The following is a 257,037-nucleotide window of genomic DNA, read 5'->3' on the forward strand; positions in this document are numbered from 1 at the left end:
ATTCCCCAATTGATGGGCATTCCCTCAATTTCTAATTCTTTGCTACCACAAAATATTGGTGGTGGTGCAAATATTTTTGTACATGTGTGTCCTTTTCCCTTTTTTAAATGATCTCTTTGGGATATAGACCCAGTAGTTATATTGCTGAATCAAAGGATACGCACAGTTTTATAGTCCTTTGGTCATAGTTCCAGTGTTCCATGTTTTCCAGTATTGTTGGTTCAATTAACAACTCCACCAACAGTGCACAGTCAGTTTGTTTTCTATGTTCAGAAGTACTGAGAAGCTTTCTTGTATTTTTTTCTTACATTATTTTGTGCAGGATTTTTTTTTGGTCATCTCCTTCTGGGGATTGATATAGTTCCTACATATTCTGATTTCAAGATAAATTATGATTTGCTTCCATAGACATCATGTGTTCTTTCAGTGTTATTGACTTTCACTTCTCTTTTTTCACTTTGTCCTTTTCTTCTATATATTAGTATTCCCAATACATTATTCTCTTTTATTTCTTTGGAGAAACTCACTATTATATATTCATTTTTATTCTTAGTTATTTCTGCTAGTAAGCATAAATTCTGCTTTCACAATACTCATTTCTCTCTTAAATTGTTCAGGAAAATTCCACTTTGCTTCCATGTTCTCTTGAGTCTTCTGTTTTGTGAGATAATTTATTTTATTTTGTCTTGATTTATTTGTTCCAAGATGTTTGGATTTATTTAGAGGCCCTGGAGGTCATTTTCTCTTCTTTTATTAGTATCTTCCTTTTTGATTTATCTACTTGTGCTAAAGATTTTAACTGCATTTTCTACCTACAGAAATATGGTCATTTCCAACTTTGTTCTCCTTATGCTGCCCTAGCATTCACTTTCTGACTTCTTGTCCTTTGATGTAGATCCCTTGGACTTCAAAGTTACCTCAATTTCCTCTCACATTAAGGAATTTGATATTTTACCAGTTTCAAATTCTGTCCCAACTGACTTCTGGGAAGATAGAACTAGTCTTAGATGGATACTAGTCCCCTTTCAGGTTTAGTGCACATACACACACACACACACACACACACACACACACACACACACACACACACACACACTTTGAGTTCCTGCACCAGTCAGTCCTCTCTGTGCTTAATTCTTTGATTGAATGCTACTATGCACAGTAGGAGTATTACTTCCAAGGCAGAATAAGTGTCTGCTTTCCTATAGTTCCCCCTTATCCAACAGGATGTAATGCATAGTGGGGAGAAGGGAAATATATTTCTGCTGTTTGTTTCTACAGAATGATAGGATGATGGTAGGGACTGGGTTTACTGACAGATTTCTTCAACAACTGGAAATTGCTAAGTGTTTCATAGAGTGTAGGACTACAGCTTCTTGCATAGTCCTTGCAAGAGCATGGGAAATGAAGTATTGCATAAATACCTTGTGATTAAATAATTATATTCCTCTACTATTAATTCAGTAGGTTATCTTGTTAAGGTCCTTGGTGTCTTACCTTGTGGGAATAGGTCCAATTATTTTACCTTTTGCACATAACTCTTAAGTTGGCAAGTTTTGAGTAATTAGGATGATGAGAGAAAATGGCTGACATTCCATCTTGCTGGCAATATAGAAACTGCTTTAAATTTGATCACATTCTCTTCAGGACCAAGTTAATGATGAGTCTCCCTTATGAGTCCCTGGGTGTTGGGAGAAAGTGTTTGTACTCTGTTCTTATTATATCTTTGTAGAAAATATCCTTTTGTGTTAAAAAAAAAAAAAAAAAAAAAGAGTTGATGTTAATTGACCAAATGCTCTTCTTCTTGGTGTTGGTGGGAGGTAGGAGGAACATACTGGAATGGGAGCTCAAGCTGATAGAATTACATAAGAATCACCCACAACCCCTCAGGGATGCTCCTATGACTCTGACAGGGAAATCTAGATATCTAGGGGATATATAAATGTCTTCCCATTCTGGGAAAATGAGCTTAGGGCCTTGTACACATGAAACTGAAAACCTTTTGCACAAGCAAAAATTAACACATTTAGGTAAGCAATAACAATCTACTGGGAAAAATTTTTTTTGTATCAAATATATTTTACGAGTTTTGATATCTAAGAAATATAGGCAATTAGCAGGTCAGACTAAATGCCATTCTCCAATAGAGAAGTGGTCCAGTTATATGAACAAATAGATTTTAAAGAAGAAATTGCAAACTAGTAACAATTATATTTCATCCCACTAATAATGAGAATAAAATGTTTTTAAAACCTGAGGTTTCACCTTAAATCCAGAAAATTGGTAAAGTTGACAAAAAGATAGAAGGGTCAGTGTTATAAAAAGAAAGATATACCAGTACACTGTTGGTGGGGCTAGAATTTAATATAATCATTTTGCACAACAATTAGGAAACTTACAAATAAAGTTACTAAAACATTCATACACTTTCATTCAAAAACAAAGTCACTGCTAGGCATGTGCCCAAGAAGGTTACTGACAACATGAAAGGCTTGATACTTACCAAAATATTCATTGCAGATTTTTTTGTGTGTGTGGTTTTAAAGAACTGGAGAAGTCCACAAATTGGGAAATAGCTAAACAAATTGTAATACACAAAGATAATGGAATATTATTGAGAATTAAACATTGATGAACACAAATACAGAAGAAGCATAGAAAGATATACATAAACTGATGCAAAGTGTTGAAGGTGGGATTTTAGTTGGGACTTAAAGGAAGCCAGGGAGGTTGGTAGTCAGAGTAGAGGAGGGAGAGCAGTCCATGCATGGGGGAGAGCCAGAGAAAATGTCCATAATCAAGAGATGGAGAGTCTTTTTCATGGAACAGCCATATGGTTGACTCACTAGCAATTACAGTAATAATCTAGGAATGAGATGACAAAATAGGGGGATGGTACTGTCAGAGGAAAAAAGAAGGCATGTAGGAGAGATGTTGCAAAGATGAAATTTACAGGCCTTGGAAACAGATTGGATATGGAGAATGAAGTGGGGTGGTGAGAGATAGTGAGGAATCCAAGATGACTCCTGGGATGCAAACCTCAGGGACTGGGAGGATGTTGTTGCCCTCTACGGCAATAGGAAAAGTAGAAATTGGAGAGGACTTAAGAGGAAAGACAATGAATTCCTTTTTGGATGTATTGAGTTTAAGATGTCAACTGGACATCCAGTTTGAGATATCTGAAAGGTAAGATTAGAGGTCAGTAGAGAAGTTAGAACAGAAAAGGTAGATTTGAGAATGATTAACAAAGAGATTATAATTAAAATCATGGTAGATGGTGAAATCACACATGAAGTAGTACAGAGGTTGCTGGGGGAGGGAGATTTGAATACAAGAGTCTGAAACATTATATATAACATCAGATTTTTAAAAAAAACTTAAAGCTTTTTATTTTCAAAACATATGCATGGATAATTTTTCAATATTAATCCTTGAAAAAACTTTGTGTTCCAGTTTCTCCCCCTTCCCCCAGTTCTTCTCCTGGATGGCAAGTAATCCAATTCATGTTAAACATGGTAGAAATATCATAGTAGAAACATCAGATTCTCAATGTTGATAGTTTTGTGCAATTTTTTCCTCTTTTCTCTCTTTTATTTTTTTTTAAATTCAATTTTAGTTTATTTTCAGTTCAAAATTCTTTCCCCCCTTCTCCTCTGCCATTGAAAAGGCAAGAAAAACAAAAATCTATTACAAATATACATGGTCATAGCAGGATGAATACAGAGAGGCTTAGAGAGACTTAAATCAACTGATGCTGAGTGAAATGAGCAGAACTAGGAGATCATTATACACTTCAACAACAATACTATATGAGGATGTATTCTGATGTGTAATGTGCTGTTGTCTCCAGAAGCTGCTGATCGCTCTCTGGGAGGAGATCTGCTGTGTCAACTCAAATCTCTCAGACAGATTCTTCTTCCTGTAGAGAACCATTGTCTCCAGACAGTTGCCGTTAACTCTGGTCCAGAGTAGTGACTTCCCTCTTTTATCCTCCCAGAGAATGGGCGTGGGATAATGCAAGGGCTTCTGGGAAAAATTACTTCAACCAATGAACTTGCTCTTCCCCAGATGCAAGCTCTTCCCCAGAAATTCACAAGTAAAACTCCCAGTCATGGCCAGAACTAGAGAATTGTCAAGTACCGACTTAGCACTTAGTAAGAACCTAATATCTCATTATCTCATTAACACTTAGTAAGAACCTAACATCTCCTCCTTTCTTTTGATTTAGAACATAGGGTGGTCATGACCTTGAAACATAAATCCATCAATATGGGAGGTATTACACATAATTACATAGATTACATAAACACATAGTAACATAGTAACATAGTAACATAACACATGCTAGAAGTATGTAACAAATAACATGATCAAATAGTCATACATTGAGAATTTATAAATGTCCATAAGTCCATTGTCCATTAGTCTCATCTTGTGTTAGGAAATCCAATGATTCCTGCTGGTTTTTAAAGTTCTTTAACAGTCTTCTTATTAGCTATGCTCTTTCAGTGTCAGATGTTTCTTAGATTTTCTCCTTTGTTTTGAGGTCTTTCTCTTTTTCTGTCTCTCTCTCTGATGGACAAGGCGAATATGGCTCGTTGGCACCCATCTGATTCCTTCTCCATCTGAAGAAATACAAGCAAACCCTCTCCCCCAGGCAGTTAACCTATCTGGTTCCTTCCATTCACCACATTCTGGGTCTCTTCACATCACCTGGAGATTATCTAAGGACAGTGGAGCTGCTCACACTGGACACTGCCCTTCTGGTGGGTTATAAAACCTGTTTGCCGGAGCCAGTGCATCTTTGTCAAAAATTAGAAAATTAATGGTATAGAGAATTAAATTTAGAAGTTCCCTAGGGCTACCTGTGGCTCCCCCTTTCTTTTGTTTTTGGAGGAGTGTCTTAATGTCTCTGTTTCTTCTCTCTACTATTGCCTGACCTTGCAGATTAAAAGGTATTCCAGTAATGTGTAATATCTTATACTGTGCACAGAAGTGCGCAAAATGTTTAGAACTATATGTAGGCCCATTATCTGTTTTTATTTCTTGTGGCACACCCATAATTGCAAATACTTGGATAAGGAATTCAGTGACCACTCGGGCTGTCTCTTTTGCTGTTGGCACTGCAAAAGTGAATCCTGAAAAGGTATCTACTACCATGTGGATGAAAGACAGACAACCAAAAGATTTAGAGTGGGTCACATCCATTTGCCAGATTTCATTGGGTCTCAAACCATGAGGATTCTTCCCTGGAGGGAGTGTAAGAGCGTGGAAAGGAAGACAAGCTGTACAGCTTTTTACTATGCTCCTAGCTTCCTCTCTTGTGATTCCAAATTGTAAACGTAAAGCTCAAGCAGCCTGATGATATTTAGAATGAGATTCTTGTGCTTCCTGAAATAAAGAACTACTGGCTAACATGGTTAGAAGGCTATCTGCCTTTGAATTTCCATCAAAAATAGGACCTGGAAGTCCTCTATGTGAGTGGACATGCAAGATATAAATCTTGCCTGGATGTTTTCTCACTTGCTCTTAAAGTTCCTTAAAGAGCTGATAAATATTAGAGGCTGCAAATTTTATTTGGGCTGTGGCAATTCTTTGTACTACACCTACTGACTAGGCTGAATCAGTAATTATATTTACGTTTCCTGGATAATAAATAAGAGCTAGCATGATAGCAAATAATTCATTCTGTTGAGTGGACTGAAAAGGAGTCCTGACTACTCTCTTTATGGTTAATTCTCTGGGAGGATAAAAGAGGGCAGCTCTGGAGGAAAGAGTGAGTTTTTTCGAGATGAGACTTGAGGCGGCTCTCTGCAGGAAGGGAGTGGTCATTGAATTCCCCATCCAAGCACCCGCTTTGGGCTGCATTCCCAAGCAACCCAACTCAGAGAAGACCCAGTCCTGGCGCTCTGGGGACTGCTATCGACCTCACACCATCCACGGGCTGTGCCTCGATCAGAAGGACTTGGGCCCCCACCGAGAGCAGCACCAGGGAGTGGGTCTTCCATACGCCACATGGCCCTCGCCCCACCGTGGGGTGGGGATTCGGTGCTGGGCTCTTCCCTGTTCACTCGCTGTTACTGAGGGAATCCTGGTTAGTTTCTTTTCCTCCGCTGACTAATATGCTTAAATTCAGCAGGTCCCCATGATGTTAGGTTCTTACTAAGTGCTAATGAGATAATGAGATATTAGGTTCTTACTAAGTGCTAAGTCGGTACTTGACAATTCTCTAGTTCTGGCCATGACTGGGAGTTTTACTTGTGAATTTCTGGGGAAGAGCTTGCATCTGGGGAGGAGCAAGTTCATTGGTTGAAGTAATTTGTCCCAGAAGCCCTTGCATTATCCCATGCCCATTCTCTGGGAGGATAAAAGAGGGAAGTCACTACTCTGGACCAGAGTTAACGGCAACTGTCTGGAGACAATGGTTCTCTACAGGAAGAAGAATCTGTCTGAGAGATTTGAAATGACACAGCAGATCTCCCAGAGAGCGATCAGCAGCTTCTGGAGACAACAGCACATTACACTGATGGAAGTGGATATCTTCAACATAGAGAAGAGCTAATCCAATTCCAATTGATCAATGATGGACAGAATCAGCTACGCCCAGAGATGAAACACTAGGAAATGAGAGTAAACTGTTAGCATTTTTTGTTTTTCTCCCCAGGTTATTTTTACCTTCTGAATCCAATTCTTCCTTTGCAACAACAACAACAACAACAAAATTCGGTTCTGCACATATATATTATTCCTAGGATATACTATAACATATTTAATATATATGGGAATGCCTGCTATCTGGGGGGGGGGTGAAGGGAAGGAGGGGAAAATTCGGAACAGAAGGGCGTACAAGGGATAATGTTGTAAAAAATTACCTATGCATATGTACTGTCAAAAAAAAATGTTATAATTATAAAATTAATTTAAAAAAAGAAGTAAAAAAAATATATATACATGGTCATAACAAAACAAATTTCCATATTAGCCATGTTTCCTCCATGGATGAAAAAAAGCAAGAAAAGGAAAAAATAGAAGAAAATATGCTTCAATCTGTCATTAATTCTTTGTCTGAAGGTGAATAGCATTTTTCATCATGAGTTTTTTTGAATCATGCATCATTGTACTGATCAAGTCTTTTAAAGCTGATTATCTTTACACTGTTGCTGTTCCTGTACAAAGTGTTCTCCTGATTCTGCTCATTTCACTCTGCATTTATTCATATAAACCTGCCCAAGTTTTTCTGAAACCATCAAACACTAGATTACTGTGCTCATTCTATAAATTGGATACCTAATTTACTCCACTGATCAACCTTTCAGTCTCTTACCCAATACCAAATTGCATAGACAAAAAACTTTTTAGCATAGTTTGAGATAAGCTACTGTTTCCAGAGGGATAATTAGGTGACTCAGTAAACAGAGCACCAAGCTTGGAGGCAGAAAGACTCAATTTTCTGATGAGCTGGAGGAAAAAAACCAAACAAACCACTCCAATATCTTTGCCAAAAACAACAACAATAACCCAGTACTATCTAAATGGTCACAAAAAGCAGAACAAATTAAAAACCCTTAATTAAATTCCCAAATTCTAAAAATAAAAGGGGAGATTAATAATATTGAAAAGAAGTAAATTATCGAATTAATAAATAAAACTAAGAATTGGTTTTAGGGGGAAAAAATAGATAAACCTTTAGTTAATTTGATTAGAAAAAGGAAAGAAGAAAATCAAATTGTTAGTCTCAAAAATGAAAAAGGAGAACTTTCCACCAAATGAAGAGGAAATTAGAGCTATAATTAGGAGTTATTTTGCTCAACTATATGCCAATAAATTTGATAATCTAAATGAAATGGAGGAATATCTATAAAAAATACAGATTGCCCAGGTTAACAGAAGAGAAAATAAATTATTTAAATAGTCCCATTTTAGAAAAAGAAATAGAACAAGCTATTAATCAACTCCCTAAGGAAAAATCTCCAGGGACAGATGGATTTACATTGTGCATTCTACACAACAATTAATTCCAATACTATATAAGTTATTTGGAAAAATAGGAAAGAAAGAGTCCTACCAAATTCCTTTAATGGCACAGATATGGTGCTGATAGCTAAACCAGGTAGGGTGAAAACAGACAAAGAAAATTATAGACAAATTTCCCTAATGAATATTGACACAAAAATCTTAAATAAAATATTGGCAACGAGATCGCAGAAAGTCATCCCCAGGATAATACACCATGACCAAGTAGGATTTATACTACTTGGAATGCAAGGCTGGTTCAATATTAGGAAAATTATTTGCACAATTGACTATGTCAATAACTAAATTAACAAAAATCATATGACAAAAATCATATGACTGCATCAACAGATGCAGAAAAAGCATTTGATAAAATCCAACACCCATTCCTATTAAAAACACTAGAGAGTATAGGAATAAATGGACTTTTCCTTAAAGTGATCAGTAACATCTATTTAAAACCATTAGCAAGCATCATATGTAATGAGAACAAACTAGAAGCATTCCCAATAAGATCAGGGGTGAACAAGGTTGCCCACTATCACCATTACTATTTAATATTGTATTAGAAATGCTAGCTTTGGCAATAAGAGAAGAAAAATAGATTAAAGGAATTAGAGTAGGTAATGAAGAAGCTAAATTAATCACTCTTTGCAGATTCCCTAGAGAATCAATTAAAATACTACTAGAAACAATTCACAACTTTAGTCAAGTTGCAGGATACAAAATAAATCCACATAAATCATCAGCATTTTTATATGTTACCAACAAAGTCCAGCAGCAAGAGATACAAAAAGAAATTCCATTCAAAATAACTGTTGATAGTATAAAATATTTGGGAATCTATCTGCCAAGAAAAAGTCAAGAACTATATGAACACAACTACAAAACAGTATCCACACAAATAAAGTCAGTTAAAAAATTATCAAGTGCCCATGAGCAGGCTGAGTGAATATAATAAAAATGACAATACTACCTAAATTAATCTACTTATTTAGTACCATACCAATCAAACTTCCAAGAAATTATTTTACAGACCTAGGAAAAATAATAATAAAATTCATCTGGAAGAACAAAAGGTCAAGAATTTCAAGGGAATTAATGAAGAAAAAAAAAGTCAATGAAGGTGGCCTAGCTGTGCTAGACCTAAAACTATATTATAAAGCAGCAGTCATCAAAACCATTTGTTACTGGCTAAAAAATAGACTAGTTGATCAGTGGAATAAGTTAGAAAACCAGGACAGAGTAGTAATACAACTTTGCAATCTAATATAGCAATCTAGAGTTTGCCAAACTCAAAGACCCCAGCTTCTGGCATAAGAACTCATTATTTGACAAAAACTGGTGGGAAAATTGGAAACTAGTATGGGAGCAACTAAGCATTGACCCACACTTAACACTGTACACCAAGATAGTGTCAAAATGGATGACTTAGATATGAAGAAGGATATTATAAGCAAATTAGAAGAACAAAGGATAGTTTACCTCTCAGATCTGTGGATAAAGAATTTCTGTCCAAAGAACTAGAACTCATAATTGAACACCAAATAGATATTTTTGATTATATTAAGTTAAAAAGGTTTTGTACAAACAAAACTAATGCAGACAAGATTAGAAGGAAAGCAATAAAATGGGAAAACATTTTTACATTTAAGGGTTCTGATAAAGCCCTCATTTCTAAAATATATAGAGAATTGACTCAAATTTATGAGAATTCAAGCCATTCTCCAAATTGATAAATGGTCAAAGGATATGAACAATTTTCAGATAAAGAAATTAAAACCATTTCTAATCATATGAAAAGATGCTCTAAATCACTATTGATCAGAGAAATGCAAATTAAGATAACTCTGAAGTACCACTACATACCTCTCAGATTGGCTAAGATGACAAGAAAAGATAACAAATGTTGGAGGGAATGTGGGAAAACTGGGACTCTGATACATTGTTGGTGGAACTGTCAATGGATTCAGCAATTCTGGAGAGCAATTTGGAATTATGCTCAAAAAGTTATCAAACTGTGCCTACCCTTTGATCCAGCAGTATTTCTACTGGGTTTATATCCCAAAGAGATCTTAAAGGAGGGAAGGGGACCCACATGTGCAAAAATGTTTATGGCAGCCCTTTTTGTAGTGGCAAGAAACTGGAAGAAGTAGCAATATATGTAAACATATTTATATGAAATATATGTTAAATCCAATATGTGTAAACATATTTATACAATTATATGCAATTGGATTGCTTGCCATCTAGGTGGGGATTGGGAAGAAGGAAAGGAAAATCTGAAACACAAGGCTATGCAAGGGTCTGTAGAGGGCTGGAACTCTGAAAAAGTTTACTTACTAGATCAGCAAGGTACTTATAGTTAAGTATATACTTAGTATGGTGATGTAATGGTTGCACAAGCTCAGTGTATTGTAGTGATGTAATACTATTGAGGTATTTAAGGAGTCTCAGACATAAAATGCTTTCTCTCAGCCACAGACACAAGAGAAGACACCAGATTCCAGACTCCCTCTTTGACCAGCCATGTGGCCTTTCTAACTCCTTCACTCCTCCACTAAGACTGATCCCAAGGTCCTCCAGAGAGCTAGTCCAGACATTACAAAGGTCAATGTTGAAAAAATTATCCACTCATATGTTTTGAAAAAAACAAAAAGCTTTAAAAAAAAAAGTTGACCATGACTAAAAACTGAACAGTTACTTCCAAAAGACCTGCTTTCTTCTATTTTTTTCATTACTTTCCTTGATATTCTTGATCTTTTGTTCTTCTATTTCAATGTTGTTATTATTTTTCTAGTTCTGTATAGTAATTCTTTGATAGTTTGATTGGTGTGGCACTAAATAAGTAAGCTAAGTTAGATGGTATTTTCACTATATCAAATTGATTCAGAATAATCATGAGCAATGAATATTTCTCCAATTATTTAGATGGCTTTATTTATGTGAAGAGTGTTTTGTAACTGTATTCATACAATTCTTGTGTATGTGTTGGCAGATATAATCCAAAGAAGTTATTGCTTTCTTAATGGGTGATGGAAAGGTGGGAGGAAAGAAAAGAATTTAGAACTTGAAAATTTTTTAAAAGAATATTAAAAGAAATAATAAAATTTAAAAGAAAATTCAAAAACAAAGTATTTTATAGTGTCTATACTTATTTTAAATGAATGTTTTCTGTCTATATTTTCCTGCTGGGTTTTGTTGGTTACATACAGAAATACTGATGATTTGTGTGAGTTTCTTTTTAACTTGCAACTTTGCCAAAGTTGATAAATATTTTGATTAGTTTCTTTAGCTGATTCTCTAGGGTTCTTCTACGTAAATCATCCTATAATTTGCAAAAAGTAATAGACTTATTTCTTCTCTGTCTCTGCTTATTCCTTTAATTTTTCTTGTCTTATTGCTATAGTTAACATTTTTTGTACAATATTGAATCGTAATTATTATAGTAAATATCCTTTCTTCATCCTTGATCATGTTTGGAAAGAAAAGCTTCTAGTTTATCACTTTTATAGATAATGCTTCTTAATTTTAGCTACTACTTATCATTTTAAAATAATTACATTTATTCCTATGCTTTGTAGCATTGTTGTATTGTTTTTAATTTTTAATAGGAGTGGGTATTGTTTTTTTAAAGTTTACTCTGTATCAAAATAATCATATTAATTTTTGTTGGTTTTATTATTAATATGGTCAATTGTACCTTTAGTTTTCCTATTATTGAACCATCTCCTCATTCCTAGTATACATGTGACCTGATCATAATGTATGATTTGTTATACATTGTTATACATACATTAGTTATTTTCTAGCTAGAATTTTATTTAAAAATTTTGGATAAATATTCATTAGAGAAATTAAGCTATAGTTTTTTCCCTCTATTTTAGTTCTCCTTAGTTTAGTTATAAAGTATATATTTGTGCTATAGAAGGAATTTAATAGGTGTCCTTTTAAAATCTATTTTTAAAAATAGTTTTATGATATTGGAATGAATTGTTTGGTATAATTTGCTTGTAAATCCGTCTGGTCCTGGGGGCATATTAAAAAAAAAAAAAACCACATTTGTTTTGAAATGTAGTTATTTGAGAAAATAGGAGGGTCCAGAAAAAAAATGGGGCAGCTAAGTGGCTCAGTGGATAGAGCACTAGCCTTGAATTCAGGAGGACCTGAGTTCAAATCTGGTCTCAGACACTTAACACTTCCTAGCTGTATGACCCTGGGCAAGTCACTTAACCCCAGCCTCAGAAAAAGGGGAAAAAAAGAAAAAAAGACCAGAAAATAGGAGGGACATAGGAAATTTAGGTGTTGTAAAAATAAAATAAATCAATAAAAGTATTTTTTAAAAGCAAGAACAAATTTGATTGCAAAGAAGATTTATGAGAAGACCTCTCCTGTTATTTTGCAGAGATCAAGGTCCACAGGAGTGTAACATTGAATTTACTGTCAGTTTTTTTTTTTTTTTTTAAGAGAATTCTCTCCTATAAGAAAAGGGCTAGAAGAGCAATTCAGAAGGATACCTAGGCAACATAAAAATAAAAGATAATACAAATCTGTTAAAAAGGAAATTTGCACTAATTCCACCTTGGAGTCATGGTAACTCCACCCAGTAGGTGAGGCAGTGCTTTGTATAAGGCATGGATAGTGAGGCATAAGGCTTGCTTCCTATTTTAGATTGGCCATGGGATAGTGGTGTTATAGGCAGAGCAAAGAGCAGTGGGTTTTCCCTCTCATGTAATTTCTTTAGACCTTTATAATATATGTAAGAGGAGATAACTTGGTGAGACTTCTACAAAAGTAAAAAGATAGGGATGTTGCCATTTTTCACTTTTTGATTTTAATTTACTTTTTCGGTGAATAAAATTTTATTTCCCTTTTCCACCCTTTCTTTTCCCTTTGGAAAATAAAAACAAAAACTCTTGCAATAAATATGTACAGTAAAAAATTAAATTATCTCATACATTATGTCTCCTTGTTCAGCATCATTAGTCTTTACAAGCTTGACCCAAAGTTTCAGTCTCCCAATTAGCAAAAATGTCCTGCCTGTGAGAAGTCAGATAGAAGACTTATTCATCACTGATACCATGACTCACAATAAATTTAGTAAAGAACCTCCAAAAGAAAGAAAGGTCATTGATTGATGACATCTTCCCAGACTCCTTTTATCACGTTTCTTATACATATGCTTTCTACCTTTTTGTTTTACACTCATATTCATTCTTTCCCCCATGGATTATGTGTGTATTTGTGGAATATTTGCCCCTGGTTTTAGAGGAAATAATTTGTAACTACTCAATTTAATAAATACCTTTACTAAAAATTAACTGAATCTATTAGTTGATTGTTAAGGGGAAGTATACCAGTGTTGCTTATAAGCTACTGTTAAGAGGATAATTGCCTCCAGGGTCAACCTGTAGAATCCTCAACTTTCGGGGGACCTAACCTGTCAGAATGAATGTGGAGTGGACAAGTGAACTCATTGTGAAATCAGAGCAGGGTACAAGCATATAGTTTTTGATTGATATAAAATTATGTATTCAATTCTTTGTAATACTTTAAATCCTTCATTGCCTTAATTTTTTATCTTTTGCTTTTAAATTGCTGATCAAGGACCAAAAAAAATTCTATACTTTTGTTTTCCTAATTCCAATTCTTGTTTCCTTTTCCTTGTCTTTAATTGAGCAGGATAGTGTTCAAGCTTTCTAATGTGCAAACCAGTTGGATATTGACATAATTTTCCAATATGTTTTCCACAGGTTGTAAATAGTTTCCTCAAATCTTTTATGTCATGATAGAATTTGTCCCTGGGGGCATTCTTAGATAGCCCCACTTTTCTTCCTTTGCAATAACTACAACATACCCTGCTCTGACTTTGACTTTGGGTTGCATGGACTCTCAATCTATCTCATCTGCCTCTTACTCTGAAGTTCCCTCAGTGCCTGTGGCTCCCTGCTTCTCTTGGTGGATTCTTCCTGAAACATGCATTTTGAGGCTTGGTCTTGTTCAGCCATATTTCATTGCTCTGCTGTCTCTGCTTCTGACTCTCTGAACTCTATTCCCAATACTCCATTGGAGATAATTCCTACTCCACTTTTCCGGCAATTTTTAATGTACTTTCTTCCCCCGTTAATGTATAATTTCTTTGAGGACCAAGCTTTGGGATAGAAGATTCCTAGCTCTTCAGAGAATTTAGCCAAGGAGGTTTTAAGTATCCCATTAACTATTTCAAACCATTCCTGATGACTGGGAATGATAGATAGGCGTGATGGAGGTGCTGAATGATTGGCCAGGAGGAAAGCAGCTTAGCTAATGACCTCCTATAAAATTGGTACCTCTATCATTATGTATTTTTTTAGGAACTCTCCTTAATGGGGTGGTTTTTTCTTTTCTTTTCTTTTTAAATCATTACCTGTGATACTTATTTCATTTTTTACTTTTATTTTTTAATAGTATTTTATTTTTCCAAATACACAGAAAGATAATTTTCAATATGGATTTTTATAAAACTTCATGTTCAAAATTTTTCTCCCTTCCTTACTTACCTCCCCCCTATATCAGTAATCTGATATAGGTTAAATATATACAATTCTTTTAAATATATTTCCATATAAGTCATGTTGTGCAAAAAAAATCAGACCAAAAGAGAAAAAATACTGAGGGAAAACAAACAAACAAACAACAAAAAAAAAAAAGGAGGGAAAGGGGAAGGAAATATGCTTCAATCCATATTCAGTCTCCATAATTCATATACAGATAGCATTTTCCATCCCAAGTATATTGAAATTGCCTTGAATCACCTCATTGTTGAAAAGAGTCAAGTCCATTATAATTGATCATCACATAATCTTGTTACTGAATACATTGTTCTTGTGGTTCTGCTTACTTCACTCAGCATCAGTTCATGTAAGTCTTTTCAAGCTTTTCTGAAATCAGTTTGCTCATCATTTCTTCTAGAAATATTACAGTGCATTCCTATATTATAACTTATTCAGTCATTCCACAATTAATGGGTATCCACTCAATTTCATTGCCACTATAAAAAGGGCTGCTACATTTTTTGCACTTGTGGGTCCTTTTTCCTTGGAGTGATTTTTTTTCTGAGAGGATTTTTGCTATCCCAGAGGTTGTCAGTACAAGAGGGGAGCATTTCCACCCACCAGGAAAACATATGGACCATAATCAAAGCATATTTGTAACCACGGGGAGGTGGCAATTGAATGAAATAGATCTGTCAGGTTTCAAATGATCATCAGGGAGAGAAAACTGTCTGCAAGCTGGCTTCAGAGGCTTGGATACATTGTGCTTGGGGCAGGTGAGATATCTCATAAATGGTGCAGAAGCCCTGTGAAAACTGCCCCCCCCAATATTTTCAGGCTGGTTGCACCAACTTGTTGAGTCCCCAAAGGCTGAATGAATGATGTTCCATTATTGGGAGGTATAAATTCTTAGGGAGTATTTTAAATGCATTTGAGCTAATCCACAGTCCTGAAGTTTTATCAAATTTACATCCCTCCCCAAGGAAATACTAAAGAAGGGAAAGGGACCTGTATGTGCCAAAATGTTTGTGGCAGCCCTTTTTGTAGTGGCTAGAAACTGGAAAATGAATAGATGTCCATCAATTGGAGAATGGTTGGATAAATTATGGGTATATGAATATTATGGAATATTATTGTTCTGTAAGAAATGACCAACAGGAGGAATACAGAGAGGCTTGGAGAGACTTACATCAACTGATGCTGAGTGAAACGAGCAGAACTAGAAGATCATTATGTACTTCAACAATGATACTGTATGAGGATGTATTCTGATGGAAGTGGATATCTTCAACATAGAGAAGAGCTAATCCAATTCCAATTGATCAATGATGGACAGAATCAGCTACCACCCAGAAAAGGAACACTGGGAAAAGAGTGTAAACTGTGAGCAATTTTTTTGTTTGTTTGTTTTTCATCCCAGATTATTTCTACCTTCCGAATACAATTCTTCCTTTGCAACAACAACAACAAAATTCGGTTCTGCACATATATATTGTACCTAGGATATACTATAACATTTAATATGTATGGGAATGCCTGCCATCTAGGGGAGGGGATGGAGGGAAGGAGAGGAAAAACTCGGAACAGAAGGGCGTACAAGGGATAATGTTGTTAAAAAAAATTACCTATGCATATGTACTGCCAAAAAAAAAGTTATAATTATAAAATTAATTTTAAAAAATTTACATCCCTCCTTTTGAAGCTTTTTCTGCTTTGAGATAAGATTTTTCTTCCAGGTTGTAACTATCTCTTCTTTCTTTAGGCTAAGAAGGTTAGATAGACCTTGAGGATCTGCAGGATGTGTGAAAGCCTTACCTATAGGGCAAAGTAAAAGTTCCATAGGGACTTCTGCCAGCAGATCTGTGCCCTCATGAATTTGGGTAAAGCTGAGGTTTTAGTTGCTTGGCCATCCAAATTATTTCCACAGGCATGAATGTTGTTTTTTGGGCTGTGCCCTGGAATTTTAATTACTGCTACAGCCTGGAGAGGCAGTAAACAATCTAACAGATGAGAAACCAGATTTTGATTTGGGCTGTCCTGAGGAAATGAGGAAGCCCCTATGTTTCCATAGCATCTCAAAGTCATGTGCCACCCCAAATACATACCAGCTCTCAGTGTAGATATTATTCCTTTTTCTTTTTCCTAATTGACAAATCCTGGCTTTGATTTCTACTTGTGCTGAATGGGCAGCAGGTAGTGATGAAACTTCAAGTACTTCTGTGGTGGTGATGATGCCATAATCAGCAATCAAATCTCCTTCCTCATTTCTGAGGCAGGATCCCTCAGTATACCAGGCAAAATACTCTCCTTCTAAGGGGGTTTCCTTTAGATCATCCCAAGAAAAAAGCAACACATCCAGATAAATGACATGGTCATGGACTAAAATTTTATCTTCACTTTCCATGTAAGGTAAAAAGGTGGCAGGATTGAGTATATTTATGTTTGATGGTCAGATTAGATTTGGATAGCAAAGTCACTTCCACACTAGTCTGCTAGAGGACAAATGCTGAGTATGGTGTGAATTCAGGTGTGTGTTATGTAGCATGAGGAACCTGTATCATTAAGAGAGAGGCAAGGGCAGCTAGGTGGCACAGTGGATAGAGCACCAGCCTTGAATTCAGGAGGACCCAAGTTCAAATATGGTCTCAGACACTTAACACTTCCTAGCTTCCCTGGGCAAGTCACTTAACCCCAGCCTCAGGGGAGGGGGGGGAAGGAAGAGGCAAGACATTTGTCAGTAGCAGAAACAAGGATTGATGTGGCCATCGCTTCCCAAAGGCAGCCAAAGGAGGCCTTTAGCAATATTGTCCAAAGCTTTAGTATCCCATGGAATAAAAATTTTCACCAGGGTATGGCCTGAATGTTTCCCTCCTTGTGCCATCCCTCCTGACTACCCTCCCTGGAGCCAAGTCAGGCTGAATGATTGGAATTATAGGGAGGGTTCTTTTCTGGGCACTTTCTCTTTTTCACTCTTCAACATCTACTCCAATACCCCTTTTACCTTCTTTCTTCCAGTGGCCAGGTTTTCTACAAGTAAAATAAAAATCCTCCTCTAGATCTTCCCAGTCAGCTTTTTGACACCAATTTCTAGTGTCCCCTTTTCTGACCAAGGCAACCATGAGTTGATACGAATCTGGACACCCAGGTCTGTATGAATACAGGGTGAGTTGGAATTGTTCAGAAAAGCCTATGGCGAGATTTCCAGCCAAGATGGTAGAGAGGATACACACATCTATCTAAGCTCTTTCTTGCCCTCAGAATACTTTTTTTTTCATTATATGGCCTCAGAATTAGTGCTTGACTGAAAAAAAAAAACCTCATGAATACATTATTAATAGAAGATATCTTTGAAATTTGCCAGAAAAGGTCTGTTTTTGCTCATGGGCAGGGACAGTTAGACCAAGTGCATACTGCAGACAGGCAGTGAGAGCATGGAAGGCAGCTCACACTGAGCAGACTGGAGGGGGATGGGGTGTAGTCATAGTCATCAGAAAATTTGAAAATTTGCAGGGAGAATTTTACCCAATGTGAGCTTCTTTGCCCTGGCAGCAAGCCAGTAGATCAGAGAAGCTATAAACACAGGGGGTAAAGGCTTCAATCCTAAAACACTGGGGTCTCTTGGGACCTGACCACACCCACCCAACACCCAGAGTGACTCAGAACACTCTCAGAGTCTCAGAGACAGACTGCTGTACAGGCAGAGCAGCCACTGCTGTTCCACTGCTGCATCATTGCTACCTCCTGTGGTCTGTAGAGGAAGCTTAGTAATACCACACTGCCCCAAAAGCAGACTGCATTTACTTTTTTGTTTGTTTTCTTTGATTCTTTTTTGTCAAAATGAGGAAAAAATTAAAGTGAGCTCTAACTATTGAAAGCTTCTATATGGCTAGAGAGCAGACTTCAAACTCTGAGGAGACTAAAAACAGATTGTCTTCAGATGAATCCATAAAGGGGAATATGATCTGGTCCCTACCACACAAGACTCTCATAGAAGAAATTTAAAAGGCTCTTACAAAAGAGCTAAAAGAAAAATGGGGAAAGGAAAGGAAAGCTTGGCAAGAGGACCTGGATAAATCATCCTACTCATTTAAAGATAGAGTGGATAAAGAAATCAAATCCCTGAAAAACAGAATTAGTGAATGGAAAAAGTTAACAATTCCAAGGAAAACAGAATTAGTGAATTGGAAAAAGAAAATAGCTCTCTAAAAAATAAAATTGGCAAAATGGAAAAAAATCCATAGAACAAAACAACTCACTTAAAAACTCAATTGAACAATTACAAAGAGAAATAAAAAAGTAAATGAAGAAAATAATTCATTAAAAATCAGAATTGAACAAATGGAAATGAAAGACTCAAGGAGACACCAAGAATTAGTCAAGTAAACCAAAAAAATGAAACAATGGAAAAATTGTTAAATACCTACTTGGGAAAACAACAAACATGAAAAATAGAACTAGGAGAGATAATCTGAGAATTATTGGACTTCCTGAAAATTATGATGAAAAAAAGAGCCTAGAGACAATTTTACAGGAAATCATCAAAGAGAACTGCTCAGATGTAATAGAAACAGAAGGTAAAATATGCATTGAAAGAATTTATCAAACACCTTCTGAAAGAGACCCCAAAATCAAAACTCTAAAAAATATTGTGGCTAAATTCCAGAACTATCAGACCAATGAAAAAGTATTACAAGCAGCTAGAAAAAACAAAAACAAAAACAAAAACAAAAAAAAACAATTCAAATATAGAGGAGCCACAATAAGGATTACACAGGATCTAGCAGCATCCACATTAAAGGATCGAAGGACCTGGAATCTGATATTCCAAAAGGCTAAGGAACTTGGTATGCAGCCTAGAATAACTTTCCAAGAAACTGGAAATTGAATGGATGCCCATCAATTGGAGAATGGTTCAGTAAATTGTGGTATATGAATGTTATGGAATATTATTGCTCTGTAAGAAATGACTAGCAGGATGAATACAGAGAGGCTTGGAGAGACTTACATGAACTGATGCTGACTGAGTGAGATGAGCAGGACCAGGAGATCATTATACACTTCAACAACAATACTGTATGAGGATGTATTCTGATGGAAGTGGATATCTTCAACAAAGAGAAGATCTAATTCTGGAAGATCTAATTCAATTCCAATTGATCAATGATGGGAAGAATCAGCTACACCCAGAGAAGGAACATTGGTAATTGAGTGTAAACTGTTTGCATTTTTGTTTTTCTTCCCAGGTTACTTTTACCTTTTGAATCCAATTTTTCTTGTGCAACAAGAGAACTGTACGGATCTGCACACATATATTGTATCTAAGATATACTTTAACATTTTTAACATGTATGAGACTGTTTGCCATTTAGGGAAGGGGGTGGAGAGAGGGAAGGGAAAAGTTGGAACAGAAGTGAGTACAAGGGGCAATGTTGAAAAATTACCCATGCATATATTATGTCAATAAAAAGGTATAATAAAAAAGAAAAGCCTTTGGGATCATCCCTGGAACTAGGACACTCCTTGACAATAGCCTAGAGTTCTCTATGCTGCAAGGACTTGAAATCAGAGTTCCTTATGAAGCTATTGTTCTCAGGGGTTTTTCCTGGGAAATTTTTGGTTTGTACTTCAAAAAAGAACATAGAAGCTGAGGAGCTGGTGTTAAAGATGGGTATAGTTTAGCTGTTTGGGTAGTTTGGGGCTTGTTAAGGATTAGACTTTCAAAGGATTTAAGCCTTTCTTTCACTGATTCTACTTCAGGCCTATTTTCTCTTTCCTTTACTCTAAATACCCTTCATTATAGCTGTCCAATTCAAGAGGCTGAGTTTGCTTATTCGAAAGTTTTTGCCTCAAATACTCTAATTTGTCCTTCTCTAAGTTGCCCCAATGAGGTATCACTAGTCAAAACTCAATTTTGGCAACATGAAAGACAGTCAGAAACATATTTCTTAAAGTTTGTCCTGGGGGTAAACTGATGGGAACTGCCTCAATTTCTCTTTTGCCTTTACCACACATTGGTCCTATTTTAAAGGTAACACTCAATGATAACAGCACTAAAAAGTATGTGCAATATACAAATATAAGTATACTGTAAAGGGATACGACAATAAAAATACACAAATGCAAATAATCCACACTGTGCTAGCAACTCACTCAATACAATTCACTCAATTCAGTTCACTTAAATTACAAGACAACATTTCACAACTCTAGGCAAGCACCATTACTTCAGCAGGTTCCAACCACACACAAAACCAACCAAGTAAGCAATTCTTACATAAATAAAATTTACTACGTGCAGAAAATAAATATCGAAGTTCGTAGTTGGAGTACATTTATAAAAGAGAAAAAGTGCAGTCAAAAGCCAACCTGTGTAAAAACAAAAAAGAAATTACCAAAGTGATCAATTAATGACCAAAGTAATCCAGATCAAGAAAAGGGTTCCCAGAAATTTCTCATAATTAAAGGCAGGGTTGATCTAAGACTGGGCACAATAGTGGAGCAAGGGTCAAAGCACTAAACTTATCAGATGAAAAGAGTTGGGACTCTGAGAAAAGGTCCAGGGACACCTAGTCCCCTTCTCTCACATATTGAAGATTTCAAAGCTTCACTTTTACATCCACTTCTTAAAACTATTACCATCAATTAATATTAGCAGAATTTTACTGTCTTGATTTCTAGACTGTGGATAGCTAGTGCTGCACAAAGCAAGAGTAAGCTTTTAGAGATAAAGAACCAGTTTAATTAATCACTTTCAGAGTGAGAAAAATAGTTTTGCAAACTGGGTTTTCTCCTGGGCAGGACACCTACTCCAATTGCAGGAAAGATAGAAATTTTATACACAAATTATAAGTGGGAAGGGAAGGAGAAGGTGGATTGTAATACAATCTGGGCCTGAGTGCTTTCCAGTGACAAGCCCATGAGTTCAGGTGTTCTCTAGTCCTGGGGGAACAGTTTATAAGTGATTGTTTCAAATAGTGGGGGTAGGGTCATTGCTTGGTGGGGGAAAAGTATCAAAGTTCTGTGACAGAAACAGGTTCTACAGTCTTTGATTCATTTCACTTAACATTCACAAGAAAGCATTGTCAAAAACTGATTGGTTATTTCAGGCTGCATTGTAAGACTCCCAAGCCAGAAGAGGCAGCTGAGAAATTTTAATTATTAGTTTATTCATTACACATATCATTTTGATAATTATAAAAATCATAATAATTTTCCCTCACTTTCTATGATTGAGAAATTTTTGGTTGCTGTTTGCTCATTTCCCCAGCCTATTTATTTGTTCACTTTGAACTTTATCTTAAAATTGGGCTCTATTTACCTGGAGTTGCCAAGAATCAGGCTTTTTTTGTGCTATTGTTTTCAGACCTAGTTCTAGGGGTCTGCAAGGTTTTGTTGCTTTTAAGGCTGTGTTATCCTGAGAGAGGTGTGATCACTGTTCTCCTTGGATTGTACTCTTGTCTTTATCCAGGAAGGAATCCCATTCCCCTTCAAATACTAAATTTTGGACCTAATACTGTGAGGAGGTCCCCTGCTTTCTTGTAGCTGCTCACCAGAACTTACTTCTATCCCCAAACTGTGACCCAGAACTATTTATGGGCAATAGAGTTAGAAATCAGTACTAGCTGTATCCAGTGCCAGGAAAGGGTCTTCGGTAACATCTTTGTGACCAGTTGTGTTATCCCCTTACTGTCTCTGCTGAAAGAGCTCTTGAAGTTGTTGCTATTGTCATGGCCGCCTCCAAGCTCTCTGTTGGTGTTCTTATCTTTAAGCTTCAAGCTTCATCCACCCCTGTGTTACAGATCTCTCCTGAGGCCTTCCTAAGTGGCTATAGGTTGGGAAAACATCTCCCTCTCACCTTTTATTGGCTTTGTCACTCCAGTATTTGATTTGAGGCTTTAAAGTTATTTGGAGGAGAATATCAGAGAAGTTCAGTTGAGTCACCATCTGTGCTCTGCCATTTTGGCTCCATCCCTCCAAATCCCATTTCATTTCCAAAATAATTTGTGACATTGACATTATCTTTGCTATCTATTTCATCATTAAATGACCCTTCTGGAATTTGTGTTAAGAAATATATTTTTGGTTCCTTTGCATTCTTTAGCTTTTTTCTCTTTGGATTAAATAACTCTTTAATTTCTGCTTTTATTTCACCTAATCTGAGATTAGGAATAAAGTTGTTTCTTATGATTACCCTATTTGATTTAAAATATGTTGTTGTGTAATTTGGGGATTAGTATATCAAGTCAACAAGCATTTATTAAGCATTTAATAAAGGCCATTTGGCCCTGTGCTAAATCTTAAGCATATAAAGAAAGGCAAAAGCCCTCTTATTCTAAAGAGGAGACAATATGCAAACAACTACATATATAAAATATATTTTTTAAAAGCCAGAGAATTTTAGATTTAATCCTGGAATTGATAAGGAACCACTGAAAGTAACCAGAGAATGACACAATCAGAACTGTGCTTTAGGAGGATCATTTTTCAGCTAAATGAAAGATGGGTTGGATAGGGAGAGATTTGAAAAATGGGAAATGACCAACAAGCTGTTGCTATAATTCAGGCTTGAGGTAATGAAGGCCTGTATGAAGGTGATGACTATGTCAAAGAGAAGAAGGCAAACATGAGAGATATTACATAGTTAAAATCAGCAAGATTTGTCAACAAATTGGGTATGGAGGGTGAGAGAGAATAAAGAATTAAGGATGATTTCTGGTTGTGATCCTCTATGATTGGGATGATGATGCCTTCAGTTTTAATGGGGAAATTTGGAAGAGGGGAGAGCTTGGGGGAGAATTAGGTCAGTTTTAGACATGCTGAGTTTAAGATATCTACATAGCATCCAGTTTGAGATGTTTCAATAGGCAACAGGAGATGGGACACTAGAGGTCAGGAGAGAGGTTGGCATTAGATAAATAGGTTTGATTAATATCTGCATAAGGATAATAATTGAATCCATGGAAACTGATGAGATAACCAAGCAAGATAGCATACAGGGAGAAGAAAAGAGCTGTGGGAAATACCTCTGACTAGCAAGCATCATCTAGATGGAGATCCAACAAGGAAAACTAGGAGAACTCACAAAGGTAGGAGGAAAGCCAGGAAAGAGTCATGCCATGAAAACCTAGAAAGAAAAGTGTATCAAGGACAATATAGTGAAATATGAAGCAAGATTCTCTCCTGAGAGGATGGGAAGAGGAGAAATAATGGAAGATTTGAGGAAGGATCAAAAAGTCTGGAAAAGCTTCTGTGATGAGTGGAATACAGAATGGATTAGAGAGAGATTTAAATGGATTGCCTTGCTGCAATGAGAGCCCAATTAAGATTGTATGACATAATATTAACTTCTTATTGATATTGTTGACAAAAAACATGAAGCCCTTTACTACAATTCACTGGTAAGAAGTTTCCAATTTTGTTTTGGTGTAGTATTGTAACATAATTAAAACATTAATGTCTTCAGTCTTTTTCATGTGGTGAACTTGTGGCTTGCTTTGTTTAGAGTTCTATGCCATCTGCACCAAAACACCACAATGGATGGGATATTAATTGATATCTTGTTTTCTTGGAATTTCAGAACACTAAGAGTGCACTCACTCCCCTCTTCTCTATTTAAAGTTGAGCATACAAAAAGTTATCAAACTGTGCATACCCTTTGATCCAGCAGTGTTACTATTGGGCCTATATCCCAAAGAGATCTTAAAGAAGGGAAAGAGACCTGTATGTACAAGAATGTTTGTGGCAGCCCTTTGTGTAGTAGCCAGAAACTGGAAACTGAGTGGATGCCCATCAATTGGAGAATGGCTGAATAAATTGTGATATATGAATGTTATGGAACATTATTGTTCTGTAAGAAATGACCAGCAGGATGATTTCAGAAAGATCTGGAGAGACCTACATGAACTGATGCTGAGTGAAATGAGTAGAACCAGGAGATCATTATGTACTTCAACAACAATACTATATGATGATCAATTCTGATGGACATGGCCCTCTTCAACAATGAGATGAACTAAATCAGTTCCAATAGAGCAGTAATGAACTGAACCAACTATACCCAGCGAAAGAACTCTGGGAGATGACTATGAACCCCTACATAGAATTCCCAATCCCTCTATTTTTGTCCGCTGCATTTTTTGATTTCCTTCACAGGCTAATTGTACACTATTTCAAAGTCTGATTCTTTTTGTACAGCAAAATAACTGTATGGACATGTATACATATATTGTATTTAACGTATACTTTAACATATTTAACATATATTGGTCAGCCTACTATCTGGGGAAAGGGGGGGGTAAGGAAAGAAAAAGTTGAAACAAAAGGTTTTGCAATTGTCAATGTTGAAAAATTACCATGCATATATCTTATAAATAAAAAGCTATAATAAAAATAAAATAAAGTTGAGCATAATAAAGGCCTGGAAACTTAAGCCATCTAGTATGGTCTTTGTATTAGATTCACAGGAGCTGCTCCATCCTGCTGACTAAAGTGTTGAGTTATTCAGTGATTCCAACAAAATCTCCCTTGTTGACATTTCAAAGTTTCTGTCAGGCAATAATTATTAAATAACTTCCTTGTTTTTGTTGTTATTTTTTTAAATTGTATTTGACTCTCCATGACCTTATTTGAAGTTTTCTTGGCAGAGATACTGGAGTGGTTTTCTTCTCCAGCTCGTTTTACAAATGAATTGAGGCAAAGAGGGTCAAGTGTTTGCCCACAGTCACAAAGTAAGTGTTTGAAACCAAATTTTAATAACTCTCAAGGAAGAGTCTTTCTGTTCAGTATTCAGTGTCTATATACTGTGTTACCTAGCTGGAATGTTTTGCATGACTTCATATATATAATGGATATCAAGTTTCTTGCCTTCTCAATGGGTAGGCAAGGGTGGAGTAAGGAAGAAAATTTAGAACTAAAAAAATATATCAAATTAAATTTAAAGTAAAAAAATATATATCATAAGATGGAGCCAAGATGGTAGAGTAGTAGAAGCTGCATAGTGAGGTCACCTCCATACATCTTCCAAACAGGTCTAAAAAATGCATCAGACCAAATCCAGAAAAAGTCACAATGGGTTCTTTATACAGTCCATATTGTTATAAGGAAATAGACAGAAAGATTTGTTGATACTGGGGACTAAATCAGGGTAAAACATGCCCTCCTACAGAGCACTCCAGTACTCAGGGAAAAGGGAAATGCCATGTACCAGGACAAGAGAAGGACAAACCAGGACACCCCAGACCATTAGAGAGACATTATGGAGAGAGGAGCCTAGTGAAAACTTCATCACAGACTCAGGTTTGAGTAAGAAGGGAAACTTGTATAACAAGAAAGAAGTAAGTTCAGAGGCAAGCAGCAGCAGTGTGTTTCAGATCCCCAAGAGCCTAAAGAGGAGTCTAAAGTTCTGTCATACGGAACTAGTAGAACTTCCCAGTTGGTTGATAAGGACAAAGTCTAATAACCATCTACTCTTGCTTAGACCCAAACCCAGATCAGGAACTTCCAGAGTTCACAGCAGGGGGACAACAATTAGACATTGCCCTGTATCCTACCCTTTTGAGAGCAGTGGACTCTTGCAGGTTCTCAGCCTGTCCTTGGGGTCCTGAAATGACAAAATACTTAATGCCCTAAGAAAGGAGCAAAAGGACCAGTTTAGATCTTCCCCCTCCCACAAGTGTGGCAGAGGCCACCTCTAGCATAACTATGAAGTCAGGAAGTTGGCAGGAAGAATGGGCAAACAAAAAAAGAACCATAACATAATGAGCTATTATGGGGGCAGTTTTGCCCAAGATACAAACTCAGAAGAAAATTACTCCAAAACTTCTACAAGCAATGTCTCAGAGAAAAATAAAGCTCAGGTACAAACTCAACTCGAATCCTGGAAAAGATGAAAGGTGAATGTGTGTGTATGTGTGTGTGAGAGAAAGAGAGACAGAGACAGAAACAGACACATGTTTTACCCTGATCTAGTCCCCAGTATCAATAAATCTTTCTATTTCCTTATAACAATATGGACTGGATAAAGTTTTAAAATAAAAATAAAAATGTTTAACCAAGAAACATTTCAAATTTTATCTCTGCTACTTAATATCTGTGTGACCTTGGGCAAATGCAGGTAGGTGGCACAGTGGATAGAGAGCCAGTGTAGAGTCAGGAAGATCTAAATTCAAATGTGACCTCAGACATTTACTAGCTGTGTGACCAGGGCAAGTCACTTAATCCAATTGCTGAGGCAATATTTTTATATGTGTGTGTGTGTGTGTGTGTGTGTGTGTGTGTGGGGAGAGAGAGAGAGAGAGAGAGAGAGAGAGAGAGAGAGAATCTTGTAGTAAAAATCTAGAAATTTGTAGTAAAAAGACCTGGAAATGGATCGAACTGAGAAAATTTAACAATTTTTGGACTAGCTGCATACCATGACCAAAATAACTTAGACATCATATTTGAAGAAGACATAGAAGAAAACTTTTCAGATCTCTTAGAAACAGGGCAAAGTAAAAATTGAAAGAATACACTAGACTCCTCCTAAAAGATATCTCAAAATGAAAATTCCCAAGAATATTATAGCCAAAATCCAAAGCTTTCAAATCAAAGAAAAAATATTGCAAACATTCAGAAAGAAGGAATTTAAGACTAAGGAGTCATAATCAGGACCACACAGTTTAGCAGCCACCACTGTAATTATCAGAGAATTTGGAATATGACATTCCAGGATGCAAAGAATATCGATTTATAGCCAAGGATAAGTTAACCAGATATAATGCTATAGAGAAGAAATGAGGATTAATGAGTATTTTCAAGCATTCCTGATGAAAATATCAGAACTGTATAAAAACTTCAAAGTTCAAACACGGGAATTAAGAGAAACATAAAAAGACAATCATGAATGAATAATATAAGGATAAATTGCTCACATTGCTCACATAGGGATTTGATACATTTATCCCCTGTAAGCTCTATCATCATGAGAGGTTATAAAGAGTCCAATTAGGTCTCAAAGTGGTTCCTTGTGTCTTAGTGATCTTAAGAGAAAAATGCAGCGTAGAAGAGGAAATACACTAGAAGGGAGTACAGAAAGCAAGGTTAGGTAAAATTAAGAAATCAGTATTGTAATAAATTATGGAAAAGATGGTTTCAGAAAAATCTGAAAAGATTTGTATGATCTGATGCTGAATGAAGTGAATAAAACCAGGAGAGCAATTTATACAATGATAAACCATAGAGTAGAGGCAGATAACTTTGAAAGAATTAGGAACTCTTGTCCTTGTAATGACCACCAACCATGATTCCAAAAGACAAATGATGAAACAACTACTCTTAATACAGAGATAAAAGATTCAGTGTAGAATGTAGAGACTTTTTAATGGCCAATGTGGAAATCTATATTGATTATCTATAAGTGTTTGTAATGAAGTTTGTTTTTCTTTTGATCTCAAGTGGAGAGGGGTGAAATAGCAAATATTTGTGTCATTAAATATATATATATATATATATATATATATATATATATATATATATATATATATATCCATAATTAAAAAGTAGTCATCAAGAGGTCATGAGAGATTGAATTGGAATGGTGGCTCTATAAATAAAGAAAAGCAATTTGTTGCAAGATTGCGGTTGAAATATAGTCAATCACACTTGGTAATTATTTGGTTAAAGGAAACAAGGAAAAGGAAGAGTCTTAGATTATTCTAGGGTTATGAATCTGGATATTTGGGACTGTGATTAATAGAAAAAAGGGAAATTTAGAAGAGGCTGGTGTCAAGGGAGGGGCTATTAAAGTTCTGTTTTAGACATAATGGGTTTGGGTTATTGACTGGCCAGATAGAAGGAAAAATAAAAGAGAAAAGTATCACAGAGGCAAAAAACAGGAAGAATATTTAGGTGGGAATAGCCAATAGTATTAAAATTTCTGAGAAGTCAAGGATAAAAACTCAGAAAACTTAATATCAGAACTTTGATGAAGTATGCAGCCTGCTTTCTGAGAGGAGGAATAAACTGAGGTAAAGAATAAGAATACATTTTTTGGATACAGCAGTTTGGGAATACATTTTGCTTGAGCATGAGGGGAGAAGAGGGATAGAAAGGAGGAGTAGGGAAAGGTAGCCTCAAGAAATAATGAAAGAAAAGAGAATCAATAAAGGATTAAAAAATACTAATGCTGCTAAGAAAACAGAAGGAATACCAGAAAGAATACCAGATAGGTCAAATAGCTTTGACAATTACATGTTGAATTTATTATGTACTTACAAAGAAAAGGAAGCTTTGCATAATTAAAAATGCAAAAAAATTACAAAGAATTTTATTTTCAAACCTGTCCTACTTTTCTGTGTTTTCTTCTGTACTTCCTTCTGTTCTTGGATGAATCTTCAAACATTCATTCTTAGATGTTTGTTATTTCATGAGTTCCATTTGGAAACAATCCACTTTCCATATTTGGTAAATCCAGTGCTCAATGAAGTAAACAATATCTGGTTTTTGTTGATTTTTCTTAACTTGTTATTATGTGCTCTGAGAATGTCTATTAAGATTCTCTCTCCTTCTTTTTTGGTGTGGAAATGTTAATATTTTTATATTTGCCTTAGAATGATGAGTCCCATGTTTTGTAAATATTTTATAGATTTTTGTTAGGTTAATTTATATGTTATGGATACATTTTACAATTCTGAAAGTAAACTTTGAGACTAATTACTGCATAGGTGTTATTTGCTTTTGAATGAGTAAGGGATCCATAACCTTCAATCAATAGATGAGTCACTTAAATTTCAAGGGCCTCAGTTTCTCCAACTAAGAAATGTAGAGTTGGACTATGTGGCTTTGGAGGCTATTTTCAAATATTGATCTATGAGTTTGAACCCCTAGGTCCCAAAAAGGCTTAGCCTGGCTGCCTGCCCCAGCCTCTGAGATTAGCTCAGGTGAAACAGGTGCCTTACCCCTCCCACCTCCACATTCTTCCCATATCAAGCGCCTCTCTAGCTAAGAGCCTGCAGTCAGTCACTTACCTTGCTGTTGAAAATCCCAGGCACCCTGTTCAAGAAAAGAAGGTGAGTATTTTGCTAAGTTAGAGGGAAAGGGAAAGAAGGAAGGGAATTTGGGAGAGAGAGACCTAGGAGACCAGCCCAGGCCCCTAGTTTTTGAAAGGCAGAAGAATTAAATTCAGCAAATATTTATCAAGCTCCCACTATGTAGTAGTAGACTACTGTGTAGTCATTGAGTCAGCATGCCATTATTACCTTCAAGGAAAATATTTTGTGAGATTAGGGCTGAAACTAGGGGCCAAGCATATGTCACAAGGAATTTCTCCAATCTAGCCCCTGGGCTTTTCAGGACAATATCCTAGAAATTTGTCCTCTGTTCTGGTGGGAAGGAAGAGGGAAAAGCTATTTCCAGGAGAGATACCGTATTTTTAAGGGAAAGAACTCTGGGTCCAGACCTCATCTCCAGTTGATCAAGCTGTGACTCTGGGACTTTAAGGTAGAAAGGTAGAGAATAGTCTTCAAACTTGGACCAATTAAACAAAGCAAGACTTAGTAAATAAGAACAGATTCCACCAATCATTCCAGTTCTTCATACCAGTCTCCAGGGTGTGAGGGAACTAGAGGCTAGAGACCTAACCCTTCTTTGTCCAATAGCTCCTAGAAGGGTAAAGCTAGTCCATGAACCAGGCTTTATGTAGGCACTCTAGTGGCCCTCTATCCTTCTCCTTTTTTCTCATAGTACTGCAATCTATCAGAGTTAGACCACCTCTGAGGAATACTCCAGATAAAACTAAGAAAGGTTTGACTGCGACCACACAGTGGAAAAGTTGGAACCAGAAGCCAGAGCTTTTGTCTCCCAATTCAAGGTCTTTCCTTCTGCACATCTCTCTCTGATTTCTTATTCTTCTCAGCTCCCATTCTTAGATGAGCAAATCCTGACCTTAAAAATCAGGAAATAAAAGTCCACAGAGAGAGAGGAATGAGATGGGTATGGGGTGGGGAATGGATGAAACTCCTTACCCAATACTAACTTCTTCCTTTTTGTCCAAAAGTTTTACATGATGAAGTGGCAGCTAATGGTGAAGACTTTATTGGGTTCAGCTTTCATGGGGCTACTGTTGTTGCTGGTAAATCAACAATGGGGTTCCTGGATTTCTTCAATGGATCCATGGCCCTCATCCCAGAAAGCTCCTTCTGAAGACCCTCTGGTTCTCTCTTCGAGGAAGTTTGAGTGGGAGACTCAGACACCACATCCCTTAGACCTGAGGTACCCTTATGCCTATCCTTTCCAGATTAATCATCCTGACAAGTGTGGAGGTCTCAGAGATGCCCCCTTCCTGCTCATTCTGGTAATGAGCAAGCCCCAGGATGTGGGGATACGCCAGGCCATCCGGCAAACATGGGGCAATGAAACCTTGGTTCCTGGTGTGGTCATCCGCTGTCTTTTTGTTCTTGGCCTGCCCCCACCTCTCTTTGCTCAGAAACTTCAGGACCTCCTGGAGGAGGAAGACAAGGAGCATGGGGATCTCCTCCAGGTGGGCTTCTTGGATACATACCTCAACTTGACTCTCAAAGTTCTCATGGGGCTGGAATGGATGGCCCAGTACTGTCCCAATGCCCGTTACGTGCTCAAGGTAGATAGTGATGTCTTCCTTAACCCCACTTTCCTAGTACAGAAAATATTGCAGCCCAACAGACCCCTAAAGCTGAACTTCATCACAGGCCACATCTTCAGAAACTCAGTCCCCATGCGGATGCAGGGTCATAAGTGGTACATGCCCCCAGAATTGTACTCCCAGAACATGTACCCAGACTATTGTGCAGGCCTTGGGTATGTGATGTCTGGCTCACTGGCCCTCAGGATCTTGACTGTAGCACAGAGAGTCAAGGCCATCTATTTGGAGGATGTGTTTGTGGGATTATGCCTGCAACAGCTTGGGGTGAAGCTCACACCTTCTCCCCCCAACACCTTCCTGATGTTTTGGAGGAAGTATGACCATTGTACCTTCCACCGACTTGTCCTGGTTCATCACTTCCAGCACCAAGAGTTACTACAGATATGGCCAGACTTTCTGAGAACTAATACCAACTGCTAAATGGTACACTGGATAAAGTGTTGGACCTGGAATGAGAGACTTGAGTTCAAATCTGACCTCAGACTAGGAGGTCTATTTGCCTCCTTTTTCTCAACTGAAAATGAAAATAATAATAGAACTGACATTCCCCAATGCTTGTGGGGGGGGGAAATGATGTAATATTGATAAATTGATTAGCACAATGCCTGCATATAATGAATGTTTAAAATATGCTTTTTTCCTTCCTTGTTTCTCAGAGAGGGAGGATTTTTTAATAAAGCTTTTTTATTTTCAAAACTTATGCATGGATAATTTGACAACGTTGGCCTTTGCATAGCCTTGTGTTTCACCAAGATAAGGTCAAAATAGGTTCATGATGTACACATAAAGAATGAGATAAATAAATTAGAGGAACATAGGATAGTTTACCTCTCAGACCTGTGGAAGAGGAATGAATTTAAGAAGAACTAGAGATTGATCACAAGATAGAAAATTTTAATTATATCTAATTGAAAAGTTTTTGTACAAACAAAACTAATGCAGATAAGATTAGAAGGAAAGCAATAAACTGGGAAAACATTTTTACAGTCAAAGGTTCAGCTAAAGGCCTCATTTCCAAAATATATAGAGAATTGATTCTAATTTATAAGAAATCAAGCCATTCTCCAATTGATAAATGGTCAAAAGATATGAACAGACAATTCTCAGATGAAGAAATTGAAACTATTTTTAGCCATATGAAAAGATGTTCCAAGTCATTATTAATCAGAGAAATGCAAATTAAGACAACTCTGAGATACCACTACACACCTGTCAGATTGGCTAGAATGACAGAGAAAGATAATATGCAATGTTGGAGGGGAAAACAGGGTCACTGATACATTGTTGGTGGAATTGTGAATACATCCAGCCATTCTGGAGAGCAATTTGGAACTATGCTAAAAAAGTTATCAAACTGTGCATACCCTTTGACCCAGCAGTGTTACTACTGGACTTATATCCCAAATAAATTTTAAAGAAGGAAAAGGGACCTGTATGTGCAAGAATATTTGTGGCAACCCTCTTTGTAGTGGCCCAAAACAGGAAATTGAGTGGATGCCCATCAATTGGAGAATGGCTGAATAAATTGTAGTATATGAATATTATGGAATATTATTGTTCTGTAAGAAATGACCAACAGTATTATTTCAGAAAGGCCTGGAGAGACTTACATGAACTGATGCTGAGTGAAATGAGCAGGATGAGGAGATCATTATATACTTCAACAACAATACTATATGATGATCAATTCTGATGGACATGGCCATTTTCAACAATGAGATGCACCAAATCAGTTCCAATAGAGCAGTAATGAACTGAACCAGCTACACCCAGGGAAAGAACTCTGGGAGATGACTATGAACCACTACATAGAATTCCCAATCCCTCTATTTTTGTCTACCTGCATTTTTTATTTCCTTCACAAGCTAATTGTACACTATTTCAAAGTCTGATTTTTTTTTTTTTGTACAGCAAAATAACTGTTTGGACCTGTATACATATATTGCATTTAATTTATACTTTAACATATTTAACATGTAGTGGTCAACCTGCCATCTGGAAGGGAGGAGGTGGGGAGAAGGAAAGGAAAAATTGGAACAAAAGTTTCGGCAATTGTCAATGTTGTAAAATTACCCATGCATATATTTGGTAAATAAAAAGCTATAATAAAAAAATAAATAAATAATGCAGTAGAAGGAAAAATTATCTTTGCATGTATATTTGAACATTTGGACATTATAAAAAACAACAACAACAACAAAAATGTAACTAAATGGGAGCAATTAGATGATATAGTGGATAGAGCCTCAATTCTGGAATCAGAAGAATTTGAATTCAAATCCAGCCTTAGACACTTGACAGTTACTAGCTGTGTGACCTTGAGCAGGTCATTTAACCCTGATTACTTTGCAAAAAAAAAAAAAAATTTAACTGATGCAAATTAATTTCCATAAAAAGGTGAATAAGAGGCCATAAAAAGGATCTTATTCAGCAAACAGTTACCTTAGTTGCTAAGCAGAAAGGAATACTAGCAAACAGCAACATTAATTTAGAATATAAATTTATTTTTTAAAATCTTATGAAGATAAAATCAGGAGATAGGAAATAATATGAACTAATAAACAAAATCCAGAAGTAAAAGGGATTAAAAAATGAGAAGAGAGGACCAGTGTGAAGGGGAAGACTGACAGTAAATGATGTATGAATAAATATAGAGAAACATGAAAAGACTTATATGAATTGATGCAGAGTAAAGTAATAAATTGATGCAAAGCTCAGCAGAGACAAAACCAAAACCAAAACAGTATACATAGTGACTACAATAATGGAAAGAACAATGACATTCCCAAACTCAAAAATAAATATAAAAAATTATAAAGATTAAGTAGGACTCAAATAGAAAGGTATGAGATGACTCCCAATCTGGCCCTTCATAAAAGTGGGAGATTTATAGGTGTTATAAATTCCATGTGTTTGGGAACTTATTCAATGTATCAATCAATTGTGCTGACTTTTTTTCTCTTAAAAATATTATTTCTCAAATGAAATTGTTCTCTGGAAGGGAAAGAAGGAAGAATGTAAAAAACAGAATGTCAATAAAATTTATTTTAAAAAAAATCTTATGAAGAAAGAAGATAGATAATTGTAAATAAAAGTAACTCATAAAGCAGAGGAAAACAGTGAAGGATAAAACTGGGTTAAAGGAAATTTGGCAAGAAATTCAACTGAACAAAGTTACTCCAAAGATATTCAATAAACAAAGGACAGCACAGTAAAAAAAAAAAAAAAAAATGGAACAGATCTATAAATATTTTTATAACAAGTTTTTCACCATTAAGGCAGCAGAGCCAACACATTTGGATTCTAATATCACAGTTTAATGAGTGTAAAATGTAAAAAATACAGGAAAAGTAGCCAGAAAAAAAAATCAAATATACTTAGGAATGATACAATAGAGATGGAACAATTTTGAAGATATTGAGAGATTTGAAGGAAAAAAGATCTCAAATCTGGACCATATTGATACTTTTGGGAGGAAAAAGACAATCCAACAACTAGCAATCTTTATGAATGTAAGCAACTTAAGTATAGAAATATTTAAAGACACACGTAGAAAAGTAAGGAAGAGAAAAGGAATGAATAAGAGACAAAAAAATTGGTAAATAAGTTGGGTACTGCTGTAAAGGTATTTCTAATGGGAGAAGAGCCATAATGGTGGAGCAAAAGGACTCACCTGAGCACTCCTAAATTCCTCTCAAAACAATTGAAAAATAACACCTCAAAATACATTCTGGGATAGCAGGATCAATAATAAAAAGGCAATTTCCAGCTCAAGACAACTTAAGATCAGCAGGAAAGGTCTACTAGAGAAGTAGAGGTCTAATAGAGAATGGGATGTATATTTGGAGAATCACCCAAAACTTGTTAAGCTGGAATGATTAAAATGTGCTAATAGTATACCACATGGACCCATATGATTACATACTGCAAGAAGGAATGCAGAAAGTATTGCTAAGATGTATAAGAAAATTACGACTCATTCAAAATGATTAGAAAATGCATCAAATATTTATGAGTCAGTCTATTAAAGTCAGTCTATCAAACATATCAAAACAATGACAAAATATACTTTAAAGAAACAGAGACTGAAATAATTCAGGATATATTCAGTGCTTATGGCTGTGACAATATAATAAAAATAATAGTACTGCCCAAAATACTTTACAGAATTAGTGCTTTAACAATTAAACTACTAAGAGGCTGCTTTATAGCTATAAAAAAAAATTATTTCTTTGGGGTGGCAAAAATTTAGACTATCAAGAGAAATAATGAAAAATAAATCAGAATTAAGAGGGCAATCACATTTCCAAACCTTATATGTATTGCATTATAAAACATTAATTCTAAGAAACATTTGGAAAAGAGGATCAATGGAAAAGACTATATAAAATGAATTTGAAAAAAATTGAATTCAAGAAATCAGTATTCAATAAATCTAAGAATATAGACTACTTGGAGAAATATTTGACAAGAATTTCTGGGAAAACTGAGAAACAGCCTAGTGTTTTGGGCAATGTGCCATAAATAAATTCAGAATTAACAGGGGAAACCTAAATATTTAAAGTTAAACCATTTTTAAAAGTGAGAAGAGAAAAAAAAGGAACAAAAGTGAGAAGAGAATCTTTATACAGTTATGGCTTGGAAGAATTCTTAATCTAACAAGAAATAGAGATGACCACATAAAAGATAAGCTTAGGTCATTTCATTTACATTAAATTAAAAAGCTTTATATAAACCATATTAATACCTTCACTAAGGTTTACTAGGGGAAAATATTTGTGCCAATTACCTCTGACAATTGAAGATATATAGATAACTAAAATAAATATATAGAATAAAGAACTCTTCTCCAAAGGTCAAAGGGTATAAACAGTTCTCAAAAGAAGTGCAAATTACATATTTTAAAATATGAAAGATTGTTCCAAATCATTAAAAGTAATAGAAATGCAGATCAAAATAATTCTGGGTTGTACCTCACAATCACCAAATTGGCAAAGATAAAAAAAGTGAATGTTAGTTTTGAAGTGTTTGTACAAAGACAGGCACACTAATGTATTGATTATACTAGAAAGCACTTTGAATCTGCTAAGATAATGAATAAAATATCCATTTCTTTTGTTGTTGTTGTTGTTTGTTTTTGTGATTCCTTTTTTAAATAGCAGTGTTATTTTTCAAAATGCATGCAATGACATGCAATGACAGTTTTCAATATTCACTGGGTTTTTTTAGGTAGAATTATCATTTTTATTATATCAGCTCAGCCTAATAATGAATAATTAATATTTTTCCAATTGTTTATTTTATTTTACTTTTTTTACTAAAGGTTTTTTATTTTCAAAACATATGCATGAATAATTTTCCAATATTGATCCTTGCAAAACCTTGTGTTCCTAATTTTTCTCCTCCCTCCCCCCACCTCTATCTCTAGATGGTAGTAATCCAATATATGTTAAACATGTCAAAATATACATTAAATCCAATATATGTATACATATTTATACAATTATCTTGCTGCACAAGAAAAATCAGATCAAAAAGGGAAAAATTGAGAAAGAAAACAAAATGCAAGCAAACAACAAAAAGAGTGAAAATGCTATGTTGTTATTCACACTCAGTTCCCACAGTCCTCTCTCTGGGAGGAGATAGCTCTCTTCATCACAAGATCATTGTAACTGACCTGCATCACCTCATTGTTGGAATTGTCCATCAGAATTGATCATCATATAATCTTGTTATTGATGTTACATTTCACTTAGCATCAGTCCATGTAAGTCTTTCTAGGCCTCTCTAAAATCATCCTGATAATGTCAACATTCACTCATGCAAAACTTTGTGTTCCATATTTTTCTCCCTCCCTTACCTCTCCCATTCCTCTCCCCTAGAGTGTAAGTAATTCAATATAGGTTTAATATGTGCAGTTCTTCTAAACATATTTCCACATTTATCATGCTGCACAAGAAAAATCAAAAGTAAGAATCAAAGAATCAAAAAATCAAAAAGTAAGAAAAATAAGCAACAACAACGAAAAAGATGAAAATATGAAGTTGTGATTCACATTCAGATCTCATATCTCTTTAGATGAAGATGGCTTTCTCCATCACAAGTGTATTGGAATTGCCCTGAATCACCTCACTGTTGAAAAGAGCCAAGATCATCACAGTTGATACTTTGTTGTTGCTACTGCATACAATGTTCTTTTGGTTCTACTCACTTCACTTTCCAGGCAAAGAGAAGAGGAGGGAAGTCAGACAACACAAAGATCTCTCAGTCAGAGAGGTCAGAGAACAGCAACTGTCTCTCAGTCTCCTTGTATCATCCTCTCACAAGAGGAGATCCATTCTGCAGGTCCGGGTTGAATCTCCAGCAGCCACTGTCAGGTGGCTCCCATGTATTCCAACAGCTCCTGTGACACAACATTAATTGATGGGAACCAACTCTGTTTCCAGTTCCAGACACTAAAGATAGGGTTGCTATAAACATTTTTGCACATGTGGGTCCTTTCCCCTTTTTTATGATGTCTTTGGGATACAGACCCAGTGCTGGATTAAAGGATATACACAGTTTGATTTTGAGCATAGTCCCAAATTGCTCTCTAGAATGGTTTAGTTTGTTGAGGTTCAGAAAAGACCCCAAAATGTTGAGGATCACAGACCAGTGTGTCATGAGGTGTCTCAAAAGAATTTATAGGCTTGAACTCATATCCAAGCTAAGGGGCAAAGTTTATTGTAATTGTAAGGCCAATTGGGGTGGGCTAAATTCCAAAATAATTTAGAAAAGAACCTGAAGCAAGGAGACAAATTTATCCAGTTCATTCTATTGATATGCTAATTTTATGGCTGAGAGAAAGAACTGAGGAGTGTTTTAGTAATTTGATTATCACTAACCTAAGATTCAGGACTCTCCTAAGGCTGGAAGTCTTTAGAATCATTGACAGACAGATTGTCAGAACAATAGCACTCTAAGGTTAGAGAGACCACTAATATATCTTCCCTAAAGTCTAAGGGAAGAAATATTATTATATTCCTAGCCCGAAGACTTTTACAATCATTGATGGACAGATTGTTAGAACAATACTACTTTAAGATCAGGGGGACCTTGGGGTCACTGATTCTAAAGCCAGAAGATTTTAGAATCAATGACAAGATTGTTGGAACAGAAGTCCTCTAAGGTTCGGAGTGGGGGGAGGACCTCCTTACTGCTATTTCCTTAGTAGCTATATTCCATCAAGTTCACAACTCCACCAACAATGTATCAGTGTCCCAGTTTTCCCACATCCCCTCCAACATTCATCATTATCTTTTCCTGTCATCTTGACCAATCTGAGAGATGTGGAATAGTATCTCAGAATTGTTTTAATTTGCATTTCTGTAATTAATCATGATTTAGAACATTTTTTCATATGACTAGAACTAGTTTTAGTTTTTTCTCCTGAAAATTGTCTATTCGTATACTTTCAATGTCCATTTCTTTTAACCTAGAAATTCTGCTGCTAGAAATCAATTCCCTTAATGATGTCCATAATAAAAAAAAATACCCCATGTACATCAAAATATTTGAAACAGCATTTTTGTAGGAACAAAGAACCAAGTAGATGCTCATAGATTGGGGAATAGCTAGACAAGTCGTGGTAGACGAACATGATGGAATGCAATGCAGTAAAAACAAAACAATGATAATGAATTCAGAGAAGCATAGTAAAAATTTGTGAACTGATGTAGAGTGAAGTAAACAAAACAAGGAAAACAACATACAATACTGTAGTAATGTAAATGGAAAGAACAAACAATCCAAACTGAATTATAATGACCAAGCCTGGCAGAGGTGAGAGACTAAACATATAAAAACAAAATAAATTAGTTTCTTCATTAGTTTTGTTAAAGCTTTTCTTCTTCTCTCTTTTCTTATTTGTTATATTACAACTGTTTTGAAAAGGAAGATAAATTTAGCCTCCTCTTCCACACCCCCACCCCCAAAGATCAGAAGAATGCCCTAAACTGTCTTTAAATTGAATTTTTTTTTTTTTAGGCATTTATTAACTATAGTGCCAAGATGCAATAATATTGCTTTTTTCCATTATGGTAAATAACTTTCACTAATAGTTGTAGATATTTCACACACATCTAAATCATACAAGGTTAATTTAGCCGATCTGCTACATACATACTTCAGTCTAAGTGGTGTAACAATGAACTTTCTGTGACACTCCATGAAAATAAGTTGTCAACACCCCATGCAAGTAGCAGGAAGCACTTAATCCTTTGTTCAAGATATTAAATAAACTGACATTGTTGAAAGCAGCTTTACCCCTTTGCTGGTGCTCTATCCACTGAGCCACCTAGCTGCTCCCCATTCCTTTATTCTCAAGGAACTTTTTGGAAACCAAACAATAAGAAAGTGAGATTCAATTTACCCAAAGAATTCATGGTGTTTCTGTATGACTATAGAAAATAAGTGACAACAAGGAAGTTGCTAATTTAGTAAGTTGGAATCTATGCATCAATTCCAGAATAAACTAAACTTTTTTTGCCCCCCCATTTACCCTATTTTGCTGCAGCTACTGATAGAAAGTGGACTTTAAAAAATTAGATATGAGATTTGACAAAGCCTACTTAAAGAGAAACCTTCCTATAAAAGTAGCAGTTTCCATACGTTACTAAATGCTTAAAGGTTACCACTGGAATTGAAATTCCTATTTTTAAAAAATTTCACTACAGCAATTCAAATGTCCATTTTATTGGCAACTTAGAATACAAGGTATGTTTCTAAACCTAAAACTTAAAAACAAGATATCCTAGGTGAAAAAGGAGTTTTCCAAAGCTGTATTGTATATGCTTTTGGAAATTAACATGTATTATTAAATATTACATATGTATGTAATACAAGAGATAACTTACTAAAAACCCCTAAGGTGGTAGGTACTACTTCTATTTTGGTGAACTGAGTGTGATTAGATGAACTGATCAATTTCAGTTGGTAACATCCATTTTTCCTGGATGAGGGCTTAAAAAATTCTAATATAGAGGCTTTGTACTAGGTCTTACACTGAAGATTTCTTTCCAAATATCTCCTGAGAGGCATATACCATATACATATAACATACCATATACAAGAATCCATGTTTATCCTTCTCTCTTTCATACACTTCAGAAATAGGTGTTGAAACACTCACCAGGCTGTGTTCATTCACCAATAAGAAGAAAGTTTGATTAGCATTCAGCTGTAGGCACCTTCTAATTATTCATGTTGACATGTTGACATGATCTGGTACAAGGAATTTGGTTTTATCCAGTACAGGAAGTTGTTTCTCACCCTTGTATCTTTCTATTATCACTGGTATCTTAGTTGGATGCTGCTCTCGAATAAGTCTCACATCTTCTACTCTTTGTTCGAAGGTCCAGCACTGCTTGAAGAGCTCCGAAGGCATCGTGCAGGACAGGGGAGGACCAGGGAGGGGCAGAGGGCTTCAACAAGTCCAACGGGCTCAGGGTTGGTGGGTCTCTGGTGGCAGAGACTGAGGAGGCAACCTAAATTGAATTTTAAAAGGAGAAACCATACTATATATATATATATATCTAGATTCCATGTGGAATAGCTGCAATATAGGGGGGGAAAGTAGCCATTAGCAAGCCTCAAATTAACAACAGAATTGAAGAAAAAAATCTTATGGTAAGATGATACATGTATTAGATGTGGTGCCACAAAAGCTATAATCATCCATTGTAAGCGCATTTCCCTTTCCTTTTCAAAAAAAGAAATAGGCTATCAATTAAGTGATCAATTATTTAATGAGAAAGGAAGCATAGTATATATTCTCTCACCATGTGGTTTTACACTTTTGTTAGGGTTATATTTTCCTCTCTCTAACTAATGCTAATCTGTCCATATTCCCAGGCCCATCAGAGGAAAATCTGGTAAATATAATATCAATAATAATATCATTCTCACCTCTATTTTGAGGTCTTTAAAATCCTCTGGCTACATCTCATAGAAAGTAGTTGAAGCATAACAGAGCACCCGAGAGTTTTAATGAACAGCAATCTTAAACTTTATTCCTGTAAATCACATCTACCCTATGACCTCCTGCACATACCTTAGTATTGACCTCCCAGTCAGACCCGTTGAAGCCCTCTTTCCCTCCCTGGTCCTCCCCTGTCCTGCTCCAGGTGGAAAGAGGAAAGAGAAAAGAGAAAAGAGGGGAAAAGGTGCTCCTTGTCCAGAGCTTAAATAGAGTCAATGAGGTCACAGACACAAACCAATCAACGATAAAGTCTACATCCTGAACTTGACAGAGACTTCAGAGCGAGATCTAGGTTCCCGCCATGGGTGGACGTCCCACGCACGAAGGAAGTACCTAAGTACTCAACTCTTAAGCACATCCAGGGATAAAGACCATTGGTCCACTTACATCTTAATTGCAATGGCCTGAACTTTCTTGGAACCTTACAACACTTTGGTCCCCAGCCAAATCAGTACCTTGGACAGTATTTGGTATGTGGGTACCCTCTTGAAGAGGTCAAAAGAGATAGCCCAAGACACAAATGATTAACAGAGAAATTCCGGTCTTAGAAGAGGTTAAAGGAGATAACCTGAGACACAAATGATTAATAAAATTTTACGTCCTTAAGAGAAATTCCTGTCTTATTTACAAGGCTCTCAGGAACCTTTTTGATATGTAAACATCTCTATATCCAAAGGAAGCAGAAAAGTCCTTTGCAAATACAAACTCTGTTTTATGATCCTGTTTCATGTATAAAATGAATCTCCAAAATTCTATTCCTTGCACTAGGCTTTTCTCTGCCTTGTGCCCACCGACTTTGCTGAGGCATCCCCTTTCAGGCAGTTTGGCCTTTCTCCCTGCAGGCCAATTGCCTGCCTATCCTTTCCTAATTAATAAAGATTTTGTTTTAATACAGCATTGAGTAGCGAATTCATTCGCTAATGAACCCGGCCTTGGTACTTTGGGAAGGAGGAGGGAGAGAGATAATCAAATAGCCAGGAAAAGGAAGAACTGACCATCTTTCCCTTTGAGCTTCATTTTCATCCTCATCACTCTCAGTTGTAGTATATTCCCACTACTGTTATTATTTCTGGTACTTCCTAATGCCTGAGAGAAGAGGGACATCATAAATATCCCTAAATTAAATTGAATTCTGCCCACAATTCTGGACTAGAGATGAACTTTCAGCTCACCCCATCTAAATTCCTTCCCTTGAGTATCCTGTCCTCTAGCCACCAAAAGTACTTACCTTCTGCCTTGACCAGGTCCTAGGGTACAGTGACAGCAGAAGGACAATTCAAGAGAGACTTCCAGGCCCAGGCCAAACAGGTAAAGCTATGGGAAGATTTTAGAGGCTCCCTTGGATGTGTGGGGAAGAGCAGATTCCAGAAAAAGTAATAGCCAATTTCTTCCTGTCTGCAAATTTGCTGGTAAGAACTGTGTGGGACAAAGACTATCGGCTCAAGGAAATTTCTCAAGGTAAAAGTAGAAAGGAGTTTTATTATAATCTCAAGAAATAGGGCTTCTTCCTCCCAAAAAGCAGTTAGGCAAGGAGAGATGAGGTACAGTAAACAGACAAGGATTATATCCTGGTCTGGGGTAATACTCCCTATAAGGCTGGACCTTTACCCTGATTACCAGGACAAATGACCTCACATTCTAAATGAGGAAAAACTTCTAACCCAACTATATCTTTAAGTTTACTAAATTACCTTAGTTTTAATGCCAAGGTGGCCCTAACTTAGTCTCACAAAGAAAAGGGCTCTATGATCCCATTCTTTGTAAACCATGAGATCTCTGGAGAAAGAAACTTGGCCCTAAGGCACAGCTGACCTTCACTCAATTTTTAGAACACTGTCTCCATCTTGTGAGATAGCTTTCAAAGTTCACTTCATTAAAAACCTAAGGACAGGGTCTAGGTTACAGTTCCAGACCCCAGGTAGTCTAACTTTGAGCCCAAGAAGCCCCTGATGGGATGAGGGTAAGGGTGGCTGCATTGTCTACTTATGATGAAAATAATGCTGCTATTTATCACCTTTAAGATTTGAAAATTCCTTTCATTTATTATCTCTTTTGAACTCTTATTAGTCCTAGTCTAATAACAGTTAAGATTTAGAGAATCAGACAGCCAGTAAGGTTGTTGCAAAGGCAAAATTCAAACACAGATCTTTAAGTCTAGATTCAAGTCCAGCTCTATCCACTCTGCTTCACTGCCTCTCTTAAGGACTCAGGTGATCAAGGTTGCTTCCTGGACAATGACCCTCTCCAACTTCCTGTACCAGAATGAAGAAAGGAATATTGGCTTCTAGGAATACCTTTTAATTCTCAAACCCTCAGAGATGTTTCAACTGAAATCAATTCAACAAGCATTTGTATCAAATGCCTGATACATATAAACACTGTGTTGGGCACTAGAAAATCAAAGGCACATCCCAAACAATACCTGGCCACAAGGAGCTCCCATCCATTCACATATTTGGACTTTGGGAGATGGAATATAATGTCAGGGTAGTGCTTGAGTTGATGCTTGAAGGAAAACAAGCTGGTTATAAGAGGAGTATTCCATATCCCCACCTCAATCATTTCAGAAGATCTAGATTCACTTCAGGTGGTGGGGGGGGGGGATATTTCATGTTCATTCAAAGAGAGAAGATGAAGGTGGAGGTTCAGGAAATCATATTTGATTAAAAAAATTATCTAGTATGTGAAGAGGGAATAGACTGAAGGTTTTTCAATATAAAAGTGCTATAGATTATTTTGGCAACTGTGTGGAAGAGAGAGAAGAGACTGAAAACAAGCCCAGCAATGAAGAGACTTAATGATGAGGGTACTGGGGTAGAATAGTGATCATATGTGCATAGAGAAAGGGTCAAACACAAGTAATGTTGTCAGGATAGAATATTTGACCTAGCAACTGACTGGATATTGAGGCAAGGTGGGGGCAGAAGATCTTGCGTCTAAGGCAAAATACTTTGAACTGGCAAGTAGTAAGAGTAATGCTAAGGAAAAACCAACTTCAGGTACAAGTTTGCTAGAAGAAGAGATAGCCTCTGCCCCAAGAAAGTCCAGAGCATGCTTCTTCATAGATTGAGAAAGAAGGTTAGCACTGCAAAAAGGAATCAAGACCACAGGATTCAAGGGCCAGCAGACTGAAAAGTGGTTATTCTCTCTCTCAAAGATGGAATGGACAAGCAAAGGTGAATTGTGGGAATGGTGGTTACTTTGTAGAGGATGGGCACATGCATATGGGAGCTTTTGATTAGGGTGTCATGGATGGGTTAGGGTGTCTCTCTCTCTTTCTCTCTCTCTCACTCTCACTCTCTCTCTCCCTCTATCCCTCTGTCCCTCTCCCTCTCCCTTTCCCTTTCCTTTCTCTCTCTCTCCCTCCCCATCTCTTTTCCTCCTTCCCTCCCTCTCCCTCTCCCTCTCCCTCTTTTTTAACCATTTAAAAAATTTATTTTCAGTTTCAGTTCACTCCCACTTTCCATTCTCTCCTCCACCCATTAATAAGGCAAGAAATGTGTGATGCAAACATTTCCAGATTAGCCATATTGAAAAAAATATATATATAAAGAAAAATGAAGAAGGGAAAATGTTTCAATCTACACTCATAGTATAAAACATTTTTCATAACGAGTACTCTAGTATTATTGTTTATCATTGTATTAATCAGAGCAGCCAAGTCTTTCACAGTTGATTATCATTACAATATTACTATTTTAAAAAGATACTATTTTATATAACTTTTCTTAACCCACAAGTAGAAGACAGAGCAAAACCCAAAAAAAAAAAAAAAAAAAGGCTTTTGATTTCAACAGAACTTATATCCACATTCATCATGTAAAATGTAACTCTTTTCATAGGGATTTGGGACATGTTGTTGTTACCCCCTTCACAAATGAGAAAATTGTCATGAGTGAAAGCTTTTCCAATAATTTTCTCAGTGCATTAAGACTATAAAGTGCACATCAAAATCAGTTTACCTTTTTACACAGGGCACAATAAAATTTCCTAGGGTTCCCTCCAGCATAGGTGATCCTCATAAAAGTCCAGGCAATTTCCCCTGGGTCCTTTACTCCCAAAAGGCATCCAAAATTTCCCCATGAATACTTGCCACTATAAAGATGGTATTTGGAAATTTACCTATTAGGACAAGATGACAAGAAGATTCAGTTACGGGATGGAAAATGCAATCTGCATCCAGAGAAAGAATTATGTGGATTGAAGCATAATATTTTCACCTTTTTAAATGTGACTTTTCTGTCTCATGGTTTTTCCCTTTTGTTCTGATTTTCCTTTCACAAATGATTATTTTGGAAATTTGCTTAAAATGATTGCACATATATAACATATCAGATTGCTTGATTTCTTGGGGGGGGGAGAAGGTAAAGAAGAGAGGGAGAAAAAATTTAGAACTCAAAATATTACAAAAATGAATTTTGAAAACTTTGTTTACATCTAAGTGGAAAAGTAAAATACTATTGAGAAAAAATATATTTTAAAAATGAAAGAAAAAAAGATTCAGAGAAGTAGCAAAGAATGTCAGCTATATGAAATTTTATGCAGAGATAAAGAAACTAATTTTAGGTATACACATCCTTACCCTAAGAAGCTGTAGGGCATTGTCATTTGGCAAAAGGTAAGCAGTCTCATTCTAACAAATGTAGAATAACAAGGTAACTATTTTTTCTAGACGGGAGTAAGCTAATGGTTCCAAATTTCTCACAGTAAACTTAGTACCAATATTTATATAGTATTCAATAATTTAGAACATTTAAACTTTACATAGAATTCAATATAACAAAAAGTATCAATACTTAAAACAATGACGCAATTAAAAATGAAAACTTTGGAAAATTATAGCAATGGAACTGACTCACCTGTTCTATTACTGTTTAAAACCAACACAAACAAAATTAAAAGGGGAACACTAAGCTGGGAAAAATTTTTACAGTTGGTATTTCTGATAAAGGCCTCATTTCTAAAATATTTCAAATGTCAAATTTATAAGAATACAAATCATTCCCCAGTTGATAAACAGTCAAAGGATATGAATAGACAATTTTCAGATGAAGAAATTAAAGCTATCTATAGTCATATGAAAAAATGCTCCAAATTACTATTGATTAGAGAAATGCATTACTACTATTGATTAGAAAAAAACCTGAGGTACCATCTCACACCTCTCTAATTGACTAAGATGACAGGAAATGAAAATGATAAATTATGGAGAGGATGTAGGAAAACTGGTACATTAATGCATTATTGGTGGAGCTGTGAAATGATTCAACCATTCTGGAGAGCAATTTGGAAATATGCCCAAAGGGTTATGAAATTGTGCATATCTTTTGATCCAGCAGTGCTATTGGGTCTGTATCCCAAGGAAATCATAAAGGAGGGGAAAAGGATCCACATGTGTCAAGATGTTTACAACAGCTCTTTTTGGGGTGTCAAAGAATTGGAAAATGAGTAGCTGCCCATCAATTGGGGAATGGCTGAATAAATTATAGTATGTGAAGGTAATAGAATATTATTTTTCTATAAAAAGTGATGAACAGGCTGATTTTTGAAAGGCCTAGAAAGAGTTACACAAATAGATGCTGAGCTAAATAAGCAAAACCAGGATTACATTGTACACAGTAACAGCAAGATTGTGTGATGATCAACTATGAAAAACTTGGTTCTTCTCAGAAGTTCAATGATCCAAGGGCAATCCCAATAAATTTTGGATAGAAAACACCATCTGCATCTAAGAGAGATAACTATGAAGAATTAATGTAAATCAATACATTGATTTCCTTTGTTCACTTTTTTCTGTTTTTTTTTTTTTCTCTCATGGTTTTTCCCTTTTGTTCTGATTTTTCTCTCCCAACATGATTTATAAATGTGCATTTAAAAACTTAATATACAGGTATAGCCAAAAATAAATGTAAAAAAAAAAAGGTCTTACATGTAACTGGCAATTAAAAAATCAAATGCACATTTACAGCCCATAACAACTTAATCTAATTTCTCTAGAATTTTGCAGCCTAAGGTATTTCAAAATTCAGAAATCCTAGACAGAGAATCTCTTGAGGGCTCACAAAAAGGAAGATTCCAATTTACTCCAGACAATGCCCTACATGTAACAGTGATGCTCCTATTATTTAGGAGAGGATTCTGAAAAGGTGGAAAAATAGGTCAGAAAAATTTTGGTTCTCCAAATTCCTCCACAGGAAAAGACACAACACTGCTTCAGAGAGAATGGACAACCGGGAAAATAAAACAAATGTTAGGGTAAAAAGCAGTTCTCTTAAGACAACCTAAGAAGACCCCAGGAAAGACTTTATCTTCTAGGCAGAGTTTTGATTGCCGTGAAGGGCAAACACCTCCAGGCCAACTCTATGAAACCAACAAACAACAAGCCCCGGGATATCTGGGATTGAGAAGCAGCTTCAGTCTTAGAAACTTTTATCTCACCTAAAATGATAGCTGAGTAGGCAAGTATTAAAGGACTATCCACACTCACCAAACACAGCTGTGCTGAGCACATGAGTGCTGAATTGAGCAGCTGTTAATGGGGGAGAAAAAGCTATCACACATTTGTTGATGAATAAGAAATTAAAATTTCATATTAGAATTGTAAGCTCATTCAAATCTAACAGGCCTGAGCTTCTAAATTATGGGAATTTGACCATTCCATGAACTCTATATGTCCTTGACAATAGATACCAGGAACTAGCCATTCCTGGGAATGTCTATGCTTAGGGCTGGGTGGCTTCCTCCCCGAGCATATACAATTGATAAGGAAATACATCAAGGTATAAACAATATGGAATGGGTCAAAACACCAGATGGTCACGTATTTTTACACATGTATATGTGCCAGACTTCTTGGCTGAAAGCCCTCTTTGTCTAAGAGGGGTATATAAGATTAAGAGTCCTACCTCTCTATTGAGTCTCATCAGTGGGGAGGACGCTTAGCCTGGAAAAATCTTTACACAATTCAAGTTGATTGAGGCTGAAACGGGACTCCCAGCCATTTGAGTTTTTGAGGTTCCCTTGAATTGGTGATGTATTCTCTTCCTCTATCTGCTATAATTGTCACATTGTTAATTGTTCTTATTTCTATTTGTTTTTTTGTGTAAATCTAAATTATCTGTACCTTGTCTTATTTGATTAAAACTTTTTGCTTTTTTTTTAATTGAGCTTGAGAGCATCATTTATAGGAATGAATCCGAACTTTTCTTTAAAATCACAATACAGTTGAATACAGTAACACAAGTAGTGGGACCTTGTTGGGCTGTGGGCATTTCCAGAAGAGCAGAGTCCTATTTTCAGTTCCAGGGAAGAGAAGACAACTGTAGTTTGCAGCTGCTGGAGGGACTAAAGAGTGTAAGGTCATTTTGGAAACTGTGTGAACTTAGAGTTCTAGCCATGGTATAAAAGTGGAAAGGAGAGCTCAAGGTTGAGCCTGGAGACAGAACACAGAAAATAACAGTAAAGAGGTCCTAAAGCTTGAGGCATCATTCCCAATTCCTAGGAACTAAAACTTGATTACACCAAAAGCTGCTAAAAATATAACAAAACAAACAAAAGAAAATAAACAAGCAAAGGAGGAAGAAACTAACTTTAGATAGCTACAATGGGGATAGCAATAATCAGAGTTCATATTCAAAGAAAAAAAATGGAGCTTAAAAAGCGGCTCCTTTTTCAAAGAAACATATTAAATGGTCCCAAGCCCAGAAAGATTTCTTGGAAGAGGACTTTAAAAATCAGGTAAAAGAGACTGAGGAAAAATTAGCAGAAAAAAAAATCCTGAAAAGAAAATCAACCAAATTAAAATAGAAAACTAAAAAATTAATAAATAAAGTAATTTCTTGAAGACTAGGAAAAAGGGAAGCTAATGACATTCTAAGACACAAAAGGAATAAAACAAAAAGAAAAGAATTAAAAACTAGAAGAGAATGTGAAACATTTCATCAAAAAAACTGATCTGGACAAGAGATGAAGAAATAGTATCAGAATAGCTAGACTGCCTGAAAATTATGATAAAAATAATCTTGGTACAATATTACAGAAAAATTATCAAGGAAATTTGCCTTGAAGCTCTAGAACGAGAAGGCAAAGCAGAAATAGAAAAAAAATCCATTGATCATCATCTAAAAGAGATTTTAGGAGGAAAACTTGTAGGAATATCATAGCTAAATTTCAAAACTCCCAGATTAAGGAGAAAATATTGGAAGCAAGGGGAAAAAACAATTTAAATATCATAGAGCTACAACAAAATTACACAAAATCTAGCAGCTACCATGTTTAAGAACTATTGGTCTTGCAATACTATATTTTGAAGAGCAAAGGAGCTGGGATTATGACTATGGGTAACTCACTCAGCAAAGTTAAGAATAATCCTTAATGGGGAAAAATGAATATTTAATGAACTGAAAGACTTTCAGATAATTGTGACAAAAACAGCAGAACTGAAGGGAAATTTCAACATATATCAAGAAGAAATAGGAAGTAAACATTAAGGGCCAATTATAAGAGATACAATAAAGTATTACCATTCTTTTGTAACTATCATTTTTATTTGGGTAAAACTTGGACTGAGTTGAGGATAATGGAGTGATTCATATATATGCAGGGGTGTGTGTGTGTGTGTGTGTGTGTGTGTGTGTGTGTGTGTCTGTTTACACACAGATACACATATAAACTGAGGCAAAAAAGGAAAAATAGCTACAAAAGAATCTAGGCAGGGGAAAGATGCTAAAACCTTACTCTCCCTGGGAACAATATATATATAGAGAGAAGGATATAAAAGTCTTCTAAAATTCAAAAAGAGGGCAATAACGAAAAGTGAGGAGAAGAAGAGAGGGAAAAGGAGGGCAAAGTATCTAATAGCAAAGCAGAGGAGTCAGGAGGAATAGGATAAGGTAAAGAGTAGAAGCAAAGCAGGGGAATCAGAAGGGATAGCAGTATAGTGAGGAAAATAAACAAGTAATTATAACTTGGAATGTGAATTGGATAAATTTATCCATAAAGCAGAAAAATATAGTAATTTAAAAATTTGAACTCAGCAATACATTGCTTTTGGGAAATGTCATAAAAATGTGAGAAACACACAAAGTTTACATAAAGTAAAGGTCAGGAGTAGAATTTATTATATAAAAAAGCACAGGCAGTAATCATCATCTCATACAAACTCAAAATTAAAAAACATTTCAAAGAGAAAAATAGAGAAGTCACAGTATATGTCAGCCATATTAATCAAGAAAGACATTTTCAGATTATTTAAATAACTACACAGTATAATGTTGAAATATTGCTGTGCTGTAAACAATGTTGAGCTGGTAGATTTAGAAAAATATGGAAAGATTTGGTCTTGTGAAAGAAAATACAATCCACCTTCAGAAAAATAGAAGACAAGTGGAAATAAGCATAGTACAGTATTACATAAATATATATGTATATGAGTATAGATATCTATGTATTTGTATTATAATCTATATTTTGTATATATATATATTTTACATATATAATGGGTTTGTAAAGTATACACACTTAATTTACAGATATCTCTGTATATTTATTATATCTTTATTATATATCTATATATTTAGATATATAGATATACATGTGTTTGTAAAGTATACATTTCATTGTGAGCCGAGAGGTGAGGAGGAAAAAAAAGAGGAAAAAGAAATAAAGTAAAAAGTGCATAGAAGAGAACAAAAGAAAACTTACAAGGAAGCGCAAAAAAAAAAAAAAAAAGATGGACTGCACTGAACACAATGTGAAATATTTATTATTCTTGAAATGGAAATGATATGGGTTGTGCTACCTTTAAGAAACTAATCCTTTCAGATTCCCAGCCCCTCCTATCTGATGCATTATCAATTCAAGAAGCTAGGATCTTTGATTCACAAATCCTGTCAAAAGCACCCTTTTGAATTCCAATAGGAGAATAGGCTCTCACAACCCCCACCCCATCTGAGCCAACTTGGGACACCACCCACAGGTCCCTTTAGCTAAATCCCTCATAAAAGAGCCAAACTGGAGTCCTCTCTTTGCAGAGGTTTCCTCACATGACAGCCTTATGCCTGGCATGCCAAGGATCTCTGTCCACTAGAATCCTATTTCCGGTGCCCTTTTATCTCTACCTTCACCTTTTACTAACTAGACTTTAACTTTACTTCCAAACCCCATAATAAACCTCCTTTATCAATCTAGGTTTTCGGGTCTGTAAATTCCTTTACAGGGGACTCTGTGCCACCACTAGACCTCATTTAACTCTTTATCCTTGTGCTGAATCCAAAGGGGTTGCAGGGGAACTCCATTTGACTCCCTGTACCCCGAACCTGCCACTAGACCTCAATTAAACCTAATTTCATTCTAAAACTCATCATAAATGTATTACTTTATACTCAATACTCATTTTCTGCTGGGCTCATGACAATGTTTTTTTTTTTCTTTTCTTGTTTTGTATTTAAGTTGGATATACAATCCAAAAAAAAAATTTAGTTCAGAAGACATAATCACAAAAATATAAATTTATTTCCTCAACACAGAGGAGGCATCATGACACCCCCTATCCCCCCATTGCACAGTATTAGTCTCTGGGAAGGAGAAGAGGATTTGGTTCAGCTTAATTCCATTCTCATAAAGTACAGTCCCAAAACACATCCAAAATACCCCTCCAGCTTGAGCTCCCCAGTCCCCTGGCTTCTCAGGGCTTCCACACCAAGCTAACAGGCAGTAGCATCCCTTCTGCTATACAGGCTCCTAGATCATCATGGCTCAACCATTCAGTCCCAGGAGAATCACTTCCTGCATCTGAAACTGAAAGCAAATGTTTGGGACAAAAAGACCTACCCAAATTGACTACTCAGAGATCATTCATAGAAAGCAGAATTATTAGAATCTTGAGAAGCGGACCCCATCCTGGTCTGTGAGCCAAATTCACAGCAGGAGCGAGTCACTCCCTTGAAGATGTTCACAGCTTTTATACATTTCAGACAAAGAACCTCCAAAATCCCACCCTCTATATGTTGTGATTGATCATATAAGTCTGTATTCCCCTATTTGATCAGTGGAATGTAGTAGACAAGGTGATATGCAGCCTCTTCCGCCACTTATATGTTTTTAATCCTTCTTTGGATAATGGAATGCAGCCTAGGCCTTATTTAAAATCACGTGACTGGGGCCTATAGGTCTGATTCACTTTAGTTAACTGTCTCTGATCAATATGTGCTTAATCTGTAAGTTCTTCACCTTTCCACAGCAAAAAACAGGAAACAGAAACTAACGCCCCCAGGCTCATTTCTAAGAGCATAAAGGTAAAGGCTAAAGAATAAAGAGAAAGTGAAGGGGAGAAGTTCTTCTCTCACCAGTCCAGTTCACAACATCTGTGAAGGAGTTGAAAAATAAGAATTGCCCCAAAAGACGCCAGCAAAAAAAGAAAAGCCAGAATCTCATTTATACTGTTGTACTCTTATTTTTCTTGGCTCTGCTAATCTTGTTTTTCCTGGCTCTGCTTACTGCACACTACAGCAATGCACATAAATGTCCTCATCCTTTTCTGAAATTTTCATATTTACAGTTTTTTCAGCACAGTAAAATTCTGGTATATTCACATACCACAAATTGTTAATTGTTCCCCAGGCCAAAGCTACCTGCTATCTGGAGTGAGGGGTTGACACAGGGACCCACACTACCCCTTCCTTTGCCATCTCACCAAGCTGAATAGATCCTTCTGGCTGGGGCTCACGACTATTGTCTGTTCAGCAGTATGGGGGAAGGGAGAGCAAGGGCCCCTAGGCCAGACCCTTACACTGGGGGGCAGGCACTATGGGATAGCATGAAGGCTGGCCATATCTGTAGTAACTCTTGGTGCTGGGAGTGATGAATCAGGACAAGTCAGTGGAAGGTACAGTGGTCATACTTCCTCCCAAACATCAGGAAGGTGTTTGGGGGAGAAGGGGTGGGCTTCACCCCAAGCTGTTGCAGACATAACCCCACAAACACATCCTCCAAGTGGATGGGCTTGATTGTCTTAGCTACAGCAAGAATCCTGAGGGCCAGAGAGCCAGATATCACATAACCAGGGTACCCACAATAGTCAGGTACTGGTTGTGGGAATATAGCTCTGGGGACATATACCACTTCTGATTCTGCTTCCACACAGGATTTGAGCTTCTGTAGATGTGGCCTCTGCTGAAATCTAGCTGTGTGGGTCCATTGGGCCATAGCACCTGCTGTACTAGGTAACTGGGGTTTAAGAAGATATCACTATCTACCTTGAGTACGTACTGGGCAGTGGGACAGTACTGGGCCATCCACTCCAGGCCTGAGAGGACCTTGAGAGTCAAATTGTGGTAGGTATCCAGGAAGCCCACATGGAGGAGATCCCCATGCTCCCTATCCTCCTCCTCCAAGAGGTCCTGAAGTTCCTGGGCAAAGAAAGGAGGAGGCAGGCCAAGAACAAAGAGGTGGCGGATAATCACACCAGGCACCAAGGTTTCATTGCCCCACGTTTGCTGGATGACTTGGCACACCCCCACCTCCTGGGGCAGGGTCATCACCAGCATGAGCAGGAAGGGGGGACTTCTGGAATCTTCACACTTGACAGGATAATTGAGCAGGAAAGGGTAGGACTGAAGGACCCTTGGGACCAAGGAGGATGGTGTCTGAGCCTGCCATTCAAACTTCTTGGAAAAGATCCTGGGGGGTGGAAGGCTCAGATGTGCTGGATTTGTCCAAGAAGCTAGCAGCTGACTCAGAAGCAACAAGAGTCCCCCAAAGGCTGTGCTCAGCAGAGTCCCCAGCACTGGCTCCCATTTCATCAGCTTCATGATGCTCAGCTTGCTCTGGGTATGGAAGATTGAGACATCAGGTCAGTGCTGAGTAGATATACCCAGACCCTGTCCCATGCCCAGGATTCTCTCTTCCATGGGTGAGTTCTTTCCCTGTATAGGGGAATAGATTTTATATATTGGAGGACACTGGGAGAAACACTATATTTTTAGAAACACTGTTTCTACAAAGGCAGGGGCGTAAGGAAGGAGGCTCCTCACCTAGCAACCCCCATTTGTGTAAAGCCAGTTTACAAAGTGAGGCTCCAAGGGAGACAAAGCTGAGGAGGCAAGTGAGAGGGATTGGGGAGAGGGCATGGTTCAGGGAGAAGAGGTGAAAACTGGAAGCCAGCAGTCCTGAGTTCTATGACTTACTTTTGACAAGTCACTCCTCTTGTTTTTTCAGGTTTGTTTTTCTATGAAAAAACAGTTCAGTTGAAGGATTTTTAATGTTCCCTCAGTCTGTGAATGTCTCTATTTTTTGAGAGAGAAGGATTGAGAGCTGGAGGGGGCCCCAAGTGCCAGTTCATGGATTGTCACCCCTGGTTGTGCAAGGAGCTATTAGACAGGAAAGGGCAAGAAGAGCCCCCTAACAACCTTCTGGTGATAGCAGTGTGAAGGCAAAAATAAGTGGTGGAATATGCCCAAGTTTTCTAGAAGAAATTCTGCTTGAATTCTCTTTTGCCTAACGATTTCCCCTTAAATTGAACTAAATTCTGTCATTAAGAAATCCATGGTTCCGTATTTGCTGTGACCTCCAAGATCACCCCACATAGATTCCTCTCTCCTCTGGCCACCAAGAGTACTTACATAACCCTCCTTTCATCAGGGTGTAGTGACAGCAGTAGAGACAATTCAGGGACTTTTTAACCCAGTCCAGCAGACAAGTCTATGAGAAGACAGTAGAGGTGGAAAGGGAAGGGTTGTGACACAACCTGAGCTTCCTTAGATGGAGCAGACTCTAGAGAAAGCAATGGCTAATTTCTTCCTGCAAACCTGCTGATTGGAACTTAGGGGCAAGATCCTTCAAGTGATAGCCTCAGAACCCAGATAATCTGGCTTTGATTCATAGCTGCTCCTAGCAAGATGGGAAGTGCAAAAATGGGTGAAGGTGGTGGGTAGTAGGTGCATCAGTGGTTGCATCTGATATGCCAAGATAAAGCAGGATGTAGGCTAGGAGAAGTATTCTCTAGTCAGAATAAAAATAATGCTACTGTTTATCACCTTAAGGTTTGCAAATTCCTTTAGTGTATTATTTCCCTTAAAGGATCATTGGGCATCAATCTAATAACAACTGAGGCTCACAGAGTTATTAAGTGACTTACTCATGCTCATATAGCTAGTAACGTTTCAAATCCAGATTTTACCTGAATCCAAGTCCAGCAGCACTCCATCCACTCTGCCATACTGTCTGTCTTAACCCAGGTGATCATGGCTAGCTCTTGAGCTAGGTGGATTCTTTTTAGACTCTAGAGATGCTTCAGACTACCACACTCAAGAGACACCCAAGTTCCATTTAGCTCAACAACCATTCATTAAATGCATACTATGTGCCTGCAGTGTATTGAGCACTAAAGATTCATAGGTATAAGTGAAAGTCTCTACCCTCATGGTATTTCCATTTTTTTCGAGGGATAAATAATATTTGTATAATACCCAGTGGCTTTTCCCACTTTCATTCATAGGTTCCAAAGGCTAGCCATTATCTTAGATCCCAGAGGTTTGCTATCCTTGTAACATTTTATCTCATGAGTCCCCATCTATGTGCTTCCCATTAATAACCAGCCAAGGGATTCAAGGAGCTCTTTGTGGAAAGACAATACTCAATACTCAAATGCCATAACAATATTAGTGGTTACAAATCATTATGCTGAGGTTGGGAAGAGGGACCCCAAAAGTCCTAGACAAGCCTTCTCCCAGTGACTTGGGGTGTCTCACTATAGAACTGTGGGAGAAAAATGAGAGGCATACCTTAACAAGGAGGGAATCAAGCCAGGGGAGGCCAGACTCCCCCTCAACCAAATGTTGAGATTGGGAAGAAGGACCCCAAAATCCCAGGCTGGTGTCACAAGGTGTCTCAAAAGAATTTGCAGGCTTGAACCCTAATCAAGGGGCAAAGCTTTATTGAAAGTAAGGTACACTGGGGGCAGCTAAGTGGCACAGTGGATAGAGCACCAACCTTGAATTCAGGAGGACCAGGGTTCAAATATGGTCTCAGACACTTAAACATTTCCTAGCTGTGTGACCCGGGGCAAATCACTTAACCCCAGCCTCAAAAAAAAAAAAAAAAAAAAAAAAGGAAAGAAAAGAAAGAAAGAAAGTAATGTACACTGTTACCAGGCAGACTGAATTTTAAGGGAATCCAGTAAAAAGAAACTGAAGCACTTATACAGTTTTCAATCATACATACATACATACATTAATTATATGGCCCAAGGGTAAGGCTAGGAAGTAATTTCAAGATAAATTTAGGGTGGTCTCTGAAATTTGATTATCATTGACCAGATTATCAGTCAGCAATGAATTGAGAAATAGTCTAATTCACTATTGTCTCAGGAGTTTGAGCTGTGAGAGTTTCCTTAGACTAGAATCTATCTGGCTAAAGAGTGGTCAGAATCAGATAGATTGGTGTGCTCACTTTCCTGAGGCAGATTCCAAAGCTAGAAGACCCAGGACCCATTAGAACAAAAGCCCCCCCAAGGTCAGAGGACCCCAAATCATATTACATCATTTCCCCTCTCCCCAAATTCATTTGGGACAAAGAGTCAGTCTCATCTTCTAGAGTTACTTCAGGTTGACAAGGGGCATAAAGCTATCCCTGCCCAGTAGAGGTCCAGACTGAAGAGGGGAAGCAAGATGGTGGCAGCAGCATTCAGTGAGGTGCTGGGTGTCAGAATCAGTTAGCCAATGGTATTTACAGTGAACAGATAGTGGGAAGTTCATAGCTTGGAGCCTGGAGGAAACAAATCTCACAAGTAGGTTAAAAATGCAGGGGCCAAATATGAGCAAAAAAGGATAATTAAAAGTGGATTTAGTAGGGAAACCCCATCCAGAGGAAGGCTGAGGAGGGGGAAGATGAGGCTATCATGAATACCTCTCATCCAAACAGCTTTTCCTAGGAAAAATACCAAAGAATGATTTCCCTAATACTCCTGCTTTTGTCTTCCTGAAGATGATGGAGGTTGAGGTCCTTTTAAGATTCCTCTCTGACTGCCCAACCCCCATGGCTGACCTTGATTCACAAATCCTGGTCAAAAGCACCCTTTGAATATCTGGGCCCAGCCTCCACTATCAGCTCAGCTTCCCCCAGCCCCGACTGGATCTGAGCTATCTGAAAAGCCCGCCAAGAACTTGGGTACCGCCCATCTCCTTTTAGGTATAAAAGGGCCAAACTGGAGCCCTCTCTTTGCAGGAGCCCTCCCCGCCAACACATGGTATCCTTCCAGCCATGTAAGGGTTCCTGCCCGCCCAGCGGCCACCTTTGGCCCTGGCGTCTTTCTAACTGAGCTTTACTTTCAAATTTCTACAATAAACCTTTTATTTATCAATCTAGGTTTTCGGGCCTGTAAATTCATTTACAGGGGACACTGCGGCTCATGGGATTATCTATGTGCCGAGAAATGGGGTTCCCCCTTTCCTTTCCCTCATTAAAGACATGGGGGCAGTGTCTGAAGCAGTGGTGTTATACACAATAAAAGGAGCACTCAGATGACCTAGGGTGCAAGCAACATGTTTAAAAAGGTCGTAAGCACTGGGTAGTGAGGATGACATGCAGAGTGAAGATAATAATCTTAAATGAGTTTGATCTCCTTTGGCTAAAACCTGAGCCTTCAGGGAAGGCTTTTACCAATTAGTAAAGGTGTCCAAAAAGCAGTTTGAAGCTCCTAAGAGGGGGCATGTGTAAAATCCATCTGCCAGTCTTTCCCTAAGTACGTACCCCTCCTCCAGATGGGCTTCAGGATGGGGGGTATTAGCAGCCCTTTCACAAACTGGGCATATTTGACAGTTCTGTTTAATTATTTCTCCTAGCTTGTGATCAGTGAAAATAGGTTTCACAAGGATTTGGAAAGCTTTTTTTTTTTTTTTTCAAGTGAGAGTATGAAGAAGGTTCAAAGAAGGTGGTGTAGAAGCATTATGAGCAAGTTTGACACAATAATGTTGGAACGGATATCTTACAATTATTATCTTTCTGGAAAGAAGACAAAGGATAGTCAGGTTAAAGTTATTTCCCTGGGGTAGCTAGTCCAAATGGAGTAGCATCCAGGATGGGGATTGGTGACATTTGGGAAAGGGGCCTTTGCAAAATAATGCATCAGGTTGCATATGTGGGCTGCCCTGAGGATGCTGAGGGCCACCCAACAATCCTGAATGCCCACACTGCCCACGGAGTTCCCTAGTCTGACTAAAGAGTTATCTCCCCACTGGCAGGGGTCCACAGAGTGACACCAGGAATGCTGCAGAGAAAATGCATTTCTTTCCCCATTTTCAAGAAAACTGGACCCATTTGTAAACCATTCACCATCCTTGCTGTCAAGAGGAATGTCCCTTGAGTCAGATCAATTGGAGTATTCAGAATCTAAAACTTCCTCACAATTATGAATAATGTCACCTGGCTGAATGCTGTCAGGGAGCAGGGTGGCAGGGTTAAGAGTGTGACACAGCTGAAGAGTTTTGTTGGAGTGTCTAGCAGGAGAGCCTGTTATCTAGCAAGCCTCCCACCAGCAAGCCACTGATGCCCTTTTCCAAAATGCTCTCAATGCATTAATTCAGTGGGGGTTAAAGCCTCCAATGGCTGACCTACGGTGAGTTTTGAGGCGTCTTCAATTAGAGGAGCTGTGGCAGTTAATTCTAAAGAGGGTCATCCACATTTCTTTGAGAAGTAAGCAGGTCTGAACTTGGCCTCACCTTTCATTAGGTAGGGCTAAGACTGAAGCAAGAGATTAATTTAGCTTTCAGGATCTTAACAAACTGATAAAATTGTGTGAGCCTTTAAATGAAGAACTTCCTAGCCCTGCCTAGAGGGTGAGGGAGGAAGGGTTGGTAGGACTTGCAGCCAGAAGCCTCTTGAGTGGGGCTGATGATCAAGATACCATCTAACCCATACTGGCCATTTGTGGGGAGTTACATTCCTCTGGATTTGCCCCTTCAAGGGCAAAAAGAAATTGTGAATCTTTATGCAATGGTATAGGAAAGAAAGCATCTTTAAGATCTAGAGTGAAAAACCATTGTGTCCCCTAGGATCTGAGTGGGGATAGTATAGGGATTAGTCCACAAAGGCATGAGTCACCTGCCCAGGGATTCCTTGGTCCCAGACAGAGAAATCTACTTCTTCCCAGATTTCAGACAGAATATAGGAGGGCTTTGAGAAAAGCACAAAAAGTTCAACTGGAGGAATGAGAAGGGAAAATTGGGTTCTCAACTTCACCATTTAATCATGCCCCAGCAAGGGAGCAGGACAGAAGAGAATAAGAAAGGAGTGTTAAAATAACAGCCACCAAACTGGCAGAGCAGAGGGGAGGTCTCAAAACTTTTCTTCCCTTCAATCCCTATTGCTCTATGGGGAGAGAGGAGGGTGAGACCAGTGTTGGAGCAAGACAGAAAACAAAGTCCCCATATCAAAAGAGAATTCAATGGCCTTACCCACCACATCCAAAGTTACTCTAGGTTAGGCCATCGTGATAGAATAAGGGGGAGTCTGACCAAGCCCCAAACCCCTGCTGGAGGACAGGGCATTGAGGAGCAGCTTGACTCTTTTGGGCAGCCTCTCTTCCAGTGCTCCTCCTGATTGCACTTGGGGCAAGGGCTTGGGAGTTTCCTCCAAGTTTCAAACCCAGTGGACCTGGCTGTGATATCTAAAGCACAAACCCCCAATGGTTCCCGGATATGGCAGCAGCTTAAAATTGAGTGTGTTCCTTATTTCTTGCGCTGGCCCTTTGATCTGCTCCTCTGCAACTGTTTTGGTCCCTATTATTAAAGACTCCAAAAGCTATTTCTAACCCTGAGTTTGGGAAGTTTGAGGTCCCAAGGCTAACTTTCTGCAGCTTCCTCCAAATAGTTGGGGCAGACTGAATAAAATGCATGCTGCATTTTAAAATCTGGAGAAGTAGAGTCCAGATTAGTGTTTTTTTTTAAAGCCTCTACCAGGTGCCCCTGAAAAAAGGACAGGATTCTCCTCACCTCCTTGAGTAACTTCTCTAAGTCTTTCATAATTAGGGCAGGTTAAAAGGTGAACCCTTCTCTCTGTTAGGGTGGGCTAATGATCAGGCAATCAAATTCAGAACTCAAAAGAGTATCAGTTACAGCCCCAAGTGATTTTATCTCTAATAGCAAATTCTACCAATGACAACTTAGGGCTAGATATATCATTTTAAAAATTTACCAGCAATGTTGAAAAATTGCCCAGGCATGTGTTTTATATATAAAAAGCTTTAATTAAAAAAAAAAAGAAAAAGAAAAGAAAAAAAGAAAAAGAAAAAAGTTTACCAGGACTTAAACCCATAAGAGATTTGCTTAATATATTTTATATGTTTAAACTTATTCTGATGCAAAAGATCAATCATTATACAGACTTATGGATTCTTAGCAAACATATTCCTTGTTTAGTAACTATAAATCCTAAACAGGCTTATTTCTCAGGGCTGATGATCTTGCTTATCCTGATGGTTTTAAGAAAACTGACAACCTTACAAATTAAGGAGAGTTGACAGAGACCCCATGGAAGGGGTTGAGCTTGCTAAATTGCCCACCCCAACTATTTTAGTGCTTTTCTGGCCTGTGCTGTTTGAAACCACACACACACACACACACACACACACACACACACACACACACACACACACACACTTTGTGAAGTGGGAAAGGAGTTCACACCTCATACCTGGAAATAAACTGATAAGGCTTAACATGATGATAATAACTCCAAATAACTTAGTTAATAATTTTAGAATTTTCCTGAGTAATAGTCAAATAGTTTTAGCTGTAGTTTCTATTCCCTTAAGTGTTTCCCTTTTGTTTTAGAGAGAAAACAAGATAATTCTTAAAATTGAGATAAAACATTTTAAAATTGACAACTTTAATGAGCCTAGACAAACTGAATTGCAATATGGTTATTTTCCAGTTCATGAAAATTATTTCTCTTTGAGACTTACATCAACTGATGCTGAGTGAAATGAATAGAACCAGAAGATCGCTGTACACTTCAATGCTGTATGAAGATATATTCTGATGGAAGTGGAAATCTTCAACATAAAGAAGATCCAACTCACTTCCAGTTGATCAATGATGGACAGAAATAACTACACCCAGAGAAGGAACACTGGGAAGTGAATGTAAATTGTTAGCACTACTGTCTATCTACCCAGGTTACTTATACCTTCGGAATCTAATGCTTAATGTGCAACAAGAAAATGGTATTTACACACATATATTGTATCTAGGTTTTACTGTAACACATGTAAAATGTATGGGATTGCCTGTCATTGGGGGGAGGGAATGGAGGGGGGGATAATTTGGAAAAATGAATACAAGGGATAATATTATTTTAAAAATTACTCATGCATATATACTGTGAAAAAAATTTTAAAAAATTAAAAAAAAAAAGAAAATTATTTCTCTTTTGTGAGCCAGGAAAAAGGTGTCAGTTTTTACTGACAGGGCCCTCAGAAGTCTGATTCTAGATAACTAGAGTTTTAAAGTAGTGACAAACTACTTTTCTTTTTCCTAAAAGTTACAAAACTCTTCTGTTAACACTATCAGTGCAAATAGATCCCTTTAGTGGGCTTTACTTTAAAATTGCTTAGAAATCACTTATCTGTTGGTCACATTTTTAAAAAACATAAAGTTATGAAATATGAAGCAATTATATTCAAGAAAACAATTAACATCCATGTAGCATGTTTTAAAGCACTAATATCTAATAAAATAGTTAACATTCATATAATATGTTTTATGCTAAGTGCTTCATAACATCTATTATTTCTCTTGACAAATTAGAAAATTGGGCAGAGATAAAATAATTTGCCATAAATTTCATAGCTAACATATATCCATATTTGAGACAGAATGGTGGTCTTGCCAAATGCAGAGGCTGAGTGGCTTTCTGGGTGCTGCTAGGGGTATCTGAATTCTTCCCAAAGAGTTCCTGGACAGAACCTACTGAAAGTAGAGGTGACTGGTGCCAGAGCTTAGGGAAATCCTTTCTTTCTTCATATAGTCTTTTTGATGTTCACTATAGATCATTAGTGTCAATGATGTGTGGTTCAATACTAAGTCTGCTCCCCTGCTAACCCATTTTGGGGTTAGTCTGTTAAATTTCTCTGTGGATTGAGCCTGCCAGTCAATGACATACTCCCACTTTGCATCTTCCCTTTAATAGCTCCTTTTTGATTAATCCCAAAAGGGAACTTATCTTTCCCCTTTGTTAATTGTTGAAATCACTTTCTTTATTAACTCATGTGTGCTATTGACATAATAAATAATAAATCTTTGTAACTTGTGATGGAAGCCTATGACATAATTTCTTTATATCACACATTGAATCTCTATTATGCTATGTTTATATAATTTTTTTTACAATTTCTTACTCTCCCAAATCTATTTCTATTTACCATTCCTGGTACCTATTTTACCACTTCACTATCACATTCTTTCAGTAAGGGCAGCAGTCCTTAGCCTACTATTGACAGAAATCTCTCCCTTTCTACTCCCTCAGAATCTAGGATTTGGAAATTGCCACATCCTATTAAGAGATGAAAGAAGTTAGGCAATCCTTCTTGGTTCAGAGTTGGTTTCCTTCTCTGAGGGTCCCCTTACATATGGTATCTAGTTAATTATAATTTTCCAGATTACTACTGGGATCATAAGCAAATGAGTGAAACAAAAATATTGAAGTGGCGTATATTTTAAGACAAAATGTTTTTCCTGATTTTGTTCATATTCAATTAACCTACTTTAAGCATCAGATCTCTTCACTTACACTAAAAACATCCTTACCTTTAGTTTTTGTTATCTCTTCACTACTGTACTTAATTATACATATTTGTGACAAGGGGTTTATTTCCCCTTTTATCTCATTGAAGAGAGAGGGAAGGAAGTGGGAGATAAAAATAAAAGCTTGTTAATTGAAAAAAATAAAATAACAAGCTTATTAAAACTTCATCTAGATCAATTCTGATGGACATGGCTCTTTTCAACAATGAGATGATTCAGGCCAGTTCCTATAGACTTGTGATGGAGAGAGCCATCTATACCTACAGAGAGGACTGAGGGTATATCACAACATAGCATTTTTATTCTTTCCGTTGTGATTTGCTTGAATTTTATTTTCTTTCTCTCTTTTTTTTAACTTTTTGATCTGATTTTTCTTGTGCAGCAAGATAATTGTATAAATATGTATGCCTATAATGGATTTAACATATATTTTTACTGTTTAACATATTTTGGATTGCATGCCATCTAGGGGAGGGGGTGGAAAGAACAGGGCAGGGAGAAGGAGTTGGAAAACAAGGTTTTTCAAGGATCAGTGTTGAAAAATTGTTTGCATGTTTTGAAAATAAAAAACTTTAAATAAAAAAAACTTAATCTAAAAACTTACCTGATAAAGTGAATAAACTGTTTTGTGTTCTATAACAGCATTTGCTCTATATGGACACTGGAATAGAAAGATGAAAATGAATTTTTGGGATAACATAACTGACTCTATTTTAGTCTACATTTGCCATTCATACAAGGTGTTATGACCCTTGCATGAACAACAGGACCATTTTCAACAGCTGGTTTCCTTCAGTATCTTCTTTCCTCCTCTAATTATTATGAAAAGCCCCAATTATTTTTTTTAAAAAAGGACAATTTCAGAGTTTCTTGAATGACCACCTTGTAACAAATAGTTCACTTTGATTTCATAAAACTAGCTATACTAATAAGTATGTATCCCTGATGTCTCTTCTGTAACTAATGACATATATTTTCCTTAATAAGACTATTTACTTCCTACTATTACAATTACACTAACTAGTATAAATGGCTCCTCTTTAATAAGCAATCATCTTTTTTTCCCTTTGTTTCATGCAATGGACAAATATTACTAGATGAATTGTGAAGGACACATTCCCCATCAACTGCTGGTAGAGTATGTCACACTCTGTAGTAAAAACTGATTTCCTACTTGGTGCAGTATGAGTCTGAGAGATAAATAAATCCATGCTTCAGGGAAAACAGGTAGATGAGCAGACAAACCCATCTGAATCCCTGGATCTTGGTGCTTTAACACATATTTCTAACTGTTCAAATGAGAGTTTAAAATTTCTTATTATTGTTACATAATATTCCAGAAATTTATTACAAATTAGGTCACATTTTTCAGTCATGATGTGGTGATTTCTCACCACTTTCTTAACTTCACAATGCAAAAGAAAAACCCACTTTTTTATGATTTAAAACATGTTTGGAGTTTGAAATTGGACTTTAAAGTAAAAACTCCTTACTGTGCTCTGCTCTAGAAACCTTGGCATGTCCACTATCTTCAGCTGATTATTCTCAACATATCTGTGTGAACTTTGAGGGTAATTTATTCCAGAAACTCCATTTTCAGAGCTTACAGTAGAAAGGGTTGAGAAACTATTTCCAAACAGACAATATAGGACATCTTGAAATGTTGGCTTGCCATACTAATCCACTTCAGGTCTTTTGTTCAAAGACAGATGATTCCATTGAATGAAGAAAAATATTGTTCAAAAAAAGAAAAGAAAAGAAAAGAAAAGAAACATGAGAAGATTTCTTGAACTGATACAGAGTGCAGTGAACAGAACTAAAAGAATATTTATACAACATAATGGTATTGTAAAGATAAACAACTCTGAAAGCTAAGAACTCTGATCTATACCAGGGCTTTTCAAACTTTTTCTACTCACCACCCCTTTTCCCCCCGAAAAATTTTTATATGACTTAGGACATGTAATATGTAAAAGAGGTATACAAATCAAACATTTACTAATAATAAATCATAATTTAACAACCCTCACATTCAGTTACACAACCCAATATGGGGTCATGACCTACAGTTTAAGAAGCTTTGATCTATACTATGACCAATCACAATTCCAGAAGGCTAGATATAATATACTGTTAGAAATATAATACTACTAGAAATATTCTGCATGCTTCCAGATAGAGAGCTGATGGACTCAGTGTGAAGATGAAGATATTTTTGGGATATGGTCAGTGCAGGAATTTGTTTTGCTTGACAATATATGTATGTGTATAATGGGTTTTGGTTTTTTCCTCTCTAACGATCAATAGAAGGAAAAGGTAGATGGGGAGTGGGAACAAGAAAATAAGCGTCTGAAAACAATTTTTAAAAAACGTAGATCTTCTATATTTGTAAGATCTTCTATATTTGTATCTTTCTATTCTTCTTCTGAACCATCATTATAAATAATAATAACTAATAGCTAACATTTATGCAGCATTTTCTATGGACCAAGTACTCTATTAAACAATTTACATTTATTTCATTTCATCCTTATCACATCTGTAGGAGGTATATGCTATTATTATCCCTATTTTTATAGTTGATAAAACTGAAATAAACAAGTTAAATTTAAAAGATTTCTTTTATTCGTAGTATTACAGAGCATTTTTCAAATGGTTGTGAATATTTTGCTGTTCTTTTGAGAACTGTTTGTTCTTCTCCTTTGACCACTTATGTATCGGGAACTGGCTACTAGTCTTACATAGCCAATCTCCAATATATAAATGATCAAGGGATATAAACAGTTCTTAAATAGTGTTTTCTTTATATACTTTCACAAGGTCCCCTTTTTATACTTCTGTACAAACTGAAACTTAAAATTGAAACAAATTGAAATTGAATTTTTAGTATTTTATTGTTCTTTATTATTATTTTATTTTATTGTTTATTTTATTTTTATTATTTAGGATTATTACTAATGTAATATTAATTCCGGGATCTCCATTTTGTATCTTGTAATTAATAATAAGGCACATTATTCCAGTTTACTTTAAATACTGTGTTCTCATTGGTCAAATTCTTCGAAACAGATGACAAAGATCATTTTTGATGCTGTACTAAGTCATATAATAAGACTGAGACATTACCTCAAATTGATATATAGAATGTAAAGAAGTTAGTAAAGATAACCAGTTTTTAAATATATTTGTCCAGACAGCCTTTTAATTTCCTGGAGAATATAACTAAAATGCTTTGCAGATTAGCAATGCTGACTGGGATATCAAGATAGTCCAATTTAAAAGCAAATAAAACTTTATTTTGTTTGTCAGTTGGCGTAGTACTAGGCTCTTCCTTTTATCCAGAATTATTACAGGATAAACATATTGAATCCTTAAATAAGTACTTCCAGTATTGTCTTAATTCTCATCCTGGAGAACGAACTTGCTATTAGTTGTTGAATCTAACAAATCTTATCTAGTCCTGCAACTTCTTCCTTATCTTAAACTTTGTGTACACTGCCACTCAATGGCTGTAAAGGTTAGGAAGTCCATTAATTCCCTATTCTTTTCCAAATATCTGGCTTTATTCCATCAACACTTATTATGAATCAACTAGGCTCCCCTGGGGGTTGAGCTCTCACATATCACTCTAGACTACTAAATCCCACATGTCTCTTTCCCAGAGCCCCTGAGTCACAATCCAGATTCTCTTCATGGGGCCATAGGCATAAAAAAGTAGTTCATGAGTGGCTAAATAACATTCCTACACTAAGAACTTCTAAGTATAACTCCAAGGCCATAAATGAAAAGGAATTCTTAATTATTTTGAACAGTTTCACCATCATTGACAAATGATATCACCTTATATGGCTCACAGTCAGTGATTCAAGAAATTCTGGACCACAAAGCACTATTCTGTCTGATTGGGGTAATTAATCTTATGAGTAAGAATTTTAGTTACCCACTAGTAAGAAGAAGGAAATCCTCCTATAGTTTGAATTTTACTGTCTTGGTTTATAAACTATGGATAGCTGGAGCTGCACAAAGCAGAGGGAGGTTTGAGAATAAGGAATAATTTGCAAATGGAAATTCTCCTGGGAGGAAGATCTCCTATTGCAGGAAAAGTACAGATTTTATCCACAAATCATAAATGGAAAGGGAAGGGGAAGGAGGATTACAGTACAATTAATTTTAGGACCTCAGTGGTTTCCCATGATAAGCCTACCAATCTAGGACAGTATGGGTGTTCTCCAATCCTGTGAAAACAGTTTGCAAGTGATTACCTCAAATTACAGGGATCATTGCTTGGTGGAGAGATAGGACCAGAGTTTTGTAATGGAAACAGGTTCTACAATTTTTTATTTACTTCATTTAACTTACACCGGAGAGCATTGTTAAGGATTGATTGACCATTTCAAGCTGCATTGTTAAAATTCTGACTCCAAGCCAGAAGAGGCAACTCTAAGAAATCTAAATCATTAGTATATTCATTAGACATATCATCTTGATAATTATAAAAATAATAATAATTTTTCCTCAGTAGTAAATTCACTCAAATGCTAGTTATGTCTAGACAAGCTCTGTCAATCAAATAACTGAAGTCTTAGTTACATTATCACACATCTTGTTCACCCCTCAAGTCACTGACCATGGGTAAATATATCATATGTAAATACCTGAGCACTACTAATTACCCTAATTGCTACTACACTCACAGCAGTCTACAGCATTCGAGTAATCCACTTTGCCCTTCTAAAAGAACCCCGATTCCTCCCTATATCTCTGCTAAATGAAAATAACCCTAACCTAATCAACCCTATGATACGACTTGCTCTAGGAAACATCTTTGCAGGATTTCTATTAACATCAAACATCCCTCCTACCACAATAATTTCTACAACTATACCTACCCTCACAAAACTCTCCGCCCTAATAGTAACTGTATTGGGAATCTTAGTTGCCATTGAACTTAACCTATTAACAAACAAAATACCAAACATATCTTTAATCCATACTCATAACTGGAACACTTCTTGCTCTCTGCCACTTCCAGCCTTCCTCATCTACCACCATCACTCAAGTAATCCAGGCTTCTTTGAGATTTATTCAATCAAGATTCAATCCAGATTCTGGGGCTGTTGTGTACAGATTTTCATGATATTCTCCTGTATAATTCAATGAGTTCAGTATTGACTCAAAATCTTTCTATTCTCCCTTAATCCTATTCTCATATTATTAGGAGACTTCAATGTAACTATTTATTTTGTTACATTTTAAATTCTGAACCTACACTGAAGAAAGTCATCATTTGACACAAATTTATAAATATGTGGACAACTATACTATGCATTGTTCTATTTATTAGTTCTTTCTCTAGAGGTGTATAGCATGTCCTTTCATATCTTTTTCTAAAATCAAACATTTGTTAGAGCTCAGTAAAATTCCATCATTGTCATATACAGCAATTTTCTAGCCATCCCCACTTGATAGTCATCCCCCTTCATTTTACAATTCTTTGCCACTTTGGAAAACAGAACTAAAAGTAGAATTGCTGGGTCATAGGATATACATACTTTTGTAACTTTGGGGGCACAATTCCAGATTGCTCTCCAAAATGGTTAGATCAGTCCATAGTCCACCAACAATGTACCAATTTTTTCACATCCTAACATTTGTCATTTTCCCCTTCTATTATTTTAACCAATCCAATAGGTGTGAGATGATATCTCAAAGTTATTTTAACTTGCATTTCTCTAATCAATAATAATTTAGAGTATTTTATATGACTATATGTAGTTTTATTGCTTCATTGAAAAACTGCCTGTTCATATCTTTTGACTATTTCTCAATTAGAGAATGACTCATATTCATATAAATTTGACAAACTTATCTGTATATTTGAAATATGAGACCTTATCCAAGAAACTATCCATAAAAATTTTTCCAACTTTTTGCTTTCCCTCTAATTTTGGCTATGTTGGTTTTATTTTTTTGTAAAAATACTATGTCCACTGCAAGAAAGGCACATTCCTTTATATTCTCATTCAAATCTCTTCATCATATTCTCTCTATCATATCTAACTTATCTAAGATTCTTTTCATCTTCTTGACTTCTTTCTTCTTTTTTGTTATATTTATTAGTTCTGAGAGGGGAAGATTGAAGTTCCCCACTACTATAATCTTGCTACTTGTTTCCATCTTCAGTTCATTTTACTGTTCCTTTAAAAATCTGGATGTGATAGTATTTGGTGCACATAGGCTCAGTATTGATATTATTTCCTTATCTATGGTACTTTTTATCATAATGATGTTTCCCTGTTTATTACATTTAATTAAATCTATTTTCGTTTTAACTTTGAAATTATAATTCTTACCTCTGCTTTTTTTGCATCAGCTGAAGCATATTAAATTCTACTCCAGCACTTTATTTTTACACTATATGAATCTCTCATTTTTAAATGTTTTTCTTCTAAACAACATATTATCAGATTCTGGTATTTATTCCATTCTGCTAACCATTTCAGTTTTATAGGTGAATTTAACCCACTTATATTCTAAGTCATAATTACTATTCCATTTTATTTTTATATTTTTCATCACTATTTATCTTTCTCTCTTTTTACCCTATTCTTCCTCAAACATTCCATGACTGCTAATCCTTGCCTCCCTATTCCATACCTCTTCTCAGAATACCTTCCTGTTCTTGGTTGCAAGCCCAGCTCCTTTGCTCTTCACTGTGACCTCCAATCATTCCACCCCTCAACTGTTTCCCAGGCAATCATCAATGCAATAGATAAACACTTCTCCCTATCTCACTGTGGCCCAAATAACTCAATGCTACACTGTCTTCTCCCCTCCAATCCATTGCTCTCTTATCCTATCATAGATATTCCCAAGCCTCAGTCTTGGATTGTCCCATTATCTACTTGTCTTTGCTCTAACATAGATGCTGCTTAATGAAGATGGAGAAAATGATGAAATTTTGTTTACTTGGTCCACTAAGTATCTAGTACATGATCTCAGTAAGCCCTTCCTAGCTCAGGTTTTATTAAAATTTTAACCATTTGGATAAAATCAATTTGTATGCAAACAAAAGAAAACATTTCATATTGAATTTTTAAGATTTGCAAAGCAATTCTTGCTCACAATGTTATGAACTAGATGCTCTGATTATTGACATTTCATAGATAGAAAAACAAAAATTAAATAATTTTCCTAGGGTCACACACCTCATAATAGCTATCTATAACATGATTTGATTCCAAGTCTCTATGATATGAAGTCCAGCATTCTATCTACTGTAAGACTTATGGTTTCTGCTTCAGACTGTTTTCCTAATGTGATGTGACTGGTCAAGATAGTGATTATGTAAGATTTTTAGGGGAAATTTTTAAACTAAATTTTTTGTACCACAGCAACCAATAAACACAGTTCTATCAATTTAACACAACCATACCATTCTATAGAATTAAAACATAAACACAAACTCATTACCATTCTTCTAACATTATATCCAATTGAGTTAACTCTAAATTATCTACATGGGAAAAAATATTCAATTCATCTCTGTTTTTGCATTCTCTTAAATCTAACTCAGGAATTAATGCTGCTTTCTGTAGTTACAAGAATGCCAAAATCTGTGAAATTAATGTAATCTAAGCCCCAAAACTCAGTGATATGGGACTCTCTCCTTATTAGTGAAGATTTATTACTTTGTGTCCCATAACAATATGAAAGATAGGCAGAGTTAGCAAGAGAGAAGAGAGAATAGATTAAAACTCCTCACTCTCTAGGTTTTTCTGACTTAGAATGTCAAGAAGAAATTCAAATTGCTCTTATAGGCCATAAATAGAAAAAAGGCAATAGGAAGAAGGCAATATCTATGACTTGGGACACATCCTAATTCCCAGCCTGTAAAGGTAGACTTGGTGAATGGTCTCCTTCAATGAGTTCTCTCTCTCTTGGTTAAGCTACATTACTGTGTATTACTACTGGGCTTCCATCCCAAAGAGATATTAAGTAAAGGGACTTGTATGTGCAAAAAATGTTTGTGGCAGTCCTTTTTGTAATGGCTAGAAACTGGAAATTGAATGGATGCCCATCAATTGGAGAATGGTTGGGTAAATTGTAGTATATGAATGTTATGGAATATTATTGTTCTGTAAGAAATAACCAGCAAGATCAAAGGGGAGGAGTCAAAATGGCAGAGAGGACATATGCTTCATTCTAAGCTCCCCTTCTATTCTTACTACTAATTACCAAATTCAGCCTCTAAAATGGTGTTTGACCAGTAAAATCCATGAATATTGGGAGTACAACAAATTACCAGCTGAAGATAATCTGGATCACCAGAAAAGGTTTGTCCTGATAGGGCAGGAGGAGGTCAGTGTAGGCAGGTAGGCAGAACAGGGAGGCTAGCACACTGAGTGGACAGGAGCAGGGGCGGTCTCTGTGGGTGGATAATTTGCAAGGAGGACTTTACCACAGGTTAGCTGCTCTGCTTTGGTTGCAAAGCAGTAGATCAGCAGAGAAGTTACACAAATGCCAAAAGTAGAGTGTACTCCAAAATCCCAGAGTTTAACAAGACCTGGCCACACCCACCCAGCACCAGAAGTGACTCAGCACAGACCACAACCCAGCTGTGCAGCCACATTCTGCAGCATGGGGCTTTTTCCCAGGGCAGCCACACTTTCACTGTGGGGCTCTTCCCAGGGTAGTCACAGCCACTCTTTGCAGCCTGTTTGCAGGACAGCTACTGTCCATCTATCTATCCCTGTTCTGTAGAGGAAGCTGGTAAACTACTTGCCCTGAAGGCAGACACTAAGGGCTTTTTAAAAAATGAGTAAAAAAGCAAAGCAAACTCTAACTATTGATAGTTTGTATACAGAAAGAGAGCAGGCTTCCAACCCTGAGAAAAGTAATAGCAGACAGTCTCCAAAAAAAAAAAAAAAAAGGGGGGGGGGATGTACCCTGGTCTCCATCACACAAGGCTCTCCTAGAAGAAATTATAAAAGATCTTAAAAGAGATCTAGAATAAAAATGGGGAAAGGAAAGAGAAGCTCTGCAAGAAAGTATGGAAAAGGCATATAACCCATTAAAAGAAAAATTTGATAAAGTGGAAAAAGAAAACAACTTCCTGAAATGTGAATTGGAAAAGATAAAGAACTCCCACTAAAGTAAAATTTGTGAACTGGAAAAAGAAAATAGCTCAGTAAAAACAAAAATAATAAGTGAAATGGAAAAAAAATTCCATAGAGCAAAACAACTCATTTAAAAACTCAATTGGACATATACAAAAAGAAGTTTAAAAAAAGCTAATGAAGAAAATAACTCATTAAAAATCATAACTGAACAAATAGAAATTAATGATTCATTGAAACATCAAGAATCAGTCAAGCAAAACCAAAAAAAAAAAAAAAAATGAAAAAATGTTAAATATCTACTTGGAAAAACAACAGACCTGGAAAATAGATCTAGAAGAGATAATCTGTGGATTATTGGACTTCTTGAAAATTATGATGAAAAAAAAGAGCCTTGACACTATTTTACAGGACATTATCAAAGAGAACTGCCCAGATGTAATAAAATCAGAAGGTAAAATAGGCATTGAAAGAGACTTCAAAAGAAAAACTCCAAGGAATATTGTGGCTAAATTTCAGAACTATCAGATTAAAGAAAAATATTACAAGCAGCCAGAAAAAACCAATTCAAATACAGAGGAGCCACAATAAGGATCACTCAGGATCTAGCTGCTTCCACATGAAAGGATCAAAGGGCCTCAAATCTGGTATTCTGAAAGGCAAAAGAACTCAGAATGCAACCAAGAATAAACTACCAGCTGAGTTGAGCATTTTCTTCCATGGAAGAAGATGGACATTCAATGAAACAGGTGAATTCCATTTATTCCTAATGAAAAAACCAGAGCTAAACAAAAAAATTGACCTCCAAATATAGGACTCAAGAGAAGCATAAATGATAAAAAGAACTCTTGAGAAGTGTATTTTTATTAGGGGCATACATAAAGAGCATGTGTATGATTTGATTTTACTGATATAATACAAAAAAAAAGGAAGTAGAAGTAGAAAGGGGACACTATCAGAAAAAGGGAAAAAGAGAGATAAAAAGAGGGAAATTACATCCCATGAAGAGACAAAGGAAACCTATCATATCTGAGGGAATTTAGGGAGGGAGAGGAACATTGTGTGAATCTTACTCTCATCAGATTTGGCTCAAAGAGAAAATATTAGACATATTAGGTTTACAGAGAAACTTCTCTCACCTAATTAAAAAGTGGGAGAGGAAAAGGAAAAAGGAAAAGAGTAATAAGGGAAAGTTATAAGAAAGGGGAAGGAACTCAAAAGGGGTGAAAGGGATTCTAAAGAGGGAGAGCTGTGTGAGGCAAGTGGTACCCATAAGTTTAAAACTGGGGAGGGGAGTAAAGGGGGAAAGAAAAAGAAAAGCATAATCTGGAGATAAGATGCCAGGAAATACAGAATTAGTAGTTTTAACCATAAATGTGAATGGGATAAACGCTCCCATAAAGCAGAGGCAGATAGCATACTGGATCAAAAGCCAGAATCCTACAATATGTTGTTTACAAGAAACACATTTAAAGCAGAGTGATACATACTGGATAAAGGTAAAAGTCTGGAGCAGAATATATTATGCTTCAGGTGAAGTCAAAAAAGCAGGGGTAGTCATCCTGATCACAGATCAAGCAAAAGCAAAAATTGATCTAATTAAAAGAGATAAGGAAGGAAACTAAAGGGTAGCATAGACAATGAAGCAATATCAATACTAAACATATTTGCACCAAGTGGTATAGCATCTAACTTTCTAAAGGAGAAGTTAAGAGAGTTTCAAGAAGAAATAGATAGCAAAATTATAATAGTGGGAGATCTTGACCTTGCACTCTCAGAATTAGATAAATTAAGCCACAAAACAAATAAGAAGTTAAAGAAGTAAACAGAATATTAGAAAAGTTAGGTATGATAGATCTTTGGAGAAAACTGAACGGAGACAGAAAGGAGTACACTTTCTTCTCAGCAGTTCATGGGACCTATACAAAAATTGACCATATATTAGGGCAGAAAGACCTCAAAATTAAATGCAGAAAGGCAGAAATAGTAAATTCATTCTTTTCAAATCATGATGCAATAAAAACTACATTCAACAAAAAGCAAGGGATAAATAAACCAAAAAGTATTTGGAAACTAAATAATTTCATCCTAAAGAATGAATGGGTGAAACAGAAAATCATAGACACAATTAATAATTCACCAATGACACCAATGAGATAACATACCAAATTGTGCGATGCAGACAAAGCAGTAATAAAGGGGAATTTTATATCTTTAGAGGATTACTTCAATAAAATAGAGAAAGAAAAGATCAATGAATTGGGCTTGCAACTTAAAAAGCTAGAAAAAGAGCAAATTATAACCCCCCAATCAAATACTAAACTTAAAATTCTAAAACTAAAAGGAGAAATTAATAAAATTGAAAGTAAAAAAACCTATTGAATTAATAAATAAAACTAAGAGTTGGTTTTATGAAAAATACAACAAAATAGATAAACCTTTGGTAAATCTGATTAGAAAAAGGAAAGAGGAAAATCAAGCTGTTAGTCTCAAAAATTAAAAGGGAGAACTTTCTACCAACAAAGAGGAAATTAGAGCAATAGTTAGGAATTACTTTGCCCAACTTTATGCCAATAAATTTGATAACCTAAATGAAATGGATGACTATCTTCAAAAATATAGGCTTCCCAGATTAACAGAGGAGGAAGTAAATTACTTAAATAGTCCCATTTTAGAAAAAGAAATAGAACAAGTTATTAATCAACTACCTAAGAAAAAATCCCCAGGGCCAGATGGATTTACATGTGAATTCTATCAAACATTAATAAAACAATTAACTCCAATGTTATATAAGCTATTTGAAAAAACAGGGAATGAAAAACTCCTATCAAATTCCTTTTATAACACAGACATGGCACTGATACCTAAACCAGATAGGTTGAAAACAGGAAAGAAAATTATAGACCAATCTCCCTAATGAATATTGATGCAAAAATTTTAAATAAAATATTAGCAAAAAGATTACAGAAAATCACCCTCAGGATAATACACCAAATAGGATTTATACCAGGAATGCAGGGTTGGTTCAATATTAGGAAAACTATTAGCATAATTGACTATATCAATAACCAAATTAACAAAAACCCTTGAGAGTATAGGAATAAATGGACTTTTCCTTAAATTGTCAGTAGCATCTATTTAAAACCATCAGTAAGCATCATATGTAATGGGGATAAACTGCAACCATTCGAAATAAGATCAGGACTGAAACAAGGTTGCCCACTATCATCATTACTATTCAATATTGTATTTGAAATGCTAGCTTTGGAAATAAGAGTTGAGAAAGAGATTAAAGGAATTAATGTGGATAATGAGGAAACCAAATTATCACTCTTTGTAGATGATATGATGGTATACTTAGAGAACCCTAGAGATTCTACTAAAAAGCTATTAGAAATAATCCACAACTTTAACAAAGTTGCAGGATACAAAATAAACTCACATAAATTATCAGCATTCTTATATATCACTAACAAAATCCAATAGTTAGAGATACAAAGAGAAGTTCCATTCAAAATAACTGTCGATAATATAAAATATTTGGGAATCTATCTACCAAAGGAAAGTCAGGAATTATATGAGCAAAATTACAAAATACTTGCCACAAAAATAAAGTCAGATTTAAATAATTGGAAAAATATTAAGTGCTCTTGGATAGGCTGAGTGAATATAATAAAGATGACAATACTCCCTAATCTATTTATTTAGTGCTACACAATCAGACTCCCAAAAAAACTATTTTAATGGCCTAGAAAACATAATAACAAAATTCATCTGGAAGAACAAAAGGCCAAGACTTTCAAGGGAACTAATGAAAAAAACATCAAATAAACATCTAGCTGTACCAGATCTAAAACTATATTATAAAGCAGCGGTCACCAAAACCATTGGGTATTGGCTAAGAAATAAGGCTAGTTGATCAGTGGAATAGGTTAGGTTCACAGGCCAAAATAGTTAATAACTTTAATGATCTAGTGTTTGACAAACCCAAGGACCCCAGCTTTTTGGATAAGAATTCACTGTTTGACAAAAAATGCTGGGAAAATTGGAAATTGGTATGGCAGAAACTAGGCATTGACCCACACTTAACACCGTATGCCAAAATAAGGTCAAAATGGATTCATGATCTAGGTATAAAGAATGAAATTATAAATAAATTAGAAGAACATAGGATAGTTTACCTCTCAGACCTGTGGAGAAGGAAGGAATTTGTGATCAAAGAGATTATTGATCACAAAATAGAAAATTTTGATTATATCAAGTTAAAAAGCTTTTGTACGAACAAAACTAATGCAGACAAGATTAGAAGGGAAACAATAAACTGGGAAAACATTTTTACAGTCAAAGGCCTCATTTCCAAAATATATAGAGAATTGGAAACTGAGTGGATGCCCATCAATTGGAGATTGGCTGAATAAATTGTGGTATATGAATATTATGGAATATTATTGTTCTTTAAGAAATGACCAACAGGATGATTTCAGAAAGGCCTGGAGAGACTTATATGAACTGATGCTGAGTGAAATGACTAGGACCAGAAGATCATTGTATACTTCCACAACGATACTATATGATGATCAATTCTAATGGATGTGGCCATTTTCAAAGAGATGAACCAAATCAGCTCCAATATAGCAGTAATGAACTAAACCAGCTACACCCAGCAAAAGAACTCTGGGAGATGACTATGAACCACTACATAGAATTCCCAATCCCTCTAATTTTGTCCACCTGCATTTTGCATTTCCTTCACAAGCTAATTGTACACTATTTCAAAGTCTGATTCTTTTTGTACAGCAAAACAATTGTTTGGACATGTATACATATATTGCATTTAATTTATACTTTAAATATTTAACATGTATTGGTCAACCTTCCATCTTGGGGGGGGAGGGGAAAAATTGGAACAAAAAGTTTGGCAATTGTCAATGTTGTAAAATTACCCATGCATATACCTAGTAAATAAAAACTACTAAAAAGGGGCAGCTAGGTGGCGCAGTGGATAGAGCACCAGCCCAGAATTCAGGAGGACCCGAGTTCAAATCTGGTTTCAGACACTTAACACTTCCTAGCTGTGTGACCCTGGGCAAGTCACTTAACCCCAGCCTGGGGGGGGGGGGGAGGAAACTATTACAAAAAAAAAGAAAGAAAGAAAGAAAGAAATGACCAGCAGGATGCTAAGTGAAATGAGCAGAACCAGGAGATCATTATACACTCCAACAACAATACTGAAAGGGGAAGCCTGAAAGAAATTCTCTCAAGAGGAAAATCACCTTGAACTCTATCTTCCTGTCCCACCCAGATTCCTAATCCCATCTTATTCCTGAGACCAACCCCCCCCCCCCATGATGTCTACTACTAATTAAGTTTTCTATAGAGTTAAACTGAAACCTATTCAATTCCAAAATTCCCTATTGTTTCAATAGACCCAAGCTCTGAGATCTGCCCATAAAACTAAGCACCCTCAACAAACCTCTTTACAAAAATCTCCTAATTGTACTAGGGGCTTTTTGTCCACTAAGAGACTTTCTTTCTTAGTGATATTCAGAAACAAACTTTCCTATTCTTTTCCATAGAGTGAATTCTTTCACCAGACTCACACCTTGCTCCTATCCCAACAATACTATATGAAGATATATTCTGATGGAAGTGGATATCTTTGACAGTGAGAAGATCCAATTCAGTTACAATTGATGATGGACAGAATCAGCTACACCCAAAGAAAGAACACTGGGAAATGAATGTGGACTGCTTGCATGTTTGTTTTTTTTTCCCAGGTTATTTTTACTTTCTGAATCGGATTTTTCTTGTGCAACAAGAGAATTGTACGGATCTGAACACATATATTGTATTTAAGATATACCTTTAACATGTTTAACATGTATGAAACTGCCTGCCATCTAGGGGAGGGGGTGGAGGGAGAGAAGGGAAAATTTGGAACAGAAGTGAGTGCAAGGGACAATGTTGAAAAAAATTACCCATGCATATGTTCTGTCAATAAAAAGCTATAATAAAAATTAAAAAAAAAAAAAAAAAAAAAAAAAAAGCTGTATTACTGTGGTCCTAATGGAAGAGCTCTTTTAACACCACATTGTCTGTTATGTATCTTCATATATATTTTTTTCCTGATTTCTGCTTTCCTCTTTAATTGTATACATGGGTTTATTTCCTATTTGCTATATGTGTTCCTTGTGAAATTAGCATCTATTTGGAAAGGAAGCTTTCCTTAGATACTAAGTATGGGGACTCCCTTTACTGTTTCTAAAACAGCAATCAGGAAGTTAGCTTGAACCTAAAAATTACATCCCCTACACTAATAATTTTCAAGGAGGAGACATTTATAGTTCTAGCTTGATATTACCTATCTCTGAGAACAGAAGAAAGGTCAGCCTCTGGCTCCATCTTCCTGGCAGGAACTAAAGTCTTCTTTGCAGAAGAGTTGAGGAATGGCCTGGGGCAGTGGATAGAATGCCAGGTCTGCAGTCAAGACCCATCTTCCTAAGTTCAAACCAGGTCTCAGATACTTCCTAGCTGTGTGACCCTGGGCAAGTTACTTAACCCTATTTGCATCAATTTTCTCATCTGTAAAATGAGCTGGAGAAGAAAATGACAAAGCACTCTAGTATCTTTGTCAAGAAAACCTTAAATGGGGTCACAAAGAGCTGAACATGACTGAACAACAAAGATAGGCAGGAGATAATAGAAATGTTTCTTCTTGTCTCCTTGCATACCCCATGACATCTATTATTGAAGAGGAGACCTCAGAACTCAAAAAATCCTTGAAGGAGAAGATCTCCTTTAATTCTCCCTCAATGCCCCAAGTCCTTTTTTCTCTTAAATAGATTTAAGTTTTAACTGCTTGAAGGGGGAATGAAGTGGGTTGTGGTTCCTTTGAGAAACTGACTTGAGAGCTTTTCAGATTGATTTGTGATTCAGATTACTCCCAGCCCCTCCTGACTGATGCATTATCAATTCAAGAAGCTAGGACCCTTGATTCACAAATCCTGGTCAAAAGCATCCCTTTGAATTCCAATAGGAGATCTGGGCTTGTCCCAGCCCTGACCAGATCTGAGCCAACTTGGGACTCCACGCATGGGTCCCTATAACTAAATCTCTCATTATAAGAACCACCAAGCTGGAGTCCTCTCTTTGCAGAGGTTCCAAACATGCTAGGCCCTACACCTGGCATGCCAAGGGTCTCTGCCCACTGCAATACTGTATCCAGTGTCCTCCTATGTCTACCTTCACTTATTTCCTTAACTAGACTTTAAACTTACTTCCAATCCTCATAATAAACCTCTTTTATCAATCTAGGTTTTTAGGTCTGTAAATTCCTTTACAGGAGACTCTTTCGCTGCCACTAGACCTCATTTAACTCCCTACCCTTGCGCCGAATTCTAAGGGGTTGCAGGGGAGCTCCATTTGACTCCCTGAACCCCAAACCTGCTACTAGACCTCATTTCCCTAACCACCAGTAACGCTAATTTCATTTGGGTACCACAAATCTAAACCTCTTCATTGCTATTTAAGTTTGGAAATCATTAGCAAAAACTAACTCCAATTTCCTGTGGAGGACATAAAAATGGTAATTTCATTAGTCTCTCATCTCAGTAATGTCTAAAACTTCCTTAAACTTTACTTTATAAAATCCAATTTTTCTAATTTGGCCTTTGCTGTAGATTCTAATTATTAAAAAAAGGAGGACATTCAGATTGGCTAAGATGACAGGAAAAGATAATGACAAATGTTGGAGGGGATATGGGAAAACTAGGATATTGATGCATTGTTGGTGGAGCTGTGAATGGATCCAACCATTCTGAAGAGCAATTTGGAACTATACTCAAAAAGTTATCAAACTGTGCGTACACTTTGATCCAACAGTTACTACTCGGCCTGTATCCCAAAGAGATCTTAAAGATGGGAAAGGGACCTGTTATGTGCAAAAATGTTTGTGGCAGCCCTTTTTGTAGTAGCTAGAAACTAGAAATTGAATGGATGCCCATCAATTGGAGAATGGCTAGGTAAATTATGGTATATGAATGTTATGGAATATTATTGTTCTGTAAGAAATGACCAGCAGGATGACTACAGAGAGGCTTGGAGAGACTTACAATGAACTGATGCTGAGTGAAATGAGCAGAACCAGGAGATCATTATACACTTCAACAACAATACTATATGATGATCAATTCTGATGGACGTGGCTATCTTTGGCAATGAGAAAATCCAATTCAGTTCCAACTGATCAGTGATGAACAGAACCAGCTACACTCAGAGAAAGAACACTGGGAAATGTGTATGGACCATAACATAACATTTCCACTCTTTCTGTTATTGATTGCTTGCATTTTTGTTTTTTCTTCTCAGGTTATGTAAATCCGATCTTTCTAGTGCAACAAGATAACTTATAAATATGTATACATTATTGTGTTTAACATATACTTTAAAGTATTTAACATGTATGAGACTACCTGACATCTAGAGGAGAAAAGTTGAAACAGAAGTTTTTGCTAGGGTCAATGTTGAAAAATTATCCATGCATATGTTTTGTATATAAAAAGCTATAATTTAAAAAAAAAAAAAAAAAAGGAGGACATTGTGTGGTCAATGTTTGAAGTTTAAAAAAAAAACAACAACAACAAAAAAAAAAACCCCACTCATTCTATTTCTCCCCTGAGCTGGGAGAATCAGAAATTGATATCAATCATCTGGATGTTAAGTGAGTTAATATGACTTTATGCTGAGTTGCATTTTTTTTTAATTTTCTACTTCTTACTACCTTTTATTGAAGATTAAGCCTATACTGTCCATGTAAATGACCTCTAATTTTCCTTTTAGTTTTTTTTTTCTTTGTTTAACCAACTGATTGTCCAGATTGAGCTTTATAATGATACAACTTTTAGTTTCTTCTTTATATAAAGATACCTTCTTCTAAGTCAATTTCTTAAACTCATATTTCTCTGTTGAAGTCCTGCTTCAGTAGTGACAAACAGTGTGAAAACTGAGGGCCAGGAGAAAGAATGTCTTATGAAATCTTTAAATTTATTGGTCAAAGAGACATATATATATATGATTCCAATGCTTATAGAGCCAATACATAGAACACTCTGATATTCCTGTATCCTCTTTAACAAACAAATCCACTGGGATGCAATAGCTTTGGGTAAGATTTTGGCCACTTCAATAGAATTGTAAATAGTTGTAATACACATAAGAGCAAAATTATCATACCAATGTTTTCAAGTACATTTCTTCCAAATGCCTTTTGTCTCTATTGTGGACTGCTTTTCCTGTTCTAAGTTCAAAGGTGTGTCTTTGATCTATTATATAGCTCAATTTGCATTTTGCTTAAGTCTGGAGGATCTTTATCAATGTATTAAACAAGTCTGTTTCTGCTATTGTTTATTGGAAAGGGAATTGTTGAGCCTAGTTACTGTAAATTTAATAACAGGAAATGGACTCTTACCTCTTGGCCCTCTACATTTCTCTGCTTTCAAATGTTTCAAGTTGGATTTTAACATACAGTTTGGTTTTTGTTTTTTTTTTTAGTGTTGCAAATTAGTATACATTCTCATTTTGAAGCTTTGTTTTTCTGATTACAACTAAAACATTCAGATATACTTGAAGAAGGGACCCTGAAACTCGAAACCTCCTTGAAGGAGAAAATCTTCAACTCTGCTTCAGTAAGAGACCCTGCCCGCCCGAGATAAGCAAGACGGTTTCATTCAGTTATCTAGGGGGGTTGGTTCAGTCCTGAGCAAAAGAATTCCAACCCTATTCAATTAAAGAAACTCATTCAATTCTACTCAAATTCAGCTCAAACTGAAACCCAGCTTGTAGATGAGCCAACTTGGGACTCTACCCACTACCTCCCACTGAGTCTGACCTGCTCAGGCTGTCCCAGCCCCCACCAAGACACCCAATATAACAGCTTTCTTCAATGAAGGTATTTTGCAGATGGACCTTGGCAGCTCCCTTTGCTACCAGGACCTTCTGTCCACTGAGAACTCCATTTTCCAATAGATTTGTCACTATAGAAGTAAGTCTATAGGTAAACTGATTTCTATCCAACAACAAACTTTCATTTTGCAACTAATAATTCGGGACTGAATGAATTCTTTCACTCCTAAAACCTGTGGCTGATTTAAAGGGGATTCTTAACAACTCTCTTATAGACACTAATCTAGACCACTCAAACAACATCATACTCACAGTTTCTCATTTTGCCAAGTAAAACATTTGCAATTTGTTTTCTTAATTTGAAATCTGCAGATGCCATTGCTATTCCCTAATTTCTTTTATGTGGTTTTTGCTTCTAATATTCCTAGGCCAAATTCATTGTGGTTAGGCAAACCAAGTCTAAAAATGAAAATTTTCCTTTTTTCTAAATTATTTTAGTCATCTTTTCTGAGGTTAAAACTTTATTGCTTAAAAGCAACTTAAACAAAAGAAAATTTTAAAGATTAATGCTTATACCAAATAAGATTTAGCTTCAAGTTGCCAACTGAAAAAATGCTTTTCTTTTTTTTCTCTTTTTTGCAATCACTGAAGAACTCTAAAATGTCAGTTTTTCCAGGATCAAAATCTAGTCTAAGGTTTCTCCAACTTTTCTTAAATTGGACACTGAATATTGACCTTATCTGCATAGTGGAGGATCTGTTCTTAAAGTTCATTGACCAATAGGAACTGGAGTCCAGATCTGCCTCAGTATCAGGAAATCTGGTCTTTTTCCTGAGCATATAAGTATGGAAAATTTTGTTTCCTATGGCTGAAGAGCCACTGACCTTGAAATCAGCCATTCTGAGTTAAGATGGAGTAGGTGTCTTTTGATCAATTTTAGTTATTCATTCCAAATTGACTGTAAAGCTCCCTTGGGTGGACATCAAACTTTTCAGGGATAGGTAGATCTTTACACAACCTTTTATTATACAGGATCTGCTGATTTTAAAATCAGTCATTCCCTTAGGTCTTTATATTTCTAATCAACCAACACATTAATAGACACAAAAACAAACCAGGAAAAAAGTGGGGAAAAAAATACAAACTCATCCTCTTGGCCAGTTGGGAGCTTCTAGACTGAGAGCCATGACGTATCTATAATTCCCAAAGTAGCTAAGAACAATTACGCTTCTGCAAGTGGAGTGAGCCTCTAGCCCTGGACAATTTGCTTCCCTTGCTATCAGAGATGCTTGTTTAATGAATAGCATTCTGGGGCTGGCTAAAATTGGCTTGGATCCAGAACAATAAATGGTTTAAAATTTCTAAAGGAAATATTTACACTGTAATAATTACTATAGGGCTTTCATATACATCACATTCAATAGGGTATCACCAATACAGATATGAGGGAAGAAGACATATAGAACATCATTTTATGCCTGTCAAATTTGGCCATTCTCACAAATTATCAGATTCTATAAACCTAGTTAAAGTCATAAAGACTAAGTCAGCTCTTTTCTGAAAATTTCCTATAAGGATTTTAAAAGATCCCTCATTTTTATTGGCTGTATAAATCTTTCAAAGAGAAACAGTGCTGGATTTGATGTTGCTTTTCTAAGAGGAATGCATATCTGAATAAATGTTGAATAAAATAAATAAATACTAATAATACACAGTGCAATTTAGGTTCAAGTCTGTCAGAAACAATTTACATCTTTAGCTTGGAAGGAGAAATGTCCAATCTGGTACAGTCTCCCATACTTTCCAATATGACTCTCCACTCCAAGACAATTTGAGCCAACATTTATAGGAATCTTAAACAAGGAAAAATCTTATCAGTTTAGGGTTGACTAATTATACATTTGGCAGCCAATGGTGGAGTAGCCATAAACAGTCTATTAAAACAAGATGTGGAACTGCATGAGCTTTTTATTGCAAAATTCAGGCTTAAATTAAAGAAAAATAGAGAAAACCTTTTTTTCCTTATTGTTATGATCTAAATAACACTCCTTATGAATATGAAATGAAGGTGATGGATATTTAAGGTATTAGATATGATAGAGTGCATGAATAACTATGGACAGAGGTTCACAATTATTGTACAAAAGGCAGGAGCAAAAAAAACATTCCAAAGAAAGAGCAAGAAAGTAAAATGATTGTTTGATGAGGCTTTACAAATAGCTGAGGAAAGAAAGAAAGCAAAACTGAAAGATGTACCCCTGGATGTACCCCTGGATTCCAGAGAATAGCAAGGAGAAATTAAAAGATTTTCTTAAATGAGCAATGCAAAGAAATAGAAGAAAAATAGAAAGTAAAAGACAAGGGATCTGTTTAAGAAAATTAGAGATATCAAGGCATAGTTTCATACAAAAATGGTCATGATAAAAGACAAAAATGATAAGGATTTATCAGAAGCAGAAGAGATTAAGAGTTAGCAATAATATATAGGCAAATTCTCCAACTGGTAAATGATCAAAGGATATAAATAGACAATATTCTGATGAAAAATTAAAACCATTTCTCATCATATGAAAAAAAATGCTCTAAATCACTACTGATCAGAGAAATGCAAATTAAGGCTAAAATGACAGAAAAAGCTAATGATAGATGTTGGAGGGAATGTGAGAAAACTGGGACACATATTTTATTGGTAAAGGCGTGAACTAATCCAACTATTCTGGAGAGCATTTTGGAACTTTGCCCAAAGAGTTATCAAATTATGCATACCCTTTGATCCAGTAGTATCTCTACTGGGGGTGTATCTCAAAGAGATCATAAAAAAAGGGGAAAGAACCCACATGTGCAAAAATGTTTGTAGTAGACCTTTCTTTTAGTAGCAAGGAAATGGAAACTGAGGGGATGCCCATCAAATGGGTAATAGCTGAATATGTTATAGTATATGAATGTAATGGAATATTATTGTTCTATAAAAAATGATAAACAAGTTGATTTTAGAAAGATCTGGAAAGTGTGTTAGGAAAGACTAGTACCTCTGGGTGAAGACTACCAAACCCTTTAGAGGGCTTCTTTCCACCTTTGGCGTCCACCTGATCCACCTAATTCTCACTTGTGGCTCTAAGAGCCTGTTGCATGCTGATAAACCATTTCAGTTCAAGTTAAACCAAATTGAGAGTAACCAACAGGTCTCAAACCATATAGTAAATTAGGAAGGTGTCTATCCCAAGCATTTGAAGACTTCCTTAGTGGAATGGGTGGATAAGAACAATTTATTCCAATAGCCTTGAAAGCAGGTGAAGTTGGTATATGAAGCACTTAGAATTTGGTTAAGCATCTAAGACACCAAGGTCATCCATTATATCTGGAGTCATAACCAGTCATCTTGATTCTGTCTTGCCACTGAAACCATACTCTAACATAGTGATTTCATTTTGGTCCTCTTAAAGAATGAAGGACAACAACCAATCAACCAATATGGAAAACTCAACAGTGGACACTGGTTTGGAAAAGATCAGTTTATGCCTCAATCCTAAATAAGGGACAAAGCCAAAGAATGTTCAAATTACCAAACAATTGCACTCATTTCACATAATAGTAAAGTTATGCTTAAAATTCTGCAAACTAGGCTTTAGCAACATGAAAACCAAAACAGCAGAAGAGCAAGCTGATTTTTAAATTTTTTCAATAGCATTTTTGTTAGGATTACTAGGTGAGAACTCAGGTTGTCTGGACAATGACAAGGTGAGAATTCAGGTTGTCTGGACAATAACAAGGTGAGAACTCAGGTTGACTTGATAGTTCTCTGGCTCAGATTCTTAAGAGGAGCAAGCTCATTGGTTGGAGTACTTCTTCCCAGAAGCCCTTGCATTATCCCACACCCATTCTCTGGGAGGATAAAAGAGGCAACATTGGGCCTGGAGAGGCAGTCTGGACTGGGGAAGGACAAGAGCTGGAGGAGATTCAGAGCCAGGATTCAGGAAGAAGAAGAGGCTGGCTGGAGGCTCCAGAAGCCTCCCAAGAAACCTGCTCATAGAGGAAAAGATTATGCAGAAAAGAAACCTCCTCCCAGAGAAGGATTACAACTGAGAGACAATCAGAACATTACACATTTTATTTCTCAAATTATATGTAATGATAGTTTTCAACATTCATTTTTTTCTCTCTCCCTCTTTTCTTTTGTTCCTCCCCAACTCAGCAAGCAACCTGACATGGGTTATACATGTACAATCATTTAAACATATTTCCATATTAGTTATGTGGTAAAAGAAAAATTAGAACAAAAGGGAAAAACCACAAGAGAGAAAAAACAGAAACAAAAGGTGAAAATAGTATGCTTCAATCTGTGTACAATGTGTGCTATGTACAATGTTCTTCTAGTTCTGTTCATTTCATTAAACATCAGTTCACATAAGTCTTTTCAGGCTTTTCTGAAATTAGTCTGCTCATCATTTTTTATAGAAAAATAATATTATATTATATGATATTACATTACATTCATTATTCAGCCATCCTCCAATTGATGGGCATCCAAACAATTTCTAGTTCCTTACCACTATAAAAAGAGCTGCTTCATACATTTTTGCACATATGGGTCCTTTCCTCTCTTTTATGATCTCTTTGGAATACAGACCTACTATTGACACTGCTGGATCAAAAAAAAAATGCAGAGTTTTGTAGTCCTTTTGACATAGTTCCAAATAAGCAGCCTGATTTCAAAAAGACTGAGGAATTAGAGATCAAATTGCCAATTTTGACTGCATTATGGAAAAAAGGGAGTTCCAGAACAACACCTACTTCTACATCATTGACTATATTAAATTCTTTGATTGTATAAATTACAAAATATTGTGGCAATTTCTCAAAGAGATGAGAATATTAGATCATTTTACTTGTCTTCTGGAGAACCTGTATGTGGGCCAAGAAACAACAGTTAGAATCAAACATGGAGCAATTGATTAGTTTATGATTGGGAAAGGAATATAACCAGGCTTCATATTGCATATTATTTTGCCAACTTTTATGCTAAATTACATATTGCAACATGCTAGCTGGAATTAAGGTTACTGAGAGAAATATCAATAATTTCAGATATGCAAACAATACCACTCTAAAGGCAGAAAATAAAAGGAAATTAAGAAGCCTCTTGCTAAGTGTGAAAGAGAAGTATGTAAAAGCTGACTTGAAGCTTAACCACAAAAAAACTAAGACTTTGGCAACTGATCCCAATATTTCCTGGTAAATAGAAGAAGAAATGCAAGCAGTGTCAGATTTTATGTTCTTGGGCTCAAAGATCACTGCAGACAATGACTATAGGTATGAAATTAAAGGATGCACCTTAGAAGGAACATATGGGAAATATGGACAGAAAACTAAAAAGCAGAGGCAGGACTTTGCCAACAAAGGTCTATATAGTTAAAGCTATGGTTTTTCCACTCACATTGTATGACTGTAAAAGCTTGACTATAAGGAAAGTTGAGTGCCATAGAATTGATACTTTCAAATTGGTGCTGGAGAAGACTTCTGAGAGCTCCTTGGGCAGCAAGGGAGTCAGAAAGAAATTAATTCAGGCTATTCACTAGAAGGTCAAATACTGAAGCTGAAGCAAATACTTTGGTCATATAATGAAAAGAAGAGGACCCATTGCAAAAGACCATGATGTTGGGAAAAATGGAAGATAAAAAGAAAAGGGGACAGCAGAGGATAAGCTAAATAAATAGTGTTATGGAAACAAGGAACATGAACTTGGATAGGCTTTGAGACAGAATGGAGAACAGAAGGGCAGAGTTCTAAGCATAAACTTGCTGGTATGTGAAATGAGTACAATTGTCCTTAGTGGATCTCCCATCTTAACAGTCCCTTCCAGAGAGTCAATTAGATGACACAGTGGATAGAGCAGTGGCCCTGGCATCAGGAGGAGCTGATTCAAATTTGATCTCAAACATTTGCTAGCTTTGTGGCTCTGGGCAAGTCACTTAACCCCAAGTGCCTTTCAAAAAAAAGTTTCTTCCTAAGATCAGTTTGTATTCAACCCTTACTCCATTTCAAAGGACGGTCATACCCTTTATTCTTCCCATTTTCTTAAAATAAAAGTCCCAAAATCAGTTTTAGGTAGGAGAAATGTTATTTCCCAAGATTTATTTTGTTGTTCAATCATTTTCAGTCCTGTCAGATTCCTTGTGATCCTATTTTGGATTTTGGGGCAAAGATACTAGAGTTATTTGTCATTTTCCTTCTCCAACTCATTTTACAGTTAAGAAAACTGAGGTAGAGCTTAAGTGACCTGCCCAAGATCACACAGCAACTAAGTGTCTGAGGCTAGATTTAAATTAAGAAAGATGAATCTTCTTGACTCAGGTCTGACTCTCTATCCACAGTGCCATCAAATTGCCACTAATATTTCTAGAGAAATTGAAAAGGCTTTAAAAGTATGCTTCTCCAGGAGTTTTTGTCACTGTACAATAAATCCCAACTCTTTTGTAGATTTTAAAGGTATTTTCCTCAGATGCTTCTGATAGAATGATTGAAATATGATGGTGACGGCATCCTCTGATTGAGACAGCACTACTTCTCACATTCTCAATTTCCATCATTATTTTTATGGAGGGTCTTATTAGTCCAGATGGATGAATAACAACTAAGGATAAATTCATGCTTACTGGTTTTGGCAAGGTGGGGAGGAGTTCTAAGTTCCATATTCATATGAGAGAAATGATTATTTTTTCTGTTATGTTAGTAACCAATTATAAAGGTTTTTCCTTTCTATTTTCTTATTTAGGGACCAGCCCTTGTAAGTTCATTTAGTCAGTCTCTAATGAACAAGGTTCATAGATGAGATTGACCTAATCTTTAGGGTAAATGCCCCACAATCTTATAGGGACTCCATCCTACTGAGGACCTTATTTTTGTTTATAGTATAAAGAGAATTTAATCTAGGTGCATTTTAGCACTAAAACATTGGGCACATGTCATTGTACTCCTTTATTAGAGTCCAGGGAAACCCCCTTTATAAAAGAGAAAACCAAACCAGAGTGACCTGAGTAGATTCCTTTGTCCAAATTGCTAAAGGTAACTGAATCTCATAACCAATCTCAAACCTTATTCTTAGTAGGAAAAGTGGAATATTTTTTGCACACCTCCTCAATTAAAACCTCCATCCCCTCATCAATTGTTCACCAATAACAATTGATTTTTATCTGTCAGTAACACCTCTTTTTCCAAAGGTATTTAATCACTCAGGGATCTCCATAGTTTTTTCTTTGGTTACTGAGACAGACCACAAACCATCAATTTATTGCTCCTTAGCTAGCTTAATTATTAATTACCCAGAAACTGTCCCTCAGGCTTTTTATTCATCACATATATCTCTTACTCATATAGCATTTGCTTCCTCTTGCTTATTTGTCTAGCTTTCATATAATATGCTAGTTTTATCTGCTACTCAAAAGCTACCTTTTGAGTAGAGAAAATTTATGGAACTCTGGGTAGCCTCTCCTTGTGTCAAACTCTTCTCAGAGTTTAAGGGGAAAGCCTGTCCACCTTCAGTCAGCCCTCATCACCCCCTTGCTCCATGTCCAAGTCTTATATTGTATCTTCAAAAAGTGAGTAACATAATAATTCCCATGCTTTGTTCTTTCTCATCCTAGGGTGTTTAGCAGTTCACAATGTTATTTCTAGCAAGTATCTGCTAGTTTCCATTGTTTGCCCTGCTTATACAATCCAATACTGATCTCTTTGACTTTACCCTGTAATTGTAAATTAATTCTAAGCCTCTAGGTAAAGAATGAATCAAATAGTTAATCTTTATCCAAGAAAGAAAAAAAAAAAAAAGGTTTCCCTCTCTTATCTTCTCTTTATCTACAAGGATTAAATTAAATATATACAATTTAGTATTTCTGCTAAGAGTTTTATAGTAAGCAAATAAAATATAAATTAAAAAGTAACAAAGAATAAACAAGTTTAAACACCTGGCTAAATAAGAGAAGAGTAGGCAGCCTTATCAGTATAATGGGTAGATGGAGTCTCTGTATCCATAATTGGAGGGTCTTTTCACACACAATTGTAGGGTCTCATATAGAAATACCAGCTACTCACTCTCTGGGCTGACATTTACACCAAGATACCTTCACATTGACAAGTCTAGTTTTCCAGAAAATGACCACCACCCAGAAAACTTTCTCAGATCCTAAGAGATAATTCTGTGGAGTAATATATTTCTTCTACTCACCATATTTGCTCTTGAGCCAATATCAAGGTGCTTTTATTTACACAAAGCCAGTCACTCACAATGATTACACATTTAGATCTTCCACATAATTATTTCATTATCACTAAAGCAAAATAATTAATAACAACAGCACAGCTACACATATAGTAAAACCAATGCAAGAATAATTAACATCCACAACTAAACCTGGGTCACACCCACCCACCAATACACACAATTTCTGGAAAAAGTGGGCACACATTTCAGAAACTGGCAAGGAATATAAAGAAGAAAACCCACATATTCAGAATAATTTACAACTCTAGAACTTTAAATTTCATATTTATTAGAAAATGGCTAAGCAAATTATGATATATATTAAATTGTAAAGGAATATAATTGCCCTATCAGAAATTATGAAGAGAATACTTTCAGAGAAACATGAGAAAATTTAGATGAATTGATGCAAGTGGGTAGAACCAGGAGATAAATTTATACAATTATAAAAACATTGGAAAGACAAACAAATTTGAAAGACTTAACAACTCTAATCAATACAACTATCATATCACTCTTCCAGAAAACCAGTGATGAAGCAGGCAACTGACTCAGAATGAAGATGAAAACATACTTTTTTTTTTTTTTTTTTTTTTACCATGGCCAATGTAGGAATTTTTTTTTTACTATATATATTTGCTATAGGGATTTTCTTTTTATTCTTTTTCAATTAGAAGGGAGATGCAAGGGAAAGAAAGTTAATGTGTATCAATTGAATAGATATAAAAGAAAAGTTACATTAAAAAAAGAAAAAACTGCCTGCTTCAAGAAACTGTTGCAAACTGTATAAATTATAAACTTTGTAGAAGTTCCTTGATGAATGTAGCTTCTCTCTCACATTACTAAACTTAAGTGATCTACTCTGAGCTATTCATGAACTTCACTGGGAATGAACAACTTCTCAACCAAAATAGTTGATCTGTTGGATGACCTCTCTTGATCTTTGCCTTGCTGATGATTCAACAGAGCCATTTACTGAGAGAAATCATGTTGCTTGTACGTTATTATGAAAGGCATTGTTCTGTAACCAACCCTGGTTTCTGTTTTCTATGATCTAACTCTCTGAGGCATGTTTTTAGTTTCCAGGGACTCAATCTTATTTAAAGTTCACAATGCCCTAGTAATTGTGCCAGGACTTTATGTTTTCCCATGATTTCAAGCTTAAATGCACCCTTGATTAGTTTTAGGAGGATTAGCTTCCTGGGAGTTCTGTACATCTCCCACTTTTTTGTTATTGAGGTGCTCTCAAGTCTTGAAGTCTGAAATCCTGCCTGTGGACATTCTCCACAATCCTTTTAATTATTATCAGAAAACAGCCTACCAGAGTAGGTCCATAGATATAAATACATATAAGTAAAATTATAGCAAATGCTAGGAGTATAATTTCATGCCCAATGACACTGAATGTTCCAATCCAAGCAGCAATTGTTTGAGAGTCTGGTCAAGTTCTAGATTTTCATGTGATTCTTTATCTAACATATCAACAATTTTTTGAAGATCTTCAATATCCAATATAACATTTGAATTTCCCCATAATCCATTAAGGTGATTTCTAATTTTATCTCATTCCCACTCTGACTCATATTCCTTATTAATCATATAGAAACTAGTGAATCTGAAATCGCACACCAATCTTTTGTCAAATTCTCAGTATTTCCACTTCTTGTCCTATTTCAAAGACATCCTCCCTTAATGGATTTATAGCTTCATAAAACTCCGTGTTAATTTTATTCTGTATAGTGAACCCTTTAGAGATGTTCAGAAGTTCATGCAAATAATTAGCTTGAAATACTTGATTTTGAACAGTGCTACAGATATAGCAATCCAGGGATTGGAAGCTAAAATAGAAATTAATGCAATTATAACAAAAGCAACACATGAAATACATTTTTTTTCTTTCTACTTTTGCTGAGTAAATGTTCAATGTTCTCCAAGGAAGGGTCTGCTTGAGTATCATACTAATTATCACTCTGTATAGGTAACATATTAAATGAAGGCTTCATAATAACAAACACAATACTGGTATTAACCTTACTTCCTATGCATTCAGAAACCTTGCGTTCCTTGCAAGTATCATTATAAACTCCTTCTACTTTTGTTATTGTTACTTAGCCAATTTCTCACCACTTGAAAGCATACTCATTCTCCAAAAATGTCTTCACAGTAGTATTATATGATGCATTCTTACATTTCTATTCTAATAGAATCCCACTATATGAGTAAACAGTAATGTGATTTTTCCAAACCTAATCATTCCCCTTTTTATTATTTCCCCACCAATTTGGTTTGAGGTATCTCCCATGCATATGGTGATTACGAGAGTCATTATGCCAGGTCATATAAGTTTGATTCCAAATTGTGTGACAAAGTCTCTGCTCTGTTCTGCAGGTCAGAAAAAGAGGATCAGCTTCTTCAGAATCCTGATCCACAAAGGGCAATATATGAATTCCCCAATTGGGAGTTGTTTCACAATTCTGTCCCAAATATACTCATAACAGTGGTTGTTCAATTGAGGAAATGTTGTATGCTTTATGGCCCTACAGACTTAAAGCCTTTTTTATACAATTAGAGGGTTGCAATATTCCTATTAGCTAAAAGCCTGTGAAAGGATCATATTTACAATGAAAACGAATGGGTTGTTATCAGACTACAGCAGTCAAAGCTAGCATTTGTTGTAACACATAGGGAAGGATCTTTAGTAAGTCCAGTAAAATTTAACTTAATTATTAAACTATTTGACTGCTCTCCATGTTTATTAATACAAAATTCCTTAACTAAATATTGAGATCCATTACCATACAATATAATTTCAGGAATGTATTCTCCCCATCCAACTACTCTCACCCAAGGTGGGCTTTGTTGAATACCCCAGGAGGTTTTGGGTTTTCCTTCTCCCAATTTCAGTTGTGCTAGCACTAGGGCCAGTTGCAGGTGCCATGCCGCTCAATTCTCCTTGTAGTGTAGTCAGCCTCTGTGAGTCTTTTTTTTCTTTTATCTTCATACTTTGGATCAATTTAAACAGGGTGGCTACATCTTTCTGGGACCCATGTATCTCCTTCATCTGTGGAAATACAAATACTAAATACCTTAGCAGGGCCCTTCCACGTCCCAGTGACATCCTTCTACATCACAGATTGTGAGGGGAGGGCCAGGTGGCAGAGCTGGCCCCTTACCCTTTTCTGTTCCTCTTTGAGAAAAAAAAATGAGACAGTGAAGAAAAAAATAAGTCAGCTGGGCTGTGGAACATGTTATTCAATGTAAGATGATTAATAGTATATAATGCTTTAGCAAGTCTGTTCTTGGAGGACTTCTCCCCCCTCCTTTTTGTTTATTAAGAATGACTTTCAAAGTTCTATTCTTACCCTCTACTTCTCCTGGTTTTGATAAGCAAATTTGTATAATGTTATACAAAGAAAGGGTATCAATAAAAAAAAAGAAGAAGAAGAAGAAGAAAGAAAGAAAAAGAAAGGGTATCAGAAGAGACTGTTTGAGGGCCTTTCTCTTTGGATACTTTGTATAAAGTTTCTCTGACAACTTCCTTTTCACTAATAGTGATTTGGGGGTCACTGGGGAACCAGGATAGAGTGTTATAAACATCCTCTAAAAATGCTCTTACCCTATTTTTCTTAGCCCTTACTCCTCTCTTTTTTTAACATGATTAACTATAAAAGTTTTAAGATCTCTCCCTTCATTCTTCAATCCTTTAACCATCTGCCCTCCCATTGTTTTACATCTCTGTTCCAAAAAGTGAAAGATGAGCGGTGAGGGTGAGTGGCCTTCCTGGAGCCTTCCCTTTAGCTTGATTTAGGCCTTTTGTCCTCTGGTCCAGGGGGTACCAATCACTAGAAGATGGTCTTCAGTACAGGTTCCCCTTCAAGTCTCTGCTTGCCTTGTGGTCTGCTTGACACGATCAGTACTTGATAGGATCAGGGACCCACAATGGGAGCCATTCATGGTGACCAGCATAACACAAATGGATTAGTGGCAATTGAAAATAAGGAGACAGGCTTGCTGATATTCAACAGTCATTTTTTGAGAGAAATCAGGTTGCTTATATATCTTAAAACCATATGTTACTGTAACAAACCCTAGTTTCTGTTTTCTATGTTGTAAATCTCTGAAGCATGTTGTTTGTTTCTAGCTACTCATGCTTATTTAAAATTCACGATGCCCCAGTAATTATGCCAGGATTTTATACTTTCCCATGATTTCAAGCTTAAGTGCACCCTTAATTAATCTTAGGAGGGGAGCATCCTAGTTATCAATATTTCTAGCTTCCTGGGACTTCTCTATAATTCTCCAATCCTTTATGTAAATGTAAGTGGAATATGCTTTATTCTCCATTCATTCCAGGATATTACCATTTATGACATTCAAAGTAACTGCTTCATTAACTTTTTCTCTTAGAATTCTGAGCATAGAATTATGCCCCAGATAAGTCATCAGCAATTGCTTTTTCTCAGAAGCCAACTTATTCTCCAACTTCCTTATATTGGAAGTTAGAAAAGGTTCACAGGTTCAGTTCTCAACCTTTACCATTTCATTTATTTCTCAGCAGATACTCTCAGTTGCTATTCTATTATTTACAATTATCATTCTACTTCCAATAATTTCCTCTTCCTCCAAACCACTCGTTTTCTTCATCTTCCTTCTGTCCTCACTAAGTTTCCACATTCCTCTACATACAAGCCCTTTAGCCAAAAGGATTGGGGTCAAGTTCTGAGGTTCATCACAGCTGGATGGATACATCCAGCAAATAAGGTCATCCCTACAGTTCTCTTCTGCTTCAAAAACAAGTTACATCAGTAAAGAAAGTCTCACATACACCAAAACATTTATAATAGCTTTTTTTTTCGTAATAATAAGGAAATGGAAACAAAATTTTCAATTGGAAAATGACTTGATATCTGAACAGAATAAGATATTACTTTGTTGTAAAAAATATATATAACATGCCCTCCTAGCAGTTACTATTACCAGTCTGTCCTAGACCCAACAGAGTACCTTTGACCACTGACCTTTGCAAATGTCTCTGGTGGGGATCAACTCCTCTGCTGCTGGATCTGCACCTAGGAAGGAATGTACCCAGGGCCCCAAACGCTGGCCCAGCTTGGGCCTTTCCAAATGCCATCCAGGCCTTTCCACATCACAGTGGAAGGAAAGCTCTTGTCAAAAAAATGAACAAAAGTCAGACAAAAGTCAGTCTGTCACTTAGCTGCACTTTCTGTGTATGCCCAAAGTGCATTGCTAAGGTAAAATGCAAAGAATTAAAAATGTAAAACCAAAATAACTTAAAAATATAAAATCAAAATAACAGTAATATAAAATCAAAATACTTTAAAGATGTAAAATCAAAAGTGTTGAAAAATGTAAAATCAAAATTTAAAAATTGCAAGCAATCACATATATGTATTGCCACATCTTGTGCATATCCCAAAATTCCCTTCTCTTGTTTAGAAGAGATCTTGGGGATATAGTCTGTGCAGTAATGACTTTACTAGTAGGATTATAAGAAATGCCAACAGAATGGGCAAAGTCAAATTCAGTGCAAAAATACCTAAAGGCAAAATATTTGTAAACCAATCCATAAACTGTCTTAAATGCATGTGAGATTCCTACAATGGAAAAATGGTTGATCACATGCTTAGCTGCTTCTCCAGATTGGAATGAAGCCATAATATCCATTGGTCTTAAAACATTAAATTTCAAACCATAAGGGTTTTGTCCTATAGGGAGCATAGGAGAGTAAAAAGAAAGATAAGCTATGTAGCTTTTTGCCATGCTCCTAGCTTCTTTAGTTATCACAATTTGCAAATATAAAATTCTAGCAGCCTGATTATAAAAGATATGATTTGAAGGTCCACTCTGAAAATGGACAAGTAGGGTATATTTATCTGAGCACTTTCTCACTTGCTCTCGAAGTTCTTAAAAGAGCTGATACCTTTTCAGTGGTCTGCTACTCAGACAGATGAGAAAAGGACACTCAGCTATGAAAGCTTCAGTCCCTGATATCCCTGAATTCTTTTGCCTAAAATCAAAGTTTGAGTTTCTGATACCAAATTGTACTTCAGGAGTGTGAATCAATAAATCTGATATTACTTTTCCTCCAGGGTCAAAGATCACACACTGTCTATTTATTCTAGTGATTAAAACAGCAATTTTCCAAATCATTCTAAAAATACTGTTTTATAAGTACTCATAGGGGGTTGGGCAATCAATCCTGTGGATTTTCTGTGGGATTCCACCTGTGGAAGTGGAAAATCCACGAGGTAAGCAAAGAGAAGTTTCAACTCTCCAAAGACGATCCTAGCAGTTTTACAAGTATAAAACTCCACTCTCTCTAACTGCTTGTAAGGTTTCTTAGAAATTAACTGAACTGTATTTTTAAATTTTTTTCTGAATATTATAATCACCCCACAATTCCTTTTTACCTTGGGCCATAAAGCCTACTCCTGTCTTTTGAAATGAAGATACAGGAGTTTTGAATGGATTAATGGGCAGTGCTGATGATATTTCGCCCTTCCTTTTCCTCCTCCTCCTTCTCCCTCAACCCACAAAGGTGGGGCTGAGAGAAGAGGGTCAGGAATTGGAAAATTCCCCAAGGGCCGATTTAAAATCCAAACCGAGCTTTGCACATAAGAACTAAACCTCTTCCCAATGGAAGGGTAATCAACAAATTCCTTAAGACAATAATATACGAGGTAAACCAACAAAATGCTAAGAAGAATTTCTCCAACTGAAGTCCATGTGGTTCTTTTATTTCCCTCCTTAGCTTCAGCCACTGGTTTGAACTCTTCCTGTTCTAACTGTAGTAACCTAGCTTTTTCTTCTTTCTCTATCTCAATCTGTAATTTAACCTGCAATTCCAGTAACTCTTTTCTAATTGTTTGTCATTCTATTTTTAACTCAACTTCTAGTTGTCCCATTTTATGCTCTATACTGTCATACATATGTATTCGCTCTAGGTTGCTCTCTGTCTGAGCTATATTTAATGGGTGTGGGGGTAGCCTTCTGGGAGCTTGATTACAAGCTTCCTGCTGTTCTTCAATGGTGATTTGTTAAAAGATCTTCCATCTGGCTCTTTAATCTATTTATATAAGCATTATATTCAGCTGTATCCTTGAGCCTGATCCTGGAGTTACCTGGATCCATATTGCCTCTATGCCTTCCCTCCTAGGCGGTGTTTCTACCAGATATTTCAGAATTTTAATTCCTAATATTAAATATTAATTTTCAAAACCTGATAATTTCTGATGCCCCATGTTGGGCGCCAGAGTGCTGGAACTCTGTCTTCCCAGAAATCAGCCGGAGTCAGGATCACTAAACGTCTTTATTCTTGATCTTTTACGGTCAAGGTCAGGGGATTAGGTCTAGCAATCTCACACACACCTTCCTCCCTCAAACTCCACGAGAGACTGAGAGTGAGCATCTCAATTTCCTTTTCCTCCCCCTACTCCTCCCACACATGTCACTCCCCCCTCTTTGTCTCACCAATGAAGTCATAGCTGGGAAGGGTCAACCTTTAAACACGTTCATAGGGAACCTTCCAATTGGCAATTAGTCTCACGTGCTTCATTATCCAAGTGCAATATACATGTATAGATTATATATAATATATAATATAGAGAGAATACAGAGAATAATGAGAAAATGTAAAAGAACTGTTACAGTGTGAAATAAACAGGAAAAAATACCTGATGAAAGGAATAATATAAATAAAAAGAATAACAAAAATAAAATGGACTGAGTGCTACAATTCTGCCACTCAATCTTGTTCCTAAGAAAGAGATGCGAAAATATATCTCCCTTTCTTCTTTGCAAAACTGCAGACTATGAATATAGAATATTGCACATGTTCTGTCAGATTCAATTAACACATCTAAGGAAGCTCAGGTTTGGTCACAGTCCTTCCCTTTTCACCTCTACTCTCTTCCCATCCTTGCCTGTTTGGCCTGGATTAGAAAGTCCCCTCTGAATTGTCCTCCTGCTGCCACTGCACCCTAGGACCTGAAGAAAGGAGGATTATATAAGTACACTTGTGACCAGAGAAGAGGGGACACAAGGGAAGGAATCTAGATGGGGTGATCTCAGAGTTCACAGACAATTCAGAGCACTGAGTTGCTCGATGGCAGAATTAAATTCAATTTAAGGGGGTAATCTTTAGGCATAGGAGAATTCAAGCAGAATTTCTTCTAGAAATCTTGGGCAAATTCCACCACTTATTCTTGCCTTCACATTGCTATCACCAGAGGGTTGTTAGGGGGCCCTTCTTGTCCTTCCCTGACTAATAGCTCTTTGCACAACCAGGGGTGACAGTCCATGAACTGGGCACTTGGAGCCCCCTCCAGCACTTAATCCTTCTCTCTCAAAAAAGAGACATTCACAGACTGAGGGAATATTAAAAATTCATTTGAACTATTCTCATTTCACAGAAAAGCAAACCTGAAAAAACAAGAGGAGTGACTTGTCAAAAGTAAGTCATAGAACTCAGGACTGCTGGCTTCCAGTTTTCACCTCTTCTCCCTGAACCATGCCCTCTCCCCAATCCCTCTCACCCACCTCCTCAGCTTTGCCTCCCTTGGTGCCTCAGTGGCACTTTGTAAACTGGCTTTGCACAAATTGAGGTTGCTTGGTGAGTATAAGGATACGGTTCCTGCAAAACAAGAGAAGGGAATTGTAAGGGCCCTTTAAATGGGTGGGCACAGCGCAACAGGAGATTTGAGTTGCCCAGAAGTAATATCTGTGGATATGGGACTACCCTGTGGGTGGGATCTTGGCCATATTGAGATAGCTTCATAATGGGTAACGGCTCTCTCGCTGGTTGGCTGTGTGTGTGACCTCACAGGCCCTTTATAAGCCCACTGCAGACAGCAAGTCGCTCTCTTTAACAAGGCTCCCTAACCTGGGGTAGCCAAGCCAAACCAAGCTGATGGATAGCTGAGAGGTAAGGAGTTTGGTAGAGAACACGTGGGTCTTCAGACCAGGTGTTCACTAAGGAGCTGACAAGTCAGGGCATTATGTGAGTAGGTATAATAAAGGCTTTTAAGATTACATGTGGCTGTTCTTGAGCGTGCTACCGGTTATTAAACTATAGATTCAAGAAATCGTGGCCGGAGACCTTTGAAGGCCTCAGAGGAGGCAAGATGGGTAGAGTTGACACTGGAAAGGTCAGTGGTCAAAGATACTCTGTTGGGCCTAGGACAGACTAGTAATTGTAACTGCCAGGAGGGCATGTTACAGGTGAGGAGCCTCCTTCCTTACTCCCCTGCCTTTGTTTCTCCCAATATACAAAATCTAGTCCCCTATACCGGGAAAGAACTCACCCATGGAAGGAGAGAATCCTGGGCATGGGACAGGGTCTGGGTATAACTATTCAGCACTGACCTGATGTCTCATTCCTCCATGCCCAGAACAAGCTGAGCACCATGAAGCTGATGAAATAGGAGCTAATCCTGGGGGCTCTGCTGAGCACAGCTTTTGGGGGCTCTTGTCAGCTGCTAGCTTCTTAGACAAATCCAGCACATCTGAGCCCTCCATCCCCCAGGATCTTTTCCAAGAAGTTTGAGTAGCAGGTACAGACATCACCCCTCTTGGTCCCAAGGGTCCTTCAGTCCTACCCTTTCCTGCTCAACCATCCTGTCATGTGTGAAGATTCCAGAAGTCCCCCCTTCCTGCTCATGCTGATGATGGCCTGGCCCCAGGAAGTGGGGGTGCGCCAAGTCATCCGGCAAACATGAGACAATGAAACCTTGGTGTTCGATGTGATTATCTGCCACCTCTTTGTTCTTGGCCTGCCTCCACCTCTCTTTGCCCAGGAATTTCAGGACCTCTTGGAGGAGGAGGATAGGGAGCATGGGGATCTCCTCCATGTGGGCTTCCTGGATACCTACCACAATTTGACTCTCAAGGTCCTCACAGGATTAGAGTGGATGACCCAGTACTGTCCCACTGCCCAGTATGTGCTCAAGGTAGATAGTGATATCTTCTTAAACCCCAGTTACCTAATACAGCAGGTGCTATGGCCCAATGGACCCACACAGCTAGATTTCAGCAGAGGCCACATCTACAGAGGCGCAAACCCTGTGGTATATGTCCCCAGAGCTATATTCCCCACAACCAGTATTCTGACTATTGTGGGTACCCTGGTTATATGATATCTGGCTCCCTGGCCCCTAGGATCCTGGCTGTATGATAATCAAGCCCATCCACTTGGAGGATGTGTTTGTGGGGTTATGTCTGCAACAGCTTGGGGTGAAGCCCACCCCTTCTCCCCCAAACACCTTCCTGATGTTTGGGAGGAAGTATGACCACTGTACCTTCCACTGACTTGTCCTGATTCATCACTCCCAGCACCAAGAGTTACTACAGATATGGCCAGCCTTCATGCTATCCCATAGTGCCTGCCCCCCAGTGTAAGGGTCTGGCCTAGGGGCCCTTGCTCTCCCTTCCCCCATACTGCTGAACAGACAATAGTCATGAGCCCCAGCCAGAAGGATCTATTCAGCTTGGTGAGATGGCAAAGGAAGGGGTAGTGTGGGTCCCTGTGTCAACCCCTCACTCCAGACAACAGGTAGCTTTGGCCTGGGGAATAATTAACAATTTGTGGTATGTGAATATACCAGAATTTTACTGTGCTGAAAAAAACTGTAAATATGAAAATTTCAGAAAAGGATGAGGACATTTATGTGCATTGCTGTAGTGTGCAGTAAGCAGAGCCAGGAAAAACAAGACTAGCAGAGCCAAGAAAAATAAGAGTACAACAATGTAAATGAAATTCTGGTTTTTCTCTTTTTGCTGGCTTCTTTTGGGGCAATTCTTATTTTTCAAGTCCTGCACAGATGTTGTGAACTGGACTGGTGAGAGAAGAACATCTCCCCTTCACTCTCTCTTTACTCTTTAGTCTTTATCTTTATGCTCTTAGAAATGAGCCTGGGGGCATTAGTTTTTGTTTCCTGTTCCTTACCTTCAGTTTCAGATGCAGGAGGTGATTCTCCTGGGACTGAATGGTTGAGCCCTGATGATCTATGAGTTTGTACAGCAGAAGGAATTCCATCTCAGGATGGAAGTCCTGAGAAGCTAGGAGACTGGGAGCTCAAGCTGGAGGGGTGTTTTGGACCGTGCTTTTGGACTTTACTTTATGAGAACAGAACTAAGCTAAACCAAATCCTCTTCTCCTTCCCAGAGACTAATACTGTGCAATGGGGGAATAGGGGGTGTCATGATGCCTCCTCTATGTTGAAGAAGTAAATTTGTATTTTTATGATTATGTCTTCTGAATTAATATTATTTTTTTAATTGTATATCCAACTTAAACACAAAAGAAGAAAAGACAAAAAACAGTCATGTGCATAGCAGAATATGAGAGGATTCAATATAAAACAATAAATTTCAATTTTAAGGAAGGCTATATAATGAATATTTCACATTGTATTCAGTGCATCCATCTTTTGTTTGCTTCCTTGAAGGTTTTCTTTTGTTTTCTGCTGTGCACTTTTTTGCTTTATTTTTTTTCCCTCTTTCTTTCCCTCCTCACCTCCTGGCTCACAATGAAGTGTTTACACTTTACAAACCCATGTATATAATGTAAATATATTGACAGATATCTGGCAATGCAATCGGTATACGTTACAAACACACACACACACACACACACACACACACACATATATATGTGTGTATATATATATATATATATATATATATATATATATATATATGTATTTGGACTGATAGCTATACTCATACATATATATATGTGTGTAATACTGTACTATGCATATTTTCATTTGTCCTCTGTTTCTCTGAAGATGGATTATATCTTCCTTCACAAGACCAAATCTTTCCATATTTTTCTAAATCCACACAACTCAACATTTCTTGCAGCACAGCAATATTTCAGCTTTACACTGTTCGGTTATTTAAATAATCTGAAACTATACTAATTAATATGGCTGAAATATATTGTGACTTTTCTATTTTTCTCTTTTGATTAAATCTATTTTAAACCTTGAGTTGGTATGAGATGATGATTACTGTCTGTTTTTTTACATAATAAATTCTGCTCCTAACTTTATATAAACTCTGTGTGTTTCTCATATTTTATGACATTTCCTGAAAGCAACATATTGCTGAGTTTAAAGTTTTAAACTATTATTTTTTTTCTGTTTTTTGGATGAATTTATCCAATTAACATCCTAAGCTATAAGTACTTGTTTATTTTCCTCACTATACTGCTATCCCTTCTGACTCTGCTTTGCTTCTATGAGATATCTTGCCCTCCTTTTCCCTCCCTTATCTTCCTCCTTACCTTTTGCCTTTGCCCTCTTTCTGAATTTAGAAGTTTTTATACCTTTCTAAATATATGTTGTTCCCATAAAATGTATGATTTTAGCATTATCTATCTTTCCCTTGCCTAGAGTCTTTTGTAATTATTTTTCCTTTTTTGCCTCATGTATATGAGATACTTGTTCCTTTTTATTTCTCCTGACACAGTTTGTGTGTTCTGTGAGACATCTGGCTCATTTCTCTACATATTTGAGAAATGAAGTTTTTATTTGTATGTATCTCTTATATCCTAACTCCTGCTAACTCCTCTGATTTACTTCTAACTACTACCTTGCTTTTTATTACTTAACCTACCCTTCAGGATATCTCTCTTATCCTCTATCACCACTTTTCCCCTCCCTTTTTATCCCACTCCCATTAATCTGCACACTTCAATCCATTCCTTTAATTTATTCACCCTACTATACATCCCTCTTATTCTATTCTCTCCCCTTCTTATGTTTTTATAAATTTAGAAAACTTTTATGCCGTATGTGTGTATGTATGTATATAATTCTCTCTTTAACCTATTCCTGATGTGAGTAGGATTCCAGAACTATCAACCCTCCTTCCCCATCTAATTTACTGTCAGTTCTTTCCTTTACACCTATGATATAATCCTTTTTTTTTTTTTTTTTTTTTTTTTTTTTTACTTTTTCCTCACTCACTTTCCACATTTCTCTACAGACATGCCCTTTAGCCAAAAGGAGTGGAGGCAAGTTCTGAAGTTCAGGCACTATCCATACCACAGATCAGGCTCTTCCTACAACTCTCTTCTGCTTCAAAAGCAAGTTACATCACAAAGAAAAGTCTCACATATACCAAAAAATTTATAGTAACATTTTTGGATAATAACAAGAAAATGGAAACAACTATTTCATTTGGGAAATGACTTGTTATCCAACAAAATGAAATATTACTTCGTTGTAAGAAATTATATATACATACATATATATATATATACACACATACATATATATAAAGAATATAGAGAAGGATGAAAAGACTTAAAAAACTATTACAGAGTGAAATAAATAGGAAAAATTACATGATGAAAGCAATAATGTAAATGAAAAGAATGACAAAAATAAAATGGACTGAATGCTATAATTCTATTAACTAAACTTGTTCCTAAAGAAGAAATATGAAAATACATATCTCTTCCTTCTTTGCAGAAATGGGTACTATGAATGTAGAATATTGCACATGTTCTGCCAAATTCAGTTGATGTTTTGGTTACTTTGGCTAGAATACTTTTTTCTTCTCTTTTTAATATCAGTGATGGCAATCTGGGAATGGAGGGTAGTATATACATATAGAAATTAAGGTAAATATAAAAACAATAGATACTATTTTTTATATTCATATCATTTGCCCCAGAAATTCCACTGCTAAGTGTTTATGGCAAAGAGTTCCCTGAAAACATCAAAATACCCAATTACTTTTTGTGTACCAAAGAATTGGAAACAAAATAGGTGTCCTTCAACTAAAAATGGTCACAAATATAATAGGATATTACTATACTAGTAAGAAACAAGAAAAATTAATAATTCAAAGTATGGGAAGAACTTATACAGAGTGAAATAATAAGAATAACTAATATTTACATAGTACTTATTATGTGTCAGGCCCTTAACTAAGCACTTTTACAAATATCATATTATTTTATCCCCATAACACTCCTAAGGTAGGTGCTATTATTATCCCTATTTTATTGAGGAAATAGACAAAGAATGATTTGCCCAGGATCACACAGCCAATGTGTCAAAAACTGGATATGTCCTCAAGTCAAATATCATACCCAGAAAAGTTAAGCATAATCCTAAACAATTACAAAAAACGACAAAAAAAAGGTATTTAATGAATGAACTTTTTTTGGTTGCAAAATGATGAACATAATTTGACATATAAATGCAAGAGGTCAACGTCAAAGACTAATTTCAAGGGATTGAATAAGAACAAAGTGATTATGTTTTACATTTGAAAATATAAACTATATGTCTGTAATTTGGCAGCTCAAAAGAAATATTGAAGTAGAGCCAAGTTTTAGATGATGCTAAAGAGCAAAACATGTAGGCAAAAGTTAAAAAAAAAAAAAAGGAATTATATCATAGGAATGAGGTGCAAGAGAAAGAACTGACACAGTAAGTTAGATGGGAGAGGAGGGTTGTTAGTTCTGGAATTCTACTCACATCAGGAATGGGTTAAAGAGGGAACTACATACATACATACATACATACATACATACATATATAGTATAAAAGTCTTCTAAATTTATAAAGACATAAGAAGGGGAGAGAATAGAATAAGAGAGTCAGTAAATTCACATGAATGGGATAAGGTGTATAGATTAATGGGAATGGAATAAAAAGAGAGGGAAAAGGTGGTGATAGAGAATAACGAAAATTTCCAGGGGGGAGTAGATTAACTAATAGCAAGTTAGAAGTAAATCAGAGGAGTTAACAGGGATAGGATATAAGAGATACACACAAATAAAAGCTCCATTTCTCAAATATATAGAGAAGTGAACCAGATTATAAGACTACATTTATCTAATTAATATACAATTGTATACAGTTATACAATATATCATATATTCCAATTGACAAATGGTCAAAGGATATGAACAGTAAGTTTTCAGATAAAAAAATCAAAGCTGTCTATAGGCTTTTGAAGAAGTGCTCTAAATCATTTTTGATTAGAGAAAAGCAAATTTTAAAGACTCTGTAATAGCACCTCACACCTAGTAGATTAGCCAACATGATCAAAAAAAAAATGATAAATGTTAAAGAGGATGTAGGAAAATCGTGACATTAATGCATTGTTGGTGGAATTGTGAACTGATCCAACCATTCTGGAGAGTAATTTGTAACTGTGTCCAAAGAACAACCAACCTATGCATAATTTTGACCCAGCAATACCACTATTAGATCTGTATCCCAAGAGATCATTAAAAAAAGGGAAAACGACTTACTGTACAGAAATTAACGTAAATAATACTTGTACAAAGTGCCATTTTTGATGGGGTGAATGGACTCCAACAAAAGACCATGTCTCTGGTAGCAATCCAGTATCTGAGTGGGCCCTAGTTAGGAAAAACTGACAAGAGTAGAATTATCTTTTAATGATTTGGTTGGTTGATTTTTGTCCCTTTGACTTGAAGAAAAGTCCCTTTTGTTAGTCAAACATTGTGTTCTATTGGGGCTGATCAGACCAATACAAGCTCAAACTGCTCTGCCACAGATTGAACACAAATAGTCCCCATAAACATTTGGGGTGGAATTTCTAACTTTGCACATTTCACGTTTCTTTTGGGTTAATTCAATTCTGCTTTGCTCACAGAGCACAGCACCTTCTCTGATGAGGGCACACCATGCTGGGCAATCCTGTGCCAATGTCTCTCATCCATACAATCAATTCTAAAGTTCATAAGAAAGACCTTGAGAGTGATAGAATTATCTTGTACAAACAGAACTATCCAATACTGATGTCTACTGTTACCATATACAATCTACAGGTTATCTATATAGACTTACAGTCAACTCCAGAAGATATATTGTATAAAACAGGATGGCCATAACCATGAGTTGATTTATTGACTCACACAATTATCACACTTACCACACCTTGCCCTTTCCCATAAAAGGGATTGCTTCTTCCTTTGTTAATTGCAGTTTATTAGGAACTTTGTCCATTTTATCACAATAAGACTTTGCCCCTTGACATGGAGATGGTTTGAGCCTGTGAATTCATTCTATGACTCCCCACCTTCTGATTTATTGAACCTCATCATCTTCATAATGGCAAAGTTTTGGAAACTGAGTAGATGCCCATTAATTAATAAACAGTGGTAGACGAATATAATAAAATACAATTGTGCAATAATAAATAATGAACAGGCAGATTTCAGGAATATCTGGAAAGACTTGTACAAACTAATGAAAAATGAAATGAACAGAACCAGAAAAATACTGTACACAGTACCATTATCAACTATGATTGACTCAGTTCTTCTCAGCAACAGAATGATCCAAAACCAAGTACAAAGGACTCATGAAGGAAAATGCTATCCACATCTAGATAAATAACTGATGGATTCTGAATATAGATCAAGCCACATTTTTCCCTATTTATTTTTTCTCATGGTTTTTTTTTTCCTTTTCAATCTGTTTCTTCTTTCACAACTGTGATTAAATAGAAATATGTTTTACATATTATACACATGTATAAACTATTACAAAATGGCTACCATATGTGGAAGAGGGCAAGGGGAAAAAGCAAGGAAAAAAATTGGAACTCAAAATCTTGTAAAAGTGAATATTAAAATTTTTTCTTGACATATAACTGGAGAAAAAATAAAATACTATTTTAAAAAAGAAAAGGGATAGATACATAGCAAAAATAATCAGAAATACAATTTATTAGGAAAAAATCAGGGATAATAGTCAAGCTAAAATAAATTTAAGCAAAAGAGCAAAGAAGGAAAAAATATATGTCAGCCATATTAATCAATATTATTTTAGATTATTTAAAATGACTAGATAGAATAAGGTTGGAATATTGCTATGGTATAGGAAATAAGTTGGTAGATTTAGAAAAATATGGAAAGACTTGGACTTATGAGGGATGATGTTATCCACTTTAAGGAAACAGAAGGCCAAAAAAGCATAGTATATAGCCTTACATAAATGTATGTGTGTGTGGTTACTGATATCTATACATATAACATGTGTGTGTGTAAGTAAATATAGCTGCACTTAATTGTAGCCTTCTTGGGATATGGGGGGGGGGAGAGGAAAAAAAGAATAAAGTAAAAAAATACACAGAAAAGAACAAAATAAAACCTACAAGGAAATGAAGAAAAGATGGGTCATTTTGACACAGTGTGTAGTATTTCTTGAAGTGGAAATATATTGTTTCATACTTTCAATCCTCTCGTGTTCTGCTGTGCACATGGCAATGTTTTTTCTCTTTTTTTCTATTTCAATTTAAGTTTTAAATAAATAAATTTTGTTTTATTCTTTTTTTCCCCTTTCATCCTCCATCTCCCAAGCCAGCTACAGTTAAGCACAGATATTTTTATGTATACATGTTTATTCAGAATAACCCACAAACCATACCCATACCCACATATCTATATACACACATATATAGACCTACATGCATACATACCCACAGGCACTCAGACACACACACACACATATATAAATGTGCACATTTAGCTATATATAAACATGCATCTGAAACAATATTAATATGGCTGACATAAAGATTTCTCTCTTTATTGAATCTTTAAGTTTGACTTTGCCTAAGGTTAATGATTACTAGCTTACCCCCACTTTTTTTTCCCTAATAAATTCTACTCCTGATCCTTATTGTAATGTGTAGTGTGTTCTTTTTTGCTTATCTCTTATTTCCTATCCCCGCTAACTTTTCTATCTTAATTCTCCTTAACTTTTTTCCTATTAATCTCTCCTCACCCATAAATCCTCCCCTTATCTTCTCCCCCAACCTTTCTTTCCCGCTTTATTCCATTCCCCATTAATCTGCACACTTTATCTCACTCCAATTAAACACCCTTCTGAACCCCACTTTATCCTATACCATCCTTTCCCCCCCTTTATCCCTTGCCCATTAATCTACACACCTTATCCCACTGCCATAAATTTATATACCTTATTGTTTTCCCTCCCCCATTATTTCTTTATAAATTTTGGAGGGTGCCATGCTCTTCATGGTTTATTTATGTAGTATTCCTTGTTTAATCCATTCCTGATGTGAATAGGTTTTCAGAATTATAGGCCCTCCTTCCTCTTCTAAAGCCTCTATATCTAGTCTTCCTCTGCACCTCAATTGTAGAACATAATTATTTTCATGCTTTTTAGAATCAGCTCATATCTCCACCTCAATCTTTCTTTTGAGCTACCCAATTACTGATATTGATCTTAAATATACAGTTTACATTTCCATGTACAATACAAAAACAATTTATCCATGTTGAGTTTCTTGAAATTAATCTTTGATATTGGCTCCTCTATGTCAAATTTTCTATTTAGTTTGGGTTTGGTTGAAACAAAGTCCTGAAAATCTGCAAGTTTGTTGAATGTTCATTTTTTTCATCCAATATTATGGATAATTTTGTTGGATATGATATTTTTGGCCAGAGGCCTACTTCTTTTCATTTCTAGTATATATTTTTCCAGGACCTTTTATTGTTTCTTTTATTGTGGCTACTGCTAAGTCCTATAAAATTCTAATTATATCCAACATATTTGAATTGTTCTTTTTGTTTGTTTCTTTAATCTGGGGATTTCAAAATTTGGCAAAAATATTCTTTTTTTTTTAATTTTATAATTACAAAATTTTTTGACAGTACATATGCATGAGTAATTTTTTTTATAACATTATCCCTTGTATTCATTTTTCCAAATTTTCCCCTCCCTCCCTCTATTCCCTCCCCTAGATGACAGGCAATCCCATACATTTTACATGTGTTAAATATAACCTAGATACAATATATGTATGTAAATCCAATTTTCTTGTTGCACATTAAGTATTAGATTCCGACGGTATAAGTAACCTGGGTAGATAGACAGTAGTGCTAACAATTTACATTCACTTCCCAGTGTTCCTTCTCTGGGTGTAGTTATTTCTGTCCATCATTGATCAACTGGAAGTGAGTTGAATCTTCTTTATGTTGAAGATATCCACTTCCATCAGAATACATCTTCATACAGCATTGTTGTTGAAGTGTATAGTGATCTTCTGGTTCTGTTCATTTCACTCAGTGTTAGTTCATGTAAATCTCTCCAAGCCTTTCTGAATTCATTCTTCTGGTCATTTCTTACAGAAAAATAATATTCCATAACCTTCATATACCATAATTTACCCAACGATTCTCCAATTGATGGACATCCATTCAGTTTCCAGTTTCTGGCCACTACAAAAAGGGCTGCCACAAACATTTTGGCACACACAGGTCCTTTTCCACTCTTTAGTATTTCTTTGGGATATAAGCCCAATAGCAGCACTGCTGGATCAAAGAGTATGCACAGTTTGATAACTTTTTGGGCATAGTTCCAAATTGGCAATCTTTTTTTGAAATGGTGATTAGTGGATTTTTTCTGTTTCTATTTTCCCCTCACATTCTATCACTCCAGGACAATTTTCTTTGATTATTTCTTGCATTATAGTGTCAAAATTATTTTTTTGGTCACAGCTTTCAGGCAGTTCAATTATTCTTATATTTTCTCTTCTTGATCTGTTCTCTTTTTCTCTTCTTTAATACTTTGAATCTCCTTTTCTAATTGGTTAACTTTTTTCCCATAATCTTCTTGTTTAAACTTAAAAACCACTTATATATATTTCATTACTTTTATATAAGTGTTTTTTTAAGTTTAAACAAGAAGATTATGGGAAAAAAGTAAAAGAAGGAAGAAAAGAAGGAAGGAAGGAAAAGGAAAGGGAAAGGGAAGAGGAAAAAGAGAGGGGGAGGGAGGAAGGGAGGAAGGGAAAAAAGGGAGGGAGGGAGGAAGGAAAAGAGGGGGAAGGAGGGAAGAAAGGAGATAAGGAGGGAGGGATGAAGGAGTAAGGAAGGAAATAATGAAGGGAAGAAGGGAAGAACAGAGGGAGGAAGGCAGGGAGAGAGGGAGGGAGGGAAGAAGGAAAGAAAAGGAAAGGAGGGAGGGAGGGAGAAAAAGGGAGGAAGGGAGAGAAAGAGAGGAAGGGAGAAAGGAAAGGAAGAAAGGGAGAGAGAAGGGGAAGGAGGGAAGAAGGGAGGTTAAAGAGGGAAAGAGAAAGGAGGAAGGAAGGAAGGAATGAAGGGAAGAAGGGAGGAAGGAAAGGAGGGAGGAAAGAAGGGAGGAAAGAAGGAAAGGAGTAAGGGAGGGAAGGAAGGAGGAAAGAGGAGAGAGGGAAAGAAGGAAAGGAAGGAGGAAACAAAAGGGAGAAAAGAAGGAATAAGGGAGAGAAGAGAAGGAAGAAAAATTTATTCAACATTACAACGTGCTAAACTTCAGGGATACAAAAAAAAAAAAAAAAAAAAAAAAAAAAAAGGAGATTTCATGTTCTTAGGGAGCTTATATATACTAATTGGAATAAGACAACACACAGAAAGGAGCCAGAAAGCATGAGGTTGGGGATAAAGGTACCCAACACTGGAACATAATTCTGAAATGTAGAGGAAATCAGGAACAGAATCAGAGTAATGAAAGTAGACCAGCCTCTTCCCTTGCATAAAATGAAGGCTCCAGAAGGAATTCACCAATGGGAGAAGGAAAAGAGACGTTAGGGAAGGATATTCTATGGTAAATGAATTGTTCTAAGGTGAAGAGTCTGCACTGAGGGAAGTTGGAGAGCAGAGTTCCAGGAGTAAAGGGGACATGGTTTTAAATTCCAGAGGAAATCAGGAACAGAGCCAGGAAGAAGGCTGTAATGTTGCTGCAGTGACTTGGAGCAGAGTTGCAAGACAACAGATTTCCCTTGTGGGAAGGAAGTCTTTCATCTCTGGAGGGTGGCTGGAAATTTCCACAGAAGGAAAAAAAAAAACAAATCTCCAAACAAGGAATTTCTCAGACACCAGGAAGTTAATCTAACCCTTCTATTCTGACAGAGAGAAAACATGGATTCTGAGTTGGTGGAATGTGAAGGATGGATCAGAGGAGAGAAGAGAGGCAGGAAGTCCTGCTGGCTTTCGCTTTATAGTCTATAAAGGCCCTTTAACTGGATGATGGTAGTGGGAAGAGAAAAGAAAGCAGACATGACAGATGTGGAGGTGAGAGAGGGCTGGAGCAGATCTCATCTTCAAAGAGGCACTCATGGAAGATATGGGAATTCAGGTTAGGGCTGAATTAGCAGCCCTGCATTTGGTCTCAGAAGGGCTTGCTTTGAGTCCTGGTTCAATTCTATATTAGTTATAAGGTCTGGGGTAATCTGTTAATTCACAGCCACCAATCCACTAACCCAACTACTGGGCACTGCAACACTCATTAGTTGCTGAGATGCAAAAACAAAAGTAATATGTCCCTTTACTTAAGGAAAATTCTACTTATTTAGCCTTTCTGGACATTATTTTTCTTATCTATGAGTGGCATTGGATGATCTTAAAGGCTATCTTTCAGATCTAACTTTATGAAGCTATGATCCCTAATTTCAAGGGTGTTCTGGCATCAGAGTTAATTTTCAGTGTGCACGAACTGATGGTGCTGATGGTGAGTAAAACAAGTAGAACCAGGAATACATGGTACACAGCAACAGCAAGATTGTGTGATGATCAACTATGAAAGAATTGGTTCTTCTCAGCAATTCAATGATCCAAAGCAATCATGATAAACTGGATGGAAAATGCCACCTGTATCCAGGAGAATCACAAAATCAATATATACTATGTTCATTTTTTTCCTTTTTCTTCTTTTTTTAACTCATGGTTTTTCCCTTTTGTTCTGATTTTTCTCTCTCAACATAATTCATAAAGAAATATGTATTATAAAGACTCAAAAAAATTGAAATTAAAATTTTTTTAAATGTTCAATGTATACATTTACACTTCAACACTTGGCAAATGCAACAAACCATGGCTTTATTTATTGTTTTGTTGATTGTCTAGATTTGATAAAATGATGAAGAAAATGCACATTAAACTTAAAAGTATACATTTTTTCCCCTGGAAATCCAGAACCAGCACATTTCCACATAAATCTATGATCCTGAATGTGACTGCCAAGGAAGAAAGTATAGAAAGAGAAAGAAAGAGGGCCAAAACAAGACTCTTGGGGATTATCTACTTTAAGAAGTTGAAAAGGGGATAAGGACAGTGAAAAAAAGCGAAAATGGAGAGGTTAGAGAAGAAGCAAAAGAAAAACCAGAAGACTAAGTCAACTTCGGCTAAAGGAGGAGAAAGAATACAAAAACAAAGCTTTTCCATCTCAATTCAAAAATTAATAGAGGATGTGCCAGGATTATTCAGTTAATGGACATGAAAATATCATAGGTGTGAATTCACATTCTCTATTCAAAGGAAGTCCTAGAGCTATGAACAAACTCAAAATACATGGATATCTCAAAGAAATGTAGCTAACTGTAGAACAGAAAATACTCCACTCTGAATACTCTGAGTGGGGACAGAACATAGCAATTTGAATCTTGGGAGTGACAAGAGGTGACATGTTTATTGTGACGCAATAAAGCTAGTCAGATGTGGGGAGTAGGGTAGGGAAAGGGGTTCTGGCCAGAAGATAAGCCAAAGTCCTGTTATGAACTTAGCCTAAAAACAGGACTTTAAGGTATCCAGTGGGTGGTCAATGACTTCCATGAGCTCTGAACTATTTGGCAGGGCTGAAGGAAAGGGATCTTAAGAGCAACTGAAAAAGAAGAGAGAAGACTTTCAGGTTAGCTTGGGAGGAAATCCCCTTTTGTCCCTGACTTAAGACGCAATAGTCCTGAATTCTATTTTTGAAACTGCCACCAATTCACCACAAAGCCTTGAACAACTCACTTATTCCCCAGGAGCCTCAGTTTTTCCCGTCAATCAAGACCCTTCCAACTCTTTTAGGATCACAGACTTGGAGTGGGAGGGAGCCTTAGAGACAATGTGTAGTCTAAAACACTCATTTAAAAAAAAAATTTAATTCAATTTTATTTTAAAGACTGCATTCTGTCTTCCTACTTCCTTTCCCTTCCCGTTTTGAGAACGTTATAAAAATGTAGTCAAGTAAAACAAATTCCTGTATTGGCCTTGTCCAAAAACAAAGATATGCTTCCACCTTCCTCCAAATCTTCTCACTCTGGAGTTAACACACTCATTTTACAGATGTGTAAACTGAGATTCAGAGAGATCCAGGAATTTTTTCCAAAATCACATAGAGGGGAAAATAATACTTATGGGGTTTGAATCCAGCTCTAACACTCTGCGATCCGCAAAGATGATGCTCTGAATAGAACCCACAGTTGGACAACCATTTGCCCCTCTCCCACCCTAAGATGTGCCCTGACCCTGGCTCCATATTAGGGAGGGCAAGACACCAGCTCTTTTATTTAGCCTTGGGAGAAGGAATTGTTGGTACTACTATTCATTATGGAGCCATGTGCTCCTGAAAGTCCTGCCATCTCCTTTGTCTTTGCAATAATCTAATCAGAATAAAGATGTCTTTCTCTAGAAGAGTTTGGTGGGAGGGTTCCTATTCCTAGTGAGAAGTAGGAGAAAGGCTGAGAGGCTGAAAGAGGAGGGAAGGAGTGCTCCCTCACCTATCTCACAGGTGAACAAACTCCAATACCACTGTCTAGTCTCCTCACGCAGACTCCTCAGCCTCCTTCCTGTATTCTACCCGGACAGCTCTGGCCCAATGCTCCACATTTCTGGCTTGGGAGAAGGAAGTTAGGTCCTGTGTGTAGCCTCAGGTCCTATAATGTGTCCTTTTGTTTCTCACTGTCCAGGACATACAACATCATGAGGTGGTCATGGAGTTACCTGGTGCTGGGGGCTCTGCTGGGCACAGCCTGTGGAGTGCTGCTGGCCCTGCTCCTGGAGGCTAAGCTGGGCTCTCTGAAACCTCCAGAACTCCAACTTCACCTTAAGTCCAAGAGCTCCCTCATGCCCCTGATCTCCTTGGTCCCAGATACCCTCAACGTCCCCATGGAGAGGTTCTCAGAACAACGTTTGACCTCCAGCATGGCAGTGGTGAAATATCCCTATTCTTACCCCTTCCTGATCAACCACCCAGACAAGTGTCAGGGTGAGACTGCCCCTTTCCTGCTTATATTGGTGATGACTCAGCCTCAGGACACTGAGGCCCGCAAGGCTATCCGGACCACCTGGGGGGAGGAAGCCATCGTGCCTGGTGTGACCATCCGCAGGCTCTTTGTGCTTGGTCTGTTCCCACCCCACTTACGCAGACACCTGCAGTACCAATTAGAGAAAGAGAATGCTGAAAATCAGGACCTGCTCCAAGTGGGCTTCCTAGATACATATAGCAACCTGACTCTCAAGACCCTGATGGGGCTGGAGTGGGTGGCCCGCTACTGCCAGACTGCCCAGTATGTGCTCAAGGTGGATGGTGATGTATTCCTGAACCCTGGCTTCCTGGTACATCAAGTGCTTCATCCTGAGAGGCCCCCACATCCAGCCTTTATCACTGGCTACATCTACAAGAACAGGATGCCCATGAGGAAGCCACGCTACAAGTGGTACATGCCCCGAGAGGCATTCCCTGGAACCATCTACCCACCTTACTGCGCTGGGGCTGGTTATGTGATGTCTGGCTACCTTGCCCTGAAAGTCCTGGCTGCGGCCCAGAAAATCAAGGCAATCTATCTGGAAGATGTGTTTGTGGGGTTGTGTCTGAAGAGTCTAAAGGTGAAACCTACTCCTAGCCCTCTGGATATCTTCCAGTTCTTTGGGAGGGAATATGAACGCTGTGATTTCAACCAGCTTGCAATTGTCCATCCCATCAAGCCTGTGGACCTACTCTGGATCTGGGTGGACTTTCAAAAAGCCAACACCACCTGCCCTCCCAGTAAGGTTCCAGCATAGGGACCCTGCTACTCTCCCTTTCCTTCCAGCCTTTCCCACACCAAAAGCCTACTTCCCCGTAGCCACTTCAATAAACAAACATTTAAATCCTCATATGAATAAATAGTCTTTTGGGGTCACATGAAGTTGGGGAGGAAACTTGAATCTTCTTAATGGGAAAGTATGAGCCAAGTGAACAAAGAAAATGTGCATTTTTATGGGAATCAATGCATGTCCTCTCCCCAGGAGCATCAGCTTTATTCATTTATCTTTGAGGAGAAAAGACAGCAAAGTAAATGGCAAACAAAGCATGTGTGCCATGTGTGCCCCCCAGAAGGTAACACTTGAAGTACTGGTCAGCATGTGGTCTGCATAAGCCACCAGAGAGATGGTGGTCCAAGCCCTCAATGACCAGCCCAAGACCCTTTGGGCAAGCATCTTGCAAGATTCCACCTGAGTAAGCTTTTAGACAAGAGGCAGAGACAGAGAGACAGAGAGAGATAAAGAGACAGAGAGAAAAAGAGAGAGAAAAAGGCAGAGAGAGAGAGAGAGACAGAGAGAGAGAGAGAGAGAGAGAGAGAGAGACAGAGAGAGAGAGAGAGAGAGAGAGAGAGAGAGAGAGAGAGAGAGAGAGAGAGAGAGAGAGAGAGGGAGGGAGAGAGGGGGAGGGGGAGGAGCTTGGATTCTACCTTGGATTCTGTCACTCCTAGACATTTTCTTAGGGAGTCATCAGGCCCAGGCTCTGCCTGAGATATAACAGGTACCCACAAGAATGCATAATTCTTAAAACTTATTTTTGCTAGGTCTACATTCCCATTACAATTCTAATTTCCTTCTCTATTGCATGTAATACATTAAAATCGTGGATTAAATGACACTTAAGCAAAAATTAAATTAATAATTTTGGCTTCCAGAAACTAAACCTCTTCTTTCTCACCCTCCTTTCTGTGTGCAGTGGATCCAAGGCAGCTACAGACCATATTGGCAGAGAGGTTATCCTCCCCAACTTTCAAGTTCAAAGATTAAAGGGGTTGGACTTTGGCTTACCACAAACACAGCTGCTCATCTTGCTACCCAGTGGGTGATGTCATCCACCCTAATTCTTACAGGAACAACATTTAATTCTTGGCACCTGTGGGGTCCATTGAACTAGCAGAGTACATACAGAAGAATCCGTGATCAGGAGTATTTATCAACCTGGGCTGCTGCCAAGCATTAGGGATCCTGCCAATTAATCAAACCAGTCAACACTCTCTCCCACCCTGAGATCATCCTACAGGCTCATGGTCCCCGATGCACCGGAGGTATATTTAATATATATCTCCATAAACTGCTTGTGGCAGCCCTTTTTGTAGTGGCAAGAAATTGGAAACTAAGTGGATTCTCATCAGTTGGGGAATGCATGAATAAATTATAGTATATGAATGTTATAAAATATTATTGTTCTATAAGAAACGACCAGCAGAATGATTTCAGAGAGGTCTGGAGAGACTTACATGAACTGATGCTGAGTAAAATGAGCAGGAACAAGAGATCATTATACGTGGCAACAAGCTGATTATGTGATAATCAATTCCAATGGGACGTGGCTCTTTTCAACAATGAAGTGATTCAGGCCAGTTACAATAGACTTGTGATGAATGACAGTTCACAACATCTTTTTTGTTGTTTGTTTGTCTTTCCCCACTCCTTTCTCATTTTTTTTCCTTTTTGATCTGATTTTTCTTTTGCAGCATGATAAATATATAAATGTTTAGGAGAGTTGTACATATTTAACCTATATTGGATTACTTTATGTCTAGGAAAGGGAGGTGGAGAAAGAGAAAAAGAAAAATTTGGAACACAAAGTTTTGCAAGGGTGAATATTGAAAACTATCTTTGCCTGTATTTTGAAAATAAAAAAGCTATTATTGAAAAATAAATAAAACAAAATGTCCTATTTTAAAGTAGTAGTAAATAACATTAAGCAGATAATCTTGAAAGGATCCTGATTGGTAAAGATCCAAAAGGAAGAAGTAGGGCTAACTAAACCTTATAAAAAGGCTTAAATGGGATACACCCACTCTTTTTTTCTTTTTCTTATTTTCTGTTTTTTATTAAAGCTTCTTAATTTTCAAATCATATGCATGTATAATTTTTCAACATTAACCCTTGCAAAACCTTGTTTCAATTCCACCCCTTCCCTTTACTCCCTCCCCTAGATGGCAAGTAATCCAATATATGTTAAACATGGTAAAAATATATGTTAAATCCAATAGAGGCATACCTATATGTACATTAACTTGCAGCACAAAAAAAATCAAAAAGGAAAAAAATGAGAAAGAAAATAAAATGTAAGCAAACAACAACAAAAAAGGAAAAATGCTATGCTGTGATCCACACTCAGTTCCCACAGTTCCCACATTCTCTCCCTGGGTGCAGATGTCTCTCTTCATCACAAAATCATTGGAACAGGCCTCAATCATCTCATTGTTGGAAAGAATCATTCCATCAGAAGTGATAAGTCGTATAATATTGATGTTGTCGTGTACAATGATCTCCTGGTTCTGCTCATTTCTCTCAGCATCAGTTCATGTAAGTCTTTCCAGGCCTCTCTGAAATCATCCTGCTGGTCATTTCTTACAGAAAAATAATATCCTATAACATTCATACACTATGACTTATTCAGCCATTCCCCAACTGTTGGGTATCCACTCAGTTTCCAGGTCTTTGACCTGGAAAAAAAACCTGCTATAAACATTTTTACACATGTGGGTCCTTTCCCCTCTTTTATGATCTCTTTAGGATACATGTAGACCTTGTAGAGACACTGCACAGTTTTATAGCCCTTTGGGCATAGTGCCTAATTGCTCTCCAGAATGGTTAGCTCAGTTTACAACTCCATCAACAATGTATTAGGGATACACCTATTCTTGCAAGAATATAAATCTTTCCTGCATTCATCACTGCAAAAATAAATAAATTCAGTTCAATTCCTTGACACTGAAATTTCCTGTCCTTGTCTGACAGCTAAAAATCTAGGAAATTATAACTATTTGCTTAGTCTGAGGGAAGCAGGGAAGCCCTGTCCTTACCAGATTATAGTCTGTGAGCATAGGTATGGAGGGTTCCCCACTGAGGGCACCTCAATTCCAGTCCCTTCTCACTCCAAGCTTTATGATATAGGGACAGTGTGCTTGCCTCCTCCTCATCCCTTTTTTATTCCTGGTACTCCAGCAATTAACACAGTATCTGGTATATAGAAGGCACTTAATAAATGCATATTGACTGACTGCTGCTCCCAGATCTGTAATTCAGTTCCTCCTCCACCAAATCCCCACAGAAAGAAGCAGTTTCTGTAGGTATTGCATCTCTGGACCCAGCCTTCCTATTAACCCTGCCTAAAGAGGTTCCTATTAATAGGGGGCATTGGGGGCACAGGGAAGGGAGTGTCCGTCCTAGAGTGACAACACACCTATCTCCCCCAAACACTACTCAATTTAAAAATGTATCCAATGACCCTAGACACTTACTGTATGACCCTGGGCAAGCCACTTACCCCTGCGCCTCAGTTTCCTCATCTGTAAAATGAGCTAGAGAAAGAAATGACAAACAACTCCAGTATCTTTGCCAAGAAAATCCCAAATGAGGTAAAAGAATTAGACACAACTGGAATAACTGAACAATAATAAGGAAGTCACAAAATTATAGAATTTCAGGGTATAAAGAGAACCCAGAGGCCATCTTGTCCAAAAACCCCTCTATAACATCACCAATAACCGATATGGTAGATAAGAGTGTTGGATTTGAAGTAAGGAAGCCCTGATTCAAAGACAAAAACAAATCAGTCCCTGCCCTTGAGGAATTTCTATTTGGCTGGAGGAATATAGCATGTAAACAGATAATAATAGTTAGCAACTATGTAACATTTTAAGGTTTACAAAGTACTCTACAGACATTATTTTAATTTATCTTCATAACAACCCTAGGGGGAAGGTGCTTGTTATTATCCCCATTTTATAGGTGGGGAAACTAAGGCAAACAGATTAAATGAACAGCTGAACAGCCTAGGGTCACAGGTTTTCTTTTCCACCTTTTATTGTTTATTCTATGTGATAAATGGTGAATAACTTATTCCCTAATGAAAATCTGCCACATTAGTAAACACTGTCCACACATGTACTGAACAGGGAAGGTAAAGGCAACATTAGACTACTTACAGAGGATGCATAATTAGGTCTAGGAATGAGAGTCAGTGCCTCAGCTTTGCTTCCAAAACAACAAATTCTTCTGAGAAAAGAGCATCACGTTTATTTAAGCAAGAGACATCTGGAAAGAGAACTCCAGACAAAGCTTTAGACTTGGAATTTAATGGGAAACAAATGGAGGGTTTGGCCTTTGAAATAATGCCAAGGAAAAGAAGAGGTCGGTATATTGTGCAGGTCTGCCGAGCTTGCAAAATGTAGAGTGGCAGGAAGTCCATCATGCCCTTAGAGAAAGAAAAATGTCAGGGAGTTGGTTGAGGGAGTGTCAGCGGTAAATTAAGGCAGACACGAATTGGGTGGCTGGTTTTGGTCCTTTGTGGTTTATACTCAGTTTTCTGACCTTATTCTTTCACAAAGACCATGGACCACCACAAAAACAGCTAGGCAATCTGTCTGAGAAGAATGAGTTGAATTTATAAAGCTCAATGAACCAAAGATATGCATTCAGAATGACCAAACTGGAGGTCATACATAAACAGCCTCCCTCACCTGGCTGGATATTCTGATCCTGAATTGACAAAACTACTTGTGAAAGAAAAAACTTTGGGGTGGGGATCAGGGAAAGAAATATACAGCATTGACCAGAACATCAGCCTGATTTACCAGCTTCTTTCCAAGAGTTGGGAGAAAGTTGAGGCTAGGAAAAAGGGAGTTTTCCCACAACCCCTACTGTTAGTCAGTTTTTTTTCCCCCATATTTGGAGTTTATTCCATTTCTTTGTAAACCCTCAGCTATTTCTGCTGCTGTTTTGTGTTTATCTTCTCATTTGGCAGGGTGACATTAATTGCCTTCTTTCCTTCTATCATAATCATCACAGGGACTTGTTTGGGTTTTGGATCGTAGGACTGAGAAATCCTTTTGAGAATCCCGACTCTGCAGCTGAAAATGCATAGAGTATGGAGCATAGAAGATGCTGCTAGGACTTTCAGAACCTTGAGTAATTTCTTCTTGCAACTAAGCTCTGTTCTCCATACCATATCTCTGTTTCATGAATTGAGTTTTACAAAGGTTGTATTCCAGGGATAGAAGGGAACAGAAAGCATGGAACATGGTCCTCTGTGCTTGTTTTTTGAGCAAAGTAGTCACATAGTCAGCCTTGGGTCTTGGGAAGATCAGAAGCTAGTGTGGAAGACTGGTTTGAAAGGGGAGGAATTGGAAGCAAGGAAATCAATTCTGAGGCGGCTGTTATGTTTTTTAAGTGAAGTGCTGGGGTCTGAATTAGGTGATAGTCAGTGGAGAGAAGAGGATGGTTGCTAGAGATGTTAAGGACTTAAAATTTAGCAGATGTGAGAGAAAGGAAAGGAGGTAGGAATAGTCCAATGATAACAATGATGCTATGAATTTGGGGATTTAGAAAGATGTCTGTAGTTTCAATAGTCAGAGAAAAGTTGGAAGAATTACTAGATTACCAGAATTACTCAATATGTCTAAATCTGGTTTAGTGAGCTATATTTAAGATGTTGATAGATCCAATAGATCTATCAATAAAAACAATACTAATGATAAATAAAATGTATGTGGCTTTTTAAGGTTTGCAGAATGCTCTACAAACATTATCTTACTTTATCCTCACAACAACAGTGTGAGATAGGTGCTGTTATTATCCCCATTTTACAGATGAGGAAATTGAGACACAGCTGAAGAAGAAAGGAATTCCATGCTGCAGGAGTCAGGAAAGAATGCATTCTAGGCATGGTGGCAGGTCAGTGTAAAAGTATGGAGAAGAAAGATGGAGTGCTATATGTGAGGAAGAGAAAAGCTAGTTTGGCTAGGCTGAAAAGTATCAGAGGGAGTAATATTTAATGAAACTGGAAAAATAGATGGGGCCAGGTTGGGAAGGGCTTTAAAAGCTAAACAGAAGAAGTTGTATTTGATCCTAGAAGCAATGAGGAATCACTGCAATTTATCAAATAGGAACTAACATGATCCAATACTTGCTTAATGAAAATCACATTGGCAGTTGTGTGGAGGATGAACTGGAAAGAAGAGAATTGAGGGAGACCAATCAGGAAATCACTGTAACAATCTCAGGGAAATTAGAATAGAATCTTGTTGGTTCCTCCACAGTTTGAAGGATGAAATTAATACTGTAGCAAGTCAAGTAATTATCAATCACTTTAACAGTTAAGAACTTAATATTTAATACAATAATTTATCTTAGAGCTCTAGGAGATATCTATTAACTGAAGTTCCCTATTACTATTATCTAAGGACTTCATGCCAGATAATGTTGAACTTCAAAGCTATTTCTTCTAATTGTCTAGTACACATTGATGTACAATATTGCCTCCAATTGCTAACTCCATCCAACTTCCTCCCTTTTCTTCCCTCTTATTCCTTAATTTCTTCTTATAGCCTATGGCATTTCCCTCACATGTTGTCTTTCCTGAAAGTTAGCCTAGGTTTAAAACACTTCAGGTTTCTCTCTTGGCTGAGCTGAAATCTCATTTCACTTCCCTCTAAAGAGTTCAATCACTTACATGTAATTTCTAGTACATTCTAAGCTGTATGATTTCTCTAATTTTTGGTTAGATAAATGAGTTTGCTTGATGGGGTTTGAGGATGGTGTTATTGTTGGTAATCAGGATTTCATGGGAAGGAATTAAGCTGGTGACTGATGACTAGGGGATGGTGATGAGGGAGATAGCTTTTGTTCTGAATTTGATTTATGCTCCTCTACAAGAAATATCTAGATATTATGGGGACAGATAAATATATTTATAGTATTTATTAAGTAATTTTTCAGTCGTGTCTAATTCTTAGTGAACCCATTTGGCACTTTCTTGACAAAGATATGGAAGTGATTTGCCATTTCCATTTCCAGCTCACTTTACAGATGAGGAACAAGGCAAACAGGGTTAAATGACTTGCCCAGGGTCACATAGCCAGTAAGTGTCTGAGACTGAAATTTGAACTCAGTAAGATGATTCCTCCTGCATCTAGCTCTATCCACTGTGCTCTCTAGCTGCCCCAGGTATTCCTAGTATAAAATCCTTCTTAAGAGATAGGAGAGAGAAGGAGCAAGCACTTAAGCACAGTTGACTTCCCTCACTGTAGAAATCATAACACTTAAAGAGGGTTGAGGATCTATTGAAAAACAAAGGTCACAAGTTTTCCCCTATATTTCTTTTCCCAGTTCAACCACAGGACATAATAGACAGCCAGATGATATAGTGAACAGAGCACTGGACCCAGAGTTCAAATTTGACCTCAAGATACTTACCAGATGTATGACCCTGGGCAAGACATTTAACATCAATATCAGTTTCTTCATCTGTAAAATGGAGATAAATAATAGCACCCACTTCCCCAGAATTATTGTATGGTTAAAATGAGATAATACTGTAAAGTGCTTTGCAAACCTTAAAGGATTGTGTAAATACTACTATTATTAATTCAAAACAAAACACATTTAAATAAATGTATTCAGTCACTTTTCAGTCAAGTTTGATTCTTCATGACCCTCTTTGAAGTTTTCTTGGCAAAGGTACTGGAGTGCTTTGCCATTTCCTTTCTAGCTCATTTTACAAGTGAGGAAACTGAGGCAAACAAGGTTAAATGCTTGCCCACCGTCACATAGCTGAGGCCAGATTGGAAGTCAGATTTTCCTGACTCAAGGTTCAGCAGTCTATCCACCATGCTGCTGAACTTCCCACTTCAGCATAGAAAAATATAAATAATAAGGAAAATCCTCCTATACACAAAGGGGTACACACTTCCACAGATCACCACCCTACTGGAGATAAAAGGAGCACACAGAAGAACCACTCATGGAAAATAAAGAATGCATATACATAGAAAACTTATGGGGCTGGGCAACACATGTGAAAAGGACACACATGTATGTCAGAAACCTACATCCAGAATAAATCATGCTCTTCTCCAGCTTCGATATTCCCCTTAATGAAGGCAGGTATCATTGGGAGATGTGGTAACATCATCAAGTTCTGGACAGGTAATATGGAGTGATAGTATCTTTATCGTCTTTGTAATTATCCTTGGGATATTTTCCACCTCATCAATGTCAATCCATAAGTGTGGCACTAAAGACTGAATATGGGACTTGACCCAAGGTAGGATACAACGGAACTCTGACCTCTTTCCTAACTCTGGACCCTTTGTCTCTGAATGCACCTTAAGATTTGTACTTGCCCTATCACACAGTTGACATATTGATGAGCTTGCAATCTGTTAATGGAACCCATGGCTCAAGCCCAGACATTTGCATAAGACTCTCCTCATGGGAAAAAGGACCATTATTAGCCAATTCATGCCTATAAGATAAGGCAGTTTTCAAGAACTTAGAAAAGGAAAGATTTCCCCCCCACTACCAGCTTGATTTTGAGTACACAAGACAGTTGGAGGCTCTCTTCAAAGAGAGAGCCCTGGAGGGAGAAAAATACTATAGGAAGCAGCATACATATGAAGGCACCAACAAGTCTCTAGTTCCAGCTTGCTACATTAGATACTTTGAAGATTTCTCATTGAGTAAATGAAGGACACTCTCAAAGTGAGCTGAGAAATCTAGTATGGGTGGGAGAGCTCATTCACTCTGTGTGTATATTGTATCTTTAAAGATATAATTTCTCTGATTTTGCTTTTGGCTTGGATAAATGAGTTTATTTGCTATTTGACATTTGTAGTAATCTTTGTGTTACATTTGGAGACAAGCCTTCAGATATAGCTTAGGGCATTCCTTCCTTGTTAAAAGATAGTGATCAGGAAAAGCACTTTACACCCAAAATTCATTTCCCCTAAACTAGGAATATTTAGAGCAGCATACAGATATGATTTTTTCTGAAGAGGTAAAAGCAGATCAGCCTCATGTGCTCAATTCAGGCTTCCCTCCTAGCAGGAATCAATGTCTTCTTTGAGAAGTGAGATTCCAGAGATATCTATGATTTTTCATGAGTTGCATTTAGGCAAATGCATGTGGACCTAATCTATACAAGCAACACACACCTATAAAAGATCCCAAAGTTTTTTCACCTAAACTGCCATCTAGTTAAACCTCCACCTTCTTGGACTTGTTGGTTTTTTAAATCCAAGTTTAAAATTGTATCAATCCCTTTTGAATTACATCTGATTAGATTTGATTCACTATCAGTGGGTCAAAATTTTGGATATGCCCCCATGAAATATATTCTTCTCAATGTATATAATATGAAGCAACTTTGCCACGCGGTCTCTCCCCTCAAATCTCTCCAGAGACTAGGCTTTGTGGGGGCAAAGCTGAACAGACCTTGGGATTTTATCTTAAAAGGATTATCCTAAGGCTATTCGAAGGAAAGAAGGGGTATACTGAGACTATATTTAGTGGACCAGTTGAGAAGGAAAATGCCATATTAGCATCAGTTGTCACCCAGAATCTTGAATTGCTTTGATTTTTACTCTAGATACTGGGGGATGAGGGTGAGGGGGCTACTGAAGAGGAGGAGTAAAAAAGTCCTACTATGAATACTAAGAGTCTTTCTCTCTTTTTGCAAGGAGCCTTGTGAATATATAGGAAATTTCCTAGCACAGATTTTGAAGGGGAAAGAGGGAAGGAAAGAAAGATCATAATATCTTTCTTGGAGAGGTAAAATGTATTTTACTTTTGTTTTAATTTTGAGTATTAAAACTGCTGCAATTCGTATAATATATGCTTGAATCCATTGGGATAGGGAGAAATTGAGAGAGGAAATTTTCCCAAAGGACAAAAAAGACTGAGTCAAGATAACTGTAATAATTACAATATTTTAATATTTTGTTAATCAACAGTAGGATGAACTAAAGAAGCAGTAGTCCAAACAAAGGAAAACACTGCTTTCTTTCTGAAAAGTGAAGGGCAAAAAAACAAAATAAAAATGGTCTCCATTGGAGATAAGAGCGTAAGTTGAGTGCCACCTATTGGTAGACTCAATTATTTTGCACTCTGAATTACTATTCCAAATTCTTCAAAGTAATTTAAACTTGTGACAGCTATCTTCCTCCAGGCATATTTAAAGAAAGTGTAAATCAAATGCACGTCCGAGATCAAATTATCACCTTAGCCTTTCTTCCAGTCATTCATTCAATCAACCAACCAACCAAAAAAAAAAAAGTGCATTACATTTATTATGTTTCAGGCACTGTGTTAAACACTAAGTAGGCACAAGAATACAAATGCCACATACAAATACAAGAATACGAAAATAAGACAGTCTCTGATCTTCAAGTTTCTATCAGGTATAGATCTGGGTATCCTGATCAACTATTCTACAATGCCATTATTATTAAAAAGCAATTTGGTACTAGGGAAGAAATTGAGGTTGTCAGAGAGGCCGATTAACCATACAATTACAAAAGCAAATGAAGAGAGTAACTTAATATTTGGTAAACCCAAAGATCCCAGCTACTAGAGCAAAAACTCACTATTCAACAAACATTGTTGAAAAAACTAGAAAGCTTGGCAAAAACTAAGTAAAACCAATATCTCACATCATATACCCGGACAAGCTCCAAATGAGCTAGATAACATCAAAAAATGAGAAGCATGGAAGAAAATTATTAAAATACTTATTAGATCTACGGATGGGGGAAATTCAAGATCAAACAAGAGATAGAGAAATTCATAGGAAATAAAATGGAAATTTTTCATTAAATAAAAAAATTTAAAGATCTCCATTAATAAAGTCAATGATTCTAAATTTAGAAGCAGAAACTTAAAAGATCTTTACATAAAGTTTCTCTGATAAAGGTCTTATTTCTATATAGAGAGAAGGGTTCAAATTTATAAGACTAAAAGCCATTCCTTGATAAATGGTTTAGAATTCAGAAGAAAACTCATGGTATCAAAATACTATTGATCAAAAAATGTTAAACAGCACAGAGTCAAAGATAAGATCCCTAAGTCTATTCCACTAGGACTTCCTCTACAATGGGACTAATTTATTAAAGAATACTTGTAAAGTCCAGTTATTCAACTAATCCCAAATCTTGGTTACCCTTTGCCTTTTGCTAACCCCTGAGCCATTTTCGATGATCTAGCCTTCAATCCCTACTGTACTTCAATAGGCCATTTTTGGCTTTATCTTGCTCTATTCCAGACCTCAACAAAACTTCCTAGACATTTATAGCCATGCATGTTTACCTTCCCCCACCCCCCTCTTTCTGGGTTCCTTTACAATGTAGACTCCTTTAAGGTAGGAATTGTCTGGTTCAAGCTTACATCACTTAGTATCATATGGGCCCATAGTAAATAATTTAATAAATGCTTTACCTATTTATCTATTTAGATATGACCTTGAAAGGACAATACTTACTCGCATTTACAATGTTACTTCTACTTTTCTGAACATATTGTGAAACCAATATCTTACAAGATACAAGGATCCTTGATTTAGAGGTACAAGGGGACCTAGAGGCCATTGAATTACCCTCACTTGATAGATGAAGAAACTGAGATTAAGAAAGGTTAAATACCTTGGCCAAGGTCACATAGCTAGGAAATGCCTGAGGTAGGATTTGAACTCAGGTTTTCCTGAGCCCAACTATCTATTCACTATAGAGATATAGATATATAGATATAGATATAGATATATAGATAATAGATATATAGATAGCCAACCTAGCTATTCCTCAAGGTTAATTTTGATTTGGGAAGGGGCCCAAGTCAAAAAAAAAAAAAAAAGATCACGAGATTCAAAAACAGAAGGGATCTTTATAACTATTGATTATTTGGAGCCAATGTAATCAAGGTTGATTTTACTATGTGGTTTATAAACTAGATTGGGGGACATTTCCCAAAGAATACAAGGCACAGTAGAGTGTCAGGTCTGAATTTATGAAAACTCATCATCCCGAGTTCCCTCCTTAGCTTCAGACCTTATTAGCTGTGTGAATTTGGGCAAGTCATTGTCCTGATTGCTTCAATTTCCTCATCTATAAAATAAGCTGGAGAAGGAAATGGTAAACCACTCCAGTATCTTTGCCAAGAAAATCCCAAATGGAATCAGATATGAACAACCACCCCAAAAACTATAGATGCATTAAATAAATGGAAGATTCAGATATAAGTGGGTCACCACCAAAGGTACATTGATGATGATCTCAATACATAACTGATGAGACCTGTGAATGTGTTCACTTACCTTATAGTGACACCTTGAGTCCAGTCTACAAAATTGCTACTTTCTTTTTGGACAACATGACATCAGGAATAGACTCTGGCAGGCTTCCCGGAGACTTTCTTTAGGCTTAAGAATTAAGAAACTGATTTGGCACAGTTCCTGCGGCAAATGAGAAGATTCTGCAGAGTGAATGGTTGCCCAGCAGTGAGGGTCCCTCTTGAGGTTACATACCATGAAATGGATGAAATCACTTTGAATCCATATCTTTTTTTCGGCAAAAGAAAAATCTGCTGATTTAAATTCTATCCTGGGAATCAGTATTAGGAATTGCAGAAAGGATCTGAGAGAATTTGGAAGGACTAATGATGAAATATACTATCTGGACTTGCATTAAAAAAAAAAAAAAAAAAAAAAAAACACTGACATGTTTAGATACAAACTGAAGCAGGCTATTTTTAGTTTCTTTCAATTTTTTTATTTTATATGATTCTTCTTATATACAAAAACACTTAATATGGCAATGTTTTACATGATTGCACATGGTATACCTATAGCTCGCTGTCTTGGAGAGGGAAGGGAAGTGAAAAAATTTACAACTCTACTTTAAATGTCAAAATTTTGTTCTAACATGTAATTGGGGAAAAATAAAATATATATTAAAAAGAAAAAATACAAACACCTTAAAAAAAAAAAAAAAAGAATGAGGGACAACTAGGTGGTACAGTGGATAGAGCACTAGCCCTAAAGTCAGGACTTGAGTTAAATTTGATCTCAGACACTTAACACTTCCTACCTGTGTGCCCTTGAGCAAGTCACTTAATCCCAATTTGTCTCAGCCAAAAAAAAAAAAAAAAAAAAAAAAAAAAGGAATGAGACTAGAGGAATGAATCAATAAGCAGGCATTTATTAAAGGTTTACTATGGAGCAGGTATGTTAAAATCTCAGGATCCAAAGATCAAAATAAAAAGTTTCTGGAGCTTAAGGAGCTTCCACGCTTGTTTAAGGGAAATGATACATGCATACTATCTATGAATACATATAAAAGATATAAAGATATAAGGTAACATAAGAGGAAAGGCAGCAGCATCGGAGGAATCAGAAAAGGCCTCCCGTGGAAGTCAGCACTTAAAGGAAATTAAGGCAAAAGACAGGTAGTGACAGGTGGAGAAGAGGAATAGATCTGGAGTAAAAAGAAACAGGTTCAAATCTTGGCTCTCCCACTCATTGTTTGTGTGACAATTTACCTGTCAGCCTCAGTTTTCCCATCTGTAAAGTGAAAAAGGTCAGGTTTAGTGTGACAAAGGGAGAGGAAGTTGGGGTGTATAATTTCACAATTTTGAGGCTTGGGAAGTGATGCTTCTTCAAAATAGAGTGAAGCCAAAGGTGGCTGAAGTCAGGTGGAGAGTTTTGGAACTAAGGAAGTACAGGTGGGATCAAGATGCCGAGTAATGAATGACCCATTTTTCTTTTCCCTCTCTCATCTCCCCTCAGAGCTGACAAGCAGAAGTGGCTTCAGCCCCCACTCCCACCATGATGCTCTGGGGGTGGGTGGTTCACATTGAAATAGGGGAGATGAGGCAAGCTCACACACTTCCTATAAATAATCCAGTGGAAATTCTCCTGCTAAGAAAACCTCTAAATGTCCCATGTTTGGTCAACTATGCTCTTGTACAGCTCACCAGAGCAGGGGCATCCCCTTTGCAGATACCACTGAGGGAGTGACAAGCTGCAGGTACCGGTTGGGGAGTGGCAGGTTGACTGTGATGCAATAAAGCTAAATAGTCAAGTGGATGGAGGTCAGTGCAGAGGCTAAGCCAAGGTTTTTGTTCCTCCAGGAAGTGAGGATTCCTGCTATGACCTGACCAGCGTGAAAATGATGAGGTGGTAAGGCTGTTGTAATCTTGGCTTAAGCCCTAAATCTCTTGAGAATATTAGATTCCCTGGGGAAATGACATGGAAAGGGAGAGGAAAGAGAAAAGGAAAATAGAGGGATGTGACCATTAAGTTCCAGGTTGTGTCCCTACTCTGGGAGCCAGGACATCTAGTTCGTGTCCTGGCTGTCTCTTAAGTCATTATGCAACCACAAATAACTCATTTCTCTGAGATTTATTTTTCTCTGTAAAATAATAAGTTTGGAAGATAAGACACTCTAGACAACTCAGTCTGATTCTTTGATCCTGTATGATGAGGGGATTAGAACAAATTGTAAGGCATTTCTTTTTCAGCCTGTAAGTTTCTAGTAGTTAGGACTTCAGGTCCTTATAGACTAATACATATAGGCAATTCCCTTGCTTAGTTTCCCATCCAGAAAGTTCTCCCTTTAATTACCCATCCACATCCTATAGGCAACACCCCCAAACTTTGTGGAGCACTATTACTCATCACCCCCAACCACTGAAGTCCGTTCCCTGACCCTGCTCTCCTTTCCACCAGCCCACTTCTTCTGCACCACCAGGCATCAGGGAGTAATCGTCTCTCACAGGGAGGAGAAAGGCCAGGTTCCCTCCCTGGCTCCCTGGACTGACCTATTTTCCCCCTGCTCTCTGCCCCAGAACCCTGACATCATGAGGCTGCTCAGGTGGAATCCAGTACTGGTGGTCCTCCTGGATGCAGGCTGTGGGGGGCTGCTGGTGCTACCAGCAGGGTGGTCTAGAGGTAGCTGGAAGCCTTTGGGAGCACCGAAACACAGCCCCGGCACCCAAGAGATGCTGCATCTCAGAGAAGTTCACATGGCAAGCCCAGTTTCTGCTCCCCGGGGACAGAGAGCCCACCCAGGTCTTCCCCTTCTTTCTCAACCACTCAGACAAGTACAAAGTTTTTTTTTTAGGGGCTCAATTTCTTGATGTTGGTGATGATTTAGCCCCAGGACCAGGTTCTGAAGAACACCATTCGACTTATATGGGGGAATGAAAGCACCGTACCTGCTGTGATCATCAACCTCTTCCTAATGGGCCTGTCGTCTCATTTCTCCTCCCATCTGCCAGAAGATAAGCACAGGGATCTCCTCCAAGTGGCTTTCCTGGATACCTACCACAACCAGACCCTCAAAACCCTCATGGGCCTGGAGTGGGTGGCCCAATTCTGCCCCAGGACCAATTCTGCTTAAGGTGAATGGAAATGTCTTCCTGAACCTGTTTCCTGGTGCATCAGATAACTGAAGCCTGAGCAGCCAGCCCTACCAGACTTCATGACTGACTGTATCCACAGAAACAGAATCCCCACTCGAAGGCAGACCCATCCTCAGTATGTGCCCCTGAACATGCTCTCCGGAACCAGGTTACTGCTGCAGCCCTGGCTATGTGCTGTCAAGATGCCTGGCCCTCAAAGTGCTCTCCATTGCCTGGAAAATGCCACCCTGTCTTTGTGGGGCTGTGCTTACAGAAGCTAGGGGTGGAGCCCACACCCAGTCTCCTCAACACCTTTCTGGACTTTGACTGATTATACAACCCCTGTGACTTCCGAAGTTTTGCCCTTGTCCATCCCTTCAAGCATCAGGAACTTTTTCAAGTCTGGCCCAACTTTCAGAAAAGCACACACCACCTGCCCACCAGAGTGAACGACACCTTTCTCTGCTGGACTCAAGACTTATTTCCTCCTCCTGCCTTCCAGCAGGCATTTTCTATCCTGCAAGGCAGACTGAACCACCTTAGCCCATCCCCTACTTCCTTTCTCATAAATTTGAATATCTCCAATAAAAGCGCTATCAGAAATGACTTCATTCAGAGAAGATAAAGGGAGAAAAGTAGGAAAAAGGAGGGAAGAAGGGATAAATTTAGTAGGAAAACACCCTCCTGTAAATGAAAAGGCTTTGACCAAGGAATCATCACTGGTGGGAATGTCACTGTCTTGGACCTGTTTCTACAACTGCAAAATGAGGGGGTGTTGGACCAAACTATCTCTAATGCAGCATTCTGGCTGCAAACTGATATTCCCAGGAAGCACCCATTCCCTCACCCTCTGGGGTTGGAAATAGGGAATGAAAGGATGAAGCTGGGACACACATTGTGAAAAGGCGTTCTCCAGCTCCATGCTTAAGAGGCAATGAAGACTTTTTTTTAGATATATTGCCAGGTAGCTGCAACAACACCCCCCCCCTCCCACCAACGTTGTGGCACCAAAACCAGTAGTCCTAACCATACACAGTCTGATGGAGCAAGACAAGACCAGGTGGGTGGGTCTCAAAAACTCAGCACACCCTCCCCACCCCACCCCCCAGCCTTCATCTGAACCTCAGCCAAAATTCCGCTTGTTCCAACTCAGGGGTCCCAGGGAGCCTGTGGTGTTGAAAATACAGGATCTGTGGTAGAGAAATCAGGTTAACTCACTTAGCCCCTCCTCTCTAGGACATCGGTCTGCCCATCCATAAAATTGGGTTCGACTCCATGGTCCAAAAATCCTGTGAATTTGCCAAACCCCTCCCAGTTTCCAAAAATCATACTGTGGCTAAAATGGGGAGAGGCAGGACTTGGGTCATTCACTCCCATGGGAGACCAGAGCCAAAAAGACATTGAAATTTCTCCATTACAGGGAGACACACATAAAACACACATCCATCAGGACAGACCCATTTTCCTTTATTTGTGTAGAGGACCATACATTCAGGTTCCTAGGTTCATCATCTAGTCAACAGCAATGTGGTGGGGAAAATTCTGGAGGTAGAAGACCTGGGTTCAAACCCCAGCTCTGTCCTAGTTTGTGCCCTACCTGTGATTTGAGGCAAGTCACAACCTCTCCCAGTCTCAGTCTCCTGCAAAATGAGAGGGTTGAACTAGACTGTACCTAAGATTACTTCCAGCTCTAAATCAATGATCCTATGAACTTCTGCTCCCACGCCATTTTTTCCCCTTCTAAACCCCACCAGTCAGAATTAATCACATGACATCATAGCAATGCAAGAGGACATTTACTTAAAACAAAAAATATATAACAGGAGAGAAGAATCAAGCAGCAAACCTCCTCACCACCCGTTTCCCCAACTACAGCCTCCCAAACTTCTAGGGAGTAGATGTAGATTTTGAGTCCTCCTGTCTCAGCATCCCTGATGGCTTAGCAGCTGGGCACTGTAAGCTGGTTGAACAGGATAAAAAGAGGCTCTTTTGAGTTCACCTTCTGGGCCCTTTCCTGAGCTGTGTATCAACATGCTACAGCAACCTAGACCCTAAAGGTCTATTAGCAACTTGCCCAGCAATTAAATCTGGGAATTTAAGGTTCTGAAAAGAATCACATCTCAGGACAACAGAGATGTGAAGTCTTGATATTCTGGCCTCTCAGGGCAAACCACAGCTGGGAGAACGTCTGCAGGCACAGAAGGGGGCAATCCTCCTGTAATCAGCCCCCAGAATCAGATGGCTCCTGACTCCATTTTCGATTTTTTTCTCTTCTCTCTTCCGGTGCCCTGCTTGAATACTCCTTCATCCTGTCTCTGGAGAAAGTTTGTGCCCAGCCTCTCACGAAGGCTGCAAATTCTCCCCTCTAAGCAGTCGATGTGGGGTAACATCATCTGTCAGGGATATAGTTGGCAGTGGGGACGTTTCCCCCCACATCCCTATTCATTTACATTCATCTTGATTCAGGGTGCTGGAATGATCCAGGCATACACTTCAGTTACAAGAAGCTTCCTAACCCCACAAACCCCAGGCCCCCAGCACAAAACTCTAGGACTAGAAGTAAGACACAAGGGGTTAATGGGGCAGTGTTCAAAACAGTGTGGTCACCTAGTCTGGAGTGTCCACAGAGAGTCATTAGCAGCTAGACACACAGAGCAGCCACCGTCAATAACATAATAGGAAAAAAATAACTTCCCATTTTTACAGTGCTTTGTATCACAGAATAATTATAAAAGCTGACATTTATTCGTGCCTTAAGGTTTATAAAGCACTTAACATACAATAGTTCATTTGATCCTCCTAACAACCCTGTGAGGTAGGTACAAGAGATTTAAACGATAGAATCACTGAAGCTGAGGGCTTAAGGGTACCTCAAAGGGTGTCTAGTCCAACCCATAGCTGAATAGAAATCTCCATAACAACAGCCCAACCAAATCATCTGATCACTGCTTGAAGACCTCCAGAGAGGGAAAATCAACTCCTGAAGTAGTCCAGTGGGATCTTTGGACATACAGGGAATTATTTTCCCCCTAATTGAAACCTGCCTCTTTTCACTTATCAAATCGTTCCTAACTAGTCCTAACCTCTGGGACCAAGAAGTGCGGAAGTTTAATTTCTTTTTCCATAAGTAGCCCTTCAAAAATTTACAAACTATCTCTTCCCCTCCCCCCCAGACTATCCTAAGCCAAATATCCCCCACTTTTTTAGCCAATCTTCACATGGCTGTGTCCAGAGTCCTCACCATCCTCTAAACATATTGTAGTTTCTCAATGTGATTTCCTAAAACATGCATCCCAGAACTAAATTCAGTATTCCAGAAGAGGTCTAACTAGGACAAGATATACAAAATGCTTTCACAAGCATTTCTCACCACCCCTATAGGAGGCTAAAGTTTTGTGAAGATGAAGCTCATGGGATTTGATTTTAACTGGAAGGCAAAGGTATACAAGGAAGACATCAACATGTAGAGGAAGTCCACAAGTACAAAAGCAAGGGTTTGGGTGGAAAGGAAAACTGTAAGCCACGTATTAAATTTCTTGAGAAAGCAGGTAAAATAACCAGAAACAGGTATGATTACAGCCACAAATATCAGAACTGTGTCTAAAAATGGATAGCATGAACTTCAAAGGCTGCAGTGATGGGGGACGTTTAGTCACTTGAAGGGAACAAGGAATATGATAGCAAAGATTTACTGAGACAGAGAGTGGTGTGTGTGTGTGTGTGTGTGTGTGTGTTTGTGTATGTGTGTGTGTCCCAAGAACAACAAACACTGGAAATGGTGACAAGGGATCTAAGGCATCTTTCTGAGAGGCAGTTTGCCATGAGAGTAAAAAGATTAAAAGATCCAGGATAAAAGGAGCCTGTTAATGATCTAGAATGTGAGTTCATGACTACAGAATCCTTTTCATCTTACTGTCCACAGGGTCTTTAGTTCCAGAACAAGATAGAATACAGCTTTTACAAATCTTCAATTCCATGGAGGGTAGTTGGTGGGCAAAGATCAGGTGCCTCAGAACAGACACTGGACCAGACCACAGGGTTGGAGACCCTGAATCTGAGGAGTTATGAGATTGCCATCTCAGAAATTATCCTATGCCATCTTCAAGTGAATTTAGGCCCTTCGAAGTTTGTTGGACTCACACTGAATACTGGAGAACCTCTTCCAATCTGGTATTCAAACTGTCCCAGAAATTCTGTTGCGATGAAAACTGATGCATATAAGAAATGTCCAGGAGGCTGGATGACAGCCAATAGAATGGAATACCTGTGGCAGGAACTTTGGGGCTTAGTCCCCCACCATAAATTCTGTAATAAAAAAAAATTCCTGGGAAATTTCAGAACCTGTGGGGGCTTTTGAATTTGTAGTATCTGAAGAAGAACCACTTTCTGGTTCAATGTCACCTCCTAAATCAAACTTTTAACACCCTATGTTAACAATGATTACCTCACATCCCCCACAAGAGCTATCAACTCCTTTTTCTCTATCCAAAAGAAGCCCTAATGCTGATGAAAAGACCAGGACCACAGTGACATCCCAGGCAGACAGCCAGTTGTGAAATGAAGGGACACAGCCTGACTGATCAGCTGACCACACAGAATATAGCAACAAGGAAGTTGGGTCTGGATAACATGTTAATTGTGATGCAATAAAACTGATTTTTAAAATGAGGGGATGGCAGGCAGCAATAATGAAGAGATGGGAAAACCAAGATCCACCTTCAATTAGGGAATCAAGATGCTATCTGTGTTGAGGATTCCTAGAGTGACTTGGATAGGGCAAAGATAGCTAGCTGGTAGAAGGTCCCCTGTAATCCTGACACTATCCCTGAGAGCTGAGTTTGGGCTGGAAGAAAGCTCCTATGGAGGGCTGTTAAAAGGAGGAAAAAAAAAAAAAATCCAGGTTAGAAGGGAAGGCAGGCTGATGCAGTGGGAAGAGTTTGGAAGACTTTAAGTTGTGACTCTATACCAATTCACTCATTGGGCAAATTACTTCCCCCTCTGAAACTCAGTTTCTCCATTTGCAAAATGAAGGGGATGGTAAATCCATTCCAGCTCTATGATTCTTATGGATAAAACCTATGAGAACTTTGCCCAGTTCTATATCCGCACTCCCCACCTCTACCTGGCCTCAGCCCCACATCAGTATCGTTGGAATTCTTAACTGCTCCAATCATCTCTTGTCCCCATTTTAATCAAGTTGAAGGACACACTAAAGCTCCTTCCCTTTCATCAATTCCCTGTGGGCAATAACGAGAGTTCTCCAGTGGGTAGGAAGGTTTCAGAGCTGGGAGCAGAAGACAATGCCCTGCAAAGGATACCCCCAGAACAGTTTTACTGGCCAATTTTTAGGGGCCCATCCAAGTTCCTGCCACATCAAGGGAAAGACAGGCAGATATTCACCATTGTGTCTTTTTTATCTGCTTTGCTCCTCCTAGATCTATATCAACCAAACTCTTCACAAGGAAAACATCATCTAGCATGCCAGAGGGGATAGGAAGGAGCAAGGACAGAAACTATAACCTAGCCTCGCTAACCCTTATCTGGTCTTTTGTTCCTTCCAGCTCAGTATACTGACACCATAACACTAACATGGGGACACCGGTGCTCAGGTCTTTTTCAGGTGCTGTCCAGAGTAGGGGAAGAGGGATGGAAGGAGAGGAACTTTTCAATACTACTCCTGGAAGGTCATCCACACATCAATGAGACGGTCCAGAGGCAGATTCAGTATCCTGTGTAGAGGGTGCAAGCACAAACCTACCCCTTCTTCCTGTTCAACCATCTAAACAAGTGCATGGCAAATCCTGTTGGCCCCTTCCTTTTGATGTTGGTCATAACCAAACTCCAGGAAGCCAGCAGAAACCAGGTCATCCGATGCACATGGGGTCACAAAGCTGTGGTACCTGAAGTGGACATCCACCTTGTCTTCCTGATGGGCCTGCTTCCATTCCTCTTTCCTAGACATCTATGGGATTTGTTGATAGATGAGGACAGAAAGCACAAAGATTTCCTCCAGGAAGGTTTCCTAGATACATATCACAATCTTACTCTTTAAGACTCTCAAAGGACCAGAATGGGTAGCCCATTACCTGCTATATGCTCAAGATAGATAGCAATGTGTTTGTGAGCCTCAGCTTCCTTATGCAGTACATGCTGCCTTCCAAGGAACCCCAGATCAAGAATTTCATTAAAGGACACATTTATAGGAATGTGGAACCCATTAGGATCATAAGGAAGTAGAGAAATACCTAAGGAAATCAGCCCCCAAACCAAGTACCCTCTCTACTACAGTGGATTTCACAATGTGATATCCATTAATCTATTCATCAGGGTTGTGGTTGCTGCCCCAAATGTAAAGAATATCAACTTGTATGCTTGAAGAGCCATGCTTCCAACTGCTTGGAGTAGTATCTATACACAGCTTCCTAACTCTTTCCAGAAGTACCAAATTAAGTTTCATCAATTTGCCTTTGTCAATGACTTTCTTCCCCAGGAACTGCTAGGGTACTGGCCTACCTTTCAAGAGGCAATACATGTTTCCCAGTATTATCTATTTAGCAATCATGATCCTCTCCTCAGGGCCAACACTGTGAGTTTCCTACTTACTTTTTACGCTCTGGACTAGCAATATAATCATTAAAGGCAGTGACAAAACGAAGTGACAAAAATGAACTTTTCTCTGGCCGTGATGGCATGGGAGAGGAGGAAGAAGCCTCCAAAGGATACAGTATGCATTTGATAGGGTGTCCCAAAAGTCATAGTGCAGTTTTAACTTAAGTTTTGCTTTTATAGCTTAATAAACCTTGGGAAAATTATTTTAAATTGCAACCAAGGCCTAATGTTAAGGAACAGTATAGAGTTCCAGGAATCATGATGAGTTTGATTTAAGACCTGACCTGGGACACTAATCTACAACTGCAAATTGAACTCTAGGTCACCCAAGGAGTCCCTAAAACTATGTAAAACCTTATGGTGTCTTCTGGGGTGATTCTCTCATGAAACACAAGCTATACTCCATTTTCCAATCAAGTACCTCTAAACAGGAGGTGACTAAAAAGTACACTTAACTGTCCACCAGGTAAAGGGAACAGGTGAAAGATAAGGCATTGTGGTGTAGTGGAAAGAGTGCTGGGCTTGGAGAGTCAGCAGACCTGGGTCAAGTTATGATAGGGCTGCTCACACCACTTAGATGAGTAGTCACCAATTATAATCATTCTAGCAAAATGGAGGACCGTGGCTCTTGCTCTTTTGCCCTATCACAATTCCCTCCTGACTCTCAGGGAACTGCTATCTGACCTGCCAATGATTCCTAAGAACTGGGTCTTGCTATCCACCCTTCAGCCACACCCTTACAATCCTGGCCCTTCTGTCATGCAGCTGACCTCTCCTATCTATGCTGTCTCCCCCAGTTAGAACATGAGTTTCCTGACAAGAGGGGCTGTCTCACTCTTCTATTTGTATCCAGTGTTTGGGGAAATAATAAACATTTAATAAATGCTTTTTCATTCATTCAAGTCACTTCTTTCCTGGGCCTTAGTTTCCTCACCTGTAAAATGAGGGAATAAAATACAAAGGATTTCTGAACCAAGTCCAAATCCTGGGCCCACCCAAACTATTGCACATACCTCTGCTCAGGGTCAGGCCTCCTGAGAGCAGTGCAGTATCAATAAGCATTTATGAGCCTACTATCAGCAAGTATTTACAAACCTACTACACGTCAAACATTTTAACTGGAAACTTTAAATGCAGCAAACGTGTAGGCAAAAGACTCAGGGTGGAGCTTTAAGTCTTCATCTTACTGCCTAAAACTTTGGACAAATCACTCAAACATACCTCGTTCTCTCACAGAGGAGGCCCAAAGTAGATCAGGTGACCCAGAGATCCCTTCCCGCTATGTCAGTCAGTGGCTTTATATATACAAAATGAGTATTACTTACCAAATCTGCTTTTCTGTTCAACTTCTGGTGAAAGAAGGAAAACTACTATACTAGGCATCACACTTGACCTCTGAGCTGTGGATTCTTCCCAATATAGGACCAGTTATTTCCAATCCTTTTACATACTGATGTTCCTATGAGATATCTGCTTTCTCTCCTTTTCTAGCTCTCACTGCTGACTTCTGGGGCTGAAGTTCCCTGGACCAAGACTATGGCCCTTTTCATCCCTCTTTATTTCCCTGCCATTTGAGAAGCATCTTCCCACCTTCCCACCTTGTCCAAATCAATTCCATTAGGGTCACAGGATGGAGAATTTGAAGGGACCTTGGCAACTACCTAGTCTGACTTCTTAATTTTATAATGAGAAAACTTAGGCACAGAAAATTTTTTGCTCAACATCACAGTGATTGTAAAACAGCTGAGGCAAGATTCAAAGCTAAGTTCTTCTGACTCCATGCTCCATCTGACACACCATGCCACCTCTGATCACTATTCTATCCTCTTTCACTAAGGTCCAGAGGGGGTAAAATGACTTTGCCAAGGTCATGCAGGTTGTACAGAGCAGACCATTCTTTCAGAAATAGCTTCTCTAGTCAAACAAGAAAGCATTAATAGTCTTCAAGGTTCTTGGCATTCAGAGGCCATTCTAGCCTGACCCATACCTGATCCAGAATCTCACCAAGCTTTTCCAGCCCCTACTTCAAACCTCAGCTGAAAAACAAGCCATCTGCCATGGCAGCTTTATCTTTAACCGTGCCCTGCTTGTTCACTGCTCCTAGTTCTGTCCTCTCGGGCAAAAAGAAGCCAAGATTTCTCCCTCTTCCACATGATATCTTTTCAGATACCTGCAGAGAGCCATCATGACCCAGAGTTTCTACTAGGCTCAATATCCCCAGTTCTTTTAACTGACCTTTCTTTCAAAACTGTTTGGCAGCCTGCCCCCCTCCCCCCCAATCATCAAGGCTTATCCTATATCTTACTCATGGCACCTCACCAGGATAGGGCACAGCAAGACTGCTGCCATCCCCAGCTCAGACACTGCTTTTCTCAATGCAGACAAAGATCACAACTACTCTTTTTGGCTGTCATTACACAATTGACTTGTATTAAGCTTGCAAATCCACTGAAACCTCCAAGGAAGTCAGGGAGACAGCCTAAGTCGACTCCCCTCTCATCACCATTTGGCCTTGAAAAAGGGTTAATTGGCCCAGCCCCAGCAGAGCATCTTCTAAGGCCTTCAGACCCTGACCTAAACCAAGGAACTTAAGGAAAAATCCCAGGTCCTGCCATTCAGCTCCCTTCAGCTGTTGATATCCACTTACTCAATAAATTGCTCCCCCTCCAACAATCTTAATTACAAGTCATCTTGGCAGGGCACTCTTAAAACCATGACAGGAAATAAAGGCAGGATTGGGACTTTTGGTCAAAGCAAGGAGAGATGCCAAGCAAATGGCTGGTCCTCCACATGCCTTCTGTACTTAAGTCTGCCTCTGGAGTAGCTACAAAAACCAACCCCTGGGCTAAAGGAAATGGAGGCTCTACCAAAACAATAGCTCTGTGCTTCTGGACCTTCTCAAGGATCCTAGCCTAGCCCACATATGCATAGAAAAATCTAACACTCCTTCTCCCTATGGAGAAAGCTTTCCTCATCCCATCTTATCTCAGCCTATCTTGATGGTATCCCTCTACCCCTGCCCCTGTCATTTTGGGGGGATGTTTTAATGGCTCTTCACGGACAGGAAGACTTTACCTACCAAAGGTGCTTGTTTCCAAAAGCTCAGGGAATTAAGAAGCCCCAAGAAAATCCTGCCCCCTCCAACCTGTCTTTCCCCACCTGCCACCCTGTACCTGCTCTCTCCCTGGCTTTGAACCAGGTGAGGGGGCAGCTTTTCCAGGGTTGGTGGGACAGACACGCAGGCCAGACATCGGCCCAAAGAGTTTTCTTCATCTTTATTTGTCTACATTCAGCTTAATTCAGATATCCTGCCTGAATGACCCAGACATACAAAAAAAAAAAAAAAAAAAAAAAAAAAAACCACCCCACTCTTTCCCACTGGTTTTTAAAATAAAATCTTCACTTATAAAACTGAAACACTAAAGCATTAAAATACAGAAAGCTTGTTTAACTCACTTCACAAAAGCATTAACAGATGACGTATCCCTCACGTAACTATTTAAAGACGAACTTAGTTAACACTAACACCAATGTTAAATAGACGAAGGGATACTGAGTTGTATTAACTCAAAAACTCTATTCAGACAAAGTTGTAATGGTAACTAACAAACCATTAAATACACAGATGTCCCAAACACAGCTAAGTATGGAATTACAGGGAGATGCCACCATCAGAGTAGCCGCCTGCATATCACACAGAACACGGCAACATGAAACCTGGGGGGAAGGGTTGACATGTTAACTGTGATGCAATAAAACTGAATATTCAAATGGGGGGCGAGTGCAGAAGGTAACAAAACTTCACCCCTGGGGAGTAAAGGTAGTTTATCTGTACTGGTAATTCATGCTGTGATCATTTCTGCCATAGCCACCTTGCGAAGACTGGTAGGAACTGGGAGGCCCACTGTAATTCTGGCCTGAGCCTGGGGAATTGTAATTGGACTGTGAAGAGTAGCCACCTAGGGAGAGAAGGACAGAAAATATAAATTAGAGTTAGGATAAGAAGGTTCCAGCTATGCTCTCTTTCCCACCGCCCTTTCCAAGAGCCCAAGACCCCAATCCCAGGTAGAACAGGAACTAACCTTGTTTGCCTTGATAGGAGGAGCCACCACCAGAGCTGCCTCCATAGCCGCCATGTGACCCTGTGTTATAGGACGATCCACCTGACCCGTAGCTGTTCCCACCACCACCTCGGCCCCCGCTGCCACTGTAATCTGGAGTGGAGGGCAGAACAAAGCACTGTTAACTTCCCCTTCAACAGAACCTAGCAAGGGAAGCCCTGACCCCTATCAAGGTAGGCAAAGAAGCCTGGAGCTCTGCACCTGCTGATAGATGAACTACACTCCTAAAGAAGGGTAGCTGATCCTTAAGTGATACTTTGTTATGTCCACACTAAGCTGACCAAGTTCTGCCTATGCAGTCTCCTTTCAATGGCATCAGTCCAGGGACCAAGTTGCTCTCTTAAAATAAAAAAAATCCCACAGATCAATTTTGTTGAATTTCCTACTTACAACATTAACCCAAGTTTTGTTTCTGGGATAGTTTCCCTTGACAATTCCTTACATGTTTCTCATCCTGCTACTCTCCTCCAGTCTGGTTTCTTAAAGGGTCAGCATTTGTGCCAGCTAATTTACTATTTCAGAAAAAAATCTAGACATTACTCCTACACCCAGGACAACTGATCAATTCATCTAAGCCTACCTATATAGGAAGGCAATAAAAAAGCATAATCATGGCTCAGCAATGGGGAAGAACCGCTTAGTTCTACTAAATATACTCAGGTTAATTTGAGAGGATAATAAATCACTATGAGGAACAAGAAGTCACATTATTAAGGAATAATCATTATTTTGACATCTTTTCTTTTTAGGCAATAACTAAGGACATTAAGCAAAATTTGTTTCATGGCAAGGCCTGACTTCAAACCAATAAATCAATGGCACTCCACTCCCTCACTCCCACCCAGGGTCAATAGGAAGCTCATGGCAGTTTCTGAAAATAGAGAAGTCTAGAACTCATCTGGGATCCAACTACATAATAGGACTGAGTTAAAGTAAAAGAATCAGGAAATTACATGCTAGGGAATTTAATTTGGGAGTTTAAAAGTCCTGCAAATCTCAAGTATACTCTTTTTGTATTGCCACTTTGTGCCCCACTTTCTTAAGTCCTTACCAGCTGTTGGGCAGAGCAGAGCTGAGGCAGAGGAGGCCTGAGCTTGTAGCCCAACATGCCAACTTGCCTTCACCAGCTAAAAGTCTAGAAGGAACTTCAATATTTCCATGGGGTTTACTACCCCCACCCAAATGCCCTGATTTCCATAGAAGTGCTATGAGGACATGGGTCACTCAAAGTCAACTCACTGAATTTGCTCTCGTAGTTATAGTCTGATCCACCTCCACCACCTGGGGAGTTGTAGGAATTCGAATAGGAGGAATAGTTGCCTTGTCCATGATTATAGCCCTTTTGTTTGCCTTGGGGTGGGCCATAATTGCTGTACTGGTTTTGGCTGTATGATGACTGTTGTTGGCCTTGGTGTGACTGGTACCCAGAACCGTAAGAAGGCTTCTGCTGGCCCCCATGCTGCTGCTTCTTCCCGCCGTGCTTTGGGGGTACTGGTGAATTGTAGTTGTCGCCTTGGTAGTAGGATCCATAGCCAGAAGAGCCGCCTCCACCACCACCCCCGCCTCCACCAGCATTCCCTGAATGCCCACCGTTGCTGTAGAACTGACCTAAATGGAAGGGATGGCATCAATTAGGTAGCAGAAGGAGGAAGATTCTATCTTCAAGAAAGTAAAAATAACTTATGTTAAACCCCATTTTGAGGATATACCTGACATCTATTTCCCTTAGGACTTCTACTCCATGTATTCACAGAAGCTAATGCTAACGTTTTAGGGACTTATTCTGAGGTCCAGAGAAATCTGAGCAATCACCCATCCATTCAAGAAGAAAAGTGGTCTGGGTTTGCTCCCAAATCCTCAACCCCTTATCAGCTGATGTTAAGAACTAATCCTCCTTCAGGAGATGCTCAGGTGTAAGCAGGGAAGATGTTAGCTCTTGCAGTGGCTATTAATGTTTTAAAAGATCGTAGATGGGCTGGTTTAGCTGATGACTTATGACCATTTAACACACCCACACCTCCCCAAAGCACCCAAGAAAAAAAGCAGGGCTGAGGCAGCATGGCATGGCAGAAAGCCAGTCTGGGATTACCAGGTCTGTCTCCCACACACAATGCCTATTTTCAGGGCAAGTCAACACAATCCTTAATGCCCCAGGCAACCAGACTATGGCCATCAAGTTTCAGACAAGTTGCCAAACTGCATCAGTGAAAGGAGTTTCTACACTGGGAGTTCCCTACGCTGATAAAATCACACTAAAACCACCTTTTCCCCCACCAACCACAACCCCCTCCCCAAAAGAAAGAAAAAGAAAAGCAAGGCTAACTTTAACCCCAGGGTCCGAGGAGAAGCAGCCAGTCTGGGACTGTTATATGGAAACCTCTCTGCCCCTGTACTTCACTGTGATAAGCCCAGCACAGGCCCATGCTCATCTCCCTGGAAGGACAGGCAAGTCTTCATTACAGTCACAAACCTCCTTTGACCAGGGGCAGTATCAGCAAGAAGGAATGCCTGGATTGAAGCTGCCAAATCAGACAATTATTCTGAGATTGCCTGCTGGTTAGAAGGCCCCAAATGCAGACTTGGCAAAATAAGTTGTTTCATCGCAGGATCATTCCTAGTAAAATGACCAGTAACCCCTTACAAGTGAAGATGTGCCCCTCAGGCTCATCCCAGAAACCCACAGTGCAAGAGAGCTTGATGAGGCCAGAATATACACTTAGGCCAAATTAAGGCCAAAAGGCAAGCACTGTTTCTCCCAGATATTCCCGGGCTAGGGGACCTAAGGAAATGCCCCTACCCTGACCAGGCAGGTCTTTCCAACAGGCCACTAGCACCAAGCTTGGGAGCCAAGTTTAGAGCTCAGCTCTGGGTCACAGCCCCAGAGGCAGGAACATGCAGTGGGATTGCAAAGCATGGGATGGATGTAGCTGCCATGTTCTCAGGAACTGAAGGTGAGACTGTGACCTCCATCAGCCCCTCACATCCAGCTCTGGGACATAACGATCCCCTTCTTTAACAAAATGCAATACCAAACGCCTACTATGTATGTAAGGCATGGTGCAAAGTGCTCTTCAGTTTAGATACCTTATGTATTTTTTTTCTGGCTTGCACAATTAACTCGGGGCTTCATATGACCAAAGAGGTAGGTCAGTTTTAAAGAGGCTATTCAAAGTCAGTGAACCACCTCAGGCTTTTCAGTAGTAGATTTATGGATGGTAATAAAAGGTGTGTGTGTGTGTGTGTGTGTGTGTGTGTGTGTGTGTGTGTGTGTGTGTGTGTGTGTGTGTGAGAGAGAGAGAGAGAGAGAGAGAGAGAGAGAGAGAGAGAGAGAGAGAGAGAGAGAGAGAGAGAGAGAGAGTGTGTGTCAGTTCAAGCCCCCAAACCAAAGTGACTTGGGGAGGTGGGGGTTGAGGGATACAGGGAATGACACTTTCCAATTCAGTCCAGTAAACTGCTTTTAAGCTCTCTGTGAATGGACATAACATGGAGTGTGCTTTCCTTGACAAGTTGACACTGGCTTTGCTAACAGGCAAATGGAACAGAAATGTTAAGTACCAGCCCCTATGGCAAAGGGGCAAGCCTAGCCCGTGGCAAAGGATAGGAAAGGTGAACAACACAGCTTGGCCTTCACATTCTAATAACTAGATATTTATTTTGTGGCCTTTTGTATTGGATTTATGGAATTGGGCCTTCATCCCACCCCAGCCCCCACCAGTCCACTATCACTGAGTCCTGGGCAGCTTGAGGAATAATTAGACCAAGCTCATTGTCAAGTAACAAAGCCAAAACGCCAAGAAAGGAGACACATCCAACAATGCAGCAAAGCAAACATGCAATGCTCAGTGAAGAGATTGTGGAGAGATGGGGAAAGCAGAAATTTCTCCTTCAGGAAGATTACAAACAAATATTTCCATGGCCTCCCCAAATCTAGGTTTCAAGAAGGGTTTAATAACATCAGCACTAAGCTTAACATACACTTGAACACCTATGTTCAGTCTCTTCCCTCAATCAAGAACATGAATGAAGACACCAAAGTATCCAATGATTTACTTTAACATATATTGATTTAAAAAAAAAAAAAAAAAAAAAAAAAAAAAAAAAAAAAAGGGAGGGGGTGGCAGTTTTCCACCTCATTCAGGACAACATCTATTCCCTGGTATAAAAAGACATTATTCTCAAACAATAACTTTCTAAAAAAAATACATCATGCATTAAAAGTTTTAAAAAGTATTCACTGAATGTTTCAAACCTCTTTGAACAAGTGGTGAGTAATCATTTTTGACCAATTTCTGTGTCTGAACAAACTCAAAATCTTGCAAGTCAATGCAAAGATGCAGGCTTTGTGCGATATGAACCGCTGACCGAAACAAGACAGAAGAGGACCATACAAATTTAAAACATAGTATTACAGCAAGAATAAAGGGCCATACACTTACAAGTGAAAGAGAATCTAGATGGAATGACCAAATGACTCCACATACTTCTGTATTAGAAGTCATGATAAGCTTCCTGGTCTTGGCCAAAAGTCATTATAGCAAAAATCCCAGCAACACAAATCCCTGTTGCTGGTTTGCTAACCAATGTCAAGTGCTTAAGGCCCTTTATACTTGATTATAAAAAAAGCCCATAAAAAAATCTGAATCCATGCATTTTCGGCTGTGATCAGGACTTGCAAAATTTTACATCGACTCCTTAATGCCTGGATATTTATTGTACCAGTATTGGAAGCACAGTTACAATTCCTTTGAAAGTACACTAACTAGCTATCAGCCACAATTAATCCCATCCCTCAAGCAATAACCCACCAGTGTATTACAAAAGGATGGAGAAGTTAACTTAGCACATCTTACGATTCCACATACAATTTAACATTGTGCATGCTTAAAAAAGAGTCGGGCTGCACTAGATTCAGACATGGTGAAGTCTTTCTTATTACCATCAAAGGTATCAACCAGGTTTGGGAGTTTGTTAAAAGGTTTAAAATTCATACAAAACCTGCTGTAAATTAAGACAAAGGTAGATTAAAATGCTTCTGTATCTGTCCCTTAAATAAAGTAATGCTTTCCATAAAAAGCAAAGGTGGGCTTTTGCCTTTATGCTGAACAAAGCTGGCTCTAGAATTTTGTGCAACTTGGCACAAAAAACATTCTCTGAAAATTACTTTCCGCTTATTGTGAACATCAATACGACCAAGTTCAAAGGCAAATCACAATAAAAACTGCCACTGTCTTAAGTTCTGCAGGCTAAGAGTTTCAGACAAGCTGCGGTGAAAAGCCACGGTTGAGAAACCCAGTGAAGCACAGGGACACAGCACGGACACTTTGGGTTTTGGAGTTCGAGAAAATTGGAGTAAAAAGCTGTTTTTTGTGCAATACTTTTAGATGATCTAGGAAGACCCAAAATCATGATAGCCGTAGCAGTCTGTGAAAAAGTCACCTACAAAAGGGGGAGACAGAGCAGAGAAAAAAAATTAGAATTGTTTTGAAGATGGCACAGAGCGCCACATATGAAACTCATGTTTTAGATTTCTCTGCTCCTGTAACCCCCCAATGAAGGCTTCTTCTGAATACAAATAGCTGGGCATTGTCAGGAAAGCATATTCACAAGAGTGGTGTATTGCTTCACATGGCTTAAAGCAGAGAAATTTAAAATATTTACATATTAAAAAGGAATTGTCAAGTCACATGGGTTTTGCACTTTAAAGGTTAAACAATATTAATCTCTCGCTCAACAACTTGCCTCATCTGCCAAAAAAGGGCTGTGCTATTAAGTCTTAGGTACAGGTAGGCCAGGTTTCAACTGTTCTAAGTAAGGCAAGTAGTGTTTGTGGGTTTCTTTTTAATTTTAAACTGATAGAACACAAACTAACACTTACTATATCCTGCTGTTGCAGAATTGCCACCGTAGCCATAGCTTCCATAGCCAGCTCCTAGAATAGGACAGAATAAAATTACTTGACTGTTGGTTAGGCCTCAGTGAGGGCAGCCAGGAGGGACAGCTTCTCTTCACAGCTTTCAAATTAACCTCTGAAAAGACTTTTAACAGGGGACATTGGTGACAAATACTTATTTGTGAATTTTTAATTCCACACATTAAACAATCCAAAATCTTAAACAAGTTTAGAAGCAGAGGGGAACAAAATCTGCACTCTTACCAGCATTCATGTAGCCACCATGGTTGGCACCACCAAATCCACCTCGGCCTCTACCCCGACCTCGGATGTTCCCACCTCTACCTCGACCACGAATATTTGGGGGAGGAGGAACCTCATTGTGCATAGGGCCTCCCATTCCAAAGCCTGGGTTGTGCTGCTATAAGAGAAAATTAAAAAACACAAGCCTAGTTAAACTCAAACAAATAATTTACAATACTTCTAATAGTAGAACATGCAGTGTACTCTTTCTATATACTCCCAGAGAAACATAGGCAACTTGAATTCAGATTAAGAAATCCACAGTAGAAAAATAAATAGATAGGAACCAATAAATAAATAGATGATTGAGGGGGCCAGAAATCCACACTGAAATATTTCCTGCATGAGGCAGAGGATAAAACAGTGGACTTGGAGTAAGAAGTGCAGGACTCAACTTGCTTTAGTTAATGATTAGGTTTGACTGAACTGAATATTCAAGACCTTTTAACCAAAAGTCAGGGGATGATAGCAGCTGCCTTATGAGGTTGTTGAAAAGACCAAATGAAATAATGAGAACTTCTTCACAAAACCTAAGATTCCATTTAGTTTTTTCCAGACTCCATGCCTGGTCAGGGTTCTTCCTATACCAAGCTCACCAAGTCCAAATGAGTGGCAGCCTTGTTGCACACAGAGCCAGACTACCAATTGAGTACCTCATAACTCCATAGTCACTCTAGACTGCATGGACCCTGTCTTCATCCAGGGCTCTGATTCAAGGCAGATTGTGTCATATATGCGACAAAAGGGGAGTAGCAGTTTGAGTATTACCACTGTCCAAAGATACTCACCTTTGCAGCAAACTTCGGTCCTCCTCTCACAGGTACTGGCGCTCTCTTCTTTTTATTGGGCTCCAAGGCAACAGGAGCATCAGGGAACAGCTTTTCTAATGCAGTGAGAGCAGCAAATGCTTTTGCAACCTTTTTATTTGAACCAGCTCCTTGAAACTTTTGCCCATCAACTTCAACCTATGAGAAAACAAGTGCATGAGGAGAATCATGAAATCAATATGATCAGACAGAGAAAGCAACAATTTCTTCAGTATCTGATGAAGAGCTAAGTCATCTCAAGAAAAATGTTAGGCCCCAGGATACAATAGCACTTAAAATATTTCAATAAAGTGTAAATTGAATAACACCAATTTTCAGGTATATCCTAAGAATTATAACTAACTCTTATTTACTCCAAATAACACAAAGACAACTTAAACCTGTTCTTTTGGAGCACATGTTTCACTCACCTCCATGACAAAGCGTTTATCATGACTTCCTCCAGTCTCAGAGATAAGCTCATACTTGAGGCCACGCCTCTTCTCATTCAATTCCATGACAGGATTCTTGCCATGTTTGGTCAAAATTGGACCCTGTTGTTTTACATTCTAAAAACAAATGTGAACCCTGATTAGAATTTCAGACATTTTCTGTGTCTCATTTTCTAACCAAGTTCATACCCTGATCCTCCCAACAGTTTATACAGGACCTCACAACAATTTTTTTTTTAATCTATTAATTATTTTTATTCTCTTCCCCACTATACATTGTTCTTCAAGGTACATTAACTACATGTAATATGCCAATTTATCTCTCTTGGATCAATTACATTGAAAGTCACTGTCTTAAGTGCTCCCATGGTCCAGAACATTAACATCAGCCTAACCATTTATTTCTTTTCTTTTCTTTCAAGAATGTCTACAATCACTACTAAAAATTTAAGACTTCTCTAAAATTAGTCCAAATCAGTAAGAATGCATATTTCTCAATAAGATTAAATAGAGGTTTTCTTATAACAATCCGATAAAGTTCAGTATAATCCCCATTTGTGTTACTATCAATATTATCAATTATTACCAATATTACTACCTTCTTTCCTAGATAAGGAAACAGACTCAGGAGGGTTAAATGACTCATCTCAAATTAGAGAGACAAGGTACAAAACCTAAGATTCCATTTAGGTTTTTCCAGACTCCATGCCTGGTCAGGGTTCTTCCTATACCAACCTCACCAAGTCCAAATGAGTGGCAGCCTTGTTGCACACAGAGCCAGACTACCAATTGAGTACCTCATAACCCCAGAGTCACTATAAACTGTATGGACTATGTCTTCATCCAGAGCTCTGATTCAAGGCAGACTTTGTCATATATATAACAAAAGGGGAGTAGCAGTTGGAGCTTTAGAGATCCATGGCTTTTAAGTATTAAACTTCCTAAGGAAAAGCCTAAACAAAAAAGTCTGTTTCTGCCCCTTAGCTAACAAGTCAATGAGAAGGTAGGCAAGGAATTCCACAGCTTTCTGGCCAGAGCCCCTCTATGCACTCACCTCTGATGTCTGGTCTGGAGAAGGAAAAGCAGCACTGGGGGTAGCAACAGTTTCCACTACAGGTGGAGGAGCAACAACCACAGGTTTCTGCTCTGTTTCCTCAGCAGAATCCTCCCCTTTATTTGATTCTTTACCTTCTGCTCCTGTAGGCAAACCCATGTCCTGTAACACCTGTAAAGGAAAGAGCCCCCCTCAAATCTATCAACAAATGTTTCTACAAGAAGCAGTCTTTGTCCAAAAACACAAACATTTTGGTGCTAATTAGGTTTTTCAAAGTTCTGCTTTTTCACAAATGATAGTCAAATAGTGTCAACAGTTCAAAAAGAGCTGAACATGGACTGGACTTGATTTGCTATGTCAACAAAATCAGAAACTACAAATCATGAGCCACACTTACCTTTACAGCCACATGCAACTTGGCAGTCTTTTTGGATGGTCCAGAAGCCTCAAATGAACTTCCATCCACTTCAACAGACATAGTAAAAATAGGAGCATGGACTGGGCCAGTTTGGGAGACCAGTTTATACTGTAACCCAGGTTTCAGCTGATTCAGTCTCATCAGTGCATTCATAGCTTGTGGGGGTTCTGTCTTTTCCTCTAAATAAGAACACAGATATTTTTCTTTTTAGGAATATGACAGGTCAGCTTACTTACCGAACTGACCTAACTGACCAGCATATGTACCATTTTCTAAATCAAAAAAATACCTATTCCTTACGTTCTTTCTGCTATTCATTACCACAGAATATATCATCATGCATTTTTAACAACAAATTCCCCAGCCAAACTGAATCTTTCAATCATCTTACTGCTAATTCCTCCATCTGATAGGAATTCAGTACCTTTTTTTTGAATCTTCTTTTTCTTTTTGCTAGGAGATTTTTCTTCTCCATCCTCCTCCATGGGACGTTTCATTGGGGTAATGGCATAAGTGGTACTAGGAGGGATCTGGACTATAAAAATAAATACAAAAAAAGATGAAGTTCAGTTGAAATCTAAGATTGAGAAGAAATCAGTGAGTTGATAGCAAGATGACAATTCAAGTCAAACAATGGAATTTCAGGTTGGATACTTACTAGTATAGTCAACTGGGTTTTCGTTCTTTGGTTTCTTGGGCATCTTAGAAGGGAGAGGGTCCATACCAAGGACTTTGTGAAGCTGGCCAAAAGCAGCAAGTCGCAGGGCATGCTAAAATGGGAAGAGGAGCTTTACTTGTCTACCCTACATTGACTGCAATTATGGTGTGTGCTCACTACTACTCATGAGGGGTCTCTGACCCTCCCGACCCCAAAAGTTGAGTGTCAATGCTGACTTCTCCCCTACAACAGCAAGGTGGCCCCCAACAAGTCTGAATTCAATCCTGACTGTTAGGGTCCCCAACCTTGCTGTGGTGGAAGACCAGCCTGTGATTGTCCCCCTTGCCCTCTTGTGAGTACAGGGGTTCCCAACCTAGGGCCCATGCGCCATATGAAGTTGTATCATAGCTATGTAGGGAAACAAGCCCTATTAATAGCAACAGTAACTGAATAAATTCCCATTGATCTCGGTGTCTAAAACAGCACTCGAGCATAATTAGGGACAGAAACAACCACGTATGGCACCATGGGGGAAAAGAAAACCAGATTGGGGTCCCCTGTATTGGTATAAGATCCATTTACCTTTGGTCCCATATCTGACTAAGTTTCAAAAAGCTACACTAAAAATACCCAGTAACAGAACTGGAGGCCAGTTATTAAAGACTGGGTAAGGGTTCACATTTGTAATGGAGATAACTATACCTGAGCACTCTGTGTGATATCTTCCCGTTGCTGTCTGTCTAGATGCCCAATAGCATCAGTGGCTTCTTTTTCACAAGGGTCATAAATGCCAGAACCATCTGAAGGCAGGAAACAAGGAAGATATGCAGAGGATTATCTTTTAGCGTCTCTGAAGAGGTTGTGTTGGTAGAGGGAATCAGGTGCTCCCCCTCCCGCCCCATCCACACCCAGCTCTGGAAACACACTGAGCGAGGTGACCCACTCAGCGTCCAGCCCTTTTAAGAAATAATCCACATGTATTTCAGAGCATGTTAAGTCACGTGGGAGTGGGTCACCACTGCCCTTGAATCGGTCCGCTAAAGCACTGATTTCACAGCTGCGGATTCCGGCACAGGGCTGGATATGATGGTGCAAGAGGGTAGTCACATGCTTATACCCTAAGTAGTGGACAAGGTATTGTTGCCCTAACCCAGTCAATGCACCACTGAGGAACAAGCCTCAGTCCCTTTCCTTTCCCTGCAAGTTTTAAAGCTGAGAAGTCACCCAACCTGGCATAACGATTCCAGATGCCAGGCACTCCAACACTCTTCTGAGGGCCTCGCCAGCTCCCATTGGTCGATTTGCTGTTCCAATTGACTTCTCACAGAGAAGTTCCAGGGGCTGAAAAATAATAGTGACTTTAAAAAAAAAAAAAAAAAGAAAGAAAAAAAAAAAGAAGATAAAGGAAAAAAATGCCAAAAGATTCCTAAGAGATTATTTGTGTGTGTGTGTGTGTGTGTGTGTGTGTGTGTGTGTGTGTGTGTGTGTCTGTGGCTTCTATATGCTCAACAATTCTTCCTAAAACAAGGACTTAAGTGTGTGTAAAAGTAAATTTTGAGTTTGATAGATCAAACCCCTTTAGCTGACTGAATTGAATTCAACAAACATTAATTAAATAACTACTGTTTTCAAGTATTATGCTGGGTATGGGGAGCTATGAAGTTTAGGTAAAGACATGATTGAAAAAATATGTACAATAAAATAATAAAATGTCCCTTTTATTTCCCAAAATGACAATTTCTATGAAGCTAGACATGGTTTCAGGTTGCACAAAATTTTTTGCCATTCACATAGAAAATCACATAAAGAAAGAACATAAAACTGTAGAAATGGCCATCAAAAGATACCCTTACCCATCCTCTAAGGGGAGCCCAAGTAGGAACACGGGTGCATAGGTCTCTCAGAACCCTGATGACTATGACACACGACTTCAGCCCATTAGCTCTGGCCTAGAGTAACAAAGCACAGGCACTTTAAATCAAAGCACCCCTAGACACCAAAGGCAAAGAATGTCTTGCAGTGCTACTTTGTCAAGGGTAAACAATGTAGAGGAACAACATTAAAGTTTATAGTTGAGTCATTATGATGTAGAAAAGCAACATTACTCTTAACACAAAGCAGCAACTATGCTTCTACTCCTTAACAAGTCCCCTTTTGGGATGTTAAATTCATTCAAGTGCTCCTTTTAGCACCTGTATTCAACAGGCACTAAATTCAGCACAACTGTCATCCCATGTTAAGTACTTTAATATAAAGTTAGCCAGTTAAAGTTTATGAATTTGCTACTTAAAGACAAATATAAGAACAAGATGCAAACCTGGAACCACTTGGCGTGTCGGAGTGACGCCAAGGCAGCAAGGCATTTCTGCCTGTCCAGAACGTCCGGGGGGTCGTTGACTGATAGCGTTTCTATTCATGGATGGAATAAGAAGACAAGGTACAGTTTGACCAAGGGGTTTCTGTCAGGTGGAAAGGGGATGTGGCAGCTTCCTAAAGGGCAGCTGAGGCTCCCAAAAGATGTTGATCTCTACCCTTTACCAGGGAAGGAGAACCTAGAGTGTACTTGACTCTTCCCTAAGAGGAAAACTTAAAAACTGCAAAAAGGGAAGTTACTGCAAAAGGAAAAGTCCTATTTAAAGGGCAGGTTTATAAATTCTATCCTTTCTTAACATGTTATTACTTTCTGGGTTTTTTTTTTTTCCCCAAAACTACCTGATCCACAAACCAATAATAACTAAGAAAAAGGGAATATTAAAATAAAATCCCTCTCTGCTTTCAATGTCATTTTAAAATTTCTAGAGCGAAGGGAACCACTTCCGCCCACAAGGCTTGACTGCCTTGGCCCCAGCCTGTGACAGAGAGAGTCCTGTTGGTCAAAGGTCCAGCGTCCCTAAAGTCGACAAACTAGAAGGCTTGGTAGACGAAGTCAGATATCAGAACCAAAGGCAATCAACAGATCACAGAAAAAAAAAGCATCTTCAGACTGTGCTGCAGCAAAATTGAAGTTAATTTTTTTTTCTTTTAATCTGTAGATCAGGGTTTTAGATAAGGCTAGTTCAAAAGCTTTATTTTACAAACTTATGAGCATTTGTGTGATGTTTATGATACAGAATTTGTTTGTTTATCGGAGTAAAACACAAAAAATTTTCAAATGATCAGACATTAAGTCAACTTATAATTTCAAAAATATATTTAGATTGAGAGCCTAACTTTATCCAAAACTCCACATCACACCTTTGGAGATTTTGTAAACTTCAACCACTAAAAATGGCCAGATGAAGAGACCAAATGAAGCACCTGTCATTTTTGCGGCAACACAAACTGCATTATCTCCAACTTCATGAACATGCAAAATTCATTCAGTAGTCTTCAACAATTTTTGAAGAGTTTAAAATTACCATGTTTTCACTGTTTCAAAGGGCCACATAATGGAGTGACACAAAAACAATTTCACAACATTTACATGAACACACTAACGGCCCCAAATGAAAATGGTGAAGTCCCAAATGAAAAGTGCTACTCAATTTTAGCACAACCACTGTCAATCCCCTTAAGTTTCACAAAGGTGAACACAAGATTTGATTTTAAGACAAGGTGATGACATCTATTTAGGCATAATTTGATCAATACAATCTAAAACTGAATAGCACATTTGAATAGTGAGTTAACACCAATATTTTCAAGTTTCCAGACGACTGCTGACTGTATTCAGCCTTCCATACCTCCAGCTAAAAGTTTTTCCATTTCTTCCCTGACAACAGGTGATGTCAAATGAATGGTCAAGGACAATGGAGGTTCTTTTGTATTTTTTATTACAATTGCTGCTTCACCAATGGATTGGATTATTTCATATTTGTCTTCTGTAATAGCCTGCAAAACAGAATTGTAAAAAAAAAAAAAAAAAAAAAAATTTCAAAACACTTTTCACCCCAAGTTGTAATTAGTATCTCAATCTAGTACCTACCCTATGTTAAGACACAATTATTTAGGGTTTATTAGCTTTTTCATTTACAGTTCATAGCTGAGAAAGATGGTAGCTTACTTAAGGAAAATCTCATTCAAATAAAACCTGAACTTAAAAAAAAGATATGTTAAGAGATGCTAAATCTTATGCTTTACAAAAGCATTTAATACATCAAGTAATAAATACATCCTGAGCCTATTAAAAAAAAAAAATATATCTACTTATCTGCAACTTTCTAAGAATACATCTACTATGTGAAGCAACACTGAGCAGTAGAGGTTAAATTGTATTTCTCAGATTATCTGAACTTCAATTTTGTTCTGTGTCCTAGCAAGAGTTGACTAATAAAGGAGGGGAGGGGGGATAATTTACATTTTAATAATTCTGGTATCAAACAAATTAGTCTTACTTTTGGCACTATCATAGACATAAGACATATTGTTTAGTAGGTTTACAATGAAATAGAAAACATTAATAATTAAAAGACCAGGTTAATACCATACAGATGAAAATATTCAGTTTAACATACATGTAAAATATACATCTAAAAGGAAGAAAGCAAGTTGTAAATTTTACAAAATGGTTCTCCAAAAATGATTCTTAGTGACAGAGGTAGTGAGCAAGGCTACTACTTCCAAAGAGCTATACTCACAGCAAGCTGGACTCCCAGGTTGTCCGCCACTTTGTCCAAAAGGGCAGTTGTGGGTTTCTCCTTACACAAAAGGACTAATTCCAGATCCAAATCCCCCTTGAGCAGGAGACCCTTTGCTACCAAGCCAACCCGCATCACTCCTCGCAGAGTCCTAGTCAAGTGCTCAGTCTTCTGTTCCCTGAGAGACAAACAAATAAATGTTATGAAGAAAGCCTCACTTTGGTTGGAAACTCAGTCATTCTTCTGCCAATTGGAAACTTTTTTTTTTTTTTTAAATACACAAAAGAAACTTACCCCCCTTCTTTGTTTTCTTCTTCAGCTACCACATCCATAGCCTCAGGTTCAGGCTGCTCTCCACTGACTTTTTCCTGTTCATCTATCCAATCAGACACAGCTTTAAGTGCTCGTTCTGTATGGGATACCATGTTCTGAACAGCTTCCAATTCTTCCTGAGTTGGATAAACAGCAGAGTGCTTTGCCATCACGTGGCGGTCATCATTCACAAAAATACGCATTGGCCGCTGGAAAATACAAACAATTCAAGATTATAAATTTTAAAGAGAAAAAGATTACTATATAAATGCAAGAGCTAAGAATATTAATAGCTTACCATTTTTTTATCTCTTGTGATTTCTTTTGTAGTGTCTGAGAATTAAATTTCTGCTAATTTTTCAAACCGTATGACAGTTGTACTTGGATGTATCAATTCTGCAACTTTTATCTAAAAAATCAGAAAAGGTATTCAGTCCAGTAAACTTTAGGTTCTATCAGTAGTTACTAAAATATTAATAAGTAGTTATTTGTCATACTGATGAAACAAGAGCACATAGTAGGACAGTGCTTTACTGTATTTTCAAACAATTTATTCAGGAGTTATGGGTTTCAAAAACCAATTATAAATTGCCTTCAAGTGATACGATTAGAGTGGTATTGAAGATACTATAGACATAGAAAAGATGGCAAAGCAGTGGAGTTGGCGTGAGGATGAGAACAGAACAATGGAGAGAAAGATCCTTAAATCTTCAGAAAAGAACACATCTACTCAAAACAAATATCAAATATGTTAACATATGACATCATCATCAATCAGATAAGCCCTCAAATCTCAGCTATCATTTACAACTTACATGTACACCAGACTAACATCTTAAATACACAGTTAAGATTACAATATAATCAGTACAACCTGACTACAACCCACAAATTTCTATTCCATTCAAATAATCCAGTCTGCAGAACAATCTTCTAATGAAGAAAACAGAATAATTGATAGAGATAATAAGCTCCAAACAAATCACTCATTCTATATAGCTGCTGACTCTTACACTTCAAAAATATGAGTGTCAAGGTACTAGACCAACACTGTAGGAGAAGAGCTTTACATACATAATTCTGGTTGAATGAACATCATCCAACAAGGTCTAGAAACCACATAATAGTTCCAATTATAAATTCAAAGGCTTTACATTTATACAGATGTGCAGGAGAATTCACTTCAGGGGCCTATACAAAATTACCTATTTAAGAAGTTCAACAGTCATGGTGCCATGACATGCACATAAATATAAGATCAACAGATGCCACAATTGCTCAATACCTCAAGTTTCTAACTTGCTGAATTGGAATAATAGCTAGCCACCAGATACTAACTTTAAAAATCATCAGGTATTTGCATAACTCAGATACATGGCTCAATCTGGGATGGTTTTTATTTAAGAGGTTACAACCATAGCCTGAACTAGCCTGGACCACAAAATAAAGGTTGAAGGTTGAATTACAGGTGCCAATGATGGACCTTGATGTTCACAAAGCATATAAAGTAAACATTCCCAACCAAAATACTTTGCAACACTACTGATGCTTCATTATGTGGCCCATCTCCAAAACACAGGGGGGGGGGGGGGGGGGGAGAAGAATTCTTTTCATTTCAAACTCAACTCCATAAAATAAGAAAAGTTGCAACAAGTCCTTTTCATCAACAATAAACTTTTTTATATTATGTAGGCTAAAATACTGTTTATATTCAACATTTTTTTTTAATCTAGAAATACCCTAGTGACAATATGTATGAAATAAAACATGACTGGTACACAAAGGTCATATTGGTAGTGTTGTTTCAATCATTCTGAAAAGCAATTTGGAATTATGTTAACAGGGCCTCAAATGCTCATACTCTCTAACTCAAGAGTTCCCACCGCTGGGCCCTCCAAAAAGTGGAAAAAGTCCCACACACATCAAAATATTTGTAACAGCATTTTTTGTAGCAGCAAAGAACTAGAAACAAAGTAGATGCCCATCAACTGAGAAATAGCCAAACAAACTGTGATATGTGAATGTTAATGAAATATAACTGCACCATAAGAAACAAAAACAAAGACTACATAGAAAATTGAACAGATGCAGAGAGAAGAAACAGGACAACATATAAAATAAAAATAACATAAATGGAAAGAATAACTTTTTTTAAATGAACATTATATAATTATAATGATCAAGCATAGTCAAAAAAAAATAAAATTAATGTGCCTCTTTTTTGCAAAGACAGAGGTGCAGAATATTGCATATATTGTCAAACTCAACTGATTCATTGCTAAGTTTTCTATAAGTGCTTTTTTTTTCCCCATTTTTTTCTTCATTATGAGATAGCTCTAGCTGAGAGGGGAGAGGGATATATTTGGAAATGAAAATGATATTGTACCAAATTAATGATGATCAATTTAGGCCCCAAAGCCTAAATTGTGTGACCCTGAGAAAGCATTCTTCTCTGTCCCAGGAAACTCTCTAAAGCCATAGTACCAATATAAAGCAGATTTGGTTCTTCCCTGGGAGTTCTTCAAACAATGATACCTCTCACAGGCCTGGTTTACCCCTCCCCCCCCAAAAAAGGGGGGAGGGAAGTGGGCAAATGAGAAGACTACACCTTTCTATCTTATTTGCAAAGGTGGGGAATTATGGATGTGAGATACTACATATACCAAAAGATGTATTTGATGTGTTTAGTTTTTGTAAACTACTTTTTTCCCTCTGTTTTTTTGGTCTTTGTTATAAGGGATAGCTTTCTGGTATAATAAAAAGACTGTCTAAAGAAAGTGATATGAAATAAAATATAGTGGTGACTTAAAAAGAAAAAGTACCAATTATAAGTACTGAAGTATAAAAAGTAGAATACCTTTACTTACTATATTTTCATTATTGCCTCCAAGTCAATAAAACCAATGAAAACAAGTAGGATATGAAAAGTCTTAGTAATTTAATGTCTCATATTTAATACCATACTAGCTAGTTTTGATAATCACTTCACCAGCAGCTGTTTCTCTAGCATCAAGCCACAATGCAATTACATAGCAATAGATGATGTATGTTTTCATGGATAGAATTAAGGGGTAATTATCAGAGTTATTTTAAAAAGCCAGAGTCCTTTATAGCCTAACAAACTGATATGCTATTTTATTTATCTCATATATACAATCTAAACCAATCTTAAAAATCCCTTGGTAATAAATAGTCATGGAATACATCTCATTAATTTGATTCTATTCTTTGTAAAAGGCAATACCTTTCTAAAAAGTTTTTCAGTAGTGCATATGATTTTTGGCACACAGCCCCCAAAACTTCTACAACACAACTGTCTTTGTGATTTTAATTTTATAAGGAAATAACAGAATAAAGCTGTGAAATACAACTAAGCCATGTGTGGCACAATTAACTCAATCCAGTTCAAACTCTTGCTCTGATCAGGGCATTGAATTCTTTTTTTCAGCTGAGAGAAAGCAATGAACAGTTTTCATATACCCTAAAAAAAAATTCTCCCAAGCTGCACAAAGATGAACATTTTTATAATCTTTGATTTAAAAAAAAAAAAAACAACCTTTGGGGGGAGGTATAATGCTGGGAGATAAATAACCATCACAAATCTGAGAGATAAATGAGGTACTATACAAATAAAAAAAGTAGAGCTAGTAGGGCTTGGAATAGTCTGAAGGAAAAGGTGTAAAATGTTAACAGAAAATTGATTACAACAAGCATGCATTTCTATTGTTCTCCTCAAAGACATGCTTTCCACTGGGAAGTATTTTCCCTTAGTCCTTCAGGATAATAGTAGCCCTTCTACCCATAAACCTTTGCTAGTGCAAAGTTTCTAGAGACTAACAAAAATGGTAGGTCTAGAGTCTAGTAAACCCAGAATCCTAATTCCATGCATGTGACCTAAAAAAAAAAAAGGGGGGGGGGCCAAAAAACAAGTCAACTTGATGGTGAGTCTTATTAAAGACCGAAATGCTGTTTCTAAATATTCAAGTAAAGGAAAAGCATCCTAACAAGAAAAAAATATTAAAGCATTTTAATGATGGAGGATCAAGTTTTTCCTCCAATAACTAGTCTAACTTCACCAGACCTGAAATACATGTATAATACAAAGAAAACATTCAAAATGCCATTAGACAATCTCTCCCAATTACCAGAATGAGATTCTTTCAACTTGACATTAAAAAATAGATTCCGGGGGCAGCTAGGTGGAAGCAGTGGATAGAGCACCAGCCCTGAATTCAGGAGGACCTGAGTTCAAATCTGGTCTCAGACACTTAACACTTCCTAGCTGTGTGACCCTGGGCAAGTCACTTAACCCCAGCCTCAGAAAAATAAAAAGATTCCTATTCCTTCAAATGGAATATGTTCTTGTATTCTCACCTCACAAGTTTTTTATATGTCACCCTGCCCTCCACAAAAGCCAGGGCCACCTGACAACATTCAAAACAAAAATCAGTTTAAGGCATAATAGTGAATAAAAACACACTGGATTTGAGGTCAAGAAAGAACTAGATTAGCATCATCAAGGCTCCAACACTTCATAATTGTGTGACCCCAGGCAAGTCCTCCAAACCTGGTTCTTCATTTTGTAGATGAAATGAAAATAAAATACAAAATGAAAATAACTTTTTCGAAGTTATACTACTTCAAATTTACATCACTGCAAGGAAAGTACTTTGTAAACCACAGAGTCATACAAATGTAAACTGTTATACTAGTTAGTAAAAATCGAGTTACATCCAATAAGTTTCTCTCTAATGCTTCACTTATGGTATGGGACCAACCCTGGGTGAAGATTTGGGATGGAAAGAGGAAGGGGTTTTGGCACTAGATTCTTCAGCCTTATATATCAATTGAGCACAATCTTTGTTAAGCTCTACACCAAAGCTAATAAGACTTTAGGTAGGTGGCTTAAAATAGGATGTCCAAGAACCAATCTAATTAAATAATTAAAAATAATTCAATGAAGTGATTTTCCCCCCCACAGCAACAGGCTTCTACCAATATTAGCTCTATTTATGTTAGTGACTAGTATTTCCATATTTATGAAATAACATATCAATCAAATCTTAATAAGAGCCTGGGAGTTAATACAAATCCTAGAGGGAATAAGTTTCCATTCAAAAGGCACTAAGGCCTGGACTAATATTAGTCCATGTATATATCCTATTTCCATTTCTGACCACTCTGATCAGTAAAATGAAGGGGCAATTGTTTTACATCTTCAGGAATTATGAAGAGCCCAACTGAAAATAATTTAATTGACTTAACAAATCTGAAGATGTCAACTTGAGTATCAATGCCACTTAGTAATAAACAAGATCTAATACAAATACAGGCAAAATAAGATTGATACAAAATGAAACCCTCACATAACTAATTTTGTGTAAAACATTTAAAAACCATTGGTAATCTTCCATTTATAAGAAGGAACTGCCAGCAATCTTTCACTCACTTCTTACTACAGTCAAGTACCAAGCTAATTTTTGATTAGTTAAGGTCAAAGTCACTGTAATAGTATGGGACTATGAAAACCCACAGAAAAAGAAAAAATGCTCTTTAAAGCAGTAGTTCCCATCTTAGACCACAAAACTATTAAACTAAGTAGAAGCATAAGTAAACTCTTATGTGCTCTATCTCATTTAATTTATCCAAGCCACCTCTGACAGTGGTAGGGGAAAAAAAAAGTGAAAAGGCAGTAAAAGTTGGGGGGAGAGGGGGAAAGAATCAAATAGTCTAATAATCCATTATGAAATAACCAAGAGTTGACGCTTCAGCCTCCCATTAATACTGTACATGTTTCTTGTAGGCATAACATCATTTACATGCTTATCTCCTCCACTAAAATGTGAGTTTGTTGAGAACAGGGACCTGTGCCTTTTTATGTGGTCCTGTTGCTTAGCAACAGTCCTAAAGGCCACATAAGCCTTTAATGCTTGCTGACTGAGGACATTACTTTTAACCGAAATCATTTAAAGTTAGCCTAAGAGTATTTTTCAAAAAAATGTTTAAATTTGTATTTCCAATGGGACTAGCTCAAATGAAATGTTTCAACATCTCAAATGAACAGAGTCCAAATCTGAATGCAAAGGCATTGTACACATGTTAAAACAATAAGAATGATTCATTTTAACTATTACCATTACATTATTTCCCTAAAAATTTATCAATAATATGCAATAGAAGACAGTCTCTAATGCAACCTTAGTAACTAAAAGCTGCAATTCAAAATTGTTAAGTTTGTTAAATTAAGCCATTAGGATGGGAAAGGGGAAATTCAACTGATCGACATACATTTAAGAACAGAAACTATTCTAATTCTAGTTTAACTTAACTATTTGTCAACTATATTGTTATACCTGTCAAGTACTGTCTTGGAAGAATCTCTGGATGTTTAACAGATCATATAGCCTAGGAGACATAAAATTAATAAACTGATGAGGATGAACAAAACACATACACCTAACTCATGTTTAGAAGCATTATTTCTGCCAACATTTTTATGTCCAGCAGAAGCAGACATCCACTTACCTTAAAAAAAAAAAAAGACAAGCTAAAGTTATTGTAGCCTAAGCAACCAAAAACTGTAACAAGAAATATGATGCCCACACCATCAGTTGAGAGGTAGAAGTTTTGTATAGAAGAAAAGACCACTAGCCTTGGGGTCAAAAGATATAGGTTTGCATGCCACATATTACAAAAAAACTTTTTTTCTCTCAGAAGCAATTAAAGATGCAATTTGAAACAAATTACATAAGGATACAAAGTCCATATAGATGTTAGGTACCCACTTAAACTAAAATTTAAAAGATTTCATTCTCAGTATAGAAGTTCTGCTAAAGACCAACCAAAAGGTGGATAGACAAGATGATGCTACCATAAATAAGGAAGATGCTATTCTTAGGAAACTCCTAACACTTGATCTTCCTTTGATACCTCCTCTATTCTATCACAAGGTATTTAGATGGAATGTACAAAAAAGTACCACATTGTGAGACTCTGGAAATCAAAATATTAACACTAGTGCCAACACACCATTTGAAAACAAATTCTCAAATGTGAGAAGAAATAATCTGAATCCAACAGTCCACAGAAAAGGAGAGAGCCTGTAGAATTGTGAGTATACTGGAAACAATGAGAAATTGTTCCCTAGGACCATTTTCCTTCAGTGAAAAGGCTTCCAACTGACTAAGGACGTTTCAGTAGCTCGGTGATGTACTTAGATCCCAAGCTTAGGGACCAAGAACCTGGCCCTAACGTAAGAGGCCAGGTCCTACACTCAGCACAAACCATCGGCCAGAATTCAAGCACAGAGACAACCAAATTTCACTCACGATCTCTGTAAAATATTAGTAGCTGGTTAAAATCTGAGATTACTTTTGCACGTTAAAGATGGACAAAGACAATAATTCAAGCCTACAAAGTACTAGAAAAGTGGCAAGGGAATTTCTTCCTCTCCCCATCTCTGAATTCGCCGTTTTACTATTCTTGATTTGCACACTTCATCATCAGGGCCGCTGAAAGACCAAATCTGGTACCTTAGCATCCTAACAACTGAATATGCGATTTCAAAGATGTAGCAAACAGCTTCTCACCATCTAAATTTACAAATGTTAAGAAAAACTCAATTCAGTGTAATCTAGAGGGAACAATGAAAGGCTTAATCAAATCCCCAGTTCAGTCTGGAAGATGACTAGCTTAACAATCTCAAGCACACATTACTAATGATTCTTCTTTTCCTTTTTTGGGGGGTGGAACATTCCAGTGGGGTATGGAAAAGTTTCCCTAAAGCCAATTATTAAATCTCCCTTTTCTTTTACAGAAAATAACCCTTAGCTACATAAACCCAAGTCATTCCCCATCCCTCCTCCCTTTCCAAAGCAGCAAGGAAAAGATCAGCCAGCCTAAAGCCCATATAGAGATGGAAGACTACAGGCTAGCCCGGGCTCGGCTCTGAGCACCTAAAGGATCACCCACGCGCCCGAAGAGGACAAAGGAGGCAGCGGCGTTCACCAAAAAGACCAGTGGCAGCTTCCAACAAGACAAAAATGCAGCCATTCCATCAGCTCAAAATAAGCAACGACAAGGCTCGGAGAAGACCAGGCCAAAGGCAACCCTATCCCGTCACAATCCGCACAGAGGCCCAAGCGAGGCTCGCCTCCTCCGGAAGCCCACCCGCCCGTGACTCCTGGCCCCGGTGCCCAGGCGCAGGGTAGGGCCGGGCCGCAAGCGGGGATCAAGTATAAAGGAAGTCCCCGGTGGGGATGCTGTACCAAAAAGGGGCGTGTGCCGCGGGCCCGCGCCGGCCGTCCCGAACCCAGAAACCTAGCCTAGGATAGAGACTCAGCCGCCGCCCGCGGGATGGGGGTGGGCGGGATCCCCGCCGTGCCCGTGGGTCTCGGAGGAGCGGCCTGGGGAGGGGGGGCGTGGACGGAGGACAAAGCCGGAGGCCGCGCCGGCAGGCAGGAGGCTAGCAGCCCGCCCGCTAGCACGCACGCACGCTTCCCGGACGGGGCCGAGCAAGGCCCGTGAGGGGAAGCAGGATGCGGGGCCGGCACGCGCATGCCGCCGACACCGGCGCGAAGCTCCGCTGGGCACGGGGCTGGGGGGCGTGAGGATGAAGGGAACATGCGCGCGCACCGGGGCCTCACCGCCGCCATTTTGTTTCCTCGGCACAATGGGGGAGAGTAACGGCCGAGCGCGGGAGCGAGGCCGGGGATGGGGGAGGGGGGTCGGCAGCAAGAGGCGGGCGGGGACAGGGGCCGGCGCCAGGGCCCAGAGGCAGCGACCGCACCACTCTCCCGAGAGCGCCGCACGGCGCGTCAGAGACCCCGGCTCCCTGCCTCACGCCCGCGGGAGATCGGGCCCGGGGGAGGCCGCTGGGCCGCCGTGCGCAGGGGGGAGGGAGACGGAGAAGAGCCCCGCCGGGGCCCACTCTTACCTTGTCGGCACCCCCTCGCCAGCAGCAGCAGCCGCCGCCGCCGCTGCCTCCTCCAGCGACAGCCCCCGGGTCCCCCAACCACGCGGTGCGCTGGGCTGCTCGGTCCGACTGCAATGGCGAGAGGAGGAGGAGGAGCCGGGGCCGGGGGCGAGCGGGCGGGCAGGCGGGCGGGAGCGCGCGCCGGAAAGATGAGGGGCACGTGACCAATGGCGCCCCGCCCCCTTTTCTCTCTTCTCTCCGCGCAGGCTCCTCCGCCGGGACCCTTCGTAGAGGTGAGGGCGGGGGTGGGGGGAGTGAAGACCGTAGTTCGTACCACGTGACAGTGGCTAGAGCCTATGATGTCCCGTGCGTTCCTAGTCACATGTTAATGGTGCGTTTTCTCTCAACCCTATAGTCGGCTGGTTGCCGGGAGTTGCTGTCGTCACGTGACAAGGGGCATAAGTTCGAGTGGGGCCGCCATCCTGGATTCAGAGCTGCGCAGGCGCAAGCGCATACGCATTTGCAGACGCATCTGCGGGAGAAAGCTGTCGGGAGACTGGAGAAGAGGGCGTGACACTCCACCCCGGCTTAAGTTCTAATTCTCACCTCTCCACTCTTCGGCGGCCTTTGAATGAAGAGACTGCTCCCGAAATCGGGAGTGACGGTGAAATCTAGCTCCTCCTTTTTACAGATGGGGAAATCGAGGCCCAGAGAAGGCTAGCGACTTGTCCAGGGCCACACAGCCAGGAAGCAGCAGAGCAAGAATTTTAAACGATTCCCGAGATTCCCAGTCTGCTCGTTCAGAACAGGGTGAGGAGCCCCAGTCCGGGAGGGGCCGGAGACCCGGGAAGGAAAGCTGGTGGGGGGAGGGCCAGCGAGTCCGGAAGCCCCTGACACCTGCAGGCTTTGGTTAGCCGGAGCCCCGGGTGCAGATCGCGAGGCCTCTCGGCGGGCAGCTTTCTAAGACTACGCTGCCGGGAGCGGGGCTCTGTCGGACGGGGTGAGAGGCCTGGGGCGCGCCGGGCTCCGGCGCTCTCCTAACCCGAAGGCCCTAGGTTGGCTAATGCCGCGAGACACAGCTCCCACCCCGAGGGGGGCGGGGAAGCGGCGGCTCCCGCTTAGGCAAGCTCTTTGTCCTGCTGCCTTTCCCCGCCTCGGCTTCTCTCGTGACCTGCCACTCATCCATTGGCCTCCCGACCCAGCAACTCCCATCTTGTTGTGTGAGCTGGAGAAATACGGTATTACCTGATGAGAGGTGCAGCCCCGCGTTAACCTCTCTCACCGACTGTCCCTCCCTTCCTTCTCCAGGCCACTTGGTGGCTCCAGACCTTTTTCTCCTCCCTCCAGCCCTAGCTCCCATCCGCTCCTAACGTTCTGGGGTGCTCCCCACTGCCGAGGGTGGACGCGCAGCTGAAGAATGCAGACGCTGACAAGTTAAGCGTTCGTTATTGATCACTGTGCCAGGCACTGTGATTCAGAGCCCCCCAAAAAACCAGTGCCGGCCTCCGAAGGCCTCCCCTTTTAATGGGAGAGATGCCTACCACAGATGTGAGTGCTGAGTAAGTGGAAGGTCCCCTAAAAGGGGAAGGCGAGGGGGAGGGGGCTTTGTAGAGAAAGCTCTGCTATGTTGCCCTCCATGGAGAAGTTTTCCAAACGTGTAATTCTAGTGCCTTAAACTGTGACTTAAAACAGCAAATGCAAACAGCTGCAAGCGTTTAGGACCTTAACTTTTTCTTAGCCCAAATCCATGACGTTCATAGTCACGGTTGTGCTTTGCAAAGGCCAATAAAGACATTCTTCAATGAACTCAGCCTGGGTCTTTTCTGTTATTGTTGGGTTGTTTTTTCATTTGCTATAGTTATAAAGCCACTTCCCACTTCCACAATTTTGTGTTGCCTTCATTCATCAATTTTCACTAAGCCCCCAAATTTTAGCACAGCTAAACCCATGGAATTTGTTATCTTCCCGTGAGGGAAAGGATTGCCAACTCCGTTTTTCCGGGTTCCACACCTCAGACAGAGGGGGTGATTCGTTATGGAATGATTCCTGCCCAGTACAGCCCTGACTTTTTCTTTAACTTGCTAATAGTATCCATTTGCAGGCCTGAGCGAGAGAGCCTCTATTGCAGTTTGTAAAATGTGTAAGGACAGCTGAAAGTTCTAAGAGAACTCTTCATTTCCGAAGTAGAGCTGCCCTAGTCTAGGCGAGTGCCTGGGGATTCGTAAGCAGCTTGTCCTGCTTTGGTTCGGGGAGAAAAGGCCCCTTCCAGCCCTGGGGCTCCCACTGCGCCCTTGCAGAGGAACTTGGGAGACCCAGGGTGGAAGCTGGCGGAGAGTGCCGATGCTCTGGACTAGGACAAACATAACTGAGTCACATGGCCTAGCTCTGAATCCTGCTGGCTCTGCTGCTTATTACTGACGTGCTCTTTGCCCAGAAAGCCTTTCTGCATCAGTAGCCTGATTTGATAAACAAAGCAGTGGGCTGGAAGTCCCTTCCAATGCTGCTCAATGATAGCTGGCGTTCACTTCACATGGTGTTCTACAATAATTCTCCCATTTAATTTTCATGGCCGCCCGGGTAAGGTAAGTACTATGATAGGGTCCTGACTTTACAGCAGAGAAAAGTAAAGCCTTTTTCCCACATAATGCCAGGATTTGAGCCTAAGAAACTTTGGAATATCCAACACCAGTTCTCTTTCCCTTCAACATGGTTCTCTTCTCAACTCTCTAGGGTAAAATGACTAGAGAGGCTTTTTTCTCTGAACTTATTTGCCTCCTTTTCAACTAGGCAAGCCAATCTGCCTAAAGCAGCAAGGCACCTTGAGGAAGAGGCACAATGGCAGCCTATGCCAATTGGATCAAACCACTTCCAACCCTGAATCCTGGAGGGAAACCTACGCGGAGAAGGGGCTTACCACGGCCAGTCCCAACACCAGTTACTGACCGATGGTCACCAAAAGGCAGATAAGCCAAAGAGACCTGGGGATGGTAGACACAAAAATAGCCAGCCCTTCCTCCCTGGTGAGATACAGGTAAAACAGCTTTTGTAGGAATGAAGCAGCCAAAGCTATTGAAGACCCAAAGAAGAGAATTTAAGCATCAGGAATATGTTTTGATTGGCTAAGTTGACAAGAAAAGTATACATATAGAAGGAATGTGAGACAACAGGGACACTAATACATCATTGGTGGAATTGTGAAACAATCCAGCCAATCTAGAAAGCAATTTAGAACTATGCCCAAAAGCCTATCATACTGTGCATATCCTTTGATCCAACAATGCCATTACTGGAGGATATCCCAAAGAAATCATAAAAAAGAAAAGATCCATACCTGCAAATTTTTTTGTAAGTGGCAAGGAACAGGACATTGAGGAGATGCCCGGGCTAGCTCTCTGGAGGATCTCGGGATCAGCCTTGGTCTTCGTGGAGAAGTGAAAGAAGCAGGAGAGCCACCAGGAGGACGGTCAGAAATGGAATGTCTCTCCACTCCTCTCGGCCCTTAAATATCTGAGCATGATTACATCATTACAGCATACTGATTATGTGTGAACTAGAGAACCATTACATCACCATGCTAAGTATTAAGTATGTGTGAACTAGAGAACAATCATCTCATCAATCACATTTAGTTAGCACCCTGCTGTGAGTATCCTTGTTGCAAGTACATTTCTACAGAATTCCAGCCCTTTCCAAGTTGGGAAATAGCTGAATAAGTTATGATATATGAAGATAATGGAATATTCTATAAGAAATGGGCAAGCTGATTCCAGAAAAACTTGAAAAGACTTACATGAACTGATGCGGAGTGAAGTGAGCAGAACCCGGAGAATGTTGTACATAGTAACAACAGTTTTATGTCATGATCAACTGTGATGGACTTGATTCTCCTCAACAATCTGGTGATTCAAAATCCAGTAGACTTGGGATGGAAAATGCCAGTCACATGTAGAGAGAAGTATGGAGACTGAATGTGGATTGAAGCATAGAATTTTCTCCCTTTTTTTTTTTTTTTTTTTAAGGATTTTTTCCCCTTTTGGTCTTTTATTTCTTGCACATGATAAATATGGAAATATGTTTAAAAGGATTGCACATATTTAACCTATTTCAGATTGCTTGCTGTCTTAGGGAGGGGAAAAAATTTAGAACACAAAAGTTTTACAAAAATGAATGTTATTTGGAAAAATAAAATACTATTGAGGGGAAAAAAGAAACATGACATTAAAGAAGATCTGTTACTATCATCTTGCCTACTTGTAACTGCAGGATTTTTCAGTACCTTGGAACAGAAACTTCTATGTGTTGTCTCCTCCTATTAGAATATAATCTTGTGGAGAGCAAGAACTAGTTTGCATTTCTCTTTGTAAATATATATTCCCCTGTGCTTATCATTTCATTAGGGAGAGAAGTAACACTGCAGATCAAAGGAAAATATTTGAGGGTTGGGGAGGAAAGATGAATAAAGACAGGAAAAATAGGGATAAGCAACAAGATAGTTCTCCAGGGATTAAGGAAAGGTAGAAACATTCAGAGTAAGGTAAAGTAAAGATTTATTAGATTAGCAAGAGCACAAATGGGAAGCACAAATCATAATTGATGTTGAAGTTAAAACTGCTTGCCACCAGAGGGCATCAATGAGCTTCCAAAAATCTTCAGCCTTAGTCTTGGATTGTAGAGAAAGGGGGCAGTGCTATGATGTGTAATGTTTGGGAGAGTGTTCCAGGAGGCTAGTCAACAAGCACTTAAGAATTTACTTTGTATTCAGCACTTTGCTAAGTGCTAGGAATATGAGTTAGTACATATAAGTCATTTTGCAAACCTCAAAGGGTTTATGTATTATATATCTAATATTCTAATATTTATTTTAATAATACAAGGGAAAAAAGCAAGAATAGTCCCTGCCCTCCAAGAGTTTACATTATAATGGAGGACACAACATGCAAACAATTATGTGCAAAAAATATAAGGTGCATTGGAAGTAGTGTCAGAGGGAAGGCCTAGATTTAAGGGGATTAGAAAATTTCTTGTAGAAAATGGGATTTTAATTGGGACTTGAAGAAACCAGGAGTAGAAGTGGAAGGGAAGAGCAATCTAGTGAAAATGCACAAAATCAAAAATGAAGTGTCTTAGAAAAGAAACAGCAAGGTAGACTGTCGATGGATCCTAGAGTTCATGGGAAGAAGTAGTATAAGACTGGAAATTGTGTGTGTGTGTGTGGAGAAACCAACTTGAAGGATATTTCAATAGTCCAGATGTGAATAAGGGCCTATGCCAGGGTGGATGACAGTATCAGAGGAGGGGTTTTGAGGGAAAAGAGAAGTGCTCATGGAGATGTGGCAGTAGAATAGATGGAATTTGCCAACAAATTGGTTACAGGGAATGACAGAGAATGTAGACCTTGATTTTGAACAGCTTGGTTTCATACCTGGATTACTGGAAGGATGGGGATATCATCCATATTATTAGGAATTTGAAGAGGAAACAGTTTGGGGTAAAAAGTAATTTATTTAGTTTTGAACATGTTGAATTTAAGACGTTCAATAGCCAATTAATGCAGAACTGAAGGAGGGAGGGAAAATTCAGGGCTTGACAGATAAATGTGAGAATCATATAAAGGGGTTCTAAAAATTATCAGTGATGGCACATACAATGCCACTTCCAAAAAGCCTTCCTCAGCCGATAGAAATCCCTTTTAGCCCTTGAATTCTCTCCCCTTGTTTGCACTAATGTTAAAAAAAAAAAAATTCACCTATCTATTTCAAGCATCTGTAGCAAAAGCACCTTTATCAGCTATAAACTGTATAGGTGCCCAGGACAGTAAATGAGTTTACTGCCTGACTCACAGCTTTCCTCTCTATCATAATTCCTGTTTCTCTGTCACATTTCAACATACACATTTATCTATTTTTACAGTTTCTGTGATCTGTTCAGTCCACCTCTGATGGAAAAAAAGATCATGTTCCTCATATTGCTATCATCCTCAACTGTTCTGTTTCCATGTTAATAGACTTTGAAATCCCCTTATCTTAAAATTGTTTATCATTCCATCATTGTCTTAAACTCCTAATCTGTCATGTCCTCCACACCTATCCCTCTCCAATTCTTTCCTAATCACTTCCACCTTCACTCCCTCCCTCCTCAATCTAAATACCTTGATGAACAACTTCAACTTTACTCTTACATTTGTTTATCCTATGGCTAAATGCATCTCAACAAACTCCCACCATTCTTCACCCAGATTCAAATGCCACTGAATAGAATTGGAGAAAGACAGCTGATTTACTCTCTTCAATTTATCATGAAACTACTGACTGGGTCTACCACAAATTTATGTAGCATGATCTTAGCTAGGCCCTCACTGCAGCAAGGCACTCTTATAATCAGTTCATCAACCCACTCACCTCAGAAGCTGTTCCAGTCCTCATTCTTTTGCAAACCTCCCAAGGTAACTCCTTTTCTTATCCTCTTAGCTGAGTTTTTTATTTCCTACTTCATTAAAAAAAATTTTAAAAAAGGTAACTTTTTTCCTTTTGATATCAACTCAGACATCTTCCTCCACTGTTTTCCTTCATCAAAACTATCTCTCATAAAGAGGTGATCCTTCTTGCCAAAACAACTCCCCTTTAGGCATCCTTAATCCTTTCCCTTTGTACATCTATAGCAATCTAGTCTTTGACAAACCCAAAGATACCAACATTAGGGATAAAAATTCATTATTTGGAAAAAACTGTTGGGAAAACTGGAAATTAGTATGGCAGAAATTAGATATGGATCCACACTTAACACCATATACCAAGATAAGATCAAAATGGGTCCATGACTTAGGCATAAAGAATGAGATAATAATCTGAGGAACAGAGGATAGTCTACCTCTCAGACCTGTGGAGGAGGAAGGAATTTACGACCAGAGGAGAACTAGAGATCATTATTGATCACAAGATAGAAGATTTTGATTACATCAAACTAAAAAGTTTCTGTACAAACAAAATTAATGCAAACAAGATTAGAAGGGAAGTAACAAATTGGGAAAATATTTTTAAAGTTAAAGGTTCTGATAAAGGTCTCATTTCCAAAATATATAGAGAACTGACCCTAATTTATAAGACATCAAACCATTCTCCAATTGATAAATGGTCAAAGGATATGAACAAACAATTCTCAGATGATGAAATTGAAACTATTTCCACTCATATGAGTGTTCCAAATCACTACTGATCAGAGAAATGCAAATTAAGACAACTTTGAGATACCACTACACACTTGTCAGATTGGCTAAGATGACAGGAACAAATAATGATGAATGTTGGAGGAATGATGTGGGAAAACTGGGACACTGATACATTGTTGGTGGAGTTGTAAAAGAATCCAGCCATTCTGGAGAGCAATTTGGAACTATGCCCAAAAAGTTATCAAACTGTGCATACCCTTTGACCCAGCATTGCTACTGCTGGGCTTATATCCCAAAGAAATACTAAAGAGTGGAAAAGGACCTGTATGTGCCAAAATGTTTGTGGCAGCTCTTTTTGTAGTAGCTAGAAACTAGAAGATGAATGGATGTCCACCAATTGGAGAATGGTTGGGTAAATTATGGTATATGAAGGTTGTGGAATATTATTGCTCTGTAAGAAATGACCAGCAGGATGGATACAGAGAGGCTTGGAGAGACTTACATCAGCTGATGCTGAGTGAAATGAATAGAACCAGAAGATCGCTGTACACTGCAATGTTGTATGAAGATGTATTCTGATGGAAGTGGATATCTTCAACATAAAGAAGAGCCAACTCACTTCCAGTTGATCAATGATGGACAGAAATAACTACACCCAGAGAAGGAATACTGGGAAGTGAATGTAAATTGTTAGCACTACTGTCTACCCAGGTTACTTGTACCTTCCGAATTTAATACTTAATGTGCAACAAGAAAATTGCATTTACACACATATATTGTATCTAGGTTATACTGTAACACATGTAAAATGTATGGGATTGCCTGTCATCAAGGGGAGGGAGTAGAAGGAGGGAGGGGATAATTTGGAAAAATGAATACAAGGGATAATATTATTAAAAAAAATTACTCATGCATATATACTGTGGAAAAAAATTATAAATAAAAAAAAATGTTGAAAAAAAAAATCCTTTCCCTTCCCATTTTTGGCAGATGTCCCCATAGTCATTCCTATTCTCTAAATTTAAGTCTCTTCCTATCTTCTGGTTAGTTCCCTGTTACTGTTTTCCATCCTGATCTGATCATCCCTGCTGGCTGTCATTTGATATTTCTCCTTCCTTTAAAAAAAATAAAAATACTTAAGAAAGCTATATTAGGGGCCACTTCCTCTCTAGCCCACTTGCAAAACTTTTACAGTCTGGCTGCTGACCTCATTATTCACATGAAATTGTACTTACCCAATTTACCATCATCCTGCTTGACCTTTCTTCAGTCTTTAGTAACTAGCATCTATATAATGCTTTACAAATATCTTATTTGAAATTCATAATCCTGGGGGTAGATGTTATTATCCCCATTTTATAGATAAGGAAACAGGTAAAGAAGTGATTTGCCCAGGATCTACACTAGAAATGTCTAGATTTAGATTTGAACTTGTCTTCCTGAAATTAGGCTTAGGTCTCTATCTATTGCTCTACCTAACTGCTGACATTAGTGAACATCATGTTAGATACTTTCTATATTTTTGTGCCAGCTCTCTTCTGGTGGTTCTCCTACCTTTCTGAATGCTATTTCAAAGTTTCCTTTGCTGGATCTTCATCTAGGATATGCCCTTTAACTGTGAGTATCCCCCAAGACTTTGTCCCAGGTGTCTCTCATAGTTTTTTTTCCCTGAACTCCAGTTCCCTCATTAATAGCTGACTTTTAGACATCTCAGAATGGAGGTCCCATATCATCTCAAACTCAGCACACCCAAAACAAAGTTTATTCGATTTGCTCCCAAACCTTTCTATTGTCTACCTTCAAGTCTCTCCCATGCAGCCTCTTCCCTACTCACAATAAATACCCTCCTCCCTCTTACCCAGATTACTGCAAGTCTTCCCAGCTTCATATCTCTCATTACTCATTTAGCAAAGTGATTTCCTAGATCACACACAGGTCTGACCTTCACCCACCCTAATCAATAAATTCCAGTGGCTCCCTATTATTTCCAGGATCTGAGAGGAAGTCCTGTTTGGCATTTAAAGACCTTCATGCCCCCTTCCTACCATTCCAGTCTTATTACACTTTCCTTTTCAGATATTCTTAAAAATTGTTGACAGTGGGCCCTTTTTTGTTCCTTACCTAAGACATTCCTGTCTCCCAGTATGTTCATTTATTGACAGTCCCTCATGCCTGGAATATCTTTCCTGATTTCCTCCAAAATTTAATCCAAATCTCACCTCATCAGGTTTGCCCTGGTCTCCCCTCTCCAATTAACACAGTGTATTTTTCAGTTATTTAGATGTTATGGGCTCCTTGGGGAGGGAGGGGTGTTGTTTTCACATTGCCCTGACATTGTTGGCTATTCGATAATTGTGAACAATTCTCATAAATGAATTATCTCCTAAAGGTGCACCCACAGTACAGATTATCTACATTCTCTTGAAAGTTTACTTAAAGGGATTTACCCAGCATTGGGGGGGTGGAAGAGGCTTTTCCTGAATCTCTTGTCTTTGTATAGATACTCAAGAGCATTCAGTTGTGTTATGCTATCCCAGCCTTTCCTTCGTGACCAGCCCACTTCTTCCTACCATACATCTCCCCAATCATTAAACCCCTTATGAATAGTTCATCCTACATTGGCTACAGCCACCTCACGTTCACCATGTCTCTTCATTTTCCTATGAATGATTGTAACAATCCTTTAAAGACTGTAGCCTTCTAATACTGAGAACCAAGAGTTGTGAGAATACTATTGTTAAAAGATATGGGTCATTAAAAGCACTGCAGATATTTATAGTAGCTTTTCCTGGTGACAAAGAAGTGGTTCTCAGGAGATGGCTGAACAGATTATGGTATATGAATGCCAACGAATACTATCACGCAATAGCAAATTAAAAGGAAGAGTTTTTAGAGAAACCTTGAAACTTGTAGGAACCGATGCCAAGTGAGGTGAGCAAGAGAAAAAAAATATGTACAAAGACAAACTCTAAGACTTAAGAACAATGTTCAAACCAGTGTGTGATCAACCATGATTTCAAGTCTCATGATGAAGCATGCTACTCACCTTCTGACAAGTCATGGAATTGAGATAGATGGCAATATGGAATTTTTGGACAAAGTCAATGGTGGCTTTTTGTTTTGCTCGACTGGGTATTTATAAAAAGAATGTTTTTTTATTTTTTCAGTGTACAAAGGTACAGGTGGGAAATTTTTCTATTTTTGCAGTTTTCTAAATTCCATCAATCCCACTTTTATATTGAACCTACGTTCAATTTATTGTCCATCTTCCATCCCTTTTAGGACACACTTCTGCTGACTATTCTCGACCTACATCCAACCTCAGCCTCTGAGCCTAAGAACATATGAGCTATCCATTTAACTGCATTACATAGACTATACGTAGCCTCCATTTGGTTTTTCCTGTATGTGCATAATTGGATAAAAATTTTTGTTTTTCAGTCTGGACCTGATATTTCATCAACCTGAGGAACTCCTATTGAGGAAACTATCCACAGACCTTTTTCACTTAGGAGTTGACTAAAGCAGTAAGAGATTCAATTAGTACATTTTATAAGGAAGTCTTGAAGCCAAGATTTCCTGGCTTTGAGGCAAGTTCTACAGTTAAGTCTATGAACTACCCTGACAAAGGAAATCATCATGTAGTAGCTGGCTGACCTGGGCAAGGAATTAAGGTGGCTCATCTAGGTGAGGAATTAAGATGTAAGTGGGGCATCAAGAGATTGCTTACTTTTATCTCTATTTGGATGGATATATACACTAAGACCTCACCTATGTCTCTCTCCCTTAGTGCCCAATATGAGTTTTACACAGAACTAGCTAGGCTGTTTGCATTGGAGTGTGACGCTGGTCCCTGGCATTTTCTTTTGGTGTGGGACTCAAAAGTTGAAAAGGGACAATTGTTCCCAATTCCTTTGGGGGGAAACCTGAGCAGGACAAATCTCCTGCTCAGAACCCTGTCTCTGCCGGACTCAGCTTACACAAACCTGGGATTGATCTGGGACACTGGTGGCAGGTTCCCTCTTCCCCCCAGCCCTTCTTAGAACAAAGCACCACAGGGCCTGGCTCCTGGTACAAATAGGCACTTTTATTAATGGTTGGAATGCAGTTAGACATAGGGAGTGAGGAATGGGGGGGGGGGGGGGGGTACACAGACAACTGGGCCCAGGGCCCAGGGAAGGACAGGAGTCTCACAGCAGGCACAGGATGCGGGAGGCCCCAAGTTAGGAAGAACTCCCTCTTTGGGAAAATGAAATAAAGCTTACTGGATAGAATTTCAGGACATTAAAATATTAGGCTCCAGAGCCTACATCCACATAAGCAAGTGAAACAAAACAATCTTGATTAGCTGAGTCTGGCCCTGGGGCCTAAGAATAAAGAGAAGGCTCATTTGCCCAGTACACCTCCTGGTTAGCCTTCTTTCTTTTTTTTATTTTGCTAAGCCTTCCTCCTTTCATATGAGGAGAATGCCCTTGGGATCCCAGCCATATCAACAGAGAGGGAGGAGCCCTTCCATCAGGTTTCCATTAAAAGGCTATTAGTTTCATTCTCCTCCCCAGACTAACATTTCCTATGCCTGCCTCATTCCATCAGGCCCTTGTTTCCCGTCCTTTCCCCTCTCCCCTTTTCCCTTGATGGGAGAGAAGATGGAAAACAAAGGGCCTCCCACCACTCAGTACCTCCCTGCAAACCAGCCTGAAACAAGCTAAAAGCAGATGTAGTACAGATCCAAGGGAGGTATAGTGAGCTTGCTCTCACTCTCGCTTTGTCTCTGTCAGACAGACACACACACACACACACACACACACACTCACACCAACTGGCAGGTCCATTCTCAACCCACATCCAACCTCAGCCTCTGAGCCTAAGAACAGGAATATATATGCAAAATTCAATAGAGTTTTGTCGCCCACAAGTATGAAACGAGTCAGAAAAATAGACCCTCTTCAGGTAGAGACACATTGTCCAGGAGTAGGTTAAAAAAGTCATCTTTAAAGCAGCAGAGTAAGTTATTAACATTCCCCTTCACCCACTCTTGCAAAATGACCTCCTGGGCCAGGTGGATCCCAGAACTGAATCCAGGCAGCTGAGCCTGTCCCTTCCTCAACCCTTCTCAGGGTCAAAGAAAAAGAGCCTAGCCTCAAAAGGACCGACAAGAAAAAAAACTTTCTTGATTAGGGAACCAAGAGAACATCTTTCTTCAAGATCTCTCAGCACAAGACTATTCCCCCCCCTCCCCAAAATAACTTGAGGGCCTGTGACTGGCAGTCTCGTAGATGAATGAATCCACTGATGAAGGGGCCCGGGATAGGGAGGGGTTGGTGGACTGGCTGCCTACCCTAAGAGTGTAAACCATAGTGCACTAAAGGAGGCCCCCTCATCAAAGAGCCCGTGGGAGGGTGAGTGGAGTTGGCAGAGTTAGTGGGGGCTGAAGCCCTCCAGAGGCCATGGCGTGTGCTGACCCTAATGTAAACCACCTCCTCCCCTCCCTTCCATGGAGGCCTGGGAGGAGTTCTAGGCTTCAGCTAGCTTCTTGTTGGTCTTGTTTAAGAGCTTCTTCAGGTTGGAAGACATGAAGTATGGCCGCTCCACGGAGCCATCATTCCGCTCCAGGTCCTCCACTGCAGAGAGAGGGCCCAGGAGAGGGGGTCCATGAGAGGGCACAGACCTTAGGGGAGGGGGGCAGGAGGAAGAGGTAGGGAAGATGGGGAAGGCTTTGGCCAGCAGGAGGGAGACAAGGTCACGGAGCAGGACAAGGACCTAAGGGGTGACACTTTACCCTAGACACAAACAGAATCCAGCCTTCTCCCTTTGCCTCTGCCATGGAGGCGTCATGTCTTTGTGCCCACATCCCACCACATCCCCAGTGAGAAAAGAATCTTGGGCCCTTGCCTGGTTCCCAGTCTGCAAACACATTACATCTCCCTGGCACTCCGTGTGTGTCAGCAGGGGGCCCAGAACACCCCCACACCCAAGAACACCCTATTCCTCCTGTGCTTCACTCTTCCCGGCCTCAGCATTCCCCTTCAGCAGGATGTCTCTCAGCTCAGGGGACATGAAGTACGGACGCTCGGGGGAGCCATCGTTACGCTCCAGGTCCTCACCTGAGCTCCCCCCCACCCCCAGGAATTGGGGGGTAGGGCAAGGAGGGGGACAGGCAGGGAGAAAAAGACAAGGGGACATGGGGAGCCAGGCAGCAGAGGAGCAGAGAAGGGTCAGGGACATGGGAGAGAGAGAGAAACAAAGACGGAGAAACCAGTTAGTGGCAGCTACAGATTTCCCAACCAAGGCCAGAAACACTCAGTCCCTCAGGGTGACATCCCCCCAGGGGGGAGAAGATGGTCAGAGCTGCAGTGCGGAGTAGAGGGGCACAGGGGCGGCAGCAGCGGAGCGGGGAGTGAGTGTGAAGTAGGGGAGAGGGAAGCAGGGTGGGGAGGTGGGAAGCCAGTCCCTGTGCATTCCCTTGTGGAGGGGAAAAGCAAGAACACAAACCAAGTCTTCCAAGAGAGAAGGGCTGGGGCAGCACGACCCTGTGGGAGAGCTGTCGCCAGGCCCCCTGGGTACTCACAGAAACAGAGGAAGAGCGTGTCCACACACATTCCGTAGACACTGAAGAAGCCGTGGGCGATCAGGTAGGAGCCGATGATCACCGTCTGTTCAAGGGAGAGACAGCCCAGTCACCGTCCCCGCCCCAGTCCTGGTCCCTGGCTTCCTTCAAAGTCACCTTCCCACCTCCACCTGCACAGGCTGCCAGATGCGGCTCCCTAAAAGAATCTTTCTTCTAGCCAGCCTCCTCCTCACTAAATCTCCTTCCTGATCTCAGCCAGATGCATTAGCCAGACACAAAATGAAAGGGGCTCTGGCCAGAGCCTCGTCTACCTTTATAACCTTGTGGTCCCACATGGCCAAGTGGAAAATGAGCTCCTCAAAACTAAGAAAATCACCAAATTCTAATTTTGCCTCTAACAACTATTATTGGGCAAATCAATTAACCTAGCCTTGCTCTGGCAACTCTCTAAGACTATTGGTGAAGGAGTTTTTTCTCTTGGGAACTCCCCCTACACCAATGGTCCCTTTCCAGTCCCTAAGAGAAAATACTTAGCTCAAGTCCTACCTCCTTTGTGACCCTGACCAAGCTGAGTAAATGTCTTCCAGCTCTAGAATATGTGTTTGTGTGTGTATTTAACACACACACAGCAGTGTAGCACTGGCCAGAGTTTTCCTGGCTTTGTCCTTGGCGCTGGCCCCAGCATGGTGCTGAGGATGATATAGGCCAGTCCGGGCCACTAAACATCTGCTTAGCAGAACTACAAGCCCTGCCCCTAATTCCTTATCTATGACTTTAACCAATGCTTGTTGACTGTGGACTACAACTGTGATCTTGGACAGTTTACTTCTGGGCTTCACTATGCTAATCAGTAAAATGAGTGAATTGGCTGGCTGACTACTAAGCTCCCTCTTAGCTCTCAATCTAGAACCCTATGAGATCTAAGCCCTTGTCTGGGCCTCAGGAAGTTCCATACCAGGATGGGAACCCAGTAGTAGTTGAGGGAAGGTGCTGTGTCCTGTACAATTTTGATTCGGTGGGTGAAGAAGAAGAATGCCAGAATTCCTGGAGAAATAAGAAAGCCCAGAGGCATGAATTCAGTAATAGCGCTTCCAAAATACCCACTCACCTCAAGAGCCTCCCCCCCTCCAGGATCCAGAGAACCAGAGTGAAATCAGGCTTCATTGAGGCCCACTCTAGCCCCCATCACACTGTACTCCTCTTCCCTGTGGAGGATGGAGAATCAAGGCTAGAGAAGCTTGGGGCTCCCCTGGGCACTGAGAGAAGGTCAAGCATGACTTACCAACACTCCCCACCACCAGAAGCTTTCCCAAGAGGAAAAGGAAATCAGTGACCTTGTCCAAGACAGCTACCCTGGGGTGCAGGAGAGAAGCTAAGAATCAGACTAGAGGGTAGGGAAGAGAAACCTAGAAATGGGGGTACTAGGGGAACCAGGAAGGAAGAACATAAAGGAGGGGGGAGGGGACATTTTCTGCTCTTACCTAATAATGTTCCGCATGAGCAAGAAGAAGGCATTCTTGGCAGACGTACAGAAGTTGGTACCATAGATGGCAATCTGTGTGTGTGTATATAGGTATATGGTAAGGGGAGAAGGAAGGCCATAGGGAAAGTGCAGATCCTCAAAAGAACTCGTGTTTTCCAAAGAACTCATATTTTCCAATTGAGATGGATGAGGGCTTTGTAAATTTTTTTTCATTCTCGACCACTTTTCACCCAAGCAATGTTTGTGACCCCCAAGTATATAAATTAACTATTTACTGAAAACCAATCATTTGGCAAGCCCCACATTCAATTACCATATCCCACTTAGGATTGCGATCCACAGTTTAAGAAGCTAGGGGATAGATGGAGGAAATAGCTAGGAGGGCAGAAGTGGGAAAGAAATACCGAGTTCAGGGTCTCCAGGGTTACTTGGAGTGCTAAGAGAGTAGCAAGGAGCTCACGCAGAGAGAGGTTGAAGGTACTTTCCTTGGAACGATGTGGGAGAACCACACTCTATTGGGGGGGGTAGTGAGGAGGGTCCAGGCTTCTTGAGGCACTCACCATGATATAGGCATTCCTATTGAGGAACTTGAGGAATTTCTCCAAGCACCAAAAGCAGCACTTGAGACAGGTCATGAGGAATTTGGCAAATCTGTTCTCTGCAGCTGGAGGGGGGGAATACAGAATTTCCAAGTGGCCCCTTCCACTTCTTGATGCCAATCTCCAAACCAGGACAAACCAACTGTCCTCAGGACTTACCACCTCCCCTCCCCCCACTAACCCCCTCACCTTTGAGCCGCTGGTCCAGGTACTCGAGTATCACACGGATTACCTGCACAATGGCGAGAATGAGGGAGCCGAAGGCTAAGGAGCCTGTGTGGTACCTGAACAGGGAACAGTTGACTGATTAGTTACTTACCACTGTGATGTAAACAGGGGAGGATGAGGCCCTTTCCCTTCCAAATGGATTTTGAGTTTCCCCTATATAAATTGGCTACAACCTGGGAGAAAGTGGGACTGGGGTAGAAGGAAAGGGAGTGTCAGCAGGAGTCCCCCACCTCAGTTTCCCCCTCAGTGCCAATCCCTATTCCCTGGAGCTGGTGCCCAAGGTTCTGGTCCCAGCCCTAACCCTCACAGACCTGAGTGCCCTGCCGAAGGAGGAGAAGAGAGGAAAGGCAGGAAGGTCATCTGGCTTGTTTATGGCCCAATAGTAGGAGGCAAAGGCGCCGGCCAGTGTCACCTGGCCCAAAGCCAGTGCAAAGTTTGCCAACCAGAAGAACATGAAGACATTGTAGATCTGCAGGCCGAGCAGCGCCCGGTGATAGCCAGTCTCCCCACCATAGAAGGCAAACTGGCATCGAGCATCAGGGCACAATCGGGTCACATTTGAGTTATGGAAAGTCTGTAGGGAGATAGACAGAGGCAAGGTCAGAAGGGACAAGAGGCTGTGATTGATGTGGGGACCTGAAGGGAACATAGGAATTAGCCAGGATGTCCACGGAGAAAGGCTGCAGATGACTCCCTGGAAGGCTTTTCCCTGACCCCCAGTCCTGGTTTACCAGCTTCTCACCTCTGGATTACACGTCTGTCCAGCAGCTACACACACCGTGTCATTGAAGACCTTGTAGATAGCCTCATTGGAAGTAGACAGGAAGCTAAGTGCTCGATAAAGACTCTTAACTCCAAGTACATGGTCGAGAAGCAAGGGTCTCTAGCCCCAACCCCATCCCTGGGGATCATGGCCAAGGGTAAGAAACTCCAGACCCCTTCCTTCACCAAGGTCCCAAAGAAAGGGAAAGGAGGGAGGGCAAGGACTGATGAGGGGCTAGGGAAAATGGACAACTGGGAGAGGGAAGAGTGAAAGGCTGGGAATTAGCAAATGGATACACAGCGGTGCTGGCCCAATAGGCAATACAGAGGCAGAGGAGGAAAAAGGTAAAAAGTGGGTATAGCAGGGAGGTCATGACATAGCCTACAGCCCTGAGGAAACAAAAAAGAAGGGATGATTAAGGTTTTTGCCACTGAGCTTCCCCCAAGTCTTACCTCCCTTCAATCTCTTCTGCTTCTCCTGGTCTTTTCTTTAGCTCCCAGCCCCAGCTCCCTCCCCAATTCCCTCTAGTCTCCTGCTCAGCTCCTTCCCCAAACTTGCCCAGCCCTCTGCCCAACTTCCTCCCAAACCCTTCAGTCCCCAGCCTAGCTCCATCCCCAGTGCTCCCCAATATCCTGCCCAGGTCCTCTCTCTGCAACCCCCAGTTCCCCATTCACCACTAGCTCTGTCACCTGCTGGCTTCCTTGATGAGGGCAATGGCAATAAGGATGCGCTTTCTCAGGAATATGAGCAGGAGGATTATGATGAGCTCCAGCACACACAGGATGATCACTTTGGATGGGGGAGGAAGGAGGATAAGCCAGCCCACCCCATCCCACCCCCCCAGGGAAAGGAGCATAGAAACATAATGCTTAAGGACAGGGCTGGAAGGGGCAAGTCCAACTCCCTCTCCTTCACTTTACAAATAAGGGGAAATAGAGGCCTAGAAAGATGCCCACAGTCATAAAAACAATCAGGGCAAAGTTAGCCAGGGCCTTTGTAGCTCAGGGGCCAATGTGGGGCAGATGGGGGTAGGGACAGAGGGATGTTCCTTATTTAGCACTCCTGGTTCTCAGCCATGTCTGGGCTCTGCTAGGAGGGCCTAGAGCCAGGAAGTCCTGACTTCCAATCCAGTCTCAAGTACTTACTAGCAGTGTGGCTCTGCATAAGTCATTTACCCTATTTGCCTCAGCTTCCTCAAGGGTAAAATGGGGATAAAAATACCAACTTCCAGGAGTGTGTTATTTTATGAAGTATTTGTAAAGCACTCAACACAGTACATAGCAGAGGGGGTGCTAAAATGCTTTTTTCCTTCCCCCAACAGGAAATCTCAATGAGCAGATCTAGGGTAAGTGGGTGTGGGGAGGTGGGGAGGGCCCAGATTGGATGACGGGGATTGGGGAACCACATGTGAGCACTCACTGAAAGCCAGCCAGGTTTGTCTCAGGTGCAGATATACCCGAAAGTCAGTCTGGAAGCCCAGGTCCCCAATGGAAACATCAGAGCCAGCTTCACCTCGGAGTCGGGAATACTCCATGTAACAGTGAAAGATTCCTGGGGAGGAGGAGATAAGGTGATTCTGGGCCCTTGAGCTCCGGTTTAAAAGATACTGTAAACTAAGGGAAGACACCTCACCAGGAATATCTCAGAAATGGGCCTGCTGGAAGGTAGCAGGGGGTGATCTTAAGAGTATCTTACAGAATTGGAGGCATAGGGAGAGACCAGAAGTCTCCAAGACTCTGAGAGTCCTCAGAGGAATCAGAACGGGGAATTTCAGGGAGCAGGAGAGTCGTAGGGAGAACTGAGGGACCTCAGAGTCTCTGGGGGTCAGCAGAGAGATCTGGCACTGTCAGGGCTCTTTGAGATGTGGTCTGGGAGTTCCGAATTCTCACCATAGCCCAGCACCAAGATGACCATGACTATCATAAACCAGATCATGATCCCGGCCAGGAAGCGGAGGAGGATGATGAAGATGAGGCTCAGAGCCATGGCAATCACCAGACCACTGTGGCAGGCAGGAAGAGAGAAGGAAGAGGAGTGAGTCAGACCACCACTCCCCCTTCCTAGGCACTTTGCCTGCACCAACTCCACCCCCTCCCCTAAAGGAAGCCAAAAATAAAAAAGAGAGCTGGAGACACAGAGACCAAGCCCCAGATAGATCTAGACTTTTTCTTTCCAAAGGAATGAAAAGCACAGGGACAATAAGAGAAAAGAAGAGCAATGCCAGATCCTCAGTCCCGTGATGTGAACTCTCTCCCCCTGGCCATTCCCCAAGAGTTCGGGGTCCAGACTCACATGAGAATCCAATACCAGGATACAGTGTAATCCTCAAACACACGCATGGCCAGCTGCCGTGCCTCCAGCACCACATTTGCCTTCCTGAGGGGATTTGAGAAAGATTAAAGGAAAAAAAAGAGAGTATTTTGGAGGAGGATGGTCCCATCTCTGCCTAGCCCCTTCATCCCCTCCCAAAGACCCTAGGAAAGTGAATCTGCTCTGACCCAGGGAGCTCTGCCTTCCTTCCCCTTGAAAGAAAGAGGAGAAACAGTCTTAGAGAAAAGAGAAGTTCAGGGCACCCTCTCCTTACTTGGCTCCCTCCACCAGTTCTGACACATTTCTCTTCTGGCCATGTCCATCATCAAATGTGGTCTCATTGCCCACAGTGATCACACCTTTGTGGGTCTCAATGGCTGGGAGGCATCGCCGAGCCACTGTTGGGGACGATGGTCAGAAGTCAGAAGTCTACCCTGACCTCTTCCCCAGAAGCAGTCCCTCCCTCCTTTCCCTAGTTCCAACACTCACAAGGTTTGCTGGGTGTGAGCACAGCAGGGCAGTCTCCATCCCTAAGAACTTCAGCTGGACTCTGGGGGGAAGGAGAGATGAAAGGGGTCAGCCCTATTCCCCCTCAGGCTCACCCTCAGCCTCTTTCAACCCCTATAGTCAGTAGCCCTCAGGGCCCAAGTACTAAGTCACAGAATAAAACACATTTAAAATTGAAACACTTTAGATAGCACTTAGAGGGAACTCGGGGTAGTAGCTGTCAGGTGCTGGGACCTGAGGCTCAGATTTTGGTCTCACCACTGGGTATAAGCCTAAAGAAATCATTAACCCTCAGAGTCTCAGTTTCCTTATCTGTAAAATGAAGCTGAGGGGTGGGGTGGAGGCAGAGGAGGCTAGAAAGCCAGTCTCAGAGTTAGGAAGCCTGGCTTTCAAGGCTCACCTTGGGGCAATACTGGCCTTGGGACCCAGGACTATCATTTAATCTCAGTGCCTCAGGACTACACTCTCAGACTAGAAATTGAAGAAGGAAGGATGAGCTCCATTAGCAGAGGAGAACTTCCCACAGTTTCCTGACACCAAAGAAATCACAAGGTCTAGAGACATGCACAAAAATGAGAATACTTAAACACCTACATCATAAGATGGAGGGGAAGGGGAAGGAAAACTTGCTAACCTCAAACATTCACAATGTAGATACAAGCTTATTCATATTTATTCAGTCTGACTCCTCCCTTTCCCTATCCCAGCCTACATTTCATAGATAAGGGAACTCAGGCCCAGGGAAAGGAAGTGGATTACCAAGTTCACCCAGGTCACAGGAAGCTTAGATAGAGCTAGAAAGGGTTTTAACCCTTTCTTATTTTCTTTTTAAATAGAGGAGGGACAAGGCAGCAAAATAATGAACTGAGAGCCAGTGAACACTGGAACACACTGGTAGTGATCAACAAACTTAGATTCAATTCCAGGGGCTCTTTCCATTTCAATTCCCAGCCTCTCAGGCTGTGACCCTTTTTTTCTCACCATATGCAACAAAGTAATGTTCCTGGTAGGTTTTCACCTCCTTCTGCCCCAAATACCTTGATTTTGCCTTGGCCAAAGCCTGGAACACAGAATTGTTTATAATAGTCCATGTCCTGGGAGCGGGAAGAGGCTTGGAGATAGGTGAGATATCTGGAAGGACAGTTCTTCACACAGATCTGGGTCAAGAGAGAGAATAAGCTGGCACTAAGGTCTGGCTTTCCCTCCAGTCTGTACCAGACACTGTGGCCACCACCTACAGACCTGGAGCAGAGTCCTCCTGGTTCTTGCCCCACCCCACATCAGAAGGGCCAGGAAAGGGGGCCTGAATCTGGGCTATGTGTGGGTCACTCACCTGCGGGGTTGGGCACTGAAACTCGAGTAGCACCAAGGGACTGGCACATTTCAGGATGTTGAAGTAAAACAAGAAAGGCTTGTTCCTGGAAGGCATTTTAAAGAATGGTGAGGGGGGATTAGTCTCAATGCCTGTGCTAGGTCCCTCCATCTCACACAGGACCAGGACTTCCCTGCCCTTCATAAGCCAGCCTGCTAAAGCCAACGGCTGGAATTGGCCTAGAAGCCAAGGTCAGGGGAAATGGGGAGCTAGCATGGGAGGCACTGGGGAGTAGGGAAAGACTTACTCGTTAGGTGTCCCCTTCTGCCCACAGAACTGTCCACGGCTGTCTGTAGGATAAATCACCTTTCGAGGGTCTCCATGAGTCCAGGCTGCAGATAAGTCAAAATTATTGAGTTCAATATACCCTATCCTTTCCCCCTCAATTGTCATACCATCACCATAATCCCCAAAATGCTCAGGCACTGGCTTTGGAATCAAGGGACCTGGATATTTGAACTTTATACACCAAGGGGAAGGGGAGTGAGGAACACTTCAAAATACAAGGGCTAAATAACTTCTCTTTTAGGTCCCAGTATCTCCATCTATAAAATGGGGATAGAATCATAGAAATGAGCTAGGTGGGCCATTTAACATTGTATAGTCCAATCTTATCAGTTTTAAAAGTGGGTTGACCAAGGTCACATACATAATAGGTAGTAGCAGAGACAAAATTAAAATCCAAGGTCCTCTGACTTAGAAGCCAGTGATCTCACCACTGTTTCTCACTGACTTCCTCTCAGGGGTTAATGTGAAGAAAAGTACTTAGTGAACCTCAAAGCACTTTAGCAATCTCTCCATCTCTCTCCTCTCTCTCTCTCTCTCTCTCTCTCTCTCTCTCTCTCTCTCTCTCTCTCTCTCTGAGTCAAATTGCCCTTTGCTGTTTCCAAGTTACATTGTGTCTTTATGTATTCCACAGGCTACCTCAAGCCTACATTATCTTTCTTCTTAAGCTCTGCCTCCTAAAATCCTTCCTGTTGTTCTTCAAGGCCCAAATCTGGTGCCATCTCTTTCATGAAGTCTCTGCTCACTTCGGCTGCAAGTGATCTCTCAGTTTTCATGAGCCCTAACTGGGTCTATCGTTTTGCCTTTACCATACATTTGGGGTCTTCTCCAAGGTTCTGTTTATCTTGCCACTGGACCCAGATAGCTCCAGAGGGTAGAAGGAAGCTGGTGATTTTGCACAGCCCTGCCTCACTTAAATCCAATTCACTTGTAAATCATGATTATCACCTTCCTGATGTCAGGATCCCCCTCCATCATGAAGGACAAACCCCAACAATAGCACACACGCATCCCCCAATTAGACCAAGGGAGATTCTCCTGTACACAAGTCCCTTGAGAACAAGAAATAACACTTTTGCCTTTCTTAGGACAGTGCCTGGCACAGAGTAGGCACCTAAAAAATGCTGCCTGACTAGTTCATCTTTCTTTGAAGTGTGATTTGCCTGAAAATTTTTTACCTTTATAAGCACATAGTAGGTACTTAAATGTCTGTTGAATTAAATGGTTGGATTAATCATTTTTATCCCTAAGAAAAGGGTCAAATACAAAAAACACAAAAAAGGTCACGTACCTATAATGCCCACAGCCACGTACCCGACAATGGCTATGAATAGGGCCACACAGCAAATAACATCGGTGCAGCCTCTGAAAAGGAAAAAGCAGGTCAGTCCCAAACAACCCTGTGGGAAACTCCACTCCCTCTCCCCCAAAAAACAATGGGACAAGGATGAAGCAAGAGAGCTATAGAAAAATAAGGATGAAGCAAAAGAGCTATGGAAACAGCAGAGCGTGACAGAGGAATGAGGCTCATGTGGACCAGAACACAGGATAAAAAGCAGAAGTAGGGAAGAGCTGAGCAGGACCCAAGGGAGTTAGGGTGCTGGGAAATGAGCATAGTGCGGAGGCTGGAAGTCAGGTGGACTGAGGACCAGGGAGGGGTTAAGCAGAAGGGAGCTAGGGACCCTTTCCCTTCCCCCCATTAGACCCAATCTCACCTGTTGTAAATAGGGCCCTTGAATGTTGGGTCATATTTCTGAGGCGTTCCTGAGAAACACACCCCAAAGCCCAGTCAGGGAAGCCAGTGGCCTCAGCCCCTCCCCTGGTTCTGGCCTTGAGTGACCCAGAATTTTGGCCACTCAGAGCCTGGCCAAAAATTCCTAACTACATCCTAATGATGCCCCTTCTCCAAGATTTCTCCTTAAAATTCTCATTGGGAGGTCCCTGGGGTTACTCCCAAAGGAATGGGAAGATGAACCTGGTGGGGGAAAATGGGGGGGGGGTGTCCCGAGAGAGAAACCCGAGGCAGCCAAAACAGAAGCACGTAGTTAGACTGCCTCCCACGCAAAGATCTCTAGGGCCTGGCCAGCCGCCTTAGGGATTCAAAGGACATTAATTTACTAACATTATCTTAATTAACACAATCTCCCCCCCACCCGCAGAGCTACACAAATCAAGGAAGTTGGGGGAGGGGAGTGCAGCCCAGGAGAGGACCAATTGGGCCACCAGAACCCTTCCTCACCCACCCAGGGTCTGCTAGCCCCTCCGCCAGTACTGGACTCGCAAGGAGCATTTCACGAAGTGCTCAGCGACGCTTCTGAGGGCAAGGAAAGGAACAGGCGCGGGAGCAGCAGGAGAAGGAGAGGAAGGGACCAAGGCGAGCCAGGAAGGGCTCAAACAGGCAGCAGCATCACCGCCCCCGCGCCTTGGCCCCAGGGCCGAGTCCCGCTGCATGTGGGGATCCAGAGGGGGAAGCTGCCTGAGAGCACGAGGCTGGGCTTAAGTCAAGGGGCTCCTACGGCATCTCCAAGCCCACCACCACGACATGAACACTCTCACACACACAAAAACCCGGGAGTTCGAACAGCCCAGAGATTAGCGCACCTCGCAGCACATTCCGTCCTGCATTCCAGGACCCAGAGGCGCTGGAGAGCACTGGGGGATTAGGGGAAGCCCCGCCAGCTGCCTGCTGCAGGGGCAGAGGCTGTGGGTGCCCAGGGAGATGCCCACCTACCATGCTGCCCGTAGTAGTGCTGCCGCTCACCCCCCATCCTGCTTCTGCCTCCGGTCCGAGGCCCTTTCCCGGGATCCCGGGCCCAGGCCAGTCAGCTGGGCGGAGACAGTCCAATGAGAGACTCTGCCCAGAGGATCAGACTGGTCTAACCGGTCCCGATTAGCGACTGCCTTCAATTACCCCCGCCCCGCCGAGCTCGGCTAGGTGGCTAGTGCCCCCACCCCCTAAGCTCTCCAGGGAGGTAGCGCGGCCCAGTGGAAAGGGTCGGGTGGGGCCGGGGCGGTGGCCGAGCTGAGAGAGGGGGCCTCTGGGGCGGGGCCAGGGGGAGGAGGAGGAGGAGGCGGGGCGGGGGAGCAGAGGGGGCAGCTGCTCCTGTCACTTAAGGCGAGACACGTGGGGGCGGGCGGCAGCTTGGAGTCTCCGAGAAGGTCAGAGCTAAAAGGGCCCTTGGGGATCGCCCAGTTCTACCCCGTCTTTCGTCTGTGGGGAAACTGAGGCTCAGAGAGGGAAAGGGACTAGAGCAAGGTCACGTATCTCATGGCCTGTAGCGATAATCTTCGCCTGAAGTACCCTTCCAAATCTTAACTTCCCACGGGGTGGGGGAAAGTGGGGGGGGGGGGGGCGACACTGGCTTCTCGAGGGAGGGAGGGAGGGATACACAGCTCAGCCCCGTCAGACTTCCCCAACATTCCCACGAGAAGGCAGGAGACCGCCAGAGCTCCCTAGAGCCAACTTGCTCCAATAGCCCTTCCTCCCCCATCCCCATCCCTCCCCCCCTCCCTCTGCTGGACCAGAACGTGCCCGCTCTAGGCTGAAGTGAAGGCGGAGGCGAGACCAGGGAAAGTACTCAGTAAACGGAGAAGGGCGGGGCTTGTGTAAAACGAGGTGCTCGTGCTCTGCTGCTCTTTGATCTCCAAGTGTCTGTAGTTACTCCGGCGGACTTTGCCTCCATCCTCCTTCCATCTTGCCTCTCGTTCCCACCGCGTTAGTTTCTAAACCTAGATCCTCTCCGCCTTCATGCTGGCAGGCTCGCAGGATTTAAAGTTGCAAGGTCTGGACTCGAAGGTCATAGAGTGAAATTCTTTTTGCAAAAAGGAGAGACTGAGAATCCAAGAGTGCAGTGACTCACCTATGATCACTCGAGTCACGAGGTGCAGAGCTAAGATTATTATCTCCACCTTCCCATTCTAAATTCATCTTTCTCCCTCTTTAATCCATTCTACACTCCTTTCTCTACGGGGAGTCAATCCAGTTACTCTCCTATTCAGAAATCCAAATTCTTCCACTAGCCTCTAGCTTTTCCACTTAACTTTCACTCATCCACGGTCTCCCACCCTAAAAATCTACATTTACAAGATCTTGGCTCCCCACCCCAAAAAAAAAAAAAATCCCACCTATATCTAAGAACCATCTGAAATTTTTTCTCCCATTTCCTTTATCTTACTCATTTTTAAACCTCAACCCAGGGGTCATCCCCTTCAGGAAGTCTTCCGCGAGCTTTCCAGCCAATGGAGAAGTGTTCTACACTTTTGTTTTTATATCTCTCAGGTACTCACTCCATTCTGCCTAGTACCGCGGTTAGGCGATTCTATACATATCTATGCTATCTTAGTTCGTTATTTCTCAGTGTCTCACAGCACACAATAAGCATTAAATAAATAGCGGTGGTAGAATCCAATGGAAGGAAAATCATGAGATCACAGATTAAAAGCCAGAAGGGACTTCAGAGATCATCTGGGTCAACTCCCTCATTTTACACAGGGGGAAACTGAGGCCCAGAGAGGTTAAATGATTTGCCCAGTGTTCCACAGAGTAAGCGCAGAATCAGCCCTCAGACTGGAATTCTCCTTTTTGATTCTTGGAGGCTTTAATTAAATGGCTTACTCAGGATCACAGAGGTGGAGTCTGAGGCCAGATTTTAACTCAGGTCCTTCTGACTCCAAGACCAGTAACCTGTTCACTGTACCACACAACTGCCCTAAATTCTTTTTTTTTTTTTTTCTATACCTGCCCAAAAGACCTCAGTGAGAAATTGAGAAGGTAGTATAAGGAGTACTGCTCTTAGCATAAGGAGACTTGCATATAGGCCTTCCCTGGGACACTTGTGAGTCATGTGACCTTAGTCAGATCATATGATCTGTGACTCTAGGTCAGAGCAAAAATGTCTCTTGAAAGCTGGGTGGGCCAGGGAGCCACAAATGAAGCTAGTTTCCATGAAATGGAAAGATGGAATTTGGGTCAAAGACCTTAGTTCAAGTCAAGCCTCTGCAGCTTGCCTGTTTCCTATTTGGGAAAGGAAAAAAATAGGGGCTGGACTTACTAGTCCCTAATGATCCTATATGTTCTGTTCAACCCAGATCAGAGGGCCAGTTTGCCTAGACAACAGCATCAGATGCAAAGCCTAACTTCAAGGCCCTAACTCAGTGGATCGGAAATCACAGGCCAGAGCATGGACCATTAAGTCAACAGCTGCTTGGTCAAGGGGAACTTACACCACAATAAACTTGCAAATCTCTAAAGAGAGATAGATTTCTGGTGACCCAACTTCTCCTTGTGGGGACCTAGCCTACTGAATAATCAATCTTCCATTATAACTGGCTTTTCCACTTCAAAGCTCCCCTAGGAATGTTTTAATTGTAGATACTATAGAGAAGATACTTTTTAACCCTCCACTTTAGAGATAGAAAGGACCTTAATTCAGCCTTTTCACATTGCCAAGAAAGCTAAAGCAAAGAGTCATATGAGACTCAATGAAGATCACACTTTAAGTGGTACCATTTTTCCTAGCTAAATATTCCTACTCTAGATAAGATCTCTCTTCCCCTTCTTCCCAGAGCTTAGTACAGTGCTTGGAACATAACAGATGCTTAACAATTTTTTTTTTATTATTATTGATTGATTCTTGGGTTTGAGAAAAGAAATAGGAAAGGTCTCTAGTCCTCAGGATCCTTGAGAGACTTCACTGGAATTCACTTGAACATCAAGGAGAAATCAGATCTCTTCCCAATAGAATGTATTCAACAAGGACAGTTCATTTTTGTCTTTGTATATCTCTAGTTCCCAAGAGAGAACCAAGAGGAACCTATAAAGTGGATAGGAGTGGGATGGGATCCATGATCTCATCAGTATAAGGAACTCCTGGAACAAGGGTCAGTACTTTTACAGTTTACAAGTATCTTCTCTTCAATTCTTAGAAGAGTAACTTGAAAGCACAAGTAGGTGGGAAATTACTTAAGTAATTTATTGAGGGTCACACAGTCAATATCTCAAAAGCAGGATTTGAATCCAAATCTTCCTGGCTTTGAGAAAGGCTCTCTATTATGCAGTGGGCAGCTAGGTAACTCAGTGGATAGACAGTATCTTGACCCTGTCAGGAAGACTTGAGTTCAAATCCCAGCCTCAAATACTTACTACCTTAATGACCCTATACAACTTAACTCTATTTGCTTCAGTTTCCTCTTCTAAAATAAACTAGAGAAGGAAATGGCAAACCACATAATATCTTTACCAAGAAAACCCTAAATGGGGTCTCAAACAATGGGACTTCTAAGCAACTCTATCCACTATAGCAATGATATCAAATCCAATTCAAGATGCATATTGATTTAGAAAACCTCAAATTTACATTATCTCTGTGGGTATGTATATAATATTTAATTTTGTTAAATACTTCCCAGTTACATTTTAATCTGTCTTCACTAGGAGTATAGCAGACCCAATCTGACACCTCTGCCCTACCTCATTCCTCCTCTCTTCTGGTATTTAGCAAGCACTTACTAAATGCTTATTGAGTGAATGTTGAGTCCCAGTCCTAGTCCCCACTTCCTGGTCTTCAGATACTAAGGGGAGGGGAGGTTGTGCAAGCATATAGCCACACACAGTATTAATAGGGCTCTTTCCCCCTCAAACACAGAACACTGCTGAACTAGCTATGATTGCTTTAAGCTGAGGTATGTAAGGGATGAAAGAAAGATCCATGGCTGGCATCATAAGGAATGCTTAGGCGGGGGCAGGACAAAAGGGCTCTGTGGCTGGCTGAACAGTGGGGGAAGAGAAGGGCAATGAAAGCCATGGCTGTGGGTCCAGGACTGTGACTGTGAGTCTCCTTGGCTAGCTAGGAAAGGTTCAAATAGAAATATTATAACTCACCCTGAAATAGCCAAGCTGAGGTTTCTCTAAATAGTCAGTTTACATTGCTGTGGGTGGCCACTCATTCCAAGGATATAGTGTCCATTGAGATCAGGAGTCCAGCCCTACATGGAGCCTAGGACTTCTAGATAATTATCCTATTGAGCGGGACTTGACCCTAAGAGAAGACCTGAAGAGACATCATTCTGCTATATTCCCAAGTAGGTTTTGACCAAACAGGATGACTACAATTCTGCATGCCTGCAGCAAAGGCTAAAAATCCCATACTTCTTCTTTCCCCTCAAGAGAGGGTCTCATTTCCTATTTTGGGGAGTAGGTGGGAAATTAAGGCTAAAGGCCAGGAGCTGCCTTTCTTTCCCTAATTTACATCTTAAAATTCCTTGAGTTATCACCCATTATCTTCTCCATAGCCATAGTACAGAGATTATTATTATTATTATTATTATTATTTTTGCTGCCCAAGGGCAATCCAGTGAGATCTGGGGACTCCTCAGAATGTTTCAAATGCATAAAATAAAATGCACAAAATTACAAAGGAAACTAATTATATTGAACAGGTATTTCAACATATATATAATATATATAAAATCAACTGATATCAACAATATATATATATATATATATATATATATATATATTTTTTTTTTTTTTTAAGAAAGAAAAAACTAATTCACAAAATCCCAGGTTAAAAACTTGATCTAGTCTGGGAATTTAGAAGTTTTAAGTAGCTTTTTTCTCCAAGGCCAACCCTACTTATATCCTGGATCCTATCTTCTTCCTAGCTAATCTTTTATCTTCTCTGGCAGCTTGCTCTGGTAATTATCCCCTTTCTAGTTTTCAATCTCTCCACTTTGGCTTCCTCCTTGCTGTCTATAAACATGCCCAAATCTCTTCCATCCTTTAAAAAAAAAAAAAACCCTTCTCTCCATGGTACCATTCTTTCAATTATCATCCTAGATCTTCCCTCTTTGAAGGGAAACTCCCAGAAAGAGCTCTCTATCCCTCTTCTCTTACTGGCTTTTCAATCCCTCCCAAACTAGCTTTCCCTTTCATCACTCACAATTGAAATGTCTCTCCGTAAAATCACCAGTGATCTATTATTTGCCAAATCCAGGTGATTTGGCAGATGACCCTCTTGGATCTTTTCCTACTAGTTTGAGCAATCCTTTTTATTTGCCTTTGATGGATCATCCTTATTCATGTATGGCCTTCTAGGTGTGTCCTGGGCCTTCTTCTCTTAAGTCTTATTAGCTCCTTTCTCCGACTACCTACAGAACATTTGCAGTTGGGATTTGTTGAGACCTTTCCAATTCAACATGACTACAGCAGAACTAGTGATCTTTGCCCCAAATCCTCCCCTACTTTTCCTAATTGCTCTTGCTTTTCTCTAGATCCAAACAGCCACTCTAGTTTAGGTCCCTTATTATCTCACTGCCTGGAGAAAAAAACTAAAAACTTCCTAGTAGAACACTAGGCCTTCTACCACCTAGTACCAGTCTCTCCCTCTCTCCAGCTGACTCCCAAAGTGATTTCCCTACAGCATGGTTAAGTTTTACCTTGTCATCATTCTTCCTGAAAGAAGCCCCAGTAGCTAGCTCCCTCTGACCTCCAGGACAAAATACAAATTCCTTGATCTGGTATTTAAAGCCCTTTGCAATCAGACCCTCGCCTACTCTTTTTTTGCTTACTTCAGCTTCTCCTCTTGTATATTATCTTTCTTTCACCAAACCAGCCTGTTCCTCACATACAATATTCCAACAGCTCTTAATCTGCCTTGGTTCAGATTGTCCTTCTTCCACTTCATAAAATACCAAACACCTTTCCATCCAGGCTCCTGTTAAACAGGATTTCCCACAGGCATTTATTTTATCTTGATCCCCATTCAGTCTCTAGTATCTTCTTCTTTCCCAACAATTACTTTGTATACACTTATCTGTATCCATGTTGTTCCATGCTGTATCCACCAAGAACAAGTTTCTCAACAGGACTGTTTTGTCTTTACAGTAGCCCCAGCACTACACTCATAAACAATTATGGCTGAATGAACGTTTTCCTGATGTATTGATTTGTGCTTATTGTGGTCAAATCTCCCCACCTCAGAGAAGGAATGCACCTCAAAGGGAGATTAGACCATAATAAGATTGCTATGACAATGCCCCAGACTTGATAATGGCCATTAAAACCAAAGATGAAAGAGGCTACGTATAGTTCTCTCCCTTAATGATCTCACTGACTTCCATGGCTTCAATTATCACAAACCGTGCAGATGATTTCCAAATTTATTACCAACATTGCCAACCTCTCCCTGAATTCCAACTGCCTGAGTGACACTTCTACCTGGAAGTGTGGAAAGCAGAATTTGTCATCATCACCCATAAACCTGCCCCTCCCAATAGCCTTTCCATTTTTGTTATTGGCACTGCCATGTAAACTTTTGAAACTTTTAAGATAATTATAGTTGATACTTATGTTGGTCCACAGGAAAAGGAGGTATAAGCACACTAAAGTTCCCCCTTTTCTGCAGAAGGAATCCCAGTACACAGTATTTCTATCTTGACTTTTAGAGTTTCTAACTCTCCTGAGTATTTCCATCAAAATAAAAAGGCATGCATTGCAATAATAACAATAATAGCTAATGCTTATAGAGTACACATTATGTACCAATCACCATGCTAAGATACGTTATCTTATTTCATCTTCAAAACAACTTGTGAGACAGGTGCTAGCTATTATTATCCCTATTTCACAGAAACTGAGACATCCAGTGTGACTTGCCTGGGGTCTCACAATTAGTAAGATTCTGAAGCAGATTTGAGGTAAGTCTTCCTGACTCCAGACTGCTAGATGTTGAAATGGATAAGTCACTGGGTTTAGGATTCAGAAAGACTCATCTTTAAGAATCTGGCCATCAAATCTGGTTTCAGACACATTTACTAGCTGCATGACCTTAGATAAGGTACTTAATCCTGTTTGCCTCAGTTTCCTCATCTGTAAAATGAACTGGAGAAGGAAAAGATAAACCATTCTAGTATGTTTTGCCAAGAAAACTCCAAAAAGGATCACAAAGAGTCAGCTATGATTAAAACTGAACAAAAATAACTTCCCAACTCTAGGCCCCTGAACCCTCCTTCACCCTTACACATCCAATCCAAGACCAGGAGGTCGTATTTTCAAAACATCTCTTCTCTCAGTCCCTCTCCTCATCTTTTCTAAGTCTCCCAAGAGTAATTTAGGGCAGCCCTCTTCTCTCACCTGAATTATCCTAATAGCCTCCTAATTTGGTTTCCAGTCTGTTCTCTTGACTACTAGGATAATCTTCCAAAACCAATGCTCTAATCCTGTTCCTTCTTTATTTAAAAATTTCCCAGAGGATAAAGTAAAATCTTCTGACTCTGCTTTTCAAGGCCTTCTACAATCAGGCTCAAACTTACCTGCCCAGTTTTATCTCCTCCTATTTCCTTTGCTTACTGTGCCCAGGATTTCATTCACTCCTTCCTCCTCCACTGCCACTCCCTTTTTATGTATCTTCAATCATTCCCCCAGAACTGGCTTCTTTCCATCAGTCTACAAACAAGCCCAAGTCTCCCCTCCATCCTGAAAAAAAGCTTCTTCTAGCCTTTTTTCCTCAGCCAAGACCATGTCCCTCTACCCCTTCACCACCAAACTTCTGGAAAAAGTCGACTAGGTTTAACATCCCGATCTCCTAGAAACTTACTGTCTCCATCTTCGAAATAAATGCCTTCTACTCTCTCCACTACTGAAATCACATTCAAAGGTCACCAGTAATGAATGCCCCAGTAGCTGAATTCAATAGCCATTCTTTCTTCAACCCCAACCTTCATGTACCTCTCCAAAGATCTGACTCCTCCAAAGGGAAACAAGGACCACACTCTCCAGATTCTCCTCTTACCTTTCCTCCGGAGTCTCCTCATCTTCTTCCCAACACCCTTCTAATGGGTGTTCCCCAAGACTCCGCCTTCTCTTTTATCTCTAGATTCTCTCCCTGGGTGATCTCATTCACTCCCTCAAGCTTGGATTCTCCCAAGGCTGAAGCAGCCCAAATCCCAGTCTCCCATCCAGCACTCCAGACCAGTATCTCCCAACTGTCTAACGGAAAGAAAACTCCCCCAGAATATTTAGCCACGCCTCAAACGCAAACAAGTCCAAAACCAAGGCATAAACTGGTTCCAGAGATCAAGCTTGGTCCACGTCTCAGGTCGAAGATCTCAAATTGTGACTCTTACACTAAATAGTTATGTAACTCAGGACAAAGCACTGACCATTCTGTTCCTCATTTTCATCTATAGCATGAAAATGAGAAGCAATGGGTAGTGGGTAGAGAACTAACATATAAGTTCCAACACGGACACATCTACTGGCTGTGTGACTTCTAGGCTAATCATCTAACCTCTTAATGCCCCGGACAAGTGCTGAATTCCCATGTTCCAAACCAAAATAAAATATCAGCTCTTTTTTATGACTATTTGTCAGTGGCAAATATTTTCAAATTTTAAGGTTATTTTTGACATTTTCCTCTTCCTCTTAGATTGTTACCAAGCCATCCTTGCAACAGGGATATCCTTCCTACACTCCTCCTAAATTCTTAGCCAGCCTTTAAAACTGACATCAAATGTCACCTCTTTTCTAAGAAGCCTTTCCTGATCTGACCTCCACTCGTATACATTCTCAGATCTCACCATATAATAATGTATAGCATAGCTTTTATTGTTGTTTTGTTCTCCAGCCACCCTTCTCTCCATGAAACCAGGGTCAATCTTTTATATTTCAAGATTGGGAACACAGAATTCTGTAAATAGTATGTATTTCCTAAAGGTCTTTTCAATCAGCAAGCACCAAGCACTTATTTATCTTTTGTGTACCAGGCACAAATAGGTGTTAGGGATACAAATTCAAAAGTGAGGTAGTCCTTGCTTAGATTTTGGACAGAACATGAAAAAAAAAACAAAACAGTAAGCTCTAGGAAAGACTGCTCAGAAGAAAAACTCAGGGCCAATCTTTAGCCAACTGTTTCCAGACTTAGGGAGAAAGAGGAGGGGATGAGGGGTGTGGCAATTCCTCTCGAGCTTCAGGCTATTCTGGAACCAGGCCCGGTGCCCACCCAATTCTGGGGGGAGCTTAATTTCTCTCCCCAAAAGAGAGAATTTGGGTTCCTATAAAGCCAAAGGGCAGATTAGTCATCCATTTCCCCTAGGAAGACGATGGTTCACTCAACACATAGGTGGCCAATTCCTGTAGTCTCTTCCCCAAATCCTCCAAGCCCAGGTCTCAACCCCTCCCAAAACAGCCTTTCTGTTTTTCAGCGATAGCCTGAGGTCGGTTTCCGCAGTCACACCGCCCTGGCCCAAAGGGTACAGCTGCCAATCCAGCTCCACCACCAGCCCTCTCCCACCCATTCCTAGTTACATCTATTTCCAAGCTCCGGACCCCTCCCTTCCTATTTCTGGCCTAGGACTGGATGCCCCAAGAAGGGGTGAAATCCTCTCCCAGCCTATTTAGGGCCCTAGAACCTCGATGCTAAAAATACAACAGCTGCTAAGGTCTTCGCTCTCTGGCTCCGTGAGAACTAGAAAAGACCAATCGAGCAGCCTGGGGAAGGCGGCCGAGGATGGGGGGGCGGGAAGGGGGAAGTGTGTGTGTGTGTGTGTGTGTGTGTGTGTGTGTGTGTGTGTGAAAGGGGCACAGATAGCTAGACCTGGAGTTTGAAAGCAGAAACTGACACCCCTCCCCCAGGCCACTAGTAACATCTCGCCCCACCCCCGCATCCACAGACTCAACCAGTCCGTCGCGTCCCCCCCCCCCCCATCCCCGAGACAGTCCCCTCCCCCTTCCAGGGCCGGAAACACAGCTAAGACTTAAGCACATAAACGACCGGGGAGGGTCCCCCGGGGAGTCTGTGTTTGAAGGGAGGGTTCCGGGAGCCAAGGCCCTCCTAGCCTTCCGTTTACAGGCTATCCTGTATCTGCTACTTCCTCCTACTCTTCCCTCTCCCCTCTCCCCCATCCCTGGGTTCTTAGCTAGCCTAGTGCCGGGCCTTCGAGTTGGAAGTTTACCAATTGTTTCCTGTCTCTATCCTGCTCCACCCCCCCTTCCCGAGTTCCTCGGCGGAGGGTCAGGACTCTGGGGAGCCCAGCAGCCACCGCCTAGCTCTGGAGCCTCCTTTGTCTCCGCCGCCGCCTCAGTTTCCCTCTCCGTGCCAAGGGAAAATGCCTGACATCAGCTGATAGGCCAGGGAGCCCCTGGAGTTCAGGATTCCAGTTTCCTCGGCTCCAAGACCTAAGACGAGTCCAGGGTCCAGCTCCCTGATGCTGGGCAATTTCCAAGAGGCGCGGATAACGGGCCCCCTTCCGCAGCGGAGCATGCGCTATCGTAAACACAGATTGGGGATCCGGGTGTCTCGGCAAGCCCATCCCGGAACCCCCGGCTGTCCACGTGTCTCAGACAACTGGACAGAAAAAAACCTGGCACTCCTGACCCCTTTTCCTCCATCCCTAGCTCAAGGTTCCTCTGAGGGACAGCCCTGCTTCCCCTCTAGCCCAGTAGAAATGGTACAAACACACACACACACACACACACACACACACACACACACACACACACACACTCCGGCCCGATCAGAACAGGAGATTGAATCTTACCGTAGGGTCCTTCAGACTCCTTTCGGCCATCCTCCATGGTGGGGGAGGCAAGTGGCTGAAAAACCAGAAGCTGCTGCAAACCTGGCTGGTTGGAGCAAGAGGGTGGCGGGAGACTAAGTGATGCTGCCCGCCCCCTGCGGCCCCTCCAATGAGAAGGGGTAGCGGGCGGGGGCGGGGGAGGAGCCCGGGACGGATGGGAGCCCTTCCCTAATTTACAATCTCGGGGGAAGGGGCTTGGAAATCACCTGATTGAAGATCTTAGAATGCCAGAATTAGATCGGACCATGAGCTTCTTCACAGAATGGCCAATTTCCGAGTCGGAAGGGATCTCAAAATTCCAACTTATAGCTGAAAAAAGAATCTCCACTAGGGCATGAGTCCAACATCATTTTACTGGTGGGGAAAAAAATGAGGTCCAGGGAGAAGTTTCTTGCTCATATTCTTACAGTTAAGTTCGAACTGGTCGATCACACATGGATTTTCCTTTCCATTTTTAGACCCATAGTTTAGGAAGAACGTTGACGAGGGTAAAGAGGTGGAGGTCTGGAAACCAATGGATAGATTGAAGCAACCGGGTTGTCATGCAACAATGGATAGGAGGATATGCTAACTGCCTTTAAGTATTTGGAAGAATTCCGAGATGAAAAATTCCGTGAGTTTGTGCTGCTTGGTCCCAGAGGCCAAAACTAGGCACAATAGATGAAAATGACAAGAGAGGTAGACTGAAGCTTAAAAGGTTCATTGCACCTGGTACATCTGTTCTTCAGTCATGTTACTCCTGTCCAACTCTTTGTGACCTTGTTTGGGGGTTTTCTTGGCAAAGATACTGAAGTGGTTTGCCATTTCCTCCTCCAATTCACTTTACAAATGAGGAACCAAGGCAAACAAGGTAAAGTGACTTGCCCAAAGTCACACAGCTAGTGTCTGAGGCCAAATTGAACTCAGAGGGATGAGTCTTCCTGACTCCAGGACTGGAGATCTATTCACGTCAACATCTAGCTGCCCTTACTTAGCATATGGGGGCACCCCCTGACCTAGTGATTGAGGTTCATCATCTTTTGAGGTCCTCCAGATTTGTCCCGGGATAGTGTTGAGAAGATTTCTGCTCCAAGGTGGGAGTCTTTTTCAATTCTGAGATTTTGTTTCTTATAGTAAAATAGGGAGTAAAACCCTTTAATCTCATGAATACCAATCCGTAGCAATTTGCACTGAACAACATTGTCTTCCTATTTTTCAGATGAAGAAACTGAGACCCAGTATCACACAACTCAAAGTCAAGAATTGTAGTCAGAATTACAACCCAAGTCTTCTAAATTACATATCTAGATCTTTCCACTATTCCCTCCCCCCAAGTATCAGAAAGGTGGGGCCAGATTGGATCTTAGAAGAATGAGCCTAAAATTCTTTGTTTCACTTCGCCCAAGGCTCACCTCAGACCTTTGAATGAAAGCCTCCACGTTCAGCTCTGCCGCTGCTGGCATGGATATTTATGGAGATAAAGAGATGTCTTCTCCAGGAAGAAAGTGCTTTCCTGAGAGTTGGAAGGCACATGTGGAATCTGGAGTCACCTTAATTTGAACTCAGTCTCTTTTTGCTAGGAAAAATGAACTCCTTAGCCCTGAATTAATTCATTCAGGCTATTTTCAAGAAACATTATAAATAAGTGCCCTAGCAAAGAATTGGAAAAGGAGTGGATGCCTATCGATTGGGGAATGGCTGAACAAGTTATGAACAAGTTACGAAGGTAATGGAATATTATTATTCTATAAAAAATGATGAACAAGCTGATTATAGAAAAGATCTGGAAAGAGTTACATGAACTGATGCTGAGTGAAACAAGAAGGACCAGGAATACATTGTATACAAAGACAGCAAGAATGTGTGATGATCATTTATGAAAGCCTTGTTCTTCTCAGTTATTTGAAGCAATCCCAATAGACTTTGAACAGAAAATGCCATCTTTATCCAGAAAAAGAACTAAGGAGACTAAATCAACATATGATATGTTCACTTTTTTCTGTTTTTTTTTTTTTTTTTTTTAATCTCTCCTGTGGTTTTTCCTTTTTGCTCTGATTTTTCTCTCCCAACATGATTCATAAAGCAATGTCTATTAAAGATAAATAAGCTTACAACAATTATAAATGCCCACTATGTGCCAAACAGTATTTTATAGTGCTAGATAATGGGAATACACAGACTACTGTAAAACAGCCCCTGTCCTCAGGACGATTACTTCTAGGAAACAATATAAACACACAACCATTCGATACAAAGTAAATACAAAATCACTGAGGGAGTAGAAAGGGAGGAATGAGTCAAACTAGGCCTCTAGTAGGAATCAGTGTTTGAAATGAGCCTTGAAGGCTACCAAGCATTTGATGACATGGGCTAAGAGAGAATGAATCCTGGCCTGGGAGTCCAGCCTCTCTACAAAGGCAGAGACAAAGATTATTTATTGCAAACATGTAACAGCCAGTGGGCCAGAAAAAAAAAAAAAAAAAAAAAAAAAAAAAGAATATGCAGTAAAGCTGTAAAGGTAGGCTGGAGCCAGATTGAGAAAGGATTGAAATACCAAACCTAAGAGGTTATATTTTATCCAGAAGGCAACAGGGAGCAATGGGGGCAGTAATGACTAACTTACCTCACAGGATGATTATGTAAAATATGTTTTATAAACCTTAATGCTACCCAGATGTGAACTAAACCCTTTGAAAGAAACTGAGGTAATGCCTGAGAAGCTACTTCCACAGATCATTGTAGGAAAACAAACCTAGGAATCAAAACTCATGCACCCTCATCCCTTTCCCCTAGCTTTTTAGACTTTCAGTCCTCTCAGCCAGCCTTCAGGGTAGGCTGTACCCTGGGACAGACCTGTCAGGTGCAATAATTCTGCTGTCTAGAACCAGGAACTCCCCCCTTTACCCCTTCTCCCCAAAAACTTCTGGGTTAAAAAACTTCTCAGGGCTGTAGAACTACTTTTAGATACTACGGGCTGCAGACAGATGGGCAGTCCTTCCCACCACCCTCCCCATACCCGTGACAGAGCCTGGGGAGGGAAGAGGAGGGGCTGCTAAACAGACAGGGAGCCTCTGTTCTCTAGCTGTTCCCTGGAACTGTCCGGCTCATGAATTTTTCAACCAAACCAGCCCTGAGTTTCAGATTCCACAGTGCTAAGTCTGATGGAGCTTTTGTTTGCTTCAATTTAATAAATGTTTACTGGAATCTTAAGGGAAAGAGCTGGGTGTTCAGAACACTCAGAACCCCTGGGCCATCAAGATATAGTGAGTAGGCTCTAAAAGGGAAGATTGGAACTCCTGAGATCCCCACTGCTCTCTGTCTTTACCTAACTGAAAGCAATTGATCCCCAAATACGAGGCAAGTATAAGAGAACAGCCAAGTAGTTTGGAGTAAGAAAAAAGACTCAAATTCTGACCTTGTTCCTATTTATGTGACAAAATGGGGCAAGTCATTTCTTTAATATGGCCTCCTGTTTTTCTGAAAAATGAGTGGGTTAGATTATCTCTAAGATCCCTTTCACCCCTAGAGTCCATGTTTCTATGAATATTTCTGGAGCTATGCAAGGGTAAGCAAGATGGGAAATGAGGATGGTATCGTATAAAAATAACCACTGAGCAGGAATCAAGAAGTCCTTGTTTTCATCTCAGTTTTGCCTTAACTCAGTGATGAACCAGGAGATGAGATAGATTGAGGCCTGGTTGTGAAGGTCCTTGAATGCCAGTGTAAGAGGAATGGGGAGTTTTAGCAGGTTCTTGGAAAGAGCAGGAACTTCCTCCCCCACCTCCAATCTAGGTATTTGCCTAGCCCTGGTGGAAGAGAGGAGGAGCTTTGGTCTGGCCAGCCAAGTAGTACAGTGGGAAGCCCTGATTATACCTGTGGGATCGTTGGTATATCCTTCCATTCTTTGGACCCCAGTTCCCTCATATATAAAATGAGGGGCTTAGAGTAAATATAACAACCAATGCTTATATATCATCTTACATGTTACCTCATTTGATCCTTATAACAGCCCAGAGAACAAATATATGATTAGTAGTAACATAGGGGATAATAAATCCTCTGTTTTACAGATAAGGAAACAGAGGCATTAAAGAGATTAAATGATTTGGCTCAGGATCACAGAGATTACAAGCATCTAAGGCAGGATTTGAACTTGATCAGGCCTTCCTGACTTCCTGACTTTTTGAAAATAGCATTTTATTTTTCCAAATAAATGCAAAGATAGCTTTAAACATTCATCTTGCAAAACCCTGTATTCCCAAATTTTCTTCTCTCTCTCCCTCCTCCTCCCCAAGATAGCAAGCAATCTAATATAGGTTAAATATGTGCAGTTCTTCTAAATATGTTCTAAATGTTCCATATTCTTCATGATGCATAAGAAAAAGTCAGATCAAAAGGAAAAAACATGAGAAAGGAAAAAAAAAAGCAAACAAATAACAAAAAGTGAAAAATAATGTTCTTTTGGTTCTGTTCGTTTCAGTTAACATCAGTTAGTCTTTCCAGATTTTTCTGAAATCAGCCTGCTCATCATTTCTTATAGCACAATAATATTCCATTCCATTCATGTACTATCATTTATTCAACCATTTCCCAACTGATGAGCATTCACTTAATTTTAAGTTTCTTGCCTCTACAAAAAGGGCTGGTAGGCTGATTTCAAAAAACCTTGGAAAGACTTACATGAATGGATGCTAATCAAAGTGAGTAGAACCAAGACAACATTGTATCCAGTAACAGCAAGATTATATGATATTAACTGTGATGGACTTGGCTCTTTCCAACAATGAGATGATTCAAGGAAATTCCAATGGACTTATGATGGAGAGAGCCATCTGCATCCAAAGAGTCAACTATGGAGATTGAATGTGAATGGAAGCATACTATTTTCATCTTTTTTGGGGGGGTGGGGTGAGTAATATTTGCATATTTGCATTTTTTCCTCTTTCTCATTTTTTTTCTTTTGATCTGATTTTTTTTTTATGCAACCTGGACAAATATGGAAATATGTTCAGAAGAATTGCACGTGATTGACAACTTGATATATAGTGGATTGCTTGCTGTCTAGCAGGGGATGGAAAGGAGGAGAGGAAGGGAGAAAAATTTGGAATACAAAATTTTGTGAAGGTGAATATTGAAAACTATCTTTGCATGTATTTGAAAAAAAAAATAAAAGCTTCTATTAAAAAATGAACTGTCTACAAAAAAAAGGGGAGGCTACTACAAACATTTTTTTGCACATATGAGGTCCTTTTCCCTATTTTATGCTTTCTCTGGGATAGAGACTAGTAGTGGCATTGCTGCTAGATCAAAGAGTATGTACAGTTTGATAGTTCTTTGGGCATAGTTCCAGATTGCTCTCCAGAAGGGCTGGGTAGTTCACAACTCCACCAACAATGCCCATGCCCATCATGGAGAATGGCTAAACAAGTTATAATATATGATTGCTATGGAATATTATTGTTCTGTAAGAAATGATCAGCAGGATGATTTCAGAAAGGCCTGGAGAGACTTACATGAACTGATGCTGAGTGAAATGAGCAGGACCAGGAGATCACTGTACGTGGCAACAACAAGACTATATGACAATTAATTCTGATGGATGTGACTCTTTCCAACTATGAGATGATTAAAGCCACTTTCAATGATCTCATGATGAAGAGAGCTCTCTGCACCCAGAGAGGGGACTGGGGGAACTGAGTGTGGATCACAACATAGCATTCTCACTCTTTTTGTTGTTCATTTGCATTTTGCTTTCTTACTTATTTTCTTTCCTTTTTGATCTGATCTTGTACAGCAAGATAATTGCATACATGTATGCATATATTGGATTTAACATATATTTTAACATGTATAACCTACATGGGATTGCTTGCCATCTAGGGGAGAATGTGGAGGGAAGGAGGGGAAAATCTGAAACACAAAGCTATGCAAGGATCAATGTTGAAAAATTATCTGTGCATATGTTTTGAAAATAAAAAGCTTTAACAAGAACAAAAGGCAAAATATAATCCCTGCCCTTTAAGAGTTTACAGTCTAATGGGGGATAATACAAACAAAAGGAAGCTTGTGGGGGAGTATACCAAGTACTGTCTCAGTGATGTTCAGTGAACCATGAATGTTCTATGAACCATGGAATGTCATCATGGCTAGAGTGCAATTAAATTGGGTTTGAATCTCATCTCAGAAAGTCACATAATCATTGAATCTCAATTTCCTCATTTGAAAAAAAATGAAATGGGTTTCTGTTTTGTCATTTTGGGGGATGCAGAGAACAACCCATGGATGATTTTTTTTTTTTTTAGGAGATTAAGTTCCAGATACAGGAAATATCTAGAGGCACCAAAAAATTGAATGTTCAAGGTCACCCAACTAGAAAATGCCAGAGAAGGTCTTTGGTCTAGATCTTCCAGAATCTTACTCAAGATTCTCTTGAATAAGATTTGATTATTTTATGATCAATTTGGTCCCTTCCAGGCTTAGGTCTGTGATCCTGAGATGATCTAGGAGGCAAAATTGCAAATGTCTCAAAGGACAATAGGATATTGGGAATAAGGAGACTGTAGTGTATCATTCAGGATGAACTGCAAGGGATAATAAAAAACATGATCCAGGACATGCAGGATGAAAAAAGAAACAAGCTATTCTGATAGCCTGAGCCAGAGGGTGACACTCATAGGTGTGATATTCAAGAGGCTGACGGAATAGAAAGAATGAGGGACCTGAAAAGTAGAAACTAAGGGTCTCCATCAAGTGGGGAGAGAGCAGCTAAACAAATTATGGAAAATGGATGTAATGGGATGCTAGTGTACTGTAAGATGACAAAAAGTTTTAGAGAAACTGAAAAGACTTATAGGAATTGATGTAGAGTAAATTGAGCAGAATCAGGAAAATACTTTATGCAATAACAACGTGACAAAGAAAAATAACTTAGGGATAAGATCAAAATGGGTCCATGATTTAGGCATAAAGAATGAGATCATAAATAGATTAGAGGAACAGAGAATAGTCTACCTCTCAGACCTGTGGAGGAGGAAGGAATTTATGACCAGAGGAGAATTAGAGATCATTATTGATCACAAAATAGAAGATTTTGATTACATCAAACTAAAAAGTTTCTGTACAAACAATACTAATGCAAACAAGATTAAAAGGGAAGTAACAAATTGGGAAAATATTTTTAAAAGTAAAGGTTCTGACAAAGGTCTCATTTCCAAAATATATAGAGAACTGACCCTGATTTATAGGAAACCAAACCATTCTCCAATTGATAAATGGTCAAGGGATATGAACAGATAATTCTCAGATGATGAAATTGAAACTATTTCCACTCATATTAAAGAGTGTTCCAAATCACTACTGATCAGAGAAATGCAAATTAAGACAACTCTGAGATACCACTACACACCTGTCAGATTGGCTAAGATGACAGGAACAAATAATGATGAATGTTGGAGGGGATGTGGGAAAACTGGGACACTGATGCATTGTTGGTGGAGTTGTGAAAGAATCCAGCCATTCTGGAGAGCAATTTGGAACTATGCCCAAAAAGTTATCAAACTGTGCATACCCTTTGACCCAGCATTGCTGTTATTGGGATTATATCCCAAAGAAATACTAAAGAGTGGAAAGGGACCTGTATGTGCCAAAATGTTTGTGGCAGCTCTTTTTGTTATAGCTAGAAACTGGAAGTTGAATGGATGTCCATCAGTTGGAGAATGGTTGGGTAAATTATGGTATATGAAGGTTATGGAATATTATTGCTCTGTAAGAAATGACCAGCAGGAGGAATACAGAGAGGCTTGGAGAGACTTAAATCAACTGTTGCTGAGTGAAATGAGCAGAACCAGAAGATCACTATACACTTCAACAACAATACTGTATGAGGATGTATTCTGATGGTAGTGGAAATCTTCAACATAAAGAAGATCCAACTCACTTCCAGTTGATCAATGATGGACAGAAATAACTATACCCAGAGAAGGAACACTGGGAAGTGAATGTAAATTGTTAGCACTACTGTCTATCTACCCAGGTTACTTATACCTTCGGAAGCTAATACTTAATGTGCAATAAAAAAATGGTATTTACACACATATATTGTATCTAGGTTATATTGTAACACATGTAAAATGAATGGGATTACCTGCCATCGGGGGGAGGGAATGGAGGGAGGGAGGGGATAATTTGGAAAAATGAATTTAAAAAAAATAACTTGGGGAACTCTGATTAATAGCATGACCAACCAAAGCTTCTTAAATAGTGAGTCTCCACCCCATATGGCATAACTAAATGTGGGGGGGGCACGAAATATCAAAAAGCTTGATCAACTCTGAAAAATGTTGAAGATGCTCTGTATCTTGCAGCATCCAATATTCTGCCAAGATTTAATTATTTATGTAAAAATAAAGCACATTCATCTCATTAATATGCAAATTTGCCTTCATCTTTAATAAATGGTAAATATATATATATATATATGTATATATATATATATATATATATATACACACACCAAAGAATCATTTAAAAATAAATTTTCTTATGACTTATCACTCAATGTTTGATTTGTGAATCTATATATCCAAGGTCATATAAAAATTTCTTGGGCAAAAAGATATTATAAATGAGAAAAATGAACAGGAAGCATAATACCCATATCTTTCAGAGAGATTTAAGGTATAGAATGAGATATACATTTGAGGACATTGGGGAATGAAGAATTTGTTGTTTAGTCATTTCAGTCATGCCCAACTCTTCATGACTCTATTTGGGGTTTTCTTGGCAAAGCTTCTGAAGTGGTTTGCCATTTCCTTCTCCAGCTTATTTTACAGATGAGGAAACTGAGTCCAAAAAGTTAACTGACTTGTAAGGCCACATATTTAAGTATCTAAGGCCAAATATGAACTCAGGTTTTCCTGACTCTAGGGAGGGAGAAAATAAGCATCTGTATAACACCTATTATATACCTGGCACTGCTCTACTCATTTTTACAAATATTTCTCTTTTGATCCTCATAACAACCTGAAGAGCTATTATTATCCCCATTTTACAATTGAGGAAACTGAGGCAGGGATTATATGACTTGCCTTAGATCACACAGTTAAGAAGTGTCTAAGGCTAGATTTGAAATCAGTTCTTCCTGAGTCCAGACCCAGCACTTTATCTACTACTGTATCACCAAAAGTTTAGTCAAGGCAGAAATTTGCTTTACTTGACTATGCACATTCATTATAAATTTTTTTCTTTTATTCAGTTTTTTTTGGGGGGGGAAATAAATGTTTGTTATATGAAAAAAATCAAATTTTTAAAAGTGTGCAACTTGAAGTCGAGAGGCCTGTGTTCAAATCCTGCTTCTGATTCTTATAGGCAGTATGGCTATAGATAAATCATATAACTTCTACAACCCCCAGTTTCCTTATCTACAAACATTCAGTAAATATATATTGAGGATATGCTTGAATTTTGTCATCTTGGGAGAGATGGATAACAATCCAGTCTTTTTACACACTACACCCATGTCCTCTGTGCTCCAGTGACATTAGCCTTCTGGCTGCTCTTCCCAAAAGATGGTCACCATAATTGCCACTCTTCTCATCTCTCTTCCTCCTCCTTCCTTCCCTCCCTCTCCCCATTTCTCTGGCTTTTCTTCAAGTCCCAGCTAAAAATTTATTTCTTACAAGAAGCTTTCCCCAATCTTTTTAAATTCTTTAACAAGTCTTTTGTTTAAAAAAAAAAAAAAATCATTGTTTCTCCTTCTTATATAACCATGTATTTCTCTCCAGAGCTATCCCATATGACAAATAGCATTTTTTAAATTCTTTTTTTTCAAGCAATCGGGATTAAGTGACTTGTCCAAGATCACACAGCTAGTAAGTATTAGGTGTCTAAGGCCAGATTTGGATTTAGGATTCTCCTGATTTAGAGTCCACTGAGCCATATAGCTGCCCCAAAATAACATTTTTTAAAAGGAAAAAAAAAAAGTTAACCTCATTGATATATTGTGAAAGTTCAAAAACATTGGCAATGTGTAACACTGGTGGATCTCCCAGCTCAGCAAAAAAGATAAATTGAGGATATCTTCTCATATTTCTTCAGCGGAATCCTTTTTTTTTTTTTTTCCTCCCTTTTTCTTTTTATTGGGGGGAGGAGAGCATCAGGGTAAAGTGACTTGCCCAGGACCACCCAGTTAATAAGTGATTTGAACTCAGATCCTACTAACTGAGGGCTGGTGCTTTATCCATCTTTCCACTGAGCCCTCTAACTGCTCCTCCTCTCATTTTCCTAATTTTGTTACATTTACTTTTGATCTTTGTCACTGTTCTTCCCATTTGCATGGTTTTGATCACTGTGTATGTTGTTCTCTTGGCTTTACTTACTTCTCTGTGCATCAGCTCATATAAGATCTTTCCATGTTTTTCTTCATTCATCATAAAATATCCTTTCTTACAGCATTGTAGTATTCCCTGACATTCATGCACCACAATTTGTTTGGCCAGCTCTCCCAATTGAGGGGCATATATTTTGTTTCCAACTCTTAGCTATCACAAAAATGCTGCTATAAATATTTCATGGTCTTTTTTTTTTTTTTTTTTTTTTTTTTTTTTTTTTTTTTTTTTTTATCCATGATTTCCTTGGGGGAATATAAAACCTAGTAATGTAGTCTGGACATATTAGTCTCTGCTTCTAATACTTACCATCTGGTGATTTAGTCAATTGATATATTTACCATGATTGAACTTAGTTGTCTCCCCCACTAGACTGTGGGCTTCTTGGAGAACGAGAGTAACATATTTGTGTCTCTAGCTAATACCACAGTATCGGTCTATATAATGGGCAGCTAGGGAGCACAATGGATGGAGTAACTTATCTTCCTGAGTTCCAAGCTGTGTGACTCTGGGCCAGTCATTTAACCCAGTTTTCCTCAGTTTCCTCATATGGAAAATGACCAGTACTTTTGCCAAGAAAACCTCAAGTAAGATCACAAGGATATGACTGAACAACAATCAGGCACAGAACTGACTAGAGTCTCAGAATTATTGTAAAGACAGAAAGCAATAATGTGTGTAAAATCCTTTTTAAAACCTAAAGCCTATATAACTCAGATGTTATTAAAAATCCCTGAGGAAAGCCTCTAATGCATTTGGGGATGTCTTCTATGAAGGATTTATGAAAAAGATGTGGAATGACACAGAAAGATGCAGTTACTTCTATGAGATCAAAATCCCTCAAAATAGTCATTTAGGGCACATGAAGATTTACAGAATGTTTTTCTCACAGTGGTACTGGGGGGTTGCCAATGTAAGGCTTCTTGTCCCCATTTTGCATGATGACATGGTGAGGGGGGAGGCTAAGAAAGGGGAAATCTCTTGTCAAGGCCTCAGGGCCTATAAGTGGTCCTGACTCCCACCCCCAGCAGCTTTTTCTTTATCCTGCCTTGTTGGCTGCTGTTGGGAGAATTCCAGACACTCTAGCTCTGGGTGGCCATACACAGAATACACAGAATTTCCTCACCCTACCTCCAGCAGAGCAATTATCCATTGTCAGCACCTCATCAATCTCCCTCCCCAGTTCTTTCATCAAACTGGGTGGTTTGGGGGCAGGGAATGCAATAACCTTAAGCTTCCGCCCCAAAATTGAGGGTGGAGACTTTTCAACAATATATACTGTAAAATGGCATTCAAAGGCTGGCTCTCACAGGCAGGAGGGATGTATTTTGGGAAAAGGAGATAATTGAGCATATGACTGAAGCAGAGTTTGATTGTACTCTAAGAAGGAATGGGACAAATTGTGAGAAATTTGGTTCTCTATATGAATTAGTACAGAATGAAGTGAACAGAATCAGAAGGACAATTTATTCCATCACTATAATAGTGTAGGGGATTGTCCCACTTCAGAAACAAAGAATGGGGATACTAGAGGGTGCAGTGGATGGGATTAGGAGGATCTGGATTCAAGCCTCAGATACTTGACACTAGCTGTGTAATCTAAGGCAAGTCACCTGCCACTCACACATACACACTCATAGACACACAAAAGGACAAACTACAACATTACAAAGAAAAAGACCGAAAGAACCCAGAACTGTGAGTGAAGCATGAGGAGGTATATCCTTCACCCTTTGGCAGAGAGTTGGTGGAAAAGAACTATGGTTTTCCCTGTGTGGCTCAGAATCCCCATGAGGATTTGAAAGAATGGCCCAAGAGAAGCCTGAAGTCAGGAAGATCCAAATTCAAATTTGACTTTAGATATTTACTGGTTGTATGATTCTGGGTCACTCAATTTCTATCTTCCTCAATTTCCTCAACTGTAAAATGGTTATTGTGCTAGCACCCACCTTTCTGGGTTATTGTATCAAATGTGATATTCGTAAAAGGGCAGCAGCGTGACACATAGTTGTCCAACTCTTCGTGACACCCAATTTTTTTTATTAAAGCTTTTTATTTTCAAAACATATTCAAGGATAATTTTTCAACATTGACCCTTATAAAACCTTGTGTTCCAAACTTTTCTCCCTTTCCCCCCACCCACTTCCCTAGATGGCACGTCATCCAATATATGTTAAACATGTACAATTCTTCTATATATATTTCTACAATTATTGTGCTGCAGAAAAAAAAAATCAGATTAGAAAGGAAAAGATGAGAAAAATGCAAACAACAAAAAAGTGAAATTATGTTATGATTCATACTCAGTTCCCATAGTCCTTTCTCTGACTTCAAATGGCTCTCATCACCAGATCATTGGAACTAGTCTGAATCATCTATCTCATTGTTGAAAAGAGCCACGTCTATCAGAATTCATCATCGTATAATATTGATGTTACCATGTATGATGATCTCCTGGTTCTGCTCATTTCACTCAGCATCAGTTCATGTCTCTCCAGGCCTTTCTGAAATCATCCTGATGGTCATTTCTTACAGAACAATATTATACCATAACATTCATATACCACAATTTATTCAGCCATTCTCCAATTGATGGACATCCATTCATTTTCCAGTTTCTGGCCACTATGAAAAGGGCTGCCACAAACATTCTTGCACATACAAGTCCCTTTCCCTTCTTTAAGATCTCTTTGGGATATAAGCCCTAGTAGAAACACTGCTGGATCAAAGGGTATGCACAGTTTGATAGCTGTTTGGGCATAGTTCCAAATTGTTCTCCAGAATGGTTCATATAGTTCACAATTCCACCAACAATTGGGTTTTTCTTAAAAGATACTGAAATGGTCTGGCATTTCCTTCTCTAACTCATATAGATGAGGAAACTGCAAATAGGGTTAAGTGACCTGTTCTGGATCACACATGTGTCTTGAGGTAAGATTTGAACTCAGATCCTTCTGACTCTAGGTATGGTACTTTTACTGTGCCACCTACCTGTCCCGCTGGCCTAGCTGACACATAGTAGGTACTTAATGCTTATTTCCTTCTACTCTAAAAAATTCTTTAACGGTGCCTTAATCAGTAAATATTTGCAGAATGAGTAGCATATTAAATTATTTGGAGAGTTCACAACATATTTCGATGTTGTACATCCTCAAGTATGTCAAGTATCTCGTAATTTGTTGTTCCACTATATATTTGATATACAGGAAGGTTTCTATTTGTAAGGGGGAGGAGTTGGTAAACAGTGATAGATTTAAGAGGGAAGAAAGCATCAATAAAACATTTTAAAAGTTAAAAAAAAAAAACTGTTGATCTAAAACTTTTGAAAAGTATCTGGTTTTCAGAACTATTTTTCTGCTGCTGTAAAAGTCAGCAAATAGTAGGAATGTAGATATCTTTAATATGGATGTAGCAGATGTCCTCTCCCCCAATACAGAATTATTTTAAGTCTGAATAATTGCAAAGCTGTTTATAAAAAATTTAAAATGTGAAAAAAGAGGAAAATAAAAGGTGGAAGGAAATTTTTAACTGCAAAAATTTAACACACACACACACACACCCCAATGGGAGAATTCGCTGCTGAAGAGCCTTGTTGGACTGAGGTCTCTGGCCCCTTCCTTTGTATGGGTTTTCCAAATACTATAGTCTTAGTTTAGGTTGTACAATATACACCATTACCCTGGACCCCGGGGAACTCAAGAATGGAAAGAACTAGGACAGAGGTCTCTTCAAAAGGACTTTTCACTAACATAGAGCTCTTTCCTTTCTTGTACTGAGTTGGGCTATGCATCCCAAGTCAAAGAGGTGGAAGACAATAAAAGGGATGGGAGCAGGTTGATGGGGGAGGAGGGGAGAGGAAAGGTAAGAAATTTTTCATTTTTCAGAAGTGAAAACTGAGGCACAGATTGGTGATATAATTTCAGGTTCTGATGGATCCCTGTTGCCCCTGTAAGACCATCATAGTCCATCTACAGCCAGTCATTCTGGGCAGATCTCTGGGGTCACTCAAGGGTCCACCCAACATCCTTTCCTTCCGACATTCCTAGGACATCAGGGCAGCCAGCCAGCTGTCCAGAAGTTGACTCTGGCTCCAGCTCTCTGCCTGGCTGCTTTTTTTTCCAGAGGAACTTTTCTCTGATACCCATTACACCTCTTAGCCTGTTTAACTCCTCCTTGGGAATGTATTACAGTGAAAGGACACTAAATTTGTCAAAATCGGAGGAAAACAAGACTACCAAGACCAACTCCACTGCTGTGTGACCTTAGGAAAGTCACTTCCCGATTTTCAAGGCTTCAGTTTCCCCATCAAAAAAAGGAGGAAGTTCAACTAAGAAAAAAAAAAAAATGAAGCCCCTCCCTATTCAAAATCCTAGGACCCTGGGCTGGCTCCCCAACCCCGCCCCAGGGAGGAGGAGAATTTCTGTCGGCAGAAAAAGTTGCTCACCTGGGTCACCTCCCCTTTAAGAGCCGCTCACCTGGACCTGAGCTCCTACCTGGGTGAGGTGACGCTGCCTTTGCAGGAAGGAGGAAGCACTGAAGATCTCCTCCCCGCCGTCCCTAGCAAGGCCTCTGCTCTGTCCAGACCCTGCCCCCGCCATGTCTGCCTCTGCGGTCTTTATTCTGGACATGAAGGGGAAGGTGAGAAAGAGTTGCTTTCCGGGGGTTGGGGCATGAAAGTCCTGAACATGTAAGACCTGTGGGGTGGGGGGAGGGGTGCAGGCAATTCCCAGACAGGCTGCCTTCTGCTGTACCCGCGGTCCAGTCCCAGCAGGGCCCAGACGTCCCTTCTCTGGCTGGAGGAAAGAATCTGGGTATCCTGGGTAACCAGCCTCCTGGGCCCATCACTGGCCCAGATGTTGGACAGCTGGGCTGGCCCGCCTGAGGGAAAGGGGAAGAAAGAGAGTTCCCTGGGAAGAGAGCCTTCCTCTCTTTAGCCCCATTCCCTTGGAGAGCCCTCAGGTCCTCCTTCCCTCCATCCCAGGTGAGCAGACAGGCAGATTCTCCCCTGGTTGGGATGAAAGTGCCGAGACTGCTAAGGAAGGGGGGAGGTGTTAGACTGGGGAAGGACCTCACCCCCTTTCTTCTCTCCCATTGACCAGCCCTTGATTTCCCGGAACTACAAGGGGGATGTGAACATGGCAGAGATTGACCACTTCATGCCCCTGCTGATGCAAAAGGAAGAAGAGGGAGCCCTGACTCCACTGCTGACCCATGGCAGGGTGCACTTCCTGTGGATCAAATATAGCAACCTTTACTGCATCCTTCCTCCTGCTAGGACCTAGGGACAGGAAAGGAGATAGAGGGCAGCAGGCTAGAGCTGCCTCTGGGTTCTGTCCTGGATTATGACCTTGTCTGCCCAACCTGCCTGACCCTCCAGCCAAGACCTAGGACCACTAATCTGGGGTCTTCAAACCCCTTCTTATAGTTATAAAATAGTTTTTATGGTTATGAAGTACATGAGGTCATCAAATCCCTTTTTATGGTTATGAAGTACTTGGGATAGTCAAACCTCTTTTTATGGTTATATTTGGGGTCTTCAAATTCCTGTTTATGATTATGAGGTATTTGGGGTCTTCAAACCCCTTATAGTTATGTAGTTGGGATCAGCAAATCCCTTTTTATAAATTATTTGGGGTCTTCAAACTTCTTATAGTTATGAAATAGTCGGGGTCATCAAACCTCATGATTATGAAATATTTGGGGTCTTCAAACCTATTTTTATGGTTATGAATTATTTAGGTCTTCAAACCCCTTATGCTTATGCACTTGAGGTCTTCAAATCTCTTATGTTCATGAAGTATGTGGGATAGTTAAATCCTTTTTTATGGTTATGAAGTACTTGGAGGTCTTCAAACCTTTTTATGGTTATCAAGTATTTGAGATCATCAAACCCCTTCTTGTGGTTATGAAGTTGTTGGGGTCAACAAATCCCTTTTTATAAAGTATTTGGGGTCTTCAAATTATTATTTAGGTCTTCAAACCCCTTCTTATGCTTATGCACTTGAGGTCTTCAAACCTCTTTTATGTTTATAAATTATGTGGGATAGCCAAATACTTTTTTATGGTTATGAAGTACGTGGAATCTTCAAACCCTTTTTTGTCCTTATGTAGTAGTTGGGTTCATCAGACATCTTTTTATGGTTATGAAGTATTTGGGTCTTCAAATCCTTTTTTATGGTTATGAAATAGTTGGGGTCGTCAAATCCCTTTTTATGGTTAGGAAGTACTTGGGAGATCTTCAAACCCTTTTTATGGTTATGAAGTATTTGGGGTCTTCAAACCCCTTTTTATAGTTAAGTATTTGGGATAGTCAAAACTCCTTTTTATGATTATGAATTACTTGAGATCATCACACCTCTCTGTATAGTTATGAAGTACTTGGGGTCTTCAAACCCTTTTATGTATATGAGGTATTTGGGGTCTTTAAACCCTTTTTATGGTTATAAAGTATTTGGAATAGTCAAACCCCTTTTTATGGTTATGAAGTAGTTGGGGTCTTCAAATCCTTTTATGATTATGAAGTACTTGGGATAGTCAAACCCTTTTTATGGTTATGAAGCATTGGGGGGGTCTTCATGCCCCTTTTTATCCTTATGAAGCAGTTGGGGTCATCAAACACCTTTTTATGGTTATGAAGTATTTGGGGTCTTCAAACTCCTTTTTATAGTTATGAAGCATTTTCCATACATTTTTGTCATGGGATGTTTAAAATGATGTAGCCAGAGTCACACAAAAGTATTGGAAGCAGACAATGAAATGGACTCTAAATGCAACACTCTTTCCATTGCACCAAACCTTCTTTCCTCCCCTACTTTTGAACCAGCCTTCAGCTTTTGCTCCTAAGATTGAGAGTAATTTGAGGTCATCTAGTCAAATTCCCTGAGTTTTACAGAGAAGGGTCATAACTAAGGCTCAGAGAGGATCGCCTCCCTAGTCAGCTGCAAATTAATATTCAGATCCAAGCTCCCCTGATTGTGCTTCTTCCACCGAGCCTTAGTACCCCAACCAGGAGCCTGAATGGGCACTTCTTCACATAAGGCTGGACAGGAGCTTCCTCCAACTGTGGTGTGTGGTAGGACCCCGCTGGGGGGCCACTTTCCTGCTTTGTCCCATCCCCACCCCTCTGTACTGGAACCTTTTCCTTGACCAGATTGCCAACAGTGGTGGCCACTACACTCAAGAATGCCAACGCCTCCCTGGTATACTCGTTCCTCTACAAGGCTGTGGAGGTGAGCACTCTGCCCCCATTTTCCCTTCCCCGACTCCTCAAAAGGCCCCATCAGGTCCTCCTGAGGGTGCTGACCATCCCTCCTCCCCGCACCCCATCTACTTCACATCCCTACAGGTGTTCTCTGAGTACTTCAAGGAGCTCGAGGAGGAGAGCATCCGAGACAATTTCGTCATTGTCTATGAGCTGCTGGATGAGCTCATGGATTTTGGCTTCCCACAGACCACGGATAGCAAGATCCTCCAGGAGTAAGTGGAGCTGGGCTGGGGCCCCATCGGGTTTTAGGGGCTTTCGTACACAACTATTATTTCCCTGAGACTCTGGCAAAAGATCTCAGGGCTCTTCCGCTCTCCAGTTCCTAATAAGCTGCACTTCTCCCTTTGCTCTTTCTACCAGCACAGGGGAGGCTGATTGTAGAAGCAAGACATACCATAACTGAAGGACCTTTTGTTCTCGAGTCATTTCTGTCCTGACCCACTATTTGTGGTCCCCTAGGGCATTTCCTTGGCAATACTGAAGTGATTTGCCATTTCCTTCTCCAGGTCATTTTACAGATGAGGAAACTGAGGCAGCTAAATGACTTGTCCAGGATCACACAGTTAGTGTCTGAGGCTGGATTTGAAGTCAGGTTCTTCCTATTCCAGGGCTAGTACCCTGGAAGGGCCATTTGAGCTCATAAATTCCAACCTCCTCAGTTCTCATTTTACAAGTGGGAAATCTAGGGGTCCAAAGACTATTCCAGCATGGACACTTACTGTCTGGGAGAACTTGGCTAAGTGATTTGACCTCCCTGGGCCTTAGTTTCCTCATCTGTAAAATGGGATGATTTCTAAAATTCTTCTCAATTTTCAATCTATGATTTACCTCCTGGGGAAAAGAAAGGCTACCTTTTGGTGGGCCTGCACTGGAGTTCTCACTCTGTCTTTTGGCATTTGTAAGCCACTTCTCTTCTCTGAGATTATTGATTTATCTTCAAAATGGAGATATTTTACTATAGATCCTCACAGAGTTAGTGTAGGAAAAAGTGGGGACATTCTAGGGATAAAAAAAAAAGCGGGATTTGTAGTAAGGGGGTCATGTTCAAATCCCAGCTCCAATAGTCTCCACATTGATGACTGGGCAATCAAACAAGGATTATTATTGTCTACTATAAGGCAATGACTAGGTAGCCCAGTGGACAAAGCCTGGGTTCTAGAGTCAAGAAGCTGAGTTCAAATCTAGCCCCCAGTACTTAGTTGTGTAACTGGGTAAATCACCTTGTCTGTTTCAGCTTCCCCATCTGTAAAATGGGGGTGCTAACAGTACCTCTCAGGCTTGTTGTGAGGATCAAGTGAGATCATACTGGTAACCGCGCTGGAGGCCTTTCCAGAGGGGAGGTAGAGAGAAGAGAGTAAGAACATGGACTCCTCCCCTTTCCTCCTCCAGGTATATCACCCAGCAAGGCAACAAATTAGAGACGGGAAAGTCCCGGGTGCCCCCAACAGTCACCAATGCTGTGTCCTGGCGCTCGGAGGGCATCAAATATAAGAAGAATGAGGTTTTCATTGATGTGATTGAGTCTGTCAATCTACTGGTAAGCCCTTGGGACGCCAAGGGGCAGATGCAGTGGGGATAGGAATTATCAGTGGGTGGAACAGGGTGTGCTCCCCCTCAGTGGTGCTGCTGTTCGGGAGCGGAGCCAGGAGAATTGGAGTCCTCTCCCCTCCCCCGCTGACTGCCCTTTGTCATCAGGGTCCTCTCCCCTCCCCTGCTGACATCCCTTCCACATCGGTTCAGGTCAATGCCAACGGCAGCGTGCTGCTGAGCGAGATCGTGGGCACCATTAAGCTGAAGGTGTTCCTGTCGGGCATGCCGGAGCTGAGACTGGGCCTCAATGATAGGGTGCTTTTTGAACTCACTGGCCGTAAGTTTCTGGGCTCCACTTCCTCCCCAGGAACTCGTTTCTAGGCCGTCCTTGAAGGGGAAAGCATAGAGGGGAGTATTATGGACAGCCCTTGGGGAGCCTGTTGCTAGGGTGGCTATCACAAGTGGCCTGTGCTGGAAGTTACTGAGAATTTGGGGAGCATGACGTTTTAGGGACACCCTGCAGAATGTTGGAATGCTCTAACAGGGAATACCAGCCTTGGGGATGACTAGGGGCATTAGAGTGATCCTTGAGTGAAGAAATCAAGGTTATGTGGAGCCAAAAAGCCTGCCTGGGTTCAAGTCTTGGGAATTCTGCCGACTCCCCATGTGAACTTGGGCAAATTATGTCTTTTCTACGAGTCTCAGATGCTTTACCAATAATACAAAGATTTTAGACTAGATGCACTTTCAACATATTGCACTGAAATTAAAGCTGGAATGAACCTTAGGATTCCTAACTTGGGATCTGTAAACTTTTTTTTTTAATTTTGATTATTAATAATTAAAGATATTTCTATAATGTATTTCCTCATAATCCTATATGTTTTGTTAATGACATTGTTTTAGGAGTTATTTTAGAAGTTTACACCTTTTCCAGCCTACCAAAGGACTTTCTGACACAAGAAAGTTAAGAAACCTTGATCTAGTTCTAACTCTCTCATTTTACATAGGAGAAAACTGAGGCTCTGCTAAGTAACATGACTTTGAATCAGCTCCAGATGGTGTGGTCCAACTAAAACAAGTTTCCTCGTCTTTGAGTTTCAGGCAATAAAAACAAGTCTGTGGAACTGGAAGATGTTAAGTTCCATCAGTGCGTTCGGCTCTCTAGATTTGACAATGATCGAACCATCTCCTTCATCCCACCCGATGGGGACTTTGAGCTCATGTCTTACCGGCTCAATACCCAGGTGGGTCTCCCCATTTAAGTGGGCTCTGGCCCCAGCCCTGGTGTTTTTTGGAGGGTCTTGTTTAATCCTGTGCCCTAAGGTTGTGTTTTGGGGACTCTCTCCCTGTAGGTAAAACCACTCATCTGGATCGAGTCTGTCATTGAGAAGTTCTCCCACAGCCGTGTGGAAATTATGGTTAAGGTAGGGAGAGCCAGTTCTGGGATTTGGGGAAAGGAGGCTACCTGGAGGGTGCTGGGCTTGAGCTGGGTCCTGAAGGACAGGGTGTCTGGCTTGGTGGAGGGGTGGGAGAAGTAGGGAGCAAAACTGCAAAGGCAGGGTGGTCTAGCAAGGTCATGTATGGAGGAGTGCTTTGCGGGTCACCGCCATGGAGACATTGCCCTGCCTGGAGTGCTGGATGGAGGAGGAGGAGGAGGAGGGGCGGTGGAAAGCCTGGAGGGATGACCAGCAGAGGAAAAGGATGTAGAAATGTCCCAAACCGATGAATCTTGCCTTCTTTCCCCACCTCCCCCAGGCAAAGGGGCAGTTTAAGAAGCAGTCAGTGGCCAACAGTGTGGAGATTGCCGTCCCCGTGCCCAGCGATGCAGACTCCCCTCGATTCAAAACCAGTGTGGGCAGCGCCAAGTATCTGCCCGAGAAAAACGTGGTTATCTGGAACATCAAGTCCTTTCCTGTGAGAGCCGGAGGAGCAGTGGGGGAGGAGCGGGGCCGGAGCGCGAGGGTCGGGGATAGCACTAGGAGCCGCTCCCTAAGCTTTGGTGCAGTTGGGCGGGCTGGACCCCAAGGAGGGAGGGGCTACGAGCACGTTTTAAAGTGAACCCCCTGGGGCTGACCAGAAAGCTCCTGCGGGACACCTGTGGAAATCCCAGCTCCGCTGTTTCCTGTCTGGGCGACCTTGAACGAGGCTCTGGGACCCGGTTTCATTTCTTTTCTTGGAGGGATTGGGTGGTGATTCTCTCGAGGTCTGGTCCAGTGTTCAAATCTGTGTTCTACCCAGTAGCACGGGGTCCCGGGGCACAGTCCCGCCCCTCCCCTGCTTGTTTGTCTGTCCGTCTGACCGCGCGTTCTTCCGACCTCCAGGGGGGAAAGGAGTACCTGATGAGGGCCCACTTTGGCTTACCCAGCGTGGAGAAGGAGGAGGTGGAGGGCCGGCCTCCCATCTCTGTCAAATTTGAGATTCCTTACTTCACTGTCTCTGGGATCCAGGTAAGAGGGAGGGAGGCGGAGCTCGGGAAGGGGGGAGAAGGGAAAGATGAGCCCCGGGCAGTGACTTCCATACTCATTCATTCACTGCCCCCCATGCAGAAAAACGGGGCAGCGGGGTGGTGCAGCAGGCAGCCAGCGCACCGCCCGCACTGAGGAAGGTTTGGATTAAATTCAGAGCCACTCTGGTCTCCTTGTCCCCCTAGACAAGGTTGGTCCCGCAGAGCCGGACGGCCCCCATACAACCTTACCTTATTGATCTCCACCTCCCGGGAAGATGGGGACTGTTACTCCCAAACTGAGTCTGAATTCAGGGACTCCAGAGCGCCACCTAGCTGACAGAGGAAAACAATTACATCAAAATCATCACAATTTGTTAAAAAAAAAAAAAAAAAAAAAAAAAAAGCCCAGGAACCCCAGAAACTTTGGCTAAAAACGCTCGGTTTTGTGTGAGGGAGAAGGTAGTTATTGATCGGAAAGAGCCGGAAAACTTTGGGGAATGGGCCACTGAGTGTGACTGGATACATTGTGGCTGAGACATTTTACGGCTGTCTCACAGGTCCGGTACATGAAGATCATTGAGAAGAGTGGTTACCAAGCCCTGCCCTGGGTTCGCTACATCACCCAAAGTGGCGGTAAGAGGACCCCTGGGGGGGGCAGTCAGCCTTGAGAGCGATGGGTAATTACCACAGAGTGAAGGTAAATGGGCCTCCACGCTTCCAGGAGGCTCTGGCCAGGTCCGGCTCCCCTCCCCCTGGAGACCACTGGCACTTTCCCTGTCTTCCTAGACAGGAGCTATCTATCGGGGAGGGGTCAGAGGGAGGAAAGGAGTTTTTAAATCCCCACTGTAAATGACCACTCTAAGGCAACTGTCCGCTCTTCTGTAGATTATCAGCTCCGGACCAGCTAGAGAAGAACCCATCCCGGAGCGCCGGAGGCGGCGTCCTGCCCTGCGGACTTCCCGGCCCAAAGCTATTTTTTTGAGTGTGTGTGTGTGAGAGCGGACGCCCCTGTTCCTCCGACTATTCCGAGAAACCTCTCCCCTGTCTCTGAATGGGAGGGCTAGGGGCCGCTTCGGCCCTTTCTGTCTGAGGGGCACCTACGGCCCCTGTCCGGGAAGTCTGCCTTGCCTGTATATGGAAGGTGGGCTTGTGACTCTGAGTCTCAGGCCCTTATGGGGGCGGAGCCTGGAGACGACCCAAAAGCTGGAGCCTGTCTCAGAGCGGATTCTCCCTTAGGACACATAGGGTCCGCCCCGGCTCTCTCCTTCCTATTTATGTATGAAGTAAAGGGGGGGAACTGCTCTACCCCCCCCACTGCCTCGGTGCCTTGCCAGGAGCGCCCGCCGTGCCTTCCAGCGCCCCGATTCTGAGAATGGGTTTTTCTCTAGCTTTAGATTTAAGATTAAAGAAAGTTGAGACCCGCTCAATCCGCTGCACGGAGCAATCTGATTTTGTTAAAGTGTGGGAGCCAAGGAGCCGGGCGGGGGAGGGTGGCGCTGAGGCTGCCTGATGGGAGGAGGCAGATAGAACACGGGTCCGGGGTGGGGACGGTCCGAAATAAGCGCCTCTTAATGTGGGGTGAGGGTCCCCCTCTAAGTCTTGGGGGAGGGGTCCTGAGTCCTGGCGGGGGTATGTGAGGGTGAATGGGGAAGTCTTCAGTGCGGGTATTGGTGGGGCAGAGGAAGGGTCCTGAGTAGTGGTCTTAATGCAGGGAGCAGCCGAATTGGGGAAGGGTCCTGGACTCGAGCACTGGTGGGACGGGGGTGGGCTGAGGGGGGGCACTCTCGCTGTCCGGGCCCCAGGGCGCGGAGGACCGGCTCCGACCTTGACCCTGCCACCGCTCCCTCAGTCAGTTACTCGATGTCTCTTTCCCGCCTGCCGCTGGCATTTGAAACTGAAAACCCCGCCATTACCGGGGCTCTGCCGGTCGCCCGGTCGTCGGCCAATCAGGAGCGACGCTGTGGGCCCCTGCTTGCGAAGGCGCCTAGGAGACGTGTCACCATTGGCCGGGACGGAGAACAAGGCGGGGCCTCGGAGGGTCGGGAGCCGGGCAGAGGAGGCCGATACAAAGTGTCAATTCGTAAGAAAACAAATACTCGGGGTTCAGAGCGCCCCACGTGGGAGCCGCAGCTCCACCCCCTCACGTCCTTTCTCCGGAGGCCGCGGCCGCCGGAGCTCAGAGTGAACCCCGCCCGCTCCGGAGGAGGAGGGAGGGTGAGTTCGGGGGGAGACCCCAGGGGAGCCCGGCCCCCAAGGGGCGGGGGCCGGGCAGGGCTGCAGAGGCGGAGGAGCGGTAGGAAAAGGAGCGGGATTGGACCTCCGGGCTGCTTCCCAGCCCCCTCTCTAGATCCTGGCTGACAGGTGGGAGGAGCCCGTTGGGGAGGGGTCCGGATTTGGTTGCAGGCCGCCGGCTTTCGGAGAGGCTGAGAAGCCGGTGCTGGGAAGCCTGAGTCGGGCAGGCTCGAGGGGACGGCCCTCTGGCTCCCCCTGCGCTGCTTGTGGACCTCTCCAGGCGCCGGGGGCCCGCCGCTCGCCTCCGGGGCCTGGGAGGCCGGGCTGCGCTCGTCTCGGCTGAAGTGAGGGACCGCGGTGCTGCCGGGGAAGGCCGTGGCGCGTACCCCCGGCCTGACCCGCTCCGCGCGCTCTCTCTCCAGTCGGAGCCAGGTTGCCGGGCCTGTGGGACGGAGATGTTGCTAGAGGAGATAAGCGCCGGCGACCGGCTCAGCGGGGCTGCGGCCCGGGGAGATGTGACCGAGGTGCGGCGCCTCCTTCACCAGGAGTTCGTGCATCCCGACTCCCTGAACCGCTTCGGCAAGACCGCCCTGCAGGTGGGCTTCTGCCCGGAGAGGCTCCGAGGGAGGGGGGGAGGCTGCTCGGCGGCCCTGCGCGAGGGTGAGGGAGGAAGGGAGGGAAGGGGAAGCTCACCTCACCATCCTTCGGGCCTGGATGCACAGAGCCTCTCCACACCTTGTCCCTGTCGCGGTTCCGTAGGTCATGATGTTCGGGAGCTCGCCCATCGCCCTGGAGCTTCTGAAGCAGGGAGCCAGCCCCAACGTCCAGGACGGGTCGGGCACCTCCCCGGCCCACGACGCCGCGCGCACGGGGTTCCTGGACACTCTGCAGATCCTGGTGGAGCACGGCGCTGACGTGAACGTTCCGGACGGGTCCGGAGCGCTGCCTATCCACCTGGCCGTGCGCGAGGGTCACGCCGCTGTGGTCAGCTTCCTGGCCGCGGAGTCCGATCTGCAGCACCGCGACGCCGGGGGCCTCACGCCCCTGGAGCTGGCTCGGCAGTGCGGAGCCGGGCAGTTGGGGCGGATCTTGGAGAGGCACCTCCCTACTCCGTCGTTGTGAATGCGGGGCCCTTCTCAACCAGGACAGCTGGATGCCGTTCGGCACTGGTGGGGGTAGCCCCAGGAAGCCCCGAAAAACAAGCGGGAAGGCTTGGGGGAGGCTCTGGGAGGACGAGAGGGGCTATTCTCTCCCGATCCCATGCCTACCCGAGTGCTGAAGGTCCATCTCCTCCCCGCCCCCACCCTACCCCAAGTTATGGTTTGTTGGTGTTATTTGTGTGGTTATTTTCCCCCTTCGGTGTGATGTGAAACTCAGGGGAGGGCTGCGGAGAGCCAAGGGGCAAGCAGAGGCAGTCCAGCACTCCTGGACACAACAGGGAAGGTGGCCCGATAAACGGTTCAGTTCTGCTCTCCAGCCCCCGCCCCTTCCCGTCTAGCCGGCCCGGCTCGTGCGGGCTCTGGGCCCTTTCTGAGGACTGGGGCAATGCCCTGGCGCTCTCCATCTCCTGCCTGGTCCACAGGGGCTAGGAGCTCCTCTTTCCCTCCTATTCTCTCCGCCCCACCCCCACCCCCACACCTCAGGGGATTTCTAGGTTCCCAGAAGCAGCTATCTTTTGGCAGAGTCACCTCAGGGGGGCTCTAGGGGAGAGGAGGGCACTACTTCCTTTTGCAAACCCAGGAACACAATTGAATTTGAGGGAGAACAAAATGAATGGTGGCGGGTGGAGTGTTCCATTATCTTTCGTTGAAGGCCTCTTTCCAGCCTCTTGTACAGAGTTTTTAAAAGATTCTATTTATTATGCTTTCTGAAGAAATGTTGTGTGGTAATTTAATGTTTTTAATCATTAAATTAATATTGAGCATTCCTTGACGAACTAGCTTTGGCCGCCTGTTTTTTTTGGGGGGGGGGAATCAGCATCGAGGAAAGGAGTACTAGTGGGGGAGGGGCTTCGATTTCGGGGTTTTGTCTTCTATGCAGCATCCAGAGACGGAGTTCAGAGAGTATGTGCGCGGGGGAAGGGAGGTGGCTAGCCCCGGGGGCGGTGGGGGAGGGCTGGTGATTCCCAGGGTCCAGCTGGGGTTGGGTGGGGCAGTGGTTTGGGCATCGGGAACGGAAGGGTGACAGGAAACCGCGAATGGAGCAAGAGCCCCCAGCTGTGCCCTCCGAGTGGCGCTGGGGAGGGGCCAGGACTTCCCCGCACCTAAGTCCGCATCTCGTACCTCGGGACCAGCCAGTTCAGAAGAGCATTTCTTCTTCCAGCAGCTAGTTGGTCCCGCAGGCTGAGGGAGGGGTTCGGGTCTCCCAGGCCCCCCGGGATGGGCAGGAGGAGGCGAGGGGGGAGGGGCGGAGAGAGTGCGGCGGAGGGAGGGGCGGGGCTGCCGCCGGTCTGCCCCTTTAAGATCTCCTGGTGGGGCGGAGTCCGCGCCGGCGCAGTGCGGAACGCTCACTTCCCTCCCCAGCCTGCCCAGTCTCCAGGAGGCCGCCATGCCTGAGCCGCGCGGACAGTGCGAGCTGCGGGTGAACGAGGCCTTTGCGGCGCGGTATGGACGCTACCGGCAGCGCGAGGAGCTGCAGAAGCGTGAGTGCGGTGCATGCGCAGTGGCAGGAGGCCAGCGGGGGGCGGGGGAGCGGCCCGGGAGCCGCGCTGACGTTCCTCTCTCCCGCCCCAGTCAAGGACCGGTACGGGGATCGCGGCAGCGGCACCGACTCCAGCTCGGGCTCCGGCTCCGACTCCAGTGACGAGCGGGTGGTGAGCATCCGCCCGCGTCAGGACCGGCCTCTGGCCCCGCCTCCTTGCCCACGTGGGGCTGCCTTCCCTCCCCTCCTCCCTGGGACCCGGCCAGGGACGTCGCCCCGACCCCTCGTTCGGACCTCCCGCTCCCCCCGAAACGTCTCCCACCGGGCGCCTCCCGCGTGTCCCCACGCAGGCCCCCAGCCCCCATGTCTCCCCGGACATCCCCTCCACGTCCCCTACTCATCCGTCCCTTCCTCCTGCTTCCTACAGTGGGAGAAACTGCTCAGTGGATGAGTTGGTTGAGGAGGACCCCCGCCCATGACCCCCTAGGTAAGGATCTCTCCGTGGGAGAGGAGGCCTCCCCGGGCTCCCGCTCTCATCCCTCCCGCTGCGTCTGCCTTGCAGGACTTTGACCCTGAGCTGGACAGGGGCTTTTACCGGACCTTGTCCCTGCTGAAGAAGAAGGACCCCCGGATCTACCAGCCCGGAGCCACGTTTTACCAGGAGCCGGGTACGGGGGGGCGGTGACGGGCGGGAGGCTGCGGGCGGACTTCGAGCCGGACCGCGGGGCTCCCCTGACCGGGAGGGGAGATGGGGCCGCGGGGTTTCAGTGTCTCTCTGGCGGAATCGTAGGATCCTCCTCTGAGGAAGACGGGAAACCCCCGGAGAAAGGGAAGAAAAAGAAGAAAGAAAAGCCCATGTACTTAAAGGACTACGAGAGGAAGGTCATTCTGGAGAAGGAGGGGTGAGTTCCCGGCGGGGAAGGAGGGCCAGAGCCCAGGGCAGGGTCCTGTCCATCACCGCGGCCAATAAGCATTTATTAGGCGCCGCCGCTGTGCTGGGCACCGACATTCTAGAGGGAGCGCAGGCAGTTTTAGGACCTGGGCGTGATGCTCGGAGCCTGGACGAGAGACGGGCCGGTGGGAGAGCGGCTGGAGCCTCTCGGGGTGCCCTCCCTCCTCTGTCAGACTCGGTGCTCTCCAGGGCAATGGGGCCGCCTTTGCCGGTATTTCTCTCGTTCTTGGCCTTCCTCGTGGTCCTTTGTCTGCTTTTCTTTCTCATAAAACTGTTCTCTGACCGGCTTCTCCCACCTCCCCACCCCCGCCTGAGTCAGTTTCCCTTGGGCCCCATCTTCCTGACTCCGGGTGGGGGTTTCTTGGCGAGGATGTGGGAGTCCTTCTCCAGCTCCTTGTACAGAGGAGGAAGCTGAGGCAGGCTGGGTTAAGGGACCGGCCCAGGGTCAGGAGAGAGGTCACATCTGACCCTGGGAGCACTGTGTAAACATTGCAGACTTTGACCCGGGCAGTCTGGCCTTAGGCGGAGGGCTGGTTTCCAGGCCCCCCCTCCCATTCATTTGGCCTCTGAGGACACACCTACCTTCTGTGCTGCTGGGGGTGGCCTGGGGCCTCACCAAACCCCCAGGGATGGAGGAAATCAGCAGTGATACCTGCCTGCCCCGTACTTTTGGTCCTCACAGCAGGCTGGGGAGCTGGCGCTGGTATCAGCCCCGTATGACAGCTGAGGAAACTGAGGCAGACTGCCTGAGTGACTTGCCCAGGTTATTCAAGTGTCTGAAGCTGGATTTGAACTTGGGTCTTCCCGGTTCACCCCCTGCTACTTAAGATATGATAAAATGCCCTCAGAATGGAATTATTGCCATGGAGGCAGTTAGGTGTGGAGTTAGGGACCAAGGCTCAGGTCTCAGCATGAGAATGTACTTGTAACCTTGGCAAATTATTTTATTTCTTCAAGCTTCAACTTCCTCATCTGTGAAATGGGTGAATTGAGCAAAGTGATTTCTTAGGTTCCTTTGAGTTTTAAAAGAGTTTTGCTGTAAATCCATTCTGGAGCCCTGAAGGATCTTACAGATGTTCAGTGGCTTTGGCCGGGGTCCTTTTACGGAGTCGGGGAGGGAAAACTGTCCTCACGCACCCACTGGTGTCCCTGATTTTCCTGCAGGAAGTACGTAGACGAGGAGGACTCCGACCAGGAAGCTGAAAGGCAGAAGCATCGGGTAAACACCTGGTGTTTGTGGCTGCTGCGTGTAGTGTAGCATCTGGCATACAGTAGGGGCATAAGAGATGCTTCTTGGTTGGGTGATTGATGTGTAAGGGTCCCATCCCTTTCAACATTGTCCCTGAATGAGCCTGGGAGATGAAGCCGTTCCCTGCTGCTCCTTCCTCAGGGTGGAAGGGGGGGCCTGGTCCCAGCAGGGGGAGCTGTGTGTCTGGGAGGGGAAGGGCTCACAGCAGCGTCCCAGGGGGCCTTTGCTGCCCTAACAGCCCGCCATTCTCTTTCCTACCCAGCAAACCACCTCCAGAAGTTACATTGAAGAACAGAAGCGCCTCAAAGAGAGGTACATTTGTGATCTAGATGGGTTAAGCTTTGGGAGAGGCCAGGTGGAGCCTAGAGGGCCCAGTAAAAGGCCGAGCAGAGGCTCGAGTTGCAGGACTCCGAGTCGGAGCTGGACATAGCCAGTATTTCTGCCCCTCTGGGCTTGTTGGGCACGAATGCCGCGTGAAGGGCCTCCTCATGTTCCGTTCTCTCCATCCACATCTGGTTTTAAGCCCTGAATGAAACGGGCTGCCAATGTTCCTTTTTGTGTCCCCCCCATCACATAACAGAAAAGCCCCAAAGGATTAAAAAGCCTTTTTAAGAGCTTGGTTAAACACCAATTAGTCCCTAGGATGTTTAAAAAAGAAAATCATTTTTCAGTTTTATGCTTGTTACTGCAGAACCTCAGCAGGATAAGGATGTGGCATCCAGGGTAGGCCCCCCTCCCTCTGTGAACCCTCCTGACCTGCTCAGGCCGGGTCTGTGGGGCGGGCCACGGGAGAGACACAGAGTTAGGGGTCCAGGTAGACCACATCACCGGACTGGGTCTCATCTCTCTGAGGCAGCTTCCGGCAGTTTGTCGCAGACAGTGATGAGGAGGAGAGTGCGGGTGAGGGTGGTTCCAGTCTGCTGAAGAAACGGACCAAAACCAAGGAGGAGAAGGTGAGAGAGGGCCCAGCCAGGGCCCGTCCCGGGAGGCAGCGGGTGGAGAAGGCAGAGCTCTTCCACGGGCATGGCTTCAGGTCCGCCTTCATTCTTCTGCCTCTCCTTCCAGGCTCGGGAAGAGGCTGACTATGTAGACTGGTTAAAGGGGCAGAAAGACACTGAAGACAAGGAGGACCTGAAGGAGCTGGTGAGAAAGCATTTCGTTTTAATTTCGTTCAGTTCAACAGACCTGTAGACTCTCTCTGCACAAGGCACCGAAGGTACAAGGAAAAACTGATCAGCGTCCTCTTCCTTGAGGAGTTCTGGGAGGACACATTGGGCAGGAAAAGAGAGGGAGGGGCTACTAGGTGGCACACGGGCCCTGGAGGCGGGAGGACCTAAATTCAAATCCAGTCTCAGACACGTGCTCGCCGTGTAACCCAGGACAAGTCACTCAGCCCTAGTAGTTGTCTAAAGAAAGACTTGAGAGCACCGAAGGCTGGCAGCTGAGGATCTGGGAGGACGTGGAGCCCGAGCTGAGGCTGGGATGAGGACAGAGTCTCAGAGCTCAGACAGACGGGCACTCTGGGCAAACATTTGGAGGGCAGAGATGGAGCATCAGCCAGTAGGAAGCAATTAGTAGGATGCTGAAGGGTATTAGGTGCTGGACCAAGGAGTTGGTGTTTTATGCTTCAAGCCCCATACCCAGTAGAGACCATTAAGCAGGAATTGAGGAGGTCAGGTGCATGTCTTAGAGATGCCTTTGGCTCCCCTGAAGGATGGATTGTGGGCAGTAGATGGGGAAACTCTGAGACAGGACATCCCAATGGTCCGGGGAGGATCAGTGAGTAACTTAACTAGATTGGTGGCCCAGTGCGTGGAGAGGAAGGAGTGACTCGGAGGTGGGGAGGTAGCCTGGAGCTGATTTATTGGATGGGCAGAGGGTCTCTGAGGCTTCCATGCCTGAGGAAGGGGGTAGGGGGAGAGTAGGGTGACATGGGAGGTATTCATGAGGATGAAGGGGTTCATAAATCAGGCTTATTAAACGTTTTCTACTCAATACCCCTTTTTGCCTGAGAAATTGTTATGCCACCCTAGGTATAGCATTATGCAAAATAGGCAAGAAATCACACATTTAGTAATAATTTTGCAATCTCCACATTAAGTTATGAGACCCCACATGGTGCTGTAAACCACAGTTTCAGAAGCTGGGCCATAGATTACTCAGCCTGGGAACCTGGCACCCCGTGGGCAGTGAGCATTAAGTACCCACTGTGTGTCAGGCACTCTGCTGGGCAGTGGGGATTCAATGAAAAAATTGCAGCAGCCACTGCCTGCCTTTATTCAGTGTGGGGGAAGGGGAGTGTAGCCAAGCACCCTTCAGGGCCACCCATCCCTCGGGGGCCTCGCTTGGCACAGGTTTTCACCCAGGGCTCCATGAAGGTGGGGCTTACACAGCCCAGGGCAGAGGTCTCAGCAGACAGGCCCAGCCAGGTTAGGATGCCCGGTGGGCCCCAGATCTGTTAGGAACACTCCTCCCCCTTCCCCCCGGAGCGGTGGGCGGGTGAGAGCCTTGTGTTCTCAGGGCTGGGGTCTGAATCCTCTCTGGGAGCTCTGTCAGAGACACGGCCATCCGCTGCATCTTGGCCGTGGGCAGGCATCCTGAGGGTGGTCTCTGGGAGAGAGCATGAGGCTGACTTTGTGTAGTTCTGCCTTTCCCAAGTCAGACATCCCTCCTGATGCTCTTGGTCCTCATCAAAAACAAGGGCAAACATCCACAGTGATTCTGTTGGGGGGAATACAGCACACGTGCTTCCCTTAAAAGTCAGGATGCATCTCTCCCTGTCTGGATGTTGGGGCCGTGCTGAAGGGCCAGACCTTGTCCCCAAATGTGCTTAGTGTGCAGGGACTCAGCCATGGCCTGGCAGCCCTTCTTCTCCCTGAAGAATTTCTGGGCAGAGCAGGTTCAGCTCCTGTCCTCTTCATCCACAGACCCACCTCAGAGAGTATTGGAGCAATCCTCAACTGGATGATGGGGAGAAATTCTTGAGAGATTACATTCTGAACAAAGGCTATGAGGAAGAGGAGGAAGAGGAAAAAGAGGAGGAGGACGAAGGGTGAGCGGCAGCTTTTCCCTGTTCCTTCGTTAAAGCGGTGGAATGTGGTTGGGGAGAAGCAAGGGGGCTGGCATGGGGCCTTGGATCTCTGTGCCAGCTGCAGAGGGGCTGAGCCTGCTTCCTCCTTTTCCCAGGTTTCCAGGTGCTGGAGGGCAGCTGGCTGTGGATGATTCCTCTGATGAGGGGGAGCTCTTCCTGAAAAAGCAGGAGGACTTTGAGAGGAAGTACAATTTCCGCTTCGAGGAGCCGGATGCTGAGCAGGTGAGGGCCCTGAGCTCTGGTCAGTGGCTGTTAGGGAGGCATGAGCCCTTGTCTGGCCCCCTTCTCTCCCACTATGGGGCTTCATGCACACAGGAGCTGAACAGTGTTTACTATTCTGGTGACTAGACGGGGAAGCCCCGGTTCTCAGACAAGTGCACGGGTTTCTTTCCTATAAAGCGGGAGGCTTGGGCAGGAGCTTGGGGTATTAAATGTCAGCAAAGCCCAGGTGTGAGGCTTGCCTTGGATGTGGCTGGGCTGTTTGATTGCAGGCAAGTCACTTAACTTTGCCTCCTGCAAGCAACCCCTGAGACTCCTATTCATTGTAGAAGTGCAGAAGTTCCCTTTCTAGGTCTTAAACCCAAAGAAATTTAGCTTTTTTTCACACGTAACGTGTGGTGCCCATCTTCCAGGGTTATTGTGAGCAAAGCACTGTTGGGGGGAATTGTTGCTCCATGCTGTCCCTTCCCACCTAGCTCCAAGTAACTCTAAGCGTTTCCTCCTGGAGGGGGAGAGCAAGGAGAGCCGGGGTCCCCTGGATGTGGCTCAAGGCCTGTGGCCTTCCTCCTCCGTTACAGGTAAAGACCTACCCCAGGACCATTGCCTCCTCTGTGCGGAGGAAGGATGAGCGGAGGAAGGAAAAGCGGGAGGCCACCCGGGAGCGCAAGAAGAAGGTAAGGAGCTCTGGGGGCTGCCCTGGGGGACAGTGGAAAGACCCTGCTTCCAGAGGGGAAAGTGTGCACCTTGGGCCTCATTTTCCCTGTTTGTAAAATTAGGGGCGTGGACTAGAGCAAAGGTTCTTTAAGTGGAGGTCATGACCTCAGGTGGGATCTCATAACTTGAACGTGGGAGTAGTGAAATCTTGATTCATGTCTACTTATTTTATGTACCTGGATCATGTAAAAATGTCTCAGGTGCATGGGGCACAGAAAGCCCTGGACTAAGGGATCTCAGAAACCCCTCCCCACTAGGCCTGTGACCAGGAGCCCAGGGGGTGGGGTGGGGGGTGGAGCTGCAATGGGGTCTGCAGCCTTCCTCCCTCTGACAGGAGAAGCTGAAGAAGCAGGAAGAATTGAAGCAGCTGAAAAACCTGAAACGCCGAGAGATTCTAGACAAACTGGAGAAGCTGCGGGAGATCACAGGCAACCAGGCCGGGGCCTTCGAGGAGGCTGACCTGGAGGGAGATTTCGACCCCGCCACACATGACCAGCTCATGCAGGTGAGGCCCGGCCCTGCGCCTCTGGGCTAAGCCTGACACGGGCCACCTGGACTGACCTCCAGGCCGATCGGCTCTGACTAGGCCTTCTCAGCTTAAACGCCAGGCCTGCCCCTTGCCTTTGGGCTCAGGGATGGGTTCTAGCTCTGGTTCCTTGGGCCTCCAGCCTCCCCCTCAGACCCCGAGGAACCCTAATTAACCTGCCTTGTGATTACTGAGGAGATGGATGCCTGCCATATTTAAGTATCCCCAGGCCCTACCCTGTGCTGGGCACAGCGCTCCTCCTCCGTATGGTCAGTGTGCTCTTTGACCTTCCCCCTCCCCCTTTTGCAGAAGTGCTTTGGAGAGGAGTACTACGGCATTGGAGAGGAGGAGAAGCCACAGTTTGAGGAGGAGGAGGGCTTTGATGGTGAGTCTTTCGCTGAGTCTCTGGCCTCTTCCATCCAAACCCTGGAGGGTGTGGTGCTAACCAAGCAGCTGACCCCCCTCTCCTTCTTCTGTCAAACCAGATGAATGGAACTGGGACACGTGGACAGGGGCCGAGGAGGACGAGGCCTGGAGAGAGGAGGAGACAGCGGAGCCCCACTGTGAGGACCCCGACTTCATTGTACGTTTTCCCTGACCCCCTGGGTCTGAGCGGCCCGTGCTTCCCGCAGAGAGGCAAGATGGCCGGACAGATTCCAGAGCCCCCTTCCTGGGCTGGGCCCCATCCTGGGCCGGTCTCCCTGTTTCCCCGCTACTATCCCTCTGGCTTATGTGATCTCGTCTGGGCCCTCCCCACCCCCCCAAGCCTCTTGTGACCCACATGAACCTTTCTGGCAGATGGATGCAGATTACGACCCCAGTCAACCATCTGTCAGGAGTGGGAAGAAGAAGAAAAAAAAATGGGATGTACCACTGACCGGCAAGAAGAGGCGGAAGTCCCACTTTGCTGAAGTTGTCAGCCAGGACAGACCTGTCTTTGACCCTGGTGAGACCCAGAGTAATTTTTCCCATGATTGTCTGATGTTGGGTGGCAGAGACCCGTGGAGGGCTGGGCCCTGGGCCAGGCCTAGGCCCAAACCTCTGAAAGGGCCCCTGCTCTGTCTGGCTAGAGAACAAGACCTTCGAAGAGTACCTGGACGAGTACTACAGGCTGGACTATGAGGACATCATCGATGACCTGCCCTGTCGCTTCAAGTATCGCTCTGTCGTGCCCTGCGACTTTGGCCTGACCACAGAGGAGGTAGCTGAGCTCCCTGGCCCACCCCCTTCTCCCTCCCTCTGTCAACCCAGGGAGGCTGTGGGAGCCGTGGGACACCAAGTGTTCCTTTCTGCCCATGCAGATCCTGGCCTCGGATGACAAGGAGCTCAATCGCTGGTGTTCCCTCAAGAAGACCTGCATGTACAGGTGAGGCATCCGCGCGGGGGCGCTGATGCTCAGGTGGGCGGCTGTGGGGCCCTCGAACTCTTTTGCTTCTTCCCTCTGTCCCACATTGAGCCCGTTTGCTGCACCTCTCACTTTTGCCTCCCCTCTGTGCCCTGTGACCAGCCCAGGTCTGGGCTCCTCTCTTTTCCCCTGGATTACTGCCATGATTGTCCACCAGTCCCGTCTCTCGGCTCTCCACCTCTCATGCGCACCTCTCATCAGAAGTCTTGGGGGACACCCCCAGCCCCGCACGGATGGCGTTTCAGCCTGGCTGTCCGGCTCTCCTTCCTGCATTCTTTGGCCTTTGTTCACACTGGCTTCCCTCCCCATAGCTGGAGTAACTCTCCAGACCCCCTGCCTTCTAAAGCCCACTTCTGAGGGAGGGAGCCTTCCACAAGCCTCCTGGCTGAAAATGAGCCCCCCCAACCCCCTCTTAGCTTTTTGATTATGCTTTTGGTCCAGAGCCAGTTTCTTAATCTAAGGTTCGTGAACCTTTAACACATTTGGATAAGCATTTCCCTTGTAATCCTGTGTATTGTACTTTACACATTCAGTAACATTATTTTGAGATGGGCTAAGAAACCCTGGACTCTCCTTTTCTCCTGTGACCGAGTTGGCCACCTCCTAAAATAGGCTGTAAGCTGCTTGAGAATAGGTCTTATGAGAGGGCAAGGGCAGATTACTAAAAGCCTTTCAAGCCTGGGGGGCTGTCGGAGCCCTGACTGATGGGGCCCAATGGGTCTGGGCTCTGCAGATCGGAGCAGGAGGAGCTGCGGGAACAGAAGCAGTACAACCTGAAGGCAAAGAACATTCGGAAGAAGCAGCAGATCCTGCAGTCTCTTGCCCAATTGTGAGTCACATGGGCCAGTCTTGAGCCCAGCATTTGGGGGATCCAGCAGTGGGCCCATTCTTGATTGAGGGCCACAGAGCAACCGTGGGCTTCTTTCTCTCTTCAGGACTGAGGAGACTTCTGATCCAGTGCACCCACTCAGGAAACGCCAAGGATCAGAGGCCCAGGATGAGAGCCGGAAGAAGCCCAAGCTGGAGGGCACCTTGGAGGAGGAGGAGGAGGAGGAGGAGGAAGAGGACTTCCTGGTACCCAAAGCCAAAAGCACAGCCCCCCTTGCTGCTGCGGAGACCCAGGAGAAGCCAGATGGGACTGGGCCCTTATCTGGGCCACAGGTGGCCCCATCTCCAAGACCCAAGAAGAGTCTTCGGAACAAGAAAGGGAGACTTCTGGGACCCCGGGTGAAGTTGGGAGGCTTTGAGTTCAGCCACCAGAGATTACAGGCCTATGGGCTAAATGCAAAGAGGCTGCACTACCGGCAGCTAGGCCGGGAACGGAAGAAGCGGGCCCGAGCCAGGCCCCAGGCCCAGGCCACTGCCTGAGCATCCCAGCTCTCCGGTCCCCACAGCTGCCTTTGGGGGGAGGGGAGGGCTGGAAATGTCAAGTAAAAGTAGATTTATATAACACCATGACTGAGGGGCACCTGCTGGGCAAGTCTGGGCCAAGAGCTTTCTTCCTGTGTGACCTTTCTTTTTGGCACCCCATTTCCCTTCTTGGTTAATGAGGATGAACTAAATGACCTCCAAAGTTATTTTCAATTCTTGATGCTAAGAATATACAATCGGCAAATGGCCTCAAAGATCTAAATTCTCAAGTCTCTGTGATGCTGTTTTCTAGGCCTGGAAGGTAGTGGTCCTGGGAGGGGCTGGGTCACTTTTTTGGTGACAGCTGCCTGGACAGAAGGGTCAGGCTTCCTCCTGGTCCCAAAGAGCACAATTGTCTGTCAGCAGACTTCCTGCCCTCTGCCCATGGCCTGCCCTAGGAAGCCGCTCAATGCACTCAAGACACTTAACAAGTAGAGCTTTAATTTCACCCTTGGGCCACAACCCAGCCAAAGGGAAGGGAGAGCCCAGCCCTCCCATTCCCCCCCCCTCCAGCCCAGGCTGATTTCCAGTGGAAACATGTTGCTACAGCAGAATCACAGTCTTGCAGGAGTGCTTTAAAGGTGTTGGGGATCAGTAATCAGCCCCAACCCCCAGTGAGCCTGAGAATATCGCTACCCCCTCCATCTGCAGGGCAGCTCCATCACGTGTATATAAATAAAAAATATATATATGTATGTACGTATATATTACAGACGCCGCTTCCCCTTGTCCCTGCTATAAAAACACGAAGTCCTCTGAGCTGGGCCTCTTGGCCTTGCTGAGCTTCCCGGCCTGGGGCAGCCGGAGGCTCTGCTGGGCCAGCTGGGAGCAGACCTCCTCCAGACCGTACTCCTGGGCGTGGCCCTCAGACAGTGTGAACATGGGATACCTCTCTGTGGCCGAGGAAGAGTTGAGCACCTGCAGGAAAGCCTCCGTCAGAAGGGCTGCAGGCGTCCGCTGCCCCCCCAGCCCAGGCCGGGCCAGCTCACCCGGGTCAGCTCCAGGCACAGCAGCTCAAACTCCTTTCTGTTGCCAGCATAAAAACCAATGGTGCAGCTGGGGTCCATCCGACTGAAGGCCATCTTCCGCGGAGATGTGCAGTGGAAGGACTGCAAGCCAGAAGGAGCGTTTAGGCCTTTGGGCCGCGCCATCCTACCTCCCGGCCCCAGCCCTGGCCCAGCACTTTACTGACCTCCAAGGGGAAACCCTCTTGGGAGGTGTCCACGAAGGGCTGGCAGTAGTGGGGGTCGAGGTAGAGCAGAAAGTCATCTGTGGAGGAAGCAGGCAGTGAGGCAGGGGGTGGGCCAGGGGGCAGGGAGGGGAGGCGCCACTCACCCTGATAGCCAATGAAGTAAAGCGAGTGCCGCGGCTTCCCACCAATGATTCCGATGCAGAGTTCTAGCCGCAGGAGTTCCTGGGGAAAGGGGAAGAGACAGGGCTCAGGGCCGGCCTTCCTCCTGCAGGGGACTGTGAGAGCACACTGTGCAACAGGAAAAGATCCCTTTGTGACCTTGGGCTAGAACTCTCATTCCTCCAGACCTCAGTTTCCTCATCTGTAAAAACACGATGGCCTCTAGGTCCTTTCCAGCTCTAACTCTATGCCCTTATGGTAACCGGGGCTAAGTAAGATGCCCAACGTCCCGCAGCCAACAAGTGTCCCAGGGTGGGGTGCCCCAGCCACTTCACTCCTTCTGCTCCTGCTCTGATTCTGGGGCTTGCATGGTTGACCCTACAAAGTCAGAATGAGAACTGGAAGGGACTTCAGAGATCACCTAGTTTAGTCCCCTCCTTTTATGGCGCAGGAGAAAGGACCAGGAACCAGAAAGTCACTCTAGTAGCCAATAGTGCAAGTGTGACTGGCTAGCACTATGTCATGCTAATGAAAATGGGACATCAGGACTCGAGGAGGGTGAAGACAATGGCCCAGGAGAGAGGATCCAAAGCTAGGTAATGGTACTGAAACAGTTTTGTTTAAAAACAAAAAATGGGAGAACCCGAGTTCAAATCCAGCCTCTGATACTCATTAGCTGTGCAAGTCATTTAACCCCAGTTGACTTCCAAAAAATCAAAAATGAGAGACAGCTTTCCTAGGGGACAGAGCAGACTGGATGGATGCTGGATCCCCAGAGACCCAAGTACCCTTCTCCCAAACCACTTCAAAGAGTTACCAAGGACTCCTACCTTGACACAGGGCACATACACAGGATTGAGAGTCTCCCCACCCAGCCTCACTGGCACCAGGATGATAATGGACTTCCATTCAGTGCTCGGGTCTGGCTGGGCCACAAGCTGGGTCACATCTGCCTTATAGACTGAGAAAACATGAATACCATTAGAGAAGCAACAGTAATGGGATAGGAGGGAAGGGGCAGGAGTGAACTCGGGCCAAATGTCGGTTCTGTCATTCTTACCTGTGAGAATCTGGATAGATTTTTCTCCTCTCTAAAATGAGGGGGTGGGTCCAGCTAATTTCTAAGGTTTTATTAAATATGCAAAGTCGATCTCTACTACTAGGAGTGTGCTTCTGCCAAATGAACAGTCTGTAGCTGCCCAGCTTTGTAAGCTGACTGACTTCTGTCTCCTCCCTCCTTATCAGGCCTCCCTTCTCCACGTCCCTATCCCTTTCTAATCAGCCTGAAGCTGGGGAACTAGATAACCAAGCTGGCTTGGACTAGGCATAAAGTGAGAATAACAGGTTCTGAGTCAGGGCCTCTTCTGAGAAGGGACAGCTTTATCTCCTTGGCTCTCTAGTTTCCCTACTCAGAGATGCTCCTTTCAGGGTCCTGGTAAAGGCCCAAGAACTTTTGATTCTTGGAAGAATTTCCTGCTCTCGTTCACCACGATCCTGGAATGCGCTAGCTTCTAAGATTGTCTGGATTCTAAGATTTTCACTTTCCCTACAACTTCCTTGCCTCTTTGCTCATGGATGGCTCCATTCTCCTCAGTGGCCTAACCTGGAACTGACTTGTTGAATCCAATCAGGACCTATCCCTGGAACCCTATCCAATCCTCCTCCTATCTGGCCCTACCCTGACAATTCCACAGGCCTAGCTCAGGCCCTCATCACCTCTCAAACTTGGAATCTTGAAATCTCCCTGCCTCTAGTTTCTCCCCTCTTCAATCCATTCAATGATGTGGCCTTGACCTTCGAGCCTTATTTCATATGGCTCCTTATCACTCAAACTTTTTCAATCTGACCCTTTGCTTTCCTGACCTCATGTCACAGTCATGAGAGTTTAAGATCTATGCAGGAAGGCAGGACCTATGTAGTTTTTCATCTTTGGATCCTCAGCGCCTTGTACCGGGCTTAAAAGATGGCTGAAGAATTGAATTGTCATTTTTATTTTAAAGATGGGGAAGCTCAAGCCCAGAAAGATGAGTAGGGCCTCAGCTCTAGAAACCTTGGTCCCTGACTCTCACTGTCACACTCTTCTTACCACGAGAGGTTGTGAGCAATGGGAAAATAGTCTCTGCCTGGGCCCCTGGGGGCCCCTCACCTGTACAATCCTGAGAAACGTACACCTCCAGCTGGGCCACCTCTGAGCTGCTCTCCACGGCTTTCCTGAGGACGAGAGAGCAGCCCTGAGCTCCAGCACAAGCCCTAGCTCCCACCTCTGCCTCCCAGACCAGTGACTACTTCACCTGAGGATGTGAGCCACCACAGAGGGACCATACCAGTCTCCTGCCCTCTTGCCCGAGCTTCGGCCCAATTCTACCAGCCGGTGTAAGCCGAAGGGAGCCCCAGGCTGATCAGCAAACCAGGAAACAATGCGCCTGTGCTGCTCCTCCTGCTCAAACTCCCTGGGGCTCAGCCCGCTGGTGGTCCAGGTGGCCCGACCTAGGCCCAAGGCTGGCGAGGGAACCCGCTGCCAGCTTGCCCCGGCCCGAGAAGGAGACATGGTTCTGAGGAGCTCAGACTCCCTGGGGCCTGGGTGAAGAATAGCTTCTGACCAAGTCCAATCTGTCAGAGGGCAGAGGGTCAGGCCAGTGGAGAAGCACTCATCCCCATCCCTCCTCTTCACCTCAGAATTTCCCAGGAAGCCTCACCTCTGGAGAAGAAGTGCAGAAGCAGGCCCTGGGCTAGCAACATCTGCCCACTCCGCAGCATGCAGCCCCAGCCACAGTCTGAGGTCAAGCTGCCCCCCTCCAGGGGAGGGAAGTCCCTCCTGTAGGTGAGCCATAGGCGAGATACAAAGTCCCTCTGAAACAGCTGAATGTCGCCTAGAGGAGAGGACCTACTTGCAGGGGCCACAGAGGACCCCTGATCTCTACCCAAAGGGCACAAGGTCTGGACGGCTCACTCCCCGGCCCTCCCAGGCTCACCTTCCCCCTCAAAGCGATACCGACGGCCACACAGGTGCACTGCAGACAACTTGCTAAAGCTGGTCTTGGTTCGAACAGTCCAGCCTCAAGGAAGGAGAGAGGGATTGGAGGGGAAATACCGGAAGCAGGGGCCCAGAGGGACAGCCAGCCCTGTCCCTGGCAGGCAGGTAACTGAAAGCTGGGGGCTTCCCGCTCTTAGTCTCAGTACCTACCTAGCAGGACTGCCCTCAGGGGCCGGCACCCAAGTGCCCAGCTTTTCCTTGCCTCTCCCTCCCAGTCTCTCCTGGGACTCCTCCCAACCCACTCAATCCTCCCACATTCCCAGTCCTCACCCTCCAGGACTCAGCCTCCTCGTGCCCCTGTGCCGTGGGCACAGCCCCCCCTGCAGCTCCCCAGAGGGCCGCCCTAGCTCTCCAGTGCCACCCCACTCTGTGCCCTCCCCCCGCGTCCCGTCCTCACCATACTTGATATTGTTCCAGGCAGAGAGGAACTTGCTCTTGAGCTTGTCCACCTCGTCCGGCTCACTGGGGGGAGCAGGACCTGGGGGGGCCGAAGCAGCTGCTCCGGCTCCTGCCACTAGGCCATTGTGGCCTCCTCCACCTCCTCTACCTCCTCCTCCCCCTCCGCCTGCGCCGCCACCTCCGGACCCGGATCCGGACCCTCCTCCGGCCGCCGGACCCCGAGCTCCGGGGGCCCGCGGCGGCTTCCTGGCCTCGGGGCGGCACACATCGTCCTGGCTCCCGCTCCGGTACTGCACGGCGGCGGGTGACACGGAATTCATGGGCCTCGGTCCGGCTCCGGCTCGGGCTCCGGCTCTGCCCAGCTGCCGCAGGGCTGTGGGCGGGAGAGCCGCGGCTGGGCCCAGGGCCGGGGCATGGGTCCGAGGGCTGCCTGGCATTCCCGGGGTCCCGGGGCCCCTCCTCCTCCGCCCTCCCCCGCCCCGCGCGGGCCGGGTCCGCCCCGCCCCCTCTACCTGGGCGCTCATGCCCCGGCAGGGACCGGAGCGGGAAGAACCGGCCGCGGCTCACTCGGACTCGGAGCCCAGCCCGGCCGCCGCTGCAGCCCCGCGCCTGCCTCTGGCTCTCGTGGGGGCCCTGGCTCCGGCGGCTCCGGCCGCGCTCGCCAGCGCCATCTTAGCGGCCGCCGCTCGGCTCCCGGAAGGCCGGGTCCTGCGAGGCCCCGCCCCGGGCCTGCCCCGAGCCCCGACCCGGCCGCCGGGGGTGCGGACGCGAGGGGCCGGCCTGGGGACCTCCCGGGGCGCGGAGTCTGGGGCGGGGCGGGGCTCTAGCTGGGGTCCGTGCGTGGCCGTGCGCCGGCTGCCGACCCGAGTCCGGCGGGACTTGGGCGATTCTGAGAGGCTGGGACGGGAGTAAGGCCAAGGGGAGCCTACGCGGGGCCACGGCCAAGGGGAGCCTACGCGGGGCCACGGCCAAGGGGAGGAGGCTGGGCGGGAGAGGTTGGAGCTAGGTCCGCAGGAGCTGAAGCAGGCCGGGCTTCAGGGGCCACCCGTGGCTACAGCACATGCTGGGGGGGGCGGGGGGCGCGAACGGGAAAGGGAGACCGAGAGAGGGGAGCGGGAGGCGGGGAGGAGCTTGAGCGGGGCTGGGCTCTAAGCGCCACCCTGGAGTCCGTGGGAGTCTGGGCGAGACAGAGGGGAACATCAAGATAGGGTTGGGGAGAAAATGAAGAAGTAGGCTGTGGCCCGGTCGGTGCTGGAACCCGTGCGAGTTAGGGGATCCCAAGGCTGGACCCAAGCCCAGGAATCCGGGCTCATTCCGGATATCCTAGTCTCGCTTATCAGTCCCAGGCTGGGGGCCAGCTAACTCAGCCCAGCGCCCTCCGAGCCTGAGCCTCGGCACTGTGCTCGGGGGCGGACCTGGCGCTCGAAGGCTCCGGAGCCCGACTCCAGCTGAGTCACGCCTGGGGACTGAGCAGCAGCTCCGAGCGGAGGACGTGGCCGTCGGACCCGGGAGCTCGTGGCGGGTCCAAGTCCAAATGTGGCTCAGGAACTGACCCTCTGAGTTGAGGTTCTGAAAGCCTTTGGACATGAAGAGCCCCGGCTGCCCAGCTGGTCCCGGAGAGAAGGCGAGAGGAGCAGGGGGCGCTCTTGGAGTGCGAGACGGGCTGGAACCGGCTGAATGCCCCTTCCTTCTCTCTAGTCAGTCACTGACTCCGTTCCAGTCTCTTTTCCAACGTCCCAGAGTCCTCTCGGTTCCCTCTCCCCTCAGTCCGCCCTTCCTACCCTTCATCTGGACAATTCAACTTCCTCCTAACCTGCCCCACAGAACCCCTGTTCTCTCCCCGGCTCAACTATCCCGTGCAGGGAGATGGATTAGTCTTCCTTAGGGCAGTTTTGCCCCTGTCCCTGCTCCAGAGCCTTCAGGAGCTCCACATTGCCCACAGAATAAAATCTAAGCATGTTTATTCTGACGCCCGTCACAATGTTTCCAATCCCTCCTGAATCATTCAACTAACATCTGTTAAAGACCCTCTGTGTGTGGGGAGCCCTCCTCAAAGCTGGGAAACCTGAGATTCAGCTTCCTCCTCTGACCCTTCCTGGCCCTGGGAGAATCACAACTTCTCAGGGCAAACTATAACTTACAGAGAAGGTACTGAGTTGCATGGATAAAAGGTGTTTCCTCATGGAAATCCTTTATACCATAAAATCTCAGGTCCTATTCCTATGGCCTATTCAAACTATCACATTACTCTAAAGTTTTCCAAATGCCTTTAGGTAACAGTTTTTGAGAACAAAATGATAACTATGTAAAGTGCTTTGTAAACTTTAGGATCTTTGCTATAGAGATGAAGACATCTTTACTTTAGTGGTCACTTAGTTCAACTTTCCCTCCTCTTCTCTCCCATTTTATAGAGGAAGAGTCTGAAATCTAAAAATTTCAGTATTTATAGTGACAGAGACAAGATTTAAATCCAGGACCAACTCACAAGTCAGTGTTCTTTCCACTGTGCTGCCTTGCCTAAAAGCACCATATCAATTATACCCCCTTCTCTCACTTACCTGGCTATAACCCTTCTTACACTTAACTTTTCCCTTTACTCCTGTAATGGGTTCCATTTTTCATTGCTTCAAATCAAATAGAATCTGCTTTCTCTCTAGTGTAGGCAATAAACAGAGCCCACCCATTCCTTCCCATCCATGTTTTCTCATAAGGCCACCCAGTATCTCAAAGGCCTTCCTCTATTCATTTTCCTGTGGGGGCTATTGCTAATGGTCCTCCGCCATGTCTTACCACCGTACTCCTGTGACTCTGTAGGAGAGAGTGAGATCAATGTCTTGCAAGTCAAGACATCACCCTCGTGATGTCACTGATCTTCCAGAACAAAGGATGAACAGCAACCTGTTTACCTGAATTAGAGACTGGCCTCTTTCCAGTCATAAACTTCCTTTCCTAATCTATTATATCCCTTATTCTACCTCCTCCTGGTTAGGTCATTCTTGGAAATACACCCACCTGAATGTGCCTGCCATGTAGTTCTCAGTTGTCCTTTGGGTCAGTAGCAACTGATTATTCGGAAACTGTGGCTATCATGGGATGTCAATGAGAGGATATTTGTATGTAATACAATACGAAAAGGAATGAAACTTTTGTGTTGATCAATTAGTATCCTTAAAATTCAGAAATTTCTCACACAGATCATCCCTTACTCTTAGAAGATTTTAGGTCTAATTCATGGATGATGATTGCTTGCCCCAGATATATTTATTGTTGTTTAGTCATTTTTTCCAGTCATGTTAAACTCTTCATCATCAAAATCCCCCATTTGGCAGTTTTCTTGGAAAAGATACTGAAATGGGTTGCCACTTCCTGCTTCAACTCATTTCACAGATGAAGAAACTGGAGGAAACAGGGCTAATTGATTTGCCCTGAGTCATACAGCTAATTAATATCTGAGACCAGATTTGAGCTTAGGAAGATTTTGTTCAAATTTTAGACCCAAGATTCTATTCACTCTGCCACAAAGTTGCCCAACTTTAGATGGACAAATGAGAATCACACTCAAAGCTTTTTCAACAGATATCCAGGTGACACATTGGATAGTGCAGGACCTGGAGATGAAACGCCTGAATTCAAATCCAGCTTCAAACATAAACTGTGTGACCATGGACCAATCATTCACCTTTGTCTGCTCAGTTCCTCAGCTGTAAAATGGGAATAATACCTACCTCTCAAGGTTATTATGAGAGTCAAATGAGAACATTTCAACATTTGCAAATGGATAAAATTCAAATTAGCACAGGACCTGTCACATAGTCGGAGATATATAAATGCTTGTTCCCTTTTTCTTCCCTTTCAACAAAATAGAAAACTACCCAAACGGTTTCTTCTGGCATAAAGTTCAAATGCCCAATTATCTCTGTAACATGATGACTCAGCAGAGCAGGATCTTCTATGAAGAAACACCCCACCCAGCTGTCAAAGTAACCTTTAGAAACACAAGTTTTACCAATTCATTTCCTTGCTCAAAAATGTTCAGTGGCTCCCTGTTCCTTGTAGGGTAAAACTAACTACTTTCCACAAGGTGGCTCCAACCTACCTTTCCAGATGAATTTCACCTCCTCTTCCAGTTCCCTACATTCCAGCAGAACTGGATACCTAGCTGAATCCCAGGTTCTAAAGCCATTTCCCATCTCCCTGCCTTTGTACACAAGCAATCTGTCCTCCATGCCCAGAATGCCCTCTCCTCAACCTTGCCTCTCTGGCACAGCAAATAAGTGTCAGGAAGAGGAAAGTTCAGATCTTACTTCTGACACGTCTTAGCTAAGTGGTCGTAAATAAATCGAGCCTCAGTTTCCTCATCTGCAAAATGGGGAGGAGCCTAGTAGGGAAGAGGCTGCTCTAAGGTCCCATCCCTCTCTAAATCTCTGAGCTTCTTTCAAGGCTCTGCTCAGAGATCATCTCCTCCCCCAAACCTTCCCCGACGGATTAGTGCTAATTAGTTAGCATTAGCTCCAAGTTCAAAGGATCTTATTCTTGTTTGTTTATGTACCTGTCTTGCTCCCGCATCCAAATAGCAAGCTCCCTAGACAAGGATTGTTTGGATTGTTTGTTTTCCCAGGAGCTGGCACTGTGCCTGTGAATTTTTTTCTGGTCCAGATCTATGATTTCATCCTTGTAACCTAAAATTCAAAGAGAAACTCTCCTGGTAAAGGTGGAGGGAAAACTCCTCTGCAAAGTATAAGCAGAGAGAATTTACCTGAGATTCTGAAAAGTTGGGTTTCTTTCCTGGCATCCTAGAGCTAGTATGTATATGTCAGAGAGGCAGAACTCAGGACTGCCTGGCTCCTCCCACAATGCTGTATTCCCTCTTCAAAACTAGCATTTATACAACAGCAATAAGGTGGCCAAAGGGTATTTTTCAAATGCTTTAGTTCCATTGCTTCTCAAAACAGTTTGAGAAGGTGGTTACTATTACTATCTTCACTTTACAAATGAGGAAATTGAGGCAGCTGGGTCAGAGTTAGTAAATCTCTGAGACTGTGGTCTTTCTGATTCCTGGTCCAACACATGCAGCAGATACCCAATTACTGTTTGCTAATTGAATTGTTGGACTTACAAGTACAGCTATCCTGATACAAGAGGGAATGGGGACAGGTCACTTTGTTCTTGACTTATACACATCAAATGAAATGTTATCACAGTGATCAGTATCAGGCCACATAATATTAAATTTGCAGAGCTCCACATAGTAGTAGTAATTAATTGCAGGCTCGATATTGACTTGATTGAGAAAATACAAGATGATTAAAAAAAAAAAAAGTTTGTTCGGTTTAGAACACTTTAAAGTGAATCTGCCTTTATCAATCAAATCCATTATCTGGATTTGAAAAATCATAACATGTGTGAGACAGGCAGATCACAGAAAGTTTACTTGCTTCTTTATGAAGCTGAGATATGCTGCCTAATTTGTCCACAATATCAAACTGGAGATGCTTACTTAAATCTAGGCTCAAGGAAACTTGGAAATCACTCTAGGGCTCCCCATAGACTGTGAATCCCTGGCCCTATACCCTATCTCCCGGGAGTTCACAATTTCATTGGACAGACAGGAGAGGATGAAGGAAGGAGGAAAACATACATTAAGCACCTACTATCTGATAGCTGTTGCAGAACAGAAGAAATTAAAGCCATCTATAGTGATCTGGAAAAAAAAATGTTCTAAATCACTCTTGATCAGAGAAATGCAAATTAAAACAACTCAGCTACCTCAGATCTCTCAGATTGGCTATGATGACAGGAAAAGATAATGATAAATGCTGGAGGTGATGTGGAAAAACAGACATCGATGTATTGTTGGTGGACTTGTGAAATGATCCAACCATTCTCAAGAGCAATTTGGAACTATGCCCAAAGAGCTATGAAACTGTGCATACCCTTTGATCCAGCAGTGTTTCTACTGGGTCTGTATCCCAAGGAGATCATAAAGGAGGGAAAGGGACCCACATGTGTAAAAATGTTTGTGGCAGCCCTTTTTGTGGTAGCAAAGAATTGGAAAAGGAGTGCATGCTTATCAATTGGGGAATGGCAAAATAAGTTATAGTACATGAAAATAATGGAAGATTGTTAATCTATAAAAGACTTAGATGAGCTGATGCTGAGTCAAGTGAGCAGAACCAGGAAAGCATTGTACACAGTAGCAATAAAACTGTGTGATGATAAACTATGATAAACTTGGTTCTTCTCAGCAAGTCAGTGATCCAAGGCAATTCAATAAACTTTGACTCAGCAGAGCAGGATCTTCTATGAAGAAAACACTATCCACTTCCAGAGAGAAAACTATGGAGACTGAATGTAAATCAACACATGCTACAAGTGAACACATATTCACTTTTTTTCTTTTTCTTTTATTTTTTTTCTCCTTGGGGTTTTTCCCTTTTTTTCCCCTTTTGTTCTGATTTTTCTCTCCCAACATGATTCATAAGGAAATATATAAAAAATGATTGTACATGTATAACCCCCCATGTTGTTTTTTTACATGTAACTGGAGAAAAATTTTAAAAGGAAGAACAGAAAAGCTGAGTGGTTTTGAAAACAATGTATTACATAGATTTTTCTTGAAATGGAAATGTATTGTTTATATTGAATTTTATGTTCTGCTGTGTGGATAAAAAAGTTTTCTTTTTCTTTTCTCATTGTGTTTTAAAAAGAATAACAAGTTTTTAAAAATTTGTCCCCTTGGGGCAGCTAGGTGGTGAAGTGAGTGGATAGAGCACTAGCCCTGAAGTCAGGAGGACCTGAGTTCAAATATGACCTCAGACACTTAACACTTCCTAGCTGTGTGACCCTGGGCAAGTCATGTAACCCCAATTGCCTCAACAACAACAACAACAACAACAACAACAACAAAATATATATATATATATATATATATATATATATATATATATATATATATATATATATATATATATATATATATAAAGTATCCTCTCTATTATGAGGTCAGGGAGAGTGAAGAAAAAAACAAAACAAATATTATCTTACTTAATCCTCACAACAATCCTGGGAGGTAGGTGCTGTTATTATTCCCATTTTACAGATGGAAAAAAAGGAGAAACCTCCCTCAGCTCACAAGGCCAATAAGTGCCTGAGGCTAGATTTGGAATCAGGTCTTGATTGCAGACCCAACACTCTCCATTTTAAGAGCAAGCTGGCCTGGCCCCAATCTCTGGCTTCCACTGAACACAATGGGGTATAGATAACTGCAACTCAGGACTGCCCTGGAAACTTCCTGGAGGAGGAAGTGCAGGGAAGGTGAGTAAGGTGGAAGGGAGTGATGGGGCATCCCAAGTTAAGGGGATAACATCTCCCGGGAGCTGGAGGCAGACAGCAAAATGAATCATCACAGCCAGCAATCATAGAAGGCTTTACAAAGTGCTCTCCTTCCCCCAAAAGTCCTTCGGTGGGGACTTTGGGAAGACCAATTTGGCAGGAGAGTAAGGTTCAGGAGCAGTGTGAGATAAGGTGGGGAGGCTGTCAGTGTGCAGGGCCCTGAATGCCCCACTCAAGAGCTTGGAAGTTATTCCCTATTTACTGTGGAGGAATGGAAGGATCTGCTTATTTTTGTTTGGTTTATTTATAGAAGAAAAAGGAGTTGACCTTTTATCCAGTAAATTCCTCCCCATCCTTTCAAGCCCAATTCAGATACCATTTCCATGATGTGGATATAGTATGAGACCTCTGCTAGGAGCAGAAGAATTCTGGCCTTAGAGGCAAAAGAGAATTGGGTTCAAATTCTGTCCTGGACATTATTGGTCAAGTACCTTAAATTCTCTGAGCCTTAGTTTCCTAATCTGCAAAAAAAAAAAAAAAAAAAAAAAAAAAAAAAAAAAAAAAAAAAGATGGGGGTGAGTTTGTATCACGTAAGCAAACTATTGTCATATGATTATGATGATGAAAGGATATAAATATGAGCCATAATTATCATTATCACCCCCCCAACCCAAGTATTTTCTTTTGAAACTCGACTGTACTTGTTATGCAATATGTGTTATTACCTGCCTGGGCATCCTGTCCTCCTACTAGTCTGGGAAGTCCATAAGGGCCGGGGCAATGTTTTATAGAGTAGGTGCCCACACTTACACATTTTGGAGCATGTTCAGCCATTATTCCTACTGGGGGAGGAGGGGCTACTTCTGGTCATGTATAATTCATCAATGACTTAAGTCCTATTATTAACTGCTGATCAGAAATGTTGAAGAGAGGGAGAAGGAGGAGATTTGCACTGTTCAATCGGAAGTTGGGTCCCCCAGTTAGGCAATTTGTTCATCCTTTTAAAATTAATTAATTAGTTATTTTTAATACACATTGTTTAATGAATCATGTTGGGAGAAAAAAGCAACAAAAGGAAAAAACTATGGGAGAGGAAAAAAAAAACAGAAAAAGTGACTAGAGGATGTATTGATTTACATTCAATCTCTATAGTTCTTTTTTCTGGTTGTAGGTGGTATTTTCTACCCAAAATCTACTGGGATTGCTTTGGATTACTGAACCACTGAGAACCAAGTCTTTCATAGTTGATCATCTCACATTCTTCTTGTTGCTGTGTACACTTTATTCCTAATTCTGCTTGTTTCACTCAATATCAGTTCATGTAAATCTTTCCAGGTTTTTCATAAATAATCCTGTAATAGAACAATAGCATTCCATTACCTTCATACACCACAGCTAATACTAATGCATTGTTGGTCGTCCTTCCTTCCCATAAAAAGACTATAGCATCAGGAAGGTAATGTCATGACATGCGAGTGAATTGGAGTAAAGTGAGTCAGGGCTGAGCAGAGTCACCTGTCTCACTTTCCTTTCCAGAACCATCTGGATCCAGTGGCAAGATTTGGATTAGGACAACTGGAGATGACCTCCGATTGGGAATGGTGTAGTGTAGAGACCCCAAGGGTGAATGGGAGGGTGCTAGCTGAAAGCTATGAACACATATAAGATAAGTGGTACCTGAGATGGAGAGACCTCTCTTTTGTGTCTTTCTTCTGAGACAGGGCCTTGAGGGAACTCACAACCCCTTCAAAAATCTCTTACCAGCCAGGTTGTGGCAATGGCTGATGGAAGGAAGGGAATGCTTGTGGAGGAGACAGAGCTTGGTGTTTGATGGAGATGTGCTCAGTAGGGATGAAATGTGGACTGGATAATTAGCAGCATTTCAAAAATTACATGATTTTCAACTAGGCTTAACCATTCTGCTAGCCTTCCACCTAACTGTGCTAATAGTAATAAACTGCTAAATTCAGGAGGACCGAGTTCAAATCTGGTCTCAGATACTTAACATTTCCTAGCTGTGTGACCCTGGGCAAGTCACTTAACCCCAACCTCAGGGGGGGAAAAAAAAAGCTGCTAAATTCTATTCTAATCATTCTGCAATGCACAGTATTATTCCTTTGTGTGCTTAGCATTCCTTTTTTTAATACATGGGAATAAAAGTTCTGTCAATACCTATGTTATGTTTGTACCTGGCTAACTTTTTTTTTTCTCCTTTTTTCCATGGTAACTAGACAGGAGCCAAAAATAGAATGCTCCTGGAGTAGTGTGGATAGGAATGGGAGAGAGGGGGTTGTTGGTGAGCCAATAAATGTGAGAATTGGAGGATCTGCTTTCTCTGGGGATAAGCTAGGCTCTCTCAGCATTAAACCAGGAACCCAACAGAATGATAAGGTACAGAGGAGGGAGCGATGGATATATTGGGCCACTCTGAGTCCCAGCAGTGGTTGCCCCTGCCTTCTATGAGACTTACATGAACTTTGCATCGCCCCTAGTGCTTATCACTCCTGCATAGTAGGTGTTTAATAAATTTGTTTATATTACGTTGTACCACCCATTAATGAGGGAGCTGTGCAGGATGGATCATCCAGAGAGATACTGAAAGTCAACAAGGAAGTAATTCTTGCAATAAAAACTCCAGGCAAGAAGACTTGATCCTGGGGAAAATTGAGAGTGGGATGGAATGAGGTTACCAAGGAAGGGGGGAGATTGCCAATAGGATTTTATAGTAAATATGTAAACTACTTAAGAATAAGTAGTGTTTCATTGTGCTTAACATGTGTTTTGCATAGTACCTATGAGGTGCTTAATAAATGCTTGTTGAATAGATGGTTTGGCCTGAACCTATGTGTGGAGTCAAGGAAGAGGGTGGAATTGGAGAAAATTCTCAAATTCCCAACTTTGGAAACAGAAAGGACTGTGGAACTGGGGAGAGTAAGGAGGAGGATCAGATTGTTTGTTTTGTGGGGGGACAAGAGACAAAGGTACTTTGAACTCCCTTTTATGAGGTTATCTTTACAACATCCTCTTGAAAGGTATAAACTCTAAGATTAAATGATTTACCTATGGTGAAATGGTTAGTTATTTCCATGATGGGAGTTTGAAGGTAGACATTTTCTGACTTTGGCACCTAGTTATCATAGAGTCAAGAAACCTTGAGTTCAAATGCTACTTCAGACACTTATTAGCCATGTGTTTCATTTTACCTCAGTTTCCTCCTCTGTAAAATGCATCTAATAATAGCACTTACTTGCCAAGGTTGTTATGAGGATCAAATGAGATAGCACATGGATAGCACCTTTAAATGCTTTCTTCGTGTTAAACTGCCTCTCAAATCTTTAGCTCCAGCTGCATTTAACTTGATTTACTCTGTGTTCTGACCAAATTGAACTAATGGACTTTGAACAGATCAATGCTTCCTCTGTGGACCTAAGAGGGTGGAACTAAGTGAACCCTGAGATCCCTTTTAACCAAACACCCATGATTTTATGAGTCCCTTTATGCAACCCCTCTGTGAAATGTCCCTGGGGGAAACACACACTAAACATTTGCTGTATTACTATTGGGCTTATATCCCAAAGAGATTTTAAAGAAGGGAAAGGGACCTGTATGTGCAAAAATGTTTGTGGCAGCCCTCTTTGTAGTGGCCAGAAACTGGAAACTGAGTGGATGCCCATCCACTGGAGAATGACTGAGTAAATTGTTGTATATGAATGTTATGGAATATTATTGTTCTATAAGAAATGACCAGCAGGAAGATTTCAGAAAGGCCTGGAGAGACTTACATCAACTGATGCTGAGTGAAATGAGCAGGACCAGGAGACCATTATATACTTCAACAACAATACTATATGATGATCAATTCTGATGGACGAGGCTCTCTTTAACAATGAGATGAACCAAATCAGTTCCAATAGAGTAGTAATGAACTGAACCAGCTACACCCGGCGAAAGAACTCTGGGAGATGACTATGAACCACTACATAGCATTTCTAATCCCTCAGTTTTTGTCTCCTCTTGCATTTTTTATTTCCTTCACAGGCTAATTGTACACTATTTCAAAGTCCGATTCTTTTTGTACAGCAAAATAACTGTTTGGACATGTATACATATATTGTATTTAACTTATACTTTAACATATTTCACATGTATTGGTCAACCTGCCATCTGGGGAAAGGGGTGAAGGGAAGGAGGGGAAAAGTTGAAACAAAAGGTTTTGCAATTTCCAATGCTGGAAAATTACCTATGCATAAAATTTTTGTAAAAATTAATTAAATAATTTGATTAAAATTCACAGTAAAGATCTTGTGTTTTTTTCTGTTATAATTGCTTTTTATTTTCAAAATACATGCAAAGACAATTTTTAACATTCATCCTTAGAAACCTTTGTGTTCCAAAAATTTTCCCTCTCTTTCCTCCAACCTCTCCCCTAGACAACAATCCAATATATGTTAAACTTGCAGTTTTTCCATACATATTTCCACATTTATCATGCTACACAAGAAAGATCTGAGCAAAAAAAGAAAAAAAAATGAGAAGGAAAAAAAGCAAGCAAACCACAAAAAATAATACATGTGAATCATATTCAGTCCTCTTTCTGGTCACAGATGGCTTTCTCCATCACAAGATAATGGTATTAGCCTGAATCACCTTACTGTTGAAAAGAGCCATGTCCATCACAATTGATCATCACATCATCTTGTTTTTGCCATGTTTAATGATCTCCTGGTTCTGCTCATTTCACTCAGCATCAGTTCATGTAAGTCTCCCCAGACCTTTCTGAAATCATCCTCACAACAAAATCTTAGACAAGACACTGTCTCTAGTGTCCCTACCTAAAGAATGGAGGGGTTGGACCAGGTCATTTCTAAGGTTCCTCCCAGGCTCAGCTATTTGTCCAATGAATTTAATTCAATCTGGGTGCATTCTTCTGTCTTTTCATGAGGCCAGGGGAAATTATCTTAGTTTTGGGATAATGGAATTCTATATAGCCCAAACAGGAATGGCTCATGGAATAAACGATCTCTGCCAATGAGGAGAGCCTCATACAAATAGGTTCTGAAATGGGGATGTGCAATGTTCTTTTTCTCTAAATTATAAATTATAATCGTTCTCTTGGGGGCAGGTTTCTTGAGGAGCTTCTGGAGGCAGCCTTAGTTTCAGTTCAGTTCAATAATGCCAAAATACAGCCAGGAGTTAAAGTCCAAATCCTTTATTTTGTGTCCTTCAAAATCCTGAATCTTTTCCTGGGCCTGGTTAGCTTTCTTAGAGGCCTATCTCTTTGGTTCTCAAGAGCTCTTGTCCGAATGTCTCTAGCCAGCAGGAAGGTTGAAGTGGGACTGAATCTTCACTCTGAATCTCCCGAGAAGTTTTCCCAAAGTCCTCCTTGGCCCTGAGAGCTTCCTGCTTATATGCCGTCCACTGAGCACACACCAATCATTTCATCTCTAGGAAACCATTATTTGTTGTAGAATTAAATCAATGCTAAATTAGATTTAATCATTGTCTCCTCGATTTCACTCAGTATCTTGTTTCAAGTTCTGGCCCATAATAGCTCCTTGTAGGATCAGATCAATCATACTGAACCATTAGATAATTATATCCATTCCAGTGACTTAGTACCTTGTACGAATCCTAATAGGGATGGGCCTATATATAATGAAAAAACCTGAGGGGAAATAATTGGGTCAAAGTCACACAAATAGTAGAGCCAGGGTCCAAATTCTGATCTTCCGAGTCTGAATCCACTATCCCACAAGACATCTTGGCTCTGGGGATTTGGTATAAACCAGGGATGAAGAGTTAGAGCAGTCACTGACCAATGAGTTGAGTTTCCCCAATCAATTTGATGGGATTGAGGATTTTGGAGCTTTGTGTGAAGGGCATTTGCCATGGACAATGGCAAAATTCTGAAAGGAAAAAGGAAACTCTTCTAATTGGCTCTCAGATATCTTGGGGCTTCCTAGGAGTTGATTGCTGAGAGTCAGAGGGGCAGAACTTTGTTAGCAAAACTGCCCTTTTCCTACCATCCATAGGGTATAAAATTAATTCATCTTTCCCTTCCCCTCCTCCTCATCTTTTTCTTCTTTCTTTCCTCTCTTCCAAACAAGAGCACAGAAGATCAAATCTTCATTCTGAACATAAAGGATGTGGGAATTCAGTCCTCACCCCTCACAAAACCAAAACTTTGTTTCAGAAGCCCATAGCAGTGGTAGCTTGCACATAGTTCAGGAGGATAAATTCATGACTGATATTATTCAGGAATCCCAAACTACTCTGTGGAGGAGAGAGGATTTTTTTTCCCCCTGAGGCTGGAGTTAAGTGACTTGCCCAGGGTCACCCAGCTGCCCCAGAGAGGGGATTTTTAATGCTTTGGGGAGTGGGATCTCAGAATCTCTCCTCACCCAAGAAGGGAGGTAAAATTGAATCAGATAAAACAATTATTAATATCTTACCATGACCTAGGCCTTGTATTAAGCTCTAAAAATACAAACATAAGCAAAAGATAGTTCCTGACAACAAAGAGCTTACTTTCTAATGGAGAGATAATGGATAAAAAGGAGCTGTAAATGGGGAGGTGGAAGGAGCTGAAGGGACTCTCCTGGGGGTAAAAGGTGAAAAGTAGTCCAGAGAATCAAGAGTTGGGCTGAGCACTTCCTCAAAAGGAGGTTCCAAGGAGGAACTCGCCAGTTTCTAGGAAGAAGGAGCTGCAGGGGAAGAGAGGGAAGCTGGTGGGAAGGAGGCAAGAAGGAAGAGGATGCCCAATAGGCTCAGCCTATGGAGGACTGCAGCCCTGATCTGGCTCTTGTCATTCCTCCCTGATCATGAGTCATTCAGGCTGTGGATGGGAAAAATGAATATTGCTAGGCAACCCCCCACGCCCCCCAGTATCTTTACCTTCCAGGGAGAGTCTGATGGGTTTAGAATTCTTTAGGTTTCTGTATTTGTTCACAGGCTCCTCCTGTGAGTATCTTCTACTTTATGGGTTTTGTTTTATAACAATGGAAATAAAGACTCGATCAATTTTTATTAAGTACCTACTACGCACAGGCATTGTGCTAAGCTCTATTGATACAAAAAGAAACTAAAGACAGTCCCTACCCCCCAGGAGCTTACTGTCTAATGGAGGAGACAACATGCAAACAAATATAAAGCCAGCTATATACAGGATAAATAGGAAGTGATTAAAAAAGGGACTATAGGGGCAGTGGAGAGAGCACCAGCTTTGAATTCAGGAGGACCCGAGTCCAAATCTGGTCTCAGACACTTAACACTTCCTAGCTGTGTGACCCTGGGCAAATCACTTAACCCCAGCCTCAGGGGAAAAAAAGGGATGGACTGCACAGGAATTAAGGGTTTTGAAGAAAAGCTTCCTGTAGAAGTTGTAATTTTAGTTGGGACTTAAAAAGAATCCAGGAGGTCAATAAAGGGGAGGAGGGAGAAAATTCCAGGCAGGGGGACAGCCCAGAGCTGAGAGATGTCTGTGGAAAAGTCAGGAATACCGTGTTACTAGATTGGAGAATATATGTTGGGGAGTGAGGAATAAGAGAGCAAGTAGGTTATGAAGGGCTTCAGATGCCAAACAGAATACTTTGCATTTGCTCTTGAGTTTATTGTTGCCCGTTGGTACGCTGAGTTACCTATATGTACAAGTGGGAGACCCCATCACTGCCATCTGGTGAAACAGACACAAACACTCCCACAACTTATTTTTGAGGACTGCTCCAGAAGAAATCGAGAGCCCAAGAAAGAGAACTGACCCTTTTAAGCCAGACCCCAGAGTCTTAAGCGGAGAGGGAAGTTCTGGCCATTCCTGTGGCCTGTTGCTTTGCCAAGCACTTTCCCAGATTACTTCATTCAATCCTTAGTAACAGGCCTGAGACAGACTGCAGATAAGGGGAAATTAAAGAACTGTCCACAGCTAAGAAAGGGTCTAACAGGCTCTAAGTATTCTTTTCTCCAGGTCTAGCACGGTGTCCACTGCACCACAGAAAATATGAATAGAAAATTTCTTTTTGTTTAATAAACCCAAAAGAAAAGAAGTAACCACTGAAGGAATCCGTATTTGGGGACGACTTGAGTGTGTGAAGTCCTCTCCCCTGGAGGTCCCATCCTGAGCGGGTCCATCCAGGGTCAGCTCAGGGATTGTAGGGACGACCTGGGCTGGCCAGAAGGTTGCCCTGCAAATGCAGCCTTGGAGCCTAGAAAGTCGGCCCCTGGGGCTCTTTTACCCTGTCCCTTAATTTCTTAAATCTCTTACCTCTATTCCAGCTTGGAAATGGCTAGAAAAATTCCTTCCCCTAACTCCTAAAGTGCTGAATCAGCAGGGGATGATCTCCTCCACTCCCCTTCCTCAAATTTCTCCCAACCCAACCCTCTTACTATGGGCTTGGTTTAATGTTAACATTCAATTTGGGGCCCTCAGCCAGAGGCTGAGCTCAGCTTTTCCAAATGAAGCCTTAAACTGCTGGTTAGGCGGTCAGACCCCACAGCTCCCAATCAGCAGCCTGACCCCCAAACAGCCCAGCCTGCACCAGGCTCTGGGGGTCCCTCTTACCGAGAGACCACCCAGGAAACCTAAGAAAGTTGAATCCCAGGATTACCTCCTCAGGGTAATTCCATCTTCCTCACCCAGCTTCCCACCCATCCTTAGGAAACAATCCAGGGGCTCAGACTTCCCGAAGGAAGGCAGGAGGGGCTTGTCAAGGACCAGGAAGAGCAAGGGCAGTGACTGGGCAGAAGCAGGCATAGGATCGGGGCAGGGACGTGGACCGGCAGCAGCAGGGCAGGGGAAGGGAGAACGACAAGAACAGGGACAAAGAAGAGCAAAGGAAAGGCAAAGGTAGAGGCAGGGCCAAGGCTGAGGCAGGAGTAGGAGAAAGATGACCAGGGGATTGCCCAGGACAAAAGTCATGAGGAGCAAAGAGTGAGTAGATAGCACAGAAAATGCAAAGGAGATTGAATTTCGCTTTGAATCCTAATTGCAGCTTGCTGTTTGTTTTTTTGTTTTGTTTTGTTTTGTTTTGTTTTTTTGACTTGGCACAAATATCATTTCCCCAACCTGTAGTTTCCCTTATTCATGAAATAAGGGAGTTGTATTCAGTGACTTCTAATATCCCTCTCAATTTTAAGGTCTTTTTCCACCCGAAGATCCCGTTTGACTAGTGAACAGAAAAATTTATGACATTTTGGTTATACTTTTTGACAGTTTATTGCATGTAACATATGTAGTACTCCCTCTGGGAACCAACACCCCCTCCCACACACACAGAGATTATTTTTTTCTAAATAGTATTTTATTTTTTCAATC

The 257,037-nt window shown here is 41.1% G+C and overlaps 7 protein-coding genes, 3 long non-coding RNA genes and 1 pseudogene across 22 annotated transcripts; 6 read left to right on the top strand and 5 right to left on the bottom strand.

The window, feature by feature from the left end:
- Positions 1 to 39,493: 39,493 nt before the first annotated feature.
- Positions 39,494 to 45,330, bottom strand: LOC141552330 (microtubule-associated protein 1 light chain 3 beta 2-like; annotated as a pseudogene).
- Positions 45,331 to 112,843: 67,513 nt separating this feature from the next.
- LOC141538630 (beta-1,3-galactosyltransferase 2-like) lies at positions 112,844 to 115,232 on the top strand. The gene is made up of 2 exons (XM_074260251.1): positions 112,844 to 113,000; positions 114,046 to 115,232. Exon 2 carries the CDS (start codon positions 114,059 to 114,061, stop codon positions 115,139 to 115,141), a length of 1,083 nt encoding a protein of 360 aa, XP_074116352.1. The 5' UTR covers positions 112,844 to 113,000; positions 114,046 to 114,058; the 3' UTR covers positions 115,142 to 115,232.
- Positions 115,233 to 129,238: 14,006 nt separating this feature from the next.
- Positions 129,239 to 134,893, top strand: LOC141538654 (uncharacterized). Its single transcript, XR_012481093.1, has 3 exons — positions 129,239 to 129,338; positions 130,007 to 131,621; positions 134,484 to 134,893. It is a non-coding gene; the product is annotated as an uncharacterized LOC141538654 (long non-coding RNA).
- Positions 134,894 to 140,703: 5,810 nt separating this feature from the next.
- Positions 140,704 to 164,978, bottom strand: ILF3 (interleukin enhancer binding factor 3). 5 transcript variants are annotated; one of them, XM_074260274.1, is made up of 21 exons: positions 164,736 to 164,966; positions 162,154 to 162,205; positions 156,099 to 156,209; positions 155,783 to 156,009; positions 155,489 to 155,666; positions 154,595 to 154,742; positions 153,190 to 153,281; positions 152,726 to 152,821; positions 152,102 to 152,213; positions 151,575 to 151,672; positions 150,873 to 150,984; positions 150,639 to 150,749; positions 150,194 to 150,393; positions 149,797 to 149,967; positions 148,722 to 148,859; positions 148,273 to 148,449; positions 147,446 to 147,602; positions 147,167 to 147,220; positions 142,531 to 142,899; positions 141,253 to 141,384; positions 140,704 to 141,129 (listed from the first exon to the last, which is right to left on the bottom strand). In XM_074260274.1, the coding sequence occupies exons 3-21, from the start codon at positions 156,099 to 156,101 to the stop codon at positions 140,996 to 140,998; spliced, it is 2,709 nt and encodes a 902-aa protein (XP_074116375.1). In that variant the 5' UTR covers positions 156,102 to 156,209; positions 162,154 to 162,205; positions 164,736 to 164,966; the 3' UTR covers positions 140,704 to 140,995. The 5 variants fall into 5 exon arrangements, with proteins under 5 accessions (XP_074116375.1, XP_074116389.1, XP_074116383.1 ...); XM_074260288.1 differs by lacking the exon at positions 164,736 to 164,966 and adding an exon at positions 164,068 to 164,435; XM_074260282.1 differs by lacking the exon at positions 162,154 to 162,205 and having other exon boundaries at positions 147,446 to 147,599; positions 164,736 to 164,978.
- Positions 164,798 to 166,517, top strand: LOC141538655 (uncharacterized). Its single transcript, XR_012481094.1, has 2 exons — positions 164,798 to 165,007; positions 165,130 to 166,517. It is a non-coding gene; the product is annotated as an uncharacterized LOC141538655 (long non-coding RNA).
- Positions 166,518 to 175,945: 9,428 nt separating this feature from the next.
- On the bottom strand, positions 175,946 to 199,678 carry SLC44A2 (solute carrier family 44 member 2 (CTL2 blood group)). Of its 5 annotated transcripts, none has more exons than XM_074260359.1 (22): positions 199,531 to 199,678; positions 187,710 to 187,758; positions 187,286 to 187,359; positions 185,957 to 186,041; positions 185,671 to 185,755; positions 185,375 to 185,494; positions 184,320 to 184,380; positions 184,105 to 184,228; positions 183,813 to 183,896; positions 183,410 to 183,522; positions 182,940 to 183,071; positions 182,210 to 182,309; positions 181,817 to 181,909; positions 181,500 to 181,584; positions 181,069 to 181,331; positions 180,719 to 180,813; positions 180,491 to 180,594; positions 179,929 to 180,002; positions 179,730 to 179,800; positions 179,403 to 179,491; positions 178,448 to 178,532; positions 175,946 to 177,983 (listed from the first exon to the last, which is right to left on the bottom strand). In XM_074260359.1, the coding sequence occupies exons 1-22, from the start codon at positions 199,565 to 199,567 to the stop codon at positions 177,862 to 177,864; spliced, it is 2,145 nt and encodes a 714-aa protein (XP_074116460.1). In that variant the 5' UTR covers positions 199,568 to 199,678; the 3' UTR covers positions 175,946 to 177,861. The 5 variants fall into 5 exon arrangements, with proteins under 5 accessions (XP_074116460.1, XP_074116434.1, XP_074116451.1 ...); XM_074260333.1 differs by having other exon boundaries at positions 175,946 to 177,500; positions 199,531 to 199,663; XM_074260350.1 differs by lacking the exon at positions 199,531 to 199,678 and adding an exon at positions 196,785 to 196,913.
- A 14,717-nt stretch (positions 199,679 to 214,395) lies between these two features.
- On the top strand, positions 214,396 to 222,603 carry AP1M2 (adaptor related protein complex 1 subunit mu 2). Of its 2 annotated transcripts, none has more exons than XM_074260418.1 (12): positions 214,396 to 214,571; positions 215,033 to 215,189; positions 217,095 to 217,162; positions 217,279 to 217,409; positions 218,587 to 218,734; positions 218,938 to 219,064; positions 219,832 to 219,974; positions 220,083 to 220,154; positions 220,486 to 220,644; positions 221,052 to 221,177; positions 221,734 to 221,809; positions 222,062 to 222,603. In XM_074260418.1, exons 1-12 carry the CDS (start codon positions 214,530 to 214,532, stop codon positions 222,082 to 222,084), a joined length of 1,272 nt encoding a protein of 423 aa, XP_074116519.1. In that variant the 5' UTR covers positions 214,396 to 214,529; the 3' UTR covers positions 222,085 to 222,603. The 2 variants fall into 2 exon arrangements, with proteins under 2 accessions (XP_074116519.1, XP_074116511.1); XM_074260410.1 differs by having other exon boundaries at positions 214,398 to 214,571; positions 219,826 to 219,974.
- LOC141538721 (uncharacterized) lies at positions 220,936 to 221,959 on the bottom strand. Its single transcript, XR_012481112.1, has 3 exons — positions 221,862 to 221,959; positions 221,426 to 221,509; positions 220,936 to 221,045 (listed from the first exon to the last, which is right to left on the bottom strand). It is a non-coding gene; the product is annotated as an uncharacterized LOC141538721 (long non-coding RNA).
- A 337-nt stretch (positions 222,604 to 222,940) lies between the features above and the next one.
- CDKN2D (cyclin dependent kinase inhibitor 2D) lies at positions 222,941 to 225,340 on the top strand. Of its 2 annotated transcripts, none has more exons than XM_074260429.1 (3): positions 222,941 to 223,390; positions 223,831 to 224,004; positions 224,168 to 225,340. In XM_074260429.1, the coding sequence occupies exons 1-3, from the start codon at positions 223,037 to 223,039 to the stop codon at positions 224,528 to 224,530; spliced, it is 891 nt and encodes a 296-aa protein (XP_074116530.1). In that variant the 5' UTR covers positions 222,941 to 223,036; the 3' UTR covers positions 224,531 to 225,340. The 2 variants fall into 2 exon arrangements, with proteins under 2 accessions (XP_074116530.1, XP_074116540.1); XM_074260439.1 differs by lacking the exon at positions 222,941 to 223,390 and adding an exon at positions 223,454 to 223,537.
- Positions 225,341 to 225,894: 554 nt separating this feature from the next.
- KRI1 (KRI1 homolog) lies at positions 225,895 to 235,837 on the top strand. 2 transcript variants are annotated; one of them, XM_074260370.1, is made up of 19 exons: positions 225,895 to 226,049; positions 226,141 to 226,220; positions 226,611 to 226,716; positions 226,839 to 226,950; positions 228,165 to 228,219; positions 228,512 to 228,561; positions 229,106 to 229,202; positions 229,315 to 229,392; positions 231,177 to 231,301; positions 231,436 to 231,562; positions 232,138 to 232,233; positions 232,608 to 232,778; positions 233,109 to 233,184; positions 233,285 to 233,382; positions 233,598 to 233,745; positions 233,870 to 234,000; positions 234,101 to 234,165; positions 234,938 to 235,033; positions 235,140 to 235,837. In XM_074260370.1, the coding sequence occupies exons 1-19, from the start codon at positions 225,956 to 225,958 to the stop codon at positions 235,570 to 235,572; spliced, it is 2,238 nt and encodes a 745-aa protein (XP_074116471.1). In that variant the 5' UTR covers positions 225,895 to 225,955; the 3' UTR covers positions 235,573 to 235,837. The 2 variants fall into 2 exon arrangements, with proteins under 2 accessions (XP_074116471.1, XP_074116481.1); XM_074260380.1 differs by lacking the exon at positions 225,895 to 226,049 and adding an exon at positions 226,476 to 226,535.
- Positions 235,838 to 236,041: 204 nt separating this feature from the next.
- On the bottom strand, positions 236,042 to 241,101 carry ATG4D (autophagy related 4D cysteine peptidase). Of its 2 annotated transcripts, XM_074260398.1 has the most exons (11): positions 240,911 to 241,101; positions 240,397 to 240,771; positions 239,938 to 240,021; positions 239,662 to 239,835; positions 239,257 to 239,575; positions 239,112 to 239,176; positions 237,796 to 237,926; positions 236,950 to 237,028; positions 236,807 to 236,883; positions 236,604 to 236,723; positions 236,042 to 236,532 (listed from the first exon to the last, which is right to left on the bottom strand). In XM_074260398.1, exons 2-11 carry the CDS (start codon positions 240,716 to 240,718, stop codon positions 236,350 to 236,352), a joined length of 1,554 nt encoding a protein of 517 aa, XP_074116499.1. In that variant the 5' UTR covers positions 240,719 to 240,771; positions 240,911 to 241,101; the 3' UTR covers positions 236,042 to 236,349. The 2 variants fall into 2 exon arrangements, with proteins under 2 accessions (XP_074116499.1, XP_074116494.1); XM_074260393.1 differs by lacking the exon at positions 240,911 to 241,101 and having other exon boundaries at positions 240,397 to 240,867.
- Positions 241,102 to 257,037: the final 15,936 nt, after the last annotated feature.

The sequence above is a fragment of the Sminthopsis crassicaudata genome, chromosome 1 (genome assembly GCF_048593235.1).
Source record: "Sminthopsis crassicaudata isolate SCR6 chromosome 1, ASM4859323v1, whole genome shotgun sequence".
Classification (NCBI taxonomy): Eukaryota; Metazoa; Chordata; class Mammalia; order Dasyuromorphia; family Dasyuridae; genus Sminthopsis; species Sminthopsis crassicaudata.

Excerpts from the sequence above, each read along its gene's own strand:
- LOC141538630 (XM_074260251.1), top strand. The coding sequence starts at position 114,059 with ATGAGGTGGTCATGGAGTTACCTGGTGCTGGGGGCTCTGCTGGGCACA.
- ILF3 (XM_074260264.1), bottom strand. Across the intron at positions 148,860-149,796 it reads CTCCAGACCAGACATCAGAG|AATGTAAAACAACAGGGTCC; the intron begins GTGAGTGCATAG and ends ATTTGTTTTTAG. Across the intron at positions 147,221-147,445 it reads TGGTGGCTACATGAATGCTG|GAGCTGGCTATGGAAGCTAT; the intron begins GTAAGAGTGCAG and ends GTCCTATTCTAG.
- SLC44A2 (XM_074260359.1), bottom strand. The coding sequence starts at position 199,567 with ATGGAGGATGGCCGAAAGGAGTCTGAAGGACCCTACG. Across the intron at positions 179,492-179,729 it reads TCTGGTGGTGGGGAGTGTTG|GAATTCTGGCATTCTTCTTC; the intron begins GTAAGTCATGCT and ends TTATTTCTCCAG. Across the intron at positions 177,984-178,447 it reads CACGCTCTTCCTCTGTTTCT|GTGAGGACCTGGAGCGTAAC; the intron begins GTGAGTACCCAG and ends GGGGGAGCTCAG.
- AP1M2 (XM_074260410.1), top strand. The coding sequence starts at position 214,530 with ATGTCTGCCTCTGCGGTCTTTATTCTGGACATGAAGGGGAAG. Across the intron at positions 215,190-217,094 it reads CAAATATAGCAACCTTTACT|TGGTGGCCACTACACTCAAG; the intron begins GCATCCTTCCTC and ends GATTGCCAACAG. Across the intron at positions 217,163-217,278 it reads TCCTCTACAAGGCTGTGGAG|GTGTTCTCTGAGTACTTCAA; the intron begins GTGAGCACTCTG and ends ACATCCCTACAG.
- CDKN2D (XM_074260429.1), top strand. The coding sequence starts at position 223,037 with ATGTCTCTTTCCCGCCTGCCGCTGGCATTTGAAACTGAAAACCCCGCC. Across the intron at positions 223,391-223,830 it reads GCTCCGGAGGAGGAGGGAGG|TCGGAGCCAGGTTGCCGGGC; the intron begins GTGAGTTCGGGG and ends CTCTCTCTCCAG. Across the intron at positions 224,005-224,167 it reads TCGGCAAGACCGCCCTGCAG|GTCATGATGTTCGGGAGCTC; the intron begins GTGGGCTTCTGC and ends GCGGTTCCGTAG.
- KRI1 (XM_074260370.1), top strand. The coding sequence starts at position 225,956 with ATGCCTGAGCCGCGCGGACAGTGCGAGCTGCGGGTGAACGAGGCCTTT. Across the intron at positions 226,951-228,164 it reads GTCATTCTGGAGAAGGAGGG|GAAGTACGTAGACGAGGAGG; the intron begins GTGAGTTCCCGG and ends ATTTTCCTGCAG. Across the intron at positions 231,302-231,435 it reads AAAGAGGAGGAGGACGAAGG|GTTTCCAGGTGCTGGAGGGC; the intron begins GTGAGCGGCAGC and ends TCCTTTTCCCAG.
- ATG4D (XM_074260393.1), bottom strand. The coding sequence starts at position 240,835 with ATGCCAGGCAGCCCTCGGACCCATGCCCCGGCCCTGGGCCCAGCCGCG. Across the intron at positions 237,927-239,111 it reads CGTTTCTCAGGATTGTACAG|TCTATAAGGCAGATGTGACC; the intron begins GTGAGGGGCCCC and ends ATGTTTTCTCAG. Across the intron at positions 237,029-237,795 it reads TGTATGTGCCCTGTGTCAAG|GAACTCCTGCGGCTAGAACT; the intron begins GTAGGAGTCCTT and ends CCCTTTCCCCAG.